The following is a 266,669-nucleotide window of genomic DNA, read 5'->3' as shown; positions in this document are numbered from 1 at the left end:
AACCAAGGGCTGTAGGTATATTCAATCAGTTAGGAGCAGAGAAACTGTGATTCAGAAAGATGCATCATTTGACCAAAGACCCTCAAAGGAATTAATAAAGGAGGATATTAGCTGGTAGTAGGCATGCATGCTTAGTTGTGTCTGTGTGTCTGACTCCTTGCGACCTCATCGACTGTAGTCCATCAAGTTCCTCTGTCCATGGAATCTTCCAGGCAAGAATACTGGAATGGGTTGCCATTTCCTACTCCAGGGGATCCTCCCAATCCAGGGATAGAACCAGCATCTCCTGTGTCTCCTGCATTGGCAGGTGGATTCTTTACCACTGTGCCACCTGGGAAGCTGGTAGTAGGCAGGCTGGTTTAAAAAGCTAGGTAGAGACTTCCCTGGTGGTCCAGGGACTAAGACTTGAAGCTCCCAATGCAGGGGGCCCAGGTTCGATTCCTGGTAGAGGAACTAGATCCCACATGCCACATCTAAAGATCCCACATGTGTGCCTTGTAAATCTTTTCAGTTGTGTCCGACTCTTTGGGACCCTGTAGATGGTAGCCCCTGGCTCCTCTGTCCATGGGATTCTCTAGGAAAGAATACTGGAGTGGGTTGCCATTTCCTTCTCCAGGGGATCTTCCTGACCCAGGGATCTGCTGCAACTAAGACCCAGCACAGCCAAATAAATAAATATTAAGAAGAAGGAAAAAAAAAAAAAAGCTAGGTAGACATAAAAGGCCCAGTAGAAAAAAATGACATGCCAACTTCCCAACGCTCTACAACCCTCTCATAAGACAATGGAGATGGTAAAAGGTAGTCTGTTCCATATTTGGACAGCTCTAATCATTAAAGCAGTTTCATTCTGGGCTGAATCCACCTCCCACTAGCCAACTTCATTGGCTCTTTTTTAACCCTCTGGAGTAACTCTGAATAAGTTTAATCTCTCCTCTGTGTGAGATCCCTTCCAGTATTTCAACGTATTTATCATGCTCTGTGAGTCTCTTCTCTCAAGTAAAAAGAACTGCTCAATCTCTGAGCTGTGATGTGTATAGCAGGAGTCTGCAGCCCCTCAGCATCCTTGTCGTCCTGTTGTGGAGACACCCAGCACTGAAGACAGGATCTTGCAGTGGAGTTATCACTGTCCACTTTTGTTTCCATGCTTTCTCCTGTACATTGTTGATTTGTGTGAACAATCAATTCAAAAATGAGTCCTGTGTATATAAACTGGAGTCATTTAATCTTCCCATTGTCTACTTGCACTGTTGATCATTTTAAACCCAGGTACTGAACTCAACTGTAATGGAATGTCTTCCTGTTCACTTGGCCCATCTTTGCAGTCCAGTGTGGTCTTTGGCGTCTTCATCTTCAAGGGATGTTTTAGCTGTATGCCCCAACTTTGGTTACACACAACTTTGATAAGCATGGCTTCTGTCAACTGGTGTAAACCAACTTGACTACAGGTTCCAAAGTCAGGAAAGTGAAAATCTTATAACACACTCTCTTGCCTCATTTTGCGTAACATGTTATACAGATCATTCTTTTGGTTGTACATCTGATGTAGTCAGCTTGACTTGAGGATCATGACATATGAAAAATACATGTTTACATACTAGATCAGAACTGGTACACTAAGGTGTTTACACTAAAAGGTAAGTGGGAATTAAAGCCATCCAACTTTGTTACGTCTGCTGTCTCTTAGTGACTCTGGAACACAAGCTCACGGAGTGGAATGCCAGGCAAAATCGCCTGTGCTATTACATTCTATGTTATGTAAATTGTTAAGCAGCCCTCCATGGGCTTACAAGGACTGCAGTTGCCCAGCTTTACAACCAAAGAAAGAGCCCAGAGTCAGCAACAGAGACATCTGTGGTTTAATGGATGGGGGAGCTTACACATCTGAAGCAAGGTCCTAGAGCGACACCCTCACTGTGTGCCACAGATGGCAGGCAGGACATGGTGGCAGTCTTCGCTCCCAAGGGGAATGGGAGATTGATGTCAGGTTGACTTACTAGTTACCAGGGAAACCAGCAGAGGGACATGCTCCTCACCACCCCTTTGATAAGCCAGCACAGGCTAGGGGCTCGGGCAACTACGTAGGAAGGTCAATCCTGTGCATGGGGCTTAGGTGAAGCTGGTGCTCGTAGGACAGGGGATGTGCAAAGAGCAAGAGAACAGACATCATGAGCGGCCTGACCATACATAAAGTCTCTCAAGGTAATTATGGGATGTATGGGATGTTAGTCCACTGTATTATTATCTAGCCCACCTTTCTGGTCCATAAGGACTTGACGAGAGGACTCTGTCAAATGCGTTGCTAAGATCTAGTTAAATTTTCTGCAACAGTCCACAGTCTAGTGATCTTTTCAACGAAATGTGTCCAGTTTGGCGTGGCTTGTGTTACTGATCATATGTCAGTGCCTAGCGACCACTTTTTCTACATGCCCAGACTGTAGCTTTAACATCTGAGAATTTGCCAAACAGACTGTCTTTTCCAGAATTTGGCCCTCTCCCATTAATAAGCATTCTTTTGATGGCTAAGTGTCAAAAAAAACTCCAACTGATTAGCTTATGCTTATGAAAAAAGAACTTATTGGGAAGTAGATCCAATTCTGAACAGTTTGATCCAGGTGCTCAAATAAACTAACAGATTCTCTCTCCATCTCTTCACTGTGCTGTTTTGCTTTGCTTTTTTACTATCTTGAGAGCTCTTTCCAGGTGGTAGCAGATATGAGCCCCAGCATCTTCAGTTTACAGTCCACGAGTTTAGCAGTCTCAATGGAAGGACAGGGCTAATAGTTTCTCTGGGTCACGTGTCCACCCCTGGAAGCAGGGACTGTGGACAGCTCCATCTGAACTACATGGACAGAGAGTGGGGGAGAAGTGGGTCCTCAAGGCTGTGGTTTTCAAGCTTTGGTGTGTATCAGGGGGTTTGGGGGGGAGGGAGTGGTGTGGGTGGTGTGCTCCAGAATTCTCAGTCATTAGGTCTGGGATGGGGACCAAGAATTTGCATTTCTAACAAATTCCCAGGTGGTGTACATGCTGTAAGTTCAGGACCCACACCCTGAAAAGCAATAGCCCAGAGGGAGGTCTTGGTGCTATTACCAGAAGGAGAGGAACAGATTTTGGGCTAGCAAAATGAAAGATGTCTACTTCACTGAGAAAAGTCAAAGATCAAACAGGTTGAGGGGAATCGGAGGTGAAGAGCACGGAGTGCTGGAAATCTTGTTTGGAGACACCCTGTATTCTTCCATGGTACCTTTCAATTTCATCTGCCCTATGTCCACCACAACCTCCCCTCCAATTCTAAGCTCCTGTCACACTGGACCATTATCTGCTCCTCCGAACCTTTGCTCAGGCTGTTCCTGCTGCTTGGGCATGCCTAGTGAACACCAAGATGAAGGCTCAGATCCCACCCCATTGGAGCAGGCTTCCCTGATAAGGATCCTCTCCATCACTTCCAACCTCACCACCTAGAAAATTAGTTGTGCCTTCTTCTGTGTCCCTCGGGGATCACTCAACTCTAGTATAGTAACTTAGGTTTAATTTCTATATCTCTGGCTGATCCTTTTCAGTCCTCTTCTCATGCACTTCCCCCTCTCCCACTCAACCTGAGATGTGCAGTGTCCTGTGATTGATTAGCCTTCTTCCTCACCTGAATCTTGCCATAGGTCCACTGGTTTCAGTTCAGTTCAGTCGCTCAGTTGTGTCCAACTCTTTGTGACCCCATGAACCGCAGCACGCCAGGCCTCCCTGTCCATCACCAACTCCTGGAGTTCACCCAAACCCATGTCCATCGAGTCGGTGATGCCATCCAACCATCTCATCCTCTGTCGTCCCCTTTTCCTGCCCTCAATCTTTCCCAGCATCAGGGTCTTTTCAAATGAGTCAGCTCTTCGCATCAGGTGGCCAAAAGTATTGGAGTTTCAGGTTCAACATCAGTCCTTCCAATGAACACCCAGGATTGATCTCCTTTAGGATGGACTGGTTGGATCTCCTTGCCATCCAAGGGACTCTCAAGAGTCTTCTCAAACACCACAGTTCAAAAACATCAATTCTTTGGCACTCAGCTTTCTTTATAGTCCAACTCTCACATCCATACATGACCACTTGAAAAAACATAGCCTTGACAGACCTTTGTTGGCAAAGTAATGTCTTTGCTTTTTAATATGCTGTCTAGGTTGGTCATAACTTTTCTTCCAAAGAGTAAGTATCTTTTATTTCATGGCTTCAGTCACCATCTGCAGTGACTTTGGAGCCCAGAAAAATAGTCAGCCACTGTTTCCACTGTTTCCCCATCTATTTGCCATGAAGTGATGGGACTGGATGCCATGATCTTAGTTTTCTGAATGTTGAGCTTAAACCTCACCAAAATATTGATGTCCATTTGTATGTCCAGATCCCTAAGCCCAGTTATCTCACTTTGACATTTAACTGGGACTTGTCATCTGAGAATGACAAATGTGGTGGATGGGGCAACCCTCTCTCTGAGAAGTGAGCCATGAATTATTAATGTTACATTCATTTGCATATTCAGAGCTGAGAAGAACAGCATCTGGGGCAGAAAGAAAAGCACAGGGGACAAACACACATGAATAGTACTCTTACAGTACTTATTCATCTGATAAACTCCAGGGGAGCAGGGATCATATGCATTTAGGGCATATGCACAGGGACTTCCCTGGAGGTCCAGTGGTTAGGATTCCATGCTTCTACTGCAGGGGCACAGGTTCAATCTCCAGCTGGGGGACTAAGATTCCATAAGCCATGGCATGGCCAAAAAGAAGAAAAAGGGATATATGCAGTGATTGGGCTTGCCTGGTAACTCAGATGGTAAAGGATCCACCTGGAATACAGGAGATCCCTGGGTTGGGAAGATCCCCTGGAGAAGGAAATGGCTGCCCACTCCAGTATTCTTGGCTGTAGAATCTCATGGACAGAGGAGAATGGCGGGCTACAGTCCATGGAGTTGCAGAGAGTCAAATACACCTGAGCAACTAAGCACGCATGCACAGTGACGAATGAACTCATGATATTTACTTGCCTTAAGGACTTTGAGGGTCCCTTGTGTCCCCAGTGCCTGGCACAGTGTGGGGGCCCTGTGGCAAGTACACAGTACATATCTATATACCACATCAATTAACAAGGCCCTTCACTTCCTTTGCTATTACTGTTCTGGGGGAAAAAAAAGTTGCCATTTAAAAAAAAAAAATTAAGGAAAAGAAACCCATACAGCACAGTGCCAAAGTACTGTGGAATGGTTTTCAAAACCAAAGCTCCCTGATGGGATAATGTAGTTTAAATATAGCAGCTATTTTCCCCTCCAGTCGGTTTGTTCTTTGATTTTTGTGGAAAGATTTCAAAAGTTCTCCTCCACTGCTCTCCTTCCTCAACCCCCAACCACCCTACCCCACCCCACCCCGCAGCGTGCTCAGACCTTAAACAGCAAAACACTTAAAATGCAGAGATGACAGGGCCTCCTGAGCCTGGTAGAAAAATGAACGGTGATTAAATGCAATTTTTAATTTTAAATGATGAGTTACTCTGGCTCTGCCTTCCCCGCCGGGGCGCCAGCATGTTGCTTTAGCAGTAGTGGTGGCACAGTGAGCAGGTAGAGTTTCTGTTGGACATGGATTCAAGGACTGTGAATGTAGCGGATAGGTTGCAATGGACAAATTCCTAGAACAGGATCTCCGTTCCCAAGTTGACCAGCCTGCTCCCTGGATGTCTCACAATAGGAAAAAAGGGAGGGGGTATGTGGAGGTGGCAGAGGCATGTTGGGTCTCCTACTGTGATCCCGCTGGAGTTACCTGATAGTTTACAAAAGCTCCCAGGAGGCTGGCTGCCCTCCCAAGTCACCTTGTGATTCTCTTCTGATTTGGGAGAGGGGAAGGGAGGGGGACACTGAGTATCTGGAGGGAAGATTGACCGACGAGCCTGATCCACTCCATCCGGGACGATGCATCATGGCCCCACCTGGCTCCAGCAGCCTGCTGAGGCCGAGGCAATGATCCTCTCCCGAACACCCCCACCTCTCTGGTCCCTCTGCAGCCTGCCCAGCCTTCATCTTCCCCTGAAAGGAGATGCTCTCAGCTTCTCTCATTTGTAAGACTTCCCCTCACTTCCTAGGCCTTGCCTTCTTTTCCACAGTCCCTTGGTTCCTTTCTCCCACCCGGGGCTCCTCTCCATCTGCCAACCCTCTGTGAGGTGGGGTTGACAGCCCACCTGTCAAGTGCCCTCCTGTGGGCGCCCTGGGGACAGCCCTGTCAGTTCATTAGTCCTCTGGCACCACCCAGATCTTGTCCTGGTTTGGAGACCGATACATCCATTGTAAGGTCCTGTCGTGTCTCACTTGCTGGAGTCCAGAGCTAAAGACAACTGCCTCCCATTCTCTTAGTTGCTTGCCATCTCCAAGGGTGGTAGGATCAAGACACCTGCTCTAGTCATCAGGCTTAACATGTGAAACTTCTCAGGTGGGTCCAGTCTGCTAGATGGGGGCTGGGTGGAGTAGAAGAAAGCAGAAGCTTGGCCAGAGTTGTTTGCAAACATCAGACGTTTCTCTTCCATGACTCATCAGAGGAGAGCAGAGTCCTCCCTCTTCCTGGAATGAAGCAAACCCATGGCCAACTCCTACCTCCCTCCGACCCCCCAAATAAAACCACCCACATATAAAGTTTTGGCCTCAGAAATCAGATCCCCCACCCCCACCCCAAGGATCTAACATGGCAGCTTGGAGAGGTGGGCATTTTGAAGCTTCAGAAGAACAGCCTTCTAAGAGAATTCTCTGACCGGAGAAAGAGGTGGCTGCAGAAGCAGCCTGGTGACTTGAAAGCAAAGAAAGTGCATGTGTAGTCGGGATGGGTCTTTTCAAGAAAAGCACTTTTACCACCCTCTCTGTCACTTTCCCCAACCTTTCTGTTTAGTAGCTTTCTTAATACAAAACCTGGGATAGACAACATTTGGGTCGGTCTAGTCCAGCTTGATTTCAGTGGTGGTAGGTACAAAGGTTCTGGAAAAAAGAAATAGGCAGATACAGATAAAAAGAAAGGAAAGGAGACAAAAAGGAAGACGTCATTCATCAGACCCTTATTTGCCAAGCATGTGATGTTGTTGTCTCACTCCATCCTCAGGACAAGCCTGACTGGTAGGTATCATTATCATTTCTGTTTTCCAGACATTGATGGCTGATTCTCAGAGAGGTTAAGTCATTTGTAGAAGTCATACAATTAGAAATCACCATTCAATAAACAGTGTGGTGGGAATAGAAGATTTAGTGTACAGAGAAGAGTTAGATTGGAGCTATTCCTCACACCATGAAATGCAATCAATTTTGTATGGGAAAGAGAGTTAAGCAGTGGGGGTGGGGTGGGGGGAGGAAAACACTTAAAAGAAGCAACAAATCCATACATGTGTGAAAGGGAGATAAATTCATAAGTACTTCAAATAAAGGAACGTTTTAAATTTGCATAACAAAGTGTTATGAAACAAACTGAGGGAATATATGCATAGAGGTTTTTTAAAAAATATAAATTTATTTATTTTAATTGGAGGCTAATTACTTTACAATATTGTATTAGTACCTACAGAGTTTTGAAAAAAACTAGATGAAAAAACTTTTCCTGCCAGGAGTCTGAGTCAATGACTGCATAGAAGCACACAGAGAAAGACATAGGCACAGAGGTCTCAACTGGTGCAAGTATCTCTGTGGCTGGTCCCTGGACCAGGTTAATTACCTGGTCCCAGATCAGGCCCACTAAGGTAAGGGGAGGAGATCATTCTGCAGAACTACATCGTCCCCAGGGTGGGGAAGGGATGGCTGATTAATTCATTGCACAGGGAGCTGAGAAACAGGCAAAGCAGAAAGTTACATCTGCTGAAAACTGCACAAGACGGCTTCTGCCAGCAGAATGCAGTGACCTGAGCTGGAACTCTGCCAGGACAGTGGGATTAGATTCCCAAGCGCTGGCCAAAATGGGCCCTGGGATTTTTATTTTTATTCGTTTTCCATTACAACTGCACGGCAACGCAAACAAGCCCCAAAACAACGTGAGCCACCGAGAGTCATTTTTCCTCTGTGGGGTGCCATCCCGATACCACACAAGCTGTTGACCTTATCTCCCTGAAGTTTAGAATTGACAGTTTGATTACTCACTTCCCTACCAACGATAATGGAAGAAAGGCGCAATTGCCCAACTAAAGCCATGTGCACAGAAAAAAGGGATCTAAAGCAAGACCTGCACACGGAGCCCCTCGTAACCAAGAATAAAAACTTGAGAAGTCAGTGGAAATCTAAGAAAAGTTAGGTCTAGTTCTTCCAGTCTTGCAAGATCGGGGGCCCGTGGACACTGGGATTGAAAGATACCTGATTGCAGGCAAATGAATGTCAATTACAAAAGAGTGTGGGGTGGGGAGGGAAGGGAAAGGGTTTAGTATTAGACATCAGACTAGTGACTCTCTCAGAGGGTACTTTGTACACATATTTTTATATTTTTGACTACAGACATATAGATCCCAAAACAATTTTGCAAACTGTACTATTTTGCATTTTTTAGCTTGCACATAAACCTCCCCAGTTCTGTGCATGTCCCGCATTTGGCTTTCTTTTACTCACCGTTACGGAGCTGTTTCTTATGGAGCTCCAGTTATCTCACTTGTGCTGCTATGCCACTACCTATATTTTTTAAATAAACAAGTAAAAAAACACAGATAAAGCTGATATCCTAATTGCTCCCTTTCTTCTAGAGTCCATCTTATACATAGTTTCCAATGTTAGGTTTCCCAGATAAAATCAAAGATGAGGATTCCACTTTCTCTCTTCCCAAAACACTTAACTCTGTTTGTTTTTTCCTCTGCTTTCAAAACTGATGAGATTTCATTTAAAGCTGCCAAATTTTACACTGCAGGTACCTGTACATAGACTGTCTGGTTTGCACTGTAGAGAATTCATCTTTGTGTAACAGTCAGGTCCTATCCCCAATTTCAGACTGAGAATGCTGCTTGAAGAAAGCGGAAGTCAGCATTGCCATGGGGTCTGGCACTGTAGGGAACTTCGCTGATGACAATTTCTCGACTATCAGGCTTTTGATAGAGTCTTAATATTAAAAGAGAATCAAGAAAAACCTGCAGGTCAGCAGGAATTTTTCACTCACCTACACCCTCCTTTCCCATTGGGAATATTTCAGTTATCTGAAAGGCAGAATGCCCAGATATCTGCATACAAACTTTCCTTTTGGTCTTTCCTCTGAGCTACTACAATAATTCTTATGCTTTAGTTTGCCTGAGAAATACTGTATAGGAGGGTTGTTTACATTAAATCATATATTTTACACTTTTTGGCAATTGAGACTTTCAGGGGTGTTTTCTTGCTTGAGTTTTTTTTGGCTGTGCTAGGTCTTCCTTGTGGGGCACAGGCTTCTCTAGTTGTGGTGAAAGGCTATAGCTGCCCCATGGCATGTGGGATCTTAGTTTCCTGACCAGGGATCAAACCCGGGTCCCCTGCACTGCAAGACGGATTTTTAACCACTGGACCACTGGGGAAGTCCCCAGGAGTGGTTCTGACTATAGTTAGTTTTCACTTTGCTTGTCATATATATGATGTCTTTCCTTTAAGTTTTCAGTAAATGCTGCTGCTGCTGCTGCTAAGTCGCTTCAGTCGTGTCCGACCTGTACAATTGTTATTTTTGAAGTATATAACAAAAATTTGCAAAAATAGTGGAAGGACAAAATTGATCTGTGGTATCATGGAAAACGGCGAGTATGTATGAAGATGCTTTGGGTCTTCCAGATACTGTGTTCTGGCGTGGACCAGGTGGCCTGATGAGATGTGGCAGGTGAGCCTGCCATTCAATACAGGTGGGGTCCACTGCACATCAGACAGGCTTTCACCTTGTTTTGTTACTGAGCTAAGCTTTGGCTTCCCAGGTGGCACTGGTGGTAAAGAACCCACCTGCCAAATGCAGGAGGCATAAGAGATGAGGGTTCGATCCCTGGGTTGGGAATATCCCCTGAAGGAGGGCACAGCAAGCCACTCCAGTATTCTTGGCTGGAGAATACAATGGACAGAGGAGCCTGGTGGGCTACAGTCCATAGAGTCACCAAGAGTCGGACACAACTGAAGTGGCTTAGTACGTTAACCTCTGGCATGTGTATAATTGGATTTTATGGTGCTCTCCCTCTTTTTAAAATAATTGTGGTAAAAAGCATGGTAAAATGGTTTACGATTGTAACAATTTTTAAAGTGTAGAGTACAGTAGTATTAACTACATGCACATTGACAGATTACAGGTCTCTAAAACATTTTCATCCTCTAAGACTCTATACCCATTGAACAACATTGCTCCTCTTTCCCCTCCCCCCAGCCCCTGGCCATTCGGAGGAGAGGGGCAGAAAAACAAGTATTTTCTGTTTCTAAGAGTTTGACTGCTTTACATATCTCATATAAGTGGAATCATGCTGTACTTGTCTTTTTATGATTGGCTTATCTCCTTTAGCATAATGTCCTCAAGGTTCATATACACTGTAGCAGGTGCCAGAATTTCCTTATTTTTTTTTAAAGCCTGAATAATATTCCATTGTTTGGACAGACCATATTTTCTTTACCTGCTCATCTGCTGATGGACATTTAGGTTGCTTCCACCTCTTGGCTATTGTGAATAACGCTGCAGTGAGCATGAGTGTGCCAATCTCTGCTAGATTCCACTTTCAATTCTTTTGGACATATCCCCAAAAGGAGATTGCTGGATCATACCGTAGTTCTATTTTTAATTTTTTAGGAACCTCTATACTATTTTCCCGAGAGGCTGCCCCATTTTACATTCCCATCAACAGTACTGCTCCACTGGGACTTCCCTGGTAGTCCAGTGGTAAGGAATTCACTTTCCAATGCAGGGGACACAAGTCTAATCCCTGGTCCAGGAAGATTCCGTAACTAAGCCTGCACATCACAGCTTCTGTGCCAATGCTCTAGAGCCCGAGAGTCACAACCCCTGAGCCCAGGAGCTGCAGCTACAGAAACCACTATGATGAGAACCCTGCACATTGCATCTAGAGTAGCCCCTGCTCACCACAACTGCAGAAAGCCCATGCAGCAATGAACACTCAGCACAGCCAAAAATAAGTAAGTGAAAAGCAAAACAGTAGTGCTCCACTTCTCTCTGATCCTTGCCACACTGTCCTGCTTTGTCCCACCAGCTTGGTGAATTCACCTTTCACCTGTTCTCTCTATCCTGCTAGTTCAGCACACCACAGGAGGTGCTCGGCACTCTGGCAGCCCCAGCCCATTCGCCTCCCACTCGGTTAAGCCTCCAAGAGTGATTCCAGATGGAGTGGGGCTCAGGCAAAGACCCCAAGTTCCTGGTCACCAAACCATCTCAGATCCCCTATTGGTTGCTTTTTACTTTCTAAATCCGGGAAGCATTGCCACTTGTTTCTTATTTTCCTCCTCTTTCTTCTATGAAAGGATATGTAACTGTCAGCAGGAGTTTGTCAGCCTCGTTCTGTCATTTTTCTGCTCTTGAGGCCACTGAAGTGGATGAAATGGGCTCTCAGAAGCCCAGGTACACAGAATCTAAACTTTAGTAAAAACTTTGTCTCCTTTCTCTGCTCCTCAGGGTCACCTGTGGCTCTAAGGGCTTGATAGCACAGAACTCTTAAAGGGAAAAGCCCAATTGTTGTTGTTGTTTTAGTCATTAAGTCATCTCCAACTCTTTTGCAACCCCAAAGATTGTAGCCTGTTAGCCTCCGCTGTCCATGGAATTCTCCAGGTAAGAATACTGGAGTGGGCTTACATTTCCTTCTCCAGGGGATCTTCCCAACCCAGGGAACGAACCCACGTCTCCTGCATTTCAGGTGGGTTCTTTGCTGCTGAGCCACGAAGGAAGCCTGAAAAGCCCAGAGTCATGCACAGTTCAAGTCCCAAGTCACAAAAGGATAGAGTCCTTGCTCAGATCTTTCCCTTAAACTCCATATCAGACCAAAAAGTTGTAGTTTCTTTGTAAAACCACTTCACTGGGCAAACTGGCTCACTGCTAATCCTAAGCCTGGGTATTGTGAATCATCTTCTAACCAGGGTTGGTCTAGTACAAATAACTTCCCACCTATGCCTGATTTATTCAGCTTCAGTTGTAGATTCAACCTGCTGGTGTTCAGAAGTCCACTTTAGACTTGTGAGGAAGGGCGGCAGGTATGGAAGGAGACATAAAGACTTTCTGGAACTATATTCTCTAGTTTCGGTGATGGATAGAGTTGGACAGAGAGGAGGGAGAAAAGGTTCAAAACAGTCTCCCCCCTCAGCCCAGAGTTCTCAGGCTGAGTACTTCTTGAGGCTGTCTGCTGGAAACAGGTAAGCCGGTGAAAGTGAAAGTGAAGTCGCTCAGTCGTGTCTGACTCTTTGCAACCCCATGGACTGTAGCCTACCAGGCTCCTCCCTCCATGGGATTCTTCAGGCAAGAGTACTGGAGTGGGTTGCCATTTCCTTCTCCAGGGGATCTTCCCGACCCAGGGATCGAACCCTGGTCTCCTGCATTCTGAGCCACCAGGGAAGTCCGGAGCCTGGACCAATTAACTGACCTATCTTGCTTTTAGCCTTAGAAAAATGAGGTTCGATCCTTTTGTAGTTCATGAGCGTGATGATTGGGTGTTCACGCTGCTATGTGACATGTGCCTCCCCGCAAACCTTGTTACGACACCGGCACATTACCCGTCTGACGTGAAAAAAAAAAAAAAGAAAAATGAGGTTCATCTCTAAATGGGGTTCATGATAAACCTAATGTCCCTCTCTGGGTCTTAAGTTTCCACTAAAGAGATAAGTGAATTTAACTCAGATGACCATTATATCTACTACTGTGGGCAGGAATCCCTTAGAAGAAATGGAGTAGCCATCATGGTCAACAAAAGAGTCCAAAAGGCAGTACTTGGATGCAATCTCAAAAACGACAAATGATCTCTGTTCGTCTCCAAGGCAAACCATTCAATATCATGGTTATCCAAGTCTATGCCCCAACCAGTAATGCTGAAGAAACTGAAGTTGAACAGTTTTATGAAGACCTACAAGACCTTTTAGAACTAACCACCAAAAAAGATGTCCTTTTCATTATAGGGGACTGAAATGCAAAAGTAGGAAGTCAAGAAACACCTGGAGTAACAGGCAAATTTGGCCTTGGAATGCGGAATGAAGCAGGGCAAAGACTAATAGAGTTTTGCCAAGAAAATGCACTGGTCATAGCAAACACCCTCTTCCAACAACACAAGAGAAGACTCTACACATGGACATCACCAGATGTCAACACTGAAATCAGATTGATTATATTCTTTGCAACCAAAGATGGAGAAGCTCTATACAGTCAACAAAAACAAGACCAGGAACTGACTGTGGCTCAGATCATGAACTCCTTATTACCAAATTCAGACTCAAATTGAAGAAAGTAGGGAAAACCGCCAGAGCATTCAGGTATGACCTAAATCAAATCCCTTATGATTATACAATGGAAGTGAGAAATAGATTTAAGGGCCTAGATCTGATAGATAGAGTGCCTGATGAACTATGGAATGAGGTTCGTGACATTGTACAGGAGATAGGGATCAAGACCATCTCCATGGAAAAGAAATGCAAAAAAGCAAAACAGCTGTCTGGGGAGGCCTTACAAATAGCTGTGAAAAGAAGAGAGGTGAAAAGCAAAGGAGAAAAGGAAAGATATAAGCATCTGAATGCAGAGTTTCAGAGAATAGCAAGAAGAGATAAGAAAGCCTTCTTCAGCAATCAATGCAAAGAAATAGAGGAAAACAACAGAATGGGAAAGACTAGAGATCTCTTCAAGAAAATTAGAGATACCAAGGGAACATTTCATGCAAAGATGGGCTCGATAAAGGACAGAAATGGTATGGACCTAACAGAAGCAGAAGATATTAAGAATAGGTGGCAAGAATACATGGAAGAACTGTACAAAAAAGATCTTTGTGACCCAGATAATCATGATGATGTGATCACTAATCTAGAGCCAGACATCTTGGAATGTGAAGCCAAGTGGGCCTTAGAAAGCATCACTATGAACAAAGCTAGTGGAGGTGATGGAATTCCAGTGGAGCTGTTTCAAATCCTGAAAGATGATGCTGTGAAAGTGCTGCACTCAATCTGCCAGCAAATTTGGAAAACTCAGCAGTGGCCACAGGACTGGAAAAGGTCAGTTTTCATTCCAATTCCAAAGAAAGGCAATGCCAAAGAATGCTCAAACTACCGCACAATTGCACTCATCTCACATGCCAGTAAAGTAATGCTCAAAATTCTCCAAGCCAGGCTTCAGCAATACGTGAACCATGAACTCCCTGATGTTCAAGCTGGTTTTAGAAAAGGCAGAGGAACCAGAGATCAAATTGCCAACATCCGCTGGATCATGGAAAAAGCAAGAGAGTTCCAGAAAAACATCTATTTCTGCTTTATTGACGATGCCAAAGCCTTTGACTGTGTGGATCACAAGAAACTGTGGAAAATTCTGAAAGAGATGGGAATACTAGACCACCTAACCTGCCTCTTGAGAAACCTATATACAGGTCAGGAAGCAATAGTTAGAACTGGACAGGGAACAACAGACTGGTTCCAAATAGGAAAAGGAGAATGTCAAGGCTGTATATTGTCACCCTGCTTATTTAACTTCTATGCAGAGTACATCATGAGAAACGCTGGACTGGAAGAAACATAAGCTGGTATCAAGATTGCCGGGAGAAATATCAATAATCTTAGATATGCAGATGACACCACCCTCATGGCAGAAAGTGAAGAGGAGCTAAAAAGCCTCTTGATGAAAGTGAAAGAGGAGAGTGAAAAAGTTGGCTTAAAGCTCAACATTCAGAAAACGAAGATCATGGCATCTGGTCCCATCACTTCATGGGAAATAGATGGGGAAACAGTGGAAACAGTGTCAGACTTTATTTTTTGGGGCTCCAAAATCACTGCAGATGGTGACTGCAGCCATGAAATTAAAAGACACTCCTTGGAAGAAAAGTTATGACCAACCTAGATAGCATATTCAAAAGCAGAGACATTACTTTGCCGACTAAGGTCTGTCTAGTCAAGGCTATAGTTTTTCCAGTAGTCATGTATGGATATGAGAGTTGGACTGTGAAGAAAGCTGAGCGCTGAAGAATTGATGCTTTTGAACTATGGTGTTGGAGAAGACTCTTGGGAGTCCCTTGGACTGCAAGGAGATCCAACCAGTCCATTCTGAAGGAGATCAGCCTTGGGATTTCTTTGGAAGGAATGAGGCTAAAGCTGAAACTCTAGTACTTTGGCCACCTCATGCAAAGAGTTGACTCATTGGAAAAGACTCTGATGCTGGGAGGGATTAGGGGCAGAAGGAGAAGGGGACGACAGAGGATGAGATGGCTGGATGGCATCACTGACTCGATGGACATGAATCTGAGTGAACTCTGGGAGTTGGTGATGGACAGGGAGGCCTGGCGTGTTGCGATTCATGGGGTCACAAAGAGTCAGACACAACTGAGTGACTGAACTGAACTGAACTGAAAGATAATGGGGATCTGATTCCATGGGGAAGTAATAAATAATAAATTTACTACATATATGTCAGTCTCATGCCTTGAAAAATCATGCTGACCTAATTCTCTATTTTCATTATAATTAGTACAATTAGATGGTCAGTTTTATGTGTCATTTTGGCTGGATTACAGTTTCAGGTTATTCAATCAAGCATTAATCTAGCTGTTGTTGTGAAGGGATTTTGTAGAAGGGATTAACACTCATAATCAGTTGAATTTACTGGAGACATCACAGGTCGTAATTTCAAATTATATTACAAAACTATAATAAGACAGTATGGCATTCATAAAAAGAGACAAATAGATCAGCAGAACAGAATAGAGAGCCTAGACATAAATCTGTGGATAAATGGTCAATTAATTGACAACAAAGGAATCAAGAATATACAATAGGGAAAGGGTAATTTGTTCAGTAACTGGTACTGGGAAAACTGAAGAGCCACATGCAAAAGAATAAAAGTGAATTCCTATCTTGTATCACACACAAAAATCAGCTCAAAATGGATTAAAGAATTAAAGACATGAAACTGTAAAACTCATAGAATAAAGCATAGGGGGTTATCTTCTTGACATTTTGGTCTTGGCAATGATTTTTTTTGGATTTGACACCAAAAGAAAAATCAATGAAAGCAAAACTAGACAAGTGGGACTACATCAAACCAAAAGGCTTCTGTACAGCAAAGCAAACCATCGATGAAATGAAAAGGCAAGCAACAGAACAGCAGAAAATATCTGTAAATCATGTATCTGGATGAGGAGTGATTTTAAAATTATATAAAGAATTCATACAACACAACAGCAAAAAAAAACTAAAAACAACCCTATTTGAAAATGGACAGAAATTTTCCAAAGAAGGCATACAAATGGCCAACAGGTATATGAAAAGGTGCTCAAATATCACTCACATCAGGGAAATGCAAGTCAGAACCATATTGAACTTTAACCTCACACCTCTCAGAATGGCTGTCATCAAAACAACAAGAGATAACAAGTGTTAATGAGGATATGGGGAAAGGGGACACTGGGGCAGTGCTGGTAGGAGTGTAAATTGGTGCAGCCACTATGAAAAACAGTATGGAGTCACCTCAAAAAACTGAAAATAGAACTACCATATGCTCCAGCAACTCTACTTCTGGGTATATATCCAAGGGAAATGAAAACAGGATATTGATTCCTTGCACTCCCACGTTCACTGCAGCGTTATTCACAATAGCCAAGAGAAAGAAACAACCTAAGTGCCAGTCAGTGGATGATGAAAGGATAAAGAAGATGTGGCAACACACACACACACACACACACACACACACAGGAATACTATCCAGCCATGAGAAAGAAGGAAACCCTGCAATTTTCAACAATATGCATGGACCTTCAGGGCATTATGCTAGCTGAAATAAACCAGACAGGGAAAGACAAATACTATGTGATATCATTTATATGTGGAATCTAAAAAAAGAGTCAAACTCAAAGAAACAGGGAGTAGAAAAGTGGCTGCCAGGGGCTGGGGGAGAAGGGTGTGAGAAATAGGGAGAGGTTGGTAAAAAAGTGTAAACTTTCAGTTATAATATTAGTAAAGCGTGAGGATCTAATGTATAATATGGTAATTATGAAAGTGAAAGTGTTAGTCGTTCAGTTGTGTCTGATTGTAGCCTGCCAGGCTCCTCTGTCCATAGGATTCTTCAGGCAAGAATTCTGGAGTGAGTAGCCATTCCTTTCTCCAGGGGATCTTCCTGACCCAGGTACTGAATCTGGGTCTCCCACATTGTGGGCAGATTCTTTACCATCTGAGTCACCAGGGAAGCTATAGTTGATAACAACAAATATTCTCTCACACACACTATATATATATATATATATATATATATATATACATGTATATATGGTGTTATATAGATGTATTAACTTACTAGATGGGAAGGAATCCTCTTACAATGCATACAGTAATCAAATCATCATGATGTACACTTTAAATATCTAACAATTTGTCAATTACACCTCGATAAAGCTGAAAAAAGAATCAGCTAACTTTAGGTAAATGAATGTATTCTAGATAATCTGGATACTCCTGATCTAATCAGTTGAAAAGCCTTAAGAGCAAAGTTGAGGCTTCCTTGAAGTAGAAATTCCATGTGTGAAGAGTAGCTTCACTTCTTGTGTGAAAGTTTCCTTCCATTTCCCCTTCCTGACAGCCTGACCTATGGATTTTAGATTTTCCCAGATGGCCCCCATCACAGAAACCAGTTGCTTGCAATGTCTTTATTGTATATCCTACTGGGGGGCTTCCCTGATAGCTTAGTTGGTAGAGTCCACCTGCAATGCAGGAGACCCTGATTCAATTCCTGGGTCAGGAAGAACCGCTGAAGAAGGGATAGGTTACCCACTCCAGTATTCTTGGGCTTCCCTTGTGCTCAGCTGGTAAATAATCCACCTGTAATATGGGAGACCTGGGTTCGATCCCTGGGTTAGGAAGATCCTCTGGAGAAGGGAAAGGCTATCCTCTCCAATATTCTGGCCTAGGGAATTCCATGGACAATATAATCCATGGGTTGCAAAGAGTCGGACACAAATGAGCAACTTCCATTTACTTCACTCACTAGTTTGTCTGGTGGAACCCTGATGGATACGGTACCCTGCACATGTGTTCTGGAGCAGCTAAATGAATCTTGCAATTTCCAAATGTGCTAACTGCATTTCCACTTCTATGTTTTAGCTTGTTCCTTACCCCTTGTTGGAATGTTCTCTTCCACGAGGCCACTTTTCAAATCTTATGTCTTGTCTTTAAGGTCCAGCTTGAATAGCTGCCTCTGTGAAGCCTTACTGGCTGCCTGGGGTCTGTTGGTGCCCCCTCCTCTGAATTCATACAGCATTGTGGGTGACCACTTGTTTGGCCTGCAGTCCAACTTTATCTTGTTATGACCCCAGAAGGGTCAGAAGCATGACTTCTAAACCTTTGTTTCCCTAATCCTAACTGCTGTAAGGTGCTGCTTCTGCAATTCTATCAGCACAAGCAGAATGCCATTTTGGGCTTTCTGATGCCTTTCATAATTCCTGTCCCTTCACAAGTGCAAATTTTTCGTGGTGTGGAGCATCCCTTTCCATGTGCTGGGGCTCAGATATGCTAGAATAACAGAAGAAAGCCTTCTGTAACATCAACTTCAAATAGGGAATTGAATCAAAGACACGATTTTGATGTAAAAGCAAATGGAGTTATGTCAAGAGGCTGAGGAAATGTCTTATTGTCCAGTCCTTAGGCCAGACTTCTGCTTTTTCCACTTTCCCTGCCTAGAGTGACTCGAAATCTCCTCTGGCTCCATGTAGAGAACACCTGAGAGAACTGAATGTGCAACACCCTGAGTGGAAGATCTAAGTGGAGGTGAGGATGGGGGACGTGGGGGGCTAAAACCTGGAGATTGGAAGAGGAGAGCAAGTCCACAGAAGAGAAATTGGTGGCCAGAGGACAACCCAACATGGAGCGTGGCAGGCAGCGTCTGGAGGTGCGACGGGTGACTGCAGTCCCGGACTGAACCCAAAGTGAACACACCTGTCAGATAGCATTTCAGGCTGGAGCCCAAATCCAGGAACTCCTGGACGCTGAGGGCACACGTGACTAACCCGCTGGCACCTGCCCTTCCTCAGTGCTGGCTGCACCTTCTGTGCCTCTCAGGCTCTGGGCAGAAGAGGGGATTACACAACCTATCGGAAATGACAGTGCATTCCTCCCTAACTCAGAGGATCAAAGGGCTCTTCAAAGACGCAGGAGGTGGGGTGGCAGGGGGCGCTTGGTCCCTGTCACAAAGCTCAGTAGGGGGGACGCAGGCTGCCTCAGCCCAGGGGTTTCTTCTTCCTGCCCCCATCCCTTTCTCACCTCCCCTAAGAACAACAGGAACTGAAGTTTCTTGGGAAGAGAACAAAACTATACTGTCTCTAGAAGGGTCTGAGAAATCTTGAGCTCTCACCTTTGCTCTGAGGTGGGGCAATTCCGAGGGAGCTACACCTGTGGCTGAGGGTGAGAGGAAGTGGGGGGCAAGATGGGGACCCAAAGGCTCATCAAGACCCAAGTCCTCCTGGGTGTGTTGAATATGGAACAATTTCTTCTTGCTGATGCATCCCTAAGTTATCTCGGTCCAAAATGAAACTCAAAGAGAAACAGCTAGTAAAAAGCAGGAGAGAAGTTGAGGGCCAGCAGGAAGGGTGAGTTGCTCTCTGTGAGGCTGACTCACAAATCTACAACTGACTCATGAGTGCGTGAGAGAAAAGTTCAACATGGTGAGCAATCAAGGAAATGTAAATCAAATCAAAGAGGAACTTGAACAGTCTTTAAAGAGGGTCTTCTCTGACACACGCTGGTGGGAGGGCATACTGGTTTTCTGGAAAGTCACTTGTTATTAAGTAACAAGACTTGAAAATGATGATTCAGTCATTCTTCTAGGAAATGACTGAAGAAATAACAAGAGATGTGAATAAAGATGACCGTATGCAAAGATGATCACTGCTTCATTATAACAACAAAAAAATTGAAATGTCCAGCAAAAGAGAATAGTTAATTATAATTAATCCACTTTGGACATAAGTCATTAAATGTGGTCATTGGTATAGGCAATTTGGTCCAAAAATGTGTGTGAAATCCCATGGATATTTTAAGTCTTTGCTAATTGGGCAAGTTCTTTGCCTCTCCAAGGCCTCAGTCTCTTCACCTGTAAAATGGGTTTATCAATATCTACCCAGGACAGCTGTTATAAGAATTAAATGTGTTTCTGTGACCAGGGTTTCTGGCTATTTAAGAGACTCAACCAATATGAGCAATGATTATCTCATAGCAGATGTGTAATTTTTTAATAAGGAAAAAAATAGTTCATGCTATTTTAAAATAATATTTTAGAAGAACTTCTGATGAAATGGGAAATAAAAATAATATTAAATATAAAAGCAGACTACAAATAATGCATGTGGCTGTAATCCCACTTTGCAAATGCACACATATATACAAAGTGCATTTCAAAAACACTTAAAGGAGCTACCTCAAAATATTACCAGCAGTTAGGGTGTAGATTACAACCTAATCTACAGTAGTTTTTCTTCTCTCCTTTATAAGTTAGTGTGTTTTCAAAAAATTCTACAATAAATGCTTTATCTTTTTTTTTTTAAAGTAAAAATTTGTCAAAGATTCTGAATCTGATGTGGGAAGCACACAGAAGGGAAAACTGTGACCTCCAGCTGTGAGTGGCCCCTCTGGGGGTGTCACGCTCTGCAGAAAGTGGAGTCACCCATGTGGGGCCAGGGTGTCCTGTGAAATATATAGACCAGGGTCACAGCAGCTTGTGAGGCACGATGGCCTCGGCAGACCTTTCCGGGGAGTGGGCACTCTGCCACCTGGGCCTGTATCATAATGAGATAATGTTTGTGAAAGCACTTTGCCAAAGAGAAAACTCTATCCAGATAGGCAATTCTGGGGCTTATTCTAGAGAAAGGAGGCTCTCGGAGCACATTCCATTAAGGAATTTCACACTATGCCTCCTCCTCCAAAGTCCTCTGTTTCTCCCTCCCCCTGAACAGGAATATATTTAGTAACCCTATCTAAATCCTCTTCTTTCCCTTAATTTGATTAAGAAGCTAGGGGAACAAGGGATGAAGTGGGGGGTGAGCAGAGGGGGAGATTGAGTTGTGGGGAAAGATTAGAGGAGCTCAATGGCTATCTCAGGCGGAGTGACGCCTGAGTGTGGACAGGACAAGGGCCTCCAGGTACTTAGTACAGAGGCACAGAGGACAGAGGGAGGGACACGGTTGATCACGGAGCAGCGTCTCTGGCTTCAGGAGAATCAAAATGGTGAGGGGCAAGCTTCAAGGGTTAATGCGGAGAGTGGGCGACATTCGCTAAAGGAGGCATTAGCATCTTCCTCCCTCTCTTCTGGATTCCTGGAGCTTCAGGGTCTTCAGATCCTTAAGAAGTTCCAAGGGGTTAATATGTTGAACTGCTATGAGGGAGGAATTTTCACATATATCAACTAATCTACTCTAACGAAGTAAATTATCGCCCATGAGGCTGATGCTCAGAGAGAATGGTTTTTTGCTCGTAAGCAGACGATGTCAGGGGGGTGTGGGGAAACTGGGGTTCAAATCCAGCCCTCCCTGCTTTGACCACTCTCCTTGGCAAGTGTTATCTTTACATCCAGCACTTATTTTCTTGTGCTTTACAAAGAAGTGGTTTCATGATATTTCTACAAGGTAGATACTATTAATAACCCCATTTTACAGATGAGCAACCTGAGGTTTGGAGTAAGCAACTGAGCTAAAGTTACAGAGCAGATATATGGTGAGAGAGCGGGTCTTGGAGAGCCTGGGAAAGTAATGGAACACGGGGTATAAGGTATTTTGGGGGTTGGGGAGGGGCTCCTGTTTCATGTGTCTCTTCTAATAGCTGGTTGATCCTCAAGGACAGAGACTTTACCTTGTTTATCCTTTTCCCAGTCCCTGAACACAATGCCTGGAACACGGGGAACGTTTGCTGGTACTTGTTAAGAACTAGTGGTACTTGTTAAGTTTGGCCAAGCAAGAGTCTCCACCGAGGGCCAGCGTGGTGAGGATTAAGTGAGACATATTTGTCTAGGGATTTCCAAGGCTAAAATGTCACAGTGCTGGGCTTCAGAAAAGGATCCGTTGGCAGTGGGAATCCCTGCAGGAGGCTTTAAAGGTGACCAGGACCTTGACAATGGGTAGGCCCAGGGAGAGGGCTCCAGCTCTCCTGGAAAGATTGGATTTAGACCTCAGTGACAATGAGGGGGGGATTGGCACATGCTCCCACTGCTTCCTTCCACAGGGACGTCTCAAGGACACCTCCCAATCTTGGGGGATAAAGCACAGTATGGCAGATGAAGGTGAGGGCGAGAAGAGTGCCACCTGAGCAGCTCAGGAAGACAGACAGAAGAGAGAGGGAAGTGGGGAGAGCTTAGTCCTTTCATTACAGGGACCTAAGACTCTTATAGAAATAGGTTTGAAAGGATGAAGGGCAGAAAGTTCGCCTCTTCTGGAGAGGACTAATATCTTCTAGGAAGGGACCTCAGGCTTCAGCAAGAGTCTCTCACTGCTAAACAAACACCGTATTGCTTTATGGTCCACTACAGCTTTAGAGGAAGCATTCATGCTTCTCTTCCTTCTACAACCTGTGAGCACGGCTAGCAAAGGGCAGAGAACAGAAACAGCCAGAGAGTTCTTGGGCCAAGTCCAGGGCTTCCTGGCCTGTGTTCGGAGAGCCTCAGCTTTTTTCCCCCTCTTGCAATAGTTCTTGGTGTCTTTATGTGAGCTGCTTATTAACCAGAGGATATCAGGGCGCTGGGAGGGGAGAGCCAGTGCCGGTTGCCAGGGAGTGGAATTCACAAGTGCAGAATGGAGCAAAATGATGTGTGCTGTCTGAGTGACGGGGGATGGAACCAGACTCTGGTCAGCACACTGCGCCATCAGATTGGAGGGTCCCATGGCCTGTGGGGGCAGGCAGGAGGCCCAGGGGTTCACTACCAACACTGTCTGTTCATAGGGGAGTTCCATCCGCCAGGATGAACGATAGTGAGTGGCTCTGAAGCAGCTGGAGGAATCCTAGTAAGGGTGGGAAAAGCCATTGGGTCGACACTCCCCTCTGTCAGCAACAAGTGGAGGGAGCTCTCTCAAGAACTCCTTTACGAGCCGCCTTTCCCAAAGACACTACTTTTCAATTAAGTATGAAAATCCTGGGTATCCTTTCCCCTCTCTTCTAGTAAGTTGCAGCTGACAGTCCCAGACTACAGGAGTACTTCTGATGGGCTGCATCAGCCAGATGACCTCCTGGGGTCAAACCAAGGAAGCAGAGGCCCCCTGGGCCCTGAGTTGGTTCTGGATACTGGGGCACGGAATGGCTTCCCGCTGTGTCTAAAGAAATATGGCTTAGCCAGGCTTCAGCAGGCTGCAGCATTAAATATCTTAGGTTTCAAGTTGGTACCAGCTGTACTGAAGGGAAACGGTTGGGGAAATTCTCCCATTTGGCTTCTTTCCACGTGGAGGATGGCTAAAGGAAGAGACAGCTTAGAGCCGTTGTGCTGGTGCCTTAAAAATAATGATATAAACACAGCCACAGAGGTTGGCCTATGGAGTCCCTGATGGGGACCAGAGAAGAAATGTTGTCCTGACTTACCCTTCAACCCTCGCTCTGCAAACAGAAGTGACCCAGCCCTCATCTATCACCTCTGAAGCTAAACAACTTCCTCAGATGGCCCCATGGAACATAAATCAAGAGGGCCCTGGCTTCAGAGAAACCTGTACACAACTGAGGCCCTCAGAAATACTTGTCCTCATATTTTCTTCCTCTATGTTCAGAACAGGGTGCCAGCAAGTCATAATGCCAGAGGAATACAGCAGATCACCTTAACTGTGCTACTCAATTTCGCTGAACCTGGATCCTCACCATTAAATGAGGAATCATGTCGTGGGTTTGAGGTGGCAATTAAGGGAGATAATTCAAAGAGAGTGCTTAGTTCAGTGCCTTGAATAATATTAGCTTCTATATTATCATGTCATTGTTTGAGGGCCATTCCTTGGTACAAAGAGGAAACGCAAACACATAATAGCAATTCTAATTGTAATCCCAAACAAGAAGGGCTGTGGACTAGAGCCTCAGTGATTTCACAACACACAAGGCTTCTGTCTCCTGCTCACTCTCGAGCCAAATCTGGGACAGACCTGGTTATACTTGGCAACCTCAGTGGCCTCCAACTTGTTTAAATTCTCAGAGAATCCCAATGGATACTTAGACCTGCTGACGCAGAGACAAATTCAGACATGCTGAGCTGGCAGTGAAATGGAGGATAAGGAATCAAAGAAAGTGTGTTCACATTCTAAGAGTGTCTGAAGCGCTGTGGTTTGCACAGAGAGCCCTCCTCTCACATGGGAGGCTCACAGATTCTTTCTTCTCGTGGTTATTCCACAACAGGAGCATCACGCCCATAACAAATGTAACAAACATGGTTTTGCTCCCAACTGAACAGGTAAAGACATGACAAAGCTATTGAATGCCAGCTCCTCTGCTTCTGCTCAGGTTGTTCTAACCATCCCTGCCTGGGAACTGGATCTGGGGTAATGGGTGACCCAGCAGGCAGAGAGATGACAGATTCCTACATCGTGTAGCAACGCCGGGACAACCTGGGGCATCTGGCCTGGCAGACGGGCAGGCAGGCTGGGAGAGGCAGCTGTAAGTACACCGACCTTTGTCCCCATTTGCTCTGGGAGAGGGTGGACCTGCCAAGGCTGCTCTCTTCTTTCTCTCCGTGGCCGCTGGGCACTCCTGCTAATCACAATGTTTTCAGGGACCTCAGAAAACCTGACCCTTGCGGGTGGCAAGCAGAGACCTCTTCTGGCAGCCGAAGGGCGCTCTGAACCTCTGTCCAGACACGGCAGGCACAGGACTCCTAGGCGTGCGTGTGCTGCTCCTGAAAGAAATCTCTTCCCTTCTGGCTTTCTCCCAGCTAGAAGGCTTATCATTAACTAGCCATTTACTCCTCTAGAAAACTATCCACTCTGGGCACTCCTTCATTCAGACCGCTAAGGGATCCAAGGGAACAGATTAGAGGTCAGTGTCCCTGACTTTGAGCTCAGCAGGACTGCCTTCCTCTTTGCAGGGCTTGTCCCCCGGGGAGGGAAACGCTCCTGTTGCTGCTGTGCTCACTGTCAGCACTGTCAGCTAAGTGCCGGTTCTGAGGAAACTGTGTTCTTTCTTCTGCAAGGTCCTCCAGTCCTCTGGCTCGCCAGGCTGGACATGAGGAGGGTGAGGAACGCACATGTCTAGTGGGCAGGTGGGGGTACTCTCTGGTTCGTTCAGGGTAAATCTGCCTTCTTTTTCCCCTTTCTTTCTTAGTTTCCCTGAATGATGCTGCTGGGGGTTGAAGCAGGTTGGGCCGGAAAGTCAATTTTTCTTGAGAAAAAGTCAAAGTTTGCTCTTTGGAGTAAGAAGTTAGGCCCCGGTTGCCTATCCCCTTCACCTTATGGAGGGCACTACGCCTGCTAGTTCCCATCCAGCTGGCAGCGGAGCCCACGGTCAGAGAGAAGCATCCTTCTCTTTCACAAATAAACAAATCCAATCCATGTGCTACAGGACTTAGGGTATATTAATAGCCAGATATTTTGTTTTCCTATTCTGGTGCTTATCCCCATCCACTAGTATGAAAGATAAGAGAACACAAAATGTTCTCCACTAGCCACCCTTCTCCCCTCCCCCAGGAGAGGCAAGCCAGGGGGCATGAGCTATTCTGTTTAAAGTGATCGCTGCTGTCCGAACTCTGAGAAAAGAGACTTAAAAGTTCATATTCGGTCTCTCTTGGCTACTGTTGCTGCTCAGCAAAGAAACTCCATACTGTTTAAACCCTCCAGGCAAATGGGTTGCAAGGCAACCTTCAAACAATAGAAAATACCCCAAACTAAAAATACAGGCATCGAAGGATTGAAAGCATGGTGGTATCTTGGGGAAGTAATTCCAAAACTGGGGTGAAGGAGAAAGCTGTCGGCTAAGCTGCTGTTATGTCACGTTAGCCCATTTGCCAGCTTTCACCCTTCACTGAGTTTCTTATAATCCACATATACTGGACTTAGTTCTTTCTATGGTCATCAACACCTTTATGAGGGAAGGGAGGATGCTCAAAAAGCCTGTAATAGCAGGCTGTCTCCTGTCCTACGAAAGTTACAGTGATTCTAATCAATGTACTTCCCTACTAGCTCCCAGCCCTGACAATGATTGCAACTTCTATTCCTGAGAAGTCCTTAGAAACCCAAGAAAGAAGAGGGCTCAGGCTCAACCATAACGGTCCTGTGCCAGGAAGGCAGAGGCTCAGTTAGACAGTAATGTGATGATGGAAGGAAAGGTGAGAATGATGCATTTGGAAGACAGTTGAAGGGACCACAAGCCAAGGAATGCAGGCGGCCTCCAGAAGCTGGAAAAGGCAAGGAGTTGCATTCTCTCCAAGAGCCCCAGGAGGAATGTAGCCTTGCCGACACCCTAACTTTAGCCTCATGAGACTTCTGATCTCCAAAAAAGTTAAGAAAATACACTTGTGTTGTTTTAAGTTTGTGATAATTTGTTACAGCAACAACAGGTCACTAATACAGCAGGTGAGAATCCAAGGATCTTTTCCAAGAACAAGAAGCCTTCCATTAGTTCTTGGGTCCTCCACACTCTAGTACTGCAGGCAGATGACTGGGAAACCAAGGTGTTTCCTTCCTGATGTATTTACCACAGATGACCAGATCATCAAAGGGCACTGAATCAGGTGGGCTGATTCACAATTAAACACAAATCAATGAAAAGGCTGCTCTTTGGGGACTTTCCTGGTGGCCCAGTGGTTAGGAATCCACCTTGCAATGCAGGGGACGCAGGAACTGGTTGAGGAACTAAGATCCTACATGCTGCAAACTACAGAGTGCACGCACTCTAGAGCCCGCATGCCAAAACTACAGAGGCCCTGCACCATCCCGGGGCCACAACGAAGACTCAACACAACCGAAGACTACAAAAAAACAAAAAAGGCTGCTCTTTTATTTTCACCCATCAACACTGCAGGCTGATCAATCTATTATCCAGTAGGCAGACTTGAGCAACTGGGACGTGGTTTTCTCCCTTTACTTGTGGCCCCACCCCAGCCAGCATCACTTAGACCAGACTAGAAAGGCAAACTGGCAGAAGGAAAAATGAACCACCTCTATATCTCTACTCCAGGAAGCTGGCCAGAAACTAGAAGAGAATCTCTTAGACCTCTTTGAAGGAAACACTTCAGAAATTTCAAGGCTCTCTTCTTTTGTGAGCAGTTTTGCTTTTTTCCAGACTATTCTCTGATTAAATGTCTTCCTAGGGTTTGCACAGAGTGCCTAGAAAACCCTATCTCAAAAACAGAAAAAAAAAAAAGAGAGAGAGAGAAAAGCACAGAATTTCCCTAGTTCCATGCCTCCTAGAAGCATAAGTACTGGAAGACAGCAACTCACTCTGTCTTATGACATTTCGAGGAGATAAGAACTATCGATCTGGCCCCCATTTTATATTTTGGGACCCTGAGTACTACAGGAAGGGCAGCAACACAGATATGGTCACCCAGCAAGTAGAAGAGATTTGCCCAAACTAGAACACAGCTCCCCCTACTCCTAGACTGGCGCTGCCCTCCTGTCCTCATGCTTAGTCTTGGGCCCTGGTGAACCAGGTCAGGAGGGTGTGGCCTCTGGGTAGGTGGTCTCAGTGGAATGCAGAGATATCAAACCATTAAGCCTGTCATCACATGGCAAGCTACTGACGCCCCAGGGGAAAGATTTTCCAGACCAGAACAGAGCTAGGAACTGCTCTGTATGTCTGGTATGTGTGTGTGTGTGTGTGTGTGTGTGTGTGTGTGTGTGTGTGAATCTGGAAGGTAGTTAAGGGTTTGAAACAACTGTCAGGTCAAGGTATGTGCACTTTACCTTACCTAAGTAAACTCAAGATGAGGTTTCATTTTTTTCTACCATCAAAACAAATCTTTTTCTAGCTTCTCTCTCATTTGTCCTTTCTCTCCCTCCCTCTACCATTCTGCTGCTGGTGCTGCTGCTGCTGCTGCTGCTAAGTCACTTCAGTCATGTCCGACTCTGTGTGACCCCATAGACAGCAGCCCACTAGGCTCCCCCCATCCCTGAGATTTTCCAGGCAAGAACACTGGGGTAGGTTGCCATTTCCTTCTTCAATGCATGAAAGTGAAAAGAGAAAGTGAAGTCGCTCAGTCCTGTCCGACCCTTAGCGACCCCATGGACTGCAGCCCACCAGGCTCCTGCGTCCGTGGGATTCTCCAGGCAAGAGTATTTGAGTGGGGCGGCATTTCCTTCTCCAACCATTCTTCTGAGAGAGCCTGAAATCTAGCTTTAGCAGCAAATCGCAAAGGGATCGCACTGGCTTGTACTGAAATGGTGACTCTGGCTTCAGAGCCAGATCTACAGATGCCCCAGCTCAGCGTGAATGCTGACAAGCTCTACACAAACTCCACCGTTCTACTGGCCTTTCACACACAGGGTGCTAGTTTCTCTGCCACAGATTGAACAGGGGCACCTGGCAGTGAAAGCTCAGAGTCCTAACCACTGGCCCATCAGGGAATTCCCTGGCTAGTGCTTTTTAAACTCTGGGCTACTAATGGACTCAGATCTTTTTTTAGTTATCTATTTATGTATTGGCTGTATTGGGTCTTCACTGCGACATGCAGGGTCTCCTCTCTAGTTGTGGCACGCGGGCTTCTCTTGCTGCCGAGTGTGGGCTCTGGAGCTCGAGAGTTCAGTTGTTGCAGCACTTGGGCTTAGCTGCCCTACTGCATGTGGGATCTTAGTTCCTTCCCCGACCAGGCACTGAACCCGTGTCCCCTGCATTGGAAGGTGGATTCTTAACTAGTCTACCACCATGGAAGTCCCCCGGGTTTGGGTTTGACTGACTGTCCCTCAACCTTGTATTAGTCCTACATGAAAAATAACCAATGCCCCTGAGTCTCCTTGCCTTATGCTACAACTATGCATACACAGGGATGACAGGATACAGGATTGGGTTTTATCGGTGAGGAGAAGTGAGACAGGAAGACTGGGACTCAGGGCAAAGGATCAGATGAGAACCAGAACCAGTTACAAGGTTAACTCTGAGAAGTCCAGAAATAAACCATCAGAGTTATGATCAACTGACTTTAAATAAGGGTGCTAAGATAATTCAGGGGCTTCCCCAGGGGCTCAATGGTAAAGAATCCACGGGCAATGCAGGAGATGTAGGAGACACGGGTTTGATCCCTGGGTTGGGAAGATCCCCTGGAGAAGCAAATGGCAATCCACTCCAGTATTTTGGTCTGGGAAATCCTATGGACAGAGGAACCTGGCAGGCTACAGTCCATAGGGTCCCAAAGAGCTAAGACTGAGTGACAGCACACAGACACACACTGTGAAAATTCATTGGGGGAAATTATAGTCTTTCAACAAATGGTGCTGGGACAAATGGATATCCACATGCAAAATAATGAAGTTGGATCTCTTCCTTATATCATACTCAAAAATTAACTAAAAATGAATCATAGACCTAAATACAAGAGCTAAAACTATAAAAAAACTCTTAGAAGAAAATAGGAGTAAATCATCGTGCTCTTTGGTTAGGCAAAAGCCTTTTTAGATATCACACCAAAGGTACAAGTGTCAAAAGAAAAAGTAACTTTGACTTCATTGAAGTAAAAAATCTTTGTACTTCAAAGGACACCATTAAGAAAGTATAATATAAGGCAACCTACAGCACAGGAGAAAACGTTTCATTTCTAAGTCATATGTCTGACAAGGGACTTGTATTTAGAATAAAAAAAACTCCTACAACTCAACAAGAAAAAGACAAATGGAGGACTTTTCCTGGTGATTCAGTTAGGAATCCACCTGCCAGTGCAGAGGACACAGGTTTGATCGAGGGCTGGGAAGATTCCACATGATGCCACAGGGCAACCTAAGCCCATGCAGCACTACTGAAGCTCACGTGCTCTACAGCCTGCGTGCTGCAACAAGAGAAGCCACCACCGTGAGAAGCCTCTGCAACTCCCACTCGCCGCAACAAAAGAAGACACTCAGTGCAGTCAAATTAATTAATTAATTAAAAAAAAGACAAATGGAAGGGACGTCCTTGGAGGTCTGTGACTAAGACTCCATGCTCAGGAAACTAGATCCCATAAGCCGCAACGAAGACCCAGCACAACCAACGAACCAAATATATAAATAAATATTTTAAAAAGACAAATAAAAATATAAGGAAGGATCTGAATAGACATTTTGTCAAAGAAGATATGCAAATGGCCAATAAATGTAAGAATGTTAGCCATTAGGCTAATAGTGACTTCTCTGGTGGTCCAGTGGCTGGCACTCCACGCTCCCAATGCAGGCTGTCTGTGTTAGATCCCTGGCTGGGGAGTGAGATCCCACATGCTGCAGCTGAGAGTTTACATGCCGCAAGCAAAGATCTTGCATACTGCAACAGAGGTCAAAGATCCTGCGTGCCTCAACTCAGACCTGGCACAGTCAAATAAATAAAAATGGTTAAGGGAATTCCCTGGCAGTCCAGTGGTTAGGACTCCATGCTTTCACTGCTGTGGGCCCAGGTTTGATCCCCAGTTGGCTGGGGAACTATAATAAGACCCTGTAAGACACATTATACAGCCAAAAAATAAAAAGGTTAAGATGGTAAATTTTATGTTATGTGTATTTTCCCACAATTTAAAAAAAAAAGTAATGATATACACTGTGACATGGATGACCTTGAAAACCTTATACTAAGGGAAAGAAGCCAGACACAAAAGACCACATATTATATGGTACCATTTAAATGAGACATTGTCATTTCCCAGACTGAGGTGTCTGGGGGAAATGGGGAGGGACTACTAATGGGTACAGGGTCTCTTTTCAGGGCACTGAGATGTTTTCAAAATGAATGTAGTAATGGCTGCACAACTCTGGAAATACACTGAAAATCACCGAGTTTTTGAATGGGTGTACTGTGTGTACGTGAATTACATCTCAATAAAGTTGTTAAAAAATTAAGGTGGGCAGACTGAAAATGAATGAACTGCTTCTTTTTTTAAAAAATTATTATTGTTAGGTTCTGTGATCTAACAATATCTTAATGAACTGTGGGAACATGAGGCTGTTGCCATGACAGAATGCAGGAGAAGTGTTATTCACAAATAGGAATACAGCTAACTCAGTCGAAGAACTCAGAATATCTGCAGGCTGGAAAGAAAAAAATAATGCAGCAGCAGAGATTTTTTTAAGGATACTTCAAAAAAAGTTGTAATAGGTCAAATACATTTTTAGAAAAAGAAAACTAAAAACCTTCAATACAAGGGGCTTGCAAAAGGTCTTTAACGTTTTTCTCAAACTAAGCCCTACACTGTTTAATCACTTTATAACCTCTTTTGATTTCTTGACAAAGTAATTTGGAAGTTCAAATGTGTATTTCAACTTGCTTCTCATCATTCTGTATTTGATCAGGTCTGGGACATTAAAATAGACAATACTGCAAAGATGCTTAAGAGTAGAATACACTGTACCATAAAAATGACACTGAAAAGGACAGTGGGGCTTCCTTGGTGGCTCTGTGGTAAGAATCTGCCTGCCAACGCAGGAAACACAAGTTCAATCCCTGATCCAGGAAGATCCCACATGCAGAGCAACTAATCCTGCGTGCCACAACCTTTGAGCTTGTGCTCTCAAGCCTGAGAACCACAACTTCTGAAGTCCCCTAGAGGCTGTGCTCTGAAACAAAAGAAACCATGGCAATGAGAAGCCCAGGAACCACAATTAGAGAGTAACCCCCACTTTCTGCAACTAGAGAAAAGTTTGAGCAGCAACAGAGACCCAGCATAGCCAAAAATAAATTTAAAAAAAAAAAAAAAAAGGGGGACAGGGGTCTGCCTTAAACAGGAAAGAAATCCTGTCACATACTACAGCTTAAGGACATGCTAAGTGAAGTCACCTGGTCACAAAAAGATAAATACTTTATAATTCTACTTACTTGAGGACCCTAGAATATCCAAATTCAGAGACAGAAAGTAGAATGGCTGTTGCCAGCTGGGAGAAGGATGGAGAGTTAAATGTTTAATGGGTATAGAGTTTCAGTTTGTTCTGGAGATCTACTGTGCAACAATGTGAATCTTCTAAACCATACACTTAAAGGTGGTTCAGTTCAGTTCAGTTCAGTCGCTCAGTCGTGTCTGACTCTTTGTGACCCCATGAACTGCAGCACGCCAGGCTTCCCTGTCCATCACCAACTCCCAGAGTTCACCCAAACCCAGGTCCATCGAGTCAGTGATGCCATCCAACCATCTCATCCTCTGTCGTCCCCTTCTCCTTCTGCTCTCAATCTTTCCCAGCATCAGGGTCTTTTCAAATGAGTCAGCTCTTTGCATCAGGTGGCCAAAATATTGGAGTTTCAGCTTCAACATCAGTCCTTCCAATGAACACCCAGGACCGATCTCCTTGAGGACGGACTGGTTGGATCTCCTTGCAGTCCAAGGGACTCTCAAGAGTCTTCTCCAACACCACAGTTCAAAAGCATCAATTCTTCAGTGCTCAGCTTTCTTTATAGTCCAATTTAAAGGTGGTTAAGATGGTAAATTTTAGGTTATGTATTCTTCACCATAAAGAAGGATGAGCATCAAAGAACTGATACTTTTGAACTGTGGTACTGGAGAAGACTCTTGAGAGTTCCTTGGACTGCAAGAGATCAAATCAGTCAATCCTGAAGGAAATCAACCCTGAATATTCACTGGAAGGACTGATGCTAAAGCTGAAGCTCCAACTTTGGCCACCTGATGAGAAACGCCAACTTACTGCAAAAGACCCTGATACTGGGAAAGATTGACAGCAGGAGGAGAAGGGGGCAACAGAGGATGAGATGATTGGATGGCATCATCGACTCAATGGATGTGAGTTTGAGCAAACTCTGTGAGATAGTGAAGAACAGGGAAGTCTGGCGTGCTACAGTCCAGGGGGTCACAAAGAGGCAGATACGACTTAGCAATTGAACAAAACAACAAATTCTTCACCATAATTAAAAAAAATTAAAATAGGACAGTGCTGAGTTAGAAGCCTTAATAAATTTTCATTTTTATTCTATTAAGATATGACTGACTTGGAAAATATTTTCAAATTTGATAAAGAAACTTGTTGGTTGTGTTTATCTTTACCTTTTATTCCTCCTGGAGTATAATGAAAACAGATCACTTGGCTTAATTTTGTGATTATTTTAACTTCTTGATTCCTGCCTGATTATGTACTGCTTTGATTGCAAATAGGAAAAAAAAAAAGGTTATGTGCTAGTATTTTTATGGTATTACATTAAAGAGGAATGGACTAAGAGATATTTCTACTTACATAAGTTTTATACAGATTTATTTCTAAATAAATTTTAATTTTGGAAGGTAAGGAATCTTCCTTAAGAACTATGAGGTGATGCTAATTTAGCTTCAACAAACTTAAAAGGTCATAGAATCGATCTTGAGTAAGACATAAAATATTTCATAGATTTTAAAAGTTTCATCACATTAACTCCAAAATATAACCATTGCTTGGAACTGTCTATGATAATTTGATACAAGATAAGCCAAAAAGGACAGATGTCCATTACAATTATGTACAATGGGTCACTCTGAGAATAGTGACCAACTATTCCATACTTGTACTATGTGCATTCCTTAGTTATCCTCTCTGCTTTTAGACAGTAATCATACATATGCATTTCTAAGTGTGTTAAAGGCCTGATAACATTCATTTTCTATAACCTTCATCCTAAGTCTGATGAGTCTTTTAGTATTGTACTAGAATTATACAACATACTCTTAAATAATGAGAATGAAGCAGTGGTTAAGATGTCAGAGTCTCCAGATCATACTGACAATTATTTCTAATTATAGAGCTATGTTATATTTAGTTTATTCTCTACCTGGTTAATCAAGATGACACTCGGGCAGTTACTACAGTAAGCTCTACCTGAAGTGGTGACTCTCCTTTGAAGTTTTCAGAGAAAGAAACTAAGGTCCAAAGCAATTAAGTAATTTACTTACGGTCACTCTCTTTTACTTTCACTCATTCATTATTCATTTAACTAGTATTTACTGATCAAAGTTGCTCATGTGCAAGTAGGCACAGGAAATGCAGCTGTGAACGGAAACCAGTTCTGCATGCCATGCTCGTACAGTCCCAAAGGAGAATCAGGTAAGGATACGTATGATTACCATACAGGACTTGTACCTTTAATTGGCTGACCCTGTCTGTTACATATTTTACTGTTCTCCAGGTGTCTACCATACTTCCTGAAGGTTCTTACCCTGGCTCACTAATCTCATCTCCTGTTTTATGTGTGTGTGAGAGAGAACAATGATTATATATATTCAGACTCCTCTATCTTCCATGCCATTAAGGGATTATACAGCTCCTTTTCCTCCACTAAGAGACCTATTGGCTCCTAGGAAATCGCCTCCAGTTTGAGCCCTGGTAGTGACAGGACAGTGTCAAGGAAAGAATGCTAATGATTTTTCCACTAGCTGATCCCAAAAGCTTGGCAGAGGGGAGCTCAGTCCACTGAATATTTATATAGCACCTTGATTAAAACAGCTCAAAGCAGTATTCTAAGCAGCTGTATTATAACCTCATTTTGCAAACTTTGTATTTTAAATACAAAAATAAGCTCCTTTACCAATGTTAAAAATAATCATGAGATAAGTTTCACGGACAAAAGACTAGAAATAAAATTGTAAATGGTGATAATCCCTGGGTGGTAGGATTACAGATTATTTTAATTACCTTCTGTATTCAAAATTTCTACAGTTGACATTATGGACTTCTTATTTAGAAAAAAAAACTATTACTGAGGCTTCCCCGGTGTCTCAGTGGTAAGGAATCTGCCTGCCAATGCAGGAGACACGGGTTTGATTGCTGGTCCCCTGGTTTAGGAAGATCCCGCATGCCATGGAGCAACAAAGCCCAGGGCCCCAAATACTTGGCCTGTGCTCTAGAGCCCAGGAACCACAACTACTGAAGCCCAGAGCATCTAGAGCCTGTGCTGTGCAACAAGCGAAGCCACTGCAGTGAGAAGCCTGTGTGCTGCAGCAAAGAGTAGCTCCCTCTTGCTGTAACTAGAGAAAAGCTGGCGCAGCAATGAAGACCCAGCACAGCCAAAAATAAACAAATACAATTATAAAAAATATTACTTAAGCAATTAAAAAAGAGACTGTGAAAACTCAATGTCACATAATTAAAAACTGCAAATTAAAATAATGATTTAAACCTATCATATTGACAAAGATGTTATGAAGCTAATATACATAGTATAAGTAAGGGGACAGCTAACAGGCACTGACACATGACTGATGGGATTACAAACTGTCACCAGCTTTTTGCAGGGTGATTTGGCAATACTGATCTAAAATATCTATCTAAAAATTTAAATGCAAATCTGAATCCAACAATTCTAAGATATTTTTCTCTGAAGATATACTTGCATAACAGTACAAAGATATAAGTAGAAGGATGTTCAATAAAGAACTTGTTAAACTGTACTATACTCATGTAGTGGATATAGTGGAATACTCTGAAACTATTAAGAATAAGATAGCTCCATATGTACATATGATTATAATTTACTGTTTAGTGCAAACAAGAAATTTCAGAAAACTGAATATAACCCTTTTTGTACATAATTTTAAAAGGCTGTAAATGCATACATGTGTTTGTGCATGCAATTAAAATGTCTGGAAGAATATTCGAAAACCTAACTGTGGAAACATCTCTGAGAAGTGAGAAAACTGAGACAGGTGAGGCTTTATTTTTTCAAACCACTGATATTATCTGAAATTGTTACACTGAGCTTGTATTTCAAACAGCTTTATTGGCACATAATTCACATACCATACAATTCACCAATTTAAAGTGATTTTTGTGTATGTACACATTCATTATTTCTTTAGCATATTCACAGAGTTGTAAAATGATTATCACAGTGTGTAATTTTTTAAATGAAAAACATTTTGAAAAATGCTCTAAAAGTAAACTTAGTAGTAAGACAATGCGTGTCTGAGATAGGATCAGAAAAAAATTTGAGGGACTTCCCTGGTGGTCCAGAGGCTAAGACTCTGCACTCCCAATGCAGCGGGCCTGGGTTTGATTTCTGGTCAGGAAGCTAGAACCCACATGCCACAACTAAGAGGTGGCATGCTGCAACTAAAGATCTCACATGCTGCAAATAAGACCTGGTGAAGTCAAGTAAATATATAAAATAAAAAGTTTGAATAGTAAGGGAATGATAAACAAAAACAAGGAGAAAAAAAATGATGGAAAGGATCTGAGACAGAAAATAAATAAAGATGTTAAACCGAGTTTTAACTAGGGATGTATTAGATCTCCCTTCATTAAATCAACACATCTGGATTCTGTAAGAACAAGATCAAGGTAAGACATTCAGGCATGATAAGAAAAAAGAAAGAAATCCTTGATTTGATGGTACTACAAATATTTGGATAAACCAGATTCTATATAAATCTGCAGACAGCTGGATATGAATTCCATCTATGGAAGACACAGATAAAAAGAATTTAGAGAAACATATTTACTTTGTAGTTGCTAGAAATCTCTCCTCTTAGGAAAATGGCAGAGAAATACTAAGTCTTGAGCAATGAACACGACTGAGTGACTTCACTTTCACTTTTCACTTTCACGCATTGGAGAAGGAAATGGCAACCCACTCCAGTGTTCTTGGCTGGAGAATCCCAGGGACTGGGGAGCCTGGTGGGCTGCCGTCTATGGGGTCGCACAGAGTCGGACACGACTGAAGCGACTTAGCAGCAGCAGCAGCAGCAGAGCAATGAACACTTACTGAACTCAACAGTGGTCTGATTTACATGAGAATACCCAAGAATATGAAGACTTGGGTAGAGAAAAGAGCTCCTGAAACATAAACTTAATAAACAAACACTGTGTAGAAATATTCATTCTGACTCTTTGACTCAAAATTTTATATATGTTTTTAGAAGAAGGATGAGAAAACATACATTTGAAAGATAATATTTTATGAAAACATTCAGCAAAACTCACATTTAATCTCTGTACTATTTAAAATTACTTTTTCTCTGAGACTTTTCCCTCATTAAAATCTTCCTTGAGCACTACTGATCTTAGGAACACTTTGTAGAATATCACCTATTTTCCTCTTTCGTATCTTTAAAAATGCAGTTCAAAAGTTGTGAGGTTAGAGGATTCTCTGGCACCAGGAGAGGCGAACTTTATTGATTATCCTATGAATCAATTAGCTTGGGTACAATGAGCTCTTATCTATAATAATTAGGGCACTGAGGAGACTGTAGCAACTGATCTGGTTCAACATTAATAAAATAATGGAAATGTATGCAAGATACCCACACTCATGCAAAACCTGTTTTTATAAAGAAGAAAATGTGAAGTTAAAAAAGGTCACCAGTTTTGAATTAGGAAACTACAAAGTAACAGTGGTGTAATAGTTTTTTTTTGGCGATCCTCCTGAAAGTTGCTCAGTCTTTGAGACCCCATGGACTGTATAGAACCTCCAGGCCAGAATATTGGAGTGGGTACCCTTTCCCTTCTCCAGGGTATCTTCCCAACCCAGGGATCGAACCCAGGTCTCCCACATTGCAGGCAGATTCTTTACCAGCTGAGCCACAAGGGAAGCCCAAGAATACTAGAGTGGGTAGCCTACCCATTCTCCAGGGGATCTTCCCGACCCAGGAATCAAACCAGGTCTCCTGAATTGCAAGCGGATTCTTTACCAACTGAGCTATCAGTTACTGTGTGGCAACTTGCAGGATCTTAGTTCCCTGACCAGGGACTGAACGTGAGTCCTCAGCAGTGACAGCAAGGAGTCCTAACCACTGGACCATCAGGGAATTCCTGCTGGTCCAATAATTTATAACAATTAAAAATTTAAGATCAATCTGTTATCTGATAGTAGGAATCATCTTTAAAAGTAGCTTAAGTGTTAACAGTTGCAAAATCACTCACCTTGTGGCTCACAATTGACACAATATTTGATTCAAAATCAAGCAACAAGACATAAAGGACAGACTTTCGGACACAGGGGCAGGAGAGAGTGGGATGATCTGAGACAGTAGCACTGAGAATATGCATTGCCATACGTAAAACAGAGAGCCAGTGGGGTGCAGGGAGCCCAAAGCCAGTGCTCTGGACAACCTAGAGGGGTGGGATGGGGAAGGAGGTGGGAGGAAGCTTCAAGAGGGAGGGGACATATGTATACCTATGGCTGACTATGTTGATGTATGGCAGAAATCATCACAACATTGTAAAGCAATTATCTTCCAATTAAAAATAAAATAAAATTTAAAAAAATCAAGTAAAGAATGCTCAAGAACAAGATATGCTTTTAAGTATTATAATACGATGTGTTTTCCTATTTCTACATGTGCATGTTAAATGTGTGCATGTGTGTAACACAACATTTTCCTGGGAATTAATGAATTGTGCATGCTGGAGGCTGTTGCTAACAACATAATCATCTCTATAAATGCTCTGATGGACTATGACAGCTTAGGAAACCATGTGAAAATAAAAAGCGCTATGCTCCCTGATAATATGCTATGGAGAACAATGATCAAACTATAACTCATAGTTACTTATTTGCTTAAAAGTAAAATTGCTTTATCAGAAAGGTTACCTAAGTCTTGTCCTGTGACTGTGACAACAGATTAAAAATGGAACTGCTTAAACCTCCAAAATATGCAAAATGGTAACTGAAAGAATATCGCTTTAATGACAGTTAAAACCATCCATCTCCATGGGCTAAATGTAGATGCATTTGGAAGCTAACCTTGGCTTTCAGGCTTGAGGTTAGACTAGCAGGACTTCTATTGTCATCTGGACAGGTGGCAATAACCTTAGACGGGGATGTCAGAGCCTCCGAAGTCTTCTTTTAGATCTGACATCAAGCTACAATGAACCCTGGCTTCTGAACAAACTTTGAATGCCAAAAGGCAAAGGCGAAGGGTTAACTGCTCGTTATTTTTTTTTCAAAATTTCTTACATGCTAAAATATTTTAAAAAGCAAGGACAGCTCGATTTAGATTATAAAAAAGGCACTCTGATGAAAAGCAAATGTGTTCCTAAATGTATTTTGAAGTAGATGGTTAGCAAGCTAATATAGAGCTTGCAGTCTAAATATATCATTCTTTTAGAGGCAGAACATATTGCTGGGGGAAAAAAATTCTCTATCACAGGACTTATGGCATATAGTAACTAAAATGTTTTTCCATTCGTTGAATCTTCAATGTTCAGGAATATTATTCAGTAGACCCAGAGAGAAGTCCTAAATTGGAAAAGCAGCTGAGTCCAAGGTCATCTCTCTTGTTTCCAAATATATCTTGAAACAAATGCAAGAAGGGCACTTTGCTGAGTGTTATCTGGACATATATAGTTTCAATCAAATTCTTCAAGAAGTGTCAGAATAAAAGTTGAACATTTGTTTGACACTGCCAAGTCACTAGCAAGTGGGTCTCTTCAAGGGCTGAGGCTCTCCTTGGCTACTTGGCAATTATTACAACGTAAAACAGTTCTTTTTCTTACTCTCAAGAAAAAGCAATCAAGGACTGTTAAACACCAGCTTTGAATTTTTTTCCTCACATTTCTGGTTACATAGGAAATCAAATAAACTTATAAAAATGTCTCCCAACAAAAATGTAACTTTAAAATCTTCTGTTTCTCATCTAAATTTCTTCAAATTAGCAAATCTTTTCCACATATCTGAAAATGTGACATGAAACAAAAAAGTGATTGTACAAATGAGATGACAAAGAGTTGCAAACTGAATCAAAGAATAAAATGTTGAATCTCTGAGTTAGTGTAAAAAAATATTCCCCCAAAGATGATGAAACAAACAACTGACTTATTGCCTATACTGCTCTCTTTTGTCATAAAAAACAAATCAAACTTAGTCCATGATAGCAGTCTTTTGTGGAGATGATAATCTGTGATTCCCTGTAATGCAGTGAATCTCTCATTTCATTGAGGGTCCAAAAGGAATTAGGATATTAACAACAGCTCCAACAACTGCACCAACTCGAAACAGCTCATTGATTTGGTTTCCAGCTCCTTTTCCAGCTTTAACTCTCTTACTCTCTGCAGCCTTGCCTGGCTCGTACCTCAGGGCATTCCTTTCTTGGGGCTTCCTCAATCCCGTGGAGCTCTTGTTCCCTCCCTAAGCCAAATTCTACCCATGCTTCCAGAGTGGTTTTAAACTTGTACCATCTCTTTCTCCAGTCTGCCCAGATTGCTCCAGCCCACAGTGTTTTTTCCCCCTCTGAATTCCCATTAGACTAGTAACTCTTGATGGGATTCCAAAAAGCTAAACTGAAACTTTCAGAGACCCTGAACTCTAAGGAGAGTGTAAGGAAGTCTGAGTTTTGATTTTTCTAAAGAAAACTTCTTTGATTTCTGAAATATCAAATATTGGGGTATATCTGTTTGATAATCCAGTGCTGTAAATTGCTTCAATCGCTGGTTCCTATCCAAACTTTACTCATCTTTCCAGGCCCAGATCATTCCCTCTTCTTTGATGAAACCTCCTGGACGCCCCTTTGACCTTTTAGTCTTCCCTAGTCCATTTTGGAAGAAGGAAATGGCAACCCACTCCAGTACTCTTGCCTGGAAAATCCCATGGACAGAGGAGGCTGGTAGGCTGCAGTCCACGGGGTTGCGAAGAGTCAGACATGACTGAGCGACTTCACTTTCACTTTTCATTCTCATGCATTGGGGAAGGAAATGGCAACCCACTTCAGTATTCTTGCCTGAAGAATCCCAGGGACAGGGGAGCCTGGCGGGCTGCTGTCTATGGGGTCTCACAGGGTTGGACACGACTGAAGTGACTTAGCAGCAGCAGCAGCAGCAGTAGCAGTCTGTTTTGACTGAACTTCTACAGCACACAAAATTTAGCACTAGGTTTTAGGATTCAATGTATTTGCTGTATTGTATTGTTAGTCTGGTTAATGACAGGGGCCATGTCTTATCCTTTTACTGTACCTTTTCATGGAGTCCAGCTGAGTGCCCAGCATGTCAAATTACAGAGCACACGAGCTTAGCCCATATTAGGAACTCCTTACCCTGGCCTCACACAACTAGGTAACTTATTGAGCCATTCTAGACTTGCCATTTCCTGAACATGTCATGTACTTAAATGCCTTTATGTCTTCCACTTGTCTTACACTATCAAAATCTTAATTCATTCTTATAAATCCAGCTCAAGTCCCACCTCTTCCATTAATCTTTCTCCAATCCCCCATGTCAAAATTAACTGTTTCTTCCTCTGAGCTCCTTGTTTTATACATTTAAAAAAACTTTTCTTTTTGCTGCTTAATGTTAGAATCTTCTAGACTGTGTGCTCTTTGAGAGAAAAAACCAGGTCATGTTCACTTTCTATTTTAGCATGTAGCACAGTGTCAGGCATGCAGAAGATATTCAATAAATATTCACATATAAATAAATGAATGAACTTACAATTTTATTCTCCAGTTAATCAAGTAACAGCTTGTTAATATCTTTGGTTTAGCCTTGGCATTTTCACAGATGAAGGTGAGAAAAGTCCATAAAACTATTCAATGAATTCTGGATTTGACTAAATAAATTTTGTGGTTCTGCTTAATATTTTATCTTATTTCAACCTTTAAGTTTGATGGTAGCATTGTTTATAAAGTAAAAAACTGGAATCAATCTAAATGTCCAGCAACAGGAGACATATATGAGTTTAAGACTTTCACAGAGAAAGTTTTTTTTTTTTCTTTTTCACCACCATCTACCTCCAGAACTTTTTCATCATCCCAACTGAAACTCTTCATGGAGAAAGTTTTAAATTATAACCTATAAAGTTTCTACTCTCTCTTTACCTAAAACTATTACTCACTTCTTTTATGCATTTACTCGACAATCATTTTTACTATAATTCCCTCATCTGGTTGGTAGAGTTTATTTACTTTAAAATATTTATTGATTTATTTTATTTATTTTTGGCTGTGCTGAGTCTTTGTTGCTGTACACAGGCTCAGTAGTTGCGATTTGTGTGCCATAGTTGTTGGTGCATGGGCTTAGTTGCCACAAGGCATGTGGGATTTTCCTGGAGCACGGATAGAACCCATGTCCCCTGCACTGGCAGGTGGATTCTTAACCACTGGACCGCCAGGTTAAGTCCCAGCAGAGTTTATTTTTAATCATTTAGTAAAGCAGTGAAGTTTTTTTTTCAGCTATAGTTAAGGAAATATATTATTGAAAATGCATTATAAATGCAAAAAAAATAATTTCACGTATACTGCAGTTCATAAATGGACAGCAACCTTTATGGATATATACAACTATGGGTCACATTGCAGGACAGCACATAGTTAAGAGCACAGGTTTTGGACCCTGGCTCCACCTGTTACAGTTATTAGCTGTGTAATACTGTAAAAGCCTTTCTATGCCTCAGTTTCTCCATTTATAAAGCGAGGATAATGGTATCCATCTCATAGGGTTATTTTGAGAGTTACACTAGTTCATACACATAAAGGACTTAGGACGGTGTCTGGTACATAATCAGTGCTTACTAATGGACTAGCTGCTAGCATATTATTATTTTCATCTTTCCCACGATTCTGATTATTATAATAACCACAATAATATTACTCCCCTGAAGTAAAATTTTTTTCAGGGAGCAAAATTTGTTCAATCTGGCTTTGCCGAACTGCTGTTTAACGAAATTTCCCTTCCTCTGTAAGTTGGCTTTGCTTCTAGAACCAATAAACCAATCAGTCTTTGCTCTTTAACAATGGGACCGGCTCCCTCATGAGGAGTGAACTGCATTGCGGTTACTCTACCGAGGCTGGAAAGCCATTTGCCACAAGCACTCCTGTCCTGATTTCTGCACTGAGAGAGGCTGAAAGAGATCCCTCAAAGGTCCTAATTTAATGAATGACCATATGAATCATTCTGAGGTTCCTTTCAAGCTCCAAAATTCTCTGCCTATTCACCAGGTTCTCACATGCAATGTTAAGCGGCAGTCTTGCCAAGAACCTGCAGTTCATACTCTGAACTGAGGCGGAAACAAATACTGTCACAGAAGAGCAGAAAGCTTAAATTTCTTTCTGTCTTCTGAACAATGCATTTCCACAGCAGTGAACCACGTTTGGTGACTCAAGTCTCTCAGCAATTCTAGAGAGGAAATTGTGAAATTATCGCTGTTTGCTGAGACAGTACTTACAGTTTGCCAAAAGAGGGAGCATGGGAGCAGAAAACACATTTGTCCAAGTCTTAAAAAAAAAATGTTTGTTTGGATTTAGTTTTTTAGTTTTTTATTTCTTTTGCAAGGATTGGATGAAACTAAATGACAGTTACAGACAATATTTTCTTTTTAAGACTATCTTAAGACAGAAAGGTCCAAGATTGAAAATAGACACATAACTTTAAACGATCTCTCTCTATCTTCCCCAGACAAAACATTCACCTTATGCCTGGCTGCCACACATCAAATTGCTCTAACTAAACTGCTCTCATTAAAAAGAAAGGAAGGAGGAGCTCAGGCCAGCAGTTCTCCTGAGTAGGGAAGCAATCACATATTCAATAAAAGTGCAACTTTCTCTCCTGGCTGCCATGGATTGTTTAAAAGAGAAGGATTCATTGTATATATAATCTAGATCTCACCTTTACTACAATAATGGAGAAGTTATTGAAATAACCAAGTTTAATGAAAGTTAATCATCAGGGTGCTGTTACTCACTCCCTAAGGCTAAACACTCCTTGGTGCCAAGCAAGAGGAATGATGTAAGCTCCTAGAACCTTTTGTAGAAACAAGTCTTGGATTCACACTCATTAGTCACTAATACTGGGTGAAAGCCTGTGTAAGACAAGGAGGTTTCTATATATCATATCCCTACAAAGTCATTTTTTCAATACAAATTTGATTGCTGCTTTTGTAAATGCAGCTTTGGCAATTTCCCCATTTGTACATATATTTTTAGTATTTTTAGTTTAAGGAACATATTCAGTCTCTTACTCAAATTACCAAAAAGTACTCTGTATCATGTTTAGCCTAAAAATTTAAGAAAGACACCTGGAAAATTCACAGAGCTTAAAAATTTTCCCCCCAAATTATGTATGTTATATAAACTAATTACATGATAGTTTAATGAAATGGTTTCTTTCATTGCTGCTGTCCACTGCATTAAAGCAATATGATATAAAATATTAATCTAAAGAACAAAGTTAAATATTCTACAATTTCCTGAGAGTTGGTTTAATTTCCATATGCCTCTGAACAATGCTCTAAGGTAACTCTGCTAACACTTTCTAGACCTGGAAAACACATGACCTTAGATTCAGTTATTAACAGATTTATAACAGAAAAGACATTATATTATAAAATTCTTCTTAAAGGACAACCTTTAAAGTTGTATTTTTCCTTAACTAATACAGAAAACAAGATAGGCAGTGGCTTTTTGAAATTTATGGTTTAGTCAGTCCCATGCAACAGCTGGCAATACTGGGTCCTAGTAGGAGAAAAATCTGTGAACAAAGAAGTATATTTCACAGGCTACATTTTTTTCCTTAATTTGGGTCATCATGTGGAAGACGAGATTATTTTCCAAAATGATTAGGCATTCTCATCAATTAGCCAGCTAAGTATCAATCCTGAAGGAAAAACGTAATAAGCTCTTCTTTTGTAAGTGCCACCTGTCAAAAACTGTCAGAGTTAGTCAAAGCTTTTTACTGTTCCAATCAAATCATAAAATGAGTGGAAAGTCACTGTATAAAACCCATTAAGCTATGTTACTAAATGTCCAATGTTACATAAAAACTATAAATAGCTTTGCACTTTTAGGCCTTTTTTTCAATTTGCTTTTCTTGAAGTAGTAATGATGTTCTGCTTCAGTGAATAAAATAATTTTGGAGCTGCCTTAGTGTTTAATCCACATAACTCTTTCTGTGTGGAATGAAAGCAAGCAGTAATCAAATCAGAATTATAAGCATTCCTTGACGTATCTCTTGCTAACAATTTAAAAAATTAAGAGCACCAAAGATAGCAAAGACTGAAAAAACTAGTCACTAGGCTTAATAGTCTTACAAATTGGCATTTCTTTGGGGAATAAAATGCTGTTTCTGGGAAGGGCATCTAGTCTTTTTCAAATATTTTTAAAGGAATTCATACTCTAAAAGGAACATCACTTACTACTGGCTTAAAAATAACAAGCCAGTAGCCAACTCTGAACAAATACAATGTCCAAAAACTGATTATTGAATTAGTAAGGGTTTGTTTCCACACACTGAACACAGTCTTTGCTCTTTTAGTACATGGTTGATCCAATAGTTGATCTAAGGGCCAAGTGAGAATTCTGATAACTGATATTTGTCCAAATAAATAGTTAAAGTAAGCTGAGGACCAGATCCAAAGCACTTAATAACACTGAAATACTTCTCTTTTTTCTTCTTACAATATGTTAAAAGAAGTTTCTTTCTATACTTTCCTGGTAAGTTCTTCCATACTCGGATGGATCCTATCTATTCTGGTGATAGCTCCTAGAAATGTAAGTAATTTCCATGCTAATGAAATTCTCTAATTATCAAGAAAGACAAAAAAAGGGTAGGACACATTTGGGAACAGACACCCAAGGCCATTAATCAAGTTTGTATATTTTGCAAGGGTGGAAACAATTTTTTTCATCAAAATGTTTTTGCTTTGTTTTCTCCAGGAAAGCTAAGAAGAACGAACCCAAGAAGGACACGCTAACCATTTGAAATCTGAGTTTTCAAGTCTAAAATAAAGAAAATTTGAAAAGTATATTGAAACTGAAATGAAGTAAAGGGTGGCATATGAATTTAGTATCTTTAAGGAAAAATTAAAGACATCTTCAGATACCTTGTCCAAATGAAGCAGAGATTGGAGGCACTTTGACAGTTTCTTATATTTAAAATAATAATGCCCAGAACCTACTGTGTTAGATTTTTGGTGAAAATAAGCAATAATCTTAAATTTAGTACAGTACTATACATGAATACTTACTTTAAAAAGATTAAAATTTATACTATATAAATTTTAAATAGCCATGATATGTGCACCAAGTTTTATTTGCCTTTAAACAATACAAATAGAACAAATATGTGATTCAAAATATTAAATGTTCTTGAATTGTACAGAAGAAAAAGAAACTGAAGTGAAACTGTAGGAATTGCTGAACTTCAGATAAACGTTTCTTCAAAACAAGAGATATTAGTTCCTAAAAGATTTCTCTAAAGTTAAAAAAAGATTAAGAAAAACATTAAGCCACTGGGTTATTATGTTCAAACAAAAACTTACATGTTTCTTAATGGACATGTGTTTACATTTACAGATAGTAAACTCAGTCTCTTGTCTTATAAAATAGAAGACGCCACTGATGTATAAACTAAGCGAAATAATAAAAGCCTCTTTTTCATATTAGAAACTTTTAAAACCTAAATCTACCTTAGCATTATTTTCCATGAAAACTTAATAGAGAATGGCTAATCTGAAAGCAAAATGTTGAACAAATCACTTAAAAAAAAAAAAGAAATACACCGTGGGATTTTGCTTATAGCTAGCAGCATCAACTAACGCCCCTAACAATGGCAAATGAACTCAGAGTATCAGCCGGTCCTCTCCTCCCTCCTGAATTACCTGACCAATGGAAGTTTGGGTTTGTTGTTTCAGAAAGCACTGTTTCTTACATTCCATCAATTGTTCAAAATCATGCCACATTTTTGCTTGTTTCATATTTGGACCATGACTTTCTCGTACAGCTTTTTGTTTTTCCCGGAGTTTCTAGCATTAAAAAAAAAAAAAAGAATAATTAAATATCATATAGGGATTTACTTCTACTGCTCTAATCAGAAGAATATGGTATGCTTTGTACATCTGATAAATAATAGCTAAACCAGATGATATATGAAAGCTAAGATGATAAAAGTTAATTAAATTTACCATAGATCTAAGACAACCTGAAGCTAAAAAGAACAGAAAAATAGAAAAGAAGGGGAAAATAAGGGAAATCAGGAAAGTGGAGCAGTATCATGGTATATAAAAAATGCAGATTTTGGAAGTCAGAAGACTTGAGTTCCAACCTTGGCTTTGTCACTAGCCATAAGGAAGACAATTTCTCTGGACTGTAGTTTGTTCAACTGTTAATTAAGATTAATAATAGGAGTAATTATAAAAGTATCTGCTTTATAATACTATTTTTTTCACATGACAATAGATATAGAAATAATTACAAACTATCATGTGTTATATATGTTATTATTATTAAATATTATATTCTTTCCTAAATCAGTATACTCTAAGGGTATGCTCTATGCCCAAATAAATCAAATTGTATGCAACTATTCTTCAAGGAGAAAGTCCAGTGATATTTTTAAAAGACTCAGATCCTTATCAGAATTATTTTTGTTACTAATAGCCTACATATATAGTTCCACCTTCCAATACTGTTCTACTTACTGACTAAAATTATAAACAGGAATAGGAACATTTTTCAGTAAACTGCGAACTGTTCTTTGGCTCTGTGTTATGGCAAATCAAGGAAGAGTGACAAAGAAAAGATCGCACAAAGTCAGAGAGACAATGAGAGGAAAGAAAAGTAGGAAGGAAAGAAGAGAAAAACAGAGATGACAGCACACACAGAAGGAAGCAGAGAGTAACAGAAATACACTCACTGACACAGACTGTCCGAAATCACCAAGAAGGGCAGAAAAACAAGCAAAGATTACATGGGAACACCCCCATCTTTTCCTCTTTTAGTATGCAGGGTTGATCTAACAGTTGATCTAAGGACACAAGTGAGAAGGCTGGTGGTCGGTACTTGCCCAAATAAGAGGCTAAACTAAACTGAGGCCAGATTCAAAATGCTTATTAAAGACTGCCCTTCCCACCTATGGCTAAGAAAAGCAAAGTTAACAGCAGACAGCAAAACAAAACAGAATGAAGAAAATATAATTTAAATATAAACAGCAAATTTTTGACACAATGCCTGGCATGCAAATACATCTACTTAACTCTATGTTACAAATAAAGTATCTTACAACAAATATTTTTATCCTTATAAACTAAAACAAAAGTAGTAAGTCAGATCAAGAGTTTTAAGAGTATTGAACCTGATTTTAAGATTAAGGTACTACTTAACTGTAACTTTTCTTATATTATTGGAATAATTTCTTTTTCAAAAATCCTAACAACCAATAAAAGCTATTTAAAGAACCAAAGACAGAATGCAGGCATTGTCTGTATCAAAAATATTAAATTTAATTTGCTTCATAACCATATGTGTTTGAAACCTTTAACTTTATGAATACAACTGACTTTATAATTTATTTTTAATGTTATGTCATATACTACAGATTTATTTTATGGATAGTTGTAATGCACAAAAAATATTTGTCACAGATTTCATTGTTCTTAAAAGGAAGAGGTGGTACAGGAGGGGGAAGGTTACAACTTTGAGCATCATATTCCACGGCACTTGGTAAGGCAAAGTCTAGTATACGATAGTGTGAATTGTAGCACTATAGCTTGGTCTCATTTCAGAAACTCAAGCTGGCCTGAGGAGGTCTGTGGATGTCCAGTCTGCTGGTTTGGAAGACTTACGCTATTGTCAGTTTGAAAGTCTAGGTATATTCTGTGTTTGCTTTGAAAATTCAGATCTATTCTAAGAGCGAGAGGATCAAGAAGCTTTCTTTCTTAAGTGATACAGCCAGACAATCAGGGCATGAGCTAATCAATGGCTCATTTTGCTCAAACATGCTTGATGTCAGAATATTGCTACTGCTTTCCCCTCAAATCTTGCAGTATAATAAAACACTACACTGGGAGGGGAAAGAATAATCATATTTAGCCATTAAGTTTGAGTCTATGAAAGGATTCAAGGTTTGGCAAATATTTCTCTATATACAACATCCATTCAGATACTAAACAAATGAAGTGGAGGAATAGTTTCATATGAAAAAGTGCATTACTTCACTTAAAAAATATCTGGATGAAAGTCTATTATTGACAATCATACTAAATCCTAAAGCCCCCAAAATCTCTAGTTAAAATACTATACAAATGTGTCTACAACTTGATTCAAATACATACATTTGAACATGAAAGTATCCAATAGCTAAACTGTACAATGTATTGATTGAAGCAAAGCCCTACTGTTAATTTTTACTTTCAGAACAGAAAAGCCTATATTTATATAAAATCATTTCCAGGCTGCAGACTCAAGAATATTTGAACACTGAAATGAAACACTGACATATAGTTAGTATTTTAAAAGAAAAACTGCAGCTAACAATTCCTAACAAATGATAATACAAACTGGACACTCCTATTAGAAAAACTAAGAGGAAACTTCAATTTTCAGTAGTGAAACTCAGTAAGAAACAGATAAAATGGTATATCATGAAGCATGGTTAGCATTCACTATGTAACATGGTCTTAAAATCATTGAATATTAGAATCAGTTAGAGAAATCAGTTAGTCATTTACATCCTGATGGTCAAGGCCCCTACCACCTCTTCCACTAGGAGTGTCTCAGGGAACTGAAAAAACAAAGCTCAATCATACACTCCTATTTTTAGTAGTCCTCATATAAGACTGGCAGGTAGGGAGTGAATATCTTAAGAAAAGTTTTTTGATTATTTTTAACTGAGTCAATGTTTGTAAAGGACTTAGACCAGGCCCTGGCTCATAGTAAGAGCTTTGTGCTTATTAAATAAAATAAATGAGTAAGTTTATACTTATCTTATAAACAGAGATACCTGGGAATAATGTGAAACTTGTAGTTCATTCATTACATGTGGCATTTTGTTATGTATGAACTTTTTATTTAAAACTAGATTTCTCCCTTTCCCCCAAAATCTATGTGCCTTCACTTTTATAAAAATAAATTTCTAAGGAAGAGTCTTCATTTTTCAAAGAGAGTAAGAAAGTTCTAATTTCCCCTATAACTTAAAAAAAAACTGACAATGACATAACCATGTCCCGTAAACCTGAATTATGCACACATTAAAAAACAAACAAATATTCTTACCTTTCCAAGATTTTCCTGTTCAGCAATATTTTTGGTATATTGTTCCCTAGGGAGTCAATATAATGATATAGTTTACATTTACTTCAATTGATTTGATCATACAACTAAATTATAAATCAACATATCTATCTAAATATATTAGCTAATACAGTTTAGAGTACTAGAGTCAGAATGAAACCCATTATCAAATACTCCCTTTTCTAATCTTTAGTTCATCTAATAAACAATAATATAAGTAAAAAAACAAGGCAAAATATCATGTAAGAAATTAAGTACTATTTGTGGTTAATCTACACTTAAAACAATAGCAATACATTTGCTTAAATTACACTTTTTTGGAAGAGGCTTGCAGAAAAGAGAGAGGATACACATTAAAAAAATAACAAACCACAATAAATATCATCTAACCCTGCAATCCAACTTCTACGAAGCCTTCCTACAGAAAAACTCTTAAAACTTAATAAAAATAAAAGCAAAGACTATTCACTTCACCATTGCTTACTGTAGTAAAAATCTACAATCAACTAAATGCTGATAGATGGGGAAATGTTTAAATAAATTATGGTACATCCATTCAGAAGAATAATACAGAGTTGTAAAAAAAGAATGAGGTAGATTTATAAATACTAAACTGGACAGAATTCTAGATAAATGAGGTATGGCAATGTAGACAACATTTAATTTTTGTGCACTATACTTGATAATGGTTACTTTTTATTTTTATAAATATTTCTTTTGTAAGCTAAAAAATTATAAATTTTTAATGTAAAAAATATAAATAATATCATATGGTATTTTTAAACAAAAGTATAATTATATTTTAAGACAAAAAATAAGATTTAAAGTGTTAAGGACAAAAACTGAAGAATGAAGACAATGGAACCAATGATAAGAAGAGAAACTTTAGACCTCAAATTTGTATGGAAAAAGACTGTATTTCTGTGAAAAGCTACACAGCAGTACTCAAGAAGAAATTACATAACACAAAATTGGGAATCTAAGAAATCATAAACCACAAAGACAAACTCTAGCAGGTTAAGTGAAGAAAGATTTGCATTTGTGTAAAAAAGGGAGGTTAACGTCTTTAGAACAGAAAGAAAGGCAATCAGAAGTACCCGAAGTCCTTACAGAGATGAAGTGAAGGTAGAATTTGTGCACAAGGATAAAAGCTAAAGGGAACAGACCCAGTCTGGATGAACCTTCATTTTGCCCATAAAATTTATGAGACACTAAGTCAGTGTTTGCTTTTCTAGCTCTCCAGTGAAAAACAGCTCAGTGGATATAAATGACATATTACTCAGAATAATGTATGATTATAATTAAGAGAACTTTAAATAATTCATTTATTACCCCAGGTCTGAGGAATGTCCAAATTGTTTTAGGATTTCCATTTCTATTTTATCAAGAAATCAATAGGTGCATGCTCATAACACTAATATGTAATTTTATTCAATTGATTTACTCAAGTAGTAATTACAGAGCACCTGTTCTATACCAAGTATGTCCTGGGATTTCAAGAAGAAAACAGGGACAGACAAAGTCCTCACTCTTCAGGAACTCATACTATACCATTTCCAAAATACTGCTGCAAACATTACATTGAACTTGAGCTCCTATGGCATATATTGTTCTCTTTATTTTATAGATGAAAAAGTGATATATCCAAGATCACAAAACTAGGAACTGGAAAAATCAGGTTAGAAACAAAATTTTATTGAGTCCCTTTCTAGAACTTTGATATATAACATGCTGCCTCTTTAAATAAAATTACATTTTACAAGTGATCTTTCAAAAACAAGCTAATTCCTTAGAACTTTGGCCTTACCAGAAGGTACCATAAAAGTAGAAAATGAAATGACATAAAAAATATTGTGTCTACACTAATAATAAATTTTACATATGTATCAGTGAGTTTAGAGTATAACTTCATTTTATTCCTAAATATTCTTATCATGTACTTCTCTAGTCAGGGTGCAATATTTTTCTATTGGAAAACTGAGGAATGGTAAAGATTTACAATGATTTTTAAAATAATGGAAATCTCCTTGGAAGTCCAGTGGTTAAGACTTCTCACTCCCAACACAGGGGGCATTGGTTCCATCCCTAGTTGGGAAACTAAGATCCCACATGGTGCACTGTGTGGCCAAAAAATTAAATAAATAAAAACGATGAAGAGGAATATCTAGAAAACAGATCAGAAAACCAATAGCTCAGGAGCAATGTTTCCTTCTTTATTAATTGCATTGATAACTTTGGAAGAAAAGAAACAATTTCTAAAACTTTTATTTTTCAAGAACAAAATTACTTCTCACATTAGTGAACATTAGTATCGACTATATAGATTTAGAGAGCAAAATTTACATGCAATAAAATAATTTGATTAAATACATTCAGTATGTTTAATATGCTAGAGTATTAAAAATAATATCCTATTTATAGGATGTTTTCAGCCTGGCTTGCATTATATAAAGAAATTTAGACTCTGCAAAACATTCTACTTCTTAGATTCCTTTTTATAATACCAATGTACTGTTGTTGTTCACTTCCTAAGACATGTCGGACTCTTTGTGACCCCATGCATTGCAGCATGCCAGGTTTTCCCATTTCACTATCTCCTGGAGTTTGCTCAAACTCATGTCTATTGAGTCATGAATATCAATGTATAAGCTACTAAAAATCTCAACTGCAATCTTGAATAAATGTGAATCCTACACTTCATTTGAGTTCTTATTGAATGGTAAAAGCAAAGCATTTGAATTGTGATTAAGGGCAAAGAAAGTTTATCTTGTTCACTACTGCATATTTTTTTCAAAGCTAGCAATTCAACTATAAACGTATTTTTAAGGCAGCATTTATTATGTTATAGTATGCTAGAATTACAAAAAGAAAAAAATCACCATATTAGGGCTAGTAGTATTTATACATTCTTCGTTTCAAAGGCTGGCACTCTGCAATCATAGAATTTCTAGCTGAAGTGCAGCTGCTCACACTGCAACAATGAGCACACCAATGACCAGAGTCCAGGCTATGTGGGACTTTAAAAATAGACCAAATTTAGTGCTTATAAAAAAGCAACCATGAAATTATACGTAATGCTACATGCATACATACTCAGCTGTGTCTGACTCTTTGTGACCCCATGGACTATAGCCTTCCAGGTTCCTCTGTCCATGGAATTCTCCAGGCAAGAACACTGGACTGGGTTGTCATTTCCTACTCCAAGGGATCTTCCCAACCCAGGGATCAAACCTACGTCTCTTGTGTCCCCTGCATTGGCTGGCAGATTGTTTACCACTGCACCACCTGGGAAGCTCAACGTATTCCTGAGGAGGGGGTAATGGGGATTAAGTGGCTTAATGGCTATAAGAGTTTCTGTTTCAGGTGATGAAAATGTTTTGGTAATCTATAGTGATGGTTACATAATATTTTGAATGTAATGAATACAACTGATTATACACTTAAAAATGGTTAAAATGGCAAATTTTATGTTATATGTCTTTTGCCACAGTAAAAAGTAAGCAAGCAAGCAAGAAAAATTATATGTATTCTTACTTAGTCAGGAGGGCTGGACTACCCAGAGGATGTTCAACAAGATCTAATTCTAAATAATATCTTACTATTTGCTTATTTAGGTACTCTGTATAATTCCATCTTATCTTCTATAGATGAAAACATTAAGTAACTCAATATAAAAACAACAAAATTACTTGCCTAATTGCTTTTCTTTTTTCTTGTTGATCAGAGGAGACATATGCCTTCATTTCATCAGTAGCACGACGAAGTTGTACTTCTAGGTTCTAAGTGGAAAGACTATGTTTTAGGTTAAGCCCTTGATACAGAAAAATCTCAGAAAAGTTTCTGATCCAATTTTCTTTGTCTTACCTTAATCATACAGTTTATATAATGGTATCTACTTTCTTCTTGAAGACACTCCTCACGGAGCCCTCTGACTTCCTAAAAGATAATTTTAAATTGGCAATATTATCGAAATAATAATTAGATACAGAAAGGATAACCAAATGCACAACAAAAAAAATACTATCAGAGTATTTCCTCTTCTGTGCCAAAACTTTATTGTATCAGACTAGGTTGCAATCTTATCTAGAGACATGCATACCACTCTACAACCTATAAGTTCAGTTATTAAGTAACTACTGTGTGCCTAGCTCTGTGCTAGGTGCTGGGGACAGAGAAGTGAACAAGACAGGTCCCTGCTCTCATTCAAGTAGAGGAGACAGATATAAACAAGGAAATGTGTAATGAAGGCAGTTGCAGATGGGGTAAGTGCTATGAAGAAAATTCTGCAGTACAATGTGATAGGGGTACTGAGTGGGCGAAGTTAGACAGGTGATTAGAGAAGATCTCTAGGAGGCGGTAACATTTAGGCTGAGACCTAAAATGGTGAAAGAAAAAGAGAGAGAAAGGCAAAGAGCTGGTGGTAGAGTATCCCAGAGAGAGAAAAATATATGCAAATCTGCCCCTGAGGAGAAAACAAGCTTGGCCTGTTTGAAGTACAAGAAGAAGGCTAGTATGTCTGGGGTCTGTAGGTGAGGAGGAGAGCATGTGGATATGAAGTTCATGGAGCAGGTAGGGTCTTGAAAACCAAAGTTTTGAAGTTAGATTTTAAGTGCAACAGGAAGCCGGTAGAAGGTAGTTTAAGTGTTGTACTGGTTTCTTTGGCTGCTCTATGGAGAATAAACTTTAGGGAAAGGCAAGTGTGGAAGGGGAGAGGAGGTTGTAGGTTACTGTGGTAGTCAAGGAAACACATGATGGGGCCTGGACTCTGGCAGTAGGGGTGCAGATGGAGAATTTAGGGTGTGTACATCAAGTTTGAATAATAAAAATCTCTGCAACTTGGTAGACAGACTCAAGGCATGAGGGCAAAGATCTGGGAATCTTTTGACATTGGTGTAGTGGAAATATGCATACAAAGTCAGTTTCTGCTAGGTTGTTAAAATAAGAACTATCTTCTTACCTGTTCTAATTTGGACCGATTGCTTTCAAGGCCTGCAGCACAGCTATCATACTGGGATTTCTTTTCATCACACTCTTGGGTTAACTCCTAGTATGAAAAGGGTGATTGATTGAATAAATGAAAAAAAAACGAAGGCCTAAAAGGTGACTCTGAAACAATACATGCCCTTGTCAGTCTTGTAACTTAACTCTAAGCTTCTTGGCATACTAACGAGTTATTTATACAACAACCAGATATTTGAGCATTATGACAGATGAAGGCGCTGATAAAAAGAATAGCTGCCATGTATTAAGTTGTGTGCCAGGCTCTCTGTTAGAAGCTGGGGATACAAGAGTGAACAAAAGAGTCAAAAATCCTTCCTTTCAAGTAATGCTCAGACAAGTAAACAGGCTGAGTGCTACGAGAGACAAATGCAAGGTGTTACAGGAGCACAGGCAACTCTCATTGGACTTAACCCAGGCTTGGGGATCAGCAGGGACAACTTCCTGGAGAAACTGATATCTAAGCTGAGGTACCAAGGATTAGTAAGAATAGTTAGACAGACTAGGAGACAGACAAGGAGGAGAGTGTTCAGAAAAAAGGAACACTATGTATTAAGTCTTGGAAGATTAGAGGGAAGGACAATTTAGGATGTGTAAGTAGTTTATTATACTGGAGCACATCTAGGAAGTGTGAGAAGGGGCTGAAGACTTTGGCAGAGGCCTGATCAGAACTTTGTAAACCATGTTAAGGGCATTTGAGCTTTACCCTTGATAATAACTAAATCTTACAACAACCTCTTAAGGTAAATACTAATATCCCCACATTGTGCTTAGAGAAAATTCACAGAGGACAAGTATCTTGCAAAAGATTATATGGCTGGAAAGAGGTGTTAGAATTTGAACTCAGGCTGTTTGAGTAGTTTCATGCTTTTTTCTAATGTAATATTTTGAAGCTGCTGCTGCTGCTGCTAAGTAACTTCAGTTGTGTCCGACTCTGTGTGACCCCATAGACGGCAGCCCACCAGACTTCCCCGCCCCTGGGATTCTCCAGGCAAGAACACTGGAGTGGGTTGCCATTTCCTTCTCCAATAATATTTTGAAGCAGATAATCTGAAAATTTGCTACCAACACCTAGAAATGCTAGAAGTATCAACAAATGCTTAATAAGGTAGGGTAAGCATCCTTTCAAATCGAGAGCTAACTGAACTCTCAAAGAAGTAAAACGAATTACCAGAGTTAGAAACAAAGGATGACAGCCTGTGGATACCCTTGGTGAAGGGAGTTGGGAGTCAATCTTGATAACAGAATGATTAGAATGGCTAGGCAGGGCAAAAGACCTTAAAATCTGTGAGTAAAGGGTTACAACCAGGCCAGCCTGGGAATGACCTTGGTTTTACATAGCACAGTTTCCTTGGGAACAAGAGAGTTAACATTACTGGGTAATGTTGTGTGGTGCTTCTATTGCTGGATGGGATTGCATCTGGGTTGGGGTGACTAGCAAAGTATAAAAGATTGGTGGGAAAAAGATGCCATGGTTTTTATGTATCAAAGTGACCTACAGACATTTGAGGCTCTCGTGGTTGACAGTCACATACACACCAAATAGGAGAAGGGGCAATAGAGGCTATGTACTTGGGTAGCTGTTGGGCCTGTAAATGAGATGAAGATACTATAGTAGATGAAAGACTTTTTCTGTCTGTGAGTCTGATGGAAAACCGATCAGTAAATGTAGCTATGTTGCTTCAGAAGCAGATGGAACAAAGGTGCCTGTCCTCAGCAAGTTTGGGATTTGGACTTACCCTGTGTCCGTGACCTAAGAACTTCCAAGCTGAGACATTAACTCAAAATTAGCTCCAAACTTGTGACATTCAGAACAGAGAATACAAGCAGAACAACAGCAAAAACACCCTGGAGGGACACACCCTCCATCCTAGCTGCCAGGATTCAAGAGACAAAACCCTACTAAAGGTAAGCTCACAATCCAAAACTATAAATATGCAGGGAATAATCAATCCATTATGAGTGAGAATTAGAAGATATAAAACAGTAGGAGTAAACCTCCTCTAGCAGGAGAATACTAGAAATAAATCTATTAAATAAGTATACTTAACATTTTATTAAAGGAGGAACTGAAAACAAAAGACTGAAAAAGGTACAGTGAGTAAAAGAACAGACAAAAATGAAAAAGAAGTCACTGAAATTAAAACTAAGTAGGCAACATAAATATAAGATTAGCTCAGGAGATAGAATGAGTTAGAAAACAGAGCTGAAGAAATTATCAAAAATTCATCACAAAGAGACAAAGAGATGAAAATATGAAAATGAGGTTAAACAACAGAGAACAGAATAAATACATCTAACATACATCTAACAGAATTGCTGAAGAACAGACCAGAAAGACCAGGGGAGAGAATATTTGAAGACATGTAGAATATGTCCAGAATTAATGAGAGACAAAAAGCATGAATTGTAGCAGAGCAAATAACACTAAATCTATACTTAGATCATGTCAGTGAAATGGGACACCACCACCGACAAAGATAAAAATACTAAAACTATCTATAGATTCAAGGGAATCCCTATCAAAATACCAATGGTACTTTTCACAGCACTAGAACAAATAATTATAAAACTTGCATGGAAACACAAAAGACTCTGAATAGCCAAAACAATCTTCAGAACGTAGAACATAGCTGGAAGTACCATATGCCCTGACCTCAGACTATACTACAAAACTACAGTAATCAAAACAGTATGATGTTGGCACCAAGGAGAGACACATAGATCAATGGAACAGAAAAAAAGCCCAGAAATAAACCCACACACTTATGGTCAATTAATCTATGACAAAGAAAACAAGAATATACAATTGAGAAAAGACAGTCTCTTCAATAAGTGGTGCTGGGAAAACTGGACAACTACATGTAAAAGAATGAAATTAGAACATTTTCTCACACCATGTACAAAAATAAACTCAAAATGGATTAAAGACCTAAATGTAAGAAATCATAAAACTTAGAAAACATAGGTAGAATACTTTTTTTTTAAATCTCAAATCAAGAGTTTTTATTGTCTCTTTAAAAGATCACAACTGAGTCCATAGAACCATCTGCTATCCCATCTGCAGCAGGATCACTGAGATCTTATTCATCAGCCTACTGAACTGTTCCTTTTTCAGAAACATAGATACCATCCAAAAATTTTCTGATATCCTTGTTTTTAATTGTGGTGGCTTGCTGAATCAAAGCAGCTGAATTTGACACAAGTTCAATGTCATTTCCTTCAAGAATCAACTCATCTTTCTGGGCTTGAGATACTGAACAGGCAACCCCTGGCCTCATTCGAACCCTGCGTATATATTTTTCACCCAAAAAATTTCGGATTTCCACAAGAGAACCATTCTCCTGAGTAACAACGTTGATGGGGAAGTGGGCATACACCGACCTCATCTTGTAATGGAAGCCCAGTGTAACACCCTTGATCATGTTCTGTACGTGACTACAGATTGTGTGAACAGTGGCCAGTTCCTTTCTGTTTCCCCACTATTTGTCAACATGGAGCCCCTTCCTTTTCTTTCCAAGGAGACTGAGTTCTACATTGATGTGGTTGAAGTCCGTCCGTAGGGTGCCTCTGGGGCCCTTCACAATAACTGTCCGTCCCTTCAAGTTAATGTCGACATTTTCTGGGATGTCGACAGTCTGATTGCTGAGAATGGTCTTCATTTTCTCAGTAGATGTGGCAAAGAGCGGTAGAATACTTTCTTACATTAATAAATCATAGCAATATTTTTTGGATCTGTCTCCTAAAACAAAGGTGAAAGTGAAAGTGAAGTCGCTCAGTTGTGTCCGACTCTTTGCGGCCCCATGGACTGTAGCCTACCAAGCTCCTCTGTCCATGGCATTTTCCAAGCAATAGTACTAGAATGGATTGCCATTCCTTCTCCAGGGGATCTTCCCGACCCAGGGATCGAACCCAGGTCTCCCGCATTGCAGACAGACGCTTTACCGTCTAAGCCACCAGGGAAGTTACAAAGGTAACAAAGGCAACAAAGGCAAACAAAGGTAACAAAGGCAAAAATGAACAAATGGAACTTAATTAAATTTAAAATCATTTTCATAGCAAAGGAAACCATCAGCAAAACAAAAGATAACCTACTGAGTGGCAGAAAATATTTTTAAATTTATTGGTGATAAAAGGTAATATCCAAAATATATAAATAGCTCATACAACTCAGTATCAAAAAAAAAAAAAGGCCCAGTTAAAAAATAGAAGACCTGAAGAGTCAGGTTTTTACCAAAGACATACAGATGGTCAACAGCACATGAAAAGATGCTCATCATCATTAACCATCAGAGAAATACAAATCAAAACCACAATGAGATATCACTTTACACCTGTCAGAATGGCTATCACCAAAAAAGACCACAAATAATTTGTTATTCATGAGGATGTGGAGAAAAGGGAATCCTTGTACACATTTGGTGAGAACGTAAATTGATGCAGCTACCATGGAAAATAGTGTGGAGGTTCCTCAAAACACTAAAAACAGAACCACCATATAATCCAGCAATTCCATTTCTGAGTATATATCCAAAGAAAACAAAAACATTAATTTGAAAAGATATATGCACGCCAATGTTCACAGCAGTATTATTTATAATAGCCAAGATATGCAAGCAACCAAAATGTCCATCGAGAGATGAATGGAAAAAGAAGATGTGAGATACACACATACACACACACACTATGGAATACTACTCAGTCATTAAAAACAAAGAAATTTTGCCATTTACAACAACATGATGAACCTGGAGGGTATTATGCTTATTGAAATAAGTCAAAAAGAGAAAGACAAACACTATATGATATTACTTATATGTGGAGTCTAAAACAAACTAGTGAATATAAGAACAAAAATTGAAACCAGTTGTAGGGAAGATATTACCTAAAAAGAAATGAGAATTAAATGAATAGCATATCCATCAACACGACAAGAGAAAAGAGAAAGCAATGAATATAGTTTTTTCTGACCAAGTGACTATTGAAGAGGAAAAACAAAGATGGTTTACTTTTGGCAATGATTCTTTACTGAGAGAACTACTAAAAGAAAACAAAATAAGGAAATTTCATTTCAGGAAGAAGGAAACTGAATCCAGAAGTAAGGAATAAAGTACATGAGGCAATGGTAGGAATTCCTAAGTATGTGGGTAAATCTAAACAGGAAATGACTGTGTGAAGTAGTAATTATTATAACAGTAATGACTACCATGACAACCACTTTTAGAGTTGAAGAAATAAAATGGAAATTAAATACCAGAGGATAAGAACACATGTGTAAGGCAAGAGAGGGTATGAAATCATTCTGAGGCCCTTGTATTGTTCAGGAGATTAACAATTGTTCAGCTGACTAACTTTAGGCAAGAAAAATGTGCTAAAAATATAAGAGTAAACAATACCAGAACAGGAGTAGAAAAGGAAATAAAGGGAAAAAAGAAGATAAAGAAAACAGGATTGGTACAATGGAAAGTAGAAAAAGAAACCATAGGAAAAGCATAGTCAATAGGATGTGCAAAACATAAATAACTTCCAATGTATCAATAATAAGAGAAAATATAAACAGGACTAAACTCACTAATTAAAAGACAAGTTCTCAAACTGGATGTAAGAAACTATATCTACATGAAATCCCCTATATGATATTTAAGAGACATATGTAGAACAAAAATAAGGATGCAGACAGCTGAAATTAAAGAAAGACATACCAAGCAATACTAAACATAAGAAAGCTGGCACACTTATATTAATAGCAAACAAAATAAGACCCTTAGACAAAAAAGCACTGCAAGGAATTGAGTCATAAAATAATGATAAAATGAATAATTTACCAGGAAGTATTTTTTTTAAACCAGGAATCTTTTTCTAAATTGTGGTAAAATACACATAATCTAAAACTTAACTATTTTAACTATTTTTAAGGCTGCAGTTCAGAAGTATTAAAACATTCACATTATTGTACAACCAATCTCCAAAACTCTTTTTATCTTGCAAAACTTAAACTCTACATCCATTACACCAAAAGTCCCTACTCACCAGGAATTTTTGAACAGGCACATTCAAGAACCTTGATCTGATAAACACATGGAGAACTCAGTACTCAACAACTGGAAAATATATTCTTTTCCAGATCAAGTCATTAAAAAAATTATGTTGGCTTCAGCTCTCTCCATGTCCACCCTTAACTCCTGAAGACTGTGGAGCTACTCTTTAAAAATCCTCAAGGAAAGAAAGCATGATGTAATGATTTTTATGCCCAATCAAGCAGCGATTGAAATATTTAAGGCAACAAACTCTAGAAACCTAAGAACTCATCAGGGAATATCATTCTTCTAAGCTTTGAGGACTCTATTAGAAAACAAATGAGAGACAATAAAAAGTAGCAGAATGGGTAGTGAGAGGATTAGTAATGAGCACTGAGTCTAACAAGTACAGGTATAATACTAGAGCCAAAAGGGAAAACTAGTATAACAGAACAGAAAGTAAATGTAATACGCTCTGACAATGTAGACATGATACGTAAAATCTGCAGGGAGGGGAAGGGAAAAAGAAGGTGGAAGGTAGAATGAGTAAGCTGGTTTCCTCAGTAAGCGGTTTTCCATTGCTGGGGATGGTAAGGGAAGGGCAACAGATACAACTTAAAGCTGATGAATCAAGTCATAGTATAAGCATATTACATGTATAAAGGCAAACAGTAAGAAAGAGAAATGACCAAAATGAGGTGCTAAAGGAGAGGGAAGAAGAAGTTTAGAGGAAAAATATCAATTTCATCATTACTCATAGTGGGAATTAATAGATACTATCAAAGTAATGAAATATTAATGGCGGCATTACAGATACAACCAGTAGAGCAAAACCACAAGCCAGAAAATATGAGAGAGAGACAGAGACAGAGAATGAACAGAGGAATTTATTTTTATAGGCTATAAAGTCAGAAGCAAAACATAATAAAGTACACAAAGACCAAATATGTTTGCATATCAGTAAATAAGAACTGGCTAAACTTATTTATTAAAATAAACCTGTCAGATTATATCATATAACAAAACACAATTCAAGATCTATTCAGAGACATACCTAAAACAAAGCAACTTTTTAAAAGTTGAAAGCAAAAGATGGGCAAAAGGATAGCAGGTACAATGAAAACAAAAGGAAGAAGACATTAATACGTCAGAGTTGACTTCTGCCCCCTCACCCCAAAAAGCCTTTGTATTTTTTTAAGACAGTAGAACAAAGGTGTGGAGAGCAAACTTCAGGAAGCCAATAAATAATTACCTATTCATTAATTTTCAGAAAATTTCTAGAAAATACACAAAGAGCTGTTAACATTATTTCTAGGGAGTGTGCTGGGGTGGGATGTAGAGAGAGAAATAATTTCAATTCTTTCCGTTAATAATTCTTTAGAGTTTGAATTCTTGCCAAGAGCATGGTTTTACTTCTATAAGAAAAAACAATCAATAAGAAATATTTCAGTGAAATCAATAATTACCATATTATATACTCTAAAACAAGTATTTTAGCTTTAGCAATTACATGTATTATGCCATTTAATTACATATAATTTAAGGAACAGTTTCTAAAAAACAAACATGAAACTTCAAGATGCTAGCTAATTCCAGATAATTATAAAAGATTTAGATAAATATAAGTTGTACATCTTAAGTTGTGACGCTCCAATTTTCAAATGATTATGAATATTCAATTTATAACAAAATGCAAATACAAAAGAAGGGAAATGTATTAATACTTCACTGTAAACTTTCCTAAATTTTGAGAGTTGTCCATTAAAACAAGAAGTGTAAAGTATTTTTTAAGTACTCCTGCACTTTAACACTATGATAGGGGCTTCCCTGGTATCTCAGTGGTAAAGAATTTGCCTACCAATACAGGAGACACAGGTTCAATTCCTGATCCAGGAAGATCCCACTTGCCGCAGAGCAACTAAGCATGTGCGTCCCCCTGTTGAGCCTGTGCTCTAGAGCCTGGGAGTCACAACTGCTGAACCCACAAGCTGCAGCTACTGAAACCTGTGCTCCCTAGAGCCGGTGCTCGGCAGCAAGAGGAGCCACCACAATGAGAAGCCCTCCCACCACAATTAGAGAAAGCCAGTTCACAACGAAGACCCAGCACAGCTATAAAGAAAGAAATTAAATTATTAAAAAAATGATAATACATCCATGTCGTTTCAAGTGTTAGATATACTTAAACAAGTTAAAAATAAATACCATTCAAACTAGAGAACAATTAAGAATTTCAGTTACTATTTGGAAATAGCTCAAAGTCAATGAAGTAGCTTTTTTTTCAGTATACTCTTCATTACAAAAGGTTCCTGGGTAAAAAAAACTATACAGGGATGTAGGAATTGACATATGGAGATAAACAAGATGAACATTAGGGACTCAATAAGGTAACTGAACTCAAACATTTAAAAAAACCAAATGGTTGATAAAAACGTGGGCAAGTTCTATACTCTTTTCTTTTTTTTTAGACTTTTAAAACTGTGGTAAAATACTCATAAAATAAAAATAATCAGAATAAATAAAATACTTATTTATTATTTTTTGGCTGTGTTAGGTCTCAGCTGTGACAAGCTGACTCCTCTCTAGTTGTGGTGCACGGGCTTAGTTGCCCTGCCATGTGTGGGATCTTAGTTCCTCGACCAGGGATTGAACCCACACCCATGCATTGGAAGGCAGATTCTTATCTACTGGACCACCAAGGATGTCCCACTTAAACCCATTTTAAGTGCACAGTTCAGTGGCATTAAATATATTCACACTGCTGTACAACCATCATCACTATCTATCTACAGAACTCTTTCCATCTTCTAAAATTGAAACTGTCCCCATTACTTTTCAACATGGCAGAAGACAGAGATGGAAAGCTTACACGACTTCGGTGCCCTTTGATTTGATGAATATGTTAAGAACTGAAGAGCTGTATTATCTGGGAATGGTGGTGAGATAGCTATATTTCTTTGAAATGGAACAGGCAGGAAGTACTTGACATACAGAGAAATCCAGTTAAAACACATAAAAATGAATTTCAGGTTTTGGTTATATTTTATAATAAATGACTTTATAGAATTTAATCTAGTATATGGTTTAACTGAGAAAATCAATTTTTTTGAAAGGCAATAGTATTCCTTCCTTTAAAACTATTGCTAATAGTTAAAATGATAAATAACTTTTTAAAACAGTTCTTATGTATTAGTCATTGCTACTGCTAAAGCATCGCCACGAACAAAGCTAGTGGAGGTGATGGAATTCCAGTTGAGCTATTTCAGATCCTGAAAGATGATGCTGTGAAAGTGCCGCACTCAATCTGCCAGCAAATTTGGAAAACTCAGCAGTGGCCACAGGACTGGAAAAGGTCAGTTTTCATTCCAATCCCAAAGAAAGGCAATGCCAAAGAATGCTCAACTACTGCACAATTGCCCTCATCTCACATGCTAGTAAAAAATGCTCAAAATTCTCCAAGCCAGCCTTCAGCAGTACGTGAACCATGAACTTCCAGATGTTCCAGCTGGTCTTAGAAAAGGCAGAGGAACCAGAGATCAAATTGCCAACATCCGCTGGATCATGGAAAAAGCAAGAGAGTTCCAGAAAAACATCTATTTCTGCTTTATTGACAATGCCAAAGCCTTTGACTGTGTGGATCACAACAAACTGTGGAAAATTGTGAAAGAGATGGGAATACCAGACCACCTGACCTGCCTCTTGAGAAACCTGTATCTAGGTCAGGAAGCAATAGTTAGAACTGGACATGGAACAACAGACTGGTTCCAAATAGGAAAAGGAGAATGTCAAGGCTGTATATTGTCACCCTGCTTATTTAACTTCTATGCAGAGTACATCATGAGAAACGCTGGGCTGGAAGAAGCACAAGCTGGAATCAAGATTGCTAGGAGAAATATTAATAACCTCAGATATACAGATGACACCACCCTTATGGCAGAAAATGAAGAGGAACTAAAGCCTGTTGATGAAAGTGAAAGAGGAGAGTGAAAAAGTTGGCTTAAAGCTCAACATTCAGAAAACTAAGATCATGGCATCTGGTCCCATCATTTAATGGGAAATAGATGGGGAAACAGTGGAAACAGTGTCCGATTTTATTTTTTTGGGCTCCAAAATCACTGCAGATGGTGATTGCAGCCATGAAATTCAAAGACACTTACTCCTTGGAAGGAAAGTTATGACCAACCTAGATAGCATATTCAAAAGCAGAGATATTACTTTTGCCAATGAAGGTCCATCTAGTCTAGGCTATGGTTTTTCCAGTGGTCATATATGGATGCGAGTTGGACTGTGAAGAAAGCTGAGCGCTGAAGAATTGATGCTTTTGAACTGTGGTGTTGGAGAAAACTCTTGAGTCCCTTGGACTGCAAGGAGATCCAACCAGTCCATCCTAAAGGAGATTAGTCCTGGGTGTTCTTTGGAAGGACTGATGCTAAAGCTGAAATTCCAATATTTTGGCCACGTCATGCGAAGAGTTGACTCATTGGAAAAGACCCTGATGCTGGGAGGGGTTGGGGGCAGGAGGAGAAGGGGACAACAGAGGATAAGATGGCTGGATGACATCACCAACTCGATGGACATGGGTTTGGGTGAACTCCAGGAGTTGGTAATGGACAGGGAGGCCTGGTGTGCTGCAATTAATGGGGTCGCAAAGAGTCAGACACGATTGAGCAACTGAACTGATTGCAAAGTACCTTACGTGTGTTATTTCATAAATTTATTACCACTTTTAAGAAGGGATTGGTTTATAGGTGCGGACACAATACAGAGATGAAGTCATCTACCTAAGGTTATTTAGGGTCTGCCTGATTCTGTAGCTTCTCCAGAAGGAAAATTCTCTAGGCAGCTATGCTTAGTTCCATATTATCCTCCTTTCTTCTGATCCTTACCCACAAGCATGGCTGGTTCAACTAAGGATGGATCCTTGATCTGACCTGAGGATAGCAGTAATCTCTGAGTTGGTCTGGCATGGAAAACTGCTCTCCAAAGAGAGGCACTGCACCAGGAATTTAAATTAGAAAATGCAGAAAAAATGGGAATTATAAGTTCACAACTTCAACACATATGTAGAGAAAGGCTACAGTGTGAGATGTGAACATTGAGGAGCCATAAGCAAGCTAAGGTTACAACTATGCCAATCCAAAGAATGAGGAGAAACTAAAAAATGGAGAAAAAAAACAGCACACAGGTAGACACATGCTGTGGCAGGAACAGTGAGAAGCCAATATGAAGTGAGTCATGTTCTGGTGTAGTATGAGTTCTTTTAAAAAAAAATATATTTATTTTAATTGGAGGCGAATTACTTTACAACATTGTAGTGGTTTTGCCATACATTGACATGAATCTGCCATGGGTGTACATGTGTTCCCCATCCTGAACCCCCCTCCCATCTCCCTCCCCATCCCATCCCTCTGGGTCATCCCAGTGCACCAGTCCCGAGCATCCTGTCTCATGCATCAAACATGGACTGACGATTCATTTGACATATGATAATATACATGTTTAAATGCCATTCTCCCAAATGATCCCACCCTCGCCCTCTCCCACAGAGTCCAAAAGAGTGTTCTATACATCTGTGTCTCTTTTGCTGTCCTGCATATAGAGTTATCATTACCATCCATCTAAATTCCATATATATGCATTAGTATACTGTATTGGTGTTTTTCTTTCCAGTTTACTTCACTCTGTATAATAGGCTCCAGTTTCATCCACCTCATTAGAACTGATTTAAATGTATTCTTTTTACTGGCTGAGTAATATTCCATGGTGTATATGTACCACAGCTTTCTTATCCATTTGTCTGCTGATGGACATCTAGGTTGCTTCCAAGTCCTAGCTATTGTAATCAGTGCTGCAATGAACACTGGGGTATACATGTCTCTTTCAGTTCTGGTTTCCTCAGTGTGTATTCCCAGTAGTGGGATTGCTGGGTCATATGGCAGTTCTAATTCCAGTTTTCTAAGGAATCTCCATGCGTTCTCCATAGTGGCTGTCCTAGTTTGCATTCCCACCAACAGTGTAAGAGAGTTCCCTTTCTTTAGAACTTTGCTCTGCTATGTACCAGCTGTGTGATCTTGGGCAAGTCCTTTACCCTGTGTGCTTTTATCTGCTTCTTTGTGTAAAGGGTGGTTTATCTAACTGGGTGGTTATGCGGCCTGAATGAAAAACGTAATAGTGCCTGGCACACAGATAGCACTTGATAAACGCTCTTATTATCACTGCTGCTGTTGCTGCTGTTCAGTCACCAGGTAGTGTCCGACCCTTTTGCAACCTCCTGGACTACAGTCCACTAGGCTCCTACAGTCCACCAGGCTCCTCTGTCCATGAGTTTTTTAGGCAAGAACACTGGAGTGGGTTACCATTTCCTTCTCCAGGGGATCTTTCTGACTAGGGGTCAAACCCACGTCTCCTACATAGGCAGGCAGATGCTTTAGTGCTGCGCCACCTGAGAAACCCTCTTATTATCACATACATTGATATTATCCACAAATTCCCACTAATGTCCCTGAAGCTTCCCTGAACCCAAATGCTCAGGCAGTAGTACCTCCAACTGCTCCAGACAGACTAGTTTTGATCTTTGGATTTCCATAACAGTGCATTTCCTTTGTGTGTGTGTGTGTGTGTGTGTGTGTGTGTGTGTGTGTGTGTGTGTTAGTTGCTCAGTCATGTCCAACTCTTTGTGACCCCATGGACTGTAGCTCATGAGTCTTTATCCGTGGGATTTCCCAAGCAAGAATGCGAGAGTGGGTTGCCAATCCCTTCTCCAGGGGATCCTCTTCACCCAGGATTGAACCCAGATCTCCCACACTGCAGGCGAATTCTTGACAATTTAAGCTACCCAGGAAGCATTTCCTTTAATGAACTAAATGCTCTTTCAATAACTCTCCCCATTTAAAATGTAAATGGATTTAATGAAAGAACTATAGGCATACTGCCTCAGTTCAGTTCAGTCGCTCAGTCCTGTTTGACTCTTTGTAACCCCATGAATTGCAGAACGCCAGGCCTCCCTGTCCATCACCAACTCCTGGAGTCCACCCAAACCCACGTCCATCGAGTCGGTGATGCCATCCAGCCATCTCATTCTCTGTCGTCCCCTTCTCCTCCTGCCCCCGATCCCTCCCAGCATCAGGGTCTTTTCCAATGAGTCAACTGTTCGCTTGAGATGACCAAAGTATTGGAGTTGCAGCTTCAGCATCAGTCCTTCCAATGAACACTCAGGACTGATCTCCTTTAGGATGGACTGGTTGGATCTCCTTGCAGTCCAAGGGACTCTCAAGAGTCTTCTCCAACACCACAGTTCAAAAGCATCAATTCTTCAGCACTCAGCTTTCTTCACAGTCCAACTCTCACATCCATACATGACCACTGGAAAAACCATAGCCTTGACTAGACGGATGGACCTGTGTTGGCAAGGTAATATCTCTGCTTTTGAATATGCTATCTAGGTTGATCATAACTTTCCTTCCAAGGAGTAAGCGTCTTTTAATTTCATGGCTGCAATCACCATCTGCAGTGATTTTGGAGTCCCAAAAAATAAAGTCTGACACTGTTTCCACTGTTTCCCCATCTATTTGCCATGAAGTGATGGGACTGGATGCCATGATCTTAGTTTTCTGAATGTTGAGCTTTAAGCCAACTTTATCACTCTCCTCTTTCACTTTCATCAAGAGGCTTTAGTTCCTCTTCACTTTCTGCCATAAGGGTGGTATCATCTGTATATCTGAGGTTATTGATATTTCTCCTAGCAATCTTGATTCCAGCTTGTGCTTCTTCCAGCCCAGCGTTTCTCATGATGTACTCTGCATAGAAGTTAAATAAGCAGGGTGACAATATACAGCCTTGACATTCTCCTTTTCCTATTTGGAACCAGTCTGTTGTTCCATGTCCAGTTCTAACTGTTGCTTCCTGACCTGGATACAGGTTTCTCAAGAGGCAGGTCAGGTGGTCTGGTATTCCCATCTCTTTCACAATTTTCCACAGTTTGTTGTGATCCACACAGTCAAAGGCTTTGGCATTGTCAATAAAGCAGAAATAGATGTTTTTCTGGAACTCTCTTGCTTTTTCCATGATCCAGCGGATGTTGGCAATTTGATCTCTGGTTCTTCTGCCTTTTCTAAGACCAGCTTGAACATCTGGAAGTTCATGGTTCACGTACTGCTGAAGGCTGGCTTGGAGAATTTTGAGCATTACTTTACTAGCATGTGAGATGAGTGCAATTGTGCAGTAGTTTGAGCATTCTTTGGCATTGCCTTTCTTTGGGATTGGAATGAAAACTGACCTTTTCCAGTCCTGTGGCCACTGCTGAGTTTTCCAAATTTGCTGGCAGATAGAGTGCAGCACGTTCACAACATCATCTTTCAGGATCTGAAATAGCTCAACTGGAATTCCATCACCTCCACTAGCTTTGTTTGTAGTGATGCTTTCTAAGGCCCACTTGACTTCACATTCCAGGATGTCTGGCTCTAGGTGAGTGATCACACCATCGTGATTATCTGGGTCATGAAGATCTCTTTTGTACAGTTCTTCTGTGTATTCTTGCCACCTCTTCTTAATATCTTCTGCTTCTGTTAGGTCCATACCATTTCTGTCCTTTATTGAGCCTATCTTTGCATGAAATGTTCCCTTGGTATCTCTAATTTTCTTGAAGAGATCTCTAGTCTTTCCCATTCTGTTCTTTTCCTCTATTTCTTTGCATTGATCACTGAGGAAGGTTTTCTTATTTCTCCTTGCTATTCTATGGAACTCTGCTTCCAGAGTTCCAGAAATAAGCAGAAGATGTAAAATATGCTAGAGATGCTAGAGTGAAGCTCCAACTCTCTCATTTCCTTCTCTATTTGGACAAGTTACTAAACCTATCACCAGAGAGTTGGACTGTAAAGAAAGCTGAGCGCCAAAGAATTCATGCTTTTGAACTGTGGTGCTGGAGGAGACTCTTGAGAGTCCCTTGGACTGCAAGGGACTCCAACCAGTCCATACTAAAGGAAATCAGTCCTGAATATTCATTGGAAGGACTGATGCTGAAGCTGAAACTGCAATACTTGGGCCACCTGATGCGAAGAACCGACTCATTAGAAAAGACCCTGATGCTGGGAAAGACTGAGGGCAGGAGGAGAAGGGGATGACAGAGGATGAGATGGTTGGATGGCATCACTGACTCAATGCACGTGAGTTTGTGCAAACTCCAGGAGTTGGTGATGGACAGGGAGGCCTGGCGTGCTGCAGTCCATGAGGTCACAAGGAGTTGGACACAACTGAGTGACTGAACTGAACTGAAACCTGTCTCAGACTCCATGGCATTTTCTATAAAAAAGGAAACAAGGTCTATCTGATTTCAAGGTCCATGCGATCTCTCACTGTGCTTCTCTTGTCTCTGATGGATAGCATTTATGAAGAGTTTTATAGTTTATCCTTAGGCACATGCAGTATCGCTCACATTCAAACCTAAAATTACTACATGGAGAATGAGAAAATAACCATTGTTATGTCAAATGGTGAAGGCCACCTGATCTGGGCATTTACCTTCTTACAGTTTATCTTTAAAGCAGTGTCTAGAATTAGCTTCCAAGTAACTGTATTTCATCACTTAAGCATAAGTTATCATGATTTGCCCCCCATCCTGCTCCCCAGCAAAGCAAGTTCATTAATCTAACATTAACTTGTCACCACTTGTTGGCACAATCTGAACTTTCACCTGGCCACTGAAGAATGTGACTTCATATTTATAGCTCTGACATGAACATTATTTAAAGCACAAATCTCATTTGGCTGCACTTTTGACTGTAGCTTAAACTCCTTCTCCTTCTCTTCCCAGCACAAAAATTTATGACAAAACAACATAAATTAAACAAAAACTATTGATGGTCACATCATTATTCTTTTTCACAGAATCATATAGAAATAATGATTTGTTTGCCAGGAATTATCCAAGTGAAATATCTAGGATTTTAACTAATACATTTGAACAAGAGAGAGTATTAAAAGTATCATAAAACTAAATTATCTTACTTGGCATTTCTGACGCAATTGTCGTAGTTCTTTTATAATTGGAGCCAGAGCTGACTTCTTTTCAGATACCAGGGAATTTAGTTTTTTTACCTGCCATTTAAATAAAATATATGACATCTAAGAAAGAATTCAAAAGAACAAAAATACTATATGTACAAAGACATTTACTGAAGTATTTATATAAGTGAATACAACTATAAATTATTTCAATGCCAACCAAAGGGAAGTCATTTAATAAGTATTGACTTCTCAGTAAGACAGAATATGATTTAACTATCCAAAATGTCAATTATTAAGACTGCAAACCATTATGGGGAAATATTTATAATCTAGCTGAAAGATAAAACAAATTATAAAGTTGCTGATATACAACTCTGTATTAAGTATAAAAAGTATACAAATTATGTAGGTTATATAAAATGCACATAAACATGGATGAAGTGATAGTCAAACTACTTAATAACCCAAAAGGTATAGCAATGACCAATCACAATGGACACCAGCCATAGAGATGAATCAGGTCTTGGAGGCATCTGCTGTGCAAAATGTTAATCTTTTTAGGAGTTAGGATGTTGTGAAATCCAGTGGGCTTTGGGAACAATGTGGACAAGATAGGTAGAGGTAGGTACTCTGAGAGTTTGGGGCAGCAGCTATTTACCAATAAATAATGAAAGATTTAAACATTTTAAAGTCTGATGAAGCTCTATCTGTGCATTCTGGTTGAATAGCAGTCCTGAACATGGAAAAAAACTAAGGACATACACAAAAATGAAATAACTGAATTAAGTAGTATAATTTGGAAAAACTTATTTTTTTATCTTAAATATTTCTTTAATGCTGTGTAACTTTTACACCCTTCAAAAACCACAAAACGTGTAAAGTATTACAAATTGAACAACCTCCTAAGAATGGAAAAATTTAAAAGAGAGTGATAAAGACAGATGAAAGAATATAACGAAAGCAATACACAGAAATGGAAATCTGAATGTTGCACTAAAAACAGAACAAACACAAAAATATCTGCCTTAGAGCCTGTGTGTAAAACAAAGCCTATGTAATCACCATTTCAGACATGTCATCCAGTGTTCGTCCTTTCATTTCATCAACTTCACTCTTCAGAGCAGACACTCGTTCTAGTTCTTCTTGGGTATAACTATATCCAGATATACCCCTTTTCTCCTCAATAGTTTGCTGAAAGTAAAGAATAAAAATAGGCGTAAAAAACAAGAGTCCACAAAATTGATGTCTAACCTTGATGATTCCATAAGAAGTATATAGATTTAATACATAACAATAAAGTTGTAAGTAAAATAAAGGAATTTAGTCAACAATCTTCACTGACTTCAACAATAATTATATCCCTTTATACTTTATAAACTTATACTAAATTTTACTATAGTATTTTCAGGGACATAGGAAGTAATTATAATTTTAGACTTTAGCATAATGCTATGTACTTGGCATAGAAGCTAAAACACAGGACGCACTCATTAAATATTTGGTGAATGAATGATCTCAAGTGAAAAACTGTACATATTTGCTCACTTATCTAGTATTTATTAATGTGCCAAGTATAGTTCTAGGCTCTTCAGAAGAACTAAACAGTCTCTTGATGAGGGCAAAAGAGGAGAGTGGAAAAAGCTGGCTTAAAACTCAGCATTCAAAAAACACAGATCATGGCATCTGGTCCCATCACTTCACGGCAAATAGAAAGGGAAAAAGTGGAAGCAGTGACAGATTTTATTTTCTTATGCTCTTGAATCACTGTGGATGGTGACTGCAGCTGTAAAATTAAAAGGCGTTTGCTCCTTGGAAGGAAATCTATGACAGACCTAGGCAGCGAATGAAAAAGCAGAGACATCACTTTGCCAACAAAGGTCCACAGAGTCAAAGCTATGGTTTTTCCAGTAGTCATGTATGAATATGAGAGTTGAACCTAAAGAAGGCTGAGTGCCAAAGAATTGATGCTTTCGAATTGTGGTGCTGGAGAAGACTCTTAAGAGTCCTTGGCCTGCAAGGAGATCAAACCAGTCAATCCTAAAGGAAATCAACCTTGAATATTCACTGGATGGACTGATGCTGAAGCTAAAGCTCTAATACTTTAGCCACCTGATGCAAAGAGCTGACTCATTGGAAAAGACTCTGATGCTGGGAAAGACTGAAGACAAAAGGAGATGGGGGTGGCAGAGAATGGATGGTTAGATAGCATCACTGACTCAATGGAGATGAACCTGAGGAAGCTTTGGGAGAAAGTGAAGGAAAGGGAAGCCCGGTGTTCTGCAGTCAATGAGCAAGATACAACTTAGAAACTGAACAAGAACACAGTTCTAGACATCAGATATACTACAGTGAAAAAAAGAAAAAACCAGGGAAAAAAATCCCTTCCCTCACAGAGCTAACTTCTAGTGAGAGCAAATGGGCAATAGGTAAACAACTAAAATATATACAGTGTGAGGGAAGAGTAGGGTTGGAATCTTAAGTAACAAGGTGGTTAGATAAGGTCTCCCTGAGAAGATGACACCTAAGTGAAGCTCTGAAGAAAGTGAGGGAGCAAGTCATAGAGATACTCAGGGGATCAACAAGAGCAAAAGACATGAAGTAGGTACGTACTTGGGGACTTCTCAGGTGGCACAGCGGTAAAGAATCCGCCTGCCAATGCAGGAGACATAGGTTCAATCCCTGGGTTGGGAAGATCCCCTGGAGTCGGAAATGGCAATCTACTCCAGTATACTTGCCTGGGAAATCCCACAGACAGAGAAGCCTGGTGAATTACAGTCCTTGGGGTCACAGTCCTAGGGACCGGGGGACTAAAATCTTGGACACGACTGAGAACAGCCCAGCACAGGAGCATGCTTGGCCCTTTCAATAAACAACTAGATGGGTGGCAGGGGTGGGGGGGGCGGAGCTTAAAACAGAGGTGGAGATAGGGGAGGGATCATATAGGACTTAACTGGTTAGCTGAGACAGTATCAGTTTACATCTATTGTCCTTTGCATTCTGAAAAGTGTCCTAGTTTTGATGACAAATAATAGTGTTGTGTTTTAGGCCAGTGAAAGAGCTTGGACTTTAAATAGAAAGGGAGACTTGTTAGAAGGTTCAGAGTAAAGGAGTTTTTTAGTGAAAACTTTAACATCTATGCTGACTGAGATCAATCTATAGAGGGACAAGGGGAGGGGCAGAGAAATCAGTCAGAAGACAATTCCAATAATTCAAGTTAGAGATGATGGTAGTATGAAGCGTATGGGGGCAACAGAGGTGATGATAAGTGGTTCTGTATATATTTTAAAGATAGATCCAACAAGACGTGTGTGTATATACATATAAACATATAATTTCTGGCTGCACTGGGTCTTCGTTGCTGCGCCTGGGCTTTCTCTAAGTTGCGGCAAGCCAGGGCTACTCTCTAGTTGTGGTATGCGGGCTTCTCTTATTGTGAAGCACAGGTTCTACGGCAGGTGGGCTTCAGCAGCTGCAGCACAAAGGCTCAGTAGATGCGGCTCGCAGGCTCTAGAGCTCGAACTCAGCAGTTGTGGCACATGGGCTTAGCTGCTCTGTGGCATGTGGGATCTTAGTTCCCGGACCAGGGATTGAATCCAAGTTCCCTGCATTGACATGTGAATTCTCAACCACTGGACTGCCAGGGAAGTCCCTCCCAGAAGATATTATGACAGGTTAGGATGTGAAGGAAAGTGAGGGGTAAAGATGACTCCAGGGGGTTTTGGCCTGAAGAACTGAGAGAATGGAGTTGCTATTTGTTGAGATGAGGAAGACTCAGGAGGACAGGTTGAGGGAGTAGTGAAGGTCAGAATTTTAAATTTGGACGTGTTGAAAAAAAATCTATACTCTCTAGTAGAAATCCAATAGACAGTTCAAGATGTTACATGCACAAGATTGGAATTTGAGAAGCAATCTAGGCTGGAGATACAAATTTGTGAGTTGTCTGCACAGACAATGTCTTTAAAGCCATAAGAGAATAAGATCACCAAGGGACTGAGGTGATCCAAGGCCTGGGGCACTCCGACATCTAGGCTTTGAAGAAGTGGGAAGAAATCAGCCATGGAGTAGGAACAGTAGCGTTAGTAAAGAAAAACAAGGAGAGTGTAGTGTGCTAGAAGAGAAGTAAAGAACAATTTTACAGGAAGAGGGAGTTATCTATCATGTCAAACAAACACTGCCAATAGGAAGGTAACTATAATAAATTCATATGGACTAATCTCAGGATACCTGCAGTGGATACTGTGGGTGCTCTGCCCTGATCTGCTTACTGTGTCAGTGTACCCAGCCCCTACATCTTGTGAGAATTGGTATTTTGATGGTTTACAGTTATCCCTTCCTCAAGGTGTACCCTTGGCTGCACAGGAACTGTGTCACACAGCGGAGTGGTAAGAGGATCCACAGCAAATGACTGACTGACACAGGGGCCCAAGGCGGGCAGCCCTCTTGCCTAAAGATGAGACCAACTTTGTGATGCAACTTATGCTCCAGAGCTCCTTGTGCAATCAGAATGAAACTGGACTCCAACTGAATCTACTTCTTCCTCTTTGCTTCATCCTGGTTCCTTCCCTTCCTTCCTCCTAAGAGCACTCACTGAATTAATCATGTAAGAAGAACAAGAATTCTTGTTTCAGATTCTGCTTCTAGAGAACCTGATCAAACCTGGCTTCTAGGGTTGGATCACTACTGGATGAACGAGGCAGAGGGCCTTCTGACTGGGGGCAAGTAGAGTAATAGTCTTGGGCATGTTATAGCAGTACCATTGTTAAGACTTGTCAACTAGGGCAGAAAATAGGTGGAAGGAATTATAGTGGTCATAACAATGGATTGCCTGAATCTCCTTCAAGAGTTTGCTGAGAGGAACAAAGCTGGATGACAGCCATTACTGCTGGCCCTCTGTCTCCACCATCATGCTCATACCAAGGCCATGCTTCCCCCAGGCTGTTACCAGCGGCTAACCCATTCCCTCCTGACAGGGAACTCCTCTTACTGGTGACTGGCTCAGGAACTCCCCATCTTCCTAACCAAAATGTCCTTAAAATATCCTATAGCCTGAGGTTCTTCCTCCCCAATCTTCCTTCCTCCTTCTTCCTTCATAGATATCAGACTTGCATTAGAGCCTAACATCTTTCCCTGCCTCCTCCTGCCCAACTCCCTCTACCCTTCACAAATATTTCCTTCATAAATCTCTTGTACATTTAAACCAATCTGGATGATGCTTCTCGAAGGACCTGAACTATCACAGGAAGGTACTAGCTGGTGCAATGTGGCTGGTATTTGAGAAGCATAAATAAATAGTCACTGTAAGACTATGAAATCTGGGTGGCTGTTGCTAAGCTCAACTGACAGGCTCAAATCCATTAATCAGTGATTTAATGCAAAGCAATAAGGTCAGAGAACTTCCTTAGAAGGTTTAAAGAAACCCTCATTTCCTATGGCTACAGAGCAGAGGAAGCTGAAAACAAGGGACAGGACTTAATCCTGGCAAAACTTCATAGAAGGCTGACTATATCCCATGTCAAAGTCAGGGCTGTGATAGGGAAGAGAATGTGTGCTGAGTCTGAAAGGGGGATAACGGGATAGATTCACTTGAGAATCTTAAAACCCCAGATTATCTTGTATCCTCTGGGCAGTGATAAATGGCTTAGCTTGTTGGTCAGGGGCCTGGGGGAAACAAGAGAGCAAGACTGAATGGCTAGGGACAAGGAGGTCTGGGGAGAAGGCATGCGGACCAAGCTATAAGAACTAACACTAAGTGTGAAGATCTCTTCATCACATGTTTATACCCACTAGAGAATGCCGACAACAGAAGAGGCACAACTTTAGGCTCTGTGAGTATAAATGTTCTAATTTCCAGGATGGGCATGCTTTTACCAGAAGGCACACTGACAGGCCCTCTAAACTTAATCCTCTGGCCACCATCCTGTCGCATGGGCTCCTCATGCCCAAAGACCAGTGGGCAAAAAAAGGAGTGATTTATTGGCAGGATACCTTAAGGCTATACTGATGTTGCTATTAATGCGGGACAGACAGGAATATATTTGGCATTCATGTGATCCATTATGGCATATCTTGGTACTCTCCTGCCCAGTTTTACCAGTAAATGGGTAGGTTTAGCAACCACAGCCTGAGAAGGGCATTGTTACTAGAATCTCATAGCTCTGAGGAATGAGGGACTGAGTCATCCCACCAAGTAAGTCATCTAGACCACTGGAGGTACTAGCTAAAGGTGTGGGGAATCTAGGATGGATGGTAGAGGAAGGAGATATTGAGTATTAGTTATGTCTTTGGGACCAAATGCAGCAAAGAGAGTTTTAACTTGTCCCACTAACTCTCCTAAATTGTCCTAGGAATTTTGACCAACTGTAATCCTACGGAAGAAATACCAGGATGGAGTGACTTTAACATGAGAAACAAGCAGATCTCAGGGCAAGGGACGGGTTATAGAGGATGTTGTTGGTGCGCCACTCAGACCTCATCTGCAAGCTGCTAGAGTGCTGCAAGAGTGCTGACTGCTAATGCCTCACAGCTGCCCCTTCTTCAGAACATGCCCTTGGCCCAATGGGAGCTGCCTCATCTAGGCCTCATCACCCTACCACAGCTGATGACTGACTGATATGGGAATATAAAAGGCCAGACCCCTCGCCTCAAGGTGGAATCAACTCCATGGAACAATCTGTGCCCCAAATGTTCCTCACAGGATCAAAATGAAGCTGTTTTCAGTCAAGAATACACCCTTCATATGTATACCTATGGCTGATTCATGTTGATGTATGGCAGAAACCAACACAGTATTGTAAAACAATTATCCTCTAATTAAAAATAAAATTAAAAAATACACCCTTGTTTGGCTTTTTTCTACTGCTCCACTTGTCTCCCTCATTCCCTTTTTTCTGAAGGTACTCCCTCCCTCATAAAATCACTTGTACCAAGTATTCCCTTCTCAGGCTCTGCTTCTAAGAAGCTTAAGGAAAGATGTACAGCAAAAACTGATGGAACGAAAAAGAGAAAGATCATAGATATTGTAAAACATCTTTCTCAATAATTGATGGGAAAAGCAGATGAAAATGTCAATAGAAACACAGAAGATTTGAGTATCGTGGTTAACATACTGGACTGAATTGACATATATGGAACACCATCCTCAACATAATATATATTCTTCTCAACTGTGCATGGAACAATGATCAAGATAGACCACATGCCAGGCCATAATGCAACACTCAAAATTTTCAAAGAACTGAAATCACAGAGTATGTTCTTTGGTCATAGCAGAAATAAGCTAGAAATCAATAACAGAAAGGTAACTAGAAAATCCCCAAATGTTTGGTTTTAAGCAGTAACCATAGGTCAAAGAAATCACAATGAAAATTAGAAAATATTTTGAAGTGAGCAATAATACAGTTGCTACGTATCAATTTTAAGTTACTGCTGTTAGAACCTATGTTTGATGTACTGTAAATGTTCAATCTTTAGTTCCCTAGAAGTAAACAATATTCAACAGCATGAGACAGAAAAGTTCATATTGCCAGCTAACCACAACTGGTTGAAATTTCATTAACCTCTAACAGATTATTGCTTGCTGGTAAGCCAACATCCAACCCACTTCAGTATTCTTGCCTGGAGGATTCCATGGACAGCAAGCCTGGTAGGCTACAGTCCATGGGGTTGCAAAGAGTCAGATATGACTGAAGCAACTTAGCATGCATGCATGCAAGCCAACATCATATGATGACATAATTTCCACATGGGTGAAAGAAAAAAAAAAAAGCCAAATTAAGAAAGCTCAGAGAAACTGGTACCCACAACAAGAACAGCTTTGTTGCTAGAGAGATTTCTCTGGGTTGAACTTTTTTTGACAACCAAGGCACAAATATATAGGGAACCAAGCCTGCAGGCGAACTTCCATATAGAATCTTCCCTAAATATATCTTTCCACAGCTCCATGGAAGTGGCTGCTTAGATTTCTGCCTAGTAGGCCATGATAAATAAATAAATTACAGTCAATCTCCTGGTATGATTATTTTTGTTATATTAGTTAGCTATCCAAAAGAAAAAGCTACTTGGAATTCAACTTCTATTAATTATCCCAAAGTCCAGCACACATAAAAAAACACTCATTGTTACAGTAAAGTACATGAATCAGTTTATAGGTCACCTTTATAATTAACCAGAAAAAATGAATAATTTTATGGTTTTTCTAATAAAAACAATGACTTCAGTATGAAGCTACAACTTATAAACCTCTAGGCATTTGTACTTTTAGAACCTCAATTCTGTATTACCAGTTGATGTTGAATATTTTCATGACGTTGCTTAAGAAGTTCTTCTGTCCTCTGCAAGAGACCAAATTCAGCTTTAAATTCAGCTATTATTTGATGCTTCTTTTTGAAAACTGTACTTTTGCTTCGAAGTTTACTGACATATCGCTTGAACTGCAAAAGAACACAAGTGTAGTTTAATAAGTAGAAAAGTAGTTGCTAAATATTATATATAACCTCACTGTATTACAAGCATTTTCTTTTCTACTGTCCAACATGTGTGTCACAAATACAGAACAATAACTTAGTTTTATTAAAAACTTGGAAAAACTAACTGCTCAATTAAAATACTTTGTGTACATTTTGATTTTTTGGACCCATTAAATACTGTAAATCCTTATATAAAAGCATTCATTGTGAGCTTTATCATAAAGATTTGGAAAACAACAACTTCAATCCTATACAAGTTAAAAAGGTTAAAAAGAAGAAGAAAAAAGTGGAAGACCAATTCTGGCTATGGTTTTATCTTTTTATTTCTTATGTACTGTACTATTTTGGTGACCCTGGATCTACTGGGATTATTATAACCAAGCAGAACGGTCAATATTTGCAGTTACCATTTATCATTTAAGAAAGGTACTGTGACCATATACCCTAAGAAGCATCTGAAACTCATCCCAAATGTTCAAAAGCTAAAAATACTCCAAATTAGTGGGAACTCATAGTTGCTTAATTCAGCTACTGATCTACTAATAATTGTAACTACTCTAATGGAAAGACCCCATTATTAAACAATACCAACTAGAGTTTGGAAAAGCACATGAAATGAATACTTAAAGGAATTTATTTATCAAGTACTGCTGCTGCTGCTGCAAAGTCACTTCAGTCGTGTCCGACTCTGTGCGACCCCATAGACGGCAGCCCACCAGGCTATCCCGTCCCTGGGATTCTCCAGGCAAGAACACTGGAGTGGGTTGCCATTTCCTTTTCCAGTGTATCAAAGTGAAAAGTGAAAGTGAAGTCACTCAGTCCTGTCCGACCCTCAGCGACCCCACGGACTGCAGCCTTCCACTTATTAACTATTACATAGGCACTGGGCAGACACTGAGAATACAACTCTAAACAAGATACACATCCTGCCCTTCACAAGCTTAAGAAATAGTGGGGAAAATAAACACTGAACTGATGTTCACAACCACAGCGAACATTATGAAACAGTGAAGGGGCCCTGAAAATAAATAACAGGAGTTTAACCTGGGTTGGGACCAAGGTAGAAAAAGCAGTGGGGAGGGGGTGTTGGAATTTTAGAGAGGTGAGTTATGACAAATTTCTCAAAAATAATTTAAGCAAGACTGAAATAGCAGGAGTATGTTAGAAGAAGGAGAAAGAAGCAAGGAAGAGCATTCTAAGTAGTAGAAACAGCAGATGTAAAGGTCCTGAGGCACTGGCTCATTAAAAGTATTGCTCAACATAAGAGACAAATGTGAAAATTTTCTGGTATTTCTAAAACAGAACAGAATGCTTTTAAAAATCACTTTCTCTTATGCACCATTAGTACTAAGAATTTTCAGATTTTTTTTACTACATAAAATAATTTTTCTGCTCCAAGCTTTTAACTACATTCTTTTAAAAATGTCCATACTGAGAATCTGGCCTATTATACTTAAATGCATCACTTCAAAACAAAAGTAAATCTCCATATTACCTATAATGTGAAAATTCTTTAATAATCTTAAACTTTGTAATGCCCAGTTCTTTATAAGGATAATTAGGGAGGTAATAAATAATTTTATAAGTAATAAAAGTAAATGAATGTATTACTGAAGCTTTAGAAAACAGAAAAAAGGAAAATTCATTCAAAGCCACTATTTAATGCAAGCTCTATGACCATGTGGTATTTTACCTCCTAAAAATAGGCTAAATCTAAGGTCAGTAATTCTCTTGGGTTGGTTCAAAAAGTTTGTTTGGGTTTTTCTGTAGGATGTTACAGAAAAATCCAAACAAACTTTTTGAACCAACCCAATAAACTGTAAGGCAGCAAAACAGGAAGGAGAACGTTTCTAAAATATAGGGTTTTTTTTTTTCTTTAAAGACTTGATTGATTCCTGAATACACAAAGAAAGTCCTTAAAACCCATAAGATTAAAAATTCTTCACATAAAAATAACCCACTAATTCATTGTTTAGACATCTTTTTAAATGACTTAAACTTTGAAAGAAATGATGAACACATTGTGATTTAGAAGAAGGAAGTTCAAAATATTTCTCTATCCATGACTGAGTTAGTTTTAATATTAAGGAATCTAGCCCACACACAGCAAAATTATCAATGGCTGGATTACAGAAACTGTTTAAAAAAATTTAAGTCAGACCAATATACCTAGAATCTAATAACTTGCAATTTTTCCTTTAAAAGAATAAATGTGTAAGCTTGACACAACCACAGATTCAGAATCCTGAGAGTAACTATATGTTCTATTAAAAGTGTCCTGGGCAAAGTGCCCAAAATGAAATCAATCCTGTTCATCTGCTATCCTCTGTATTATCTAGGCCAATCTTCCCTTTCTCTGTCTTGCTGTGCTCTGGAACTATTTTTAAAAGCTAAAAGCTATAAATGTTTTGTGAAAGAACAAACCTACTGATTACTCAATGTGCTCTATGCTGATTGGTTATTTGACATTCACTGGACAAACTACCTAGGGGAAAGGTAGTCAGGGTCAGATAAATAACAAGGATTTACTATAGCACAGGGATATATTGAATATATCTTGTAATAACCTATGATGGAAAAGAATCTGAAAATATGTATGTAACTGAATCATTCTGCTATACAACAAACTAACACTGAAACTAACAACTCTGCTTCAATTTAAGAAAAGAATAAAATGCTCAATTAATGGAGCCCTTACTTGATAATGTAAAAAATCAATACCAACTGGATTATACAGACTTAAATGTGAAAACGAGAACTAAAAATCTAGAATGTAGGAAAATATCACTATGATTATTGAGATAGGAAAGGATTTCTGAAAATGGATGTTGATAAACTTGACTGCTAAAATTCAGAACTTCTGTTCATCAAAATATATATTAAGAGATTAAGAATATAAATCACAAGTTGGGAAGAATATATTTGTAACATGTTAATCCAATAAAGAATTTAATCCAAAAATACATAAATTAAACCCACAAATCAATGAGAGAAAGGCAAATAACCCAATAGAAAAATGGATAAAATACTTGAATAGTCACTTCATAGAAAAGAAAACCTAAAGTGGCCAATAAGCATATTAAAAGATGTCTGACCTCATTTATAATCAGTGATGCAAATTAAAACCATAGTAAGATACCATTATTATGCCCATCTGAGTAGTAGAAATAAAAAGCCCTTCCATACTAAGCGTTGTTGAAGATGTGGAGGAAGTAGAACACCTATACACCACTGAGAGTGAGGGATATAAATTTGGAATAATAATTTGGAAGTCAACTGGGCATAGCTACTAAGGTTGACCATGTACCTCCCATCTACCACCAAGGCCCACAAACAGCAGGGTTTCTCACACTTATCTATGGTGATTAACCAGTTTTTCAAACTTTCTAATTGTTTGTGAACTGGATACTCTTATAAAATAATAACAATGTTTATACAGTATCAAATCTATCAGATCAGTTCAGTTCAGTCACTCAGTCATGTCCGACTCTTTACAACCCCATGAACTGCGGCATGCCAGGCCTCCCTGTCCATTACCAATTCCTGGAGTTTACCCAAACTCATGTCCATTGAGTCGGTGATACCATCCAACCATCTCATCTCTGTTGTCCCCTTCTCCTCCTGCCTTCAATCTTTCCCAGCATCAGGGTCTTTTCAAATGTGTTAGCTCTTCACATCAGGTGGCCAAAGAATTGGTGTTTCAGCTTCAACATCTGTCCTTCCAATGAACACCCAGGACTGATCTCCTTTAGGATGGACTGGCTGGATCTCCTTGCTGTCCAAGGGACTCTCAAAAGTCTTCTCCAACACCACAGTTCAAAAGCATCAATTCTTCTGCACCCAGCTTTCTTTATAGTCCACCTCTCACATCCATACATGACTACTGGAAATTCCATAGCCTTGACTAGTCAGAACTTTGTTGACAAAGTAATGTCTCTGCTTTTTAACATGTGGTCTAGGTTGGTCATACCTTTCCTTCCAAGTAGTAAGCGTCTTTTAATTTCATGGCTACAATCACCACCTGCAGTGATTTTGGAGCCCAAAAAAATAAAGTCTGACACTGTTTCCACTGTTTCCCCATCTATTTGCCATGAAGTGATGGGACTGGATGCCATGATCTTAGTTTTCTGAATGTTGAGCTTTAAGCCAACTTTTTCACTCTCCTCTTTCACTTTCATCAAGAGGCTCTTTAGTTCTTCTTCACTTTCTGCCATAAGTGTGGTGACATCTGCATATGTGAGGTTATTGATATTTCTCCCAGCAATCTTGATTCCAGCTTGTGCTTCATCCAGCCCAGTGGTTCTCATGATGTACTCTGCACAGAAGTTAAACAAGCAGGGTGACAATATACAGCCTTGACGGACTCCTTTCCCGATTTGGAACCAGTCTGCTGTTCCATGTCTATTTCTAACTGTTGCTTCCTGACCTAGATACAGGTTTCTCAAGAGGCAGGTCAGGTGGTCTGGTATTCCCATCTCTTTCAGAATTTTCCACAGTTTATTGTGATCCACACAGTCATAGGCTTTAGCGTAGTCAATAAAGCAGAAATAGATGTTTTTCTGGAACTCTCTTGCTTTTCCCATGATCCAGCGGATGTTGGCAATTTGATCTCTGGTTCTTCTGCCTTTTCTAAGACCAGCTTGAACATCTGGAAGTTCATGGTTCACATACAGCTGAAGCCTGGCTTGCAGAATTTTGAGCATTACTTTACTAGCATGTGAGATGAGTGCGATGGTGCGGTAGTTTGAGCATTCTTTGGCATTGCCTTTCTTTAGGATTGGAATGAAAACTGACCTTTTCCAGTCCTGTGGCCACTGCTGAGTTTTCCAAATTTGCTGATATATTGAGTGCAGCACTTTCACAGCATCATCTTTCAGGATTTGAAATAGCTCAACTGGAATTCCATCACCTCCACTAGCTTTGTTCATAGTGATGCTTCCTAAGGTCCATTTGACTTCACATTCTAGTATGTCTGGCTCTAGGTGAGTGATCACACCATCGTGATTATCTAGGTCGTGAAGCTCTTATTTGTACAGTTCTTCTGTGTATTCTTGCCACCTCTTCTTAATATCATCTGCTTCTGTTAGGTCCGTACCATTTCTGTCCTTTATTGAGCCCATCTTTGCATGAAATGTTCCCTTGGTATCTCTAATTTTCTTGAAGAGATCTCTAGTCTTCCCCATCTATTGTTTTCCTCTATTTCTTTGCACTGATCACTGAGGAAGGCTTTCTTCTCTCTCCTTGCTATTCTTTGGAACTCTCCATTCAAATGGGTATATCTTTCCTTTTCTGCTTTGCTTTTCGCTTCTCTTCTTCTCACAGCTATTTGTAAGGCCTCCTCAGACAGCCATCTACTTTTTTGCATTTCTTTTTCTTAGGGATGGTCTTGATCTCCTGTACAATGTCAGGAACCTCTGTCCATAGTTCATCAGGCACTCTATCAGATCTAGTCCCTTAAATCTATTTCTCTCTTCCACTGTATAATCATAAGGGATTTGATTTAGGTCATACCTGAATGGTCTAGTGGTTTTCCCCACTTTCTTCAATCTAAGTCTGAATTTGGCAATAAGGAGTTCATGATCTGAGCCACAGTCAGCTCCCGGTCTTGTTTTTGTGACTGTAGAGAGCTTCTCCATCTTTGGCTGCATGAAAAGTATATAATCAATCTGATTTTGGTGTTGACCATCTAGTGATATCCATGTGTAGAGTCTTCTCTTGTGTTGTTGGAAGAGGGTGTTTGCTATGACCAGTACATTCTCTTGGCAAAACTTTATTAGCCTTGCCCTGCTTCATTCTGTACTCCAAGGCCAAATTTGCCTGTTACTCCAGGTGTTTCTTGACTTCCTATTTAGATGTTCTTAAATGCTTCCTCCTAATTTACATGGTTGTGGATTAGTAACTAACAGTTTGTGTACTAGAACAGGTCTTCAGACCACACTTTAAGAAGCACTGCTCCAGAGCAGGTCTTCCTAAATGGGGTGTGCTCCAGGACACTCATGTGGCACAAACAGTACAGGTGTGCCCACATATTAATCCACTTAGACTCTGCAGCAGCTGGGCAAGATATTATAAAGAATTCCCAGGCCAGTAATCCTCAGCTATAAGCAGCCTTGTCCTTTTATCTCAGTATGCTAAACAGTAACTATTTACTTTAAGTGCCATGTTGTGAAAAAAGTTAGGAAACACTACCCTCCAAAAATCCTTGCTCATAGTCACAGGGAAACATACATAATAATATTGATAGAAACCTGCAATAGCAAAAAGTCAGAAAAAATGCCATAACTAATTGTTTTATATTCATACAATATAGTATACACAATCAAAATAAATAATTATAGGTTCAAGAAATAATGTAGAGCCAAAAAAGCAAGTTACAGAATAAACAGAGAATGCTCCCATTAGCAGTATTGCTTAGGAAACTAAATAATATACTGTTTAGGGATACAAATGGGTGGTCAAACAGTAAATAAAAATCACAGAAGGATAAAAACCTAACTCATGATGGAGTATCCTCTGAGAGGGGTGGAAACTGGATGGGATAAAGTGAAGTCACTCAGTCGTGTTCGACTCTTAGCAACCCCATGGACTGCAGCCCACCAAGATCCTCCGTCCATGGGGTTTTCCAGGCAAGAGTACTGGAGTGGGGTGCCATTGCCTTCTCTGAGACCTCCTACTACTCCTGTTTAATTCCAACCTCTACAGAGGAATGCTGGGGTCACCTCCCTGTGCCGATGGTGCCTAGGAAGGGAAGCGTTTTGTCCACAGTCACATCACTCCTCACCCCCGTCTCCTGACTGTGAGGCCGGAGTCCTGCTACGGGGACAGTCAGGAAAGCCCTGAGGCCCCTTTGACAGCTCCCACAATGGTTTCCCCCCCCTTTCCTGTGAGAAACAGGTAGAAAAAAGATCTTTTCACTTGTTCTTATTCTTAAGTAGGTTTCACCAAGATCTGTGATCTTTCTCGGAAGACAATCTAGGTGTTGCAGCGAGGAAAGAGAGCATGTGATGTTTGCAAAGTGTCTGTGAGAAGTTCCTCTCTATCTAGAGGTTATGCTTGCTTGCTTTTCTTTTCTGGGTGTTTTTATTAAGGAATGGCAAAACATTTAAATGTCCCTTTGCTTAGATTGTCCCCAGCTGTCAGTACTGTCTACAGTGTCTGCTTGGAGGAAAGCAGTAAACAGGGTCAGAAGCTCACCCAGCTCTGGAATGATGGCCCCAGCCAAGCCTGGCCACAGGGGTGGGAACCCTAGATGGCTGCCTCCACCCAGAGAACGGGAACCCTGAACTCCTCTGAGCAGTGAAGATACCTGCTTCAGGCTGTAGGCAGGGATAATGTAGAGGCACAAAAGGAATTTCAAAAGTGTTGTTTTTTTAAGCTGAGTAATAAAAGTATGTGCTTAGTCACTCAGGCGTGTCCAACTATTTGCAACCCCATGGACTGTAGCCTGCCAGGCTCCTCTGTCCCTGTCCTTTTCATACTGTTTGTGGGGTTCTCAAGGCAAGAATACTGAAGTGGTTTGCCACTTCTCCAGTGGATCACATTTTGTCAGAACTCTCTACCATGACCCATCCATCTTGGGTGTCCCTACATGGCTTGTCTTATAGTTTCATTGAGAGAGACAAAGCTGTGATCCATGTGATCAGTTTGGTTAGTTTTCTGTGATTGTGGTTTTTATTCTGTCTGTCCTCTGATGGATAAGGATAAGAGGCTGGTGGAAGCTTCCTGATGGGAAGGACTCACTGTGGGGGAATCTGGGCCTTGCTCTGATGGGTGGGGCCATGCTCAGTAAATCTTTAATCCAATTTTCTGTGGATGGGTAGGACTCTTTTCCCTCCTGTAGTTTGGCCTAAGGCCAAACTATGGTAGGGGTAATGGCAGTAACGGTAGTCCTCCTTCAACAGGACTTATGCCAGCATGCCCCAAGGTTCCCAGGACTGTTGTATTCAGTGCCACTGGCCCCATAGCAGGCCACTGTCCACCCATGCCTCTGCTGGAGACTGCTGGACACTCACAGGCTCAGTCTCTTGTGGGGTCACTGCTCCTTTCTCCTGAGTCCTGGTGTGCACAAAGTTTTGTTGGTGATGGACAGGGAAGCCTGGAGTGCTGCAGTCCATGGGGTTGCAAAGAGATATGACTGAACCACTGAACTGAACTGAGGCTCCTCTGTCCATGGGGATTTTCCAGGCAAGAATACTGGAGTGGGTTGCCATGCCCTCTTCCAGGGGCTCTTCCCAACCCAGGGACAGAACCCAGGTCTCCCACATGGCAGGCAGATTCTTCACTGTCTGAGCCATAAGGAATGCCTTTCATATACAACACACACACACAAACTTTCACTACTCTTATTTAACATAATTTTTAAAAATTAAACATTTTGAAAGTAAATAAACATTAAACAATCAATCAAGAAGGTCCCAAATCTAACCAATGAATTCCAGAAGACAATAGAAACAAAAAAGGTAGAAATAATACAAGAAAATTTTCCAAAACCAAAGAACAAAAGGTTCTAAATTAGAAGAGCCAACAGAATGCACAGTTCAATGAAAGAAAGAGCTATACTTAAGTATACAATCTTAAAAATTTAGAAAACTAGAGATAAAGAGAGGATTCTAAAAGTTTCAAGAAGAGGTAAATGACAATAATAACAATGAAAGATCACATCAAAGGACTGGGAATCAGAACAGCCTCAGATACCAACAATGAGTACTAGCGAGTATGCACATACTCAGTTACTTCAGTCATGTCCTACATTTTGGGACACTTTGAACTGTAGCCAGCCAGTCTCTTCTGTCCATGGGATTCTGCAGGCAAGAATACTGGAGTGGGTTTCCATGCCCTCCTCCAGGGCATCTTCCCCACCCAGGGATCGAACCTCAGTCTCCTAATCTCTTGCATTGGCAAGCAAATTCTTTATCACTGAGCCACCAGGAAGCCCAATGAATACCAGAAGACAATAGAATAATGCCTTCAAATTTCTCAGGGAAAAAGATTTTCAACCAGAATTCATTATTTAGTCAAATTATTGATCATGTATGAGGACGGAAAAAAGACAGTTTGAAACAAGCAAGATTCACAAAAACGTATTATCCATGTTCCTATTTTCAGGAACATTCTCTATTATAACAAGGAAACAAACCAAGAAAGAGAAGACTTGAGGTTTGGAAACAGGAGATCCAAAACAAAAGAGTGGTAAGAGAAATTTTCAGGATAACAACTGTGAAGCCTGAGATTACCATTGTATAGCAAGCCTAGAAATTAATTTTCCTACACTGGAACAGAAGAATGAGAGGGGCTCCAGAAAGAATTAGTCCCAAGGTTTAAGAAATATAATTACTAGATTACTGTGGATGACCATAATGCCATATTAAGAGAAATTGTACAGTTCTACCAGAAGGTTTAGAGTTAGGTGAGTGATAGGTACTTAAAAAACTAACCAAACAAAAACAAAAACATGAGGTCAGTATAAGAAGAGAAAAAAACAGAAGTGTACAAGAAAGGATATGTAATCATAATATGCTGTGTGGCTTAGCTATAAATAACATGTTTATATAATCATCATAATGTATATAGTAAATAGTGACATAACCAGAAATTATAATTATATTGGGAGACTATAAAGAACATAAGGATGGATATGGAGGGTATACAGGGAATGGAGAAAGTAGAGCTAAATCCTCATTTCCTATGGTTCAGTTCAGTTGCTCCGTCCTGTCCACCTCTTTGTGACCCCATGGATTGCAGCATGACAGACTTCCCTATCCATCACCAACTCCTGGAGCTTGCTCAAACTCATGTCCATTGAGTTGGTGATGCCATCCAACCATCTCATCCTCTGTTGTCCCCTTCTCCTCCTGCCTTCCAGCCTTCCCAGAATCAGGGTCTTTTCCAGTGAGTCAGTTCTTCTCATCAGGTGGCCAAAGTATTGGAGTTTCAGCTTCAGCATCAGCCCTTTCAATGAATATTCAGGACTGATTTCCTTTAGAATTGACTGGTTGGATCTCTTTGCATTCCAAGGGACTCTCAAGAGTTTTCTCCAACACAACAGTTCAAAAGCATCAATTCTTTGGCTTTCAGCTTTCTTTTATAGTCCAACTCTCACATCCATACAAGACTACTGGAAAAACCATAGCTTTGACTAGATGGACCTTTGTCGGCAAAGTAATGTCTCTGCTGTCTAGGTTGGTCACAGCCTGTCCAAAATTTTTTTAAATATCAAGAAATATACAAAGAAATATCTTTGTTGTTTAGAAATACAAAGGTAAATATTAGAAGAAACAAGTAAAAGCATTAAAAGTGGTTGCCTCTAGGAGGCATGACTTGGGAGCATGGAAGGGCATCATTATTTTCATTACGAGCTTTGTTTACTGTTGCACTTTTATGTGGCTGCACTGGGCCTTTACTGTAGCGTGCAGGCTCTCTCTGGCTGTGGTGAGTGGGGGCTACTCTCTAGCTGCAGTGTGTGGGCTTACTGTTGCAGAGCACTGGCTCTACAGTGCGCGGGCTCAGTAGTCATGGTGCATGGGCTTAGCTGCCCTGCAGCATGTGGGATCTTAGTTCCCAGACCAGGGATTGAACATGTGTCCCTTGCACTAGCAGGCAGATTCTTAGCCACTGGACCACCAGGGAAGTCCCCTGTTTTAGTTTTTAAACTACATATTTGTGTTACTCTAAAAAATTATAATGAAAAGAACACTCCACCTCAAAAAAGCCCATCACCAACAAAAACCTTACAGCTGATAGACTTTAATTTGAACAGACTTTGAGTATTAAAAATTAAATTTACTCATAATTCTGTTATAATGACTTATCTGGGCAAAAATTTATAAACTTATAAATTAATCACTAAAAGTCCTAGGAGAAGTACAACAGGGTCACAGAAGCCGTTCAGAGAATTGTCGAGATCATGGGCTTTGCAATCAGAGAAACAATTTCAAATCTTTGCTCCACCACTTAAAGTGACCTTGCTGCTACTGCTACTGCTAAGTCACTTCAGTCGTGTCCGACTCTGTGCGATTCCACAGACGGCAGCCTACCAGGCTCCCCCGTCCCTGGGATTCTCCAGGCAAGAACACTGGAGTGAGTTGCCATTTCCTTCTCCAATGCATGAAAGTGAAAAGGGAAAGTGGAGTCGCTCAGTCGTGTCCGACTCCTCACGACCCCATGGACTGCAGCCCACCAGGCTCCTCTGCCCATGGGATTTTCCAGGCAAGAGTACTGGAGTGGGGTGCCATTGCCTTCGGGGAGGTATTTAAATAAGATCCATAAAATGGACTAATGTTCTATAAAATTGAATGATGGATAATGATTAATAATGTCTATCATTTTGTTTGAACTGCTACTGAGGCTGTAATTCCAATACTTTGGCCACCTGATGTGAAGAGCCCGACTCACTGGAACAAACTCTGATGCTGGGAAACATTGAAGGCAAAAGGAGAAAGGGGCAGCAGAGGATAACATGGTTAGATAGCATCACCGACTCAATGGACATGAATCTGAGCAAACTCTGGGAGATAGTGGACAGAGGAGCCTGGTATGCTGCAGCCCATGGGGTCACAAAGAATTGGACTTAGTGACTGAACAATAACAACAAAGATTACATGGAAGATGAGATAACTTACTGTTCCTTTTAAACACTAAGAAACAAAGAAATGTCAAATAATTAGAACGAACAGAAGAGTAAAGATCTAGGTGTGATATAGTGCTCTTTAGAAGTAAAACAGAACAATCACTACTGCAAGAAACTACAAATCTACATACTCTGAGTACAACTAAAATTTTTGTATGTATGTTTATAAACTGAGATTGGAAAAGAATGAAGAAATAAAGATAAATGTTGTGTGTTGGGTATGTAGGGTCATACGTGAATTCTTTGAGATTTATTTCTTAGATATTTAAAAATTAAAAATATTTTGAAGGAACTTTGGCACGAGATAAACAATAAATCCTTGGAACATTAAGGAAAAAGCTTTCAGCAGTGCACTACATAGAGCAGGCCAATCAAGTCAATTTGTCATGAAAGTAAACTATAAAGATTGCCACTGTGCAGGAAGGCCCATTATAGCAGCTATTACTAATCATTTGGTCCAATACACAACTGTAATCTAAATTTGTCATCTATGAAAGAGCAGCCATCATTTCAGATGCTGAGATTAGTAAGATTAATGTTTTAATAGTGCTAGATTCTGGCTTCAGGACCAATTTTACAGACTCAATTCCTTTGTGATAAAAATGGAATTTGACAGATCTTCTTTCTCCTTTTGCCCATTTAATATGTTTTGGAACCTTTAATAGTAATGGTCAAAATCTGAGCAAGCTTTTTAAAAGGACAAGGCAGCTTATTTCCCTATGTATATAATCATTTACAAATATTTTTCAAGCTTATCTGGAACTCAAAAGTATTACTGGATCCAGATATCATTCTGGATATTTACGTGGAAACAAGAATCTCTGCTTATGTTGCAAATTTCCAACTCAATATCGGCCATGAAGCTATTTTCACAGTACTTAAGCTGTGAAGACGTTATAAGACAACCGTATAATAAGCACTTTATATGGTCAAGAATTACAAAGAGCTATTTTTTAACACTATTTCTCCTTTTACAGAGGAGAAAACCTATAGAGAAATTAAAACAACTCACTGAAGTTCAGAAAGTTAGAAAAAAAACTGGATTAGAATGAATACTTGTGTCCTCAGATCCTGTTAGTGCACTATCCATGCTATTTTCCACTTCTTAATTAAATCACATCTTTGTCAGTTATTTTATCAAATGATGTTTAACCATAGAAAACTATAGAAATAGGCCCAACCAAGAAAGTTATATGTGAGATGGATAACACCAACTGTTCAAGAGTAGAATGAATATGCCGAAATGGCCATAATTTTTTTGGCCACTTCTATTCTGTCTGAATTCAGAATTGCAGAAAACCTGAAAAGGCCATCTTTTCAAGTCATGCTTCATGTCATAAATCATTTGGATTCTCTGAAGTCTGGTATCAGAGTGGTTATTTGTTTTAAGTCAAGAAAAAAAATGTTTTTAAGCAACTTTTGTTTTCTGCTAAAATGTTAGTCTTCTGAAATCACTCATCATAACTAGCACAATATATAAATATAGACATACAAACACTATTCTAACCTTTTCCAACCTGTTAGTTTAATGTTTTCAACTTTAAATTAGAAAATCTCACTAAGCCAAGCATAAACAACATAATTACCTACATATGGTAGTGGATAGTTAAGTGCTGATTCTCTTGGGAGGGTCTATAATAAGCAATGTGATATATGCTAGTAGAAATCTGTCTTAATAGAAACTTGTGGCATAGGAATATCCATCTGGGAAACACAGTTAATCATACCATCCAAGGTCTCTGTGCTTCTATTATAAATCAAATCACCACCACACAGCTGTTACTATATCTCTAATGGGGTTTTCAACTGCTGTCCAAGCAGTTAACTCTCAAAAAAATTTTCTATGAAAAGTTTTCACATTTGGAGTTAAAGCTGTGGGATTACATGGACTGCATATATAATAGCCTACCTTCTATTGTAGTGAAATGAGGCAAATTTATTTGATTCTGTTTTGTTCCATCTCCTGGGAAATTTTAGGGGCCTCAGGTCCTGCTATGAACTCTAAAGAGGGTAATGTGATTTGAAAGGTTCTAAAAATATCACAAGTTTGCCTGGACTCACTTAGAAGGGTGGATGATTCAATTACAAGTGTCAAAATTTGATTCCTAATTTTTCAGGATCTGACAGCTGCAGCTAATCTTGCCAGGATTCCCTTATCTTCATTGTGCTTCTCTTTGAAGTATTTAAAGAAGATTTCATAATCTTTGCAATTTAGCTCTAGGATTTCCATCAGTAGCTGTAGAATGAGTCGGTTGGCTCTTTCTAAAGCTACTTATACATATTATTTGATCAAGCACATTTTTAAAGTAGCCATTAACTGCAAAACAGCTGACCTTCTTTTAATGGTTAGGGAAGAAAATATAATGAACTCTAAACCCGTACACCATAAACCAGGAGTGACCTTTCAATGCATGAAATGCCAATGGAAACTTAACCAAAGGTTCAGTTGTTGCTATAAAAAAGTTCAGATTCAAAAGGCATGCATTCATTTGAATGACAGCTCTGAGAAGGGTACTAGCACTGAATCACTGTGGCTAATTTTTTGTTTTACTTTTCAAATAATTAAAGCAGAGATTCAGAGATACCAAGGTGGCAAAGATGGTAAAGATTGGAAGCTATGTGGCACTACTACATTAGGTACAGCCTCTATTCTCTGCTCTTCCATCAGTGAGACAAAGTCACCAAGCTGATTATTGCCCATGAAAGGGTAAAGATCATATTTAACAAAAGAACTGACTGAGGACTACTGTATTAAATGGCAAATTTAGGTTTATGGTCAGGTATTTAAAAATAACTTCATATAATAAACAACTATGGTTAGGATGAAGACTTTATAAAAATAATTTTTCTTATCAACTGAAGTGCCATGACATTTTAAAATATCAATTTTCTAATGAAAAAAATCTGTATCTGGATTAGATTATACACTTCTATTCAGGTTTTCTACACATTTACCAAGTGTTTATTACATGCCAGCTATTAAGTAAATGGTGGCGAAAAAGAGATATGGCCCTGCCATAGAGGAGCTTACTGGTTTCTTAGAGGAGGCAGAAATTTAACAAGTGATCTTAAGTGAGCTGTATCGTAGAACATGGGCTTTGCAGGTGGCTCAGTGGTAAACAGTTGGCATGTCAATGCAGGAGACATGAGTTCAATCCCTGGGTTGGGAAGACCATGTGGAGGAGGACACTGCAACCCACTCCAGTATTCTGGCCTGGAGAATCCCATGTACAGTGGAGCCTGGAGGGCTATAGTCCATGAGGTTGCAAAGAGTTGAACATAACTTGAGTGATTGAGCATGCACATCTTAGAACACATGTGAACAGAGTGGTATGGGAATGTTTCAGGGTTGTGGGGTGTGAGCTGGGAAAATAATAACAGGTATGATTCCTGGGAGAGATGCTATTCCAGCTTTGTTATCTTAAAATCGTACTGATCACATCAACCTTTTATTGACAACTCAGATTTATAATTATGAACATTTACTATTATACTCTGCTCTAACACTTTTTAAATCTCTTCTAACACTGAATTTTGCATAAAGCAAGATAATTCTATGTAAACACTTTTATAGCACCTCAAACTATGGAAAACCAAGGTCACTTATTACTAAAATTCTGTTCCAATATATGAAGTTATCATAGTGTGGAACAAGAGCAACAATTTGTACTTTATCATAAATTATATCTCAATAAAACTATTCAGAAAAAAAGGGGAGGAAACCCTCAGTGTGACAAAAGACAGCATATACAAAGTTCAGAGATAAATGACAGACTAGAACAATTATCTAGATTAACAACTAAAATCCAGGTAAAAATATGATAAAGAGATAAAAAAACATTCACTCCATTAGAAAAAAATGAAGAAAGACAGTAAAAGGGCAAATGACAGAAGAAATATAAATGACCAAACATGTATGTGGACAGCTGTTCAATCTTAAGAGAAATGAAAATTAAAATATAATACTGTCAGAATGAAGGAAATTAAAAGAATGAGGATCAAGTGCTATTTTAAATAACAGAGGAAACAGATCCTTTTGTACATTCTCGGTTGGAATAAAAAATTGTACATTCTATAGAACACAATATAGCAATTAAATTTTGTACATGACAATAATTATTATGACTGTAGTTTGTATTTATGAAGTACTTCCTATAAGCCAGCCACTATTGTATACTGCTTAGTTATATTAAATCATTTAGCCCTCACAGCCACCATACGAAGGTGAGTTCTATTATTGTCCCCATTTTACAGATAAAGAAACTGAGGCACAGAGCAGTTAGGTAACTACTGACATTAGCTGTTAGGTTGAACAGCTGAGAGATGGCAAAGCTGAGATCTGCACACAGGTGTTCTGCCTCCAGAGCTGATTTTCTAAACCTCTAGAGAAAAGCCTCTTCATTTACCGACGTGGAAAAATTTCTGACACATGTTATTAAAAATAAGTCACACAACACACACAGTACAATACCATTCACATTTTTAAAAACCCACAAAGCATATTACCCAATCTGTGTCCATCTCCAGAGAAAGGACTAAAAGGGTTTACAAAATTAGTAGCAGTGGTTTCTCTCTGACAAAGAGTCCAAGGACTGGAGGTAAAAGGTAATCAATGGGGACTTCTGCTTTATGTGTACTGTTTGCTTTTCATTTCATGAAAATGTATTCAGATATTACTTGCACAATCTGATTTTCAAAATATTATATTATTATTATTTTATATACCTTGGAATAAATCATACTTGATCATGGTGTATGATGTATACTATGTTGTTGAATTCAATTTGATTTGAAGATGGAAAAAGGTATTCCATGCAAATAGAAACAAAAGGAAAGTTGAGGTAGCAACATTAATATCAGACAAAATAGACTTTAAAACAAAGAAAGAGGACATTACATAGTGATAAAGGGATCAATCCAACAAGGAGATACAACAATCATAGATGCATCCAAGACAGGAGAACCTAAATATCCAAAGCTAATATTAACAAACATGAAAGGAGAAACTGACAGTAACACGATAATAGTAGGGGACTTTACCACCCACCTATATCAATGGACAGATCATCTAGACAGAAATTTAATAAGGAAACACTGGCCTTAAATAACCCATTAGACCTGGTGGATTTAATAGATCTAGCAAGAACATTCCATCCCAAAACAAGAGTAATACTAATCCATCTGAATCAGGGGTCCCCAAGACAACCCCCAGGTTCAATGATTTGCTGGGAGAATTCACAGGACTCTGCATAAAATCATGCTCTTGGCTGTGCTTTATTATAGTGAAATGGTACAAAGCAAAACCAGCAAAAGGAAAAGGCACATGGGGTGAAGTCAGGAGGAAACCAGGGGCAAGCTTCCAAGAGTCTTCTCCCTTAATTCCTCCAACAAGGAGGTATAACAACACATGTGAAATTCTGCCAACCAGAGAAGCTCATTAGAGACTCAGAGCCCAGAGTTTTTACTGGGGGCTGATCACGTAGGCATATTCTGCCTAGCCCATACCAAAATTCCAGACTCCAAGAAGGAAAGCAGGTATTCAACATAAACCACACTCTTCGTACATATAGTTTAGGCACGTGAGCCAATCTTATCAAGGAATGGTGGGAATTCTAAAATCCAACTTCCCAGACGCCAGCCAAGGGCCAATCTTGCAAGCAAGTTTTTCTAAAAATAGCAGATTTAGGTCCACTGTTTTAACTCTTTTCTGCAGATCCTTCCATAATCCTAGCTTTTTGTTCTCAGCTAATTCATAATGAATTCTTTCCATGAATGTTTCCAGACTTTTCATTTGTTCTGGTCACCTTCATGTGGACTCTGGCTTGATTATGTCTTTCTTAAAACATGAAGCCAAAAATGCAAAATAATATTCTAAGCATAATTTCACATAAATATGATATTACATTTTTATTAACAGAGTATAATTTAAAAAAATTTTTTTCTTGGCCAAGCTAGGTAGCTTATGGGATTTTAGTTTCCCTACCAGTGATTGAATCTGGGGCCCTGGCAGTGACAATACTGAGTCCTAACCACTGGACTGTCAGGGAATTCTCAGCATTTTGTTTTTTAAAGCCGCATTACGACTGGATGATTTTTTTAAAACTTTTTATTTTATATTGGAGTATAGCAGATTAACAGCTACAGTCCATAGGGTCACAAAGAGTTGAACACAGCTGAAGAGACTGAGCATACACGCACAGCTGATTAACAGTATTGTGAGTCTCAGGTGGACAGCAAAGAGACTCAGTCATACATATACATGTATTCATTCTCCCCTAAACCCCCTTCCCATACAGGCTGCAACAACAACTAATGCATAATTTTTGAGCTGCAGATAAAACTCAGATTCTACATTATTATTATTTATAATCCCATTAATGACATTTTGTTTACTTAAGCACAAGTCTCCTAACTACCAAGATGACTTTGAATTACAGTGCTATCACCTGTTTCAGACTGACTATTCCTTCTAGCTTCCTGCTATGTGAAAATTATTAAGGTTTCTGGAGCTAGACTGCTGCTGCTGCTAAGTCACTTCAGTTGTATCCAACTCTGTGTGACCCCATAGACAACAGCCCACCAGGCTCCTTTGTCCCTGGGATTCTCCAGGCAAGACTACTAGAGTGGATTGCCATTTCCTTCTCCAATGCATGCATGTATGCTAAGTCACTTCAGTCATGTCTGACTCTGTGCAACCTACCTCAATTCAAATCATGGTGCCACAACTTACTAGCAATATGACCTTGGATAAGTGAGCCTAAGCCCTCTGTGTGCTGGTTTCCTTATCTGTAAAACCTAGGAATAATAATCATACCTATCTCATAGAGTTGTTCAGTGAAATAAATGAGATAATGTATATAATAAACCTAATATAGTGTCTGGCACATTCAATTACATAATAAACATTATTAACCTAAATTATTGATGAGAATAATAAGCAGGTTAGGATCAAGGGCAAAGTTCCATGGCATTTTGGGGGTGACTTCTCTCAGAGATGAAAGCAATCAAAATTCTTTGAGAATATCATTCAGTGAGACTTCTACTTTATGTACTTATATATGTACTTTATATACTTAAATCCAGTACAGAAAACTTCAAGATATAAAGGAGAGTTAGAGACTCATTATTATAAATTTTCAGTTATGTTAGAAACTGTAGTCTCTAAACTTAACCTCTTTATCACCTACCGAACACTTGTTTGAAGAGAAAGAAATCAAGATAGACTAGACTGGCAAGAAAATCTCTATCACTAAGAAGATACTTCCAACTGTGTAAGAAATTCCTACCTATGTCAGAAGTCTGGCAGAATAAGATTTTGCTGTGCTCATCCCTATACATTGCCTACAAGGCCATCATTGAAAATAAACTGTTAACCAAAGTATAAGGAAAAAAACAAGTGTTTTTAGGCTCTTCACCTGTTTTTTTAAAAATATGCATTTATTTGGCTGCTCCAGGTCTTAGATGCAGCACTCAGGATCAAGTGCCCTGACCAGGCCTCCTGCACTGGGAGCACAGAGTCTTATCCACTGGACGGCCAGGGAGGTCCCCATCTTTTTTAATAAGAAAAATCAAAGGAACACAAATGAAAAATCTAGTAGAGAACAAATGCCTGTAGCACTTGTCATCTGCAATTAGAAGAGCTAAAATTCTTAGACAAAATGTAACATCTGGAATATTGACTTTAATGGCAGTAGGAAGCATCAAAATATACACTTTGATATTGAATTTTAAAAATGAACTGATCTCTAAAGAAAAAAATGACAAAGGACTATAAATTACTATATGTATAATATTTGTTCCATTCATCCTAACACAGTCACATTCCTCAATTTTTCCAAGAAAAGATTAGTCAAACAACTACATATGGACAATCAAGGAATGAAAGTTTATTTCCAAATAAATGGCTGTCATACAGTTTCTAGCAAACTATTGTTTCCAGTTAATGACTGTGTACAATGTGGTCCTATTCAGAGTCAAATATGAATTTTAAAATTAACTCATTCTAATAGTACCTTGAAGAATAGTTCAGTATTCATTTTGGAGCACAGATGCACAGACATTCAGATCTGGATTCAAATCCTTGCTCTGCAACTCACTGTGTGACTTCTGGCAAGTTACTTACTGTCTCTAAGCATTAAGGAAGCTGGCCAAGGTCACCCAGCTAGTAAGTAGGCTAAGAAAGCCAGGATGTGCACTCAGACCAAGTTATAGAGACCATAACCTAACTAGTCTGCCATCCTGCCTCTTCCAGGTGCAGCAACATGGGTCCCAGAGGAATGATCACTTTTGGATGCCAGATGTTACATGTTGACTTAGCCTTTGAGTTTCTCAGAAGCTTGGACATCCATTATTTTAAAAATGGAGAAGTGATTTGCTTAAGGTCAACAGGAACACGTGAGAGAGACCTGGATCCTGCGTGGCCACTTATTAGTTGTGTAAATCTATAATTTTCCTGAGTTTCAACTAGTTGTAAAATGGAAATAATAGTAATCTCTCTTTCAAGAAGGGAAATATGTTTGCAAATCATCTAGCACAGAGCCTTGCATAAAAGTTGCTCAATAAATGTTAGCCCTCCCTTTCCTCATTCTTCTATTTGTGACTCTGGGCACAATACTCTTTTTGAACACCATGCTACTATTTCTTGATACCCTCTCACCAACTGTGTTAACAGATGGGTGGCAAAGAACATGATTTTTTGGCAATTACCATGTGATACCAAATGAAACCTCAGTGAAGTCCAGCTATATTATATAATTTTAAGTAGAACAAACTTCCTCCTTTTTGTCCATATGGTCTACCGCTTTATCAGAGTAGAAAACAAAATTGGTCTACCAAGATTTGTTCTTTATAAAATTATGCTTAATGTTCCCCAATACCTTCTGTTCTTTTAGGTAACTGCCAAATGATTTACTTGATTTGTTCTAGTTTCTGACCAAACATTGTTTAAAAATTAAGTTGACCTTATCCATATCCAAAATTATCTTTTTCTCCTTAAAAAATGTGCTCTTTTCTGTCATCAGATACTTTTCCTATTCACTATAATTTGTCAAAGATAAAAGCTAATAGCTTGGCATGAGGTTCTTTTCCGTCACATTTGCATAGAGGGAATATCCAATACTGAGTTATAAGCACTATTCAGTGCCAAATATGGCCATAGCAATTGGTATTTGTCAAATAGGCAGTATTTTCCTAAGAAAAGATAAAAATGCAAGGAGATAGACTGTTCTCTTATAAAGCAAAGTTGCTGCATAATTAATCTTTATTTCCTGGATAGCAAGGGTATCATGAAGCACACTCTGTTGGCTTCCAAGTATCATTTAAAATACTCCCATTTCTTTTTTTTCTTGGTTTGGGGTTGTCTTTTTTTTAATTGAAGGATAATTGCTTTACAGAATTTTGTTGTTTTCTGTCAAACCTCAACATGAATCAGCTATAGGTATACATATATCCCTTCTCTCCCATCTCCCTCTCCATCCCTAGTCACCCCTCTAGGTTGATAAAGAGCCTCTGAGTTTCCTGAGACATGCAGCAAATTCCCATTGGCTATCTATTTTACATATGGTAATGTAAGTTTCCATGTTACTCTCTCCATGCATCTTACCCTCTCCTCCCCTCTCCCCATGTCCATAAGTCTGTTCTCTATGTCTGTTTCTCCATTGCTGCCCTGCAAATAAACTCTTTGATACCATCTTTCTAGATTCCATATATATACATTGGTATACAATATTTATCTTTCTCTTTCTGACTTACTTCACTCTGTATAATAGGCTCTAGATTTATCCACCTCATTAGAACTGACTCAAATGGGTACTTTTTATGGTTGAGTAATATTCAATTGTGTACATGTACCACAATTTCTTTACTCATTCATCTGTTGATTGACCTCTAGGTTTATTCCGTGTTCTAGCTGTTGTAAATAGTGCTGCAATGAACACTGGAGTGTATGTGTCTTTCTCAGTTTTGGTTTCCTCAGGGTATATGCCTAGGAGTGGGTTGCTGGGCCATATGGTGGTTTGTTCCTACTGTTTAAAGGAATCTCCATACTGTCTTCCATAGAGGCTGTATCAATTTACATTCCCACCAACAGTGCAAGAGGGTTCCCTTCTCTCCATATCCTCTCCAGCATTTATTGTTTGTAGACTTCTTGATGATGGCCATTCTGACTGCTGTGAGGTGATATCTCACTGTAGTTTTGATTTGTATTTCTCTAATAATGGGCAATGTTGAGCATCTTTTCATGTGTTTGTTAGCCATCTATATGTCTTCTTTGGAGAAACATCTATTTAGATCTTTTGCCCACTTTTTGATTGTGTTGTTTGTTTTTCTGGTATTGAGTTGTATCAGCTGCTTATATATTCTGGAAATTAATCTTTTGTCAGTTGTTTCATTTGCTATTATTTTCTCCCATTCTGAGGGTTGTCTTTTCACTTTGCTTATAGCTTGCTTTGTTGTGCAAAAGCTTTTAAGTTTAATCAGGTCCCGCTTGTTTACTTTTGTTTTTATTTCCATTATTCTAGGAGGTGGGTCATAGAGGATCTTGCTTTGATTTATGTCATCGAGTGTTCTGCCTATGTTTTCCTCTAAGAGTTTTATAGTTTCTGGTCTTACATTTAGGTCTTTACTCCATTTTGAGTTTTTGTGTATGGTGTTAGGAAGTGTTCTAATTTCATTCTTTTACATGTAGCTGTCCAGTTTTCCCAGCACCACTTATTGAAGAGGCTGTCTTTGCCCCATTGCATATTCTTGCCTCCTTTGTCGACAATAAGGTACCCATAGGTGCATGTGGAGAAGGCAATGGCAACCCACTCCAGTACTCTTGCCTGGAAAATCCCATGGACGGAGGAGCCTGGTAGGCTGCAGTCCATGGGGTCGCAAAGAGTCAGATACGACTGAGTGACTTCACTTTCATGCATTGGAGAAGGAAATGGCAACCCACTCCGGTGTTCTTGCCTGGAGAATCCCAGGAATGGGGGAGCCTGGTGGGCTGCTGTCTATGGGGTTGCACAGAGTCAGACACAACTGAGGTGACTTAGCAACAGCAGCATAAGTGTATGGCTTTATTTCTGGGCTTTCTATGTTGTTTTATTAGTCTATATTTTTCTGTTTTTGTGCCAGTACCATACTGTCTTGATGACTATAGCTTTGCAGGATAATCTGAAGTCAGGAAGGTTGATTCCTCCAGCTCCATTCTTCTTTCTCAAGACTGCTTTGGCTATTCAAGACTGCTTTGGATATTAAGGGTCTTTTGTGCTTCCATGTGAATTGTGAAATTTTTTGTTCTAGCTCTGTGAAAAATGCCATTGGTAATTTGATAGGGATCACATTGAATCTGTAGATTGCATTTGGTAGTATAGTCATTTTTACAATATTGATTCTTCCTACTCAGAAACATGGAATATCTCTCCATCTGTTTATGTTGTCTTTGATTTCTTTCATCAGTGTCTTATAATTTTCTGTATACAGTTCCTTTGTCTCCTTGCTGCTGCTGCTGCTGCTGCTGCTAAGTCGCTTCAGTTGTGTCTGACTCTGTGCGACCCCATAGACAGCAGCCCACTAGGCTCCTCTGTCCCTGGGATTCTCCAGGCAAGAATACTGGAGTAGGTTGCCATTTCCTTCTCCTTAGGTAGGCTTATTCCTATTTTATTCTTTTTGTTGCAATGATGAATGGGACTGATTCCTTAATTTCTCTTTCTGATTTTTCATTGTTAGTATATAGGAATGCAAGTGACTTCTGTGTATTGATTTTGTGTCCTGTGAATTTGCTAGATTCATTGATTAGCTCTAGTAATTTTCTGATAGTATCTTTTCTTCTTATCTGTATCATGTTATCTGTAAACAGTGAGAACATCACTTCTTCTTTTCTGATCTGGATTCCTTTTATTTCTTTTTCTTCTCTGATTGCTGTAACTAGGACTTCCAAAACTATGTTGAATTATAGTGGTGAGAGTAGACACCCTTGTCTTGTTCCTGATCTTAGGAGGAATGCTTTCAGTTTTTCACAATTAAGAATTATGTTTGCTGTGGGCTTATCATATATGGCCTTTTCTATGTTGAGTAAATGGTACTTCTATGCCCATTTTTTGAAGAGTTTTAATCAAAATGGGTGCTGAATTTTGTCAAAGGCCTTTCTGTATCCACTGAGATTATCATATAGTTTTTATCTTTCAGTTTGTTAACATGGTGAATCACATTAATTGATTTGCATATATTGAAGAATTCTTGCACCTCTGGAATAAACCCAACTTGATCATGGTGTATGAACTTTTTAATATGTTGTTGAATTATGTTTGCTAGAATTTTGTTGAGGATTTTTGCATATATGTTCATCAGTGATATTGGCCTGTAGTTTTCTTTTTTAGTGTTGTCTTTGTCTGGTTTTGGTATCAGGGTGATGGTGGCTGTGTAGAATGAGTTTGGAAGTGTTCCTCCCTCTGTAATTTTTTGAAAGAGTTTTAGAAGGATAGGCATTAGCTCTACTCTAAACACGTGACAGAATTCACCTGTGAAGCCATCTGGTCCTGGGCTTTCGTTTTTTGGGAGATTTCTGATTACAGTTTTTATTTCAGTGCTTGTAATTGGGTTGTTCATAATTTCTATTTCTTCCTGGTTCAGTCTTGGAAAATTGAACTTTTCTAAGAATCTGTCCATTTCTTCCAGGTTATCCATTTTATTGCCATATAGTTCATATTGCCATATTGTTCGTAATAGTCTCTTATCATCCTTTGTATTTCTGAACTGTCTGTTGTAACCTCTCCTTTTTCTTTTCTAATTTTGTTGATTTGATTCTTCTCTCTCTTTTTCCTTGATGAGTCTGGCTAAAGGTTTGTCGATTTAGTTTATCGTCTCAAAGAGCTAGATTTCAGTTTTATTAATCTTTATTATTGGTTCTTTCATTTTTTTTTTCATTTATTTCTGCTCTGATCTTTGATTTCTTTCCTTCTGCTAATTTTGGGGTTTTTAAGTTCTTTTTCCAGCTGTTTTAGGTGTAAAATACTCTCATTTCTTAAAGCGATCTGTAAGTTAATGTCTTTTTTTTTTTTTTTTTTTTGGCTTCACCATTCAGCAGGCAGTCTTCAGCTACCGGACCAGAGATTGAACCCGTGCCCCCTGCAATGAAAGCCTTCAGTCCTAAACACTGAACTGCCAGGGAATTCCCCTGAAGTGGATGTTAAAAGCCAAAGAAGTTTTTCAATCAAGTGTTGATTTATGAATTCTACCTCCCCAATAAACTAGAAGCCATACAGAGAGGCTACAATCAAAAGCACCAGAGGAAAGTGGTGCTATGGAAACAATTCATTTGTGTTTGGCATAGTGAAGATTCACTGCCAATTTGTAACTATGAATTCAATAACTTTTCAAAGCCAAAAATGAGGTTTGGACCTGAGCAGCTTTTCAAAGTAGCTTTTTTTTTTTTTTCCAGAGTGCTTCCAGGTGACCAGTGGGTTACGTTTTATTTAAAAAAAAAAAAAAAAACCAAAAAAAGTCACAGCAGAAGGGGCCAGGGCACCCAGTGGGACCATTGGTCTCCACAACACCATCTGGGTCACTTAAAAGGAATGAGCCCTCTCCTCAGGTTTACCTGAAGAGGAGCCAATCATTTACCTCGCGTGGAGGCTGCAACTTGATTATGGTTCACTTGAGCCCATTAAATCTAAACTCTGGATCTCACTAGTTTCACGTTCAAGTTTCACAAGACCTTACATTTCACCAGTCAGCCACACACGGCTGGCACCGAAATGCACACGCTGACACCTGTCCGCCCAGGGGAAACTCTAAGGAGCCACGTTATCTAGGTGGAGAGGGTGGCGGGTAGGCCGCGGGACTCTCCAACAGGCGCCCGCACAGACCCCCACAGGCACTGGCGCCCGCGCACATTCACGCGCCCATGGGCGCCAGGCCTAACGCCGGGAAGGCCCCAGAGGCGTCTCTCCCGCGAGCCCACTCCATGCAGAGAACGCCCACCCCCTGGGAAGGGCTTCCTGGTGACCCCTCTCAACAGCTCCCCACGTCTGCCGGCCAGGGACTGCGGGGAGGGGGCCGTGGCCTCTGGGCCCCGGCCGGGCCCCCGGCACGCCCGCCTCCAGACGCCCGTCTCCGCACGGCCCTCGCCGTCATCAGCACCCACCAGTGCCTCAAAGTAGCTTTTGCTGAGAACAATGGCACCCCACTCCAGTACTCTTGCCCGGAAAATCCCGTGGACAGAGGAGCCTGGTAGGCTGCAGTCCATGGGATCGCTAAGAGTCGGACACGACTGAGCAACTTCACTTTCACTTTTCCCTTTCATGCACTGGAGAAGGAAATGGCAACCCACTCCAATGTTCTTGCCTGGAGAATCCCAGGGACGGGGGAGCCTGGTGGGCTGCCATCTCTGGGGTCGCACAGAGTTGGACACGACTGAAGTGACTTAGCAGCAGCAGCAGCAGCAGCAGCAGCAGCAGCAGCAGCAGCAGCAACAGCTAATATCGGAGAAGGCGATGGCACCCCACTCCAGTACTCTTGCCTGGAAAATCCTAGGGAAGGGGGAGCCTGGTGGGCTGCCGTCTATGGGATCACACAGAGTCGGACAGGACTGAAGTGACTTAGCAGTAGCAGTAGCTAATATAACATAAAAAAGCTGTTAGAGGTGGTAAAGAGATGCAATGTTTATGAATTAAAATATGACCTATCACCTGTTTTGCTAAAAGGAAAAAAAAAAGCACTGAGCTGAAGGCAAGATATTTTGCTTCATTTATTTACTTTCTTGAGATAACTTCATAAAAAGGAGATGGGGTTTATATTTTTGATGCTTAACTTCAACCATCTATAAATGACAATATTACTTGTCCTACTCATTTCATGAGTCTGACAGAAGGATAAGTAAAATAAGAGCTGCCAAATCATTGTTCAAAATGTAAAGAGACAGCAATGTAAGACATAATTATATTTTTAAAATTTGTAGGCATTTTTTAATGAAGTCATTTTAATGATGCCAGTCCCACTGGCCAAGTACACATTATTGATGAAGCAACTTAGTGATACTTTCTCAGCTCTTTATGGAATTATATTTATCAAAAAATATGAATATTTGCTTACCTGACAGTTCCTACTCATTCAGTTTTACTTTTATAACCTAATACTTATACTAAATCCAAAATAAATCCACTTAAAAAGTGAAAATTTGGAACATTATTTCATAAAACCACTAAAATCTCTGTCATTATATATCAAGCATATCTAATATTATTGAAAAGAGTTTTCAGTTTTATTCTTATTTTTAAAAATATTTATTTTTATTTTATTTATTTGGCTGTATCAGGTCTTAGCTGCAGCATGCAGAATCTTCATTGCAGCATGCAGAATCTTTAGTTGCACATGTGGGATCCCTGACCAGGGACTGAACTTGGGCCCCCTGCATTGCAAGCATGGAGTCTTAGCCATTGGATCACCAGGGAAGTCGCAGAGTTTTCAGTTTTAAATAAATAAGTTTCATAGAATAAATGAACTTCCTATTTTTTATCTTTTTTAAAATTATTTTTTAGTTGAAGGATAAATGCTTTACAGAATTGTGTTGGTTTCTGCCAAACATCAATATGATGAATGTCCCATTTACTGACAGACAAACTAAAAAGTAAAAAACATTAATGGTTTCCAACAAAAGCAATAACCATATTCTCTTCCCATTAGATATCTCAACTTACCTCATCTCCCTTCAAAACTTCAGTACCATCAAATTCACGGGTCTGACTTGTCTTCACTGACACTTCTCTCTCTAGGTTGGCTAACTTTTCCTTTGCTTCCTGAAGTTCCTCAGCTTTGGCTTCTTTTTTACGAGAAATGATAGATGCCTAATTAAGCATTAAATAAAAATGTAAAAATGAGACAGTCAACTTTCTATTATTTTCTGAAATTATGTAATTTTTAGATTTTACTGACTGAACTAAATTTTCAATATCAGGTTGACTTCTCCTGACGATACTCTTTGCCCTACCACCTGCTATCACGAGTTTTATATTTAGTATGAGCCGACTAAGGTCCGTCTAGTCAAGGCTATGGTTTTTCCTGTGGTCATGTATGGATGTGAGAGTTGGACTGTGAAGAAGGCTGAGCGCCGAAGAATTGATGCTTTTGAACTGTGGTATTGGAGAAGACTCCTGAGAGTCCCTTGGACTGCAAGGAGCTCCAACCAGTCCATTCTGAAGGAGATCAGCCCTGGGATTTCTTTGGAAGGAATGATGCTGAAGCTGAAACTCCAGTACTTTGGCCACCTCATGCGAAGAGTTGATTCACTGGAAAAGATTCTGATGCTGGGAGGGATTGGGGGCAGGAGGAGAAGGGGACGACAGAGGATGAGATGGCTGGATGGCATCACTGACTCAATGGATGTGAGTCTGAGTGAACTCTGGGAGTTGGTGATGGACAGGGAGGCCTGGCATGCTGCGATTCATGGGGTCGCAGAGTCGGACACGACTGAGCGACTGAACTGAACTGAACTGAACTGAACTGATGCTATACACACACACACACACACACATATACACATATCCCCTTCACAGATCACTGCCTTGTCATGGCAGAGAGGCTTGCATAACTTTGAATCTATGAGCCATGCCGTGCAGGGCCACCCAAGATGGACAGATCTTAGCAGAGAGTTCTGACAAAAAGTGATCCACTGGAGAAGGGAATGGCAAACCATCCCAGTATACTTGCCGTGAGAACCTCATGAACTGTATAAAAGACCAAAAAGATAAGACACCAAAAGATGAGTCCCTTGGGTCTGAAGGTGTCCAATATGCTACTGGGGAAGAATGGAGAATTACCAATAGACCTGGAATGAATGAAGGGGGTGGGCCAAGGCAGATACAACACTCAGTTGTGGATGTATTTGTTGATGAAAGTAAAATCCAATGCTGCAAGGAACAGTACTGTATAGGAACCTGGAATGTTAGGTCCATGAATCAAGGAAAATTGGATGTGGTCAAGCAGGAGATGGTAAGAATAAACATCGACATCCTAGGAATCAGTGAACTAAAATTGACGAGAATGGGCAAATTTAATTCAGATGACCATTATATCTACTACTGTGGGCAAGAATCCCATAGAAGAAATGGAGTAGCCCAGATAATTGACAAAAGAGTCAAAAATACGGTACTTGGGTGCAACATCAAAAATGACAGAATGATCTCTGTTTCCAAGGCAAGCCATTCAATATCACAGTAATTCAAGTCTCTGCCCTTACCACCAATGCTGAAGAAACTGAAGTTGATTAGCTCTATGAAGGCCTGGAAGACCTTCTAGAACTAACACCTAAAAAAGATATTCTATTCATCATCAGGGATTAGAATGTAAAAGTAGGAAGTTGAGATAAACCTGGAGTAACAGGCAAGCTTGGCCTTGGAGAACAAAATCAAGCAGGGCAAAGGTTAACTGAATTCTGCCAAGAGAATGCACAAGTCATAGCAAATAACCTTTTTCAACAACACGAAAGACAAGTTTACACATGGACACCACCAAATGGTCAATACCAAAATCAAATTGACTACATTCTTTGTAGACAAAGATGTAGGAGAAGCTGCATACAGTCAGCAAAAACAAGACCTGGAGCTGACTGTGGCTCAGATCATCAGCTTCTCACAGCAAATTCAGGCTTAAACTAAAGAAAGCTGGGAAAAACACTAGGCCAGCCATATGAATTAATCCATATGAATTCACAGTAGAGGTAACCAGTAGATTCAAGGGACTAGATCTAGCTAACGATGTGCCTGAAGAACGATGAACAGAGGTCCGTAATATCGTACAGGAGGCGGTGAACAAAACCATCCCAAAGAAAAAGAAAAGCAAGAAGGCAAAGTGGTTATATGAGGAGGCTTTACAAATAGCGGAAGAATGAAGAGAAGTGAAAAAGCAAGGGAGAGAGGGAAAGGTACATTCAATTAAAATCAGAGTTCCAAAAATTAGCTAGAAGAGACAAGAAGGCCTTCTTCGATGAACAATGTGTAATAATAGAAGGAAACAACAAAAGGGGAAAGACTAGAGATCTCTTCAGGAAAACTGGAAACATCAAGGAATAATTCCACCCAAAGGTGGGCACAATAAAGGGTAAAAATGGTAGAGACCGAGTAGATGCTGAAGAGATCAAGAAGAGATGAAAAGAATCCATCAAAGAGCTGTATAAAAAAGATCTTAAAGAACCAGATTACTATGATGGTATGGTTAGTCACCCAGAGCCAGACATTCTGGAGTGCAAAGTCAAGTGGAACTTAAGAAGCACTGCTGTTAATAAAGCTGCTGCTACTGCTGCTAAGTCGCTTCAGTCATGTCCAACTCTGTGCAACCCCATAGACGGCAGCCCACCAGGCTCCCCCGTCCCTGGGATTCTCCAGGCAAGAGCACTGGAGTGGGCTGCCATTTCCTTCTCCAATGCATGAAAGGGAAAAGTGAAAGCGAAGTCGCTCAGTTGTGTCCGACTCTTAGCGATTCCATGAACCGCAGCCTACCAGGCTCCTCCGTCCACGGGATTTTCTAGGCAAGAGTACTGGAGTGGGGTGCCATAAAGCTACTGGATGCAATGAAATTCCACCGGAACTATTCAAACCCCTAAAGGATGATGCCATCAAGGTTTTGCATTCATTGCATAACAATGCCTGCAATATAGATGCTGCCACTTCCTCAGGACAAAGGGATGGGAAAATGTAGGATGCTGGCCCCAGATAGCTGTGTTACTTGCTCAGTCATGTCTAACTTGGCAACCCTATGGACTGTAGCCCACCAGGCTCCTCTGTCCATAGAATTCTTCAGCCAAGAATACTGAAGTGGGTTGCCATTCCCTTCGCCAGGGGGTCTTCCTGACCCAAGGATCGAATCTGGGTCTCCTGCACTGCAGACAGATTCTTTACCATCTGAGCCACCAGGGAAGCCCTTGGCATTCATTATGTCAGCAAATCTGGAAGACCCAGCAGGAGCCACAGGACTGGAAAAGGTCAATCCTCTCACCCCAATACTCAAGAAGGGTAGTACCAAAGAATGTGCTAACCATCAGACAATTGCACTCATTTTCCATGTCAGTAAGGTCATGCTTAAAATCTTGCATGCTAGGGTTCAGCATTATGTGAACCAAGAACTTCCAGATGTCCAAGCTGGGTTTAGAAAAGGAAGAGGAACTAAAGATCAAATTCACTGGATTATAGAAAAAGCAAGGGAATTTCAGAAAAAACATCTATCTCTGTTTCACTTACTTCGCTAGATCATGACAAACTGTGGAAAGTTCTTAGAGAGATGGGAATACCAGACCATCTCACCTGTCTCCTGAGAAATCTGTATGCGGATCAAGAAGCAACAGTTAGAACCCTGTATGAAATAAATGATTGGTTCAAGATTGAGAAAGGAGTACAACAGGTCTGTCTGCTGTCACCTTGTTTGTTTAATCTATTTCTTGTGAGCACGTCACAGGAAATGCTGGGCTGGATGAGTTACAAGCTGGAATCAAGATAGGCAGGAGAAACATCAATAACCTCAGATATGCAGATGATAGCACTCTAATGGCAGAAAGCAAAGAGGAACTAAAGAGCTTCTTGATGAGGGTGAAGGCGGAAAATGAATGAGCCTGCTTAAGACTAAATATTAAAAAAACTAAGATCATGGTATCCAGCCCCATTACTGCATGGCAAATAGAAGAGGAAAAGGTGGAAGTAGTGACAGATTTCCTCTTCTTGGGCTCCAAAATAACTGCGGATGGTGACTGCAGCCATGAAATCAGAAGACAAGTGCTTCTTGGCAGGAAAGCAATGACAAACCTAGAGAGAGCGTTGAAAAGCAGAGACATTACTCTGCCAACAAAGGTCCGTATAGTCAAGGCTATGGTCTTCCCAGTGGTCACATTCGGTTGTGAAAGCTGGACCATAAAGAAGACAGAATGCCAAAGAACTACAATGCCTTCGAACTATGGTGCTGGAGAAGACTCCTGAAAATCCCCTGGATAGTAAGATCAAACCAGTGAATCTTACGGGAGATCAACTCTGAATATCCACTGGAAGGACTGATGCTGAAGCAAAAGCTCTAGTATTTTGGTCATCTGACGCACACAGACAACTCATTGGAAGTCTCTGATGCTGGGAAAGATTGAGGGCAGAAGAACAGGGCATCAGAGGGTGAGATGGCTGGATGGCAGCACCGATGCAATGAACATGAATTTGGGCAAACTCTGGGAGATGTTGAGGGACAGGGAGGCCTGGCGTGCTACAGTCCATGGGGTTGCAAAGAGTCAGACATAACTGGGCAACTAAACAACAATAATAATATACACATATATGTATATTTATATATGTATCTGGCTGCACCACATGGCTTGTGGGATCTTATCTTCCCTACCAGGGGTTGAACCTGGGGCCTGGCAGTGAAAGCGCCAAGTTTGAACCACTCCCCCCTGCCACGAGGGAATCCCCTGTGATGTGCATTAAATAGCAGCCTTAAAACATTTTGGAAGGCAAAATATAGGATATATCAGCAGAGAAACAGAAATACAATAGTAATAAAAAATATTAAAATCTTGTCAACTAACATTGAAATGCTAATGAAAATATCTTCTAGGTAAACCCAGAAGCTAACACTAAGTCTGCTGTTTTTCTGTATGGTTGGTTTCCTTTCACAGGAATAAAACAAGAATGCTTTATTCCCAAAACTACAATACAGATCATCCTATCTAAATTCAATACCCATACTTTAAAAATAAAATGTTAAAACATTTATTATATTTGGGGCATTCTAATAAATAAAATGCAAATTGAAAATTAAACATCTGATTCACCAGAATTATGCAAATGTTTACACAACCCAGATGGGTGCTCTTAGCCATAAATGCAGCATTTATGGATAATGTAGCATTAGCAACTTGTAGGGCATTTCCTTAAATGAACCATGACTGTACTAGTTTAAGAAAGACATTAGCCAAACTGTCTTCTCCAGTGAAATATTACAAATATTTTTATCAAACAGATTTTATAAGAGACGGAAATCTTTAGTGCAAACCCTTTAAACAATTCTCCCTGTTTAAAAAATGAAAATACACATGATATGAAAATACAGATGCTCAACCTTGCTTATAGTAAGATTATGTGAAAAGATGATCAACCTTGTTTATAGCAAGATAAATAAACATTAAAACTATCATAAAATACCATTTCTTATCTACAAGGATAGCAAAAATCTAAAAGTTTGACAACATACTCTACTGATGAGGCTGTAAGGAAATAGGCGCTCTCATATACTACCACAAAATGTAAAATGCTAAAACCCTTATGAAAAAGAAATTTGGCAATATCTAGCAAACTTACATACACATTTACTGTTTGACGTAGCAATCTCACTTCTGAGACTATATCCCAAAGACACACTGACAAAAAATGCAAAGACATAAACAAAAAGCTATTTATCGATGTATGATTGCCAATCGCACAAGAATGGCAACAACCCAAATGTTCATCAACTGGAGACTGGTTGAATAAACTGTGATATACCCACTCCATACCCAGTGGAGTATGTCTGTGAACAGAAATAAGCATATCCACTACAGGATACAAAAAAGACAGATAATAACAAGTGTTGGTACAAATGTGGAGAAATCAGAACCTTCATACACTGTTGGTGGCAATGTAAAATGGTACAGCTTCTTTGGAAAGTAGTCTGGCATTTCCTCGTGGAGAAGGAAATGACAACCCACTCCAGTGTTCTTGCCTGGAGACTCCCAGGGATGGGGGAGCCTGGTGGGCTGCCATCTATGGGGTCGCACAGAGTCGGACATGACTGACGTGACATAGCAGCTGGCATTTCTTCAAAATGTTACATACAGAATTATCATTGAACCAACAATTGCACTCCTACAAGTATACTCATGAGAAGTGAAAATTTATTTTCAAACAAAAACTTGTATAAGAATATTCCTACCGCATTATTCATAATAGCCAAAAAAGTAGGGACAACCCAAATGCTCATTAACTGATGAACAGAAAAACAAAATGTGATATATCTGTATAATGGAATATTATCCAGTAATAAAAAGGTTTAAGCATGTAGAAATACATGTTAACAACATGAAGTGAATCTGACTCTTTGGAACCCTACTGACTGTAGCCTGCCATGCTCCTCTGTCCGTGGAATTCTCCAGGCAAGAATACTGGAGTAGGTTGCCATTCCCTTCCCTAGGGGATCTTCCTGACCCGGAGATCGAACCCTGGTCTCCTACACAGAAGGAAATTCTTTACTGTCTGAGTCATCATACATGAAGGAACTTTAAAAACAGTATGCTAAGTAAAAGAACCCAGTCACAAAGGACGACATATCATATGATTCCATTTATATGAAATGTCCACAACAGGGAAATTTACAGAGCTAGTTTGGTCTTTTGTAGTTGACTGGGGCTGAGGATCTGGGGGAAAATGGGAAGTGACTGCTAATGGGTTCAGGGTTTCTTTTTTGACATGATAAAAATGTTCTAAAATTGATTTGGTAATGGTTGTACAGCTCTGATACTAAATATCATTGAATTTACACCTTAAATGGGTGAGCTGTATAGTATGCGAATTGTATCTCAATAAAGTTATAAAGGAATAAAGATTATTCTACTATACTATTCAATAGCATATATTGAGAAAAAAAGCACTGTGAACAAAAGTGTGTATAATATGCTCTGCTTTCTCTAAGGATGGAAATATATGAATATATGTATATATAATATTATTTTTAGTGTAATAATAAACTTGTGTGTAACATATGGATTAAAGCAAATGATGAATAATGTTGATGCCATTAGGGGATTTGGTTCCCAGGAGAATAGACAACCCTGCACTTTCAAGACACAGATTCCAGTGTCTAGTCATGGGTCAATTTAAAAGGATGAAGGATGAAGAATATCCATCGTTGGTCACACTACAGGAGGACAGGGACCATCACATTAAAGTAGGTGGGGCTTTTCCATCCAGAGCAAACAAGCGGGAAGTGGGGTTTACTGTGGGATTTCATAAACCACAGAGAGATTAACCTAATCATCCTGGCTCTTTTCCACACTCTATCCTGCAGCACAAACATCTTCTAAGCAGTTAGCGAAAGAGTGCTTGGAAAATAGTCATAATAATTACCCAGTATTTTCTGGATAGAGCTTTATATACTCTTCTACATCTTTCTTTCACTCTAAAGTTGTTCTCTGAGGAGCCAATGTCTTATTCCAATCATGAGCCGTGCTTCTCTGCTCTGATATGAGGCCATCTACTCAGCAGGAATGAGTATTGTGGAATTTAGTCTTATTCAGAGAAACTATATCAAAAAGACTACTCGCCATAAATAACTGAGCAAGACTCCTTTTCTATAAACAAATATTGGTCAGAATGGCCCTGACAGAAAAGTAAAGATAAAAAAGAAGTTGGCCTAACTTCAACTCCTCTATACTCCAGGGAATGGCAAAATACCAACTAGAAAGTATTCTTAAAAAAAAAAAAGCCTGTTCAAGTTTCCAGTTGTTTCAAGTTTCTAATATATAGGAAATACAGGACACAGAGGAACATTTTAAAAGGACACCATTCAGTTGCAATCAGCAAAACATCAACCATGGGAAATGCTATAGGAAAAATAAATTTCTTCAATAAAAAAAATCACAAAAAATTATTAAATAAATGGATAAATAAGTAAGGAAGAGAGTCTATAGATTAAGAGAGATTTAAATATCAAACAAAACAAAAACAAGACCAGGAACTGACTGTGGCTCAGGTCACGAACTCCTTATTACCAAATTCAGACTCAAATTGAAGAAAGTAGGGAAAACCGCTAGACCATTCAGGTATGACTTAAATCAAATCCCTTATGATTATACAGTGGAAGTGAGAAATAGATTTAAGGGACTAGATCTGATAGAGTGCCTGATGAACTATGGACGGAGGTTCGTGACATTGTACAGGAGACAGGGATCAAGACCATCCCCATGGAAAAGAAATGAAAAAAAGCAAAATGGCTGTCTGGGGAGGCCTTACAAATAGCTGTGAAAAGAAGAGAGGAGAAAAGCAAAGGAGAAAAGGAAAGATATAAGCATCTGAATGCAGAGTTCCAAAAAAGAGCAAGAAGAGATAAAAAAGCCTTCTTCAGCGATCAATGCAAAGAAATAGAGGAAAACATCAGAATGGGAAAGACTAGAGATCTCTTCAAGAAAATTAGAGCTACCAAGGGAACATTTCATGCAAAGATGGGCTCGATAAAGGACAGAAATGGTATGGACCTAACAGAAGCAGCAGATATTAAGAAGAGGTGGCAAGAATACACAGAAGAACTGTACAAAAAAGATCTTCACGACCCAGATAATCATGATGATGTGATCACTAATCTAGAGCCAGACATCTTGGAATGTGAAGTCAAGTGGGCCTTAGAAAGCATCACTACGAACAAAGCTAGTGGAGGTGATGGAATTCCAGTGGAGCTATTTCAAATCCTGAAAGATGATGCTGTGAAAGTGCTACACTCAATATGCCAGCAAATTTGGAAAACTCAGCAGTGGCCACAAGACTGGAAAAGGTCCGTTTTCATTCCAATCCCAAAGAAAGGCAATGCCAAAGAATGCTCAAACTACCACACAATTGCACTCATCTCACACGCTAGTAAAGTAATGCTCAAAATTCTCCAAGCCAGGCTTCAGCAATACGTGAACAATGAACTCCCTGATGTTCAAGCTGGTTTTAGAAAAGGCAGAGGAATCAGAGATCAAATTGCCAACATCCACTGGATCATGGAAAAAGCAAGAGAGTTCCAGAAAAACATCTATTTCTGTTTTATTGACTATGCCAAAGCCTATGACTGTGTGGATCACAATAAACTGTGGAAAATTCTGAAAGAGATGGGTGGTGCCTCTCAAGGTGGTGATTTCTCAAGGTGCCTCTTGAGAAATCTGTATGCAGATCAGGAAGCAATAGTTAGAACTGGACATGGAACAACAGACTGGTTCCAAATAGGAAAAGGAGTATGTCAAGGCTGTATGCTGTCACCCTGCTTATTTAACTTATATGCAGAGTACATCATGAGAAACTCTGGACTGGAAGAAACAAGCTGGAATCAAGATTGCTGGGAGAAATATCAATAACCTCAGATATGCAGATGACACCACCCTTAGGGCAGAAAGTGAAGGGGAGCTAAAAAGCCTCTTGATGAAAGTGAAAGAGGAGAGTGAAAAAGTTGGCTTAAAGCTCAACATTCAGAAACTAAGATCATGGCATCCGGTCCCATCACTTCATGGGAAATAGATGGGGAAACAGTGTCAGACTTTATTTTTGGGGGCTCCAAAATCACTGCAGATGGTGATTGCAGCCATGAAATTAAAAGACGCTTACTCCTTGGAAGAAAACTTATGACCAACCTAGATAGTATATTCAAAAGCAGAGACATTACTTTGCCGACTAAGGTCCATCTAGTCAAGGCTATGGTTTTTCCAGTGGTCATGTATGGATGTGAGAGTTGGACTGTGAAGAAGGCTGAGCGCCGAAGAATTGATGCTTTTGAACTGTGGTGTTGGAGAAGACTCTTGAGAGTCCCTTGGACTGCAAGGAGATCCAACCAGTCCATTCTGAAGGAGATCAGCCCTGGGATTCCTTTGGAAGGAATGATGCTGAAGCTGAAACTCCAGTACTTTGGCCACCTCATGCGAAGAGTTGACTCATTGGAAAAGATTCTAATGCTGGGAGGGATTGGGGGCAGAAGGAGAAGGGGACGACAGAGGATGAGATGGCTGGATGGCATCACTGACTCGATGGATGTGAATCTGAGTGAACTCCGGGAGATGGTGATGGACAGGGAGGCCTGGCATGCTGTGATTCATGGGGTTGCAAAGAGTCGGACACGACTGAGTGACTGAACTGAACTGAACTGAAACATCAAACAAATCCAATGTATAAATCCTATAGGGATCCTAATTAAAACAAAGCAACTAAAAAAAAAAAGAAAAAGAGATCAGGAAATCTGAACATTGATTGGATAATTGCCAGTATTAATTTTAAATATGGTATGTTGTTAAGCTTTTTAAAAGCTTTTATTTTTTAGAGATACATTCTGAAATATTTACATGTGAAATAATATGAAATCTTAGATTTACCTCAAATAATCCAGATGCAGCTGGGGGCTATAGATGAAATAAAAATGGCCATGATAGCTATAGTTAAAGGACACACAAGGATTTATTTGGACTATTTTCTCTACCTTTGTATATGGTCAAATTTTTCCATTATAAAAAGGTTTTCCAAAAATTCTAGCATCCTTAAATAATGCTTTGTTATGTAGCTCAGTATTTTCAAATTGGCTATCATTTGAATCTGCTGTTTAGCAATACATAACAATATATATATATCCTGATGATTTAATACTTCTGTATAAAATAATAAATGCATTAGCCCTAAAATTTAATTTAATTCTGTATTTTTTCAAGCTAACTTTAAACCTGAAAAAGTATATTGCCTTTAGTTCATTAGGACTTCCCTTCTGGCTCAAACAGTAAAGAATCTGCCTACATTGTAGGAGACACCTAGGTTCAATCCCTGGATCGGGAAGATCCCTGGAGAAAGGCATGGCTACTCACTCCAGTATTCTTGCCTGGAGAATTCCTTGGACAGAGGAGCCTGGCGGGCTACAGTCGATGGGATTGCAGAGTTGGACATGACTGAGCTGCTAACACTTTGACTTTAGTTCATTAAAGATTATAAATATTAAAAAAAGATTATAAATATTTATTTTTATCACTTGAGGTAAGCATTCACATAAAAAAAATCAAATTTCACACTCACAGATATAAACACAAAGAGCTCTATCACCACAGTTGGCAGATATTGAGGAAGCTGAGCATTATCGGATATATCAGATTTAATGTATCTTTGTGGCTTTTCCAGAAATTCTCTGATTTAATCTGGAGATTAACAATGACAGAAGAACATTTCTTCTTTATTTCCTTCTCACTTTAAGACTATCGATAACACAGACCATGGTGTTTATAAAGATATTCACCAGCAAGATTACAGGTCAAAGTATGTGAGCCAAAAAGAGTGGTCTTAAGTGTGTTTGCTACCCTGGTGGCTCAGAGGTTAAAGTGTCTGCCTCCATTGGAGGGAGAAATGCGGGAGACCTGGGTTAGATTCCTAGGTCAGGAAGATCCCCTGGAGAAGGAAATGGAGAATCCCATGGACGGAGAAGCCTGGTAGGCTACAGTCCACCGGGTCACATAGAGTTGGACACGACTGAGCGACTTCACTTAAGTGTGTTGTTGGGCTTCCCTCATAGCTCAGACAATCAAGAATCTGCCTGCAATGCAGGAGACGTGGGTTTGTGAGCCAAAAAGAGAAGTCTTACCTGTTGCCTATATAGTGACAGTTTGCCTTCAATTGGTTCATTTCTCATCATTTTCTTTTCAATCAGCTGATTGATCTGTGTGTTTATTTCATTTATCTAAAACAGTATGAAAATAAAAAAGGTTAAAACTATGGCTGTGATTACCTAAATTAAGGGACATCTGGTCAAACAAAGCTCTGAATTGACAGTTGTTATTATCAGTGATTTTGATAGGAGGCTCAGTCCTATTAATACCATTGATGGGTTGTTACGATTACTTTGAGACAATCTGCATTTTGTGGGTCATGCTACGTATTTACAGAACTGGATTAGTTACATGGATTTAACCACCCATGTCTAAATTATCCTATTCTACATGAAGTATTTAAATTATTTTATAAGACAATTTCTAAAAATCTGAAGTTACCCCTTTACCTAGTCTGTGACTTTTCAAGTAATTAAGTGATAAAGCAGATCTGGACTAATATTACCCAGGGATTTAGTACAAGGAATTTACAAACCCAGCTGAGAGTTGACATGAATGCCATCTAAAAACCCTTTCTGTTCGAATGAATGATCTGTGATTCTAAGATAGCTGTCATTTATCCCATTCATTCATCTAAACTTTTCTCAGACGTAATAAAACTGAATAAAGGCAATAGAAGCATACAGTCCTATAAGTTTTTTTAAAAATTATATGACTTTCAGTATAACTATCCTTTGAAAAGACTAGAATTTTTCTGCTAATCCTATGACATTAAATTTAAGCCAAATCTGAGTTGGACAACTAATTTCTATACATAAATTAAAAGAATTATGTATTTAATTGTAGTGGCTATTAAGCCTATTAATGTCAAAATCCTTCAATCAATTTTCATGGTATTTAATTATTATTTAAAGAAATAAACACTTGATTAGTATTTTATTTTTAAGAAACAAAAATGCTATGATATTGGGTTTCAATGAACATTACAAGAAAGTTCAATAATTCCAAAGCAGGCATAAAAAGCTAATAAAAAACATTAGCTCTAAGTACAAAATTGCTATATTATTTTTGGAAATAAAAAGTAATCATTTAAAATATTTTTAAAATTTTGTTATCTAAATGACTATATTATAAACATATAAATCTATGAGTCAACCATATGCATTAATTTATTTCTCCAAGTTACCCAGTTTCCTAATCAGTTGCGGATTAAGAAACAACATAATGTGTTATAATCTCATAAAGAACAATTCCTTATAAGAGCTGTCAACTCTTAGCACAGGTTAATTTCAGAGTCAAGAGCAGAACACTATAGAAGCAGTTCACATAATTTTCATGGGACTGGAGAAGAGATAAAATTGGGAGCTTATTAAAAAAAAGGTGATTGTTACTTACTTTAGATTCAAGTTCAAGAAGATCAGAATGGCCCATAGCAGGCTCCGAGACCACTTTTTGTAAAAAATGTAATTCTTTTTTCTTGTTCTCTAATTCTTTAGGAAATTTTTCAGTTACCATATATGAATTGAATTTTATCTCCTCCTCTAGCCTCTTCATTAAACCTATGAAAATTAAATAAGTGATTATTCAGCCCAATAGAGTAGGTACAGTGATGCTTTCTACATTTTAAAATATACAACCTGGAGAGAGTAGGTCTGACTCTGTGACCCCATGGACTGTAGCCCACAGGCTCCTCTGTCAATGGAATTTTCCAGGCAAGAATACTGCAGTGGGCTGTCATTACAGAACAATAAAGGATTGGCCACTGAAACTTTTTGAGGTTAATCAGAATGATAATAAAGGACAATTTACATAGACTATAGTTGAAGTCGCTCAGTGTCCGACTCTTTGCGACCCCGTGGACTGTAGCCTACCAGGCTCCTCTGTCCGTGGGATTTTCCAGGCAATAGTCCTGGAGTGGATTGCCATTTCCTTCTCCAGGGGATCTTCCCAACCCAGGGATCGAACCCAGGTATCCCATATTGTAGACAGACGCTTTACCATCTGAGCTACCAGGGAAGTCTTAATTTACATAGAAGAATATTTAAATTACAGAAAAAGTAATATTATGATATTCCCAAATTACCATCTAATTCTTTTATACTCCACATTATGCAAAAATAACATTTACAGAGCCAAATATATTGCTGGATCATATTTTGTCTCCTATGTATTTAAGGAACCCATGAACCAAATGACAACACAAATGAAATCTAATCCAGGTTACTTCCTCTGTAAGTAGTCATTTATTCTTTTTCTTTTGCAGTACTTATGCAATTTATATCGGAGAAGGCAATGGCAACCCATTCCAGTACTCTTGCCTGGAAAATCCCATGGATGGAGGAGCCTGGTAGGCTGCAGTCCATGGGGTCGCTAAGAGTCGGGCATGACTGAGCAACTTCACTTTCACTTTTCACTTTCATGCATTGGAGGAGGCAATGGCAACCCACTCACTCCAGTATTCTTGCCTGGAGAATCCCAGGGATGGAGGAGCCTAGTGGGCTACCGTCTATGGGGTTGCACAGAGTTGGACACGACTAAAGTGACTTAGCAGCAGCAGCAGCAGCATGCAATTTGTATTTCTATTCTAATACTTAACAACAGTAATAATACATTGTAATTTTTAGGTTTAAACTAATGAAGACATTACTAAAGGTACAAGTTAAATTCTGAAAAAGAGAAATTATCTACATTCATAAACATTTTCAGTTTTCCACATTTGGTAGTTTTGATTTTACAAAGTATTAAGTTTACAGTTAAGTGACAACTTAAATTATATTTTAAAGATTTGATAGTTTTCTTATTCTGGCAGAGAGCACAATTGTACACATACACAGATTTTCAGTGAATAATGATTTTGTTATAAATTCCCAGCCTCGAGAGATTTTAAAAGTTTATTTCAGATCTTTCCATTACACATCTACAAATTCTGGCTGGACTTTTTAAAACACCGGATTTCCGGTTTAAGTAATCTACGTACGTAGATTGCATAATAAATTTGGACCAAAGCCTTAAAATTATTTTTAGTTTTCCTGAGCTAACCATGTATTAATGGGTAAAAATTTATTAATGGGAAATTCATAAGTTTTCCATTCATCCCTACAATTTCCCATCTCTTTTTTAGGGACTGGAGAATGGAAGTGAAGAGAGTGTTTCATGAATCACTATAATTAGGCAATCATTCCTATATGGTTTCCAATTAACTCTACACCCTGGCTTCTTTGGCTGTTAGATGACCAGTTTTTCCATCTTCAAGTTCTTAAAACATACCGCATATAATCCAGAGATGCAAGAAATAAAGTCTAAAATGTTTTTAAAAGATTTTAAATTCTTAAATATTATTTTGCCTGTTTAAAAAAGTTCCTAATTCTAGAAAATACAAACTAATCTATAGTAACAGAAAGCAGGTCAATGGTTGTCTGAGGAGGGTGAGAGGGACAGAAATGAGACATTACAAAGGAAATGTTTTACGGTGATGGATATAGCAATATTTATATTTTGATTAAGGTGATAGTTTCATCAGGGTACACATATGTCAATACTTAACAAGTATATACTTTAAACATTTGCAGTTTATTATATGTCCATTTTGGAGAAGGCAATGGCACCCCACTCCAGTATTCTTGCCTGGAAAATCTCACGGACGGAGGAGCCTGGTAGGCTGCAGTCCATGGGGTCGCTAAGAGTTGAACATGACTGAGCAACTTCCTTTCACTTTTCACTTTCATGCGTTGGAGAAGGAAATGGCAACCCACTCCAGTGTTCTTGCCTGGAGAATCCCAGGGACGGGGGAGCCTGGTGGGCTGCCGTCTATGGGGTCGCACAGAGTCGGACACAACTGAAGTGACTTAGTAGCATATGTCCATTTAACCTCAGTAAAGCTGAGATAAGGTCAACAAAAAACAGTTTCTGTCACATTTTAAAATCCTTCTCTTAAAAAATTTAACTTATACTTTGAAAAGTGGACATATTTCTATGCAGTTTTTAAAAAAGATTATCTTTCAAAATCCTGGTGAACATGTATATGTATGGCTGGGTCCCTTCACTGTTCACCTGAAACTACCACAACATTGTTAATTGACTATACCCCAATACAAAACAGAAAGTTTGATAAAAACATGCTGATGAGATAAACATAAGGTCACTAAGATCTCAGCAAACATTGTTAATTAAAAACCCTCTGAAAACATCCTGCTGATCCTACTACAACTGAATAAGAAGCTTCTTTTATATAACAAATCTCAGGAATATGTAGAATATAAAGATAAATTAAAACTTCAGTGAATGTTTTATAATATGGCTGTTACTCAGAAAAAATACAAATTACACTGACACTAAAAATACTTTCATGTTATTTACGCAAATAGAATTTTTTTGTAAGCCATTTTTTTGTTACTAAAATATTTAGATGGACCTTATTAAACTAAATACCTGAAGCAATTGAACATCTGTTTAATTTACTCTTTTCCTAGTCTGCTGAATATAATCCTTAAGACTCTGCTTCCTAGAACAATGTCAACAAAGCAGGGACTGAACTTCCTGCTCCCCATTCCCTGTCAACCCACAAAAAACACATACTGCACAAATAATACCTTATTTCAATATTTTTAGCAGTTTTTTCTTCTCTGATTCCCCTCCTACCTGTGGAAAAGATAATTTTCTTCCTATGCAGGGTTAGGGTCTCTACTTCCTCCTCCCAACTATTTAAGATTATTTACTAAATGCTTACTGTGCAAATCTGTGTGCTAAGGCCTGAAAATAGAATAATTATGACTTCATGACTAGCCCGGAGTTAGCTAGTCAGGTATGCCAACAATTAACATGTTATGGTAACTGCTGTAGAACATTCAGTGAAATAGCTGGGATACAATGGGAGCACACAGGAAAGATTGCTACCAGTTCTCACCTTTTCCTCCCGAATCTTCACATCTTCCTTGGTCTGACTGACTCTTCAGTAAACACCACTACACCACTACCGCCCCTCAGTCTATGCATAGATTTCTCAATCATTCCCACACTCCCTCCCTTGCCTTCTTTCCAAAGACAAGCAGTCAGAAGAAGCCTGACCTTTTATCTCTACTTCCTCCATCATCTGCTCAGCCCAGTGCATTGTTGTTTCAGTCACTGTGCTTTAGCATGGAATGTCTTCCATTCCTCCACCTCTGCAGCATTAAGTTACTCAATCACCACACCTCCAGGAAGCCATTTGACTCTGTGTTAGAGTAGCTCAGATGGTAAAGAATCTGCCCGCAATGCGGAAGACCCAGGTTCAATCCCTGGCTTGGGAAGATCCCCTGGAGGAGGGCATGGCAACCCATGCCAGTATTCTTGTCCAGACAATTCCATGAACAGAGGAGCCTGGCGGGTTACAGTCCATGCGTTTGCAAAGAGGCGGGCATGACTGAGCAACTAACAAATGTGCTGGAGTTTGGTGCTCTTTGCCTCTTTGTTTTCATCGAAGCTGGGGTCCATCAGTTTATTTGTCATGCTGCATTATCATTGTCTACTGCTTGTCATTTCACCATTAGCCTGTGAGCACTTTAATAGAAATAGCTTTCCTTTCTATTCCCAGTACTTAGCACAGTACCTGACATGGAGCAGATGTTCAATAAACACTGAATTAATGGACTGGTTCTGAGCCAATTATTTCTATTACTACTTAGCAATACAACTGATTTTATTATTTAGCAGGATCTACTAAACCATCTCAAGAGATGCCCCAAAGAGAACAAATTTTATTTGTCCATTTTATTACTAAATATGTATTTCCTGACCTCAAAATTCCATTTAGTCTATAAAGCCAAAGCAAAATAAAGTCTATCTGCTTAAATAAAAAATGAAATATTACTAACACTATAAATACCTTTGGATATTCTTAGTTACCAGAATTAAACCATAATAGCAAGAAATACTTAACCTAATAAAATTGAGGATAACAGATACTGAAGAAACACATGTTCAGGCTAACATTTTATTTTATTTTATTTTTTTCAGGCTAACATTTTAAATTGTAGTAAACTGTGCTGATCAATAAGTTATTTTTCTGCTTACTAAATCTTTCAATTCTTCTACACATTACTTTCATTTTCCAAAATTCACTATTAATGGTAAGTTCTAAAAATTTCTTACCAAAGATAGACCTATGCAAACAAATTTCTTGTTGATATTCATTTTTAAATGTGTATAGTTTAATGAATTTCTTTTAAAGATTTATCTTAATTTTTTACACTAAAGATGTGAAGGAACCTACATCAAATCCAGAGAACATATACTAAAAAGTTATACTGTATATTCTACTAAGGAGTAAAAAAGCACTAAAAATTATTTTCTTTTGTCTTAAAACATTCTCCTAAAAAGTGAAAACCTAGTGAATAAAGAATCAAACGATGCCAACAACTACATGCACAGCAACTTCCAGGTATTGCTTGAAGCTGAATTTATGACTGAGAGGAGTGAGAGATTTCATATAGTTAAACAACTCAGTGGTGTCTGACTCTTTGCAACCCCATGGACTGTAGCCCACCAGGCTCCTCTGTCCATGGAATTCTCCAGACAATAATATTGGAGTGGGTAGCCACTGCCTTCTCCCGGTGATCTTCCCAATCCAGGGATCCAGGGATCAAAACTCCTGTATTACAGGCAGATTCTTTACCATCTGAGCTACCAAGGAAGCCCAAGAGATTCTATGGAAAGTCATTAATTCACATGTATTAACCATACATTTTATGGGGACTACTATTGTGGTTTCTTAAATATTAATTAAATGTGTCATATTTCTTTGATTTTAAGATGCTATTAATTATAAGACATCAACTAAATTAACAAATACCATATGAAATGTATACATAAAGTACAAGATATACCCCAACTGTAAAAACAATTAAAATGTTAAAGATCATGTATCTAGAATCAAGGAAGTACTGTATTATCTCTTTAACAGATTTATTGAGATATAATTTACCATATAGCCATAAAATTCATCTACTTAAAGCATACGGTTCAATGGCTTTTAGTATATTCACAGAACTGTATGACTACCACAATCAATTTTATACCATTTTAATCAAGTTTCAAAAGAAGCCTCTATACCCACTAGCAGTCTCCTATCCCCCATCACCCACCCACCAACCAACACAGTTGTCCTCACCTATAATTTCCCAACCCTAGGCACTTATCATTGATTTCTGTCTCTATGTATTTGCTTATTCTGGAAATTTCATACAAATGGGATCACATAATAAGTTGTCTTGGTTTCACTTAGGATGATTTGGGAGTTCATCCATATCGTAGCATGTATCAATACTTCATTCCTTTTATTGTTGAATAAAATTCATCAGTTCATCAGTTTAGGGACATTGATATTGTCTTTATATTTTGGCTATTATGAAAAGACCCTGATGCTGGCAAAGATTGAAGGCAAGAGGAGAAGGAAGAGCAGCAGAGGATGAGATGGTTAGATAGCATCACTGATTCAATGGATATGAATTCGAGCAAACTCCAGGAGAGAGTGAAGGACAGGGAAGCCTGGTGTGCTGCAGCCCATAGAGCTGCAAAGAGTCGGACATGACTTAGCAACATTATAAACAATGCTGCTATGAACATGCGTGTACAAGTTTTCCTGTGGACATATGCTTTCTACTCTTTTGGGTAGATATCCAGGAATAAAATTGCTGAATCAAATGGTAACTCTAGGTTTAACATTTTGAGGAACTGCTGAACTGTTTTCCAAAGTAGATGAATCATTTTACATTTCCACCAGCACTATATGCAGGTTCCAATTTTTTCACAACCTTGTCAACACTTGTTATTGACTGTCTTTTTTATTATAGTCATTCTATATATTATATATTAGAGTATAATGTTTCCTAGAACACTTGAAAAATATCCTCCAAGAGCTGGATATTTACATTGAAATATTTCTCCAGTACAAATGAGAATTTTTTACTGCTCTTTCAGTTTACATCATCTCCCTTCTAATGAACAAAAACACCTTAAAAATGCCTAGGATGGGTTTGGTGGTATAATCTGGGATTGCTGTTCAGTCGCTGTCATGTCCAACTCTTTGCAACCCCATGGACTGCAGCACCCCAGGCTTCCCTGTCCTTCACTATCTCCCAGAGTTTGCTCAGTCTCATCATGTTCATTAAGTCGATGATGCCATCCACCCATTTCATCCTCTGTTGCCCCCTTCTTCTCCTGCCATCCATCCTCTATGTAAAGCTAATGTGATAACAGAGCCAGAGATACCCATTTCATTGGCACAACCCAAAATACGAAAAGCACTCAGTTTTAAGGATCTAGCATTTTATTCTTTTTCTTTATAGCCCTGGCAGTAAAATGATATTTACACTTTTTCTGTCCAACTTTTTCATAGCGTCCATTCTAAGTATTTTACACATTCACACACCAGAGAGCCTCCCTCCACCATGGTTTCCACTACCTTCACTCTCTGACAAAACACTGAAAGGGAATTAAAAGACCATAGGTGAACACTTCAGGATGTCTTAACCAGGCTGTCACTTACTAGCTAGGAAATGATGCCCCAAAATGCTGACCTATTGCTTGACAATCATCAGTTCCCATTAGTAAGGAAGACTACTGACTTAAACTAGTATTCTCACTAATATGATCACCTATATCACACAGTAATTCCCACTTACTTTCAGGTGTCGCATCTGCTGCTGCGTGTCGCATACTTTTCAGCTGGTTTTGTATTCTTTGCAGTCTCTGCACTGCATGAAATAGCTTTAAAATACAATTACATCTATTACTTGCTTATTCTGCTGAAACCTACCATTTACATAGACAAGCAATGAAAAATACAAGTTCTACATAATTCTTATAAAGGAAATAAATAATAACTAAGAAATTACTAAGCTAAGCCAAAAATGTAACTGGTTTGCTCAATGCATTTTCAAGTAAAACTTAAAAAAAAAAAAAAAGGTTTCGGAAATGTTTTCTTTAGTTATTTGTTGAATTTGGTGATCAAGGAAAAATGCATGTTAAAGAAATATTTGTACTAGGCTTTTCTGTTAAAACATGGTTTTCTTAATTCCAAGAAATGCTAACATTCTCAGAAATGATGTTTGAGAATCAGAAAGTGAAGCTAAGTAACCATTCAGGGCACGGGCAAATGCAGCTTACTGCACTAATATTATGAAGCCAAGCCAAGTTCCAGAAGAGCCAAAAACCTAAACTGCCCATTTAGTAGCAAATGACGCTGATTTGAAATATCATTCTAATACACAAGTCCACTCAGTTTTAAGATAGATTTTCAATAAAATAAAAGAAATACTTTCTGGCCAAATTATTTTTTTCTTTAAGGCAAAATCTAAAAATGTGGAGTATGTGTGATTTTTGAGTCTTTTCATGATTTGCTTATTTGCCACTGGAGTAAAACATAAAAAATACCATGATTCGTGGAATAAAATAGACATTCTCATACAGTCTGAATCTTAAGACACCCTTTAGAGATTCTAGAAGTTCTATTAACAGTTAATCTTACCGCTTTACATTACAATGGATATTCTGTAATGCTGGAACAACATGAGTTAAGCATGGCCCAAGAGATAGTGCATAGATACGCATGAAAAATAGAAACCCAAAAGATGGTTTTGTTTTTGCTGTTGGTACCATGCAATACTCTTAAAAAGAGTATTTCATTATGCTAACAAAGGGAAACATGAACATCCTCAATTCTAAAAATCTTCCTCTTAACACCTGAATGATCAGAAGGAACTATTTCTTTCATCATGACAATATAAACTTTTATGTGGGTACCTGATTTTTTTGTTCCTGTTTCTGTTGTGCAAGAAATTCTTCTCTCTCTTTCTCAACTCGAAGTTGCCTTGCTATTTTCAGCATCCTCTGATGATTCTGAACTGCCTCCACCTACAGTAAGGGAATAAGTAGTATATGTTACTGTCAGATTTAAGAGAGACATTAGCATGTCACGTGACTCAGACATTCACTTATCATTTCCTTTTGGTAAACAGCATTCCCTAGAGATGACACTAAAGTTTCACACTCCAGGTCCTTGAAAGCCTTGGGCTGCTGCCTAGGGAGATTCCCTTTCTGTTCATATTATTTGACTCCCTCTTCAGACGTACACTTATGCCTTGCTTAATCTTTACTTGCAATTCCTAATTCTTTGCAAGTTCTTGGGACTGAGGGTCAAAGTTTTACAGTGCTAATTCTTGCCTTACCCTTTTCTTCAAACGTTCAACTCTCTTAATAAGCTGATCCTTTTCTTCCTCCATTGCACTGATATCCTAAAAAGCAGTCAAGAAGACATTATAAGGAAAAAATATTCTTTGTCTGTAGAATTCAGATAAGCTTTTTATATGACTACACATTTAGCACTTCCATCACTTATAACCAGAGCATTAAGAAGCAAAGATCCTCTTTTGGAAGAAGTGCATTTCTATCTACCACCCGCCCTTCCTCTCCAGGGTTCTTTATTCAGAGTAATTTATTTGGTAGCTTGGTATTCATTTAGAAAAGCAACAGGTTATAAAATAGTAAGGTGAAGCTGCCAAGCAGCCCATTTGTGTTCTAATTCCAATATGGACACACGATTTTTCAAAAATCTTTTATAATGGATAGTGTGCAGGTCTAAAAATGTGAACAGCTGCTGACATCCCACCTTCTCTGTTAAACACCAAACTTTATATTCTGTCAGTTTTCCAGTAAAATTATTTTTAAGGCTATGGTGTTTTCAATATATAAATTTGTGTCTGGTTTTGCCAATTAACCAATTCCCTTTCTAAAAATAAAAGATCTCAAAAAAAAATTTTCCACCAGCTCCACAATATTTTCTAGTGAAAACAAAACAAGCAAAAAAATCCTTGCTAAACCCCAAAAACTAACAGGCTAACTCTCACAGTAATAATGAAAGGAAAAATACACATGGTGGTCAGTACTGCCAGGATCTGGGGAAACAGGGACTGTTACTATTGGTGGTATTGTACTGGAGAATAATTTCAAAAGTCTTAAAATAAGTGTGCATACCTTCTGGATCAGTAATTTTACCCATGGGAATCTATAAGGATTCTCATAGATGCTAATTCTATCTAAAATTTGGAACTGACCCAAATGTCTAAGGATTATTAAGTGAATTATGGCACAACACAATGAAAGTTACTAAAAATTACTCAGAAGAATGTTGGATAACATGAGAAGAAGTCATGATACAGCATTACTCGAAAGCAGACTATGATCTTTATATATAATACAATACCAAGAAAAAGATTTACATATATTCACTAAAATAGCAATAAAAGTTACCACAAGAGCATGGGATTTTAAGTGAATTAGTTTCTATTTTTTGCTTAATTGTATTTCCTTACAAAGAATATATTCAAAAACACTCCAGTAATAATTAATAAAATTAAAATCACAGACTCTAGGTTATTTTATCATTTCTGGTTACTAACATGGCATAATGGAGGAACAGTAGATGGGTATCTATCACCCTTATTCCATACTTTGTGATAAGTATCTACTTATGGGTCTTTCTTTTCTATCAGATGTGACTTCATCTTTCATTTCTAATACATTCAATAAACTCTTATTGGAGACCTATTACATGCAGGGGACTGGGGATAGACACTGGGGATATTGTGGTAAATAAGATATATAGACATGGTCCTCGCCCTCACAGAGTTTAAAATGTCTGGAAAGACAGACATTAAAATAACTATAAGTACAATGAGTGTTACAAAACAAAAAGAATTGAGGTGAACTAATCCATCTAGAGAATCAGGGAAGGGCCTCCCTGAGGAAGCAACTTCTAATGATTCTTGTTTGAGAAGATAAAGATGTTATTTCTAAAATTATAAAATTCAAGAAAGCGAAAATTAGCAGTGTTTTAGAGAAAGAACTTATATGTCTGGTGAGAGTTCAAAAATATTTTTTGGAGAACACTAAATAACATGCATCAAGAAAGACATAAAAATCCTTATATGCTTTCTACTTCTAGAAATTTATTCTAAGGAAACAATCACAGATAGCCCCAAATAAATTTATGTAGAAGATAATTATAGCATTATCTATAATAGCAAATTATGAAAACAAAACACCAAAAACTGTAAAACTATCCATAGTTTTAGAATATAGAATAGAATATAGTAAATAGAATACTATTTACTCATTGAAAATCACATTGTAGAAAGATAACAATGGGAATATATTCACAATGCAATGATTAAAAAAATAAGATACAAATAATAATGTATAGTGTGATCCCAAATACATACATACATACACACATACACACACACACACATACACAAAATCTGAAAGGATATAGTGCAACAAATGTTAACAATTAGATTTTTTTCCTTCTGTTTTTCTTTCTTCTATGACATAGACTTTATATATATATGTGTGTGTATATACACATATATATTAGATGAAGACCCAAAACATAATTACTTTTAATCCATGGTAGTGATCTATACAGGCTTCCTTGGTGGCTCAGTAGTAAAGAATCTGCCTGCCAATGCAGGAGACTTGGGTTTGATCTGTGGATCAGGAAGATCCCCAGGAAGAGGACATGGTAATCCACTCCAGTATTCTTGCCTGGGAAATCCCATGGACAGAGGAGCCTGGTGGGCTCTGGTCCATGGGGTTGCAAAAAGTCGGACATGACTTAGTGACTGAACAACAACAAAGTGCTCTATATAACAACAGTACATAAGAATTAACTGTGAGTTAACCCTGGCCTCATTAATTTCTTTGGTAAAGAATCAGCAAAGAATCAGCAAAGGTCCTACAAAAGAAAATTTGCCATTTGCTATCATTAGTTTCTATAGTCTTAAGACATTCTGAATTTAATTCAAATCCCCACCAAAATCATTATTGTTTTTTCTTTACCCTTCTTATTTCTGCTGTAGAAAATCCAGATGTCTTGAGCTGCTCACATTCTTTATGCAAAGTTTTAAAGGCTTCCATCAAATCTTCATACTAAAAGAACAAGTTAAAAAATTATAAACTGACTAGATCCAGTAGGTTTCCTTAATCAGGTCATCTATTAACTTATAGTCATTATTTAATCAGTATAGAACACCATTAAAATATATCCTTAAATATTCATACAGGACACAAAAATGGTGGTGTATATAATCTGGCCTCTAACATGCCAGCTATGTTGACCTTCTTTAAATTCCTGGTATAGTCCACTTTCACTTTACACACCCTATTCCATCCACCTTCACTTTATACACCTTATTCTGTCTGAGAACAACACTCTATGACTCCCTCATCCCTTTCCTGGATAACTTACTCATCCTTCAGATTTCAGTGTCCCCAAAGAAGCCTTCTTTTCTTTAGCCCTGTACCTGTTCTATATGAATACCATGATATCAGAGTAAATATCATATAAACTTGTAATTGCTAGTTACTTATCTGATCTGATTATGGTTCAGATCATGAACTCCTTATTCAGACTTAAATTGAAGAAAGTAGGGAAGACCACTAGACCATTCAAATATGACATAAATCAAATTCCTTATGATTATACAGTGGAGGGGTATCTTCCCTGGTAGCTCAGAGGATAAAGTGTCTGCCTGCAATGCAGGAGACCTGGGTTCGATCCCTGGGTTGGGAAGATTCCCTGGAGAAGGAAATGGCAACCCACTCCAGTATACTTGCCTGGAGAATCCCATGGACAGAGGAGCCTGGCAGGCTACAGCCCACGGGGTCGCAAAGAGTCAGACACGACTGAGCGACTTCACTTCACTTCATACAGTGGAAGTGAGAAACAGATTTAAGGGACTACATTTGATAGAGAGAGTGCCTGATGAACTATGGACGGAGGTTCGTGGCATTGTACAGGAGACAGGGATCAAGACCATCCCCATGGAAAAGAAATGCAAAAAAGCAAAATGGCTGTCTGAGGAGGCCTTACAAATAGCTGTGAAAAGAAGAGAAGTGAAAAGCAAAGGAGAAAAGGAAAGATATAAGCATCTGAATGCAGAGTTCCAAAGAATAGCAAGGAGAGATAAGAAAGCCTTCCTCAGTGATCAATGCAAAGAAATAGAGGAAAACAACAGAATGGGAAAGACTAGAGATCTCTTCATGAAAATTAGAGACACCAAGGGAACATTTCATGCAAAGATGGGCTCAATACAGAACAGAAATGGTATGGACCTAACAGAAGCAGAAGATATTAAGAAGAGGTGGCAAGAATACACAGAAGAACTGTACAAAAAAGATCTTCACGACCAAGATAATCACATTGTTGTGATCACTCACCTAGAGCCAGACATCTGGAATATGAAGTCAAGTGGGCCTTAGAAAGCATCACTGTGAACAAAGCTAGTGGAGGTGATGGAATTTCAGTTGAGCTATTTCAGGTCCTGAAATATGATGCTGTGAAAGTGCTGCACTCAATATGCCAGCAAATTTAGAAAACTCAGCAGTGGCCACAGGACTGGAAAAGGTCAGTTTTCATTCCAATCCCAAAGAAAGGCAATGCCAAAGAATGCTCAAACTACAGCACAGTTGCACTCATCTCACACTCTACTAAAGTAATGCTCAAGGTTTTCCAAGCCAGGCTTCAGCAATATGTGAACCATGAACTTCCTGATGTTCAAGCTGGTCTTAGAAAAGGCAGAGGAACCAGAGATCAAATTGCCAACATCTACTGGATCATAGAAAAAGCAAGAGAGTTCCAGAAAAACGTCTATTTCTGCTTTATTGACTATGCCAAAGCCTTTGACTGTGTGGATCACAATAAACTGTGGAAAATTCTGAAAGAGATGGGAATACCAGACCACCTGACCTGCCTCTTGAGAAACCTATATACAGGTCAGGAAGCAACAGTTAGAACTGGACATGGAACTACAGACTGGTTCCAAATAGGAAAAGGAGTACGTCAAGGCTGTATATTGTCACCCTACTTATTTAACTTCTATGCAGAGTACATCATGAGAAACGCTGGGCTGGAAGAAGCACAAGCTGGAATCAAGATTGCCGGGAGAAATATCAATAACCTCAGATATGCAGATGACACCACCCTTATGGCAGAAAGTGAAGAGGAACTCAAAAGCCTATTATTTAAGTGAAAGAGAAGAGTGAAAAAGTTGGCTTAAAGCTCAACATTCAGAAAACAAAGATCATGGCATTCGGTCCCATCACTTCATGGCAAATAGATGGGGAAACAGTGTCAGACTTAATTTTTTTGGACTCCAAAATCACTGCAGATGGTGATTGCAGCCATGAAATTAAAAGACGCTTACTCCTTGGAAGGAAAGTTATGACCAACCTAGATAGCATATTCAAAAGCAGAGATATTACTTTGCCAACAAAGGCTGGTCTAGTCAAGGCTATGGTTTTTCCAGTGGTCATGTATGGCTGTGAGAGTTGGACTGTGAAGAAAGCTGAGCACCGAAGAATTGATGCTTTTGAACTGTGGTGTTGGAGAAGACTCTTGAGAGTCCCTTGGACTGCAAGGAGATCCAACCAGTCCATTCTAAAGGAGATCAGCCCTGGGTGTTCTTTAGAAGGAATGATGATAAAGCTGTAACTCCAGTACTTGGCCACCTCATGCAAAGAGTGGACTCACTGGAAAAGACCCTGATGCTGGGAGGGATTGAGGGCAGGAGGAGAAGGCAATGACAGAGGGTGAATGGCTGGATGGCATCACCGACTCGATGGACATGAGTTTGGGTGAACTCCGGGGGTTGGTGATGGACAGGGAGGCCTGGCGTGCTGCGATTGATGGGGTCGCAAAGAGTTGGACACAACTGAGCAACTGAACTATCTGTCTCCACCTTTGGACACTGACAGTCAGGAGGACAAGAATCATATTACTTGTGGAGGCTTCTATATCCCTAGGGCCTAGCATAGTACTTAACTGATACAGGTGTTCAATAAAAGAGCAGTTAAAGGAATGAAAAAAGTCACAACTCTTATCCCAAAATTTTTTAAAATAGGGTTTTTTTTTGTGGATAATGACAAAATTAATATTTTCTTCTTGACATATATCCTGCAAGTCTATAAATCAATTGTTCTAAAACTCTTCATTTAGAAAGACAATGTGAATTTTTTATTAGGTTCTCCGCTAAAAGACTGGCTAAACATGTAAATCATTTCATACATATACTTCAAACATGCTTCAAGAACAAATATGTCTTTAGTATTATTAATTCTTCCATTAGTAATTAGTTTGGCATGTTTGATTAAAAACTATTAATAAACTTCCTTCAGAGGAATTAGTTTCTATCAAATTTATTGATAGCGGAGTGTAGGGAGGAGAAAATAGTTCATGTGTACACTCTCTACTACTTACATTGTGTAAAGCCTTCAAAGGTAGGGGCTGCAATGGTGCTGTGCTTTCTCAAGGTGTCTACTGTATTATTTGACATAATTATTTGCATAAACCTTTCAACCCTTGAAATGTCTTAAGAGATCAATACTGACTCTATTTTGAGTTACTGTCATGGCTACCCAAAATAACAAAATATATGGATAAAAAACATTTAGTAGATTGTTTCAATTTAACCAAATTTTGAGCCATATCATACAAAATCCTGGAGAAAAATAAAGATGGATAAGACATGATACCTGTCCTTAGAGATCTCATAAATCTACTGGAAGAGACAGATAGACAAACTATTAAAATTCACAACAAACTGGCACAAATTGGTCTAAAGACCTACTATAAAACAAAAGTACAAATGCTAAAGAGAAGCAAATTTTTTCTTTTAAATCAAAGTTCTTTGCACTCTCAAGCCTAAATTCTCTAACTTCCATAGTCTATTTCCATAGAGTGGTTTAGACAGTCTTCAATCAGCAACATGCTTTGAAATCCCAGGACCAGGAGCCAGACCAGCCAAAATCCTGTATAGTTAAGAGCTTTAATGTCTTAAGGCCAGAAACCCAATATCCATCAAAACTCTGGTGAGGAAAGTACACTGAAATTGCAAATTCCTGGTTCTTTCTCTACCTTCTGCCTGATTAGGACATCCTTTGAGATCATAACCCTGGCTTCTTTGCCTACACACAATTTTTGAAGGTATAGTGCCAATTTATACCTTTTGCTCTGGTGTAATTATTATGATAACCACCCTCCTCTCTAATTTGGATGACAAATTATATAGTCATCTAACTAAGTATTCCGCAGTTCCAAGCCTAGGATCCTATCTACCCACAATTCTTTTTTAAAAAAATCCACATGTGTTTACTCGTTCAAGGACATTTTAAAACTTCAGTTAAACTTTTGAGGTAATGGCAGATTCAGTTGTAAGAAACAGTACAAAGAAAGTCCACATGCCCTTTACTGAACCCCCACCCTCATGGTACTGAGTTGGTCAAAAAGATCATTTAACTATGCACAATTCCTAAGTAATAAATTATTTTAAAATCCTAATTTCAGGATTTTTTCTATCCACATACTCTATCACCAAAATGGTACTGGTGTTCAGAAGTCAATATTTTCATAGAGTGATTACAGGCAAAAATTATTGATAACAATTTATCCTTTTGGTTCCAATGGAAATACAGAAACAGCAAATAAACTTAAGTGAGATTAATATATATTTGAAACCTTGAAACCCATTACATATAGCTTAAAAATACCATTTATATATTGTATACCTGTTTATTGGTATCAGCCACAGTTTCATCCTGGAGAAACTCACTTGGTACCTCAAGTTTTATTAAAAAACGAGCTAAATATGCTCTTTTCTTCAGTTCACTAGTTCTCTGAAGAAGCCAGTGGAGCACTGGGTAAATTACAGGTTTACTTCCAATCACCAGACCCTGACGAAAGGTACTCCTATAAAAAGAAAATAAACATACACACACACACACACACACACACACACACACACACACACACACACAGAGGCTTAAAAGTAAACCTTGAAAAGAGTTACCATTTGCTCAAATCCAATTTACACTTATCCATAACTATTTTAAAAAGATAAAACCAAGGCTATTCTAAAGTAAGTCTGCACATTGACAATAATCATAAAATTAGTCCCTTAATACATCACTGGAATATATGAGGAGGTTATTTTGGAACCATTAACTGGTCAGCCCTAATACTTCACTTCACTGACTGGACAGGTTTAAGTTGTAGCTTTTGTACAGGATGGCAGATAAATGATTAAATAGAAACATGGATTTGCCTGACTTTTTTTATTAAGAAAAAGAACTGACTCACTTAAGACTCCTACATGACAAAATAACAGTAAAAACCAAGATTATTTTGAAATTCAGTGATTTCATGAGGCCACTGTCTTAGGGAAAACAAATATTGCCAGAAAGACTGACTATGAAGGTTTAGATATTAAAGTACAGCTCTAAGAAAGCAACACTTGGTCAGCTTCTTACATGTCTGCGGCATTTCCTGGAGGTTTGTATTTAAGAATACCAAGAAGGCTCAACATCCTTTTGGCTGTTTGCTCTGGCATCTCCTCTCTGATATCAACAACTTGCTAACAAAGAAATTGAAAAAATGTTATTATGCAAATATAGCAAAGTACAATATTGAAACTCACTGACAAAATTGTCCTGCTAGAGCATAACAGTCACAATGGTCTCTTCATAAAACAGATTAAGTATGGAGGCTTCCAGATTCCAAGGGAGGGTACATACAAGCTAGATCAGGATTCATACTAAGAATGCCAAGCTTAAGAAAGTCTCCAGTGGAAAAGACCAGTGTATATGAGACATGAGCTAACTTGCAACACAATAAAACCTTTTGTAAAAGCATTTTCATTCCGGGACCAAATCTATTTATGTTTGGAACTGCACAAATAATTTCTAAGTAAGGTACAAGGAGGTAATTTAATTTTTGAGCTAGTAGAGAAATCTTAAAGATCATCTACTATCACTTTATAGGAATGGAAAACTAGGCCCAGAGAGGTTAAATAATTTGCCCCAAAGTCACAGATATTTAGTGGCAGAAACTTGCTTTCTTGCCACCCTTTTCATCACAGAGAAAAAGAAAACTCTTACCTTTGGGTCAATCTCAGCCAGAACATCATTGAGAACTTGTAATAGTTGCATTGGCTCCAGGGAATCAAATGTGATTAAATTATAGTTCTTCCTAAAAGGTTCCTTATTGAGATTGTCCACGATGAATTTTATTTGATCACTCATAATTAGGTCTTATAATTTAAACTAAAAAGTAAAAATACAGGAAAAAATTCCTCAATGTTGGAAACAAAAATTCTGTATTAACAAAATACATTCACCAGAAGGTCAGTATTAAGTTCATAGGAAGTAGGCATGGAATGTATTCTACATGGAATACAAAATGCTGTGAAAAAGAGTTATTTTGTTGAAAGAGTGTGTGGACTTTATTAGGAATGCTACAGTACATATTGATAATATTCAATGACACATTTTTGTATATGCATCTGATAGCAATCATCTGAATTAACATGGACAAGTGAATATAAAACCCACCCACATTAACACTTCTCCCATTCAACTCTACAATTTTTACCCAGGGGTAAAACTCAGCCTGGAGACATGCTTCAATTTTTTTTTTAATTAGCATCCCACATTCATCCAAGTTTCCAAATTCTCTAGATAATCAGATCTGGGAACCCTGGACCCACTATATGGCCACAACCAACTGAAGCTGGGTGAGTGGGTGAAAGTTGCTCAGTCATGTCCAACTCTTTGCAACCCCATGGACTATATAGTCCATGGAATTCTCCAGGCCAGAATACTGGAGTGGGTAGCCTTTCCCTTCTCCAGGGGATTTTCCCAACCCAGGGATCAAACCCAGGTCTCCTGCATTGCAGGTAGATTCTTTACCAGCTAAGCCACAAGGGAAGCTGGGTAGAGGTTGCAAACTTCAGCCTTAGGTATGCCTTCTTTGAGCTTCCCAGGTAGCTCAGTGGTAAAGAATCCACCTGCCAATGCAAGAGATGTGGGCTCAATCCCTGGGTCAGGAAAAGCACCTGGAGAAGGAAATGGCTACCCACTCCAGTCTTCTTGCCTGGGAATCCCATGGACAGAGGAGCCTAGAGGGCTATGGTCCATAGGGTCATGAAAGAGTCACACATGACTTAGGGATGTGCTCTTCACATACTGGAAGGACTGATGCTGATGCTAAAACTGCAATACTTGGGCCACTTGATGTAAAGAACTGACTTACTGGAAAAGACCGTGATTCTGGGAAAGATTGAAGGCAGGAGGAGAAGGGGACAACAGAAAATGAGATGGTTGGATGGCATCACTGACTCGATGGACATGAGTCTGAGCAAGCTTCAGGAGTTTGATGAACAGGGAAGCCTGGCATGCTGCGATCCATGGGGTCGCAAAGAGTTGGGCACAACTGAGCGACTGAACTGAACTGACTGAAGTCACTTCAGTTGTGTCCAACTCTTTGCGATCCTCTGGACTGTAGCGCACCAGGATCCTCCACCCTAGAATTCTCTAGGCAAGTATACTGGAATGGGTTGCCATGCATTCCTCTGTTCCTCCTGACCCAGGGATCAAACCTACATCTCTTTCCTCTCCAGCACTGACAGGCGGGTTCTTTGCCACTAGCGCCACCTGGGAAACCCAAGCTCAATTTAGCTTTCCTCAGTTTTGTTTCCAAATTGTTACCTTCAGTTCAGTTCAGTTCAGTTCAGTAGCTCAGTCGTGTCCGACTCTTTGCAACCCCATGAATTGCAGCACACCAGGCCTCCCTGTCCATCACCAACTCCCGGAGTCCACACAAACTCATGTCCATTGAGTCGGTGATGCCATCCAGCCATCTCATCCTCTGTAGTCCCCTTCTCCTCCTGCCCTCAATCCCTCCCAGCAGGGTCTTTTCCAATGAGTCAACTCTTCACATGAGGAGGCCAAAATATTGGAGTTTCAGCTTTAGCATCAGTCCTTCTAAAGAACACCCAGGGCTGATCTCCTTTAGAATGGACTGGTTGGATCTCCTTGCAGTCCAAGGGACTCTCAAGAGTCTTCTCCAACACCACAGTTCAAAAGCATCAATTCTTCGGTGCTCAGCTTTCTTCACAGTCCAACTCTCACATTCATGCATGACCACTGGAAAAACCGTAGCCTTGACTAGACCAGCCTTTGTTGGCAAAGTAATATCTCTGCTTTTGAATATGCTATCTAGGTTGGTCATAACTTTCTCTCCAAGGAGTAAGCATCTTTTAATTTCACGGCTGCTATCACCATCTGCAGTGATTTTGGAGTCCAAAAAAATTAAGTCTGACACTGTTTCCCCATCTATTTGCCATGAAGTGATGGGACCGAATGCCATGATCTTTGTTTTCTGAATGTTGAGCTTTAAGCCAACTTTTTCACTCTTCTCTTTCACTTTCATCAAGAGGCTTTTGAGTTCCTCTTCACTTTCTGCCATAAGGGTGGTGTCATCTGCATATCTGAGGTTATTGATATTTCTCCCGGCAATCTTGATTCCAGCTTGTGCTTCTTCCAGCCCAGCGTTTCTCATGATGTACTCTGCATAGAAGTTAAATAAGTAGGGTGACAATATACAGCCTTGACGTACTCCTTTTCCTATTTGGAACCAGTCTGTAGTTCCATGTCCAGTTCTAACTGTTGCTTCCTGACCTGTATATAGGTTTCTCAAGAGGCAGGTCAGGTGGTCTGGTATTCCCATCTCTTTCAGAATTTTCCACAGTTTATTGTGATCCACACAGTCAAAGGCTTTGGCATAGTCAATAAAGCAGAAATAGACGTTTTTCTGGAACTCTCTTGCTTTTTCCATGATCCAGCAGATGTTGGCAATTTGATCTCTGGTTCCTCTGCCTTTTCTAAGACCAGCTTGACCATCTGAAAGTTCACAGTTCATGTACTGCTGAAGCCTGGCTTGGAAAACCTTGAGCATTACTTTAGTAGAGTGTGAGATGAGTGCAACTGTGCTGTAGTTTGAGCATTCTTTGGCATTGCCTTTCTATGGGATTGGAATGAAAACTGACCTTTTCCAGTCCTGTGGCCACTGCTGAGTTTTCTAAATTTGCTGGCATATTGAGTGCAGCACTTTCGCAGCATCATCTTTCAGGATCTGAAATAGCTCAACTGGAATTCCATCACTTCCACTAGCTTTGTAGTGATGCTTTCTAAGGCCCACTTGACTTCACATTCCAGGATGTCTGGCTCTAGGTGAGTGATCACACCATCATGATTATCTGGGTCGTGAAGATCTTTTTTGTAAAGTTCTTCTGTGTATTCTTGCCACCTCTTCTTAATATCTTCTGCTTCTGTTAGGTCCATACCATTTCTGTCCTTTATCGAGCCCATCTTTGCATGAAATGTTCCCTTGGTGTCTCTAATTTTCTTGAAGAGATCTCTAGTCTTTCCCATTCTGTGGTTTTCCTCTATTTCTCTGCATTGATCACTGAGGAAGGCTTTCTTATCTCTCCTTGCTATTCTTTGGAACTCTGCATTCAGATGTTTATATCTTTCCTTTTCTGCTTTGCTTTTCACTTCTCTTCTCACAGCTATTTGTAAGGCCTCCTCAGACAGCCATTTTGCTTTTTTGCATTTCTTTTCCTTGCATCTTTTCAATCTTCAGCTGACTGAAATAAGCACTACTCCCTACATAGTTTTTCCATCTTTGCCTTCAGTTAATGCTGCATTTTCTGCCTAGGGCTGTTTTCCCTTTCCCTCATCTCCAGAGGTGCAAAACCTTACCATTTTCAAGCCCTGTTCAAGCCCAGGCAAGAATACTGGAGTGGGTGGACATTTTCTTCTCCAGGGGATCTTCCCAACCCAGGGATCAAATTCAAGTCTCCTGCACTGGCAGATGGATTCTTTACCTCTGAGCCATCAGGAAGCCCACCTGAGGGCATATCTGTGCCTAATTCTATCTTTGAATATCACATATAAAACAGGGACTTCTTCCACTAGAATGAATTTGTTCACAGGCCCAAGGCCAGAAAATTAGCATAAGCCTAAACAAGGTGGCAGTGAGGAAGATTAAAACTTTTTAAAATTGATTATCTGATTATTTAATGGCTGAAACAACTTAACCATGGCTCTTAGTGTTTCTTGCATGCAGACATCATGCGTTTAGTATGGGGGAAAGTGGTAGAAATTTGCAGACTGGCAGTTTTTTAGAGTAGCAGTTTTAAAAAATGAATTTAACAGTGAACTGCCAAAAAAAAGAAATAAGGAAAAAGATATTTCAGTGTTCCCTAATGGTTTTTAACCATGAAATGAAGAGATGCTAATTTACTTAAGACATTAGTTGGAGCTGCATGCATCTTGCTCTGAAACAGATTTTTTAAATTGGGTAGATAGAGTTGGATACTTAGAAAACATCAAAATGTAAAAGTATCATCATTTTATCATAATTATGATAAAATTATGAGTAAATGATTATATTATTTTTGAAAAATAAGCCAAAAGATGGTAAAAAAAAATAACCAATGTGGTTCAAAATTTTAAGGTTTCCTTTAAGCTATAAAAGGAAAACCTTTAGAGAAATAAAAATCCACACTGGAGATGCAAATTTTCCACTGTGTAAAGTATTTTAAGTAAAAGTTCACGTCACAACCTTCATACACGGATATACTCAATTTTTCATTCTTTAGAAATTATATATATGTAAAAATTGTAAGTATATAAAACATAACACATACACACATATATTCTTTTTTTCCCCTTCCAAAACCCAAAATACTAGGATAAACGCATAAAACGTTACTAGGAGAGGAAAAGAAACCAGTTGATTTTCACTCCTAACTGCCCACCAGCTTTCAGATGGTCACCCACTAAGGACAAAGATATACTGAATAGGTAGGTTGTCTATGCCCAGTGGGTTCTCCGCTCTAAAATTAGCAAAAGCAATTACTCTCCCTGTTCCAGCGGAAAGTCGCCTCACTAATTCACAAGCACTCACCCACATAAGAACCCGAGAGGGTGGGGGAGAATTAAAACCAGGACGTGCGTTTATCTAGCACAACTCGGGACAGAAACAGCGCTGTCCGGGTCCCAGGCTGGCACGAGCCTCCTAAGATTCCCCAAAATAGTTCCCCCGCCGCTTCCCGCCCCTGGGGTCGGGAGAGGGGACAGAGGACCCCACGTCTGACCCAGGCACCTCGCGAGGGCTGCTCTGGGCTCCCCTACGGTTCACCTTGTTGGGGAGCCGCCTGGATCACTGCAGGAGCTGACCCCCGAAGTGGGGGATTTAACTGCTGCGACCCCTCCACTCTGGAGGTGCCGCACTGGAAAGCGGAAGGGAAGGGGGAGGGCGTTCTCTCCTATTCCGGGGTTCAGGGGAGTTTCCGACCGCGACTTGGCGACGTTACCTCAAATTCTCCTCACGAAACCACTTTACCCCACACGAGGCATCCAGGCTCTAGTGGGTTCCTAGAGACGAGCTCCTTGGCAACGGTTGCTAGGCCGTGGACACGTCACTTCCGGAGGAGAGGGTTGGCGCGTTTCCGCGAGGCCCTTGGCGGGCGCGCGCAGTGAAGGTGAAGTTCTGGATGCGAAAGGCGGAGAGTGCGGGGCCCAAGTTCAAAGTGTTTCGCAGGTTCTGAGCCACTGCAGACAGCCTAGAGAATTGGGGGTTGTTACGGTGATTCATGGGGTCGCAAAGAGTCGGACACGACTGAGCGACTGAACTGAACGGAGGCAATAAAGTTTCGCAAATGTCCTGCAGTTTGCAGTTTACGAAATACTCTTTTCATTATTATTATGTTCTTTAGTCCATAAGTCTTGCGGACTCTGCAACCCTATGGACTGCGACACTATGGACAGGCTCTGTCCATGGCATTTCCCAGACAAGAATCCCGGAGTGGGTTGCCATCGCCTTCTCCACGATATCTTCCTGACCCAGGGATCGAACTAGCGCTCCTCATTGGCAGGCAGGGTCTTTATCCCTGAAGCATCAGGGAAGCCTCTCTTCATTATTAACCTATTTTAAATTCTTGTGCCCTTTCCCTCTTTCCTGCCTTCCCTCCTTCCTTCACCAAACATCTGGTGATGACTTCTTTGAGGCAAGGCCAGCAGGATTTGGATTGAGGAAGCATTTGGCCTGGGCTTCAAATTTAGGTTTTTGACATAAATATCTCCGAATTGGGTTATACATGGAATAATTGTAGAGTCTCCGGTGGGATTAACAAAAGACACATTCATCATAGAGATCTCTGCTTCTTTGTCACATTATTGGGCCACATAGCCTGTATTGGGAATTAATTTTTTTCTTCCAGAATTTCTTTAATATGGAGAGAGAACAAAAAAAAAAAAAAGTAAATGGCCTAAGGCTCTTTGGTTTCTGAGAGCCTATTTTTAGGCACTTGCAGAAATGAATAAGGTCCTCCTTACCTTTCCAAGGAGTTCACATTCTACGAGATAGGGGAGAGGAGATCTTAATGCCCAGATCACAGAGGAGGCCAGGAAGTCTACAGAAGCAGAACCCTAGGATTTTACTAACTGGTGTAAGGAGAGAACTTAGTTGGTGAATGGTATTTTGAACTGCCCCTATCAGAGTGGACACCACTGTACTTTGTGATGTCAGCTAGCAGTGAAGAAATGAGAAGAAGAAAAAAAATGAAAGTCCTCACACTGAAAACTTAGTAGCCTGCTCAAACATCTTGGAAGAAACCAACTACGGATTTAGCATCAGACTTACAAAATAAAGCAAAACAAAACAAATTCCATATTAGGCATCTCCTGTATGCCCTGCTTTGTGCTTGCTTCTGGGAATGCAGTGGAGGGCAGGGAATTACCTGGCCCCTGACTTCATGGACCTGACAGTCTATGCAGGAAGAGTGACAGCTGAATGGGTAACACCAATACAACAAGAATAAATGCTATAAAGAAGGATCCAATGATGGGAGAGTCCAGATGAAGGGTCTCAAGTTTATTTGGAGCTGAAGGGATTGTACTGTCAGGAGAGGTTCCATCAGAAAAAAAGATGTTTAAAGGTCAGTAAAAAGTAGCCGAACAAGAAAGGGGAGAGGTTTTTTTTGGGCAGAGGGAACAGAACATTCCAAGATGGGTACATCACTGGCTGCAGGGCGCTTGGAGAGAAATTAAGACAGGTTCCAGCTCACAGATGCTCAAGACTAGTTGAAGAAGGCAACACTGAAAACCTTAAAAGTTAACTCTGGACAGTTAACCTTGAAAAGTTAACTCTGGATGGCTAAACAACAATAAAAGATGCATGCCATTGTCATGTCTTTGCGACCCCACAGACTATAGCCCTCCAGGCTCCTCTGTCCATGAGATTTCCCAGGCAAGAATACTGGAGCGGGTTGCCATTTCCTTCTCCAGAGGATCTTTCCAACCCAGGGATCGAACGCATGTCTCTTGCACCTCCTGCACTGGCAGGTAGATTCTTTTACCACTGCACCACCTGCGAAGCCCAAAAGATGAATACAAGGGATGATGTAATTACTTGACCCTATTGGGTATGTTAGATTTTCCTGACTACCTGAATTTGGAGCTTGGATTGCCATTGTTTGGCTTCACTTGAGATTTCATTTCCTCGTCTATAAAATGTGGCGATATAATTCTTTCCTAAAAGGATTGATGTGAAGATTAAGTGAGTTGATATGGGTTTTGAGATTAGAACAGTGCCTGATATTAGAAGAGATAAGTACATGCAAGCATGCTCAGTTGCTCAGTCATGTCCTACTCTTTGCGACCCCATGGACTGTAGCCTACCAGGCTCCTCGTCCATGGGATTATCCTGGCAAGAACACTGGAGTGGATTGCCATTTCCTTCTGGGTTGGATCTTTCCAACCCAGAGGTCGAACTCGAGGTTCCTACACTGACAGGTGGATTCTTTACCACTGTGCCACCTGGGAAGCCCAAGACAAGGACATCTTACCTTCCCCCCTCCCCACTTTTTTTTTTTTTAAAGATACTCTATATGCAAGACAGCAAAAGAGACACAGATGTATAGAACAGTCTTTTGGACTCTGTGGGAGAGGGCTAGGGTGGGATGGTTTGGGAGAATGGCATTGAAACATGTATATTATCATATGTGAAATGAATCACCAGTCCAGGTTCGATGCGTAATACAGGGTGCTCGGGGCTGGTGCACTGGGACGACCTAGAGGGATGGGATGGGGAGGGAGGTGGGAGGGGGGTTCAGGATGGGGAACACATGTACACCCGTGGCAGATTCATGTCAATGTATGGCAAAACCACTATTTATATTGTAAAGTAAGCCTCCAATTAAAATAGGTAAATTTTTTTTAATTAAAATAAATAAATAAATAAAAGATATAGTTAGATTTGCTCCTTCTATAGTCTACAGATGTAGGCTATACAAAGATGAGTGACTTTTCCAGTAGTTTTTAGTTCCTTCTTTGCCTATTGCTGCTCTTATGAAAACACTATACATTTCAGTTATAAGAATGCAATCCTGGGCTTCCCTGGTGCCTCAGTGGTAACGAATCTTGCCTGCCAATGCAGGAGATATGGGTTTGGTCCCTGGTCCAGGAAGATCCCACATGCTGCAGGGCAAGTAAACCTGTGTGCCACAACTATTGAACCTGTGCTCCAGAGCCCAGGGACCAAAACTACTGAAGCCAACAGGTCCTAGAGCCCGTGCTTCGCAACAGGAGAAGCCACCCCCGTGAGAAGCCATCATACCAGGCTTGCCACAACTCAAGAAAAGCCCACGTGGCAACAAAACCCAGCCAATAAATAAATAAATAAAGTGATATTTAACAAGAATGCAATCCTGTGTAAATTCAAGTGAGCAATGGAATCTACTCTTTGTACTAAATTTGAATTGATTTTATGCTTAATGTGATTGCTTTGAAACACAGGAAAGAATTTGAAGCCAGTCTGCATGCTGCCTGGGATCCATATAATGAGAAGTTTATATTCCAACTAGAAGCAAAGAAGACAGGCATAGAGCAGCCTTGCACATGTTGGGTCCCCGCCTATCTATCAGGTCCACACACAAGACAAAGGAAGATTTTGCAACCATCCCTTGATTCATTTAAGATAAAAAGATTCACTGAGGGATCCAAGAAGAACCTATCAGCAACAATTTCACAACCATGAAGGCATTGCTGATTATATCCCAAGTTAAGCCACCCACACGTATTCTTTTTTTCCCTTAGGTTCTATATTGAGTCTTCCCTGTAAAGAAGATGCCACTTGGCTGAACTATAGTTGACATTTTTAATAGGTGAAAGGAAGTTTCAGTCACGAGACAGCCTCTCTGAAAGATTCTTGCTCCTATCCTGACCCTCTCTTTTTTTAATATCTTATTAAGATAAAGTCCACATACATACAATTCACTCACTTAAGTGTATGATTCCATTGCTTTTACCATATTTGCAAAGTTGTGCAACTATTACCACTATCCAACCCCAAAACATTTTCACTGTCCCTGTCAAATCAATTCTCTTTAGCCATTATCTCCCAGTTTGCAATTAAAAAAAAACCTACCACTTCTCAGCCCCTGGAAACCATTAATCTGCTTTCCTTCTCTATGGATTTGTCTTTTCTGGACATTTCATATAAATGGAACCATAAAGTATGTGGTTCTTTGTGTCTGGTTTCTTTCACTTAGTGGCAGTATTTTCAAGGTTCATTCATATTGCAGCATATATCAGTACTACCATTCTATGGCAGAATAACATTTCATGGTATGGATTTTTGTTCATCTGTTTATCTATTAATAGACATTTGGATTGTTTCCACTTTTTGGCTACAGTAAACAGTGTTGCTATGAACATGCATGTACATACCTCCACTCTCAAGGATAAAGCACTTCCATTGGCTAAATCAGGTAAGCAGGGTATGCAAATCAGGGACATGGGTTAATGGAGGGGTGCCCTTTCTTGGATTTGTCTTTTCCTTTCAATTATTGTTAATTTTGGCCTCTTGGTTGCTTGTGGTCGCAGACTATAGGACCCAAGCTGTAGATTCTTTAGAGTTTTTGGTTGTAAAACAGACTGTTGTTGAAACCTACTCTTCCCTTGCTATCAAAGCACTAAAATTCCCAATCTGCTTCTCAAAGTCCTCTGATAAGAAAATGCTATTATTTGGCATTATCACCAGCCTCCAGTGGAGGAGAAGGTGGGAAGAAGTGTGGAGGAGATGAGAGAGAAACTGGGAGCTGCCCTTCTAGCTCCCTTATTTTACCTTGTAGATACTACAAGGACCATCAACAGTTATGCACCTCTACTCTGGTTATTCAGAGGGGAAAAAAAATCACTCCTAGTCAAGTGCCTTTTCAAGACTGAGTTTAATATTGAATTAAAAATAAGGAGATTGGTCATTATTTCATGTAATTGTGAAGTCCAAGGAAATTACTACCATCAGGTATGGCTTGATCTAGGAGCTCAATGATGTCATGTTAACTTTCTTTCTCACTCTGTCTTAACTGTCTCTCATTCCCACTTTTCCCTGAATGGGCTGTTAGTAGCAAGAGGCTTACATTCTTCAAATCTAGCAACCTCAATAAAAGAATCTTTAGGGGAATTCCCTGGTCTTCTCATTGCCAAGGGCCCAGGTTTGATCTCTGGTTGGCGAACTAAGATCCCTCAAACCATTCCCCTACAAGTCACATAGTGTGGCAGGGGAAAAAAAAAAAAAATGAGGATCTTTGCTTTCATGGTTCCAGCAAATGCCCAGGGAAAACTCTCAATGGTCTTAAGTGTGTCTGATCATTCTTGAATCAATTGTTATGGCTCTGATAAACAGTAATAGATAGGGTAAGGGCAGTTTCCCAAAAGAAAGGGCTGGATTTTCTTACCAGAGGTATAAATACTGTGCATACAAGAACAACAGATGTCCTGTTCAGGTGGTCTGGGAAGGTGGTTAAATCTTAAAAGCTAGGTAAGCACAACCAGAAGAGGAAGAAATGAGTCTGTACTTATTGTGGGGTGTTTGTGCATCAGTGTAAACCTTCTCCCTGATTTCCTTCCAACAGATTATCTTCCTTCAATGCAGGCTTCCAGCATGGGCCAAATGAGATCTTGGGATAACAGCAGACCCTCAACATCCCCATAAAAATCTGACAATGCTATGAACTTAATGTCTCCAGCCCCTTCTCATTTCAGAACTTTCCAACAAGAACTTTCCTGTGCAGAGCACAGGGAAGCCAAGCCAATTTTCTGTTTTGGGTATTAAATTTAGACCTTTCATTCTGACCATGAGATATTTCTGGATTCTTCATGAGTATTCAGTGAATGCCAGTTTTCAAGATGCTATCCCATCTGGGGCTACTCTGCATACTGCCCACTTTATCTCATTCTCTTAAACCAGAGAAAAATGACCCAGACACAGGAACAAATTCGGAAGTGGGGTATTCTGTTATCCATTAATGTTATCCATTTAATGCCTTTGCCATCTAGGTTATTTGGAGATGAAAGAAATTAAATTTAAATGGAAACCTATTCAGTTTTGCAGAGAGGCTAAATTGTCTCTGCTCTGGCAATTCAATCTTGTGGGTATGTTTAGTAGCAGAATGTGCTTTCCTGAAAGGTTAAAAGGTAAATCATATGTGAAACATTAAACCGAATGGATGAGATTCCAGAGATCTTATTAAATGCATGCCTGGTATGACATTTTTGTCACATAGTTTTTTAAAATGGGTTTTGTGAGATTAATAGGGAATGCAGAGAAGCCAAAATAATATGTAATTCATATTAGTTCCTTCCTTATAATCATGGCTTGAAATATAGAATGCACCTAACATTCTTACTGGGCTCAAAAAATAAGTATAGCATCACTTATTGAGTGCTTACTGTATGTTAGGAGCTTTGTTAAATAATTCATGTATGTGTCAGAATTTATTAAAATATTAATTTATGTGTGTACTCCTTCTGTTTCCCCTCCTCTTGAAACAATCTGCATCACCTTGAGTTTTACAGGCCAAAATTAGAAGTTGCCCTTACATCTTTTGTAAAGGTCTGAAGTCTTTAGGGGAGCTTATACTGGTTGTCCTCAGGGTGAGTGCGGACAGGGAAGTTCAGAGTAAGAACAGAGAAGCGAGATGCTGAGAAGACTGGGAAAGCATCACAGGTGGTAAGTTTGGGGTAGCTCTTAAGAAGGTGGAAATACCCCCAAGGAGGCCACATCATCCATCTGGTGGCTTCCAGTGTGACCTAAGCTTACCTTGTCCCAGGTCTCACATGGAAGCATCAGTTCCATTGAACCTAAAAGGACCAGGCACCCCAGGATGATGGGTGGGTGACCTCGCAGTCAGTCACCAGGACGGGCCATTGACAAAAGACTATGAGTGATTCTCTGAGGCTTTTGTCCCAGCAAAAGAACCCAGAACCTTGGCATCCCCCAGGAACTGTGTGAGGGAGAGAAACTCACCACTGACAGAATAGGGGCTCAGAGCTGGATTTCAGTTGATTATCAAACAATATACTTCCTCTGGCAAACCTGAGACATGAACTAAAATGGGTGACTTCTGTATCAGTCAGTTCCCTGGCAGGATAAAGATGGCACATTCTGGGCAATGGCGGAGAGCTTAACAAAGGACTATTTATAAAGGTGTGGGCAGGGTTTAGGGAAACCAACAAGTGCCGGGGTCCAGCCCCGGTGGATCCAGGGTGATTCGAAGGTGGGGGGACGGCATGGGCGTCTTTGGAAAAATACATATTTAATTACAGATATAGAGAGAGATTAGAAACAGATAGTGTAGTAGGAGATAGTGTAGTGGAGAAAAGGAGGCTGAATCTAGATGGGAATTCAGCCCGAGGAACGGGAGCAAGAAAGAAGCGACATGGGGGAATCAGTCTTTCCGGAAACTGATCCGATTTCTTTATTTTGGGGTTTGCTTATATACCTTTTGTTACATATAGGGATGAATACAGAGTCACGTGGGGGTCAGCAGTCCTGACCTTTATCAAAATCAGGTGCTTCACATAAAAAGGTCTTAGGGATTTTATGATCCTTTCTTTCTGATAACCAAAAAACTTATTTCTTCCAAGGGTGTTTTTTCTTAAACCAGGCACCACCCTCCAAATAAAGTTACATTTCTATAGGGTGAGGGTGTAGTGAGTTACAATCAAGAAAGGAATTTATTTAACCCAAGGTTAACATGATTAATCTTAAAGGTTAATACTTATTTCTCCTATATACTTAAAGGTTAATACTTCTTCCTATATGCTAGTTATATTTATTATAAGGGTAGGGAACATGGAGATTTAGCAGCAAACATCAGCCCAACAAATGAAAATCCTTTCACCAATGCTCCCCTTAAGATCTATTTAGTCTTAAGATAGTGATAAAGTTACATTTTTACATAACAAGGACACAGTGATTTATAACAAAGCACAGTGATCTATTACAAAAGAGAAAATCCATTAACTCAAAAAGTCTAGTATTGCTAACATCAAAAACTACTATATTTCCTTTACTGTATTCCAAATACATTGATTAATATATTCCCAGGTGCCTAAGGATATGGAGGCCTGGCGGCAATCATTGACTCAACACGAAGAAAAAGCCCTATGCTAATTAAGACTCTCAAAATACTCCAAAACTCTCTGTGCTGTTTATGGTTAAGAGGTAGTAAACAATCATGTGGCAGGAGTATGGATAATCCTGTCACACAAGCTAGACTGTCAGCAGAGAGGTTTGACCTGAGACATCTTTGTCCCACCCAGAGGAGGAAATTAGCAGCAATTATTGACACAACAAATGAAAAACCCTTCACCAATATAATTCCTAACCAACCCACTATACTAATAATTTCCAACTCCCCCAAAGAATTTGCCTTTAGTAAGTCTAAAACATCTCATGCCTCTCAGATTGGGAGGCTGTAAACAATCACATGTGGCCGGACGAACCTATACAGGTGGGCTAGATAACCTTCAGAGGAGTCCGTAAGCTGAAACACTCTTGTCACGCCCAGGAATTTTTATTGCCTTGGAGCTGCACGTTTACTCCTTCTCCGAGAGAAACGGTTATGGGGAAGAGCCCCCCATAAAGTCAGAGGTGTAGGTGAGAGCATAAAACAGACTCTGGTTTTGGGGTAGATGCTCGGGAACAGGGGGTTTCCTGCAGCTTGATCACGCCTTTGCGTATGCCAAGCCTCCTTCCTCATGACCTTTGCCATGGGCTGAGTTCCTCACGCTGGCCCCCGGCAAACAAGCATCCAGCAACAAAGGCAGTCATGCGTCCCTAAGCCTGAAGCAGCGAGAGAAGGGACCAGGTACCAGAACCCCAACACAGCCCCTGTTGGGGGAAGGTTGCTCAAGAGGAGCCTCTAGGTGCAGCCAGTCTTGGCCTCAGTCTCCTTCCACCCTCTGATCTTCTGTTTGGCCTCCTGTTGGCTAAACCTGACAGGGAACCGAAGGAGCAGGCAACCACTTGAGATTATCCATGCAGACTGGCCTTCCAAGGGAGAAAATGGCAGGGTGGAGATCTGGAGGGGCAGATGGACTGAATTATAAAGCAAATTATACAATCAAAATGATGGGCAGAAAGGCCTTGTCAGGTCAACCAAATCACCCCCACATGGCCAAGCTGCCCTGATTCTCCAGCTGAAGTTCCAGGCATCTCCTTGAGTTAGGTCTAATTTCATTCCTGCACACTGCCCACACCCGCATCATCTCATTTAACCTTCACAATAGATTTGCAAGGACAGTATTGCTTTTTCCATGTAACGAAGGAAATTGAGTCCTGGAGAGTTAATAGAAGGCCCAAGGTCACATAGCTAGCAGCTGGCTGAGCCAAGATTCAAACACCAGTCTGCTTGATCCCAAAGCCATTGTTACCAGGCTGGCTAACTGGCTCAAAACCAGATCAATGGAGTCCGGAAGAAGGACCATAAATCACACTGTTGAGGCAAAATGATTTTCTGTGTGAGGCAAAGGGATTTTCTGTATGGGAGGGCCAGGGTTAACATGCTGTCTGGCTTTCTCTGCCTATGAGGGCTTTGCCAAGGAAGTTCTTTTCTTTCTCAGGTAGGGCTAATGGTTTGAAATCCAAGCACTTATCCTGGAATCAAAGAGAGAGAGAAGATGGAGAGAAAATGCTTGGCTGATGATGGGAAAAAAGTATATTTTCATTTCAGATGCCTTTCAAGTTCTTTTTTTCCCAGCTGAGTGTTGGTGTATTTATAGAATTCAGGGGGAGTATTTAAGGGTAACCAGCAGTGAAGCTGCATTTTGGGCCATCAGAAAGCTCAGAATCTTGCAGGAAAACGTTGATGGGAGGGACAAGAAAAGGCCAGGAGCAGCAGGGCATGAAGCCTCTTCATGTTGCCAGGACCTTTTCTCCTTTCTGGGCTGATGACGTCAAATCAAGGTCTATAAGAGTGCTACAGATGGAATTATAGAATCAAAATGACAGTTAAATGGATGGATGGCTAAAGCTGTGTGGTATAACCACACAGCTGAATATTATTCAGCTACAAAAAGAAATGAAGTATGGATACAGGTCGCAACAGGGATGAACCCTGAAAACACTTTCAGTGAAAGAAGCTAGAGACACCAAAGGCCACCTATTGTATGACTCCATTTATATGAAATATCTAGAGAAGACAAACCTGTAGAGACACTATGCAGGCTGGTGATCACCAGGGGCTGGGAACTAGAGAGATTGTGGAGCAAATGCTTCTTGGGGACAGGATATCCTTTGGGAGTGATAGAAATCTGGAAACAGACCAGGGTAGTGGTTGCATAATATTGTGAATGTACCCAATGCCACTGTGTTTTCCCTTTAAAAAGGTTAGTTTTATGTTACATGGATCTCACTTCAATTTTTTTAAGAAAATGATGGGCAGTCAGGCCCTTAGGAGGTCACCCTACATCTTCCAAGCTGTTTGCTCTCAATGGCTGAAGTCTCAGGTGCTGCCTGGTTAAAGGTCTGATTTCACACTAGATTCCCCTTCTTTCTCTGCTCTTCTGACCATTGGTTTCCGTTCAGTTGCTCAGACACACCAAACCTGTCCCCGTCTCAAGACCTTTGCACCTGGCTGTTCTTTCCCCAGATCTTCACCAGCCTGGCTCCTTCTCCCCATCCAGATCACAGCTCAGATGTTAGATTTTCAGGGAGGCCTCTTCTGATGCCATTACTTACAGTGATACATCTATGGGTCATTTTCTTTCACTGTGTTTTTCAGACTGTCGGTTATGGCCCATTACTAGTGGGTATTGAAATCAGTTTAATGGGTCTTTTTTTTCTTTTAAAGAAAGGGGGATGCCCAGCTCTTTATAAAAAAAAGAATTATTTATTTTTGGCCGCACTGGGTCTTTGCGGCTGTGCGGGCTTTCTCTAGTGGTGGAGAGCAGGGAGCTACTCTCTAGTTGCAGTGAGCGGGCTTCTCATTACAGTGGCTTCTGTTGCAAAGCATGGGCACTAGGGCGTGTGGGCTTCAGTAGTTGCCGCACACAGGCTCAGTAGTTGCAGTTCCTGGGCTCAAGCGCATAGGCTCAGTAGTTGTTGCACATGGGCTTAGCTGCCCCAGGGCATGTGGTATCTTACCTGACCAGGGGTGGAATGGGTGTCCCCTGCATGGCGAGGCAGATTCTTAACCACTGGACCACCAGGTAAACCTGGGTTAATGGGTCTTGGTTAAAATTTTAAAAAACTGAAATGAAGTGGAATAGAAAATATCACACAGAATAAGGGTAAATGCTTCTTTGGTCAGAAATATTATTTGCTGCATAACAAACCAGTCCAAATTTATTGGCTTAAAAACAACACCTTTCCCAACAAGTCTGTGGGTCAGCTGGGCTCAGCTGGGCAGTTCTGCTCCGTGTAGTATCTCCTGGGGTTACCATGTTACTGAGTTTGGCTGGGAGGTGGCTGGAACATCCAAGATGGTTTCCATTCCTTCTGGGGCCTCAGTACTGGCTACCATTTCTCCCTCAAGTGGACTTTCTCTTTCTCCTTGTGGTCCCTCATCATTCAGTGGTCTAACCTGGGCTTCTTTACATGGCAGCTGTATAGTAGGGGAATAAAAGTGAAAGCCACCAGGCCTCTTAAAGCTGAGGCCCAGAACAAGCACAGTGTCATTTCCATCACATTCTATTGGTCAAAGGAAGTCACATGACCCTATTAGGTGCAGAGTCCTGACCACTGGACTACCAGGGAATTCTCTAGACTCCACCTCTTGACTCAGGAGTGGCATGTGCATACCAGGAATGATGTTTGCCAGATTCCTGGTAGACATCTTCACAGACAATCTACCACAGTTTATGTGAAAGTTTTATTTCAGCGTAGTAAACGTACATGTGTGTTCACTGAGTCACAGAATAAACATATTTCTTACTGTGAGTCACAGTCAAAAGGTTTTAAAAAACACACTCTGGGACTTCCCTGGTGGTCCAGTGGTTAAGAATCCGCCTTCCAGTGCAGGCAACTTGGGTTTGATCCCTGGCCAGGGAACTAAGATCCCTCATGCCACGGGGCAACGAGGCCTGCATACTGCAACTACTGAGCCCACCTACTCTGGAACACATGCCCCACAACTAGAGAGAAGCCCTCATGCCACAACTAAGATCTGACACAGCCAAGTAAATAAATATATATATTTTAAAACTCCACATTCTTTCACATTCATTTTTTTAATATCTTCTATAGCACTTTATACTCTCAGAATTTAATTTACTTTACTACACATCTCTCCCATTAGAATATAAGTTCTCTGAGGGCAGGGACCTTGTCCGTCTTATTCACCATTATATCCCCAGTACCTATCAGGGCCTGGGTCTAGACAGGTGCTTAAGAAGCATCTGTTGTTGAATAATAATAAGTTATCATTTACTGGGTGCTGAGCATTTAAAAGAACTATGTCACTTAATTTGTTTAATACACTTGAGCTCCTACTGTATGTTGGTGAAACAACAGTGAACAGGATAATAATTGCTGCCACATGAAGTTTACATTACACTATGACGCTAGAATACTATCGAGTAGATTTGTTGATATTGTTTTGACAGATAAGGAAACTGAGAGTCAGAGAAGTCAGTCAGTTTACCCAAGGTCACACAGCTAATAATTTCACCCTGACACCTGGCTCTTCTCCACTCAGCCACAGATGTTGGGTTTTGCCCAGAGATGGCCCTACGTGGTTACAGATCTCAATTCCTGCAATTGCTTCTCTGAAGGATTAGACTTCTTTCCCGGAATCAGGCGCAGGGCAGTGGGAAGAGGCAAGTCCCATGACCTCAGAGGCCCTGCCTACCCCACTCCCTGCCCTCCCCATTCTGTGACGATGTCTCACACCTGGGGTGTTGCAGATTTGAGCCGCAGGTCTCAGTCACCCCCCACTGTCTTATCAGCATGTGACATCCCCAAGTGGCTGGGGACTGCAGGCCTGGCAAAGAATGCATCCCGAACAAAAATAAACCTGCCACATTCCTTGGCAGCCCCCTGCCCCTTCCCGCTCTCCAGCCATCCATCCTCACTGCAGAGCTTGCCAGGGAAGGCCGAGAGAGAGCAGGGTGGAGGAAGTGCTGCGGCAGCCCAACCCTGAGAAAGAGAGGGCGAGGGGAAGAGAGGAAGAGAAAGAAATAGAGAGATCACCTTATATGGGAACGTGCGCAGACAATGTGTGGCAATGGCTTAGAGGGCAGCAGAGGTCAGATACCAGACAGATGGAAGAAATTAAACATGGGACAGAGCGTGTTCCTGAGCCCTGAAAACAGCTCTTGTTTCACAGCGAGTTCGCACAAAACCTGGCCCGTTTTCCTTTTTTGCCTAAGCCAAGCAAGATGTGCGTCCTAAACTCTACATGACTTTGAGTCAGGCCCGTGACTCTGGCTGGCTGTGGTCTCAGTCCTCTCAAGTAATTTCTTTGACGAACAGAAATTTCTCTTTGGGAAAAAAAAAAAAAAAGACAGGGCTTGGTTCCCAAGAGTTTCCAATATCACTCCAAAACACATAAATTAGCAGTTAATGAGTAAATACCCCTTCATTTCTCATGCATTCATTCATTCACTCATTCAACAAATACTGAGGACCAGTTATGCCCCATGCATTGAGCCAGGGTCTGAAAAGACAGTGTTGATGATGATGATAATTGTAAAAATAATAACATCAATAATAATAACAGTTACCATTTATTGATCTGCACTCATCTGATAAGCATTTTAATTCATAATAATTTACTTAGTACCTTCCATGTTCTAGTCATTAGTGATACCAAATGTTGATCTTAAATCATCCAGTCCCTGCCATTTGTGGAGTTTACAAGGGAGTGGGGGAACAGAAATGACAGATATTGAACATATGATCCCACTGGATCCTTACAACAGCTTTTAGAATTAGCTACCATTACCATCTCCATTGTATACAGGGTTTTCAGCCTCAGAGCTATGGACATTTTGGGTTGGATTATTCTTTGCTGTGTGTGTGTTGGGGAGACTGCTCTGCACACTGTAGGATACTTACCAACATCCCTGGCCTCTACCCAGGGTTTTCCAGGTAGCGCTAGTGGTAAAGAACCTGCCTGCCAGTGTAGGAGATGTAGGAGACACTGGTCAGGAGGATTCCCCTGGAGGTGGGCATAGCAACCCAATGTAGTATTCTAGCCTGGAGAATCCTATGGATGGAGGAGCTGACAGGCTGCAGTCCATGGGGTCGCACAGAGTTGGATACAACTGAAGCGACTTAGCATGGCCTCTACCCAATAGACGTCATTATCAATACTCACCCACCTCCAGTTCCTCCAGTTGTAACAACCAAAAAGCACCTCTAGACATTGTCAGATATTCCTGGAGGACAAATGACTTCTGGTTGAGAATCACTTTTTTTTTTTTTTTTGAGAATCACTTTTTTCAACAAATGAGGAAGTAGAGACTCAGCGTGGGTTATAAAACTTCCTTAAAGTCATACCACTGGAGAGTAGGGCTTACACCCTGATCATTCTGATTCCAAAGCCCATGGGCCTAAACATTACAGTGCGAAACCCTATTTCCTTGTTCTAACAGATGACTCTGGATTTGTATGATTGTAGACTTCACTGGCTCATTTCACAAAATGGAAGTCATCTGTGCGCAGATCCCCTGAGAAGCAGGTGCTAAGATGGGCATAGATCAGCAAGAAACATACTGAGGATTTATTTATTTATGCCTATGAAGGATAGAGGGGAAGGGAGGGAGGGAAGGCAAGAGACTGTTCAGATTGTGAGGCTGGTCTGATACCTTTGGCAGGAGAAGGGGACAGGAGGATAGGGTAGGAAGAGCCTTGGACAGCAGCACGGTTCTAAGAAAGTTTTGGCCATGCTCAACGGGAGTTCCCCAGCCATAGTCAAGAAGAGGGATTCCAGGTCAGGAGGCCGTGGGGCTTCACTAGCACTGTCATTAGCTGGGAGCATACCCGGGGAGGTATGACCTTGGCATGAACCTGGTGGATCCAGAGGGATAACTAGTGCTGTCGGTCAACCATGCTCTTCGAAGCAGAGCTGTCCTGAAGGAGCTCTAAGCGGTGCACTCCATGGCTGGCACGTCATCAGAGAAGTGCTGCCCAGTAGCTACATTCTCCTTAAGACAGGAGATTGAAAAGGCTCTGGAGATGCAGTGGGTAACAATGCCAGCTGGGCATCCTTGAAGCAAAAGGGTTCTTTTTTCCCTGCAATGTCTTGAGTTTCGAAGTCAGCCCCAACTTGGGTACCATCAGTGAAGAGGTAAAGAGTGCAGCCTTGAGGGTCCACTTTGTAGTCTATGGATGTGAGCACTCTCTGAGCCTCAGTTTCCCCATCCGCATAATAGAATTAACTTGCCTTATCTCATAAAGTTCATGTGAGGATTCAACAGATGTTCACGGAATTGCTTCTCAGGAGAAGATGGAGCTCCTCCTGCGCAACCTTTCTGTTTTGTACAGACATCTCCCTACTAGCCACCCTCTCATCCTTCCCACTAAGATTCATCTTGGCATCTAACCAAGAAACAAAAAACTAGCATCTCCAGGGCTAAGTCTGACAGATAGACTAGTTGTGTTTGCCTCATAGAATGCTAAACAAACAAACCAACATTTGAAAATTGAGATATTTCAGGAAGAGAAGAGTCAAAACCAGTGATACTCAATTATATTCATTGGGACTGTCTAGATTTCTGGGTTCCATTGAAATTTTAGGAAATCGGGATATACTGTATGGCAGGTTGGCTGAAGGTGAGAAGAGGGTGCCCCCTTCAGATGGGACGTGCACTGACCTGTCTGTCACAGTGCCCATCACTTCCTACCATGAAGCCGGGGTCAGTTGCTGATGACCATCGCCTTTGTGCTGCCATTCTTCATAGAATGACATCCTTTGTCTCATGCACCTATTGAAGAGCAGAGTGTAGATGCGGAACCCTACATTCTTTCTTGTACCTGCTCCCATTTCAGTCACTTAAATCATCTCCTGCTGCCTGTAGCATCCAAGTTTACCTTTAAGCTTGTCATCCTTTTTTAGCCCTTCTCAAATCTTCCTAAAATTATCCCTGCAATTTTATAACAGATCTCTACATTTTTATTTCCTTTCAGTTGGCAAAGCACTGTCATTCACTTCTAATAACCCAAGAGGCTCATATTTCCTCCATTTATTTATTTTAAGTGTAGTTTAAAAAACATACTTCTTTGTTTAAAAAAAAATTTTTTTTTTTTGGCTGTGCTGGGTCTTCGTTGCCGCACACAGGCTTTCTCTGGTTGCAGTGAGTGGAGGCTACTCTTCTCTATGGTGCACTGGCTTCTCTTTGCAGTGGCTTCTCTTGTTGCAGGGCATGGGCTTTAGGGCGCGTGGAGTTCAGTAGTTGTGGCCCACTTCCCAGAGTGTGTGGGATCTTCCCAATCCAGAGATCGAACCTGTGTTCCCTGAATTGGCAGGTGGATCTTATCCACTGAACCACCAGGGAAGTCCTATTTCCTCCATTTTTGAGAGTCGTCTTAGAGGGGTGAAGGGCAGTGCCCAAGAACACAGCTGGTTAGTGGCAGAGCAAAGTCCTTCTGACTCTAAGTTTGATATTTATCCATTACTTTAGACTGCAAAGTGTGTTAGAGCTTTTAGTTGCAAAAGACAGAAAGTTTGCTGAAACTAGCTTAAGCAAAAAGACAGTTTATTAGCTCATGTAACTAATGAGCTAATCCAAATGAGCCATAGGCTTTAAGCATAACTGGATGCAGGAGCTCAAATGTTGTCCCAGGGACTCTGTCAATCCTTCTCCAGTTCTCTTTATCGACACTTTACTGTGTTGCCTTTATTCTCAGGCAGCCATTCCACTCACAATGGCAAGGTAAGCTTCACCTGTTACTTTCCAATCCAGTGGAAAAGAGCTGCTTTTTTGAGACCAGCGGGGACAAACAGGAATTAAGTCTCATTGGTCCTGATTGGCCTGATCTAGCCATGCACCCCGAGCCAATCACTGGCCAGAGAAATGTGGTGTTTTGATTGACCACTTCCAAACAAGGGGGTGGGTTAGCTACAACCAAACAGAAGCTTCTGTTTGACAGTGGAGGAGAGATGACCCAAAGGAAAAGCAGGTGCTGTTATCAGAAGGGAGATGAATTCTAGACGGACAAAGAACCATGTTCAGTACACCTAGGCTCTTCCCTACCACTGACTCCTTCCCTCTAGCCTTCCCAGTGTGCATCAGTTTTCTTCTCTACTCCCACCTGCCCTGCCTTCTTCCTGGGACATTCCCTTCCTCTCACTGGAAGGCCATCTTCAGACCCTCTTTCTTCATTCCAACTGACTTCAAGACCCAGATAGAGCCTCACCTATTCAACCATTCTGGGCTACAGTGAAATTGTTCTTCTGGGAACTCCTAATACAGTGAGCATCTGAACGACACACACCCGCACTCAACTCCATAGCTGTTGAATGACTGAATGCAGAGATAATTTACATGAATTGCGATAATTAGAAAGTGGGGTCAAGACAAGAATGAAATAAACAAAAAATGTTAGTGGTAGCTATTTTGATGGGTTATGGGTGATTCTGGCTTTTCTTAATTCTTTTCAGTATTTTCTACAATTAGGGAAAAGATTATGATAAAAGGCAGTAATGTGAGTCTGGTTTAAACATCTAGACTATAAGCACGGTGAAGGTAACGACTAAGGGTTAATTCTGATATGCCTCCTAACTCCCCGCAACAGGGCACAGATAGTGTAAGAGCTAGTTGGAGCTCACTGGAAGCCATGTTAGTAATAACAGCAACAGGGCTTAGAGACTTGATTCTCTTCCCCAAAACCAGTCCCCCTTTCCTCCTTCAGACTCTCCAAACCTCGATTTTATGTGGAGTCCTTTGCCTCATCCTCACTGCCACGCGCGTCATGGAAGAGGATTCCAGCCACAAGCCCTGCACTGATCAGTCCAACTCAGGGTTTCTCACCCTCGGCATTAGTGACATTCAGGGGCAGGATAACTCTGCTAATGTTGAGTTGTTGCATGTGCCACCTTGGAGTTTACTTGTTGTATGAAGTAAAAACTTTCCTTAATGTTTAAGCTCATGTGAGTTGTGCCTTTCTGTTACAGCATCTTAACCAACCCAGGGGTCTATTAAAGGCATTGCACACACATACAATAAAAGGACCATCCAAAAAGTGAGAATCTGGGGACTTCCCTGGTGGTCCAGTGATTAAGACTCTGTGCTTCCAGTGCAGGGGGTGCAGGTTCCAACCCTGGTTAGGGAACTAAGATCCCACATGCTATGGGGCAAGGCCAAAAGGGTGGTTGAGGGTAAATATCAGAATCTGGAGTTTGGGACAGGTATATCACTTGATAGCCTCTTTTGAGTACCACTGCTGATCTAAAACAGTTTCCAGTGCCATGTGAAATTGCTGATAACCTGTAGAGATGCTGAGACAACGAGAGGAGCTTAATTTCTTTTGCAAAACGAGCAATATCTGGACTTGAACCCACTGGGTCTCACCATATGAAAACTGCTGCAAAACACCAATGTCTATAGTTGTTAAGCTAATATTTTGGGGAGTCTACCAAATAGTCTCTCAGATGGTGCTTTTAAGTTAAGAAAATACTAAGCCAAATAACATAACCTCTAGAAGCCTCAGTTTGCTTATCTGTAAGCTGGGGAGAACAAGAGGAGAATCCCCTGATACTGAGGATCAGAAAACACTTCCTGAACCATAAAGTAGGCAGTAAGTTATCCATACTAAGCAGACAAGACATACAGCAATGCTGTTTCTAGCATTGGAATGTTCTAAATTTAAGATGTGGTATGACCAACATTTTCTGTTGATTAAATTTCTTGTTTCTGAGGTTCTGCTTTCTCGTTTTTGTACTATGGCGAGACCTCGTTCTGACTGTGCGGTGAGGATAAAATGTGGCTCTTTGAAAGAGAGAAACATATTACTATTATTATTTCCCACAGTTTTCTTGTCCCAGGTGGGACTTTAGCAAGAAGGCAAGCAAAACAGACTTGGAGGCAAAGACTCCATAGTTCACCGCTACCCTCTACTGGTCATTAGTGGTGCCACAGATAGATAAAGAGAAGAGGGTCCCAGAGGGACCCCAGGGAACTGAGGTTCAGAGAGGGAACGCGACTTGCCTGAGGGCACAGAGCTAGCCTTGGACAGAACGCTAGGGACTCCTGATTCTTAGCTTTTTCCAAAGGGAGAAAAATGAGGACTAGAAGCTCATTCACTATGCTTCAGTCTTGCTAGGTTCTCAGATTTTCTAGACAGTCTGGGATTTTTCTCTCCTGTTCTTCCCTCACCACCCAAACTGCTTGCAACTCCCAAGCTTTTCTTCATACCAAGGTGCCCTCCATTGGCCCTGAGGCTACGAGTTCTGTTGGGTGCTGGATGCTTTACAAAAAATGATTTCATATCCTTACAACTGCTTTGTAAGGCAGGCCAGGAAACTAAAGCTCAGAGAGGTTAAGACTCTTGCTCAAGGTCCAGTAGCTGGTTAAGAACAGTAACCATGATCTCAACTCTCACCTGAGACCCCAAAGCCCACATTTGCCTGCCACAAAAAAAAAAAAAAGGCAAAACATCATGGCAACATGTGTTGAAGGGATGATTGAAGGTAATCTTGTGGCGTTTTTTAATGCCTCAGATGGCATTTGCTGGGCAGACAGACATAGGATGAAGCAATGAAAGAAAGAAATTATTTGAGCACCTCATACATGCCGTTGGCACTCATACACATCATCTGTCAATTCTCCTGTGACACATATATGCTCTTCAATTCTGTCAACAATATTGAGGCACAAATGAGAAAATTGAGTTCAAAGAGATTAAGAAATTTGCCTAAAGTCCCTTGGTAAAAGCTAGCATTCAGACTCTAATCCCCCTGACTGGTGTTAGTATATAAACAAATCACATTCTTAAAAACAAAAGGAGCACAGAGGAGGGTATATGGTAGTCTGTGTCCGGCTCGACTGCAGACCTCCAGCCATGAAACCCCTCAGACTCTCCTAGAAATCATTTTATACCTGGAGGCTTCAGGATTTGAAGTCCTCCTGATCTAGGTTCAAACCCATTTACGAGCATGACTGTGTGCCAGGCCCTAACTGGGTATATTATTTCATTTGATTCTTGAAAGAACACTGTGCAGTAGATAGCAATTATCATTCCTGTTTTACAAGTGAACAGATTGAAGCTCTGAGAAGTATAGTTGACCCTTGAATAGGTTTGAACTGCCCTCACCCACTTCCATGAGGACTTTGTTCAATAGTGAATACTGTCGTTGATTGAACCTGCAGATGTGGATGAACCACAGATATGGAGAGTTGACTATAAGTTACACTGGGATTTTCAGCTATGCACAGGGTTGGTGCCTCTAACTCCTGTGTTATTGAAGGGCTGTGTGCTGTGCTGTGTTCAGTCACATCCAACTCTTTGAGATCTATGGACAGTAGCCTGCCAGGCTCCTCTGTCCATGGGATTCTCCAGGTAAGAGTACTGAAGTAGTTTGCCATGCCCTTCTCCAGGGGATGGTCCCAACCCAGGAATTGAACCTATATCTCCGGCATCTCCTGCATCATTGCAGGCAGGTTCTTTACCCACTGAGCCACCTAGGAAGCCCCCACTGAAGGGTTAGCTGTACCTTATTAAAGTGTGAGTAAGCCCAGGTGTTGATAATTTGCCAATATTTTATGTGATATTATCTTCATGGTCTTATTTTTCTCCATTGACAGACAGGAAAATAGAATTAAAGACAAGTGAAAATGACTTTCCTCATGGCATTTGCACTCACTGTTCCCTCTGTGTGCAATGCTCTTCCCAGGCATCCAGAGGGTTTGCTCCCTCACCTCCTAAGGTCTTCACTTGGTCATCTTCTGGATTTCCCTCGTGGTCCAGTGGTTGAGAATCCACTTGCCAATGCAGGGAACATGGGTTTGACCCCTGGTCCAGGAAGCTTCCACATGCGTTCAGGCAGCTAAGCCTCGGAGCCCCAACTACTGAGGCTGCACTCTAGAGTCTGTGCTTTGCAACAAGAGAAGCCACCACAACGAGAAGCCCGCACATCACAACTAGAGAGTAGCCTGAGCACAGCAACAAAGACCCAGCACAGCCAAAACTAAATAAATAAAAATTGTTTTAAAGTCATCTTCTAAAATGGAACAGGACCCTGTGGTCCTTCCCGCCCCACCCCCCACCACCCCATGTCCTCTGTCTGCCTTTTGTCTGTAGAAAACTTTAGTCAATGAATAAGTTTAATTAGAGAAATGAGAAATACAGAAACAAAGGAAAACAACGGAGACCAAAAAATAATAATGTCATTAAACATAGCCAAGGACCTTTAGTTCTTTCTCAAGGGCTATAGATAATATTCTGAGTCCCGTCCTGTGACCTGTCTTACATCTACTAGAACACCAGGGTGAAGAAGTTAACTATATGATAACCAGATTGTACCCACGACATAAGCTGCCACAATTCTGAGAACTAGCCTCAAAGAAATGGGAACCAATGGACCCTGGAATTGAAGATTAACTGTGTCTAAAACAATCAAGATGATGCTGGTCATACCCCAGTGACCAGTTTGAAGATGACTGTAAGAGGTGACTGTACTGTTTCTACAGGTAGGCCCATCCTTCTGTCTATAAAAGCTCTTACCCCACTGGTTCTCAGTGTAAGGGGAGGGAGTTGGCCTTTGGACAGATGTCTGCCCTCCCCTCCACCCAGTTGCTGGCATCTGAAATAAAGCAAACTTTCCTTTTCACCAACCTGGCCTGGTTATTGGCTTTTGAGGGGCGAGCAGCTGGACCCCGCACACTCTTCTGGTAACACTTCTGGACTTCTCTGGTGATCCAGTGAGTGGCTAAGACTTCCCACTCCCAATGCAGGTGGCTAAGGTTCAATCCCTGGTCGTGGAACTAAGAGTTCGCCAGCCATAACTAAAGATCCTACATGCTGCAATGAAGATCAAAGATCCCGCATGATGCAACTAAGACCCAGTGCTGCCAAATGAATAAATATCGTTTTAAAAAAAACAATGTCATCTTCCTAAGGGAGGCCTTTCTCGACTGCCCTATTTAAAAATTCACCCTCAAATCTTGCATCTCAATGACAAAAGACAGAAAACCCAATTCAAATAGTGGACAGAAGACTTGATGTTTCTCCAAGAAGACATAAAAATGGCCAATAAGCACATGAAAAAAGGCTCAACACCTAATAATCTGCATTAGGGAAATGCAAATCAAAGCCACATAAGATACCACTTCATACCACTAGGATCACTGTTATTTACAAAATGGAAAATTACAAGTGTTGGCATTGTGGAGAAATTAGAGCCCTCAGACATTGCTGGTGGGAATGTAAAACGGTGCAGCTACTGGAGAAAACAGTTTGGTGGTTCTTCAAAAAATTAAATATACGACCCAGCAATACAGGGGGACTTCCCTGGTGGTCCAGTGACTAAGATTTCATGCTCCCAAAGCAAGGGGCCAGGATTCAATCCCTGGTCAGGGAACTAGATCCCTCATGCCACAGTTAAGAGTTCGCATGCCACAACTAAAGACCTTACGTGCTGCAACTAAGACCTGGTATAGCCAAATAAATATGTAAATAAATAACATTTAAAAAGAATATGTTTTGGAACTAGATAGAGGTTGTGTTAAGTTCATCCCTCAATACATCTTATCTCCCTTCCTCGTTTGAATTTTCTCCATAGGAAAATCACACACACACTATATTAGGGTCTACTGTTCAGCCTGTTTCTTTAGAATATAAACTTCAACAGAGGAAGGATTTTGATCTCTTTAGTTAACTCACATAAACCCCCAAAGAGTTGCTGACACTCATTAAATATTTGTTTTATAAATGAATTAGAAGAAGTGTAGTGATGAAGCAGAGTCTTGCTTCCCCAACCTTCTATATTGTTGTTGTTTAGTCACTAAGTCATATCTGATTCTTTTTGCAATCCCATGGACTTTATCCTGCCAGGCTCCTCTGTCCATGTGATTTCCCAGGCAAGAACACTCGAGTGGGTTGCCATTTCCTTCTCCAGGGGATCTTTCCAACCCAGAGGTGGAACCTGAGTCTCCTGCCTTAGCAGGTGGATTCTTTTCCATTAAGCCACCTGGGAAGCCCCCTCCCCTCCATCCCTGTCTCTAATTCTGACTGGCTCTTGATCCTCAAATATATGAACAATAATCCTCAGTCCAGGTTCATTTTTTCCTCCTTTTCCTAAAGAGCTGAATCCACAAGCTCTCAGCTCAGCCTTATAAACCCTTCTCTGCAGAGAGTCTGAGAAAAGAAGGGCAGGAGAGAAAGCAATGAATCCATCACTATGTGGAGAAACACTGTCAGCTCTGTCACTCTGTGGCTGCCCACAGCAATTGATTGTAACCCCAAACCGGTGCTGTGAGGCCATCTTGGCTCCCAGCCAGGAAGATGTCGTTCCCAGCTGCTGCCCAGGTGCTCTTCAGCGGGGACATTTAGAGAAGTGAGTCAATAACCATTTATGAACAGCCATTCTAACACAGGCCTGTACCAGGCACTTGGCCAAATTACAAACGTAAAATATGATCATTCATTTGATCATTCACTCATTCATGTGGTTATCAAACATTCATTGAGTACCTACTATGTGTCTTACACTGTGGCCCTTGATTTCACCATTTACAGTTGAACTTAGAGCTGAGGTGCCAACACCATATAGACCAGATTTTCTCAGCTCTGGGCACTACTGACATTCTGGACCAGAAAATTCTTTGTTGTAGGGGGTTGATCTGTGTATTGTCAGATGTTTGGCAGCATCCCTGACCATTAGATGCCAGTAGCATTTCCTGGTGGCTCAGCTGGTAAAGAATCTGCCTGCAATGCCTGAGACCTGGGTTCGATCCCTGGGTTTGGAAGATCTCCTGGAGAAGGGAATGGCTATCCACTCCAGTACTCTGGCCTGGAGAATTCCATGGACTGTAAAGTCCATGGGGTCGCAAAGAGTCAGACACAACTGAGTGACTTTTGCTCACTCACTCACTCAGCACTCCCACAATCATGACAACTAAAAATGTCTCTAAACGTTGCCAAATGTTCCCTGAGGGTGCACAATTATCCCTGTAATAAACCACTGGTTTAGATCAGTTCAGTTCAGCTCAGTTCAGTCGCTCAGTCGTGTCAGACTCTTTGCGACCTCATGAATCACAGCACGCCAGGCCTCCCTCTCCATCACCAACTCCCGGAGTTCACTCAGACTCACGTCCATCGAGTCAGTGATGCCATCCAGCCATCTCATACTCGGTCGTCCCCTTCTCCTCCTGCCCCCAATCTCTCCCAGCATCAGAGTCTTTTCCAATGAGTCAACACTTCGCATGAGGTGGCCAAAGTACTGGAGTTTCAGCTTTAGCATCATTCCTTCCAAAGAAATCCCAGGGCTGATCTCCTTCAGAATGGACTGGTTGGATCTCCTTGCAGTCTAAGGGACTCTCAAGAGTCTTCTCCAACACCACAGTTCAAAAGCATCAATTCTTCGGCACTCAACCTTCTTCACAGTCCAACTCTCACATCCATACATGACCACAGGAAAAACCATTCAATATCACAGTTATCCAAGTCTATGCCCCAACCAGTAATCCTGAAGAAGCTGAATTTGAACGGTTCTATGAAGACCTGCAAGACCTTTTAGAACTAACTGCCAAAAAAGATGTCCTTTTCATTATAGGGGAATGGAATGCAAAAGTAGGAAGTCAAGAAACACCTGGAGTAACAGGCAAATTTGGCGTTGGAATGCGGAATGAAGCAGGGCAAAGACTAATGGAGTTTTGCCAAGACAATGCACTGGTCATAGCAAACACCCTCTTCCAACAACACAAGAGAAGACTCTACACATGGACATCACCAGATGGTCAACACCGAAATCAGATTGATTATATTCTTTGCAGCCAAAGATGGAGAAGCTCTATACAGTAAACAAAAACAAGACCAGGAGCTGACTGTGGCTCAGATCATGAACTCCTTATTACCAAATTCAGACTCAAATTGAAGAAAGTAGGGAAAACCGCTAGACCATTCAGGTATGACCTAAATCAAATCCCTTATGATTATACAGTGGAAATGAGAAATAGATTTAAGGGCCTAGATCTGATAGATAGAGTGCCTGATGAACTATGGAATGAGGTTCATGACATTGTACAGGAGACAGGGATCAAGACCATCTCCATGGAAAAGAAATGCAAAAAAGCAAAATGGCTGTCTGAGGAGGCCTTACAAATAGCTGTGAAGAGAGGTAAAAAGCAAAGGAGAAAAGGAAAGATATAAGCATCTGAATAGAGAGTTCCAGAGAATAGCAAGGAGAGATAAGAAAGCCTTCTTCAGCGATCAATGCAAAGAAATAGAGGAAAACAACAGAATGGGAAAGACTAGAGATCTCTTCAAGAAAATTAGAGATACCAAGGGACCATTTCACGCAAAGATGGGCTCAATAAAGGACAGAAATGGTATGGACCTAACAGAAGCAGAAGATATTAAGAAGAGGTGGCAAGAATACACGGAAGAACTGTACAAAAAAGATCTTCACGACCCAGATAGTCATGATGATGTGATCACTAATCTAGAGCCAGGCATCTTGGAATGTGAAGTCAAGTGGGCCTTAGAAAACATCACTATGAACAAAGCTAGTGGAGGTGATGGAATTCCAGTTGAGCTATTTCAAATTCTGAAAGATGATGCTGTGAAAGTGCTGCACTCAATATATCAGCTAATTTGGAAAACTCAGCAGTGGCCACAGGACTGGAAAAGGTCAGTTTTCATTCCAATCCCAAAGAAAGGCAATGCCAAAGAGTGCTCAAACTACCTCACAATTGCACCCATCTTACACGCTAGTAAAGTAATGCTCAAAATTCTCCAAGCCAGGCTTCAGCAATAAGTGAACCGTGAACTTCCTAATGTTCAAGCTGGTTTTAGAAAAGGCAGCAGAACCAGAGATCAAATTGCCAACATCCGCTGGATCATGGAAAAAGAAGAGAATTCCAGAAAAACATCTATTTCTGTTTTATTGACTATGCCAAAGCCTTTGACTGTGTGGATCACAATAAACTGTGGAAAATTCTGAAAGAAATGGGAATATCAGACCACCTGACCTGCCTCTTGAGAAATCTGTATCCAGGTCAGGAAGCAACAGTTGGAACTGGACATGGAACAACAGACTGGTTCCAAATAGGAAAAGGAGTCCATCAAGGCTGTATATTGTCACCCTGCTTATTTAACTTCTATGCAGAGTACATCATGAGAAACGCTGGACTGGAAGAAACACAAGCTGGAATCAAGATTGCTAGGAGAAATATCAATAACCTCAGATATGCAGATGACATCACCCTTATGGCAGAAAGTGAAGAGGAACTCAAAAGCCTATTGATGAAAGTAAAAGAAGAGAGTGAAAAAGTTGGCTTAAAGCTCAACATTCAGAAAACAAAGATCATGGCATCCAGTCCCATCACTTCATGGGAAATAGATGGGGAAACAGTGGAAACAGTGTCAGACTATTTTTTTGGGCTCCAAAATCACTGCAGATGGTGACTGCAGCCATGAAATTAAAAGACACTTACTCCTTGGAAGAAAAGTTAGATAAGTTGCTGTTGCTTAATTGCTCAGTTATGTCCAACTCTTTGCAACCATATGGACTGTAGCTGGCCAGGCTATACCACCACACTGCATACACCCAGCTCTTGACACAGAGCCTTTCACATAGTAGGTGTTCAATAAACATGTGTTGTCTGAATTAATAAACAAAAGGATGGGGAAAGGATTGTGAAAAAGGTGCCAAGCTAGATGAAATCATATGGGCCCAGCGCCAAAGAATTGATGCTTTCTAACTGTTGTGCTGAAGAAGACTCTAGAGAGTTCCTTGGCCAGCAAGGAGAACAAATCAGTCAATCTTAAAGGAAATCAACCTGAGTATTCATTGGAAGGATTGATGTTGAAGCTCCAATACTTCGGCCACCTGATGTGAAGAGTCAATTCATTGGCAAAGACTCTGATGCTGGGAAAGATTGAGGACAGGAGGAGAAGGGGGCAACAGAAGATGAGATGGTTGGATGGTATCATCAACTCAATGGACATGAGTCTGAGCAAACTCCAGGAGATAGTGAAGGACAGGGAAGCCTGGTGTGATGCAGTGCATGGGGTGGCAAAGAGTCTGACACAACTGAGCGACTGAACAACAACAATTTCCTCTGCAAAAATACTATCAGGTCATTTTACCTGGGCAAATAAATTCTCTATAGAGCTCTTCCCTGGCTGGGCCATGTGACATGCCTTATAGCTGACCAGGTTCCCTGTGAACATAAAGATTTCCTTCCATGCATGGACATGAACATGAACATAGTCGCACAGCCATGTCTGACTCTTTGTGACCCCATGGACTGCGGTCTGCCAGGCTCCTCTGTCCATGGATATCTCCAGGCAAGAGTACTGGAGGGGGTTGCCATTTCCTTCTCCAGGGGATCTTCCCAACCCAGGGGTTGAACCTGGGTCTCTTGCATTACAGGCAGATTCTTTACCAACTGAACTACTAGGGAAGCCCATGCATGGAATAGGCTACTCATTCAGGCTGCTTGGCTCCAGGTCAAAGGACCATTTCATTGGTACCAGTGGCAGGAACTCTTGGTTGTCCTTCAATATCCATTATCCTTTCTCAATAAAAGTAAGAAAACCCTCCATCAGATTTTAAGCAAGGAACATGGTCAAAGAGAATAAGGACTACCTTTCCCATGTTCTATTGCAAGGAGGTGTGGCCATGTGACTAAGTTCTAACTAATGAGCCGCAAGTGGCAGGGACAGGCTGTGCTCTTGAGGGGAAGAACATGCCATTCCCTTTCTTTCTCCTTTCCTCCTTTTTCCATCCTTATATTTGGAATCTGACTCTGATGGGGAGTCATTTTGGATGATGCTAGTAAGGGACCCTAGAGATGGGTCCGTGATGAACTCATTGCTCAGAGTTGCTATACCAGCCTTGGACCATTGTCATCCAGACTGTATGTGAGAAAGAAATCCATTTTTACCTTATTTAGGCCACTGTTATTTGGTGTCTTTAATGCATGCAATTGAGATCTTATCCTAACTGATACAGTGCCTGTATCAGGACATTTTCAATGGCCTTTAGGCAGAGAAGGGAAAAAAATAAAACAAGGATGTCCATCCGTGCTAAATGCTAGTTTGAGAGTGCAATGCCTCGTTTAATCACCAGGGCACCATAAGGTAAGGATTAGCATCACCTTTTACAGATGGGGAAAATAAGGCTCAAGGAGGTTAAATAACTTTCTTCCAATCACATAGAAGTAGCAGAGTTGTGAGGTGTGCCCAGAACCACCTATTCAAGTTAGCTCCAGGAAATGATTTGCATATTAAAGACATGGTTCTAACGGTATGTCCTAGAAAAGCTATAGCCTTAGGAAGGGCAAGAACCAGAGTGATTTCAGGGACCACATCAGTTGAGAGTTGGAGGACTTTAACTCTATTGCTCTTCTTTTTACTTGGTCCCTTAAAGTCACTGCCTCTTGATTTATACTCATTTTCAAAAATTTTAAAAATGTGTCTTTATTTTTAGGTATGCTGGGTCTTTGTTTCTGTGCACAGGCTCTCTCTAGTTGCAGCAAACAGTGGCTACTCTTCATTACGGTAGACGAGCTTCTCATTGTGGTGGCTTCTCTTGTTTTGGAGCACGGGCTCTAGAGCATGGGCTCAGTTGTTGTGGGGCATGGGCTTAGCTGCTCCCCAGCATGTGGGATCCTCCTGGCCCAGGGATTGAACTCTTGCCCCCTGCACTGACAGGTGAATTCTTAACCACTGGACCATCAGGGAAGTCTAATTTATACTCTTGATAGAGAGATCCCAACTGGTCACTGGCCAGCCAATGGTCTGGCTCTGCTTGGCAGTTGCCCATCCTCGTCAAATCAACCATGGCATCCCATTCCAGTAATATTGCCTAGAAAATTCCATGGACGGAGGAGCCTGGTAGGCTGTAGTCCATGGGGTCGCTAAGAGTCGGACACGACTGAGTGACTTCACTTTCACTTTTCACTTTCATGCATTGGAGAAGGAGATGGCAACCCACTCCAGTGTTCTTGCCTGGAGAATCCCAGGGACGGCGGAGCCTGGTGGACTGCCGTCTCTGGGGTCGCACAGAGTTAGACACGACTGAAGTAACTTAGCCGCAGCAGCAGCAGGGATATGAAGGGCTGGGGCTGCTGGTTTCAGGTTGAGCTAGAAGAAGTTAGGCATGGCAGAAAAATGTATTACCTCTGCTAAAATTAAATCTTTAAATATTGGCTTATTGAACCTGGGCAAAGAGCAACCACTGTCCTTATCTTCTAGGATCTTATATTCTCTTATTACTATTGTTACTATAATTAAGAACATATCACTATTAATTAACAGCTGCAATTCACCAAACACTACTATGTACCAGGCATGGTGCTTTTAATGAGTACTGCTATTGCTAAGTCGCTTTAGTCGTGTCCAACTCTGTGCGACCCCATAGACGGCAGCCCACCAGTCTCCGCCGTCCCTGGGATTCTCCAGGCAAGAACACTGGAGTGGGTTGCCATTTCCTTCTCCAATGCATGAAAATGAAAAGTGAAAGTGAAGTCGCTCAGTCGTATTCGACCCTCAGTGACCCCATGGACTGCAGCCTACCAGGCTCCTCCGTCCATGGGATTTTCCAGGCAAGAGTACTGGAGTGGGGTGCCATTGCCTTCTCCATTTAATGAGTAACCTCATGTTAATTCCTTTAAGGAAAATCAGTCAGTCAGAGACCTTTTATCATGTATGGCAACCCAGAGACATTTGGGATGAAGAGGTATGCTTTGGGAGAAGAAGTATAGTTTTTCAACTTTCACTTATTTGGAGAAACTAAGTGGTAGGTGCAGTTGAAAGGAAGGCAATCTCCTGGGTAGGCAGATGCTAAGTAGGAGGCTTTTTAGGCATAAGAGGAATGGGGGTGGGAATGAAAAACAGACAGACAAGGGAAATTAAGTTTGACTGGATAAAGTGGACAGTGAGCGTTTTGATAAGAGCAATGAAATGGGCAGGGAGAGGTTCACAGATCTTCAAATCACGGACTCCCCCAACACCCTCGCCCTCTTAGCAGAAGAGAATTGGGGTGGTCTCCCCACCTCTTCTCCATGGAATCTCCTGGGGCTCAGCCTCCTGGCCCACTCTCAGCTAGGGTCCTCACTTCCTGTTTGTTGTGCCTGCTGTCACATGTCACCATCTCCATGTGTCCGGCCCCAGCCTGGTGACCCGATCCCAGTTTCTATCCATTCCACTGGCTTCTTCATGTGGCTTGGAGCTCTTGAGCTGGACTGAGACTACCCTGATGAAAGCCACATCAGTGACTCCACAGAAAGGGCGGAAGCAGGTCAACATCTTTGACATGAAGATGCTGTCAATTTGACAGGGGCCAAGATAATGAGACTATTTTAGTAAGCTTGTTTGATTGTGAGGAATAAATACTCAGTCACACCGGGTCACTGTGATATAATAAGAAATATATGTTAGGTCTCAGCTCCTGGTTCCTGACACAGAGCTCCTAAATTTCTTGGAATTCCCTGGGTGATAGGAACAACTTTTGTCCTAATGAGGCCACTCTTGCTGGGCTACTGGATAGGTTCAGGATAAGGGATGGTCACCAGAAAGACCAAGCTATGATTAGAGGCTTGAAACTTTCAGTCCCACCCCCCATCTTCCAGGGAAGGAAGAGGGGCTGGATATTGAGTTAATAACCCATCATGCCTATGTGATGAAGCCTCCATAAAAACCTAAACTATGGAGCCTGGAGAACTTCTGGGTTGACGGACACATCCACGTGCTGGGAGAGTGGCACACCCCAACTCCACGGGGGCAGAAGAAGGTCCTGCACTTGGGCCCCTGCCAGACTTTGCCCTATGTACCTCCTCACCTGACTGTTCTTGTCTCTTATCCCTTACCATCAACCAGTAAACATGTTTCCCTGAGTTCTGTGAGCCATTATAGTAATTACTGAACCCAAGGAAGGGGTCACAGGAACCCCAGTCTGCAGTCAAGTCAAAACCTGGGACCCACTACTTGTGACTGGTGTCTGAAGCTAGGGGCAGCTTTGTGGGACTGATTCCTTAACTGCCGGGCCTGTGCCAACTGTAAGTAGTTAGTGTCATAATTGAATTGTAGGATATCTAGTTAGGGAGAGACAAGAAGAGAGACTTGGAAAATTGATTGGTGTGGAAAACGCACACATTTGATGTCAGGAGTGTTGTGAGTATAGAGATAGACAGAGGTTTTTCCTTTTAGTCACTATTATGCATGTGATCAGAGAAAAATATGTAACATGGGATTTCATGAAAAAAAAAACACACACACACACAAAAAAACCCCAAGCAGTTGTAAATAGGTCAGGCTTTTTGGACTCCAGAATTAACGAAGAATTCTCTGTTCAGGGTCACTCCAGGGACCCTTAGAGCTGGTGGGTCTTCATGCCACAGTCCCACACTCATCTTCTCTCTGCTTTCTCTCTGTCTCTCGACTTCTACTTTTCATTTCATGTCCTAAATTTCCATCTATGCAGCATAACCTTATTCAGTGTTTCCCTCTGTTCTCTGTAACAGAATGCCCTTCTGGGATGAACGGTTTTTATCTCTGCTTTAATGAGAGAGAAGGTAACTCATTGATACAAGGGAAGTATTTCCCCTCCTGAGGGTGAAATATTCAGCTTTGGGGTTAAAAAAGAGAAGCTTTCATGTGGATATCCTATTAAGTTGAAAAAAAAAAAAACTTGGTTTCTAAAAAAATTAAACATGCAATTATCATGATCTAGCAATTTCACTTCTGGCCATATACCCTAAAGAACTGAAAAGAGAGACATGACCAGAAATTTGTACAACCATGTTCAGAGCAAGACTTTTCACAATAGCTAAAAAGGTGGAAACAGCCTAAATGTCCACTGGCGGGTGACTGGATAAATAAAATATACAAAGAGAGAGACAGAATTATTCACATTTTAAAAGGGATGAAACTTTAAAAAAACTGAAGTATAGCTGATTTATAACATGTGTTAGTTTCTGGTGTACAGCAAAGTAATTCAGGTTACACACAAAGATTATATATATATATATATATATATACATCTACTTAAACCCAGGTGATTGGCCCGAGCTGCTCATGGTCATTTCTTCTCTCTTGTCAGTAAAGGAACAGGTGTGTAACTAACTTCTTTTAGTAGAAGGTAGAGTAAGGTGGGGATAAGGGCTCTGGAAAAGATTTTTCCATGAAAGAGACAAAGAATCGATCTTCTTTCTGAAAAGTGAAAGTGTTAGTCGCTTAGTCATGTTCGACTCTTTGTGACCCCATGGACTACAGTCAGCCAGGCTCGTCTGTCCTTGGAATCCTCCAGGCAAGAATACTGGAGTGGGTTGCCATCTCCTTCTCTAGGGGATGATATTGGATATTCCCAACCCAGGGATCAAACCAGGGTCTCCTGCATTTCAGGCAGACTCATTATCGTCTGACCCACCAGGGAGACCCCTTCTTTCTGAGGATAAACCCAGCAACACAGATCGTAGGGCAGAGATGTACAAAGAACCTTGATGATGTTACCAAGCCACAAAATCAACCCATTCTGAAATTTGTCTTCCCTCTCAATACCCTATTACATGAGATAATAATTTATTTCATATGAAGCCAGTTTGAGTCAAACATTCTATTTCTTTCACATAAAAATCACCCTAAATGACATAATTTTTAACTCCCAGCAAAAGATCAGCCCTGGATCAATGTACATATCCTTCTGTACTGTGTTCATACCTGTCCTGCTAAGACTGGTGGAGAAAACAATGGGCCATGGTCTTGAAGAAACCCTACACACCTCTCTCCCATCCACCATTAGAAGAATGCCAATTTTCCACACCCTTTCCCTATCCTCTGTGTTTAGGTTTACAGAACATATCAGTTATCACTTGAATTGGCCAGCTCTTAAAATTAAATATAAATATAAATTTATTTATTTATTTATTTACTTGGCTGCATCAGATCTTAGTTGCACCATGTGGGATCTAGTGCCCTGACCAGGGATCAAATCTGGGTCTCCTGCACTGGGTGCAGCTACTGGACCACCAGGGAAGTCCCTGAAGTGGCCAGTTCTTGACTAGGAAATGGGTTTTAAAAGATCCCAAGAAGAGCATGCATATTTGGCTTGGAGAGAAGATCTTGGGATAAAAGAAATCCAACACCCATGAGAAGGATGCAGGAATTACACCCAGAATAAACTGAGTGAACCAAGTCATTCTTAGGGCTCTGGTTGAGTTAGGGGGAAATGAGGAAGCTTCTTGCCCTGCACTCTGGGCTAGCAAAGGATACAAGCCCCAGCAGAAGAGTCAGTTTGGTGGAATGAGAGGCAGAGATGTAGCTTTGCTCGTGTGTCTGGAACAAATGTCGAAGACCAGGATAAAGGCAGTAGATATCAATGATTACAAATGCTAAAACTATCTGAGCCACTTGGCAAGCACTGGTTGGTCTCTGGGTGTGGAGTTGGGAGGTGAATCTTCTAGATGGGAAGGCCGCCAGGCCTTTATCATAATTTTAGTCAATGTAGACTGTTGCAATAAGACATTCATAGTCCTTGATTCTCAATACTACCTTGGAACTCCTGTTTTCCTTGTTAGCTCTCTTCTGGTTACCATAGCAACTGTTTTGAATCTTCTAGCTCACAGAACCTCCTACTATCTGCCTCCCATTCTCTCGCATCCTATTCTCTCTGCCTATTTCATACAAAAAATAGATGCCATCTGACTGGGACTGCCCTGACCTTCCTCACTTACCTGCAACTGTACATCAGTTTCTCCTCTATTTCACAGATTAGTCAGCAGTGTGGTCTGATAAAACCTTATGGCAGTGGGAACGTTCTACATTTTCAATATGGCAGCCATTGGCCACATGTGGCTGTTGAGCACTTGAATTATGGCAAGTGAGATTGAGGAACTGAATTTTAAATTTCATTTGATTTTAATTAATTTAAATTTAAACAGCCATGCATGGCTCCTGGCCACCATATTAGACAACACCATCTTAGTGTAACTCAGAGAAAAACATTGTCAAATAAGAGGGCACTAGGACTTCTCCTAACTCCGTGACATCCCTGAGCAGCAGACTCTTGACCAACTTATGAGAATATGAATTGGGGGATAAGAAGGAAGGAAGTGAGGGTTAGAGAGGCAGGTTCACAGGAAACCGCCATGGAGAAATACAGGTAAAATAAATATCATTTTGATGTGCTGCTTTTAGTAGCTCCAGTTACCAGGAAAGAAACCACTGTGAATCCTGGCTAAAACATTGCATTCCTGAAGGAGAGTAAGAGGCTTGCCTCATCATCTTATCATCTATTATCACTGCAAATCCATGCTAGACTTGACACTAAGGCAAAGTTTGAGTGGGAGAAATAACCAAGCACCAGCCGGCTGCCAGTGAGGTGTAGTTATCAGTTATTTCAAACAACAAAACAACCAGCCAATTATCTTTGCGTTTCTACCATAACACAAAATGTGTGTAACATGAACAGAATGGTGGCTTGATGATCTCTTTTGTGTAGCCAATTCTGTTCACTTTTGATGATTATATCACATTTCAAACAGCTGCACATCTTTTTTAATATGAAAGGTTAGAATACCACACCCCTTTCCCACTGCCGACCTCCTCTAAATGGCTGGCCAAATGCTCTGAGATCACATTTTTTAGTAATTTCTTTCTCCTCTGATTGTAAATGCTTTTTATCATACACTAAGTTCCTGCCTATTCTGTGTTTAATACTTGACTCTATTCTGTTCCATTAATTTACCTGTCAGCCTCCTAACTAGTGCCCTTTAATCCTGCAGCATTATAATTGCTCTTAATATCTCCTGTGGCCACTGGCTTGTGAACTGCTCTCCTTGCCTTCAGAGTGCATGCACGCCCTTGGTCGTCTTCTCCTTCCCTGATGCCTCTGCTGAGTCTCCATGGTATTGGGTTATTTGGGGATCTGTCCTCAGCCCCCCTCTATGTCACAATGCCCCCTCTCTGGGCTGAATGCCTGCCTCCACTCTTGCCCCTTCTATCCACTTTCCACAGTGCAGCCAGAGTGATTTTACTAAAGTGAAAACAAGATCATGTCACAGCACTGAAATTGACCTATCGCTCTAAGAATAAATTTCTGACTCCTTAACAACAGTAAAGAAGGCTGAAATAGACCGGTTTTCCCAAAGTAGACCCTGAGACAGGATCTGGGTGAAAGTAGTTTATTTGGGATGTGAGCCCAGGAAGGGGAGCGGGGAAGTGGCATAGAGAAAGAAGGGAAGGTAGCCAATACCCTAAGATTCACTCCCCTGGAATTCTGGAGTTGGGCACTGATCTGGGCTTTCACTTGAATGTGAAAGTGAAAGTCGCTCAGTAGTGTCTGACTCTTTGCAACACCATGGACTATATAGTTCATGGAAATCTTCAGGCCAGAATACTGGAGTCGGTAGCGTTTCCCTTCTCCAAGGGATCTTCCCAACCCAGGGATCAAACCCAGGTCTCTCGCATTGCAGGCGGATTCTTTACCAGCTGAGCCGAAAGGGAAACCCAAGAGTACTTGAGTGGGTAGCCTATCCCTTCTCCAGTGGATCTTCCTGACCCAGGAATCGAACTGGGGTCTCCTGCATTGCAGGTGGATTCTTTACCAACTGAGCTATCAGGGAAGCCATCACTTGAATGGTGGACCTCTAACCATGATAGCCTCTGAGAAGCAGAGATGGCCAGAGTTTAGAGAGAGACACAATGGGTGGAAAGAGAGAAATGCAGAGGGGGGAACATCACAGCTTTAGACAAATTGGAAGAGCAACCTCAGCACAGGACATTTTTTTCCCTATTCTCCTGATAGGTTCTCACCATTTGGGGCCACATTTATGCATTTCAGTTCTGTGAGATAACAGTGTTTCCTAGAAACAACAACAGCAACAACAACAAAACCTTCTTTTTTTTCCGAAGGAAGTCATTTGATTTTCTGATTCTGTAACCAGAAACACACACACCCTTGACTAAGAGAAATTCACGCAAGCCCTCCGGCCTCGGTTTCACTCAAGACCTAAGCTCCTACTTCACAAGGCAACAGACCACTGTAGCTCATCTCTACTGTCTCCACTCTCATTAATTGTTATTTGCTCTATTATTTCATGGGAAAGTATCCCATTTTGAAGTTGTGATTTGAAGGATCTGTGGTATATTTGGATCTGGAGTTTCATAGACTACAGATGTGGAATTCCAAAGGCAAGTTTGGTCTGGAGATACAATTTTTTTTTTTCATTTATTTAGTATTTATTTTAAATTGTTTCAACTTAGTTTATTTAGGGGATTCGTTTTCACTTCTCAACAGATTATGTATTTCTCAGTTGCTTCTTCATCTGAATTAGCTCATCTAGTTCTGAATGGTTATTGAGTGTCATCTTGATTAGCCAACCATCTTCACCACAAAATGCGATGACAAGCCCTGGATTTTTGGCAAGAGCTTCATTCGTTTCAGTGGTTTCTCCCCCTTCCCCATAGCGGCGGTGGTCTGCGCCCCGCGCCGGGTCCTTCTGTTCAGAGAATGAGAGAGAAAAGAGAGCGGCTCCCGGCCAAGCAAGCGCGGCCGGGGGAGCGAAGAGGAAGGAGCTAGGGCTGCCGCAAGGCGGGAAGGAGGGAAGACGGCAGGCGGCTCGGGCCGATGCCTTCTGCCGCCGCCGCCGCCGCCGCCGCCGCCGGGGCTGCTACTGCTGCTGCTGCCACGTGTCCGCCTCCTCCCGCCGCTGCTCTGAGCCCCAGACCCCGCCGCAGCTCCTGGAGATACAATTTTAAAAATCTGTCAGTGTTTTGTTTTGTTTTGGTAAGGCAATGCATATATAGGGTGGAGAAAACTTTACAGAAATGTAATAAGTAAGTCTCTCGACAAGGACAGTTCCCTGGAAACCATCTTATATCGGTTCAGACATGGCCAACTGCATGGACATGAGACCTGTACAGTCACATAGGAACCTAGGCTTAGAACAGATCTGAGCTTGGATTGATGCCCTGCAGATGCCATCTTGAAATTCTTCATTTTTGAATAAGGGAACTTACATTTTAAATTTGCACTGCCTCTCCCCAAGTTAGGCAGGAGGACCTGTTTCTAGCTATATATCTCAGAATTAAGCAAATAATAGACATATTTGCTCCTCTCACCCTCCCCCCACTTTTTTTTTTTAGCTTTTGGTGATTCTTAAAACAATATGTGTGAATTAAATTTTCCAGAGAGAAGATGCAAATGTTATCAATACTCTTCACTAAATATTTCTGCTTCTATTTCTGGGCACATGAGGGATATAGAGTGAGACTGAATTTTCTGGTTCCCCAGTGGTTGGATGGGGTCAAGCAAGCATTTAAATGCTCATTCAAGAGTTTGAGGTACTGCTGCTGCTAAGTCGCTTCAGTCATGTCCGACTCTGTGCAACCACACAGACAGCAGCCCATCAGGCTCCCCTGTCCCTGGGATTCTCCAGGCCAGAACCAGAGTGGGTAGTCTTTCCCTTCTCTAGGCGATCTTCCCAACCCAGGGATCAAACTGGGGTCTCCTGCATTGCAGGCAGATTCTTTACCAACTGAGTTATCAGGGAAGCCCAAGACCGAGAGCAGCCAAGTTTAAAAAAATTATTAATTTTAAAAAGAAGCTAGATAATTAGTCCCTCGTCCCTCAGCACCTGTGCTCTAACCATCAAGCTTTACTGTGGATCTCCTCTTCACACAGATGAAGATAACTGTATTATTCAGTCCTGGCAGGAAAGCAGTGATGTACTTACTGATGTACTCCAGTAGGATAACTAATGACGGGACCATTTATGGAGGTGTGGGCAGAGTTCAGAGAAACCAGTAAGGGATGGCGAGCCCCCTGGGGCTGGCAACCAAATCTGAGCCTGAAGGGGAAAGGAGGGAGTGGTGCCCAGAAGCCCTACCATGTGCAGTTGGGTGGAGAGAAGCCAAGGAGACACATATCTAACCTCACTGTCCTCCTGTTCTCCTGCCTCTTGAACTGGAAGCTGGGAGGTAAGGGAGTCCCTGACACAGCAGGTGAGAAAGTAAAAATCAGCTCAGATTGGAAAAGTAAAAATCTGCCTGGCTACTTAGCAGGCAGGAAGAGCAGAAATGGATAAATTCCACTGCAAAGGGAACAAGAAACAGCATTTCTGTATAGCTACAAGGTGATAATGGAGAAGGGAATGGCAACCCACTCCAGTATTCTTGCCTGGAGAATTCCATGGACAGAGGGGCCTGGCAGGCTACAGTCCATGGGGTCACAAAGAGTCGTACATGACTGAAGTGACTTAGCATGCACAAGGTAATAATACTCCCCATCTTTGAGTGAGTGGCTGCTGCTTTGTTACTCACTGAGAAACGTCATCCTCTAAAATTACAGACAATCAGAAACTTTGCTCTTTGAAATTACATCAGTAAGAATGAAATGTTCCTGGGATTTCACTGGTGGTCCAGAGGTTAAGAATCCGCCTTGTAATAATGCAGGGGACGTGAGTTGGATCCCTGGCTGGGGAACTAAAATCCCACATGCCTCGGGGCAACTAAGCCTGTGTGCTGCAGTGAGTGAGCCTGAGTGCTCTAGAGCCCATGCACCACGTTTAGAGAGTCCATGCGTCGCAATGAAAGATCCTCCATGATGCAACGAAGATCCTGCGTGCTGCAACTGAGACCCAACACAGCCAAATAAATAAATATTTTAAAAAATTAAAAAGGATGAAAGTTCCTGTTTTGCCTGGAAAACCTGAGTCATCTTGACACAGAAAGGCAGCCTCGATTTGCAGCTCAGGTGCAGAACTTTCGATGAAGGGTTTCTGGAAAAAACAATTGACATCTATCTTAGCTTTATTGCTTCCAAGGAAACAGGGCCTTGGGTCCATTTTGCAATCCAGGTCTGAAGTTGGCCGTTTTATATAACCCTGCTTTGCTCTGAGCCTGTGAAAACTTGTGCATGCTCATGCTCAGTTGCTCAGTCACGTCTAACGCTTTGCAAACCCACGGGCTGTAGCCTGCCAGGCTCCTCTGTCCATGGGATTTTCCAGGCAAGAATACTGGAGTCGGTTGCCATGCCCTTCTCCAGGGGATCTTACCAAATCCAGGGTCAAACCCTGTGGCTCCTGCATTGGCAGGTAGGTTCTTTACTACTGAGCCACCTGGGAAACTTGCTTTCATTTCAATTTGATCTAAACTCCACCTTTCCCAGAATCTGATGAGAACTCCATCTCTTTGATTGGTAATGTGCATACCCTCATCGAATGGATTAATAAATCTAATTTTGTTGGATGGCAACAAAATTAGGCTGACTGGGTATGTCATGGGTTGACCTACCCATAAAGCAGGGTGGAAAGTGGATCTAGAGGGTTGGCAGGAAATATTCCCCATAGAAATAAAGTCCTCTCCCAAACCCAGCCCCCAGCAAAACAGAACAGAGTGTTGTAAAGATGTGAGGGAGGGAGGAATGGGGAGACCTTCATTCATCCAGTGTTCACATACATCTGGGACTGAATAAAGGGTTCTAGAAATGAACTGATCTGTCTCTGAGTGGGCCTTGAGGCAAAGGAAGGATCTGGGCTCTTTACTAAAACACAGTGGAAGCACTGGGTCTCCTGACATTTAAAGGGCTGTCCCTTTACCCCAGCTGAAATGAACCAAAAAATAGTGAAAGGAAAAAGGGGATAAGGCAGAATTCTTAAAATGCCCTTCCTTTGAACACCATCTTTGTGCAGGAATCTGGGGGAGGCCGGCTGGGGCGTGGACATCCATAGCACTTAGCTTTACTTGTTTATTCCCTGGCACTTCTGGGGCCATTGCCAGGACCCGCCCCCTCTCTGCCGTCATTGGAGGAACTCAAAGCCTTCTGCTAAGAATCCGGACATTTCACTCTCCTCTTCCTGGAGGGTCTGCTGTGGCCAGAACTGGGAGGGTTGAGCCCTGGTCCAGCCCTGAGTGGAGAGCGAGCCTCTCACCATGACAGCCTGCTGCAGCTGGAATGATGTTTTCCAGTATGAGACAGACAAAATCATCTGGATCCAAAGCAAGACTTATGGTACCATTAAATGGTTCTTCCACGTGGTGCTCTTTTCTTACATTGGGTAAGTAGGGTATGGGGATGACCCTAAGTCTCTGCAGTGGCTAGCAGTACAGAAAACCTCAAGGTTCAGCTTCTGAGGCACATCCTGAATCCCTTGAGGTTTTAAAATCTGAGATGTGAGGCTGACAGCCAGCTGCGGAGGAGTGGGAGTTGAGGGAGGAAGCAGCAGGCAAGAGGAAGCAGTGCAAGTCAGCTGCAAGAAGAAGCCATGGGAAGGGAGGGTGACACTTTGGGTTCTAACCCAGGCCTGCTGGGGCAAGCTGGGCCAGGGCATGCCTGGGGAAGGTGGGAAAATGCAGGGGAACACCCTGGATTCCAGCAGAGGAATCAAGGATTCAGGGTGCGCCTGGTATAAGGCTGGCATCTATGTGAGTCATCACCACTTCAGGGAGGAATAGGATCAGACCTGTAAATTCACTTTAGGCCCTCCCAGGTGTCAAGAAGACCTTTGATTTTTTTTGTTTTAATCTTATTGAGGTATAATTCACATACCAAACAAGTCACTCATTTAAAGTGTATAATTCAGTAATTCTTAGTATAGTCAGAGTTGTGCAACCATCACCATAATCGATTTCAGAATATTTTCATCACTTCAAAAACACCACTCCCACATCCCTTAACCATCACTTTCATCCATCTATTTCCCTGAAGCTCTAGGCACCCACTATTGTATTTTCAGTCTCTATGGATCTGTCTATTCTGGATATTTCATATAAATGGAATCATGCAATATGTGGTCCTCTGTGTCTGGCTTCTTCTACTTAGCATTGTGTTTTCAAGGTTCATCCATGCTGGAACATATATCTTTACTGCATTCCCTTTTTTGGCTGAGTAATACTTCATTATATGGATATACCACTGTGGGGTGGAAATCTGAATTGTCTCCAGTTTCAGGCTATGATGAATGATGTGCTATGAATGTTTGTGTATGAACATGTCTTCAGTTTTCTTGGGTATGTACCTATGAATGGAATTGGTGGATCCTTCGATAAACTCTATTTTTAACCTTTTGAGAAACTGCCCAGTTGTGTTTCACAGTGGCTGCACCATTTCGTATTCCCACCAACAATGTATGTTCCATTTTCCCCACATCCTCATCATTACTTGATAGTGTCTGTCTTTTGGAGTATAGGCATCCTAGTGAGTGATTAACTCATTGTGATTTTTAAAAATAATTTATTTTATTGTTATTTTTGGTTGTGCTGGGTCTCCATTGCTGCGAGCAGACTTTCTTACTGCACTGGCTTCTATTGTTGCAGAGCACAAGCTCATGGGCTTCAGCAATTGTGGCTCATGGGCTCAGCAGTTGTGGCCCATTGGCTTAGTTGCTCTGCAGCATGTGGACTCTTCCCAGACTAGTGATTGAACCATGTCCCCTGCATTGGCAGACAGATTCTTATCCACTGCGCCACCAGTGAAGTCTTTGACTTTTGACTCATAATTCCCTAGTGGCTAAAGCCCCCTTGCTCTCTGTGATGGTGGTGGTGATGATGATAACTTGAATCTATTAGGGAGACAGTGTAGTTTACCAGTTAAAGGTTAAAGCAACTTATTTCATAAGCCTGGCTAAGTTTCCTTGACTAAGTCACTTAACCTCTCAGAGCTCGGTTTCTGCATCTGTGCATAGCACTGTTGTGATAATCACACAAGAAAAGGCCTGACAAGCCCTTATCGATGCCTAGCTTCACAAATAATAGCTCTTTTTTAAAAATAATCTTTTTGAATATAATAGGTACTTTCACAAACACTCTCTCCTTTGACTTTTAAAGTAACCATGCCCAAGCTTGGATTTGAGATCTGGAAATGTGGGTTCAAATATCCTTCACTTTGTTGAGCCTTGATTCCTCATCTGTAAAATGGGGATAATAGTTGTGAGAATGAAAAGAATTAATAAAATGTAAAACGGCTGTGAAAAATACTCAACATATGGCCAGGCCAAAGTGTTAGTTCTTCTTTTTAATAATATTACCAAGAATATCATTATTTGAGTCATATGTTTACTATTCAATAAATAATAAGCATGTATGTTAAAATTCTAAAATAAAACATACTACTTAGACCAGATATCACTGAACAGATAATAAAGAACATAGTCAGCAAATGCTCCCTTATGAGTCAATACATAGATCACAGGTCACAGTTCCACACTGTGATGCTGTTTCCCGGTATTCTTGGGTCTAGCACACAACGTCTTAAAAGCAGATTATTGTATATATAAGAACAGATTATTATGAGAACACCTTACAATGATAAATATTTTTCTTTCATATGGTGGGATTTTATCTTAAGAGCATTTAATTCCCGCAAGTTCAGCTGTACATGATCCACAGGAGCATGGAGAGAGAGCACAATTTATTTACTTTATTTTTTTTATTTAAATTTATTTATTTCAATTGGAGGCTAATTACTTTACAGTATTGTGGTGGCTTTTGCCATACATTCACATGAATCAGCCATGGGTGTACATGTGTTCCCCATCCTGACCCTCCCTATCACCTCCCTCCCCATCCCATCCCTCTAGGTCATCCCAGTGCACCAGCCCTGAGCACCCTGTCTCATGCATCGAACCTGGACTGGCTATCTGTTTCACATATGATAATATACATGTTTCAATGCTATTCTCTCAGATCATCCCACCCTCGCCTTCTCCCACAGTCCAAAAGACTGTTCTATACACCTGTGGAGACAGCACAATTTAAACAGTGCAATGAGTCAACAATTGGGTGCCCAGGACTAAGCTCGTGATGGGGTTCCCTCAGTCTCTGTTCCCACATGCTTCTCATAAGAGTGAGCATCTTGCCACTCTACCTGTGAATGTTTTCCACCCAAAACGTCCCCTAAAATAAGCCAACTCCTTCATCTTCACTGAGAGCAAAACTCAGAAAACAGCAGCTTGTTCCAGAGCTGAAGGGAAAACTGGCTCTGATGAACTCGTGGGGAGGTGGAAGATCTGTTTGCTATGCATTGTGGACAATTTAGGGTCTTACCTGATGGCTCAGCAGTAAAGAATCTCCCTGAAATGCAGGAGACCCAGGTTTGATCCCTGGGTTGGGAAGATCCCCTGGAGGAGGGCACGGCAACCTACTCCAATACCCTTGCCTAGAGAATTCCATGGACAGAGGAACCTGGTGGGCTGCAGTCCATAGGGTCACACAGAGTTGGACACGACTGAAGTGACTCAGCAGCAGCAGCAATAGCAGTGGACAATTCAAGGATTTACCACAGGCAACTTTAACAAGACACGATTTTTACCTAAGTGCTGACTTTCAAGATAACCCCCACATAAAATGCTTCTCCACTGTTTATATTTTAAAATATAAAACTGAAGAAAAAGTATTTCTGGCTTTGCTTTCTCCCCCGTCTGTGTTAACCGTATAGTTATTTACATCTCACTGAATGAAGCCCCATAGAACACCTGTCTCCAACCTTTTTGGCACAGGGACTCGTTTTGTGAAAGACAATTTTCCACGGATGAGGGGTGGGTGTGCGGGGTGGGAGGCTGTGTTTCAGGTGGTAATGCAAGCAATGGAGAACAGCAGATGAAGCTTCCTTTGCTGGCCCACAGCTCACCTCCTGCTGTGCGGCCCGCTTCCCAGCAGGCCACAGCAAGAATGGGTCAGTGGCCCAGGGTTTGGGGACCCTTGCCATAGAACATAGCTTGGAAAATGCTGCCTTACAATGTACTGTGAGGCCTCAAGTTGATATAACTGCAGCTAGGCCATCTGTGAAATGGGTAGACCCATGAGGCACAGGGATTGGGGGGAGGTAGTTGACATCAAATAATGTGGACCAGAGGTGGAAATCCAGACAGCTTTAGATAATACTCAGGATATATATAGCAACAGGGGGAGGATTCTGGTCATGAGGTCCTGGGTTCAGAGGCTGTCTACACTCTGGCTGAAAAGGCAAAGAGTCAGGATAATGAAAGAAGACAGGGAGGTACAAGGCAGGCAATAGAGGAAATAAGACAAGAGGCTGATCAACATCTCACAGTCCCTCACAACTGGGTTCAGATTTAGAATCAAAGGCAAGGGCTGTATCCACAGGCAAGATCGAGTAGCTCCAGATTCCAGGGCTCTGGGAGTGCGGGAGTGCGTGAAGAGGATACTGAATAGGACTGTGTTAGGCAGAATTGTTTGGCTACTAAATGACAGAAACCTAAGTCATGTTAGCCACCAAGCCACATAGGGGGATTTATTCTCACATAACTGGGCAGTGGAAGAGACGGAGCTGTCCTCAGACATGGATGGTTATAAAAGTTCAAGCTTTGTGAAATTGTGGGGGCTGGGTCTCTCTCCACACACTTTTTTTTCCCCCATTTATATTTCTCTCCCCACATCTTGGCTCTATTTCTTGAATAGGCTCTCTATGTAGCTAGATGTCACATTCATATCCCCACATCCTCCCCTTTTAGCAACCCCAGAGGAACAAACAAGTCTTTTCTGATAGCTCTGGCAAAAAATTCACAGAAAAGACTCTGATGGTTGTGCTGTGCTATGCTAAGTTGCTTCAGTCATGTCCGACTCTTTGCGACCTTATAAACTGTAGCCCGCCAGGCTTCACTGTCCATGGAATTTTCCAGGCAAGAATACTGGAGTGGGTTACCATTTTCTACTCCAGGGGATCCCAGAGGAAGCAGGAAAAGTGGGTGGAAGGAAGAGACAGACAAAAACCAAATAGCCACTACAGGTCTTTCCAAAAGCCAGGTATTCCAGGGACTTCTGAAGGCTACAGGTCTATCCCTGGCTTGTCTCAACCCACCACGTGGGCTGTGGAGACTCCACCCCAAATTATTATCAAGGCTGGGACATTGGTATTCTCAACAAAAAAGTGCCTCTGAGAATCAGCTCCTGGTTTTCCAAGACTCTGTTTCATCTTCTGGCCTCAATGAGATAGGAAGAATGGGATAATGATGACTACACTCCAGGAAAAATGAGATTCAAACACCTGAATGACAATAAAGATAACTTCTTTCTACTGTTAGCTTTATTTATATCATCTCATTTGATGTGCTGGGACTTAAGTATTCTCTTCATTATTTCACAGATAAGGAAATGGAAGCTATGAAAGATGGAGTTACATTATTAAAAGTCATCCAGTTAGAAAGTGAGTGAGTGAAGTTGCTTAGTTGCTAAGTTGCTTCAGTCATGTCCGACTCTTTGTGACCCCATGAACTGTAGCCTACCAGGCTCCTCTGTTCATGGGATTTTCCAGGCAAGAATACTGGAGTGGGTTGCCATTTCCTTCTCCAGGAGATCTTCCCGACCCAGGGATTGAACCCAGGTTTCCCACATTGTAGGCAGACACTTTACCGTCTGAGCCACATTTCAATCCAAAACCAATGTTCTTAACCCACAAACCATACTGCTAAAGTAGTTATCTGTCAGACTTTGAAAGCCCAGGCACTGGGTCTCCTCAATATTTAGCCAACCATTCTTCCTTTTCACCAGGCTCTTCTTTGTCTTTCTGAGTTGACCAGGGCAAGTGAAGGATGATGATGGAGGCTGGGATAAGCCTCCCATCATCTTGTCCTTCTCCATTGTTTATTCATTCCCTCAATGTTATTATTTCATTTTGCATATTTATTTATGTGGCTGCATCAGGTCTTAGTTGTGGCATGTGGGATCTTTATTTGCAGCATGCAAGCTCTCAGTTGCAGCACGTGGGATCTAGTTCCCCAACCAGGGATTGAATCTGAGCCCCCTGCATTTGGCGCACAGAGTCTTAGCCACTGGCCCACCAGAAAAGTCCCCATTCCCCCAATTTTAGAGTATCTACTATGAGTCAAACTCTGTAAAGATTAATATAATAGAGATTATATTAATAACAGTCAGTGAAACAAAGTTCTGGCAACTCATTGCATTATATTTTAATGGAGGAAAGAGACGATATGAAAATGCAGAAACATAATAAAATGTCTGATGGTGTTAAGTGCTATGAAGAATAATAAATTAGGGAAGAGGACAGAGAATGAGCATGTGTGTGATAGAGGCATATGGGCTGAGATCTGCCCACAGAAAGGGAACAAGTCACGAAATATCTGGAAGAAGAGTGTTTCTGATGGAGGGAATAGGAAGTGCAAAGGCCCTGAGGTGAGGACTTGATAGGGTATTCAAGGAAAAGCAAGGAGGTCAGAGTGGAAGAAGCAGAGTGAGCAACGCATTGAAGGAGAGGTAACCTGGGTGGAGATGGGAGGACAGATCATGCAAGTCCTTGAAGTGCCGCTCTGAGTTATTTGGATTTTTTTCTGAATGATTTGAGAGGAAGATTTAAAGCAGAGAAGTAAGATACTGGTGTTTTCTTGGGAAGATTTCCCTCTTCACTAGAGGCTAGTCCTCTCAGAAGCTTTCCCAATAAATACAGAAGAGCAGGGAAGGTTGAGAGAGAAACAGGAGAACAAACTCTACTCACAACTGCTTCTTCTCCCTCAAGTTAGCCTCCACCCAGGCCAACAGCAAAGGCGACATTGTCCTGCACAGCCTCAGGCTATCTGTCACCATGGAGATGGTGTTGTTGTGCTAATTTGCAATCATTAAATGTAGCTCCTGGCTGGCTGCCCATTACTGGAGGGTGACCACACACTTGTGTTGCTGGGTTTCCTCTTGTTGAATGGAAGTGAGTCCACCGCACAGGCGGAAAGAGTCACCAGAGGCCAGAGAGGGGCAAATCCAACCCAGGCATGGCCCCTGCTCCTTGAGGGCGACAGAAACATGACAATATCTGCCATGTTCTCAATGCACCCCGGGCCGCTGGGTGATGCGACAGGGATGGGAAGGCCCAGAGAAGACCCACTGCAGGAAGAGACCCCCTCCAGGAGAAGAATTGAGCCACCTTACATATGAGGCCAAGACACCAGCAAACATAAATGAATGGAAGCAAAAGAGAGGAGCAGTCAGAAGGTCAGCGTGTTCCAGAACCTGGTGAGCTGAAGGAAGGAGCAGGAGCTGAGGACAGAGGTAGGCAGGGGCCAGGGTTGGGATTTGTTTCTCAATGCCATGGGAAGCCACTAGAAAGTTTTATACAAGGGAGTGAAACCATTTGATTCACGCTTTTAAAAGCACTGTCAGGCCACTGTGCAGACTGTAGATTGTTGGGGGGCAAAAGGGGCAGTGATGGGACCAGTAAGAAGGCTGTTGGAGCCACCCAGAGGAGAGAAGGTGGTGACTTGGACTAGAATGGGGCAGTGCAGCTGGAGAGAAGTGAGCAAACAGGCTATGTTTTAGAGGTAAAAATGACAGATTTTCTAGAAGGCAAAGATGACTCTAGGTTTCTTGGTGGATGATGATGCTTTTTATCAACATAAAAGACCAAGAAGAGGCTAGATTGCCAACTAACACAGCATTGTTAACTATGTCAAACTATTAAAACACCTTGACTACTACCACATTTCAGCTTCCCTTCACTAATGTCTAAACCAAAACATTAAAAAAGCTAGAAGCACAGAGTCTTCAAAAAAAAAAAAAAAGATGGTGAATGATTTTTTTTTTTAAGTGAATGATTTTCACTTTATGAAGAGCTTGTCCTGTTGTCCTGGTTTTCTCATTTCAGTGCAGAATGGCAGAGGCCTCTCTGTGGACCGGCTATCATGTACCGACAGGCTTCTGGGCACCACACTCGAGCCCCGCTTCCCACCAGGGTAGAGATCTCCCAGCCCCGCTGGGTTTTGAACACCATGCTGGGAAGAGCAAGGACCAGATTACATAGATTATTCACACTTCTACACATGTCAACTGACTGGTGTGCAAAATGCCAGAGAAGTGGAACTAGAGAGGCCAGCAGGAATCCAACTGGGAACAGGCTTGGACTTCATCCTGAGAACACTGAGAAACAAAGAAGAGTCTTTCCTACCCCACTGTCAGCATTTTATTATGAAAAATTCCAACCATAAAGGAAACATTAAGGGTTTTATAGATTCAGAGTTCATACTGAGGGTTAATAATTTCATTTTAAAGAAAGCATTCTACTTTCAATATGGCAACACCTATTGAGTACTACTGAGTGCTTAGCATGGGCCAGATTCTGTTCTTAGCTTATGACATGTATTAGCCTGTTTGATCCTTGTAAATAACCCTACAGAATTGGTCCTCATAATGTGTAAGCATGATTTGAACAGTGTCACTACTGGGAAATTCCCAGGTAATGGGTTCCACTTCTTGACTGTATGTCACAACTTAATTTCCCAGCATCCCTTGCAGCTAGGACACAGGCATGAGAGTCAAGCTTTTCAAACATATGCACCATGCAACAATGCTTTGGTGCACAGGAAATAACATGGGGTGGTGAGCATGAGCAGAATTCATCTGAAGGAATGTATGGGCTGATACCAGCCTTGACTGACACCATAGGGGCCACTTCCTGGACCCCATGTTTAGAGATCCCGCCCTGGCTCTCTGCTAGCTGTGAGCTTCTCTATGGAGTAAGGAACCTGTGGGACTGTATTAGCTTTCTATTGCTGCATAACAAATTACTTCAAACTCACCTAAAATACTGCCACTTATTAGCTCACAGTTCTGTAGGTCAGTAGTTTGGGCCTGGCATGGCTGGGCTCTCTGCTCAGGGTCTCACAAGGTTGAAATCAAAGCGTTATGCTGTGCTGAGTTCTCACTTTGGGAGAAAATTCACTTCCAAGCTCATTCTCCCTGTTGGTAGAATTCAATTCTGTGCCATCATGGGACTCAGAGCTCTGCTAGCCAGGGGCCACTCTCAGATTGTAGAGACCACTTGCATTTTTATTGTGTGGCTCCCCTCTATCTTCAAGCCAGCGATGGCACAATGTTTTCATGCCTCAAATCTCTGACCTCTCTTCTGGGACCAGCCAAAGGAAATTCCCTATTTTTAAAGGCTCAGGGCCTTCCCTGGTGGTCCAGTGGTTAAGAATCCGCCTGCCAATGCAGGAGACATGGGTTCAATCCCTGGTCCAGGAAGATTTCACATGCCACAGGGCATCTAAACCTGTGGGTCACAAGTACTGATGCCGACACGCTAGAGACTGGGTGCCATAACTACTGAGCCCACGCACCACAACTGCGGAAGCTAGTGCACCCTAGAGCCAGTGCAACAAGAGAAGCCACTGCAATGAGAAGCCTGCTCATGGCAACTACAGAGTGTAACTAGCGACTAGCTTACCACAGCTAGAGAAAGCCCCCGAGCAGCAATAAGACCCAGTGCAGTCAAAAGTAAATAAATGTCTTTAAAAATACACTAGAAGGAATCAATTGCAAAATAAAGGAGACAGAAGAATAGATACGTGAGTCGGAAGATAGAATGACGGAAGTAACTGGCATGAAACAGAAGAAAGAAAAAAAGAACTGACGATAGTCTCAGAGACCTCTGGGACAACATTCATTGCACAACATTCAAATTATAGGGCTCCCAGAAGAAGAAGAGAAAAAGGATTTGAGAAAATATTTGAAGAGTATATAGTCAAAACCTTACCTAACATGGGAGAGGAAATAGTCAGTCAAGTCCAGGAAGCACAGAGGGTCCCATATGGGATAAACCCAAGAAGAAATATGCCAAGACACATATCAATCAAACTATCAAAAATTAAATACAAAGAAAAAAATATTAAAAGCGGTGAGGAAAAAGCAAAAATAAAAAGCATATAAGGGAATCCCCAGAAAGTCTGTTATGACTTTCAAATGTTTAAATAAGCAGCATGTGGGCCTCCACTTGTTCTCCTGCCTCCACTTGTTCAGAGTTGTTAATTTCCCCTCACTGCTGGAACAATCCAACCACAAACTTGGTAACATAAAACAACAATTTATTCTCTCCGAGTTCTGGAGATACCTAAAATCAGTATCACTAGGTCAAAACTGAGAGGTCAGCAGGGCCATGCTCCCTCCAGAGGCTCTAGAGGAGAAGACTTTTTCGCTTCGAGTTTCTGGGGGTGGCCTGTATTCCTTGGCTTGTAGTCACGTCACACCAGTCTTCAAGGCCTGCATCCCTGACTCTCCGCTTCACCTTCATGAACCTTTCTCCTGTATGTGTGTATGTATGTATGCATGAAATCTCCTGTCTTTTTTCTTAAGTTTTAATTAAAAACTTTTGGATTTTTGTCTGTGCTGGGTCTTCTTTGCTGCACACGGGCTTTCTCTAGTTGCAAAGAGTGGGGGCCCCTCTCTAGTTGTGGTCCATGGGCTTCTCAAGACAATGGCTTCTCTTGTAGCAGAGCACAGACTCTAGGACATGGGGGGTTCACAGTAGCTGTGGCTCAAGGGCTCTAGAGCACAGTCTCAGTAGTTGTGGCTCACAGGCTTAGTTGCCCTACAGCTTGTAGAATCTTCCTGAAACAGGGATCAAACCTGTGTCCCCTGCATTTGCAGGTGGACGCTCAACCACTGGACCACCGGGGAAGTCCCTCTGTCTCTCTGTTACAAGAACATATATGATGGCATGTAGGGCCTACCTAATTCAGGATAATCTCACCATCTCAAAATCCTTAACTTAATCACATCTATAAAGACCTTTTCCCCAAACAGGGTAACAGTTATAAATTCTGGGGATTAGGACATAATAGCTTTGGGGTCATTATTCAGCCTCCTATAGGAGATGTGGCCCCAGGCATTGATTGAGCTCACTGGGGCATGGCAGTGACTAAGATTCTGGCACTCAAACACTATTGGCATGGATTTCTACCTATGGCTCGGCAGTGGCTGGCAGAGTCTTTTCTCTGGAACAGTACCTGTTCTCTGGGTGTTGTTCCTAGCTGTGCATTGTTTCAGCAAGCTGGGTTTTTGGTCTACCAAGAGACTGTATGAATTACCTAATGTCCTTTTAAAATCTCCTTTTTCCTTTATTTTTTAAACAACTTTCAGTTCAGTTCAGTCGCTCAGTCATGTCTGGCTCTGCGACCCCATGAACTGCAGCACGCCAAGCCCCCCTGTCCATCACCAACTCCTGGAATTCACCCAAACTCATGTCCATTGAGTCAGTGATGCCATCCAACCATCTCATCCTCTATTGTCCCCTTCTCCTCCTGCCCTCAATCTTTCCCAGCATCAGGGTCTTTTCGAATGAGTCAGCTCTTCACATAAGGTGGCCGAAGTATTGGAGTTTCAGCTTCAACATCAGTCCTTCCAATGAACACCCACGACTGATCTCCTTTAGGACGGACTGGTTAGATCTTCTTGCAGTCCAAGGGACTCTCAAGAGTCTTCTCCAACACCACAGTTCAAAAGCATCAATTCTTCTGCACTCAGCTTTCTTTATAGTCCAACTCTCACATCCATACATGACCACTGGAAAAACCATAGCCTTGACTAGACAGACCTTTCTGGCAAAGTAATGTCACTGCTTTTTAATATGCTGTCTAGGTTGGTCATAACTTTCCTTCCAAGGAGTAAGCATCTTTTAATTTCATAGCTGCAGTCACCATCTGCAGTGATTTTGGAGCCCAGAACAATAAAGTCAGCCACTATTCCCACTGTTTCCCCATCTATTTGCCATGAAGTGATGGGACCGGATGCCATGATCTTAGTTTTCTGAATGTTGAGCTTTAAGCCAACGTTTTCATTCTCATCTTTCACTTTTATCAAGAGGCTTTTTAGTTCCTCTTCACTTTCTGCCATAAGGGTGGTGTCATCTAGCTTGTGCTTAATCCAGCCCAGCGTTTCTCATGATGTACTCTGCACGTAAGTTAAGTAAGCAGGGTGACAATATACAGCCTTGACGCACCCCTTTTCCTATTTGGAACCAGCCTGTTGTTCCATGTCCAGTTCTAACTGTTGCTTCCTGACCTGCATATAGGTTTCTCAAGAGGTAGGTCAGGTGGTCTGGTATTCCCATCTCTTTCAGGATTTTCCACAGTTTATTGCGATCCAACAGAGGTATAATTTATTATATCATAAAAGTCACCCATTTTAAGCATATACTTCAAGGATTTTTTAATAAATTTGCAAGATGGACAACAATCATCACAATTCAGTTTTGGAATATTTCATTACTCCAATAAGATCCCTCATTCCCATTTGCAGTCACTCCCCATTCCTACCCACTGGATCCAGGCAAACACTAACTTATACCCTGCCTCTATAGATTTGCCTTTTCTAGACAACCTTCTTAAACTTGGCGGAGTGGACTCTGTTGTTTAGAACTAGAAACCCTGGCCAATATATTTCTGTCATGTCTGACTTTTTGCAACCTTGTGGACTGTAGCCCACCAGGCTCCTCTGTCCATGGAATTTTCCAGGCAAGAATACTGAAGTGGGTTGTCATTTCCTTCTCCAGGGGATCTTCCTGACCCAGGGATTGAACCCACGTCTCTTGCATCTCTTGCACTGGCAGGCAGGTTCTTTACCAGTTGAGCCAACAGGGGAGCCCAATATAATTCTAATATCCCCTAATTATAGAAGAAGAAGCGATGACTCAGAAAGGCTAAGTAGGACTTCCCCTGGTGGTACGGTAGATAAGAATCCACCTGCCAATGTGGGGGACATAGGTTCGACCCCTGGGCCAGGAGTAACTAAATCCGTGCGCCACAACTACTGAGCCTCCATGCTGCAACAACTGAAGCCCGCGCACCTAGAGCCTGTGCTCCACTACAGGAGAAGCCGCCGAAGTGAGAAGCCCATGAACTGCAACTAGAGAAAGCCACAGTGCAGCAGTGGAGATCCACTGCACCAAAAATTAAAGAAAAAATAAAGACAGGCTAAGTCACTTACACAAGGTCAGGTAAGTAGTAAGTGATTGAGCCCAAGCTCCCCATGAAGTACTGTAGAAAATGGAGGAGGTAAGAGTACAAACAGAGGGAGGGAGGCCATTTAGGAGAGTATCGGACCATCCAGGTGAGAGTTCATGGTGATTTGGAATGAGGAGTTAACAGCGGTAGACAGAGAAGTAGATGGTTTTGAATAATGCTAGGAAGACATAACAATAAGATTCGACAGCTGAATGGATGGGGGGGATGAGGGAAAGGATAAACTAGGCAGTTCGCCATGCTCTGGCTTGGCCACTGATGAGTGGTAGAACTCATTGGGGATAGGAAAAGTGAAGGGGGGAAGACACCCGTCTAGGATGGAAGATGAATTCAGAACTGAAGGCACTAAAGTCACAAGTCTATGTGACATACAGATGTAGATACTTACTTGATGGATGGATATGTGAATCTGGAGCTAGGGATGTAGATTTCTATATCACCAGCATAAAAATGGTTAACTAGAACCATGGCAGTAGCTGCAACTGACCAGCAAGAGAGGATGCAGATGAGAAGACAAGAGGGCTTAGAACAGACACCTGAGGAATTCTAGCCTTTAAGTGGTGAAAAGCACAGAGGTCACCAAAGGATTCTCAGAAAGGGCAACCATGGAGATCCAAAGAAAGTCAGGAGAATGTGGATTTGGGAAGGTGAGGGGAAAAGTGGAGGCATGGTCACTGGTATCAAATGCTGCTGAGAATTCCAGGAAGATCAGGTCCATGGCACGTCTACTGGATTCAGTGATGGTGTTGTTTACTTGACAAGAGAGGCTTTATAGAAGTTCCAGGGGTGGGAGCCAGTTTGGAGTGAGCAGAGGAGTGAATGGAGACTCGGAAATGGATGTGGTGACTCACTTTTTCAAGGGACTTGGATACAAAGGAGGAGAGAGGCAGCAAGTAGTAGGAGAAGAATGTGGGGTCAAGGGAAGGTTTATTTTTAAGATGGGAAATTGATGCTGAAATGCAGATGGAGAGGAGACTCAAGAGAAAGGGAGATGATGGGATAAATGAAAAATGACATTGTCATTTTCATCACTGTCACCAACTAGCAACCACAGGGAAAGCTTGTTCTGTTCTGGGACTGTTCTAATTATTAGACATTCCTTCCTTACACTGAATCAAAATCTATCTCCCTATAATTTTTCCCTTTTGGTTAGAGTTCTGCCCTGTGGTCCATTTTCTACTTGACAGTTTCCAAATGGCTTCAGCCTGCTATTACATTTCTCCACTTCTCCAAAATAATAGCCGAAGTCCCTCTGGTTCTGTACCCCTAAGACAGTATCCAGACTCTTTACTATCCCAGCCAAGCCCATACAACCACACTCTGTTTTGTCAAGGCTCTCTTAAAAGGTGATGCCTGCACTCTTGCATTGCTGGTAGAAACATGAAATGGTTCAAGCTTTTGTGGTTTGGTAAAATTAACTGAGATTAAAAAAAAAATGTGCACGTCCTTTGACTCAGAGACTTATCTTAAGGTGTAAAATTTACCTGAAGTGTGACAAGATTCTTGTGTAAACATGTGCCTGGCAACATGAAAGGGGAGAGTGGAGAATTCATGAAGTATAATATTGAAGAGAACAGACTGAGCCTCAAAAGACTGAGGGTTTCCCCCACCCACAAAGATCAGGAGCAAGACAAAGATGAGTGTTTCTACCACTGAAATGCCTGTTATTCAAAACTGTATTCGACATTCTAGCCAGCGCAATCAAGCAACAAAAAGAAATAAAAGGCATCCAAATTGGAAAGGAAGATGTAAACTATACTTCGGTGATAAGGTCCTATATATGGAGGACTTCCCTGGGTGTCCAGTAGGTAAGACTCTGGGCTTCCAATGCAGGGGGCCCCAGTTCAATCCCTGGTCAGGGAACTAGATCCCCCACGCATGCCACAGTTAAGAAGTCTGCATGCTGAAACTAAAGATCCCGTGAGCTGGAACGAAGACCTGGTATAGCCAAAATAAAAAAAATAAAAAATAAAAAGATCCTATATATGGAGAATCACAAAGAATTCACAAAAAAACTCATTAAAGTTAATAAACCAATCAGTAAAGTTTCAAACCACAAGATCAATACACAAAAATCAGTCATGTTTCCACACACCAACAATGAGCAATCTAAAAAAGAAATTAAGAAAGCACTTCCATTTACAATAGCACACAGAGCATGAGCTGGGAGTTAATGCTGCTACTTACCACATGTCTTAGTTCACTGTAACAAATACCGAGGACCGAGTGGCTTGTAAACAACAGAAATTTATTTCTCATGGTTCGAGAAGCTGGAAATCCTAAGGTCAGTGCAACATCAGATATGGTTTCTGGTAAAAACCCACTTCCTGGTTCACAGATGGCCATCTTTCTGCTGTATTCTCACACGGCAGAAGAGGTGAGCTGTTTCAGAGGCCTCTTATAAGTGCACTACTCTCATTCATAAGTGCTCCATCTTTGTGACCTACTCACTTCCCAAAGGCCCCACCTTCTCATACCATTGCATCGGGGTTAGATTTCAACTTACGAATTTGTTGGGGGGTGGTCACAAACATTGAGTCTACAGCACTATGTGAACTTCCTAATTAGGGCTCACTTCCTTAGTGTCACAGTTTGCTCAGCTATAAGGTGAGGGTAAAACTGTTCCTTCTTTACAGGGTTATTTTTGGGCAGGTGAGAGTGGAAAGAGTTAGTATTTGTTATTAACATATGCTTAAAAGAGTGCTTGACACATAGTAAAAGCTATATCAAGACTATGAAAAATGTTTACAAAACTGAACAAAAGTTCCAGTTCAATATCCATCAGTAAGAGAATAGCTGGCAAATTTTCACAATTCACCTCTTAGGCTGAACCGTATGGAATTGCCAATATTCTATAGCTTTGTCTACAAAACGGGCAATTTCATATGTTCCAACCTAAACACTAGAATACCCTGTAACCATTCAAAGTGGGTACATATTATAGATCTATCTTTATCATCCATTTTGCACTACTATTGTGAAAAGAGTTAATATATTATTGAGCAAAAACAGCAAGTTATTTAACAGCATGTAGAGTGTGGCCATGTTTGCGTGTCTAGGTGGGGGCATAAAGAGGCATCAGGAACATGTGCACAAATTTTCAACAGTGATAACCTCTGAGAGGGAGAACACTGGAACCTTTTCATGTTCTTTGTGCTTTTCTGGGAAGTTTACACTTTTACAACCACCAAAGGGATTCTCTTTATTTATTTATTTATTTTTAATTTTTATTTTTTAAATTTTAAAATCTTTAAATGTGTGGCTCATAAGACCTGAACACAAGGCTCCTTCTGCCTCTTGCCTAATTAGGGCATAGGTCATTGGCTTAACACCACCCTCAAGGAGAATATTCTACTTCTCTCACCAAAGCTTAAGACGACACTAGTTTTTTGGGTTTTGTTTACCAGAGGATATAACACAACTTTGGCTAATACGGGTTTGGATTTATTTAAAATGTTGGGCCTCTAAGATAAACCTCTGCCAATTTGGGTGGTCCATGGCCTATATCTGCATAACTGAGTTTTTGAGCTCAATGCCTTTACACCTATCCATTATATTGGGTTGGCCAAAAAGTTCGTTTGGATTTCCCTATACTGTGTTCTGAAACAACCCAAATGAAAATTTTGGCCAGTCCAATATTTCATCTAATTGGTAAACATTAACTAACAGACTAGGACTCACTCTCTTCTCTCCATATAGTAGGATGTATAGAAAGTATTGTGTTCTGGAGTAGGAGTTTTTGGAATAAGAGAGAGATAGTTTAAGAAGTATGAAAAGGAAGGTTTTTCCAAATGAACTAGATAGTGGATAAGAAGTGCAACAGTCAAAGAGAATTGGAAGAAAAGATGATGTCTTAGAAAAGCTGTGAGTAACAAGAAACTGAACCCCCTTCATTAGCTAGCTCAAGGAATGGTGTGGCAGAGTAGAACGGGCTTGGTATATTGTTGTTGTTTAGTAGCTAAGTCGTGTCCCACTCTTTAGTGACTTCATGGACTATAGCCCACCAGTCTCCTCTCCCCATTGGATTTCCCAGGCAAGAATACTGAAGTGGGTCACCATTTCCTTCTCCAGGGGATCCTCCTGACCCAGGAATTGAACCCACATCTCCTGCATCAGCAGGTGGATTCTTTACTGCTGAACCACCAGGGAAGCCCTGCCTATATTGTAGGAGGCTGAATAATGCCCCCCACCCCGTGCCAAATCTCCATGTCCTGATCTCTAGAACCTGTGAATATGGTACCTTATGAAAGGAACTCTGCAGATGTGATTAAGTTCAAGGTCTTGAGATGGAGAGCTTATTCTTGATTATCTGAGTGGCCCCAGCATGATCACAAGAGTCCTTATAAGGGGGAGGGGCAAGAGAGTTGAAGTTGAAAAAAAGAAAACGTGACAAGAAGAGTTGAGGGTAGAGAGTTGTGGTTGGGAACCTGGGGGTGGTCTAGAACCTGGAAGAGGTGAGAACAGACTCTCTAGTGGAGACTCCAGGGGGGACCAGGCCTGCTGTCACCTTGATCTGAATCCTCTAAGAATGATTTTAGGCATCTGACTCGCCAGATCTAAGAGGAAAAAATGTTGTGTTATTTTAAGTCACTAAGTTCTTGGTGGCTTATTACAGCAGCCATAGGAAGCCAGCATTTAACTTGCCTTTCAGGGTGCAGGCTCTCCTCCACTTTCTTCGCAGTACATCTCTGACTGCCCCTGGCCCCTTTCTGACCACCCCCGCACACACACACACTCACACAGCTGAGTGGACCAGGGTTGGACACAATCGGATTCTTCTCTTGGGATTTTAAATATAAGCTGCAGAGGCTGCAGGCTCAACTACTCCACGAGGCACAGAGGGCCCAGGACCCACAGTTCTCTTAGGGGCCCACAGAAGTCTATTGGCGCTGGGGTAGACATCAGTTAACCGGATGGGAGGATGGTTCACGTTCAGGTCACACCCTTTCACTCCAGCGTTAACCTTTGCTCAGTGAGCTCAGGCACTGCGTGGGTGAAGTCTGGCTTTGCTGAGAGGCATTTCCTTCCCGTGGCACGTTGAGGACTCTCTCACCATGGGTGCATGCAGCCAAACCCCCCTGAGGTGCCAGGTCAAGTCTGTGAAAGTCCTTCTCATTGAGAATTCGTGGATTGGGTTTCTGAAAAACCTCTTTATGGTGTGCATCGTGGTCTACAACTGGTGAGTCAGGTGCAGTGTGCCAGTCTGGGGACTCCCCCAGCAGACCTTCCCCTCCATCCTTCTGTCCTGCTGCCCCTCCGCAGCCCTCCTCTCCAGCTAGACTGGTCCGTGAGGACCCAGGCTCCTGTCACTTTTATTCTCTTTCGTCTTCCCAGACTCTTCAGCTTTCTTCTCCCCCATCTCCACCTATCCATCCTACAAGGCCCAGCTGAATCCCCCAGTTCCGTCATGCCCCTGTTCACTCCAGGGACCAGTGGTTTTGCGCTCTTCCGAATACAGAGAATTGTAGCTTCTTAGAGCTGAACAGTCACTGGGATTAGGGAGCCAGGGAGTTATCCCCCCGCTGTTATTGCTGTTCAGTCGCTAAGTCGTGTCTGACTCTTTGCCACCCCATGGACTGTGGCATGCCAGGCTTCCCTGTCCTTCACTATCTCTGGGAGTTTGCTCAAATTCACTTCCATTGAGTCAGTGATGCTATCTAACCATCTCATCCTCTGCAGACCCTTGCTCCCTTTGTGTTCAATCTTTCCAGCATCAAGGTCTTTTCCAATGAGTTGGCTCTTCGCACCAGATGGCCAAAGTACTGGAGCTTCAGCTTCAGCATCAGTCCTTCCAATGAATATTCAGGGTTGATTTCCACTAGGATTATTTGGTTTGATCTCTTTGCTGTCCACGTTATCTCCCCATTCAGGGACTAAATCCATTACCCAAAGAGGGGGCATGGCTTGTCTGATTCACCAAGGAGATCAGGAGACAGCTGCTGGGACAATCGTTAGAATGTTCTTTCCATACGCAGACTCTTTTGTTCCTCTTTATTTTCTTTGATGCATCTCTGAAGCATTTTGATTCTTTTTGAAAAACATTTATTTCTTTATTTGGCTACATCAGTTCTTAGTTGCAGCACATAGGATCTTCAGTTTTTGTTGCGTTAGGACCTTTCAGTCGTGTTAAAATCTCTAGACCTTTAAGCTGTGGCAGGTGGGATCTAGTTTCCTGGCCAGGGACCAAACCTAGGCCCTTGCATTGGGAGTGCGGAGTCTTAAGACACTGAACCATGAATATATAAAGACAAGTTTTCTGATTTCTGAGAGGGTTGGATTCCATTAAGGCTGATCTATACCATGTCATACATTTGGGGATGAATATGAAAGACTAAGGGCTTCCCAGGTGTCTCAGTGGTAAAGAACCTGCCTGCCAATGCAGGAGATGCAGGTTCGATCCCTGGGTTGGGAAGATCCCCTAGAGAAGGAAACGGCAACCCACTCCAGTATTCTTGCCTGGGAGTCCCATGGACAGAGGAGCTTGGTGGGCTACAGCCCATGTGATCACAAAAGAGTTGGATGTGACTGAGTGACATACCAACAACAAGAGACTGAGCTTCCCAAATGGAGGGTTAAATGCACATGGTTATTCTGGGAGACTGTTGCAATATCCAACACAGAAGAACACCGCACATTGTGATGATAGGCTGAAATACACTGTTGAACAAGCATCATCATATTTGTCTATGGAATTACACTGGATAGCTCTGTCTCATATATGCTCATTGGATCTCAAATTGGGCTCTCTGCAAACCTCATTATGTGGATTTCCCTGGGGGGTCCAATGGTTAAGAATCCGCCTGCCAATGCAGCGGACATGGGTTCAGTCCTTGGTCTGGGAAGATTCCACACGCCGTGGGGCAACTAAACCCATGCACCACAACAAGAGAAGCCACCGTGATGAGAAGCCAGCATACCGCAGCTAGAGAGCAGCCCCCTATCCTGCCCGCCACAACTAGACGAAACCCTCCCACAACAATGAAGACCCAGCAGAGCCGGAAATAAACTTAAGAAACCCAATGGCAACCTCATTATGCATGTACTTCCCATTTACCCCTTCCGCCAGCCCCAGGGAGCCATCAGTCTACTGTCTCGGTAGATTTGCCTATTCTGGATGTTTCATATAAGTGGGATCATACACTACATGGTCTTTTGTGTCTGTCTTCTTTCACTTAGCACAAAGTTTTTTGAGGTTCGTCCACAGGACAGCATGTGTCTCCTTTCATTCCTTTTCATGGGTAGATGATTGTCCATCATCTTTTAATGAATGTGTGGGTTGTTTCCACCTTTTGACTATTGCGAATAGTGTGCCATGAATATGTGTGGACAGGTATTTGTTTGAGCATATAATATCATTTTTAATTTCTTTAAACTCTATCTCATTCTGTGGCATGCTTTCCTTACTCAATGTTACGTTATTTCCACATTGATGCAAGCAGTTCTCCATTCACTTTCACTGTTACAGAACATTCCAGTGAATAAATCCAACAATTTATTCACCCATTCAGTGTTCAAGGATATTTCCATGATTTCTAGTTTTCCCTATTATAAATAGTGCAGCTTTACAATTTCCTGTACATAACTTGTTGGGCACCTTCTTTGAGGGTTCCTCTGGGGCCTACATCTAAGAGTGAAATTGTTGGGGCATGGGGAATGCACCTCAAATGTACAGTACTTCATATTGCCAAATGTGAGCTGTTTTTCCATGAGTCTCTCAGGGGTTTTCAACCCTGACTGTGTATTAGAATCAATTTTAGAAAAATATATAGGCACCTGGATAACTCCCCAGACCTATTGAATCAGAGTTTCCAGGGATGAGACCAGGGAATTGCAATTTTGAAAGCTCCCTAAGTAATTACACTGTACAGCCAAGGTTGAGAACAGCTGGGACCAAGCCTTGGCCCACAGTATCTCTGTTTCCCAAGGTCAGCTCATAAAGGACAGCTACTGACTGCCTAACAACATTCAGATATTAGAGGCTGAGCAGAGGGAAGAGACCAAACAGATACATGCCCAATGAATAAACAAAGCCTTTAAAACAAACTCTAAAGTGTCTGACTCTTTGTGACACTATGGACTATAGCTTACCAGGCTCCTCTGTCCATGGGATTCTCCAGGCAGGAATACTGGAGCAGGTTGCCATGCCCTCCTCCAGAGGATCTTCCTGACCCAGGGATTGAACCCAGGTCTCTTATGTCTCCTGCATTAGGCAGGCAGGTTCTTTACCACTAGCACCATCTGGGAAACCTGGAACAAACCCTTAGGTAGATGCTAATGCGTTACTGAGTCCCAGAACAAAGCTGGTGGACTGACCTGGGGTGGACTTTGCTATTTGCTTATCTATAAATTAAGGTCTTTATTAAGTGATATTAGAGACTGGTATTGGGGACAACAGTTTCCACATGATGAAAGCTCACTATGAGCCAGATACAGTGCTGAGGAGTTTGCATGGGTTTCTCAGTCCATCCTCAAAACAACCCCATGAGGTAGGTATGACTATTCTTCCCATTTTACAGGTAAGGAAAATGAGTCACAGAGAAGGTGAGTCACTTGCCCGAAGTCACCCAGCAAAGCCTGGATTTTAATGGAGCTGGCTTTCAGTTCCTGCATCCAAAACCATGGCACTGTGTCTCCCTTGAGAAAATCACTGATGCTCTTCTGTGTCTGTCATTTAGCTTTGCTTTGGTGAGTGACAAGCGGTACCAACGGAAAGAGCCTGTCATCAGTTCTGTGCACAGCAAGATAAAAGGGATAGCAGAGGTGAAAAAGGAGATTATGGAGAATGGGCAGAAGAAGGTTGTGTGGAGTGTCTTTGATATGGCGGATTACACCTTCCCCTTACAGGTAAGCACCTGTCAGCATCCTCCCAGGAATCATCCCTGGTCATTCTCCCCAGGGCCTCTTCCTCCTCCCCTGGGACCTAGAGACTCGCTCCAGAAAAACATTGGCCCCATTTAAAAAGCTCTGTGAAAATCCCAACTGAGAAAACCTAAAAATTGCAAAATTGGGTCAGATGCAGCAACTCAAAGGAGATGACACTTTGCTTTATCAATTCCTACAGGGTTTCTCAAAATAGCAGTGTGTCCTGGTGCGTTGAAAACATGATTTGATTCACTCAAACTTTATTTATACATAGCTTGTCAGAAGCAGGGCCATCAAGTCAGCAAGTTTTGCCTAGATCCAGAAGGGCAAAGAACTTTCTGCCTTGAGGGGACGAGCCCTTCTATATTGTTTGTGTGGCATTTTATCAACAAAAATATCTCCAGGAAAACTCTTGGCTACAGTTTTGGACAAGGGAAGGCTACGGATGACAAAGAATGGAAAGGTGTGAAAGGGCTTGAGATTGTCTCAATCTGCAAAAAAGATAAAATGAACGTAGAATTCTCAAAAGGGAGAGGTTGAAGTGGAGTTGAGAACACCAAAGAACAGATGGAGAGGGGTGGTAAGAGGGACAAAAGGGCCCATTGGAAGCTGGAAAGCTTTGAAAAACCATAAAAGCCAAGCTGCTATCCATTTGTTTCTAACAGAGGGTCATTAAAATCTCCACCTATTTATTGCCCAGGTGGTGGGATGCCCTATGACCCTTTCATTAAAGTCCTGGATAATCTGAATAGCATTTTGATGGAGGTAACACCCCCACCTCTGCCTCCTCACATCTTTTGGTTTTCAATGTAATGGGACTTACTGTGTCCCCCCAAAATGAAAAGGCTGCTTTTGAGGCTGGAATGGAAAATGAGTGCTCAATCAATTTGAATGTTCCTCCGCTCTCCCTCGGCTCAGCAGGGCGGCTCATCCAGCTTGGATATTAAACGCTCTGGGTAGTCGATTTGCTTCCAGACCCAGATTTCTAGACTGAAGCTTAGAAGAGTGGAAAGTTTCGCCCCCAGGCACTTAGCCAGTTGGATTACTATGATTAAGCAGTTCTGTTCTCAAAGGGCTTGCCATTTTTCCTTCTCTCCTTTTTCTCTGCAGGGGAACTCCTTTTTTATGATGACAAACTTTCTCAAGACAGAAGGCCAAGAGCAAGGGTTGTGTCCTGAGGTAAGGAGAGAGGGATGGGTGATAAGAGTTTCTGGAGGAGGCACAGGTCAGAGAAAATGGAAATTGGGACCAGGGGTGTTGTGGAGCCCACAAATATTGACTGAGCCTCTGCTTGCTACAGAGCAGGGGTGTAGATGTGGGCTGGCTGGTAAGGGTGAGAAGACCCTGCATTTCTTGCTCTGTAACCACCAGATCTCTGTCTGTCTCCCTGGGTCTCCAGCTGTAGCACTAGGAGCCTGTGCAGCTCGAGGCCTGCTTTCTCCGTCGCTTGCTCCTGGAGCAGCTTGGGACAGCATGGAACCTTGGCATTTGCATAGTGTCTCATGTTTTAGTGGAGCCTCACAACAACTTTAGGGGGGTAGCAGCACTCCCAACCTTATTTTACAGGTCAGCACAAAGATCAGCACTGATATTGGGATCAGTGACCTTCCCAATATCACACAGCTTGCTGGAGGCAGAGCCAAACTTAGAATCCAGCTGTCCTCATTCACAACTCTCCCATTGTTCACTGTGAACTGCCTGCAGGGCCAGCCTGGGAAGATGTCAGACAGTGCAAGTTTGATATTTCATTGCACTCACTCTTTCCCCACCTTGCTTTGCCCTCTCCGTACTCTCTCTCAACCTTCTGCCTTCTTCTGGAAAACTTTCTTCCCTATAAAAACATATGTATCTTATTCTGTCCCATCCCAGTCTTGTTCACTGCTCTATAAAATGACAACTAGCTATTCTGATCAGTTTGTCTATAGTAATGTCTTCCTAGGCAACACCCTCCTGTTGTTCCCCTCTCAAGTAAGACACTTGTGTTTTACCAGGGACTGTCCCAACACCGAGAGGTGAGGTGCAGTGCCTGTGGGGAAAACCAGCCTTGCCTGTGGGTCTTGCTCATCAGCCCTCTCTGGTGACAACGCCTAGATTTCTGAGTGTCTGGAAGCTCAGTGTGGATACGCCCTCTCGCATCACAGTCCTTGCCATCATTTCTACCTAAATTTGGAAATAAGCGAACGTTCCCTTCAGGTCTGTCTCAATAATGCTCCCCTAAAAAGAGACCTCTCGACGTTTATTTCGCCTCCACTTCCCGTTAAATGTCCCTGCTACTCTAATGAAGTAGCCAGCTGCCTGTCCAACTAAATATTCCTTTCCATCTCCCTACCCAGCAGCATCCAAAGTTGAATCCAGTTGGGGCCTTTGGTTCCCTCTTGTCCCATACTCTGAAATTGCTACTCACACTCCTCCTCCCCGGCCCCCACCCCCCCACCCCTGCCATGGCACTTTTCACAAATACTCTTCAAGTTATTGAGACTTACAAGAAATCAATAAAGAGACTTGTAAAAGAAGTCAAGGAAGAGAGTCAGGATAGCACAGAGATTAAGAGCCTGGGTTTTAGAAGCTTGACTACAAACGGTTCAAAACTTGATTTATTACCTTTGTGACTCTGGGCAGGTAACTTCACGGCTCTGTGTCCTGGTGTATTCATTTGCAAGATGGGGCTGATTGCAAAACCTAGGTCTTGGGATTATTGAAACAATGAGTGAATTTCTGTGACAGGCTGGAAACAAGGCATGATGCATTGGAAAATGCACTCCAATGCGAGCTGTTATGACCCAAATGACAAGTTACTCCTTCTCAGATAGGCTGTCACTCAGACTGAGTTCCGTGGAGGCAATCCCAGCCTGGAGAATACTGTAACTCTTGGGATTTTAATCTGTGATCTGAGCTGATTTGGGTTGCTCTAGTGGGAAATTTGCCTCCTCTCTTTGCATATTGACAGCCACCCCCTCCATCCCCCGACCCCCACCCCCCTTCCCTGCCCCTCAACTCTTACTGGAAGGTGGAAGTCAAGGATAGGGCTTGACATCTGTCTCCAGTAAATGGCCAAGCCCCAGGTGTACACCGAAATGAAGAGACATTGGTCCTAATAATCTATTGCTACATAACAAACTACCCTGAACCTGCTGGACTTAAAGCCACGAGCATTTCTTTTTTTAATTTTTTTTTTATGTGGACCATTTTTTTAAAAGTCTTTTCTGAATTTGTTACAATATTGCTTCTGTTTTATGTTTTGTGTTTCTGGCCGTGAGACATGTGGGATTTTAGCTCCCTGACCAGGCACCGAGCCTGTACCCCTTGCATTAGAAGGTGAAGTCTCAACCACTCAACCATTAGGGACATCCCTAAAGCCATGAGCATTTTAGGAACTCTCATAGTTCAGTGGTTGAGAGAGCTCTGCTGGGCACTTCTGCTGATCTTGGGATCTGTGTGGGGGCTCTCATGGCCTGGGCTTGGCTGGCCTTCTCTTCCTCTCTGGGGATTCTTAAGGCTTCTCCTCCTTTCAGGGTCTCTCCACGTAGTCTTTCCAAACTTCCTCACAGCAGCTCAGGATCCGTCAGACCAAAAGAAGATTCCAGGCCTCCCAAGCTCAGGACTAGAGCTGACACAGCGTTACTCCCACTGCCTTCTGTTGGTTATTCAATCAGAGTCAGACCTAGCTTCAAAGGGAAGGGAAGATGCTCTACCTCCCAATGGCAAGAGTGACAAAGAATTTGTGGCCATCGTTGATGCATGTGACAATCACAAAAGAGATGATTAGAATGTCTATTGTTTTTTCTTTTTTTTTTTTTAATTTTGGAATTTCACCTTGAGAGTAAAATAGAGTCCGTTTATCTTCTTTCCTGAGATTTCTTTCCAGTCAATAATCAAAATAACGTAACTTCCCATGAGTCACAGTGAATGATCATTTATTCATTCTTTCCATGTTTATCCAGACTGACTATGTGTCAGACACTCAGACTACAAAGACACAACCCAGGCTTTGTGTTCAAAGGGTTCACAATATAGTTGGGGATCACAAAAGCAGCAAACCAAGGACATGCTGGGTGACAGGAAGAAGGCAACTTGGGAAGAAAAGAGAACATGAAAGTGAAAGAGATTGAAAACTACAGGAAACATTCACTAAGCAAAAGCCACGGGCTAACCCCTTTCCCATCATAACTCATTTAATCTTCACAGCAACCATATAAGACAAATCTGTCCATTCCCCTTCTAGGGGTGAGGAAACTGAGGTGCAGAGAGGCAAAGTAACCTGGCTGAGGCCACTCCCTGGTTGCACCTGCGTCCAAGCCTGGGCCCTCCCCTGAATTTCTGTAACACTGCACGGAAGAGCCTATTTTCACGAAACTCCTGGTCTCCCTAAGACTGACCATTAAACATGGTCCTCAGAAATCGGGAAGTCGAGAATGCATAAACAAGCCATCTCACTTTTCTTTTCCTCATTCTGCCCTCAGCCCTTAGTCTTAGAAGCTGACTGACCTCATTTTTCTCAGGCCAGGAGAGAGGGCTGGCTGGAATCCTTTATTTCCACATTTCCTGCTGAGCCATTGCACCTGTCTGCTTCACTTGGTTCCTCAGCCACAAGGCTGCATGATCCAGGCCCCTGATCTCCAAACCAAGGGCTGTTCCCTGAAAGTGGCCCCTGGCATATGCTTCTTAGACTTTTACTTATTTTTATATATTTATTAATTTTAAAAGTATTCATTTATTTGGCTGCATCAGGTCTTAGTTGCAGCATGCAGGATCTTCATTGCTGCATGTGAAATCTTTGTAGCAGTGAGAGGGATTTAGTTTCCTTACCAGGGATCGAACCCTGGCCTCCTGCATTGGGAGTGCGGAGTCTTAGCGACTTGACCACCAAGGAAGTCCCTATTTTTATTTTTTATTGAGATATAAGTCATGTACCATAAAACACACCATTTTCAAGCATTTAGCTCAGTGGTTTTTAGTATATTCACCGAACTGGGCAAACATCATCTCAGTCAGTTTCCAGAACATTTTCATCATTCCAAAAAGGAACATCATACCCACTAGCAGTCACTCTCAGTACCCTACTTCCCTCAGCTCCTGGCGACCACCGATCACCCTTCTGTCTATGGACTTGCCTGTTCAGAACATTTCATATACACAGAACCATACAATACGTGATCTTTCCTTTCTGGCTTCTTTCACTTAGCATCATGTTTCAAGTTTCATCTACACTGTAGCAGGTATCAGTACTTCATTCATTCCTTTTCATAGCCAAATAACATTCCATCACATGAATGTCCTAGATATTAGTTGTCCGTTCATCTATTGGTGGCTGTTTGGGCTATTTTGATTTTTGAGCATTATCTGCACACAAATGTTTGTGTGAACATAGACATCTGCTCTCCTATATCTTAGAGACACAATTTATTCCCCACTATTTTGTCCTTCTTTCTGCAGTACCCCACCCCCAGGACGCTCTGTTCCTCTGATCGGGGCTGTAAAAAGGGATGGCTGGGCCCACTGAGCAAAGGTATGTTCTATTTCTTTTTCTGAGACCTGCAGGGGGTTGGTCTGGAATCCCGGTGATGTTTGAGAAGCCCAGCTCTTTAGCTTCTGGCTCTCAGCTGCCTTCATCCACCTTCCTTGGGCCATGGATGGGCCTGTGCCTGCCCCATGCCTCGACTCTGAACCCAGAGGACCAACTGCTGACTATGAATGTGACTCTAATTTCCAGTGAGGGCAGCTCCTGAAAACCTCACAAAATTAGCCCCTTCAGTGTTCTCACTGATAGAAATTTGAACACCCAGTAGCATCATCTGAGTATTCTACACGTTTCCTCTTGAATTTCCCCAAAGGTTGAGAAGCATGAATGTGTACCCCACCCAGGGCCCCTGGAGGCAATATCAACCTTCAGAGTTTCCAGAGATCTTGTTTTAACTTAAAAAAGGCACATAAAATTAAAACAGATTTCCCAAAAAGAGAACAAGAAAAAGTAAAAATATTGTTTTAAGTGGAGGAAAACTGCTTTACAATGTTGTGTTAGTTTCTGTCATATAACAACTTGAATCAGCCATGATATACATACATCCTCTCCCTCCTGAGCCTCTCTCCCCTCCCTCCTTTACATCCCTCTAGGTCATCACAGAGCACCAGGCTGGGCTCCCAGTGTTATACAGCAACTTTTCATCAGCTATCTGTTTTACACATGACAGTGTATATATGTCAATGCTACTTTCTCCATTCGTCCCACCCTCTCTTTAGCCCACTGTGTCCACAAGTCCATTGTCTACATCTGCTTCTCCATTCCTTCCCCTCAAATAGGTTCATTGATATCATTTTTCTAGATTCCATATATGTGAGTTAATATATGATTTTTTTTTCTCTTTCTGACTTACTTCACTCTGTACAACAGGCCCTAGGTTCACTCACCTCACTAGACCTGACTCATTCGTTCTTTTATATGGCTGAGTAATGTTCCGTTGTGTATATGTACTACATCTTCTTTATCCATTCATCTGTAGATGGACATCTAGGTTGCTTCTATATCTTGGCTATTCTAAACAGGGCTGCAATGAACATTGGGGTGCATGTGTCTTTTAGAACTGTGACTTTCTCAGGGTATATGCCCAGTACTGGGATTGCTGGGTCATATGGTAGATTTATTCCTAGTTTTTTAAGGAATCTCACACTGTTCTCCATAATGGTTGTATGTTCTCCGTAATGGTTGTATCAGTTTACATTCCCACCAACAGTGTAGGAGGGTTCGCTTTTCTCCACATCCTCTCCAGCCATCAGTGTTTATAACATATTCGCTTTTCTCCACATCCTCTCCAGCCATCAGTGTTTATAACATATGCTAAGTCACTTTAGTTGTGTCCAACTCTTTGCAACCCTATGGACTGTAGCCTTCCAGGCTCCTCTGTCCATGGGCATTTTCCAGACAAGAATACTGGAATGGGTTGCCATGCTCTCCTCCAGGGGGTCTTCCCAACCCAGGGATTGAACCTATGTTTCTTACGTCTCCTGCATTGGCAGGTGGGTTCTTTATCACAGCTGCTGCTGCTGCTGCCACTAAGTCGCTTCAGTCGCGCCCGACGCTGTGCGACCCCATAGACAGCAGCCCACCAGACTCCCCCGTCCCTGGGATTCTCCAGGCAAGAACACTGGAGTGGGTTGCCATTTCCTTCTCCAAAGCATGAAAGTGAAAAGTGAAAGTGAAGTCATTTAGTTGTGTCCGACTCGTAGCGACCCCACAGACTACAGCCCACCAGGCTCCTCTGTCCATGGGATTTTCCAGGCAAGAGTACTGGAGTGGGGTGCCATTGCCTTAACAGCCAGTTTATAACACACATGTATACAGAAAGGCATATGAATATTCAATTCCATTCCACAATGTTTGTGCATTTGAGTTGGAGGAGAGTTAACTAACACTACTTACTATTTAACTTTCCCCTCAAATATCTGTTAGTGACACTGATACTCCAGGAAGACGTGCCATGCTTACTACATGGCCCTGTACATCCTGGTCCATGCTGTACACACCTGGAGGAACTCAGATGTCTGTTTAGAAGCCATGTGCTAGTCCATTTATACCAGGCAAAAGAATACACCCTGTTCTGCCTCCCTCTCAGGCATCTTTTCTTGTGAAGAAACAAGCAAGCAAAAATCTAACAGCATCTGTGGTCTTTATGTCTTCTCTTTGATCCTTCTTTGAAAACCTTACCGTTCGACGTGTTGCTTGCTTGGTTTTTCTTAAGTAAGCCTGTGGTTTGGATGAGGTTACACAGAAACTAAAACTGCTTGGACTGAGAAACAGCCTCTTGATAGAGTGGAGTGGAGTTTCCTCCCACGGTTCTTTCACACCTGTGCTTCTACAACCCCTTGACCCTTCACAGGAATCCAGACTGGCAGGTGTGTAGATTATAAAGAGAAGCAGAAGACCTGTGAAGTCTTCGCCTGGTGTCCTGTCGAGGCAGCGGAAAAGGCTCCGGCGTGAGTTGTAGGGAGGGGACAGACACAGTGGCCCGCAGCTTCAAGCAGACGAAGCCCTGCGAGGCACTGCCCCAGCTTCCCTTCTCAGCACCACCCTCCCTCCCCAAGTCCCGGGTCTTACTGGCTTAGTGACTCCCAGGCCAGACACACTAGTGGTCTCTGGGAGGGCCTTGCTTGTGGTCAAAATATTGACATAATTCTGGACCAGCTGGTAAATAGCTACTACCTTGAGCACCCTTGGGTGCCCCCTGCCCCTTGAGTGTTCCAGCACTTTCCAGGGCACCTCCAGACACCACCTCCAGTGCTATAGCAGGGACCACTCTGACTGTCAGTGTCTGTACTGAGTGATTAAGGAAGAGAAGGTGGGAGGGAAGTAGGAAAAAGGAAGAAGGGAAGGGAGGAGAGAAGGAAGGGAAGGGAAAGGAAGTTTTCTTAAATGTTCACAGTGACGTACACATTTGGTGTTCCCCTGTGTTGATTCTTCTCAAGGTCAGGCCCAGAAGGCAGAACTTGATGTTAAACCTCAGAAAACACTGGGAGGACTGCATTTCAGCAGAGAATAAGGAGAGCTGGATTCAAATCCAGGCTTTAATGCACCCTTGCTATGTGACCTTGAACAAGTGCCTTAACCCCTTTGGGTTTCAGTTTCCTTGTCTTTAAAATGAGAATAACAGGACTTCCCCAGCAGACCCAGTGATTCAGACTCTGCACTTCCCATGCAGGAGGCGCAGGTTCCATCCCTGGTCGAACTAAGATCCCACAAGCAGCGTGGCCAAAATATATTTTTTTCAGTTAAAAATAAAATGAGGATAATAACTGTATCAACCTTACTGGGCTGTTGTGAGAATTAAATGAGATGATAACTGCACAGTGATTGCACAGTGAGCCCTGTGCTTGGCACACTGTAAAGTGCCCAATAACACACAAACGCACACATGATCTGCCCCTAGACGTGTGGTGGTTCTAGACCAGCACTGTCCAATGGAACTTTCTACAATGACAGCAAGATTCTGTACCTCCACCATCCAGTCTGGTAGCCACTGGCACATGTGGCTATTAAGCACCCGAAATGTGGTTACCACAACTGAACTGAATTTTGAGTTTAATTTAATTTCAATAGTCGGGCTTCCCCAGTGGCTCAGTGGGAAAGAATCTGCCTCCAGTGCAGGAGACATGGGTCCAATCCCTGGGTCGGAAAGATCCCCTGGAGGAGGAAATGGCCACCCACTTAGTATTCTTGCCTGGAGAATCCCATGGACAGAGGAGCCTGGCGGACTACAGTCCGTGGGGTCTCAGAGAGTTGGACATGACTGAGAGACTGAGCACACAGACACAATTTAAATTGTCACACACGCCACACATGCCTAGGGGATGGTGGACAGTGTAGTTCTAGAGAAATGTGACTCAGGGACCCACCATCAGCATCTATGGGGCAAAGAGAAAACTTCCCCAAACTAAGTTTTTAGAAGCTTCAGGCAAACGTTCCTGACGTCAGAGTGGGAAGCACCAGGCAGTACCAGCTTGTCTGGCTCTCACTCGCTAATGGCACCGCCCAGGTTCATTTGTAGGTCAGGGAAGATTCTTTGTCCCAGAAGAAATTATCCAAGACCCAGGAGGGACACAAGCCTACATTCAAGAAGGCCCTGGTTCAAGGCAAGAGCTTCTTGATTACCTGTGGTTTTCAGTCCTGGCTCTGCCAGCGACTCATTTATCACATAAATACGGTGCATCTCTGATGTTCTGTGACCTGGGCTGCAATTTTACATGACCCTGAACAAGTAACTCCCTTACCTTCAGTTTCTCATATGTTATAGAGAAGCATTACAAAGATGATTCATTTAATTGTTTCTCCAGCACATTCATTATCAGATAGTAGGGAGAACTGTGCTCATTTTTTTTTTTTTTGTAAAATACAAGAAGACCCAGATATGGAGCGGGTCCCAAGGGTTTTGCAATCTAATAGAAGAGATAAGACACATGCACAGAGGACTGTCATTCTGAAGAGGAAATTTTTAAGTGTCATGAAAGAGAAATAAAGGGGACCGTTTAGTCCTTTGATTCTGAGCATGTTGCCCAGAAGTTTGAAATGTTCTAAAGGCAAAGGGTCTCACAAATATTAGGTATCTGTTGTAAATAAGATTGTGTGTGTGTGTGCAAGTGACAATATAACTTCAACTGGCTTCAGAAAAAAAAAAAGGGACTGTTAATTTTTGGCTTGTGTTTTTGACTCACGTAAATGAGAAGTCCAGAAACACTAGCCTCAGGCAAGGCTTGATCAAGGCTTTAAATGATGTCTTAAGATTTTCTCTCTTTCTTCCTCTACCGTTCTCCTCTCTCCAACCTCTAGCTCTTCTTTTTTCCATGCTGGCTCGCCTCACACTGTGGTCTGGGGCACTCCAGGTTTACATTGTCCTTGCTACTAATAATCCTAAAGAAAACAAGTGTTTCTTTCCCAATAGTTCCCACAATAATCCTGGGGTGTTCTCAATGGCCTAAGGCATGTGACAGTCAAAGAATCAATCATTGAAGCCAAGGGGACTGGATTACACTGCTTGTTTTTTTCTGTCATTATTGTATACTTTTATTATTGCTTTTATGTTAGTGTTTTCCAATCAGATTAGGGACTCTTTGAGGTGAAAATGGTATTTTATCTCTATCAAGATGGCTCACCACAAAGCTGGTTGATTAAATATTTTTTAATTGATGACTTATTAAAAACGTAGACTATATTAAGACCACCATGAAATTCAAGCTGCTTCATTTGGGATGTGATTTTTTAAATTTATTAATTTTAATTGGAGGCTAATTACTTTGCAATATTGTACTGGTTTTTGCCATACATTGACGTGAATCAGCCATGGGTGTACATGTGTCCCCCATCCTGAACCCCCCTCCCACCTCCCTCCACATCCCATCCCTCAGGGTCGTCCCAGTGCACCAGCCCTGAGAGCCCTCTCCCATGCATCAAACCTGGATTGGTGATCTGTTTCACATGTGGTAATATACACGTTTCAATGCTATTCTCTCAAATCATCCCACTCTCACCTTCTCCCACAGAGATGACCCTATATGCAAGACAGCAAAAGAGACACAGATGTAAAGAACAGACTTTTGGACTCAGTGGATTACACTGTTAAACCAGCTCCGGGTCATATGCCCACCCTGGGATCTGTAAGGGATGGGCAGGAGATGAGAGTGGACTGAGAGTGGAAGAGACCTGGCTTTCCAAAAGGGAAAAAATGGAGGTGCTACTGCTAGAGAGGGGGAATTGATGTAGAAAGGCAAAAATGACAGTGTTCTCTATAATTACATCCCCAGTAGAGCCAAAGTTGGGCTTTGGAAGTCCTGAAATAAAAAGCAGATCATTCTTTTTTTAAAAAAATTTTGATCGTATTGGATTTTAGTTGTGGTACACAGGATCTTTGTGACAGCATGGGCCCCACAGTGTGTGGGCTCAGTAGTTGCAGCGCCCAGGCTTAGTTGCTTTGTGGCATCTGGGATCTTAGTTCCTCATCCAGGGAAGGAACCCCTGTCCCCTGCCCTGGAAGCATGGAGTCTTAACCACTGGATCACCAGGGAAGCCCCCAGAGCAGATTATTCTTGATGTTCCCTTCCAAATACCCTCCACCTTTAGCCTGTGCTTCTCCCAATGTATATTTGCCACCTACTCAGGTGTGCCAGGCAACAGAATACCAGTGGCATCATTTTAGGGAGCCTGTTCTCTCCACCTTTAACAGATTCTCAACCTCACCAGGACAAAACCCTCGATTGTCTTGTTCATCACTGTGTCCCAAGGGCCCAGCCCCATTCCTGATACAATAAATATTTGTTGAATGAATGAATGCATGGATGGTGGGTGGATCTTCCGGCAGTCTAGAATTTGGGTTCCTCTCACTCATGGAGGATTTTATACTACTCAGAGCCTCTAGAGAGTGAATGATAGCGTCAAGTATGTATGCGTGGCACTGTGCTAAAGGCTGAGGATGCCAAGATGAGAAAATTATTGTCTCAGCCCTGCAGGATCACCAAACTTATTGTGGAAAATACAAACAGGAGTGTGCTGGAGCTGGCTTATACCAGCTCTGAGTCATTTATGCTCATCCCTTTCCCAATTCCAGTTCAGTGATGTTCTACTGGTAGCTTGAAATCAGCGATGGTGGGGGTATTTATACCACAATAGTCAGTAACTGCTACAGTTTCAGGGCTTATTGTTTTCCTGGAGAGCTGGTTTTTAAACATTTACCAATACACCACTGTGCATACCTAGACATACCATTATATCAGAGTGAGAAGTATTACAGTAAATGCCACGAAGTCTGTTTTCATGCCACCTCACACAGCTGTGGGATCTTAGTTCCCCAACCAGGGATCGAACCTGTGCCCCTGCAGTGGAAGCAAGGATTATCAACCACTGGACCACCAGGGAACTCCTTCCATGGGGTCTTAAGAAGGGAGAAATTCTTCCTGGAGAAGCTGGAGAACTTTGGAAGGTTTTGCCCACTGGATTGCATTTCTCTCCAAACATTATATTGACCCAAGCAAGAAATCAGAGCCTCTGGTCAGTGGCTCACTGACTCCCTTGGTCCCTGTAGTCACTGATCCCCCATTTTGCATTTCTCTCTCTTAGGCCTGCGCTCTTGGTCAGTGCTGAAAACTTTACTGTACTCATCAAGAATAATATCGACTTCCCTGGCCACAATTACACCACGTAAGTGCCCAGAATGTCTGGCTGTATTTGTTATCTACTGTTGCATAACAAATCACCCTAACACTTAGAAGCTAAAAACAACAAACTTTAATTTTATCACATAGTTTCTGGTCATCTCAGAGTGACATCTGGGAATGACTTCATTGGGAGGTTCTGGCTCGGGGTCTCTCAGGATACAGTCAAACTGTCAATGGGGGCTGCAGCCATCTCCAGACTTGACTGAGGCTGGAAAATCCTCTTCCAAGCTCACTCAAGTGACTGTCATCAGGAGAACTCAGTTCTTCACCATGTGGACTTCTCCTTTGGACTGCTTGAGTCCCCTTGGGACATGGTGGCTGGCTTCCCAGAGCAAGTGATCCAAGCCAAAGAGCAAGCAAGCAAGATAGTAACCAGGAGAGAAGCCACTGTATTTTTAAATGCAAAAGTGACACACCATCACTTCTGTCATATATTACTGGTCACACAGACCAACACTGGACAGTGTAAGCGGGGAATACACAAGGGTGTGAATCCCAGAAGGCAGGATCGTTGGAGGCCCTCACGGTGCCAGGTACCACACTGGTTCACTCCCATGAAAGAGATGGATCTCAATTTTCAATAGAGATGCTTGTTTGCTTTCCATCATGTGCAGGAGAAACATCTTGCCGGATTTAAACAGCACTTGCACCTTTCACAAGACTCGGGATCCACAGTGTCCCATTTTCCGACTAGGAGATATCTTCCAAGAAACAGGAGATAATTTTTCAGAAGTGGCAATTCAGGTTGGTGATGCCTGTTTGTAAAGTGTAACGTGGGGAGGGTGGGTCAAGGGATGGAGGATGACAAATGGCCAAGAGGCTGGACCACTGGGTCTTAATAATATGCTCAAATTTATGGAGGATTTTGTAAATCCATGTTCAGTGACAAGGACTTTTCCTGCATCACCACATCTAATCCCACAACAACCGTATGTGTGAGACTCTTCGTCTATTAGTTTCCTGTGGCTGCTGTAACAAATTAACACAAACTTTGTGGCTTAAAACAACACATTTTTATACTTCTGGAGGTCAGAAGTCCAAAATGAGTATCACTGGGCCGAAATCAAGATACCGGCAGAGCCATGCTCTCTCTGGAGGCCCTACGGGAGAATCCATTTCCTTGCCTTTTCCATCTTTCTAAACTGCATTCCTTGCATTTCTTAGCGCATAGCCCCTTCCTTCTTCCTGCTTCAAAGCCACCAGCATAGCATCTTGCTTCAGTGGTCACATTGATTTCATTTTTCTTTTCTTTAAAAAAATATTTTTATATTTGTTTATTTGGCTGCACTGGGTCCTTGTTGTAGTACATGGGATCCTTTGCTGTGGCCTGCAGGCCTATTTGCTCTGCAGCATGTGGGATCTTAGTTCCCTGACTAGGGATCAAACCTGTGCCCCCTGCACTGGAAGCATGGAGTCTTAACCACTGGATCACCAGGGAAGTCCCCTACATTGATTTCTTATCCTGTGTTAAATCTCCCTCTGCCTCTCTGTTCATAAAGATCAATATGTCTTTATAGGGTCCACCCAGATAATCCAGATTTCCTCTTCTCAAGATCTTTATTTAATCACATCTGCAGTCTTTTTCGGAGAAGGCAATGGCACCCCACTCCAGTACTCTTGCCTGGAAAATCCCATGGATGCAGGAGCCTGATGGGCCGCAATCCATGGGGTCGCTAAGAGTCACACATGACTGAGTGACTTCACTTTCACTTTTCACTTTCATGCTTGGAGAAGGAAATGGCAACCCACTCCAGTGTTCTTGCCTGGAGAATCCCAGGGACACGGGAGCCTGGTGGGCTGCTGTCTCTGGGGTCGCACAGAGTCGGAAATGACTGAAGTGACTTAGCAGCAACAATCTCTTTGGAGAAGGCAATGGCAACCCACTCCAGTACTTTTGCCTGGAAAATCCCACAAACGGAGGAGCCTGGTGGGCTGTGGTCCACGGGGTTGCTACGAGTCGCACATGAGTGAGTGACCTCACTTTCACTTTTCACTTTCATGCATTGGAGAAGGAAATGGCAACCCACTCCAGTGTTCTTGCCTAGAGAATCCCCAGGGATGGGGGAGCCTGGTGGGCTGCCGTCTATAGGGTTGCACAGAGTCGGAAACGACTGAAGTGACTTAGCAGCAGCAGCAGCAGCAATCTCTTTGGGGGGTTCCCCAGTGGCTCAGTGGTAAAACATCTGCCTGCAATGCAGGATACGTGGGTTTGATCCTTGGGTCAGGAAGATGCCCTGGAGGAGGGCATGGCAACCCACTCCAGGAGAGTTCTTGCCTGGAGAATCCAAATGACAGAGGTGCCTGTTGGGCTGCAGTCCATAGGGTCACAAAGAGTTGGACACGACTGAAGCAACTGAGCACGCATGGGTGCAGTCTCTTTTGCCATTTTAGGTAACATAGTCAGAGATGCGGGGATTAGGACCTAGGATTAGGTATATTTCGGGGGCTATTACTAAGGCTGGGCTTCCCTGGTGGCTCAGTGGAAAAGAATCTGCCTGCCAATGCAGGAGATGTGGGTTCAACCCTTGGGTCAGGAAGATCCCCTGGAGAAGGAAATGGCAACCTACTCCAGTATCCTTGCCTGGGATCCCACAGATAGAAAAGCCTGGCAGGCTACAGCCCATGGGGTCACAAAGAGTCCGACACAATTTAGAGACTAACAACGACAATTATCCAGACTACCACACTTTGGTTACTCAGGATTATTCCAGTCGCAAATTATAGAAATCCAACTCAAGTGATTTAAGCAAAAAATAAAAAGTAATTTAGGGGCAAATAACAGAAACAAAATTCAAGTGACTTAAGCAAAAAAGGAACCATGTTAACTTGTGTAGAAAGACCAGGCAGAATGAACATTCTAGTACACCCAAAGCATCTTCCTACCTTGAGAGTTTTCCCTTGCTATTCCCTCTGCCTGGAACAGTCTAGCCCCAGACATAGAATTAACTGCCTCCTACACTTACTTCCAGTGTTCACGCAAGTATAGCTCAGTGACGCTTTCCCTTACTGCTACATTTACAATGACAATTCCCACCTCTAGCAGGCCATTTTCAGGTTTATTTTTATCCCTGGTACCAAGCATTATCTGACATACTATATATTTTACATAATATCCATTTGTCTGTTGTCTGTTTTCTCTGACTAGAATGTAAATTCCATGAAGGTAGCTCTTTTTTGTTGTTGTTGTTCCTTTTTATATAACGTTCAGCACATAATGGACAGTCAATAAATATTTGTTGGCTGAATGAAGAATATGATAGATTTAGGCATAGCTGCATCCCAGAACTCAAATGATGTCTTCAGGAATCTGACTCCTTTCATTTTTTGATTGTTTCCTTAATGATGATATTCTCCATATGTCAAGTCAAAGCCACCAAAGCTCGAGCACTCTGCCATCCAATATGGTGGCCACAAGTCACATGCAGTGACTCAAACTTAATTGAAATTAAAAACTTATTTCCTTGGTCATACTAGCATCATTTCAATAACCACTGGCTACTGTCTTATAGGGCATGAATATAGACTATATCCATCAGCATAGAAAATCCTATTAGATAGTGCTGCTTTAGAATTTCACACTCCATAGCTAGTGGTCTCAACCAATAGAGGACCTTTTACCTTATGGTTCTGGCAAAATGTCTCAAGGAGAGCTCTGGCTAACCCTACCTTGGGCCACATAATCTATCTGAACTAATCATCAGGTCCAGAGGGAAGCACTGTCCTGATTGGCCAGGACTGAGTCAGGTGCCCACTCCTGGGAGAGGTCACAGCCCCATTCAAACCACTGAGAGTTAGGAAAGTTGTTTCCTAAAGGAAATTCCAGGTAGCTTTCCCAGAAGGTGGCAAAATGGATGCCAAGTGACAAAGGTAGTAATACGCTATAGGAGGTAGAGTGCTTGGCTTAGTGTCTGACCCCCCATAAAAGGCAGTTGTGATTGTTCTGTATTGTTTCTCCTCTCTCCAAGTCAGAACCTCTTTGTTACTTATTTTTGTATCCTCAGAATACTACATCTAGCATACTGTGTTGAAATGCCTAATTTCATCAATTCAGAGATATCTTTTTTCACTTTTAATAATTTTGAAATCATAAGTGCTTTCAGTTGATGGAGTCTCACAGTTTAATTGACACCAGTTTTTTCCTTGGAGGAACATTGAAAAAAAAAAAAAACAAAAAACCCTGTGTGTCTTACAAGCAATGGTGTCTAAGCTTCAGTGAAATATGATGGCCAGTGCTCAAAAAATGTCTGTAGAAAAAAAGCATAGGTAAGAGATGAGCAGATTCTTTAGAAGTTTAGAGGAGAGAAAGGTCACCATGAATTGAGGAGTATAGGGGTGCTTGAGTGGATGGGGAAGGATGTTGGCTGGGTCTTGGAGGATGAGCAGAATTTAGCTAGAGAAGTGGGTGGGAGAAATGTTTCATTGGGAGAAAAGGTCAGGGGCCAAGATTAAAATTTCTGGCAAAGCATACCCAGAAATTCCACTCTGAAGTATGTACCCCCCAAAATGACAACTTATATTCACACAAAAACTTGTACTTAAACATTCATAGCAGTATTATTCATTATAGTCAAAAGGTAGAAACAACCCAAGTGTCCATCAAAGGATGAACAGACCAGCAAACTGTAGTGTATCCACACAATGGAATATTCTTCCACCACAAAAAGGAATGAAGTACTGACACTTGCTACAACATGGATGAACTTTAAAAGCATTATGCTAAGCGAAAGAAGCCAGACATAAAAGATCATGTATTACATGATTTCATTCATGGAAAAATTCAGTATAAGGAACTCTATAGAGACAAAAAGTAGATTCGTGGTTGCTTAGTCCAGCACTCTTGCCTGGAAAATCCCATGGGTGGAGGAGCCTGGTGGGCTGCTATCCATGGGGTCGCTGAGAGTCGGACACAACTGAGCAACTTCACTTTCACTCTTCACTTTCATGCATTGGAGAAGGACATGGCAACCCACTCCAGTGTTCTTGCCTGGAGAATCCCAGGGACGCGGGAGCCTGGTGGGCTGCCATCTCTGGGGTCACACAGAGTTGGACACGACTGAAGCGACTTGGCAGCAGCAGCAGCAGTGTTGAGAGGGGTAATAACTAAAGTTTACATGTTTTCTTTTGGAGGTAGTGAAAATTCTGTAAAATCGACTGTGGTAGCAGTTGCAGATATACATGAATACACTAAAAAGTGTGGAATTGTACATGTTAGGTGGGCGAATTGTATGTTAATTGTATCTCAATAAAGCTGTTGAGATACAGCTTTATTTTAAAATAAAAAAGAGGTGAAAATGCAAAGTGTGTCTGGGAAAAGCATAGTCTGGCATAACAGCTTTCTCCAAGGGAGAATTCGGAGATAAGCGGAGAGGAAGTGATGGAGCATGCTGAATTCCAGTATGATAAGTTTCAACTTAATCTTTAATGGGGGTGGAGGCATTAATAATGTCTGATTACAGGAGGGGTTTGTTGAAAGTTGGGCTTCCGTGGTGGCTCTGATGGTAAAGAATCTGCCTACAATACTAAAGACCTGGGTTCAATCCCTGGATCAGGAAGATCCCCTGGAGAAGAGAATGGCAACCCACTCCAGTATTCTTGCCTGGAGAATCCCATGGACGGAGGAGCCTAGTGGGCTACAGTCCATGGGGTCGCAAAGAGTCAGACATGACTGAGCGACTAACATTACTACTGCTTGTTGAAAGTTCTATTTTAGGAAAGTAAATTTAATGGTAGTGTGTTCCAGGTGGGAGGAGGAGCAGGGAGATGCATTTGTAGTTGCCAAAGTAGTCATTGTATGAGTTAAATTGGATGGTACCTAGGGCTCTGAAATTTTTTATCAGCATTTTTTACCCTCAAAAGCAAACTTTTCCTTCAGTGATCATCACTATGCAGGGAGATGTCTGATGGCTGCAAAACCCACGTCCAGTGAGGCTTAGAGATTATCTCTTGTTTTCTTCCCCAGGGAGGAATCATGGGTATTGAAATCTACTGGGACTGCAACCTGGACAGATGGTTCCATCACTGCCGTCCAAAATACAGTTTCCGTCGCCTTGACGACAAGACCTCCAAGGAGTCCTTGTACCCTGGCTACAACTTCAGGTAACAGTGCTCCAGGTCGGATTTGCCCAGTAACTAGCTCTTGGCTCCCAGGAACCTCCCAGACCCTGCTGAATTGTATCCCCGGCAGCCAGTAAGACTAGTTTTGTTTCCCAAGGCAACAAGATGAATGTAAAAGACTTCCTCTCAGAGCTAGGCAGGGACTGAATTTTTGAATGAATTATTAAAGAACTGCACTCTCTTTGTAAGATAAAAAACAAAACTTGGGAAATAGATAACCGTAGAGAAGAGGATAAAAATCACCCATAATTCCTCTATCCTGAGATAACCGAAGATAACCTTCTGGTGAAATTTCCTTTGTCTAACCAACTCTTTTGTGAGGCTTATATGAAATCATATAATATGTATAACCTGGTATTCTGTGAGGTGTTTTCATATGCCAGTTCAGTTCAGTTGCTCAGTCGTGTCTGACTCTTTGCGACCCCATGAACCACAGCATGCCAGGCCTCCCTGTCCATCACCAACTCCTGGAGTTTACCCAACTCATGTCCATTGAGTCGGTGATGCCATCCAACCGTCTCATCCTCTGTCATCCCCTTCTCCTCCTGCCTTCAATCTTTCCCAGCATTAGGGTCTTTTGAAATGAGTCAGCTCTTCTCACCAGCTGGCCAAGGTATTGGAGTTTCAGCTTCAGCATCAGTCCATCCAATGAATATTCATGACTGATTTCCTTTAGGATGGCCTGGTTGGATCTCCTTACAGTCCAGGGGACTCTCAAGAGTCTTCTTCAACACTACAGTTCAAAAGCATCAGTTCTTCAGGGCTCAGCTTTCTGTATGGTCCAACTCTCACATTCATACATGAATACTGGAAAAACCATAGCCTTGACTAGATGGACCTATGTTGGCAAAGTAATGTCTCTGCTTTTTAATATGCTCTCTAGGTTGGTCATAACTTTTCTTCCAAGGAGTAAGCGGTTTATGTGCATTTTATGATATGTTAATTATATCTCAATAGAACAAACAAAGAAATCCAATAAGACCATTTCAGATGATGATACATGCTTCAAAGAAAATCAAACGAGATAGTTTGATGGGGTGGGGAGCGGGGATGCAACCAGAAAAGGCCTCTCCAAGGACGTGATAGGAACCCCCCATAGGCACTGTGCACGTTCCTGAAGAGTGAGTTTCCTAGTTAAGAAGGGAAACTGCACACATAGGAGTCCATCTTAGGGAATCAACTTGCAAACATATTTGCTTCCTTGAATATTTTTACTACTAATGGTCTGGACTCTCAAAGTGTGAGTCCCCACATCAGCATCATGTGGGATCTTGTTAGAAACGCAAATTCTCAGGCTCTCCTCAGACCTACTGAATTAGACACTCTGGGGATTGTCCTCCCAGATTATTTGATTGCAAACTCAAGTTTTAGAATCACTAATCTAGACCCTCAATACTCAAAATGTGATCCTGTTACCAGGAACATGGGCCTTGCCTCAACATGGGAGCTTGTTATGATGTAAAAATCTCAACTTCCACTCTTGATTTACTCTCTTATGTCTCCTGCCTTGGCAGGCGGTTTCTTTACCACTAGTGCCTAGAATCTACATCTTATGATTCCCAAAAGATTCATGTGCACATTAAAATTTAAGAAGCAATGGTCTAGGCTATGTCATCTAGCATCCCAAACATGCTTTCTTCTTTGATGTTTCATTTGACTATATGTTTTTTCTTACAACCAGGTTGCTAGTTGCCTGCGAGAATGAATAAAATGAGGTGTCTACTTAATCTGAGCGTGCAAGTACAGGCCAAAGTGCATGTGCAAACACACACACACACACACACACACACACACACCCATTCACTGCCTCGAAACCCTTCTGCTAGCACTCTTACTGACTTTTTGTTATCCATTCAAGCCAATGGATCTATTCATATTTTAGGTTAAGTAGCATCATTAACTGGCAAGCAGACTTCAAACTTTTTTGTTGTTGTTGTTATTGTTGTTGTTGGCCTATACAATGTTTTGAATGTTGAGATATTCTACATAAAAATATGGACTTCCTGCTTTTTCTAAAAAAATTAAACTATTTGGAAAAAAATCAAACCATGTGACACTGGCTTCATATCCCACAGGAGAGCACTCAGCTGGAGCTGAGTATCAGTGGTTCCCTTTTGGTTTGCCACAGTCCTCATCACTCTTTATTGCCTCATACCTGGCTGCATCACTCATTTCTGTCATCTGTCTGGCCCCTATAGGCATCTGAGTTTTAAACTCCTGACTAAGGGCTGCCTTTGCTTCAATGACTTTATTTTTTTCATATTTATTTATTTGGCTTCTCCCCCTCCCGCCCTGAGTCTTAGTTGCTACAAGCGGAAACTTCATTGCAGCATGTGGGATCTTTTTAGTTATAGTATGTAGGATCTAGTCCCCTGACCAAAGGTCGAACCTGAGCCCCCTTCATCCGGAGCTTGGAGTCTTAACCACTGGACCACCAGGGAAGTCCCATAAGAGGCTTTTTGCCTTCTCTGGGTCCATCAAGTCTCATCCAGGGCCCTGAAACCAGCTCCTAGTTTAGGTAATGTTTTGATCATTCCCTGCTGCTCTACTGAATAGGCTTGTGGCCATTAGTAGGAAGCAAGGCCTGGGTCAGTGGTCCCCAACTGCCCTCACAGGCTGTTTTTTCAGTGGCCAGCAGACGCATGCAGGGCAATGTACCCATCAGATGTTAGCAAATGTCCTTCAAGTCTCTGAGCTGAGCCTAAGAACATTAGCTCCTGGAGAGATCTGAGCTTTCTGAAGAACTGGTTGATCTTTCAGATCAAAGTGTTAGAGCATTTGTTCTCTGGAGTCAAGCACCAGAAGAAATCTGTAGCCAAAAATAAATTGTGGAGACCTGATGGGTAACTTTATTTTCAAATAGCCACAGAAAAGAGAAGGAAATTAGAGGTTATATGAGGTATATGAGAAAATATAAGCTTTCTAAAACACAGGAAGTTGAAGGAATTGATCACGTTGCAGAAATTTCATCCTTTACCAAAAGATCTGTGGCCAAAGGTCCTTAGAGAATGATTTAGTTTATTTATAAGACATGTAAAGCAGGACAGAAGGCCTGATGGGCTTCTCTGCTCTCAGAACAGGTATATATGTCTATTTATTTCCTGTGGCTGCTTTAACAAATTACCACACACTTGGTAGCTTTAAACAAGAGAAACTTTTCACAGTTCTTGAGGCCAGAAGTCCAAAATCAAGGTGTCAGCAGGGACATACTCTCTCTAAAGGCAGCAAGAGAGATCTCTCATTGCTTCTTCTGGCTTCCGATGGCTCTTGTGCTTAGCCGTGTCCAATTCTTTGAGACCCCATGGACTGTAACCCGCCAGACTCCTCTGTCCATGAGATTCTCCAGGCAAGAATACTGGAGCAGGTAGCCATCTCCGACTCTAAGGGATCTTCCTGACTCAGGAATTGAACCTGAGTCCCCCGCACTGGCAGGCAGATTCTTTACCACTGAGCCACCAGGGAATTACAGATCTTCACTGGTGCTCTGCTCTTAATGTGACTAATGCTTATTTTTTCTGCTTCTCAAGGATATCAGCATGCAATATACAACTGACCCTTGAACAATATGGGTTTGAACTGCATGGGTCCATTCACACACAGACTATTTTAAATAATAAATATTAATACTATATACTACACGATCTGTAGTTGGTTGAATGCACAAATGCGGAGGGAGTATGGATATGAAGGGCCAACTGTAAGTTAAAGTGGGTTTTCCACTGGGCAGAGGGTGGGCATCCCAACCCCTGTGCTGTTCAAGAGTTAACTTCATAGCCCTTTTAGCACCAGCACTACATCTAGAACTTCAATTAAAAAAAAAAAAAATAGGCCAATTCTAGTGGTTTTTAAATTTCAAATTCCTAAGACAGAAAATTTGATTGACCCAAAATATTGTTTCAGGCCAATTCCAACGAGATGAAACTGCTTGGTTTTTAACTCATGGCTGCCTCCCTCCAGTATCTGCCTCCGTCTTTACATGGGCTTCCCCTCTGTGTTTCTGTTTCAACTCTCCCTCTCTTTCCTCTTATAAGGATACAGTCATTGCATTTAAGGCCCACCCTAAATCCAGGATGATCTCATCTTGAGATCCTTAACTCATCTGCACTTGCAAAGATCCTTTTTCCAAATACGGTCACATTAGCAGGTGCAGGGGTTAAGCACTTGAGACTTGCCTTTGGTGGGGCATTATTCAACCCACTACAGCATGCAAAAGCATCCTTGCCCATGAGGGCCTGGTATTTCTGAGTGTGGTCCACTGTTCACCTGTATCAGAACCAGCTGGTCCCTTTCCTAGACATACAGGTTCCCAGAAACATTTCACACCATCTGAAACCACCCTTTGGGGGTGAGGCCCAGGAATCTGCCTTTTGAAAATGCTTCCCAAGTGATTCTTGCCCTCAGTATGAGAACCACTGTACCAAGCCCCTGAAAACTGAAATTCAAGTATTTACTACAGTGTTAACCTTCCAGAAAAACAGCTTGCATGGAGAGATTATGCAGCCCTGGGGCATGGAGTGGTGATGCATGCTTGCTTTGCATTTTAAAAAGCAAATCAGTTAATAGAGCAAAAGAACGTGCTGTCATTAAATGAGAACATTCAGATGCAAAGAAACTGAAACCTTTTGGCCAGAAACAGGCACAGAAAGCGCTGAGACTATCTAATTCATCTCTATGTCAGATCCGGAGAGCTTAAAAAAAGAAAAAAATAAGAATTTCAGATGTTCCATACTATATTTTGGCAGAGGATTCATTTTTGTTTTCTTCTCTCCCCACACCTATAAGTAGATTATGTGTTAATAACTCAAAGAAAAAAACGTCCTGGGACTTCCCTGGTGGTCCATCTCTAGTGGGTCATCTCTATGCAGTGGTGTCAGCAGCTACTTATATCTTTGCTGTAAATGTCTGTAACACTCTGAACTCCCAATGCAGATGGCCTGGCTTCAGTCTCTCTGGTCAGGGAACTCGATCCCATATGCCACAACTAAGAGTTCGAAGATCACAACTAGAGATCCTGCATGCTGCAACCAAGATCTGGAGCAGCCAAGTGAAAGTCATTCAGTTGTGTTGGACTCTTTATGACCCTATGGACTGTACAGTCCATGGAATTCTCCAGGCCAGAATACTGGAATGGGTAGCCTTTCCCTTCTCCAGGGGCTATTCCCAACCTAGGGATCGAACCCAGGTCTCCTGCATTGCAGGCAGATTCTTTACCAGCTGAGCCACAAAGGAAGCTAAATAAATATTCAAAAATGTTTTTTTTTTTTAAAAGGAGACTTCCCATCACTCTGTTATGCCAAAAGTAGAGGAGGTGACGTGGGGAGGTGGTGCTTTGGTTCCAGGTGAAGAGAGAGAGAAATTTGTGTTCTTCCCTTTGCTAACAACAGCAGAGCTGAAAGACTAGAAGACTAGATCAGACAAAGAAGACTAGATCGGCTACTGTTTTGGTTTTTCTTTTCATAAAATACCAGCACTTGCAGATAGGTCTTTATAAATATGGATCCTTTTCCTCCTACAGATATGCCAAGTACTATAAGGAAAATAACACTGAAAAGCGGACCCTAATAAAAGCTTACGGGATCCGATTTGACATCCTGGTTTTCGGCACCGTAAGTCTCTTCTCCACTCTCAGCCACTGGTATCTCCATTCCTATGACTGTGTCTTAAATTACTGCCGTAGTATCTCAAAGGGTGAATGCTTTGGTCATAGTCATTAGCTGGCACTATGCACTTTGCACGTGGGATATAAAAAAGGGAAGAAATGTCCTTGTTCCTGGACAAGTCATCTAATGAGTACAAGAGTGGGCTTGGGAAAAAATCTAATAACTCAACTTTAAAAATATTCTGATGCTTAAAAAGGAGATAGAAATCGTATATTAATGCATATATATGGAGTCTAGAAAGATGGTACTGATGAACCTATTTATAGGGCAGCAATGGAGACAGGGAGGCCTGGCGTGCTGTGGTTCATGGGGTCACAAAGAGTCAGACACGACTGAGCGACTGAACTGAACTGAATGGAGACACATTCATAGAGAACAGACTTACGGACGTGGAGCGGGAAGGAGACGGCGGGATGGATGGGGAGAGAAGCATGGAAACATATACACTACCATGTGTAAAACAGATAGCCAGTGGGAATTTGCTGTATGACTCAGGGAACCCAAACTGGACCTCTGTAACAACCTAGAAGGGTGGGAAGGGGTGGGGGGTGGGAGGGAGATTCAAGAGGGAGGGGACATATGTATACCTATGGCTGATTCATGCTGATGGATTGCAGAAACAAACTCAATATTGTAAAACAATTATCCTTTAATTAAAAATAATTTTTTTAAAAAAGGAGAGAGAAAGAGATCCCTCTGTAAAATAGTTTGTAAGGAACAGAACCCAGTTCAAAAAAGAAAAAGTCCTTTTTTTTTAGTTCACAGAACTGATAAATCCAGAGCCAATTTTCAGTCTTCAGCTATCACTGAATCCAGATGTTTTAATAACATCATGAGGAACCTGCCCCCATCCATCTCTTACATTTTTCTCTTCTGTTCTGGTGTAATTCCCGGTGGGTCATCTCTAGGTGGTGGTTTCAGCAGCTACTTATATCTTTGCAATTTAGCAACCTCCATGGAAAGAGAACATCTCAGCAAAAACCTCAGCAGATGTCACTGACTTTGATTGGCCCAGTATGAGCCACATACTCACTGATGAACTAATCACTATGACTAGGGTCACTCACAATGGCTGGTCTTAGACCAGCTCTGAACCAGCCTCTTCCCTGCAAACGACAGAGACTGAGTATGCACAGAGATGGTTCTCCCAAGGAAAACTGGCATGCTGTCTCCAGAAGGAGGAGAGATGCAAAAACCAATGGATGCCCACATATCTTGTCTGACAGCATATTATTTACCTAATGTGGTAATAAGCCCCACAAGAATCAATGAGATATAGTGAGAAGATACAGTGAGAAGATACAAAGACACTGAGAATAAAAATCACAAGGACATCTAAGGGGAGACTTTTTGCAGACATTCCTTCCCTCTGTTTCCAAAGTAATTTCAAATCACTTATAGGGAAAGCTCTTCTGAAACCCTCACCTTGAATGGGAAAATAAACTTTCAGTGGCTCTCTTCTCAGTGTGTGGGTTCCAGTGCTTCTTAGTTTAAAACACCCATGTTTTCAAGCACATCCTGAGAGACAGAAGCAGAAGGAATGGGATTCATATTTTCAGTCTCCTTAATCTTTGTTGCTATGAACACGTTGGATGCAGTTGTCAAATTCATGGCACTAGACTCCCTCCTCTGCTGGAACTTACAATTACATGTTAGAGCAGAAAAGCATGATTCTGAATTTCAACCAAGTAATCTTTTGTACTGTTTTCAGGGGGGGAAATTCGACATCATCCAGCTGATCGTGTACATTGGTTCAACCCTCTCCTACTTTGGTTTGGTAAGAGATTCTCTTTCTCACACTTTATGAAAATGATGTGGCTAAAGGAAGTTTCACTGAAAAGGTGCTTGTCTGTTTTTTTCCAGGCCACTGTGTTCATTGACATGCTCATCAACACTTATTCAAGTAAATACTGTAAATCGCACATTTATCCCTGGTGCAAGTGCTGTCAACCCTGCGCAGTCAATGAATACTACTACAAGAAGAAGTATGAATCCATTGTGGAGCCAACACGGGTAAGACTAGATATGTCTACAGGATATCAAAATCAAAATACCTGAAGGGCCTATTGGATCACTGAGGAGAGTGCAGAAATAAGGCCACAATCATAGGTGCAGTCAATCCCGCGGTGGATAAGTATCAGGATCCTACCCCAATCCACACTCTCCCTCAGATGAATCCTTTCATTTTAGTGAAGAAAAGAGACAAAAATGGAGAAGCACGATATAGGGAAAACAAATGTTTGTGTTCCAGGATTTGTCAATTTGGTCAGATTTATTAAACTGGTTGTGCAATAAAATTATAATAACTGTGGAGAACAATTTGTCAATCTAGTAACATTTAAACAGGACATACTTTACACCCTGGCATTTCTGCTTCTCCATACCTGCCCTAGAGAAACACTCACATGGGTACCCAAGTAGTTCACGTGTACAAGATGTCTATCACAGTGCTATGTGTGACAATGATGAAGAGCATCTGCCCAAATGCCCAACAGGTGAATGGTGAAATGAACTGTGATAAGTCCATAGTAGGGAATGCCTGGCACCAGTTTTAAAAAATGATGCAGATAATTATAAAAGCAAATGCTCATATAGAGTTCCCAGTGCTATGTATATGTTAACTCACTGAACCTTCACACAGCCTTACAGGTGGGTTTATAGGATTGTGTGATTATCAGTAGAACTCTAGATAGGTACTACTGTTATCTTTCTGCAGATGAGGAAACTGAGACACAGGAAGGTTAAATTATTTGCCCAAAGTCATACAGTTGGCAGAGATGGAATTCTAACTCAGGCAGGCTGGTTTCAGAATCCATGTTGATAACTATTATGTTAGAGGGACTGACATGAGCAAATATCCAAGATTGCCGAAAGTGAAAAAGCAAACTATGGAACAATATCTGTGGCATGATATATAGGTTAAAAAGCAACTATACACAAAAACTATTTAATGTATTTTCTACATGTATATATGTCTGTTTATATACATACATATATGTTCTGTATATTTTTATGTGCATTATACACACATGTAAATGTGTGTGAGGAAGTAATAAATGTATACAAAAAGGTTGAAAGTGAAATACCTCAGTCGTGTCCGACTGTTTGCAATCCCATGGACTGTAGCCTACCCGGCTCCTCTGTCCATGGGATTTTCCGGGCAAAGGTACTGGAGTGGGTTGCCATTTCCTTCTCCAGAGGATCTTCCTGACGCAGGGTTCCAACCCAGGTCTACCTGCACTGCAGGCAGCCGCTTTACTCTCTGAGCCACTAGGGAAGCGGGTTGGGACACTCACAAATCACTCACAGTGATTGCTTATGGAAAGGAGCCTCGGATGGGGGAGTAGTCAAAGGAAATTTTAGTTCATCTGTATGGTTTTGATTTGATTCATTTGGAATTTGATTAATTTTGGAATCCATGATTTCCTCCAATCAAAGAGAAATCTCTGGTACTTTAAAACAACAAAGAGGGTTTCTTTCCCTTGTCCAAGAACACTGCTGTCCTTTTGCAGCAGCTGAATGCACAATTCATTGTTCATTGTACATGTATTTGCAATTAAAATCAAAGTTCATCTTTTCAGCTAAAATTAATCACCATTTCAAGGCCCAAAATGGGAGGCAATTTAATGAAGATATAAATAATTTAAGTTGCAATAGTATAACTTTCTGGAGATATTTAACTTTAGCATAACTGAAATTGAGGGACCATAACAAAGGAATTTTATATAGCACTTGGGGTACCTGGAGATAACAGGCAGTAAGCTGTGGATACTCTAAGCCTACAAATTAAGGTGGTTGGGGCTCCATTTCTGATACTCAGAATCAATTCTTTCTTAGTTAGCAAGAGTTTCTTGTTAGCTTGTTTAACAGGTTGTCATTTGGTAAGTAGGAATAACAGTTGCCTTTAGATATGTTCCAATACACAGTAGGTGTAACTCTGTACTAAAATGGCTAACCCTTTAATTTTTATCTCCTAGACATTAAAATATGTGTCCTTTGTGGATGAACCCTATATTAGGATGGTAAATGAACGACTGCTTGGGAGAAGTCTGCAAGATGTCAAAGGTGAAAAAGTCCTGGTACGTTGTTTAGTGCTTGCTTTTGCTTTTCGGCTGTGCGGCACAGCCTGTGGGATTTTAGTTCCCTGATGGAACCTACACCCCCTGCAGTGGAGGCCTGGAGTCCTAACCACTGGATCCCCAGGAAATTCTCATTAGTTTTTTCAACCTAATTAATTGATGAATTTGGTTGTGTGGGGTCTTGGATGTGGCACACAGGATCTTCCTTGCATCACGTGGGATCTTTTGTCAAGGCTTACGGCCTCTCTAGTTGTGGTGCTCTGGCTTCAGCAGTTGCAATGTATGGGCTTACCTGCCCCGCCGCATGTGGGTTCTTAGCTCTCCGACGAGGTATCGAACCCATGTCCCCTGCATTGCAAGGTGGATTCTTAACCACCAGACCACCAGGGAAATCCCAGTCCTTTTTAAAAGAATACTTACTATTAAATGTAAATATATCTAGAAATGTGTATAAATCACAACTGATGACAAAGTAAACACCATGCAACACATGGTACCAGCGCCCAGATTTTAAAAGTGAATATTACTAGCAGAAGGCCCTTTAATGCCTCTACCCAATTACTATCTTCCCTTAAAAGTAGACGTTATCCTGCATTCAAACGTTAGTTTTACCTCTTATAGAATTTTACAAAATTTGAATCCTATAGTATGTATTCAGTACATACCCTGTTGAGTGGTTTCCTTCACTCAACATTATTTTTGTGAGAGTCATCCATGATGTTGTGTGCAGCAGTGGTTCATTCTCATTGTTGTATAATTTTTGTTTTATAAACATTCAATTTATTTATCCATTCAATTATTGAATGAACTACCCATTTGGTTAGTTTCCACTTTGGGGTTCATGCCAGTGCTGCCACTACAGTAAACATATGGCACCTGAGAACGGAACTGCTGAGTCATGAGGCAGGCCTGTGTGCAGCTTTCATAGTTACTACCTAAAAGTTCTCTAAAGTGGGTGTTCACACTCACCCTCATTCACACTCTCCCCAGCAGTTCTGGCTGCTGGACATCTTCACTGACTGCATTAGTTTTCTACAGCTGCTATAATACATCACCACAAACTAGGGAGCCTGGAACAACAGAAGTGTATTCTCTCAGAGTTCTGGAGGTTAGAAGTCTGGAATCAACGTGTCAGGAGGGCTGTACTCTCTCTGAAGGCTCTAGGGGAAGCTCCTTTCTTGTTTATTCCAGCTCCAGATGCTTATTTCACCTGTTAGGATGTCCAGCACGATACTGATCAGAAATGATAAGAGCAGGCATCTTTGTCTCATTTCCTATCTCAAGAAGAAAGTTTTTTTATTTCACTATTGTATTTGCTGTAGGGTTTTTGTTTTTGTTTTTTGGCCTCCCTCATGGCTTGCAGGGATCCCAGTTCCCTGGGATTGAACCTGGGTTGAACCTGGTTGAACCTGGCCCACAATTCCCTGTTGTGGGTTTTTAAAGAATACCCTATCAGATTAAGAAAATTCCTCTCTGCTCCTAGTTCACAAGAATTTTTATCATGACTGGATACTGAGTTTTAAATAATCTATTGTTTCAGGCATTTCAAATAATGAGTTCTCTTTTTTTGTTGTTTTTTAATACATTACACTGATTGGTTTTCAAATATTATGCCAACCTTTCATTGCTGCAATAAAATACATTGAATGCAATGTATTATTCTTTGTATTTACTGCTGGATTCAAGTCACTAATATTTAAGAACTTTACATCTCTTCTTGAGAGAGACTGGCCAAAATTTTTCCATTCTTGTAATGTTTTCATCAGGTCTGGGTATAAAGTGAACTCTCATATACTGGGGAAAGGCAATAAAAGACATATAACATAAAATTTACCTTTTAAACCATTTTACAGGGTACAACTCAGTGACATTTAGTATATCCACAATGCTGAGCAACCATCACCACTGCCTTGCTCCAGAAATTTTTCATCACCTCAAAAGGAAACTTTGAATCCATTCAGCAGCCACTCCCACTCACTTCTCCCCAGGCCCTGTGCAGCCACTAATCTGCTTTCTGTATCCATGAATTTGCCTATTTTGGATATTTCATGTAAATTGAATCTTACTTGTCTCCTTATGTCTGGTTTCTTTCATTTAGCATAATGTCTTCAAGGTTCCATCCATGTTTAGTATTTGTCAGTAATTCATTCCTTTTCATAGCTGCATGAACATAATTTTTTTTTGGTCTGCACAGGTCTTGTTGCTGCATGTGGGCTTTCTCTAGCTGTGGTGAACAAGGGCTACTCTCTTGTGGCGTGTGGGCTTCTCACTGTGGTGGCTTCTCTTGTTGCAGAGCATAGGTTCAGTAGTTGTGGTGCTCAGGCTTACTTGCCGTGTGGCATATGAGATCTTCCCAGACCAGGGATCAAACCCACGTCCCCTGCACTGGCAGGTGGATTCTCAACCACTGTACCACCAGGGAAGTCCTGAACATAAGTTTTTTATCCATTCATTCATTGATGGACATGGGTTATTTTCACCCTTTGGCTATTATAATAATGGTGCTGTGTACAGGCTTGTACATGAACCATTTAGTTTTAATGTACTCAACTCACACTCTCTTTGTCTGGTGAATGAAAGTATATGTCACATAAATGATGGCAATTACGGCAAATTCCCTTGGAAATTAACAAAGGGACTTTTCAGGAAAGGGAGCATGGTGAGAAAGGAGAGCTGAGTCAGCAAGTATTTACTGTCTACTATGTGCTGGGCACTGTCCTAGGCACTGGGCACTGTCCAGGCAGTAAACAAAGCATACAGGGCCCCTGCTTTCATGTGGAAGAAGAATCATCCAGGAAACATACCGGTTCATAAGATCATTTCAGATGGTGGTAAGTACTAATGAAGAGCATAGAACATCATCATGTGGTAAGAGAAGGAACTGAGAGAAGGGGAACTACCTAGATCAGATGGGCGGGGCCTGGAGGTCTCTGATGAGAGGATATATGTACTAAGGCCTGGCTTTTCTGAATTTCACTTTCCAAACCTGTAAAATAGAGATCAGGACACATATCTCATGAGGTTTTCCTTTTTTAAAAAAACCCTGTATTTATTTTTGGTTGCTCTGGGCCTTCGTTGCTACACGCTGGCCCTCTCCAGTTTCAGTGAACAGGGGCCACTCTTCGCTGAGGTGCACGGGCCTCTCACTGCAGTGGCTTCTGTTTCGGAGCACAGGCTCCAGGCACATGGGCTCAGAAGTTGTGGCTCACAGGCTTTAGTTGCTCCGCGGCATGTGGAATCTTCACAAGCCAGGGATCAAACCTGGTCCCTTGCATTGGCAGGCAGATTCTCACCCACTGCGCCACCAGGGAAGCCCTCATGAGGTTTTTCGAAAGCTTAAATGAGGCAATGCTTGCGAAACACAGACTTGACATGTCCATTTAATATATGAGAGCTACTCATATTAATGTAGTATTAAATGTAATTTTATAAGTTCATAAGAAAATTAAAGAACCCAGAACCCTAGGGGTTGTCACTGCTGACGGATTTGGAAACTTGCCTTTTTCAGAGACCCCAGCTGGACTTTGCAGACTTGTCCTGGCTGCCTCTGTCTCTTCACGACCTACCCCCCATTCCCGGACAACCAGAGGAAATCCAGCTGCTCAGTGAAGAGGTGCACCTTAAATCCAGGGACTGCCCGGATTGGTGCCAGTGCGGAAACTGCCTTCCATCCCAACTCCCTGAGAACCAAAGATGCCTGGAGGAGCTGTGCTGCCGGAAGAAGCTGGGTGCCTGTATTACCACCTCAGAGCTATTCAGGGACCTTGTGCTATCCAGGCGGACCCTGCAGTTCCTAGTGCAGTACCAGGAGCCCTTGCTGGTGCTGGATGCAGATTCTGCCAACAGCCGGCTGCGGCACTGTGCCTACAGGAGCTACACCACCTGGCGCTTTGGCTCCCAGGACCTGGCTGACTTCGCCATCCTGCCCAGTTGCTGCCGCTGGAGGATCCGGAGAGAGTTCCCCAAGAGTGAAGGCCAATACAGTGGCTTCAAGAGTCCTTACTGATGCGCTGAGCAGTCACAGAACATTGCCTTTGCTTGCACCTTGAGCTTCACCTGCAAGGATGTGTGTCCAGATTTTCAGCCAAAGGGAAATGGGCTTTCCTCTCCCCCAGCTCTCTTTGTGTCCGAGAGCAAAGTGACGGGGTAAACAACAGATAAACCAGAATCCCTCAGCATGGATGAGAGTCAAGAGATTCAGTTTCATTTCTCTGTTCTATCCCTAGGAGGTTGAGATCCCAGGCCTTTAACCTCTGTACCTTAGTTGCCTTATTAGCCAACCTACTGTTTCACAATTAGGAGGGCAAATTGAGACAGTGTACACAAATTTTCTTATTAATGCATAAAAGCTACATGAATATGGCCTTCCCTGGTGGTCAAGTGGTTAGGAATCCACCTGCCAATGCAGGGGATATGGGTTCAATCCCTGATCCAGGAAGACCCCACACGCTGCAGAGCAACTAAGCCCGTGGACCACAAACACTGAAGCCCATGCCCTAGAGCCCATGCTCCGCAACAAGAGAAGCCACTGCAATGAGAAGCCCGCATACTGTGACGAAGAGTAGCCCCTGCTCTCTGCAACTAGAGAAAGCCCGCGCACGCATGGCAATGAAGACCCCGGCGCAGCCAAAAATGAATTTTTGAAAAAATAATGTTTTTTTTTTTAACTAGATGAATACGAAGCAGAGCATTTTGAGGTGAGACTAGGATAATGTCCAACCATGAACAAACCCTTTGGGTCCTGGTTAAAGAATGAGGAGGGTTAAAAGTGGCCACAAATTTTTTTGACATCTGTTACACAGGACCTGAGGGTTATATCTCCTCCCCTTGGGTCTTGACAGCTTTGATCACTTTATCCAATGATAAAGTGATGCTATATCTGATTCAGGGTATTGGTCCTAAGATGCCGACAGCTTCCATTTCCTGTCCCTTGAAACTCTTGCTGCAAAGAAAACCAGTTCTCATGTAAAAACCTGGCCATTCAGAGTCCATCTTGCTGTGAGGAAGCCCAGGCAGCCACGTGGAGAGGAGAGATGCCTGACCAGCGCCCAGCACTCAAGACATCTGAGCCTGTCACTAGACATGGGAGAGAAGAAGCCTCTAGACTATTCCAGATCCTGCTAACATATGACTGCAGCTGCACAGACACCCTAAGTGAGAGTTTCCCAGTGAACCCACAGAAGAGAATTGTTATCTTAAACTATGTTTGGGGTTGTCTGTTATACAGCAACAGATAACTGGGACAGACAGCAAGCCCGACTCATAGGACGTAGACTCAGCCTACACCTTCTCTGTTTCTAAAGTTCTTAGGCAGCCTGGACATCCCTGGAGCCCCTCGAGGGCTTAGGTTTCGTTTTATTTTAATTGGAGGACATTTGCTTTACAAAGTTGTGTTGGTTTCTACTGTAAAACAATGCGAATCAGCCATAAGATATATATGTTGTTATTGTTCAGTTCCTCAGTCGTGCCTGACTTTTAGTGACACCATGGTCTGCACCAGGCCAGGCTTCCCTGTCCTTCACCATCTCCCAGAGCTTGCTCAAATTCATGTCCATTGAGTCAGTGATCCATCTCATCCTCTGTCATCCCCTTCTCCTGCCTTCAATCTTTCCCCACATCAGGATCTTTTCTAATGAGTAGGCTCTTCACATCAGGTGGCTGAAGTATTCGAGCTTCAGCTTCAGCATCTGTCCTTCCAATGAATATTCAGGACTGGTTTCCTTCAGGATTGACTGGTTTGATCTCCGCAGAGCCCAAGGGACTCTCAAGAGTCTTTTCCAACATCACAGTTCAAAAGCATCAATTCTTCGGTGCTCAGTCTTCTTTATGGTGCAACTCTCACATCCATACATGACTCCTGGAAAAACCATAGCTTTGACTAGATGGACCTTTGTTGGCAAAGTAATGTCTCTGCTTTTTAATACACTGTCTAGGTTTGTCATAGCTTTTCTTCCAAGGAGCAAGCATCTTTTAATTTTGTGGTTGCAGTCACCATCTGCGATGATTTTGGAGCCCAAGAAAATAAAATCTGTCATGTTTCCATTGTTTCCTCATCTGTTTGCCATGAAGTGATGGGACTGGATGACATAATCTTCGTTTTTTGAGTGTTGAGTTTTAAGCCAGCAATATATATGTATATATATATATATATATATATATATATATATATATATGTACTGTATATATCTTCAGCAATATATATATGACTGCAGACCAAATCAGGTAACTCACCAGACCAGCTCTGGAATCCATCAAATCTAACTGCTGAGCTACCCAGTACATTGCAATCCATATCACATTTCTACGACTGGAAGTAACTATTGCTATTAAAAACTGGAAAAAATAAAAGCCACCTTTATGCTTTTAACATCCTGTACTTTGCAACCAGTTACAATGGATACAGTCTGATTGCTACTTAAAAAGCAATTGACACTCAAAGCTCTTACCATTTCTATCCATCAACCGCTGAGAGTATAAAAATGAATAGCAGGTTTTAGAATCCTCCTCAGGATTTCCTTTTCAAGGTTTTAGCACTAGAACAGACTGTTTCTAAATGACAACTATTTTAAACAATAAATACAGAGCACTATTCAAAACTGTGACTAATAAATGGTGTGTGAGTTTTTATACATACTCTTTAATATTTAGCATTTTGATACTTTTTAAAAATTACCAGCTTTCTACTGTATTAATGTAAAATAATATGAACAAAAACCTTCCGTTTTTGACCTAGCATTTTATCTGGCTTTAAACTCAGGAATCAAGTTAATTTGGCCAGATTTAACTCTCATTTTTACTACCTTTCAGAGATATTTTTGAAAAGTGAATTATATATGACTTCTTCAGAACTGAAATTTTTTACTCCAAGAATTCTATGTAACTGCTACAGATTTCCATTCTGATAGCCTCTGAGCCTTCACCTGAAATTTTTTGGTGCCTTATTCCTAGTGTGTTTCTCTCACCTTGTGGAGGCCCCAGATGGAGTCAGAATTTGGAATGACAAATAATCACTGGATCCACCTACTGTTTTCCTTCACCTTTCCCAGATGCTCTGGGTGAGAGGGTGAAGTGTTACGTCAACTGCCTGTCTGACACTTCCTAGAATAACATGCATCACATTTATATTCTTATTTTTAGTCTACTGTAGAAAACAGTGTCATCGCCAAAGGCATCCTAATTAAAGTCACATTTTATAGGGTCTGGTTTTTGTACTTAAATCCATTCTTCTGTTATAGTAATTGCACAGTATTTACTGCTTCATCTCTGTATTGGAGATCTGCTTTCTTGTAACCCTGCTTGATTTCATGTAGCATTGGTTATAGACTTGCATTCTTCTCTTTAGAGGGAATCCTTCTTAAAACCCTTCCTAATTCTAGCTGGGCAATGTAGATGTCTTAACTGTTTTGATAATAAAAAAAAATGTGTAATTTGTATTTATTGAAGTATTCCTTTTACTTTCTTTTCTCAGAAGGTCCCCAAATCAGCAGTCTTATTCACTGACATATTCATTCAACATACACACCCTGAGGCACTATTTCACAAAGATGTATTTTAGTCTCTGCCCCCAGTTCCTGACTCAGATCTCCTAAATCCCCCGGAATTTCCTGGAGAGAGAGCCGTCTTGTATTCTAATGAAGCGAGTCTTGGGGGGCTCCTGGATAACTTCAGGAAGGGGGCTGGTCACCAAAAGACCAAGCCATGATTAGAAGCTTGGAACTTTCAGTCCTATTCCCTTATTCTCCAGAGTGGGGGAGGGGGGTGGGATGGAAACTGAGTTAGTCACTGATTTTGACTATGTAATGAAGGTTCCGTAAAAATCCCTACCTTATGGGGTTAAGAAACCTTTCATATTGAAGAACACATCCACATTTGGGGAAAGTGGTACACCCCCAATTCCACAAGGACAAAAGCTTCTGTACTCAGGACCCTTCTGGCCCTCACTCTGTGTAACTCTTCATCTGGCTATTCATCTGTATCTTTTATTATATCTTTTATGATAAGTGAGTAAATGTGTTTTCCTGAGTTCTATGAGCCACTATTGAACCTGAGGAGGAGGTTATAGGAACCCCCAATTTATAACCAGTTGGTCAGAAATATAGGTGACAACCTTGGATGTCTGAAGTGGGGGACAATCTTGTGGCACTGAGTTCTTAACCTGTGAGGTTTATGCTAACTCTAGGTAATTCATGTCATAACTGAATTGCAAGACACCCAGTTGATGTCTGGAGAGTTTTGGAGAATTGCTTGTGTTGGAAAACCCCATGCACATTTGGTGTCAGAAGTGCTATGAGCAGACTACAGGTAAACAGGAGCTTTCTTTTAGGCATTTACTAGAGATCAAAGATAGATAAGTTGCTGCTCTCATGGTGATGTGAGGAGATAAATGTTAATCAAATAATTCAAATAAATGTAAACTTGTAACTTATGATAAGTATCATGATGAAGAAGATGTTTTGAGAGCCTGTAATAGGGGAACTTGACCTATTTGGGGAAATCAGAGAAGTCTTCCCTGAGGAAGGAGCCCTTCAGCTGAAATCCAAAGGATAAATTCTAGATGAGTTAGATGAGCTGGGGAGGAAAGAGCAATCTAGACAAAGAGAATAGAATGTGCAAAGGTCCTGGGGCTGACAAAAACCACAGAAGCTTTGTAGAACTTAAGAAGACTTGTTGACATGATCCTCTACATGGAAAACCCTGAAGACTCCACCAGAAAATTACTAGAGCTAATCAATGAATATAGTAAAGTTGCAGGATATAAAATCAACACACAGAAATCCCTTGCATTCCTATACACTAATAATGAGAAAGTAGAAAAAGAAATTAAGGGAACAATTCCATTCACCATTGCAACGAAAAGAATAAAATACTTAGGAATATATCTACCTAAAGAAACTAAAGACCTATATATAGAAAACTATAAAACACTGATGAAAGAAATCAAAGAGGACACTAATAGATGGAGAAATATACCATGTTCATGGATCGGAAGAATCAATATAGTGAAAATGATTATACTACCCAAAGCAATTTACAAATTCAATGCAATCCCTATCAAGCTACCAGCCACATTTTTCACAGAACTAGAACAAATAATTTCAAGATTTGTATGGAAATACAAAAAACCTCGAATAGCCAAAGCAATCTTGAGAAAGAAGAATGGAACTGGAGGAATCAACTTGCCTGACTTCAGGCTCTACTACAAAGCCACAGTCATCAAGACAGTATGGTACTGGCACAAAGACAGACACATAGATCAATGGAACAAAATAGAAAGCCCAGAGATAAATCCACACACATATGGACACCTTATCTTTGACAAAGGAGGCAAGAATATACAATGGAGTAAAGACAATCTCTTTACCAAGTGGTGCTGGGAAAACTGGTCAACCACTTGTAAAAGAATGAAACTAGATCACTTTCTAACACCGCACACAAAAATAAACTCAAAATGGATTAAAGATCTAAATGTAAGATCAGAAACTATAAAACTCCTAGAGGAGAACATAGGCAAAACACTCTCAGACATAAATTACAGCAGGATCCTCTATGATCCACTTCCCAGAATTCTGGAAATAAAAGCAAAAATAAACAAATGGGATCTAATTAAAATTAAAAGCTTCTGCACAACAAAGGAAAATATAAGCAAGGTTAAAAGACAGCCTTCTGAATGGGAGAAAATAAAAGCAAATGAAGCAACTGACAAACAAATAATCTCAAAAATATACAAGCAACTTCTGCAGCTCAATTCCAAAAAAATAAACGACCTAATCAAAAAATGGGCCAAAGAACTAAATAGATATTTCTCCAAAGAAGACATACGGATGGCTAACAAACACATGAAAAGATGCTCAACATCACTCATTATTAGAGAAATGCAAATCAAAACCACAATGAGGTACCACTTCACACCAGTCAGAATGGCTGCGATCCAAAAATCTGCAAGCAATAAATGCTGGAGAGGGTGTGGAGAAAAGGGAACCCTCCTACACTGTTGGTGGGAATGCAAACTAGTACAGCCACTATGGAGAACAGTGTGGAGATTCCTTAAAAAATTGCAAATAGAACTACCTTATGACCCAGCAATCCCACTGCTGGGCATACACACCGAGGAAACCAGAATGGAAAGAGACACATGTACCCCAATGTTCATTGCAGCACTGTTTATAATAGCCAGGACATGGAAACAACCTAGATGTCCATCAGCAGATGAATGGATAAGAAAGCTGTGGTACATATACACAATGGAGTATTACTCAGCTGTAAAAAAGAATTCATTTGAATCAGTTCTGATGAGATGGATGAAACTGGAGCCGATTATACAGAGTGAAGTAAGCCAGAAAGAAAAACACCAATACAGTATACTAACACATATATATGGAATTTAGGAAGATGGCAATGACGACCCTGTATGCAAGACAGGGAAAGAGACACAGATGTGTATAACGGACCTTTGGACTCAGAGGGAGAGGGAGAGGGTGGGATGATTTGGGAGAATGACATTCTAACATGTATACTATCATGTAAGAATTGAATCGCCAGTCTATGTCTGACGCAGGATGCAGCATGCTTGGGGCTGGTGCATGGGGATGACCCAGAGAGATGTTATGGGGAGGGAGGTGGGAGGGGGGTTCATGTTTGGGAACACATGTAAGAATTAAAGATATTAAAATTTAAAAAATAAAAAAATTAAAAAAAAAATTAACAACAACAAAAAAAGACTTGTATGCCTGTTCCATAAATAGTATGGGGAAGCAAAGAATGAGGTAAGACTAGATAGGCAGGGGTTGGACTGCATAGGCTCTTGAAGGTCATGGTACGGAGTTTTGTCCTTCTCTTAAGAAAGACCAATGAAGACCCACTGATAGGTTTTAGGTAGGAGCCTGGTAAGATTATATTTGATTTTTAAAAGATAATTCTGATCATTAAGAGTGGTGGTAGATATAGTTTTAATTTTCATTTCAGTCTTTCCCTACTCCATGAAACATCTGTCCCAAACATGCAGCAAAACAGACTGATTTTCTATTCCCTCTTGCTCTTCCTCTTGGGCTTGCAGGATCTTAGTTCCCTGACTGGGGATCGAATCAAGGGCCTCTCAAGTCCTAAACATTGGACAGCCAGGGAATTCCCATTGTGCCTTGAATTTTAGAGTATCTCCTGTCTCAGGTAGATGGGGATAAGAACATTTGTTGACTTTGAGTCAGGGGCAGGAATGTGCCAAATCTAGAGACAAGGGGCAGTCAACAGAGCCTACAGATGCATTCCACCCTGTGGTATAAAGCCTAAAATCAAGGTCTAATATCACATGCTGCCTTAACATCTGCCTTAACAACTGGCTTAAATGCAAGTTTCTCTTCTGATAGAAAAGGTCACCTAATTCAACAGCTTTCCCTCCTTATTAGATGGATCAGATGCAGTTCCTGCTGATCCCTGCAGAGTGGATTTGAGTTCCCCAGCAGGCCATGGAATTATCCAGAAAAGCCAGTGACATCCTCCTGTGGGAAGCATAGGACACCTCACCTTCCTGATACTACCAAGCAAGCGTGACTCCCACTGCTTCTGGATGTGCACTCTGTTCCTAAATGCCATCCCCACGTGACCCGCAAGGCATGTGGTGTCCATCTTCCCTGTGCTGTGAGTATATGTGACTAACGAACTGCTGCCCGTTTCATCTATCCAGTGCTAAGTGTCGTATGCTTGGCCATCCTCATACCCTCAGGGTAGGAATCCCTCCCTTACCAATGGGGTGAAGAGGAGGTGATTCAGGTACCTTTAATTCCAGTTGCCCTAAAAAATAAGAGGCTTGGCTTCTGTGTAGTCACTCTGCAAAGTCCTGTTTCCTAGAGCCCACGAGACCTGGGACCATTACCACCATTTACTCAGAGGGCACTGGGTGTGGTTACACTTTCTGCTGCTTGTGTGTTTTTCAGCTCATACTCTGATCCTATGCAGTTATCATTCTGGGAATCCCCGAGTCCCCTGACTGAAATCCTTCTGCTCCCTTTTGAATGGACCTAGACAATCCATGGATGGAGGAGCCTGGTAGGCTGCAGTCCATGGGGTCACTGAGAGTGACGCAACTGAGCGACTTCACTTTCAACTTTTCACTTTCACGCATTGGAGAAGGAAATGGCAACCCACTCCAGTGTTCTTGCCTGGAGAATCCTAGGAACGGGGGAACCTGGTGGTCTGCCGTCTCTGGGGTTGCACAGAGTCGGACACGACTGAAGTGACATAGCAGCAGCAGTCATCACTATCTTCTTTCACTTTTACTGTGACCTTTCAGATTCCTCTTTTTTAGTCCCAGGAGGGTTATGAATCTTGTTTCCAAAATAGATGATGATCTGTGGAGACGATTTTGCATTTCCAACATCCTTATTTCTTCTAAATGAATTATGAAGGTCACATGAATCTGAGTCTTCAGCAATCAGAGGAGGCCAACACTAGTCATTTTAATCAAATAATTACTGTATTTGGCAGGCTTGGATGGGAGCCTGAGGCAAGCCTGTGGAGGACAGTTTAAATTATGAGTTATATTTTACTTCCCCAAGCAAACAAGAAGCTCCTCAAAGGCAAAGGGCTTGGCTCTGCGTGCCTGCTTGCCTACTCCAGCACAGTGGTGCAGTGGGGAAGAGCTGGGACGCTGGAAACTGACCACCTTGGCTCAAATCCTTGCCCATTAATTAGCCAAGTGGCTTCAGGCAATTTATCGAATCCTTAGAAACTTTTGTTGTATCTTTGTGTCCAAGGGTTGTATTAAATATTAAATGTTCTAAGTGTAAATGTATGTGAAGCACTCAGCACACTGCCTGGTACAGAGTAAGCAATCAGTAAGTGTGAGGCATGATTATTATATAGGTTTAACCATGTCTAACGATGCTGGCTATATTGTTATTTGGACAGTACCCAAGCATCACTCTTAAGCTCTGCTACTGCTGCTGCTGCTAAGTCACTTCAGTCTTGTCTGCCTCTGTGCGACCCCATAGACGGCAGCCCACCCGGCTCTGCCTTCCCTGGGATTCACCAGGCAAGAACACTGGAGTGGGCTGCCATTTCTTTCTCCAATGCATGAAAGTGAAAAGTGAAAGTGAAGTCGCTCAGTCGTGTCTGACTCCTAGTGACTCCATGGACTGCAGCCCACCAGGCTCCTCCGTCCATGGGATTTTCCAGGCAAGAGTACTGGAGTGGGGTGCCATTACCTTCTCCATCCTAAGCTCTGCTGCTGCTGCTGCTGCTAAGTCACTTCAGTTGTGTCCGACTCTGTGTGACCCCATAGATGGCAGCCCACCAGGCTCCCCTGTCCCTGGGATTCTCCAGGCAAGAACACTGGAGTGGGCTGCCATTTCCTTCTCCAATGCATGAAAGTGAAAAGTGAAAGTGAAGTTGCTCAGTCATGTTCGACTCTTCGCGACCCCACGGACTGCAGCCTACCAGGCTCCTCTGCCCATGGGATTTTCCAGGCAAGAGTACTGGAGTGGGGTGTCATTGCCATCTCCAGTCCTAAGCTCTAGGCCCCTATATTTAACTGCCTGTGGATGAATATTCTACTTAAACAGTGTAGAGGCACCTCAAATAAGCACAGAGGAAAAATCATCGTCTCTGTTTCTTCCGCTCCTCCCACAGGTGTTCTTCTAGAACTCCAAAGCTCAGTTAGCAGCAACATCTGCCATCAGCTCAATTTCCCAAGCCAGAAATCCAAGGGACAGCCTCAGCATCCATCATCTCTTTCTCCATTCCATCCAATCCCACACCAATTCATTCAGCAAAAATTTACTGAACACCCTGGCACTGTGTAGGTACGGTACCAGGATAAACAAGGGAACAAGAGGTTAGGTGCGATGGAAAAGATGGGCAAGCAACGTGTAAATAAATGAAATGAACACAGCCTGGGATAAAGGGTCTGAAGGAAACAAGCAATGTTCTTTAATTTTTTCAAAAATGGAGTTACTTATCTCTTTTTAAAAGAATATTTATTTATTCAGTTGTGCCAGGTCTGAGTTGCAGCACCCAGGATCTTCTATCTTCACTGCAGCATGTGGGATCCTCAAGTGCACCATGTGTGATCTAGTTCCCTAACTAGGGATTGAACCTGAATTGGGAGAGAAGAGTCTTAGCCACTGGACCCCCAGGGAAGTCCCAGCAATGGGGTTACAGGGGTCAGGGATAGCCTCTCCAAGGAAGTGACATTTAAACTAGATCTGAATAGTAAGAAGGAACTAACCATGATGAGTTGGAGGTAGTACATTTCAGGCAGAGGGACAGCAAGCACCAAGCACCGAAGTGGGAAAGAAATGAGTACATCCAAAGAATGGTCGGATGGCCAGCGTGACTGGGACATTTACAATAAAGCCCTTACCTTCTAGTCTAGCCAGGAAGGGACACAAACTTACTTATTTTCATACTGCTTCATACACTGTGTGGTCCCATCTCAGTGAGACAGAAGCTCAAAGAAAGGCAAAATAAAAATCCATATTGACAAGGATAACCACAGGGGGCTTCATACAGCTTATGATAAATGTGCTGGCCCTCCTAGATGAAGACTGCAAATATTCAGTGAGATGAAAAGAGGGATTCCCAATAGGACGTGGCACCAGCAGGTCCAGAGAAGTAAGTATGATATGTGCTGAGATTACAAGTAGACTTGGCTGGCTCCCCATGTTGGGAAATAAGTGGATGAAAATTAAATAATGGGTGATTTGGGGAAATCTTTTTCTTTAAAGGCAGTGGGGGTGGGGGAGGACTTCTCTGGTGGTCCACCTTGCAATGCAGTGGACACAGGGTCAATCCCTGGTTGGGGAACTAAGATCCCACATACCACAAGGCAACGAAAGGAAACCTGAGTGCTACAAAGACCCAGCTCAGCCAAAATTTAAAAAATAAATTTTAAAAAAAAAGGGAATTTCATAGTGGTTCAGTGGTTAGGACTCTGTGCTTCCACTGCAGTGACTGCAAAGTTAAGATGGAGCCATTCTTGGGTTGGCAGGTGAGGTGAGGAAAGCAGTGACTTAAGAACAGTCTTCAGACAGCTATGAGGATGGTGGGTGAAGGGAGAGATCCCAGGAAGGAAGATTACTTTTAGACGTCTGCTGGAATCATGTTAGAGGGATTCAAAACAGCAACCTGGACTACTAATTGGGTGGTGGTGATAGAAAGAAAAGAATCTGAGTAAGAATTTTAAAAATTCCATTAACTCCAACACTAGATGGTTGGTTAAATAAATTATGGAACACTCATATAACAGAGTTGTATGCAGCTATTTAAAATGATGCCATAGAAGGATAGTAAGTGACACTGAAATATGTTCAAGACAAAACACAATCTGCATGATGTGTCTTGCTTAAGGGAAATGTGAATCTTCAATTAGAGTTCATTTTTTTCTTGCAAAGATAGTATTTATTACAAACATTTAAGCCTGAATGCACATCTAAAGAGACAAAGAATCACCTCATTCCACACTGGAAAATGTCATGGATAATGCCAAATTCAGAGACAGCAGGAATGGTTGATGGCATTTCTTGAAATCCAAAAATCAAGTTTAAAAACCATCTTTTGGGTTTTCCTATACCCTGATTTGTCTTGGGTAAGTCACTAATAGCATATCCACCACCACCACCAAAATGTATATATTGAAGTCCTAGCCCCCATTATCTCAAAAAATGACTATGTTTGGAGATACAGTCTTTAATGAGGCAAGTAAGGTAAGATGAGATCACATGGGTGGCTCCTAATCCAATCTGACTGGTGTCCTTATAAGAGGAGGTGATTAGGACACAGGCAAAAGGGAAGATCAGATGAAGATACAGGGAGAAGATGACTATCTAAGAAACAGGGAGAGGAGCCTCAGGAAAAATCAACTCTGCTCACACCTTGATCTCATACATCAAATTTCTGCTATTTAAGCCCCACCCCCACCCCCACCTCCCCACTCCCTGCCACAGCGTATCCTGGGTCGGGAAGATCCCCTGGAGAAGGAAATGGCAACCTGCTCCAGTACTCTAGCCTGGAGAATCCCATGGACAGAGGAGCCTGGTGGGCTATAGTCCATGGGGTCACAAAGAGTAGGACATGACTGAATCAACTGAGCACCCACACATGCCCCAAGTCTATGGTGCTTTTTTATGGTAGTCCTACCAAATAACTCTCTTCCTTTTAACTGTGATGAACATATTTTAAGTACAAAATCTAATGCTTGAGTTCGTCAAGTATTTGTTACTCAAGTACTGACATACAGAATTACCTTACGATCCAGCTATTTCGCTCCTAGGTATATACCTAAAAGAACTGAAGGCAAGGACTTGTACACAAATGATCACAGCAGTACTATTGACAATAGCCAAAAGATGGAAACAACCCAAGTGTCCATGGAAAGACGAATGGGTGAACAAAATGGGTTATACACATACAATGGAATATTATTTGGCCATAAAAAGGAATGAAGTATTGACGTTATGCTATAGCATGGATAAACCTTGAAAACATTATAGTAATTGAAGTAAGCGAGACACAAAGGCCACATGTTGTATGAGTCCATTGATATGAAATATCCAGAAGAGACAAATTCATACAGACAGAAAGTAAAACAAAGATTACCAGGGGCCGCTGGTGGAAGAAGAAAATGAGGAGTTCGTGTTTAATGGGAACAAAGCTCCTGATGATGAAAAAATTCTAGAACTGGATAATGACCACAGTTATACAACACTGAATGTGTTTAACTCCACTAAATTGTACACTGAAAAGTAGTTCAATTTATGTTATGTATATTTACCACAATTTTTCACATCGACAAAAGCAGAAACCAATGCTTAGGCAACTGTAGGATTTTTACATTTCATGGAAATTTCCGTATATCATTAAAAGTATAAACTTTTTTTTTTTTTGCAGCATCTAGAATCTTTGTGACAACAAAGGATGAAATGGTTAGGTAGCATCACCGACTCAAAGGACATGAATGTGAGCAAACCCCGGGAGACAGTGGAGGACACAGGAGCCCCGGGGGCGTGCTACAGTCTGTGGGGTTTCTAAGAGTCCAACAGGACATAGAAATTGAACAACAGCAACAATACATTGTTTTAGTCTGAGTTTCAGTTGGAGGCTTGGCTCAGCTTGTTGTTCATACATTTTGTTCCCTCCAAACACATAAATGTATCCTGTCAGAAAACATTCCAATGGAGATCCCCAGCCTGGTCAGCAAGCCAGGGGAACAATATTTGTGAGGACATGCAAGGTACAAGGGATAAGCCAGTGGTTGGTGGATATATATCTTACCTTGGGCTTTCTTAGTGTGGAATTTGAGGCACTGGCCTTGCCTGAGGCACTGACTTTGGCATCCACTATCAGGAAAGACATTTTCGCTCTTCTGGGAATAAATCTGCCTTCAGATTCGGATAAAGCACTAAAGGACTTGGTTCCCACAGGCACTTGCTGTTGCCTGTGAGGATTCAGGCTCATAGGTGGGGAGGCATCCATGCATACCATGGGCACATGCATACCATTCACAGTCTGAGGACTGCCTAGAGGCACCTGAATCATCTTTGCTTGCTCAGGGCGCATCCACATTAGCTCCTGTGCTGCTGGGAGAGCAGAGTGGCTCGGCCTCCAAGGTGGGTAAGGTGAGAAAACCCGCATGCAGCCAGGCAGTGCTAGTGGGTAATTACTTTGAGTGTCTTTGCGATGCGGAAGTTTCAGAATTTGCCACAAAGGCCTTATCAAAAAAAAAAAGTGCTGGGGTAGGTTGTCCTGAAAAGGGACAGCAGCGACCTGAGAGTATAAGGTGGGTTGAAGCTGCTGCCTCAAAGAAACAGATTCAAATACTGAAGTGAAGCAGAGAGGGGTATAATCAGAGTGACCAGAACATTTGAGCAGAGGAAGGAATCCCTGTGGGAAACTCATGTTGTTCTTTGGACTTTTTTTTTCCTTATGGAGAGCTGATTTTTTTTTTTAATACTTATTTACTTACTTGGTTGCATCAGGTCTCAGTTGCGGCACATGGGCTTCTCTCTAGTTGTGGCACTCACAGATTCGGGAGTTGCAGCAGCACATGGGGTTAGCTACACCCTGGCATGTGGGATCTTAGTTCCCTGACCAGAGATTAAACCCATGTTACCTGCACTGTAAGGTGGATTCTTAACTCTAGACCCCCAGGGAAGTCCTGGGAAACTCAGTTTATAAAATAACTGGGTTTGAATAAACCTCATCTATAAAAGTCTAGATTTACAAAATAAGTAAATAGGATGGGTAAGCATGATTTTTCCTTATAACAAGGTAAGATTCCTTTCGATAACATTTGAATGAAATTATATAAACGTGGAGTCCTCTCTTTTAGGATTTTATCTATCAGAGTAACAGATGTCCAAAGCCTGAACTTCAATTGGCTAGCTGTGAAACCCCTCTAAACCTCAACTTAGTTTTCATATTTGCAAAAGGATTGAGATAAATATGATCTCTAAGCTACCTTTAATCTCATAGTGCTTCCTCCAGTGCATAAAATGCAATCTGTTTGTACTTGTACTCTACAAAACCTTTTAGAACTAACAGCCAAAACAGATGTCCTTTTCCTTATAGGGGACTGGAAGGCAAAAGTAGGAAGTCAAGAAATACCTGGAGTAACAGGCAAATTTGGCCTTGAAATACAGAATGAAGCAGGGCAAAGGCTAATAGAGCTTTGACAAGAGAACGCACTGGTCATAGCAAACACCCTCTTCCAACAACACAAGAGAAGACTCTACACATGGACATCACCAGATGGTCAACACTGAAATCAGACTGATTATATTCTTTGCAACCAAAGATGGAGAAGCTCTATACAGTCAGCAAAAACAAGACCGGGAGCTGACTGTGGCTCAGATCATGAACTTCTTATTACCAAATTCAGACTTAAACTGAAGAAAGTGGGGAAAACCACTAGACCATTCAGGTATAACCTAAATCAAATCCCTTATGATTATACAGTGGAAGTGAGAAATAGATTTAAGGGACTAGATCTGATAGACAGAGTGCCTGATGAATTTAGGATGGAGGTTCATGACATTGTACAGGAGACAGGAATCAAGACCATCCCCATGGAAAAGAAATGCAAAAAAGCAAAATGGCTGTCTGAGGAGGCCTTACAAATGGCTGTGAAAAGAAGAGAAGCAAAAAGCAAAGAAGAAAAGGAAAGATATACTCATTTGAATGCAGAGTTCCAAATAATAGCAAGGAGAGATAAGAAAACCTTCCTCAGCAGTCAATGCACAGAAATAGAAAAAAACAATAGAATAGGAAAGACTAGAGATCTCTTCAAGAAAATTAGAGATACCAAAGGAACATTTCATGCAAAGATGGGCTCGATAAAGGACAGAAATGGTGTGGACCTAACAGAAGCAGAAGATATTAAGAAGAGGTGGCAAGAATACACAGAAGAACTATACAAAAAAGATCACGATCCAGATAATCATGATGATGTGATCACTCACCTAGAGCTAGACATCCTGGAATGTGAAGTCAAGTGGGCCTTAGAAAGCATCACTACAAACAAAGCTAGTGGAAGTGATGGAATTCCAGTTGAGCTATTTCAAATCCTGAAAGATGATGCTGTGAAAGTGCTGCACTCAATCTGCCAGCAAATTTGGAAAACTCAGCCATGGCCAAAGGACTGGAAAAGGTCAGTTTTCATTCCAATCCCAAAGAAAGGCAATGCCAAAGAATGCTCAAACTACTGCACAATTGTACTCATCTCACATGCTGGTAAAGTAATGCTCAAAATTCTGCAAGCCAGGCTTCAGCAATACGTGAACCGTGAACTTCCAGATGTTCAAGCTGGTCTTAGAAAAGGCAGAGGAACCAGAGATCAAATTGCCAACATCCGCTGGATCATGGAAAAAGCAAGAGAGTTCCAGAAAAACAACTATTTCTGCTTTATTGACTATGTCAAAGCCTTTGACTGTGTGGATCACAATAAACCATGAAAAATTCTGAAAGAGATGGGAATACCAGACCACCTGACTTGCCTCTTGAGAAATCTATATGCAGGTCAGGAAGCAACATTCAGAACTGGATATGGAACAACAGACTGGTTCCAAATAGGAAAAGGAGTATGTCAAGGCTGTATATTGTCACCCTGCTTATTTAACTTGTATGCAGAGTACATCATGAGAAACGCTGGGCTGGAAGAAGCACAAGCTGGACTCAAGATTGCTGGGAGAAATATCAATAATCTCAGATATGCAGATGACACCACCCTCATGGCAGAAAGTGAAGAAGAACTAAAAAGCCTCTTGATGAAAGTGAAAGAGGAGAGTGGAAAAATTGGCTTAAAGCTCAACATTCAGAAAACTAAGATCATGGCATCCAGTCCCATCACTTCATGGGAAATAGATGGGGAAACAGTGTCAGACTTTATTTTTTTGGGCTCCAAAATCACTACAGATGGTGATTGCAGCTATGAAATTAAAAGACGCTTACTCCTTGGAAGGAATGTTATGACCAACCTAGACAGCATATTAAAAAGCAGAGATATTACTTTGTTAACAAAGGTCGGTCTAGTCAAGGCTATGGTTTTTCCAGTGGTCATATATGGATGTGAGAGTTGGACTATAAAGAAAGCTGAACACTAAAGAATTGATGTTTTTGAACTGTGGTGTTGGAGAAGACTCTTGAGAGTCCCTTGGACAGCAAGAAGATCCAACCAGTCCATCCTAAAGGAAATCAGTCCTGGGTGTTCACTGGAAGGACTGATGTTGAAGTTGAAACTCCAATATTTTGGTCACCTGATGCGAAGAGCTAACTCATTTGAAAAGACCCTGATGTTGGGAAAGATTGAAGGCAGGAGGAGAGGGGGACAACAGAGGATAAGATGGCTGGATGGCATCACCGACTCAATGGATATGAGTTTGGGTAAACTCCGGGAGTTGGTGATGGACAGGGAGGCCTGGCATGCTGCAGTTCATGGGGTCGCAAAGAGTCTGACAAGACTGAGCAACTGAACTGAACTGAACTTGTACTTGACATCAGGCTTACACAAAGTACATAGCATATCATCTGGTAAGTGTGGTCAATGAATTTACTCTGTTACTTAAAATCAAACATCCATACCATGGCCTCTGAGGCCCTGCTTGATCAGGCCCCTGACTACATCTCAGAGTCTGACCTTACCTCACTCTCCTCCTTGTCTACTTTGCTCCAGGCCTTCTTTACATTCCTGGAACACATCAAGCTCATTCCTACTTCAGCGCCTTTGCACTTGCTGTCCCCTTTGCCTGAGATCCTTTCCCCCCTGATTTCCAGCGAGTTGACTCTTTCTGCACATTCAGATCTCAGTTCAAAAGTACTTCCTTACAGAGGGCCTCCCTGAAGCTAATAGATATACAGAGAATTCAACACCCACCGAGAATCCAAATTCTTTTAGGGTACACATGGAACAGTTACAAAAATAAATATGCATGTATCTCCTTCAACATATTCCCAATGAACAATATGATATAGATCAGGTTCTCCAATGGCATTTCAGTGAAATTTGAAATTAATTTTTGAAAGATAATTGTTTAGAATATTTGGAAACCAAATAAAATATGGCTCATTGACTCTTGGAAATATTTTAAACTGGATGATAGTGAAAACACCACGTCAACATTGCCGGGGCACAGACAGTGAAAGTACTACATTAAAGGCAAATTTGGAGAAGGAAATGGCAACCCACTCCAGTGTTCTTGCCTGGAGAATCCCAGGGATGGTGGAGCCTGATGGGCTGCCGTCTATGGGGTCGCACAGAGTCGGACACGACTGAAACGACTTAACTTAGCAAAGGCAAATTTACAGCTTCACATACATTTATCAGGAAACCAGAAAGGCTGAAAAAGACACAAATTAAGCATTCAACTCAAACACGGGGAAAGCAGCAGCAGAACCAACGGAAAGAAACAAAAAGAAAATAACTAGGAGAGCAGAAATCAACAAAATACAGAATAGCTGAGACGGCTACCAAAATTAAATGCTTCCATGAAAAGATTAATAAGATAGAAGTCTTACTGGAGGTGTGCCTAAGAAAAGGGAGGGGGGCAGCAAACAAATTATAGAATACTTCTGGGCATACACACCGAGGAAACCAGAATTGAAAGAGACACATGTACCCCAATGTTCATCGCAGCACTGTTTATAATAGCCAAGACATGGAAACAACCTAGATGTCCATCAGCAGATGAATGGATAAGAAAGCTGTGGTACATATACACAATGGAGTATTACTCAGCCGTTAAAAAGAATTCATTTGAATCAGTTCTGATGAGATGGATGAAACTGGAGCCGATTATACAGAGAGAAGTAAGCCAGAAAGAAAAACACCAATACAGTATACTAACACATATATATGGAATTTAGGAAGATGGCAATGACGACCCTGTATGCAAGACAGGGAAAGAGACACAGATGTGTATAACGGACTTTTGGACTCAGAGGGAGAGGGAGAGGGTGGGATGATTTGGGAGAATGACATTCTAACATGTATACTATCTTGTGAATTGAATTGCCAGTCTATGTCTGACGCAGGATGCAGCATGCTTGGGGCTGGTGCATGGGGATGACCCAGAAAGTTGTTATGGGGAGGGAGGTGGGAGGGGGGTTCATGTTTGGGAATGCATGTAAGAATTAAAGATTTTAAAATTTAAAAAATAAAAAACTAAAATTAAAAAAAATAATAATAAATTAAAAAAAATAAAATAAAATAGCCCTTTGACTCACAAAAAAAAAAAATAGAATATAACCACAGTCACAACGGATTTAAAAAAAAATATTAAAAGAGTTACAAACGATCATGGGGTAATAAATTCACGTGGCTTTCCCTGACTGCTCCTACTTAGTATTGTTATCATCTATTATCTGTCTCCTGGAATTGAAATGTAAGCTCCTTGAGGCAGAGATTTTTGTCTCTTTGGTTCACAGATAACCAGCAACTATTTGATGAATGCACAGATGAATGTCTCCAATAAGCCGGCACAATGAGGTCAGATAAGTTCTCAACACAGATGTTTTGGTCTTCAGCAGATTTGCCCACAACAAGGACAACTGCAAAGGAATCCTGCTAAAGGTCTCTGGGATCTGATCACACCACTGGCACACTGTTACTGTACCTTAGTAATTTCAAAAGCAACTCAAAGGAACTACGAATTTCTGCCTCAGCAGGCCACAAGTGAGCAGAAATCCTGAGTATGAAGACTAAAGAAGTAAAACAGTTTGGTGGTCCCTCAAAAAGCCAAACATAGCTTTACCGTATGACTCAGCAACTCCACTCTGAGGTATATACCCCAAAGAACTGAAAACCCAATTCAGAGCAACACTAATAGACGAATGCTCACAGCAGCACAATTCATGACAGCCAAAAGGTGGAAGCAACCCAAATGCGGATATGAAAGTGAAGTTGCTCAGTCGTGTCCAACTCTTTGTGACCCCATGGACTGTAGCCTGCCAGTCTACAGAGGACAGGTTCCTCTGTCTGTGGAATCTCCTGGGCAAGAATACTGGAGTGGGTTGCCATTTCTTTCTCCAACGGATCTTCCCAACCCAGGGATCGAACCCAGGTCTCCCGCATTGCAGGCACTCTTTACCATCTGAGCCACCAGGGAATCCACCCACAAAATGCGATGTATCCATACAAGAGAATACTGTTACTGTGGTTGTTTAATTGCTCAGTTGTGTCTGACTCTTTTGTGACTCCATGGACAACTCCTCTGTCCATGGGACAAAAATAAATCTGAAAATTGTCCTGATGTTTATTTATTATTTCCATTTTATTCTTATACCTTCCAATCAAGTTTTACAGTTTGGTTTTAATACTATACAAGCATTCATTCCTCAAGATTGCTCCTATGATTGCTCAACTGAACAGCTGGATATTGCTTAGATATTTGCTTTCGACAGTTGGCAGGTGGAGCTAAGTAAGATATTTTTGGCTGCTCTGTCAGAACAGGACAGAGCTTGTCATGTTGCCAGCACATGACCATGATAAAGACTTATGTCCTCTTCAACTTCCGTAACTTGAAAACCGGGTGATGACATTGGAGCAATCCCACAAATGAAGCTTTGTGCACTGCTTTAAGATACTTTCTGAATATTTTCCAGAGCAAGTGAAAGATTATTCCTTCACTCACATTTTAAATTCCTAACATCTTCAGGCCTTTATTATTATCCAAATTATTATCTAGCCAACAAAACTCTCTCCTAATAGTCTACCCATCAATTTATTCTATTAAACATATAAACTATTGATAGAACCTCAACATGTAAGGAAATCTTCCACTTCACTTAGAACTAGTATGCTCATCTACATTTGAAACTGAATGTTCACATATTAACAACCTATCCCAGGCCTCATTCATATCACATTTTGATGCTCTGATTAGAGATGATGGTTACTCAAGGGCTTCCCTGGTGGCTCAGCTGGTAAAGAATCCACCTGCAATGTGGGAGACCTGGATTCATCCCTGGGTTGGGAAGATGCCCTGGAGGAGGGCATGGCAATCCACTCCAGTATTCTTGCCTGAAGAATCCCCATGGACAGAGGAGGGTGGCGGGCTATAGTCCATGGGGTCACAAAGAGTCAAAACACAACTGAGCGGCTAAGCACAGCACAGCACACACAGCATGGGATCCCACATTTACGCGCAAGTTCAGAGAGGCCACCCAGTGCTGAAGTAGTCATTTGACTACCTGGCCTTCCAAAGGCTGAGACTAAAACCCAAGCCAAATGACAGATTTAGGCAAAACAGAAGGTTGAGGCTGATGGCGTTTCACCCCTAGTAAAGAGGCGAGACCAGGGAGCCAGAGGGGCTGAGCAATCTGGATAATTCTCAGGGTAGAAAAGAGGCAATTTTTGCCCTCCCTGACCCAAAGAAAGTGACTGCAGTTTGTCACCCCATTTTCCATGGAATTTCCTACTGACAAGGAAACAGAAAAAGGGAAGCAACCAAAGAGATAGGATGCTACCCTCCAAACACTTCCTGTTGTTTGTACTAAGACTTATACAGGTCACGTCAGCACACACTACAGCACAGCTCTCGTCACACACACCCAACACTAAGAGTTCTAAGACTACCCAGGTACACAGTGTTCACTAAGTTTTCAGGGCCTACACTTAAGGTTAGAAAAGAATTGAGAAAATCCCAAGAGAATGCTTTGTGATTTGCTTATGTGAACTTAGAGGTTATTCTTGTCTGCATCCAGACAACAGAAATTCAGGTGGATGGTTTTAGAGTCTAATGAATCCTTGCTTTCCTCTGTGCTTTCATTCTCTCCCAGCCACCAATTAGGAAGAGAAATCTGTTACCGACAGAGAAAGGCCTAATAACTAGAAAAAGCAGGAACTCCAAGATGTCTTATAAAACATTTATGAGGCTTGGGCTTCTTCGGTGGCTCAGAGGTAAAAGAATTCACCTGCAACGCAGGAGATGTGGGTTCATTCCCTGGGTCAGGAAGATCCCTTGGAGAAGAAAATAGCAACCCACCCCAGTATTCCTGCCTGGGAAATCCCATGGACAGAGGAGCCTGGTGGGCGAAAATCCATAGGGTCGCAAAGACTGAACGCGCGCGCACACACACCATGAGGCTGAGCGTACACTCAACTGTAAAAAGGGATTCTGAGTATCACTCACTTGAATGTGGTTTGCAAAATACAAACTGCTGTGAAGAGCCAAAGAAACCTGAATTCCCACTGTGCTGGATTTAGATTTGCTACAGGCTGTTTATTTGGTTAATAATCCAAAAATTGCAGGGGTAGGGCAGGGATGGAGGATGGGGAGAGACAGTCTATATATTCCAGAAAACTCTTTTGTCTCTACTAGAGAAGAAAGCTGATGGGTTTTCATTTGAGACAAGTCATATAAAAGGTACACCTTTGATGGTTTTTGTTATTGTGTTTCATTTTCACTCAGGCTTCCAAGAAAGCAAGAGGTTATCTGATACAAGATCAGGAGAAGTATGGGTTAGAGGCTACACTTCTTACAAAGTCTCCCTGCTTCTTGCAAAAGTCTTTTTATTTTTTAAACAGACCTAGTTCCAGTTTAACCCGTACCAGTCCCCAGAAAGTGAAGCCTGAAGTGGATGAGTGGAGTGGGGTGGGTGGCGTCAACAGCCTGTGGGGCCCTGGGTCAGAATCCACGCTATCGTGAGCCTTCCTGAAGCTAGCTGACTTAGTCATTCTGGCGGCAGCCAACTCATCCTGTTTGCCATGGACTTTCCCAGTTTTAGCAAAGTCCCACGTTCTTGGGCTTCTTGGGTAGCACTAGTGGTAAAGAACCTGCCTGCCAATGCAGGAGACATACGAGAAGTGGGTTTGATCCCTGGGTTGGGAAGATCCCCTGGAGGAGGGCACGGCCACCCATACCAGTATTCTTGCCTAGGAGCCTGGCTGGTTATGGTCCATAGGGTCACAACGAGTTGGACGTGACCGAAGGTACTTAGCATGCACGCGAACACATCCCAGGAAACTTCTTAGTCCCAGGCAAACCAGGATGTTTATCAATCATCTGAAGATTTACCTCCCTTGCAGAAGCCATACCTTGTGCAAACAAGACACCGGGAGCAGGATTCAAAGTACTACAAAGGTTTCAAGTTAAATCTCTGTATTTTGCAGCCTTTGTTTCTGTGCATTAACAATCTCATCATCAGCCTTTTTCTACCACTGAATAGGAGGTCCATCTAGTTACCACAAAAAAGTCATAAAGAACACTAAATGGTGCAACATCTTTACTCTGTTAAAGATCTTTATTTTCCATCTTTTTTTAAAGAAAAAATCTAAATTCATGCAAATAGTCTTGAATTTTTTTTTAAACTTCAAACCTGTTTGGCTGATTTATTTTCTGTGTTTATAAAAAATATGTTGTGGGGAGAAATAATGATTTACCTGGAGGAATAATGATTTACCTAGTTGAGTTGGCTTTGTACATCTCCGTCAAGCTCTGGTCCCTTGCCATGTATTCGAGTATACATAGAAAAACAACACCAAAATCCTCTCCAAAGACAATAAGTCAAGCTGTCCCAAGATTAAAGACTAAGAGATAGTAAATTAAATTCTCTGTGGCTTAATCTGAATTAAGAATCTTATGTTTATAGTGATTCTATAGAGTTAGTAACTGTATTAGCTTCCTACTGATGCTATAACAAACTACAGTGGCTTAAGAAAATGCAGATGTTATTTTACAGTTCTGGGGATCAGAAGTCCAAAATGGGTCTAATGGGCAAAAATCAAGGTGTTGGCAACGCTGTGTTTCCTTCAGGGAGGCACTGGGGGAAATCCATTTCTTTTTGAAAAAAGCTTCGTTGCTTGGTTCACGGCCTCCAATTAGCAGTCTCATGACGCTCACCTGTGTTTCTGTTGTCACAGGCCTTTTCTGACTGATTCGTCAGTCCCTCTCTTCCATTTTTTAAAGAACCCCTGTGATTAAAATCAACTAGATAATTCAAGACACTCTCTCAAAATCTTTAACTTAATTACATTAGCAAAGTCCCTTATGCCATATGAGGTAACACAGTCACAGGCCGTGGGGAGGAGAACCTGGATATCTCAAGGCGGTCACTGTTCTGCCTCCCAAAGTAATTAAGACACCATCTTGGAAAGTTATCAGATTTGACGTTAATAGGATTGTTATCCTGAGGTCCTATTTTCTTGAGGTCCTATTATCTTGAATCTGTTAGGTAATCCTTCCAAACATTTAGGTATCTAACAGTTTCTAAGTAAATCTGAAAAGATATTACATTGCAGGCTAACGTCGGAACAGGATGAAATGGATGGGGCTTCCAATAATGATCATCTCCACAAGCACAACTTCTCCCATGTCAAGGTGACCCCCATAATCCTCATTATTGCTTAAACTAACATTTACATACCAAGCAATGGAACCACAAAAAGAGTCCCATGTAATATTACACAAGTATTTAGAATGGACAAAATTTCACAGCATTTTAAAACTACATAATGAAATCTTTCAGAGCAAAAATCTTGAAATAAAGACATGGACTCAAATCCCGACTCACTCCCTTGCATGATCGAGTCTGTTTTACTTCTCAGTGTCTACCTCACAGTTCATGTGAGACTGAATGAAAGGAAACCTATAAAGTCTTTAGCAGCATGTTAGCTGTTGTTATCACTGTCATAAAAGCAATATACTTGACACAGTAACATCGACCCCCATTTTACATATAAAGAAACCAACTCCCCAACATAAACAGCTCATCTAAAGGGTGTATAACTAGTAAATAATCTTATACATATCCCAGTGCCTGGCACACATTGTATCCACTGCTGAATACCTTTGTTTTCAGCAATGTCAGATACAATTCCCCACAGGTTGACCTCACAATTGTTCCATCACCTCTGTTATTCACAGCTTTTTCCCCTATCCGTCCTCTATTCAAAGGATGTGGTCTCTGATATCGTTTCACTTCCAAGAAACCAAATGTGCTGAGATTTCAAGACACACAGTTTCAAAAACAGGTCCAGCTCATCTGCAAGAATATACTTTCCACTTTTTCCATTTCGATAAGCTATAACTCCTCCCACTTGCTGATCATACACCTGATAAGGAACTGAAACTACAATATATGAAGAACACATACAACTGAAAATAGACACATAACCCAAATACAAAATGGGCAAAGGATCTGAACCGACATTTCTCCAAAGATGTACAAACAGCCAGTAAGCACATGAAAAGCTCAACATTAATCATTATGAAAATGTAAACTAAATGTTTATGTATATACATGCATAATGCATATTCACATATTTACAAATGAGTGTAGGCCAATCATATTTCATATTTATTTCTTTCAAGTCTCCTAATGGGGTATTAGAAAATACTTCTTCTTAAAGGGATGTTGAGTCTGATAGAGTTGCGATCCAGTGATCTAGCAGATATGATCAACACATGGCCTGTTAAATAAGAGTCAGGGTTTTTTCCTCTGCTCTGTTCCACAAAGGCTTCAGCCTTAAGGACTCCATGGGAAAAGCAACAGTAAAATTAAAAGTAACTTACTCCTCACTTTTGCTACCAACTTGTTCTTTATTTAGGGAATGTGCTGTTTCTGGAGATATATAATTATACATGTGGAGCTCATGCATCTGTCATTATGTTATACAATGACATATTTTACAATGTCTACAGTGCCAGATAAGAGAATCTTGCATCTATAAATGCCTGAACGGTAATTTAAACTTTTTTTTTTCGTTGAAGATACTGCTGAACAAAAGATACAGCTTCATCAGGCTGACCGTTGGCAGCTCAAGGCCACTGTAATGACCATGCAATTAAACGCCCTAACATGCAACAGGGTCAGCTACTGCTGGCCTCTCAACTAAATGGTCCCAGACAGATGAGGTTTTTGGAGTTCCTGGCTCTGCTTTTTATAGGAACTTATTTCTTTTTATGGGCTATTAATTTATTGCTGCTCTTAGCACTGGTAGCCTCAAGCAGTGCCTCCCACCTCTAAGATGCTGCATTCATACAAACATTTGTTTTAACACCCACATTACCAGTGACAGTACATTTTTCATCTCTTGGAACCTAGTGCCATAGCCAAAGCCTTTGCAACCACAACTTTTAAAAGTTTACTAGCTTAAGAAAAACACGAACAGTTATTACAAGTTTATGGGGGTACCTTGAGGGCAAAAGTGAACCAAGGAGGCAGAACCAGGAAGTGGAAACTCAGCAGAAACCAAAGAGGCCATTTTCTTAGTATCCTTACCTCTGCTCCCTTTGCCTGCCCATTTCTTTCTTTTGATTCTGTAAACTCCCTTTTTTGGCTTCCGACTCTACAAACCCTGAAGTTACATCAACTCACTTGAAGAGAACCAAGAGCTACCTCTCTCCCAGTGTCAGTCTAGAGGAAAGACTGGTCCTTTTAAGTTCCCCTGTGGTCCAGTTAATAAGATCATGTAGTATAAAAATGGCTGCTGGGGCCACCTTGGTGAGGAAGGGCAGTTTTTAGAGGACGAATGTTGTGATAAACTGGCTTAATGTGCAACAAAGGAATCGGATAATCCAGACTGCTGGAGCTTAAGATTCTAAAATAAGAATTAACTCCATATAAGGGCCTGAGGTGCTCCCCTATTAGGAAAGAACATGAGGTTTGGCCCCATTATGTGGCAGGTACTTCTTTTTTTTAGGTCTTTGATTGCCTACTCCCTGTGTCTTTCTTTAACTTGATATACTTCATATACCATAAAGAGCTTCCCTGGTGGCTCAGCAGTAAAGAATCCATCTGCTGATGCAGGAGACACAGGTTCGATCCCTAGGTCTGGGAGATCCCCTGGAGCAGGAAATGGCAACCCACTTTAATATTCTTGCCTGTCTCCGGAGAGGAGCCTGGCTGGCTACAGTCCGTGGGGTTGCAGAGTTGGACACAACTGAGCACACACACATACCATAAAAACCATCTTTTTAAAAACGTGCAATTCAGTGACTTTTAATAGATTCACAAGAGTTCTGCAACTATCCCCATTATCTATTTTTCAGACCATTTTTATGATCCCAAATGGGAACCTCAAACAGCAGCAGTCACTCCTGATTATTTTGTTTCCCTAGTTCTAGGCAACTACAGATCAACTTTCATCTCTATGGATTTGCCTATTCTGGACATTTCATAAAAACAGAACCATACAATTTGTGGCCCTTTGTACTTGGCTTCTTTCACTTAGCATAGTTTTTGAGATTCATGCACATGGTAGTATGTATCAGTGTTTCATTTCTTTTTATGGCTGAAGATTTCATTATATGGATGAACCATATTTTATTTATCCATTCATCAGTTGATGGACATTTTAGGTTAATTCCCCTTTTTGGAGCTTACAAATAATGCTACTATGAACATTTATGCATGAGTTTTTACATGAACATATCTTTTCCATTTTCTTGGTTATATACCTAGAGGTAGAAATGCTAGGTCATATGGTAATTGTTCAACGTATTGAGAAATTGCCAAACTGTTTTTCTAAGGCAGCTGCACCATTTTACTTTCCCACCAGCAGGATGTGAATATCCCAATTTTCTCCAGCCTCATCTTTTTGATTGTCAATTGGTTTGATTGCAGCCATGCTAGTGGGATGAAGTGGCACCTCACTGTAATTTTAATTTGTACTTCCCTAGTGACCAGTGATACTGAACATCTTTTCATATCCTTACTGCCATTTGTGTATCGTCTTTGTAGAAATGGCTGTTCAAATCTTTTGCCCATTTTTTGTCATTCTACAAATGAGTTATAAGTTAGAGAACTCTTATTTAAGATTCTAGACCCTTATCAGATATATGGTTTACCCTATTATGTGGGTTGTCTTTTTTCAGTAGTGTCCTTTGATGCCCAAAAGTTTTAAATTTTGATGAAGTCAATTTATCTTTTTTCTGTCAGCTGTACTGCAGGTATCATAAAAAGCCACTGTCTAATCTAAGGTCACAAAGATTTATACCTATGTTTTCATATGACTCATAGTTTTAACTTTTATATTTAGGTCTTTGATCCATTTTGAGTTAATTCTCATAGATGGTAAGAGGTAGGGGTACAAATTCATCATTTGTATTTAGATATCCAGTTGTTCCAGCACCATTTGTTGGAAAGACTATTCTTTCCTTATCGAGTTATCTTTACTAAGATCTTTTTAAGAAAAATTTCCAAAGTTGCTCAGTAACTGACTACACTCAGGCACACAGTACGGAACTCAATGTGATTAAGACATATGCGAAAAGTCCCAACTGTCATCTGCAGTAAGTTTCACTTTATACACTAAAATTTATCTGGCTAACACATTGGATATTCACTATCTTAACTGTGGTGATGGTTTCATGGGTGTGTACATACGTCAAACTTATAAAATTGTATACTTTAAATATGTGCAGTTTTTTGTATGTCAATTATGCCTTAAGAAAGCTGTTTTTTAAAAGAGATGAACTAAAGGCAAGTAAATGAAATAATTTTCTTTTCCTAATTATTTTTCAGGATCAGCTACTCTGGTTGGTCCTAGGGGTACACTATCAACTAGGCACTCACAAAAACTTTTTATTTCTACATTTCTCTTAACTGAGTATTGTTTCAGAACACAATCATTTAAATTTCAGATCTGTAAGGCAGGGACCATCATTACTACGAGATAAGTATTGAGAGCTGGCAATGTGTTTGACTTTTAAGGAAAAGTATTTTGAAGTCTCTTTCCAATGAGAACTGAATGACTCAGTTTTCCTTTTCTGCATAAAATTTAAGCCCCACCTCCACCCCAACAGCACAAAGTTCCATTTGAGCAGAGACTTCATCTGTCTGTTCCCCTCCTGTGCCTAGAACACTGTCCAACATACAATGGGCACTTAGTAAATATCTGTCAAAGAATGAATAAAATCCCATTTAAACTATTACCACCTTTTCCTGGGGCCATTTTGGACTGAGGGAGATGGCAGCTCTATTCCTCCCTCTAACATGACAAGTCCATCTCCAGAGGCACATACTGTCTTCCTCAAATTTTATTATTCACCTTCTTATATTTGGAAAAACAAGGCGATGTGGCTTAGGAATCTCATTTCCAGGAAAAGAACTAAAATGGTGTGTCAAAGATTATGCACAGGATCCACAAACTAGAAGCAATCAGATGAGAGCAGTTAGGGCAATTATCCCTAAATGAGGAAACAATCCACAGATTTATAATGACAAGCCTGCTGTAACATGGAAAATGAAGTGTGAATCAGGAACTGGAAGGCACTATCACTGACTATGCTTACAAATTATATACAACTATCTGCTAGAATATATACTCCATAAGGGTAGGATGTTTGGGTTTGTTCTATTCACTAGATAGTGCCTGGTATATGCAAGGTGTTTATTAACACTTGTTGAACGAATCAATGAAACTAAATATAAAACACTTATGAAAACATACCTGAAGGGAATGAACACAGGTGGAAAATTATGTTCAAGTGGTGCAACTGTGGGTGTTCCCTCCACTTTCCCTGTTTTCCAATTCTCCCTAAAGTTGTGATAAAACTTTCTCAGTTCAAAGGATGGTCACAGAAATTCCTCACCAGGCTCAGGCTGCTTCCTCCTCTGTCCTACAACGAAGGAAGCATCCGTATTGGACTAGGGATGTGCCTGCCTTCAGTTTGGGGAGGGGTATTTTACAGCGTTTGTGGCTCCAGCCCAGAGCTACTTGCTGCGGCTGCTAAGTCACTTCAGTCGTGTCCGACTCTGTGCAACCCCATAGACGGCAGCTCACCAGGCTCCTCTTTCCCTGGGATTCTCCAGGCAAGAATACTGGAGTGGGTTGCCATTTCCTTCTCCACCAGCCAAGAGCTCCTGGGCTACCAAATATTTAGGCTTTTCCCCCTGGTGCCTCAGATGGTAAAGAGTCCACCCGCAATGCAGAAGACTGGGGTTCGATCTCTAGGTCCCTGGGTGAGGAAGATAGAGAAGGGAATGACTACCCACTCCAGAATTCCATAAACAGAGAAGCCTGGCGGGCTACCGTCCATGGGGTCGCATAGAGTCATACATGACTGAGCAACTAACTTCCCCCCCTCCCCCGCAATAGAGAAGGCGGCCGCTGCACACACCCCCCAACCCCGCCATTGGGGCCTGCATGAGTTTGAACTTCCAGTCGGACTACTCTTTCTCCTAAGCTGCCCCCATCCTTA

The 266,669-nt window shown here is 41.3% G+C and overlaps 2 protein-coding genes, 1 non-coding gene and 1 pseudogene across 5 annotated transcripts; 2 read left to right on the top strand and 2 right to left on the bottom strand.

Annotated features, from left to right (window-relative positions):
* The first annotated feature begins 12,584 nt into the window (after positions 1-12,584).
* On the top strand, positions 12,585-12,689 carry LOC138422982 (small nucleolar RNA U13). Its single transcript, XR_011250094.1, has one exon. It is a non-coding gene; the product is annotated as a small nucleolar RNA U13 (small nucleolar RNA).
* Positions 12,690-43,386: 30,697 nt separating this feature from the next.
* IFT81 (intraflagellar transport 81) lies at positions 43,387-197,922 on the bottom strand. Its single transcript, XM_069557822.1, has 21 exons — positions 197,823-197,922; positions 142,805-143,053; positions 137,523-137,687; positions 136,896-136,999; positions 136,155-136,335; positions 131,430-131,519; positions 128,759-128,824; positions 128,334-128,444; positions 127,214-127,298; positions 119,952-120,115; positions 118,592-118,687; positions 106,933-107,079; positions 79,444-79,593; positions 72,227-72,355; positions 71,165-71,254; positions 55,108-55,194; positions 54,015-54,086; positions 53,844-53,929; positions 50,133-50,178; positions 46,792-46,885; positions 43,387-44,781 (listed from the first exon to the last, which is right to left on the bottom strand). Exons 3-21 carry the CDS (start codon positions 137,664-137,666, stop codon positions 44,702-44,704), a joined length of 2,022 nt encoding a protein of 673 aa, XP_069413923.1. The 5' UTR covers positions 137,667-137,687; positions 142,805-143,053; positions 197,823-197,922; the 3' UTR covers positions 43,387-44,701.
* LOC138422640 (large ribosomal subunit protein uL6 pseudogene) lies at positions 58,229-58,818 on the bottom strand (annotated as a pseudogene).
* P2RX7 (purinergic receptor P2X 7) lies at positions 182,681-237,223 on the top strand. Of its 3 annotated transcripts, none has more exons than XM_069557823.1 (13): positions 182,681-182,939; positions 204,311-204,479; positions 205,608-205,676; positions 209,931-210,003; positions 212,369-212,465; positions 217,093-217,173; positions 217,805-217,934; positions 223,150-223,286; positions 228,820-228,910; positions 230,676-230,741; positions 230,828-230,977; positions 232,942-233,043; positions 236,552-237,223. In XM_069557823.1, the coding sequence occupies exons 1-13, from the start codon at positions 182,815-182,817 to the stop codon at positions 237,047-237,049; spliced, it is 1,788 nt and encodes a 595-aa protein (XP_069413924.1). In that variant the 5' UTR covers positions 182,681-182,814; the 3' UTR covers positions 237,050-237,223. The 3 variants fall into 3 exon arrangements, with proteins under 3 accessions (XP_069413924.1, XP_069413926.1, XP_069413925.1); XM_069557825.1 differs by lacking the exon at positions 236,552-237,223 and adding an exon at positions 234,897-235,120; XM_069557824.1 differs by lacking the exon at positions 182,681-182,939 and adding an exon at positions 200,620-200,814.
* The last annotated feature ends 29,446 nt before the right edge of the window (positions 237,224-266,669 follow it).

The sequence above is a fragment of the Ovis canadensis genome, chromosome 17 (assembly GCF_042477335.2).
Source record: "Ovis canadensis isolate MfBH-ARS-UI-01 breed Bighorn chromosome 17, ARS-UI_OviCan_v2, whole genome shotgun sequence".
In the NCBI taxonomy this organism is placed as follows: Eukaryota; Metazoa; Chordata; class Mammalia; order Artiodactyla; family Bovidae; genus Ovis; species Ovis canadensis.
This window is presented reverse-complemented; position numbering and strand designations above follow the sequence as displayed.

Bases quoted from the DNA above. Each gene is read 5' to 3' on its own strand.
- P2RX7 (XM_069557823.1), top strand. From the start codon at position 182,815: ATGACAGCCTGCTGCAGCTGGAATGATGTTTTCCAGTATGAGACAGAC. The intron at 212,466-217,092 runs GTGAGTTGTAGG...TCTCTCTCTTAG, and splicing joins GCAGCGGAAAAGGCTCCGGC to GCCTGCGCTCTTGGTCAGTG. The intron at 217,174-217,804 runs GTAAGTGCCCAG...CATCATGTGCAG, and splicing joins CCTGGCCACAATTACACCAC to GAGAAACATCTTGCCGGATT.
- IFT81 (XM_069557822.1), bottom strand. From the start codon at position 137,666: ATGAGTGATCAAATAAAATTCATCGTGGACAATCTCAATAAGGAACCT. The intron at 118,688-119,951 runs GTAAGTAACAAT...ATACTGTTTTAG, and splicing joins TTCTTGAACTTGAATCTAAA to ATAAATGAAATAAACACACA. The intron at 50,179-53,843 runs GCAAGTAATTTT...TTGACTCCCTAG, and splicing joins GAAAAAAGAAAAGCAATTAG to GGAACAATATACCAAAAATA.